General features: G+C 45.5%; 3 protein-coding genes across 3 annotated transcripts; 1 reads left to right on the forward strand and 2 right to left on the reverse strand.

Annotated features, from left to right (window-relative positions):
* Positions 1-8,718: 8,718 nt before the first annotated feature.
* Positions 8,719-19,415, reverse strand: LOC120931260 (polycystic kidney disease protein 1-like 3). The gene is made up of 6 exons (XM_040342562.1): positions 19,410-19,415; positions 14,294-14,382; positions 13,894-14,095; positions 12,236-12,430; positions 10,412-10,540; positions 8,719-10,307 (listed from the first exon to the last, which is right to left on the reverse strand). The coding sequence occupies exons 1-6, from the start codon at positions 19,413-19,415 to the stop codon at positions 8,979-8,981; spliced, it is 1,950 nt and encodes a 649-aa protein (XP_040198496.1). The 3' UTR covers positions 8,719-8,978.
* A 32,596-nt stretch (positions 19,416-52,011) lies between these two features.
* LOC120927109 (phospholipid-transporting ATPase IC-like) lies at positions 52,012-215,892 on the reverse strand. Its single transcript, XM_040337549.1, has 28 exons — positions 215,792-215,892; positions 170,288-170,454; positions 164,082-164,179; positions 148,364-148,477; positions 142,331-142,429; positions 142,178-142,239; positions 139,252-139,324; positions 137,545-137,615; positions 134,283-134,365; positions 127,513-127,671; positions 122,050-122,138; positions 120,359-120,555; positions 117,046-117,254; positions 114,392-114,435; positions 110,788-110,944; positions 106,893-107,084; positions 102,645-102,757; positions 100,338-100,502; positions 99,585-99,696; positions 88,329-88,404; positions 87,216-87,342; positions 81,341-81,629; positions 77,563-77,786; positions 70,973-71,056; positions 68,403-68,648; positions 65,469-65,601; positions 55,634-55,764; positions 52,012-52,499 (listed from the first exon to the last, which is right to left on the reverse strand). The coding sequence occupies exons 2-28, from the start codon at positions 170,451-170,453 to the stop codon at positions 52,272-52,274; spliced, it is 3,741 nt and encodes a 1,246-aa protein (XP_040193483.1). The 5' UTR covers position 170,454; positions 215,792-215,892; the 3' UTR covers positions 52,012-52,271.
* LOC120931326 (elastin-like) lies at positions 198,802-201,297 on the forward strand. Its single transcript, XM_040342686.1, has one exon. The coding sequence runs from the start codon at positions 198,802-198,804 to the stop codon at positions 201,295-201,297; it is 2,496 nt and encodes an 831-aa protein (XP_040198620.1).
* Positions 215,893-218,446: the final 2,554 nt, after the last annotated feature.

Genomic DNA, 218,446 nt, shown 5'->3' on the forward strand with positions numbered 1-218,446 from the left:
ATTGGCAGCACTGGTGGGCTCTGATTGGAAGCACTGGTGGGCACTGGTAGGTGACACTTATTGGCAGCACTGATGGGCACTGATTGGCAGACCTGATGGGCACTGATTGGCAGCACTGGTGGGCTCTGATTGGAAGCACTAATGGGCACTGATAGGTGACACTGATGAGGAGGCGCTGATGGGCACTTATTGGCAGAACTGATGGGCACTTATTGACTTATTGACAGCACTGGTGGGCTCTGATAGATGACACTGATGAAAAAGCACCGATGGGCACTGAGCGGCAAAAATGATAGGCTCGGATTGGCAGCACTGGTGGGCACTGATAGGTGGCAATGAAGGGCAGTGATGGGCACTAATTGGTGACACTGATGAGGAGTCACTGATTGGCAGCACTGGTGGGTATTGACTGGCAGCACTGGTGGGCACTGTTTGGACTGCACTGATAATCAGGACAGGATGTCCCTTTCACACTCTCCGGTTATTGGCTCTCCTCTCCTCATGATGTCAGCGTGAGGAAAGGAACGCCGATTACCATCTCATGCTTACATGGTGATCAGCTAGGTTTGGATCACGTGGTAAAGAGCCGCTGTGATTGGCCCTTTCCTCCGATATGTGATCAGCCGTGTGCCCTAAGGACAAGCTGAGAATAATTACCAAGAGACTCTCTACCTGCTGTACCTGAAAGATCAATTTTGGGTAAACTGGCCCTTTAAACTCTTTCCAAAGTTTTCCTAAGTTCTGGTCTTTCCATCTCCAGCACTCCATGGATAGAATGGGTGTGACGTCTGACACATGCGAGGGTTAAATACATCTCATTAATATCCCACAATGATCTCGTCATTGAATAGGAATGTGATTTCTCCAAAATCATCCATTGGCCCGTCTTGTACGGTATTTCCGAATGTTCTTCTCAGCTGAATAATACGTTCTTCAGAAGATGAGGAGCGCGGCAGCTTGACTCACTTACCCATTGGATGGCTTGGGTTCCCGGCAGTGACCGCGTTCTGACTCATTCACCCATTGGATGGCTTGGGTTCCCGGCAGGGACCGCGTTCTGACTCATTCACCCATTGGATGGCTTGGGTTCCCGGCAGGGACCGCGTTCTGACTTATTCACCCATTGGATGGCTTGGGTTCCCGGCAGGGACCGCGTTCTGACTTATTCACCCATTGGATGGCTTGGGTTCCCGGCAGTGACCGCGTTCTGACTCATTCACCCATTGGATGGCTTGGGTTCCCGGCAGGGACCGCGTTCTGACTCATTCACCCATTGGACGACTTGGGTTCCCAGCAGGGACCGGGTTCTGACTCATTCACCCATTGGATGGCTTGGGTTCCCGGCAGGGACCGGGTTCTGACTCATTCACCCATTAGATGGCTTGGGTTCCCAGCAGGGACCGTGTTCTGACTCATTCACCCAAATAAAATTATGATAAGTATTTGATGCAATTTAATGTTTTTCTGGCACCAGCAAGGCAGGGTACTGCCAGGCCCGTCGCTACAGGACAGGCAAAACAAACAATTGCTTGGGGCCCCCGAGCTGGCCTGGGGCCCCCAACTTCCCCTTCCCAGGCTGTAGCGTGGCCGAGCTCCTCTTTATCCTGACAGTCCGGCCGGGTACTGCGCGGTACAGGAGATTCAGTTTCCTGTTCCCGGCCGGACTGAAAGGAAGTGAGCACTCAGGGCCAGATGCACGAAGCAGTTACGCTGGCCTATTTATTGATACGCCGCGTAACTTCTAGTTTGCTCCGCTGTATCTTTGTTTTGAATCCACAGTCTGACTTTTTGGCAACAAACTTCAAAATGAGCGTTTTCCAAAAAATCAGACCGTGTGTACGCTCCATCGGACAAACTTTTTTCGGTTTTCATCTGACAAAAGTTCGCTCTGCAAACGGACAAACTTTTCGGCAACAAAAGTCCGGCCAACTCCCTTCTGACAAAAATCCACGGAAAAGTTTGAAGTCTGATCGAGTGTACGAGGCTTTACACTGTCCAATGTGACTCAGCACAAAAGAGATAAGCTGATTGGCTAAGATATTAACCACTTAAGACCCGGGCCTTTAGGCAGGTAAAGGACCTGGCCAGTTTTTGCAATTTGGCACTGCGTCGCTTTAACTGACAATTGCGCGGTCGTGCGACGTGGCTCCCAAACAAAATTGGCGTCCTTTTTTCCCCACAAATAGAGCTTTCTTTTGGTGGTATTTGATCACCTCTGCGGTTTTTATTTTTTGCGCTATAAACAAAAATAGGGCGACAATTTTGAAAAAAAATCAATATTTTTTACTTTTTGCTATAATAAATATCCCCCAAAAATAGATAAAAAAACGTTTTTTTCCCTCAGTTTAGGCCGATACGTATTCTTCTACATATTTTTGGTAAAAGAAATCGCAATAAGCGTTTATCGATTGGTTTGCGCAAAATTTATAGCGTTTACAAAATAGGTCACGGAGCTTCGGACCGACGTATATGTGCAGGAGGAGGTCCTTAAGTGGTTAAACTAAAATACGAGATTGCGAATGACCGCGCCGCGATGCATTTACGAAAGAACACAATTACGAATCCATTAAACGAAAATTATTAGCTCACAAAATTACGAATTTCGAATCAGCGAAAATAAATTAGACAGAATTACGAATCATTCAGTATCAACGAAAACAAAACAGTTGCGAAAATACGAACGGGTCCGAATAGGAAAACTTGCGTCTTACGAAATTACGAATCTGCGAGCCTAAGACGGGAATGCCATTAAAGTTCATGTGCGTGCAAAGGCAGGCGTCCTAATACTTTTGACAATATAGAGACTAGACTTTTGGTGTTAATTTAGGGTTGCAACCGTTTCTTCAGGCCAAACCCCAACACTTTAGCGGTGCGCAGCAATTTTTGATTTTTCTAATATACACTATAGGATTGTAACACCTTTGGGCACTCCAATGAGAATAGTAATGCGGCACACATAGTGCCCCCTGACCCTGCTTCAGGCCCTATTCCGAACCACATTCCTGTCTGAATAATGTGTCCGGGTTTCAGGTGAACTGAAACCCGGACACACGATTCAAAACCTGGACTGTCCAAGTGAATTTCAGAGAGTTGGCAACCCTATGTTAACGGTATTTCCCATCACCATCCCATGGCCTATGGGTGATATAATCATGAAATATGGGATGAGACTCCCCACCCTGCTGTCATTCATCATTATATTAAACTATAGAGATAGGAAAAATAACCTTCACATACAAAAGACAATTAAGGTACACACAATTATATTGAAATTTTTAATTCTTTACAAGGAAACATTTTTACAAGAAAATGATTGTAGGTCTTCGGAGAACATTGGTCGGTCCATCGCTGTTATCCTCTGACTCCTTAGAGGCGGGGCCTTTTCAGACTCCTAGACCTACGGATGATTCAGAGGAAGGCGAAAATCCCCCTCAGTCAAAGGAGAAAAAAACTCCTTCCTGACCCCCTAAGGCGATCAGATAGTCCCTGAATCATCAGTCTAGGGTGACCTAATCATCGTCTATCTATGGGAGATTGGTCATTGTTATCCTCTGACTCCTCAGAGGTGGGGCCTTTTCAGACTCCTACAAAACAGATATACAGCCAGTGGCGGCCCGTCCATAGGGGCGCCCGGGCGCCGCCCCCCATCACACAGTCAGTAAAAAAAAAAAAAAAAAAAAAAAAATTTTTTTTAAATCTGTCCCTTTAAGAATTTTTTTTTCACAAAAAAGGGCCTTATGTCCGCGCGCCGGACGCCGGGAACAGTCCTTTAGGAGTAGCGCCACGTCTGTGCAATCACGGGATTGCAGACGCGGCGCTACATTGGCACAAAAAATATGCCATTGTGGCGCTCTCCATCGCGCCACTTGCTTCTGGCGCGATGGAGTGTATTGTTATGGCCGGGCGGGTGCATACACTGTCTGTGTGCACCCGCCCGTCTCTGTGCTCGTTCCGACGTCACTGGAAAAACCGGAAGTGACGTCGGGTCAGCTCGAGCTCACTGCGCCCGACCGAGGAACAGGTAAGTCTGCCTGTCTCTACATCGGCGGCTGCTTCACAGCAGCATCCAACCCCTCCCGCGATTGCCACTATCTTATTTCCACAATCGTATGCGGCGGCCGCCGGCCCCCCCCATTACTCAAAGTTTTTTTTTTCAATTGATTATTCTTCGGCGGCCACCCCCCCCCCCCCGCTTATTCAAATTTTTTTTTCTATTGATTATTCTTCGGTGGATATTCTTCGAAATCCCCCCCCCCCCCCGCTTATTCAAACTCTTTTTTTTTTTAATATTCGGCGGCCCCCCACACCCCCCGCTTATTCAAACTCTTTTTTTTTATCTGATATTCGGCGGCTGGCATCCACCCTCAACCCCCCCTGCTTAATCCAATTTCTTTTTTATATATTTTTTAATATTTTTTTAAAATATTTTTTAATATTTAATATTCAGCGAAAATAATGCCAGGCAACAACCCCCCCCCCCAATCAATGTTTTTTTTTATTTAATATTAGTTAAATATATTAAGATTATTAACAGTTTATTTTTTATATTTGATTCAATTTAGCATTAAGTATAAAAAAAGTTTTTTTTTTAATAACTGGGGGGGGGTGGTCTGGTGGGGTAGTGTTACCGCCCGCTGTAGTGTTACTTGTGCTGTAATGAATTTTTACATAGAAAATAAATGTTGTTAATAAATGGGTAAATGAATTATAAAAAAAAGATTTTTCCAATAACGGTTATTAAAAAAATCTTTTTTTTATAATTCATTTACCCATTTATTAACAACATTTCTTTTCTATGTAAAAATTCATTACAGCACAAATAGCGGGCGGTAACACTACCCCACCAGACCACCCCACCCCCCCCCCCCCAGTTATTAAAAAAAAAACTTTTTTTATACTTAATGTGCAGGGAAAATATCGGCCGTCAACACCACCCCACCCCCCGCTTGCAAATTGTCCTGCGACTTGGGACTGGAAAGTTGCAGGATAAGTTGGACCCGATGATTTCCAATGAGAACTGTTCATATCTGTGCAACTTTGAAGTAGTCCCTGCATTACTTTTGTCCCACCTTGATGTGACTTGAGGTCCATAGACCTCCAGAATACATAGGCATTGCTTCAAGTCGCTGCAAAATCGCACCAAAAAATTGTGGCAGAATCTTGCGACTTTCAGGCTAATGCAGTCTGAAAGTTGCACAATTCTACTGCAATTCTGATGTGACTTAAAGCAATGCCTGTGTATTCTGGAGGTCTATGGACCTCAAGTTGCATCAAAGTGGGACCAAAGTAATGCACAGACTACTTTGAAGTCGCACAGATATGAACGGTTCTCATTGGAAATCATGGGGTACGACTTGTCATGCAACATTTAAGTCCCAAGTCGCAGGACAAGTAATTCCTGCAGTCTCTGGTAATCTTGTGCAGTATGTCCGCAGTCTCTGGTAATCTTGTGTAGTATGTCCGCAGTCTCTGGTAATCTCCTGCAGTATGTCCGCAGTCTCTGGTAATCTTGTGCAGTATGTCCGCAGTCTCTGGTAATCTTGTGCAGTATGTCCGCAGTCTCTGGTAATTTTGTGCAGTATGTCCGCAGTCTCTGGTAATCTCCTGCAGTATGTCCGCAGTCTCTGGTAATCTCCTGCTGTATGTCCGCAGTCTCTGGTAATCTTTTGCAGTATGTCCGCAGTCTCTGGTAATCTCCTGCAGTATGTCCGCAGTCTCTGGTAATCTCCTGCAGTATGTCCGCAGTCTCTGGTAATCTTCTGCAGTATGTCCGCAGTCTCTGGTACTCTTGTGCAGTATGTCCGCAGTCTCTGGTAATCTTGTGCAGTATGTCCGCAGTCTCTGGTAATCCTGTGCAGTATGTCCGCAGTCGCTGGTAATCCTGTGCAGTATGTCCGCAGTCTCTGGTAATCTTGTGCAGTATGTCCGCAGTCTCTGGTAACCCTGTGCAGTATGTCCGCAGTCTCTGGTAATCCTGTGCAGTATGTCCGCAGTCTCTGGTAATCCTGTGCAGTATGTCCGCAGTCTCTGGTAATCCTGTGCAGTATGTCCGCAGTCTCTGGTAATCTTGTGCAGTATGTCCGCAGTCTCTGGTAGGGTTGTCCAGATACTGATATCGGTATCGGGACCGATACCGAGTATTTGCGTGAGTACTCGTACTCGCGCAAATACCCCCGATACCTAAATAGAATACTTTCCCCCCCGCCGCATCGAAAGCCGCCGCATCGCACCACCGCATCGAAAGCCGCCGCATTGGTTAAACGGCGTGCGGGAACATCACAACTTTCATTTGAATAGCTGTAGTGTTCCCGCGCGTATAGACACTCCCCCTTGCTCGGGATTGGATGGGTGATCGTGATCTGTCCAATGCCGAGCAAGGGGGAGTGTCTATACGCGCGGGCAAAACAGCTATTCAAATGAATGCTGTGATTTTCTCCATGCGGCGGCTTTCGGCGGCAAAGGTATGGGGGAAATGGCTGGAGGGACATGGCTGCATATGTGAGGGACATGGCTAGAGGGACATGGCTGCATATGTGAGGGACATGGCTAGAGGGACATGGCTGCATATGTGAGGGACATGGCTGCATATGTGAGGGACATGGCTAGAGGGACATGGCTGCATATGTGAGGGACATGGCTAGAGGGACATGGCTGCATATGTGAGGGACATGGCTAGAGGGACATGGCTGCATATGTGAGGGACATGGCTGCATATGTGAGGGACATGGCTAGAGGGACATGGCTGCATATGTGAGGGACATGGCTAGAGGGACATGGCTGCATATGTGAGGGACATGGCTAGAGGGACATGGCTGCATATGTGAGGGACATGGCTAGAGGGACATGGCTGCATATGTGAGGGACATGGCTAGAGGGACATGGCTGCATATGTGGGGGACATGGCTGGGGGGACATGGCTGCATATGTGGGGGACATGGCTGCATTTGGGGACACATTTAAAAAAAGTATCGGTATTCGGTATCGGCGACTACTTGAAAAAAAGTATCGGTACTTGTACTCGGTCCTAAAAAAGTGGTATCGGGACAACCCTAGTCTCTGGTAATCTCCTGCCCATTTCGAGTCCTTCATTACTAACAGTGTCATATTTTAGTTTGTTTGCACCGATCTGTAAGGCTGCGCTATATACCATGATTTGTGATGCTGGGGCTATATACTCTGTGCTGTGACGCTGAGCTGTATACTCCTGACATTGAGTGGAAGCAAGTGGAATACAGGGGACGGAGTGGTGGATTCTATAAGGGGTGTGGCTTATGAGAAGTGGGAGGGACCAAATGTGGAAGGGCGGGGTATTGCGCCCCCCCATCATAAAACTTCACCAGCCGCCACTGTATACAGCACACACATACAATAATTACATTTATCATGCAAGGCTATTTAAAAACACCTGAACTTATTCAAAAAAATACGGGGGTTTGGTCACACTATATGGTCTATAGTGCTAAGCCCACTTACTGCGACAAAGTACCCCGAATAAGTGGGTTACTTACCTTGGTGGGGCCTTTCCAGACTCCTAAACCTTCAGGATGATTCAGAGGAAGGCGAAAACCCCCTCAGTCAGATGGGCTCCAAAGGGGAAAAATTCCTTCCTGATCCCCTAAGGCGATCGGATAGTCCCTGAATCATCAGTCTAGGGTGGCCAGTTCATCCTCTGTCTATTGGAGATTGGTCATTGTTATCCTCTGACTCCTCAGAGGCGGGGCCTTTTCAGACTCCTAAACCTTTAGGATGATTCAGAGGAAGGCGAAAACCCCCTCAGTCAGATGAGTTTCAAAGGGAAAAAATTCCTTCCTGACCCTCTAAGGCGATCAGATAGTCCCTGAATCATCAGTCTAGGGTGACCAGTTCATCTCCTTATGAAATGCACGACTTTCTATACTGTTCAAGACATTATAGATCAGAACACACATTCTATTTCTCATCATCAATATAGAGCCTCGGATCATCTGATTTGACTTTTATTTTAGAGGGACAAAGTTGGACTTTATTTCTCATTTACAGAAAACAAGACATAAATACATTGTGACAACATCCACTGACTTTCCTATTACTACGACCTCCATCCATGTAACCCCAAACATCTCCTGGGGTTACATGGATATCATTCCAGGAAGCCATACAGAGGGAGGCCCATTCCCAAGTCCCCCCTCCCCCCCTGGGGAGCAACCCACCTAGATCACTCCCGGAGAGTCAATGCTGCAGATACCATTGGCAGGAAATATGGAGGATGAGTGGGCTATGGGGGAAGATTCTATCCGGCATATAAGTGGGAAAACAGGACAATGGTGTCTCACAGTCGTCACAGTTCCATGGTTGCAGTGTGGGTCAGAGCACAGTGGACCCCACCCCCCAATGGGGCCCATGTGCACTGCACACTTTGCACCCATGGATAATACTCCATTTCGCTGCATGCTAAAATGGTAGGTGTGAAGGAGTCCTTAGTGGTTTAAGAAGATGGACACTCCTGATTTTTTCCCAATTATATGCTGGTTAGACTCCTTCCCATATAGCCCGCTCCTCCTCCACATGTCCTGCCAATGGCAGTGACTCTTTGGGAGTGGTCTGAGCTGGTTGTTGCCTGGGGGTGGAGCTTGAGATCACGCTTCGCTCTGATTGGCCTTCTGGATTGTGGCTGCTCTACGAATGCACAGTAGGCATGCCCATGTCACGTGTGACGTGATACACCGCTATCATGCAGCAGTCAGATCACATGTGATGGGTGGTCTGATATGTGACACAACCACATTCTCTGGAGATCTTGGTAATAGGGAAGTCAATGGTTGTTGTCACAATGACTTTATGTCTTGTCATCCGTAGATGTTAAAATAAAATTTATCTTCCTACCTATATCATTGGGACCTTAAAAAGTTGAAGTTTGTTCCTGAAAAATAAATGTCACATTAGATGGTTGTAGATCCTTCAGAGTCTAATGATCTGAGGCTCCACATTGATGATCCTGCCTATTCAAAGGTGATGATGAGGCTCCAATGTGGGGATTCTGGCTCTTCGATGGAGGTGATGAGGCTCCACTGTAAGGATCCTGGCTCTTCCATGGCGATGGTGAAGCTGTACGTTGGTGGTGGTGATGAGGCCGTATGGTGAGGATCATTGCTCTCCGATGATGATGATGAGGCCCTACGGTGAGGATCCTGGCTCTCCGATTGTGGTGATGAGGCCCTACTGTGAGGATCCTGGCTCTCTAATGGTGGTGATGAGGCCATACTGTGAGGATCCTGGCTCTCCGATGGTGGTGATGAGGCCATACTGTGAGGACCCTGGCTCTCCGATGGTGGTGATGAGGCCCTACAGTGAGGATCCTGGCTCTCCGATTGTGGTGATGAGGCCATACTGTGAGGATCCTGGCTCTCCAATGGTGATGATGAGGCCCTATGGTGAGGATCCTGGCTCTCCGATGGTGGTGATGAGGCACTACGGTGAGGATCCTGGCTCTCCGATGGTGGTGATGAGGCCATACTGTGAGGATCCTGGCTCTCCGATGGTGATGATGAGGCCGTACGGTGAGGATCCTTGCTCTCCGATGGTGATGATGAGGCCGTACAGTGAGGATCCCTGCTCTCCGATGATGATGATGAGGCCCTACGGTGAGGATCCTGGCTCTTCGATTGTGGTGATGAGGCCCTACTGTGAGGATCCTGGCTCTCTAATGGTGGTGATGAGGCCATACTGTGAGGATCCTGGCTCTCCAATGGTGGTGATGAGGCCATACTGTGAGGACCCTGGCTCTCCGATGGTGGTGATGAGGCCCTACTGTGAGGATCCTGGCTCTCCGATGGTGGTGATGAGGCCATACTGTGAGGACCCTGGCTCTCCAATAGTGATGATGAGGCACTACGGTGAGGATCCTGGCTCTCCAATGGTGGTAATGAGGCCCTACGGTGAGGATCCTGGCTCTCCGATGGTGGTGATGAGGCCATACGGTGAGGATCCTGGCTCTCCGATGGTGGTGATGAGGCCATACGGTGAGGATCCTGGCTCTCCGATGGTGGTGATGAGGCCCTACTGTGAGGGTCCTGGCTCTCCGATGGTGGTGATGAGGCCCTACTGTGAGGATCCTGGCTCTCCGATGGTGGTGATGAGGCCCTACGGTGAGGATCCTGGCTCTCCAATGGTGGTGATGAGTCCACCGGCTGCAGCTTCAGACGCTCACTCTCATAGGTGAAGCCATGGAATTTCTTCTGCTCCTCTGGCTCTATCGGCGACTCATGGTGTTCTTCAGATTGAAGGAATTTATCCCCTGGCATTCCTGCACTCAGATCTTCCTCAGGAACCTGGAAATAGAAAAAGACTTGTCAATGTTTCGAATTTATTCAGAAAAAAAATATCTATAAATCTCCCCATTGTGCTGGGACTCCTCCCTTATACGTATACTTACATTTCCTGATGGAAATGGTGGCGGTGAATTCCCTTGCTTTGTCTCCTTCCAGTCCACATTCCGTAAGAAGGGGTGTCCTCGGATGCCACGTGCTAGCATCATCCGATCATCTTGGTTTTTACATAGTAACTGTAAAAAGGAAAAAAATATAATAAGAAACACTGATATAACATAAACAATCTCTGAACAATAGAATTCCCCTTTTAATATTTGATTCTGACAGTTACATATTTCTTATATCGCTCTTATGATGATGGCAGCCCCAGGGGAGTTCTAGATGCTGTCTGTGTAAGGAATGTCCCCAGAAATTGAATTCACTGCGTATGTGATTGGTTCGGTCATGATCCAAGGAAACCACACAGACCCAGTGGTGTAGCGTGGGGGGGGGGGCATGGCACTGGGTGCAACATTTAGGGGGGGCGCAATTCCCCTCCAGTATGTGTCACAAATGCTGTCTCCTCCTAAATGTACTTTCCTCCGTGCTTTGCCGCCATGTTTAGTCTCAGGCGCCCTGTGATTGGGCGTATGGGGGCATGTGCGGCGGGGCTGGCCGGTCCACGATTGCGGTAGATCCTGGAGTCCCGCCTCTGCCCATGTCCAGTATCCGGCATTGTGATTGGTCGAAGGCAGGACTTCAGGAGCAACCGCAATCGTTAACAGGCCTGCCCCGCCGCCGCTGATGACCCCATACGCCCAATCACAGGGTGCCGGAGATGGAGTCTGAACATGGCAAAGCGCGAGCGGCGGGAGACACAAGAAATTAAGATTTTGAACCGCCGCTGTCTACTTCTTCTCCGGACCAATGGATAACAGAGAAGGAGACTCCCTCGTGATCGTGAGGGGGTATTTTGGACACAGTCTGGGGAGATGGAGCAGCCAGAGAGAGAGAGAAGAGCAGCTAGTGCAGCTAGATTCATGCAGTGTAGTGTAGTGGTCAGTATAGAAATACTGTAGGTAGGATAGTGTAGTGGTCAGTATAGTATAGTGGTTAGTAGTGGTTAGTGTAGTGTAGTGGTCAGTATAGTGTAATGGTCAGTGTAGTATAGTGATCAGTATAGTGGTTAGTGTAGTGTAGGGGTTAGTATAGTGTAGTGGTCAGTGTCGTGTAGTATAGTGGTCAGTATAGTGTAGTGGTCAATATAGTGTAGTGGTCAGTATAGTGTAGTTGTCAGTGTAGTGTAGCAGGTAGTATAGTGGTCAGTATAGTATAGTGGTCAGTGTAGTATAGTGGTCAGTATAGTATAGTGGTAAGTGTTGTGTAGCATGTAGTATAGTGGTCAGTGTAGTGTAGCGGTCAATATAACTGTCAGTGAAGTGGTCAGTATTGTGTAGTGGTCAGTGTAGTGTAGTATTTTGGTCAATATAGTATAGTGGTCAGTGTAGTGTAGTACAGTGGTTAGTGTAGTGTAGTGGTCAGTGTAGTGGTCAGTATAGTATAGTGGTCAGTGTAGTGTAACAGTCAGTATAGTATTCAGTATAGTGTAGTGTAGTATAGTGGTGAGTGTAGTGTAGTGGTCAGTATAGGAATCGGGTAGGTCAGTGTAGTGTAGTGGACAGTATAGTGTAGTGGTCAGCATAGTGGACAGTGTAGCGGACAGTGTAGTGGTCAGTGTAGAGTGAAGTGTAGTGGTTGGTGTAGGAATCAGGCTGGTCAGTACTATTGTAGGAAGGGAATGGACTCTGGGAGTGTGGTGCTCAGTTCCATCAATGTGTGCAGGTAAACATGTGACATTTCTAATGTGTCTTCTACAATCCTAATAAGATATATGTAACCTGGAAAGGACTTTGTCCCTTTAAAGATATAAAACCTCTATGTATACTTACGATCTCTATGATGCCACGGAGGGTAGGGTTCACGCCTTCTGGAAAACGCGGTTTCCTGGTGGTCACTTTCACTATTATTTTTATGGTGGACTCTCTGCCTCTAAGAAATGGATGCCAGCCGAACGCCATCACATATACTATTACTCCCAGTGCAAAATAGTCGACCATGCCGAAGTATGGTAAATCTTGATGGACCTGTAAAAACATGATGAAGAGAAAAATAAATTAGCTGATTGTCATTTACCAACACAATTAGACACAGCAACAAGAGGGGGGATGGGGAGCAGGGATGTAGCATTACATTACATTATCTCAATGCCAGCTTGTCTCCAGTCTCTTCTGGGCCTTAATCTGTGGGTAGGAGGCCCGCCCACCGTCCCTTCCAAAACACACAGTGACAGTGGGTTCTGTCACAGTCTCCCAAATTGAGGGAAATTTCTCTCTTAACCGCTTAAAGCCCGCCGCATGTATATATACGTCCACAGAATGGCACGTACAGGCAAATGGGCGTACATGTACGTCCCTGCCTTTCCGCGGGTCGGGGGTCTGATCGGGACCCCCCCCCGGTACATGCGGCGGTCGGAAATTGCCGGGGAGCGATCCGGGATGAGGGCGCGGCTATTTGTTTCTAGCCACCCCCTCGCGATCGCTCCCCGGAGCTGAAGAACGGGGAGAGCCGAATGTAAACACGGCTTCCCCGTGCCTCACTGTGGCGGCTGCATCGATTGTGTCATCCCTTTTATAGGAAGACTCGATCGATGACATCAGACCTACAGCCACACCCCCCTACAGTTGTAAACACACACTAGGTGAACCCTAACTCCTACAGCGCCCCCTGTGGTTAACTCCCAAATTTCAACTGTCATTTTCACAATAAACAATGCAATTTAAATGCATTTTTTTGCTGTGAAAATGACAATGGTCCCAAAAATGTGTCAAAATTGTCCGAAGTGTCCACCATAATGTCGCAGTCAGGAAAAAAATCGCTGATCGCCGCCATTAGTAGTAAAAAAATAAATAAATAATAAAAATGCAATAAAACTATCCCCTATTTTGTAAATTTTGCGCAAACCAATCGATAAACGCTTATTGTGATTTTTTTTTTACCAAAAATAGGTAGAAGAATACGTAGCGGACTAAACTGAGTAAAAAAAAAATTTTATATGTGTTTTCGGGGGATATTTATTATAGCAAAAAGTAAAAAATATTGAATTTTTTTCAAAATTGTCGCTCTATTTTTGTTTATAGCGCAAAAAATAAAAACCGCAGAGGTGATCAAATACCACCAAAAGAAAGCTCTATTTGTGGGAAAAAAAGGACGTCAATTTTGTTTGGGAGCCACGTCGCACGACCGCGCCAGTGTCAGTTAAAGCGTTGCAGTGCCAAATCGCAAAACCTGGCCTGGGCATTTAGCTGCCTAAAGGTCCGGGGCTTAAGTGGTTAAAGAATTGTCCCCAGAACAGGCACCCCTATTGAAGGTTTCTGGGGAAAACTCTATAACTTTGGATCTTACTTTCTTCCTCAATGACAGTGGTCACCAATACAAACAGATGGGGGGGGGGGGGGGCCCAATAGGCCCCACTTTATCTTATGTCTATATCCCATAATAACAAACATTACAATTAGATCTAATATCAGGTGGCTAGCATGTATCTTACCTCTGGCGCCATGAACGCTAGACTCCCGACTTGTCCTTTGGTCCTCTTTGACTCTGTGACTCCAGCAACTGACAAGCTAAAACCCGTGATTTTGATGTGGCCGTCATCACTCAAGAGGATATTTTTAGGCTTGATGTCTCTGTGGACGATCTCCTTAGAATGCAGGAACCGCAGAGCGCGGATCATTTCCGCTATGAAGTATCTGATGGGGAAAGAGATATATAAATTAGCATCCCAAATCATTGCAGACTAATTTAATCTAAAGATGAAATGACTTCCCCCTATAGTACATAGGGGTGTGGATGGTCAGGGCTCAGGTGAAGGGGGTGATCACTGCCATTTCCTCAGTGGTCGGTCACCCCCCCCCCCGACTCCAGAGTGACCCGGGTATTGAACTTACCTGATGGTGTCTTCGGGTAATGGACCTGAAACCATAGTGTCGAAGAGATCCCCTCTGCTCAGGCGTTCCATGACAAAGACGATAAGTTGCTGTGTAGAAATAAGAGAAAAAGTTTACATTATAGTCATGCAGGATTTCATTTTGTAATAGACAGACACACACACACAAGTTAGGAAAACTAGATAGAGTTGTAGTTGTAGGAGGCACTCTAGAGTTCTGCTCTTACCCATACTGCTTTCCATCCACTACAGCCGGCAGGGCCGCCATCAGGGGGGTACAGGCAGGGGTCCGGAGGCCCACAGGGCCCCAGAAGGCAACCCCCCTTTTTTTTATTTATTTTTTATTAAAAAAATATATATATTTTTAATATATTTGTATTTTATTTTTTATTAAAGGGCCAATTTTTTTTATTTTTAGAGGTCCGGAGGTCCCCAGGGGCCCGGAGGACCCCGAATGGCAACCCCCCCTTTTTTTTATTTATTTTTCATAAAAAAATATATATATTTGTTTTAATATATTTTTATTTTATTTTTTATTAAAGGGCCATTTTTTTTTATTTATTTTTTTATAAAAAAAATATATATATTTTTTTTAATATATTTTTATTTTATTTTTTATTAAAGGGTCAATTCTTTTTTTTTTTTTTTTTTTTAGAGGTACAAAGGTCCCCAGGGGCCCGGAGGACCCCAGGGCCCTGGATGGCAACCCCCCTTTTATTTATTTATTTTTTATAAAAAATATATATATATTTTTTAATATATTTTTATTTTATTTTTTATTAAAGGGCCAATTTTTTTTTTTTTTAGAGGTCCGGAGGTCCCCAGGGCCCTGGAGGACTCCAGGGCCCCGGATGGCAACCCCCCCCTTTTTATTTATTTTTATAAAAAATATATATTTTTTTTAATATATTATTATTTTATTTTTTATTAAAGGGACATTTTTTTTTTTTTTTTTAGGGGTCCGGAGGTCCCCAGGGGCCCAGAGATCCTCAGGGCCCCGGATGACAACCTTTTTTTATATATTTTTTTATTTCTTTTATTATATATATATATATATATATATATATATATATATATATATATATATATATATATATATATATATATATATATATATAAAATATTATTATTATTATTATTATTATTAATTATTAAAGGGCTCAGAGGTCCCCAGGGCCCCATGTGGCAAACCCCCTTTATTTTTTTTATAAATGTTTATTTTTTTATTTTTGTTTATATATTTATTTTTTATTAAAGGGCCCAGAGGTCCCCAGGGCTCTGTATGGCAACCCCCCCTTTTTTTATTTTTTTATAAATGTTTATTTTATTTTTTATATATTTATATATTTTTTATTTATTTTTTTATTTTTATTAAAGGGCCCAGAGGTCCCCAGGGCCCCGGATGGCTACCCCCCTTTTATTATATATATTTTTCTTTATTTCTTCTTTTTTTTTGTAAAGAGCCCCCCCGCTTCTCAATTCGATTCGCGGCAGCTCCAGGAGGGCCCATGCCTGAAGCTGTGTAAGGGGCCCCATAATTCCTGATGGCGGCCCTGTGTATAATAGTATATACTCCTCTGTATAATGGTATATACTCCTCTGTATAATGGTATATACTCCTCTGTATAATGGTATATACTCCTCTGTATAATGGTATATACTCCTCTTTATAATAGTATATACTCCTCTGTATAATGTTATATACTCCTCTGTATAATAGTATATACTCCTCTTTATAATAGTATATACTCCTCTGTATAATGTTATATACTCCTCTGTATAATGGTATATACTCCTCTGTATAATGGTATATACTCTTCTGTATAATGGTATATACTCCTCTGTATAATGGTATATACTCCTCTGTATAATACTATATACTCCTCTGTATAATAGTATATACTCCTCTGTATAATAGTATATACTCCTCTGTATAATGGTATATACTCCTCTGTATAATAGTATATACTCCTCTGTATAATGGTATATACTCCTCTGTATAATAGTATATACTCCTCTGTATAATAGTATATACTCCTCTGTATAATAGTATATACTCCTCTGTATAATGGTATATACTCCTCTGTATAATGGTATATACTCCTCTGTATAATGGTATATACTCCTCTTTATAATAGTATATACTCCTCTGTATAATGTTATATACTCCTCTGTATAATATTATATACTCCTCTGTATAATGGTATATACTCCTCTGTATAATGTTATATACTCCTCTGTATAATGGTATATACTCCTCTGTATAATAGTATATACTCCTCTGTATAATAGTATATACTCCTCTGTATAATGGTATATACTCCTCTGTATAATGGTATATACTCCTCTGTATAATGGTATATACTCCTCTTTATAATAGTATATACTCCTCTGTATAATAGTATATACTCCTCTGTATAATGGTATATACTCCTCTGTATAATAGTATATACTCCTCTGTATAATAGTATATACTCCTCTGTATAATGGTATATACTCCTCTGTATAATGTTATATATACTCCTCTGTATAATGGTATATACTCCTCTGTATAATGGTATATACTCCTCTGTATAATGGTATATACTCCTCTGTATAATGGTATATACTCCTCTGTATAATAGTATATACTCCTCTGTATAATGGTATATACTCCTCTGTATAATAGTATATACTCCTCTGTATAATGGTATATACTCCTCTGTATAATGGTATATACTCCTCTGTATAATGGTATATACTCCTCTGTATAATAGTATATACTCCTCTGTATAATGGTATATACTCCTCTGTATAATGGTATATACTCCTCTGTATAATATTATATACTCCTCTGTATAATATTATATACTCCCCTGTATAATAGTATATACTCCTCTGTATAATAGTATATACTCCTCTGTATAATATTATATAATCCTCTGTATAATGTTATATACTCCTCTGTATAATGGTATATACTCCTCTGTATAATACTATATACTCCTCTGTATAATGGTATATACTCCTCTGTATAATAGTATATACTCCTCTGTATAATGGTATATACTCCTCTGTATAATAGTATATACTCCTCTGTATAATAGTATATACTCCTCTGTATAATGGTATATACTCCTCTGTATAATGGTATATACTCCTCTGTATAATAGTATATACTCCTCTGTATAATACGATATACTCCTCTGTATAATGTTATATATATACTCCTCTGTATAATGGTATATACTCCTCTTAACCCTTTCACCACCGGAGGTGATTTAGTGCACATTCAAATGTACATTTTAGGCCTGAAGGTTGATGAGACACCGGAGAATAAAATAGTGGTTGTTCCATGTTTTTATGTCATAGGTTGTCAGCACAAAACTTTATCAATAAAAAAAATACACTAAAAATAAATAAATGTAATACATTTTTTTAAATATATAATTATTGCCATTTTTTTATGTTAAAATATAAAAGAAGAGGATGCGTCCAATAAATAGATCCCCGACATGAGACGCGTGCAGAACGAAAAAATGTGTTTAGTTTTCGATTTGGTATTTACGTAAATTTGTTTATTTTGTTTAACTCATTTTCGAAAATAGGTTTCATTTATTCAAATCGATTACATTTTTAAGAATTCGGTCAAATTCTCAAAATTTTTAATTGATTAGAATTCCATTCAAAATCAGACTTATTCTATTCAAAATTACAATTTTGAAAGATAGTTATATTCTTTCTATTCCATTCTATTCTTTTCTGCTCTAGTCAAATATATTCTATTCAAATTTTGGAAAACAGTTATATTTTTCTATTCTTTCTTTTCTATTTATTATTTTCTATTCTATTTTAGTCTTTTATATTCTATTCAAGTTCGAAAATTGGAATTTCGGAAGATGGTTAACCACTTCCCGACTGCCGCATGTAAATGTACGTCCACAGTATGGCACGTACAGGCACATGGGCGTACATGTACGTCCTGTCCTTCTAGCGGGTGGGGGGTCCGATCGGGACCCCCCCGCGCTACATGCGGCGGTCGGGTTCGCTCGGGGAGCGATCCGGGACGACGGCGCGGCTATTTGTTTATAGCCGCTCCGTCGCAATCGCTCCCCGGAGCTGAAGAACGGGGAGAGCCGTATGTAAACACGGCTTCCCCGTGCTTCACTATGGCGGCGCATGGATCGTGTCATCCCCTTTATAGGGAGACACAATCGATGATGTCAGACCTACAGCCACACCCCCCTACAGTTGTAAACACACACTAAGTGAACCCTAACTCCTACAGCGCCACCTGTGGTTAACTCCCAAACTGCAACTGTCATTTTCACAATAAAGAATGCAATTTAAATGCATTTTTTGCTGTGAAAATGACAATGGTCCCAAAAATGTGTCAGTTGTCCGAAGTGTCCGCCATAATGTCGCAGTCACGGAAAAAATCGCTGATCGCCGCCATTAGTAGTAAAAAAAATAATAATAATAAAAATGCAATAAAACTATCCCCTATTTTGTAAACGCTATAAATTTTGCGCAAACCAATCGATAAACGCTTATTGCGATTTTTTTTACCAAAAATAGGTAGAAGAATACGTATCGGCCTAAACTGAGGAAAAAAAACATTTTTATATATGTTTTTGGGGGATATTTATTATAACAAAAAGTAAAAAATATTGAATTTTTTTCAAAATTGTCGCTTTATTTTTGTTTATAGCGCAAAAAATAAAAACCACAGAGGTGATCAAATACCACCAAAAGAAAGCTCTATTTGTGGGGAAAAAAAGGACGCCAATTTTGTTTGGGAGCCACGTCGCACGACCGCGCAATTGTCAGTTAAAGCGACGCAGTCCCGAACTGTAAAAACACCTTGGGTCTTTAGGCAGCATTTTGGTCCGGGGCTTATTAAATTCTTTCTGTTCTATTGTTTTTGCCATGTTTGAAAAATCGTTTTAGGCCCCCCAACCCCCAAAACAATATATATATTTTCTGAAAGCAGACACCCTAGACCAGTGGTTCTCAACCTTCCTAGTGCCGTGACGCCTTGATAACATTCCCAAGTTGTGGGGACCCCTAACAGTAAAATTATTTTCGTAGCGTGGGTTGTCAGCACCCAAGATAAGTAATTTGCGCCCCTAACCCACCGACATTCAGCGCTCCCCGAGTCCCTTTCACTTGTACAGTATTAAAATCCTTATGGTACATGTGACGGTATTGGTATGATATCCCCGTCAAGCATTCCCTCCTCTCCATACAAGAACATCACAGAAGCATCCATACATGAGGCAAGGCTTAAGGCTGGAACAACACAGACTTTTAATAGTAAAAACCAGAGCTTATATGTGGTTACAACTGTTACAATGACAAATCTCCGCCCCCCCTTACACAGTGGGGGGTCTTCAATACAGCTCCCTTGAAATAAAGATATTTCTTTGAACTAGTCAGTATCTAGCCGGTTCGGCTCCGCATATAGAGAGATAATTACCACAATGAAGCAATCAGCATAATTAACATGAGCCACTTATCTAATCACAGTAACCAGTAAACACAGGGCTAGAACAATTAACATTTGAAACAGGACTGGCTGCAGAAGGGCAAATACCATTAACAGCCTTAAACAAGCAGGGAGGATTAACCTGAAGCATATAGGTAAAAAGTCCTTCACAATGGCCCCCCTTTTTCTCCCTGCTCCGGGCAAACCCGGTTGGACCTTCCCTGGTCCAGTAGGGTTGACGGGTTCAGAGCTTTTAGTCCGAGGTTAACTCCGTTTGGCGTGACTGACCTCCCTTGGCAACTGCTCCCGACTCAGGTATGCCACCGGGTCGTCAGATCACACGCCGGTCAGTCCCCAAGTCTTTGTGCGATCTGCAGAGTCACCAGAAGTCAGTGTGAAGACGGCGAATGGGTCTGTGCGCCGCCATCTAGGTGTCCCGCTATGGGAGGGGGCAGGTTATGGCTCTGAAGTGACAATCACAGGAGATTCATAAAAAGGAAAAGTTATATTTGTTGAAATGCTGTAGCACTGGTGCTCAGAGTCCGGGGGGGGGGGGGAGGGGAGGGGACTCAGAGCCCCATAAGGTCAGCCACCCCCTGCTCCCTCCGCAGCCGCCGGTTCTCCTCTTTGAGCTTCTCCAGCTCCATCTCCAGTTCATGGAGCCTGGGGGGGTCAGCCCGCTGTGACCTAAGGTGGTTGTTCTCCTCCTCCATGCGGCTTATGCACTCCTCCAGCTCTATGTACTCACGGATCAGATCCTGCTTGCTCATGTCCTGCAGGCTTTCCACGTGGTCCTTCATCATCAGGAACTGGGTGGTGGTGTAAGGGGCCACCGGTGGGCCCTTGGCGAACATCTCGGCCCGCATCTGGGGCACCCGCTGCGATTCCATCTCCTCCAGTCGCTTCTTCTCCTCCCAGGTCCGCTGGTTATATGACTTCCAGGACCTCTTCTTCTTGGTGGGTAGCTGGCGGTGCCTCTTTCTGCCCAGCTCCCTCCAAGGCCCCTCCGGCTCATGGCTGTCGCCCATGACCAGCTGACAATGGTGTTCCCTGTTGTCCGTAATAACAGATTGTACCATGAGGGCTTCGTAAGGGGTGCCCAATGGTTCTTCCTGACCCAGCTCCTGGGGATCCCAAGCCGAGTCTACACAATGGGCTGCTGCTGGTGGGCGGTACCCAGGTTAAGACCAATTTGACCTGGTGTTGTCATTCAGGGGGCAATTCTGCTTGAAGTGACCCAACTGTTTGCACCGGAAGCAGCGTTGTTCGTTGTCCTCCTGGCGTGGATAGCGAGGGCTCGATGTCATCGATCTGTTAGGCGGTTGGTATCTAGCGGCTGGTGGGTGTGAGGGCGCCGTTGGTCGTGGAGGTTGTACCCGTGGTGTGAACTGGTTTGTCTTGCGAGTATCCGCATATTCATCCGCCAACTTCGCGGCCTCTGGTAGAGTCATGGGCCTGCGATCTCTCACCCAATCTTTGACATCCGTCTGGATGTGATTGTAAAATTGCTCCAGGAGCATTAGTTGCAAAATGTCCTCTGCGGTGGTGGCCTGGCTGCTGTTAACCCAGTTAGAGGCCGACAGGGACAACTGGCATGCCCATTCCACGTAAGAGTCTTCCGTGGTTTTGCGTGAGTCCCTGAACTTCTGTCTGTGGGACTCTGGGGTTACTGCATAACGAGCCAGGAGCACTTCTTTAACCCGGGCGTAGCTATGGATATCCTGATCTGGCACGGTCCGGAAAGCATCAGAAGCTTTGCCTGACAGTTTGCCTGACAATATTGAAACCCACTCTCCTCTAGCTATTCGGTGCAGGTTACATTGTCGCTCAAAGTCTGCCAGGTAGTTATCAATCTCACAGTCCTTTTTATCAAAAGCTTTAAAAGCGCTAAACGGAATCTTCCTTGCGTCTGCTGTGCTGTACTCACTGTTTGGAGAAGGTGCGGCTGCTTGTTGGACTGCTGCCAGTTTTAACTGTAGCTCTGCGTCTCTTATTTGTTTATCCTTCTGTAGTTCTGCGTCTCTTATTTGTTTAGCCTCCTTCGCTAACAGGTCCATCACTTTCAGCACCACATCCGGCGTTGGGTTCGGGCCGAACCACGCTAGCTTCTCTCTCATTAGCTTGTTGGTTGGTGACTCCTCCTGAATCACTGGTGTCTCCATCTCTTGTACTGCTGGCGTTGCTGCAATCACGTTCTCCTGGTCTAGCTCCATTAATTCTGCTATGATGACCCGTTTGGTTTTGTTGCTAGCAATCCTTCCACGAACTTCCAGTAGTTCTTTCAGTGTATTTCTTTTAAGCAGGGTGTAGCAGCCTTCCATTCACTGTTCCCAGTGTCTGCTTGGAATCCTGGTGTAAGGGAGAGTAGAAGGGAAAATCCCGCTGCTGTCAACCAATTTGTGACGGTATTGGTATGATATCCCCGTCAAGCATTCCCTCCTCTCCATACAAGAACATCACAGAAGCATCCATACATGAGGCAAGGCTTAAGGCTGGAACAACACAGAGTTTTAATAGTAAAAACCAGAGCTTATATGTGGTTACAACTGTTACAATGACAAATCTCCGCCCCCCCTTACACAGTGGGGGGTCTTCAATACAGCTCCCTTGAAATAAAGATATTTCTTTGAACTAGTCAGTATCTAGCCGGTTCGGCTCCGCATATAGAGAGATAATTACCACAATGAAGCAATCAGCATAATTAACATGAGCCACTTTTCTAATCACAGTAACCAGTAAACACAGGGCTAGAACAATTAACATTTGAAACAGGGCTGGCTGCAGAAGGGCAAATACCATTAACAGCCTTAAACAAGCAGGGAGGATTAACCTGAAGCATATAGGTAAAAAGTCCTTCACAGTACATTTAACCATTTCCATACCGGGGGGCACTTACGCACCTTCCCGCCCAAGCCAATTTTCAGCTTTCAGCGCTGTCGCACTTTGAATGACAATTGCGCGGTCATGCTACACTGTACCCAAACTAATTTTTTATCATTTTTTCCCCACAAATAGAGCTTTCTTTTGGTGGTATTTGATCACCTCTGCGATTTTTATTTTTTGCGCAACAACTAAAAAAAGACCGAAAAGTTTTTATTTTTTTCTGTAAATTTTTTGGGTAAATAAGTAAGCTTTCTACTTTGATTACGGGCACCGATGAGGTGGCACTAAATGGGTACCGATGAGGTGGCACTGATGGGTCCCGGTGAGGTGGCACTGATGGGCACAGGTGAGGCGGCACTGTTGGACACTGATAGGCAGCACTGATAGGCAGTGCTGGTATGTGGCACTGATGGGCACTCATAGGTGGCACTGATGGGCACTCATAGGCGGAACTTATGGGTGGCACAGATGGGCACTGATAGGTGGGCACTGGGCATGTATGGGCACTGAGGGGTGGCACTGATGGACACTGTGAGGTGGCACTGATGGACATTGTGGGGTGGCACTGATGGACACTGTGGGGTGGCACTGATGGACACTGAGGGGTGGCACTGATGGACACTGAAGGGTGGCACTGATGGACACTGAGGGGTGGCACTGATGGACACTGTGGGGTGGGACTGATGGACACTGTGGGGTGGGACTGATGGACACTGAGGGGTGGCACTGATGGACACTGAGGGGTCCATGTTGCCAGTCAGGGCCCATGTATTCTCTTTTTTTTTCTTACTGCCTTTTTTTTTACTGCCCTTCCCTGGTGGTCCAGTGTGGGGATCCGAGGGGGGGCTGCGCTGATAAACAATCTGCGCGAACCCCCCCTGTCAGGAGAGCCGCCGATCGGCTCTCCTCTACTCGCGTCTGTCAGACGCGAGTGAGGAAGAGCCATCAACGGTTCTTCCTGTTTACATCGCGATCAGCCGTGAGGCTCTTTACCGAGATCGGAGATGCAGGGTGTCAGACTGACACCCCGCATCACCGAATGCCGCGCTGCGCGCCCCCACGGGCACGCGCCGGCATGAAATCCTGCTGATAGGCAGCACTGATGGGCACTGCTAGGCTGCACTAATGAGAACACTAATAGGCTGTACTGATGGGCACTGCTAGGCTGCACTAATGAGAACACTAATAGGCTGTACTGGCAAAATGAAGGAAGAAAATTGGACAGCCGCACTCCAAAATGACTTAAAAAAAGTTGTCTTTTATTTTCAACTGTACACATACAGTCACTGCAACCACAAAAACAGGACAGCCGACGCGTTTCGCACTTGTAGTTAGTGCTTAATCATGGCTCCTTGAATGACAATTGCGCGGTCATGCTACACTGTACCCAAACAACTTTTTTATCATTTTGTTCCCACAAATAGAGCTTTCTTTTGGTGGTATTTAATCACCTCTGCGAGAACACTAATAGGCTGTACTGATGGGAACTGATAGGCTGCACTGATGGGCACTGATAGGTGGTTCTGATGGACACTGATAGGCAGCACTGATGGGCACTAATAGGCAGCACTGATGGGCACTGATAGATGGCACTGATGGGCACTGATAAGGGGTACCGATGGTCACTAATAGATGGTACTGATGGGCACTGATTGGCTGCACTGATAGGTGGTACTAATGGGCACCGATAGGCAGCACTGATGGACACTGATAGACGGCCCTGGTATGCACTGATTGGCTGCTCTGATGGGCTGCACTGATAGGCACTGGTAGGCTTCACTGATGGGCTGCACTGATAGGCAGCACGGATGGGCCACACTGATGGGCTGCACTGATGGGCACTGATAGGCAGCACAGATGGTCCACACTGATGGGCGGCACTGATAGGCTGCACTGATGGGCACTGATGGGATGCACTGATTGTCAGTGTAGATGTCCCCTGTGTGGATTGCCGCTTACCGGATCTCCTCTCCTCACACACTGTTAGCATGAGGAGAGAAAAGTTGATAACTGGCAAATCCTGTTTACACCGTGATCAGCTGTGATTGGCCCTCTACGAGTCTACCCCGATCTGTAATTAGCTGTGATCAGCCCTCTACCCCGATCTGTAATCAGCTGTGATCGGCCCTCTACCCCGATCTGTAATCAGCTCTACCCCGATCTGTAATCAGCTGTGATCGGCCATCTACCCCGATCTGTAATCAGCTCTACCCCGATCTGTAATCAGCTGTGATCGGCCCTCTACCCCGATCTGTAATCAGCTCTACCCCGATCTGTAATCAGCTGTGATCGGCCCTCTACCCCGATCTGTAATCAGCTGTGATCGACCCTCTACCCCGATCTGTAATCAGCTCTACCCCGATCTGTAATCAGCTGTGATCGGCCCTCTACTCCGATCTGTAATCAGCTGTGATCCGCCTTCTATACCCCGTTCTGTAATCAGCTGTGATCAGCCCTCTACCCCGTTCTGTAATCAGCTGTGATCAGCCCTCTACCCCGATCTGTAATCAGCTCTACCCCGATCTGTAATCAGCTGTGATCGGCCCTCTACCCCGATCTGTAATCAGCTGTGATCAGCCCTCTACCCCGATCTGTAATCAGCTCTACCCCGATCTGTGATCAGCCCTCTACCCCGATCTGTAATCAGCTGTGATCGGCCCTCTACCCCGATCTGTAATCAGCTCTACCCCGATCTGTGATCAGCTGTGATCGACCTTCTACCCCGATCTGTAATTAGCTGTGATCGGCCTTCTACCCCGATCTGTAATCAGCTGTGATCGGCCCTCTACCCCGATCTGTAATCAGCTGTGATCGGCCCTCTACCCCGATCTGTAATCAGCTCTACCCCGATCTGTAATCAGCTGTGATCGGCCCTCTACCCCGATCTGTAATTAGCTGTGATCGGCCCTCTACTCCGATCTGTAATCAGCTCTACCCCGATCTGTAATCAGCTGTGATCGGCCCTCTACCCCGATCTGTAATTAGCTGTGATCGGCCCTCTACTCCGATCTGTAATCAGCTCTACCCCGATCTGTAATCAGCTGTGATCGGCCCTCTACCCCGATCTGTAATTAGCTGTGATCGGCCCTCTACCCCGATCTGTAATCAGCTGTGATCGGCCTTCTACCCCGATCTGTAATTAGCTGTGATCGGCCCTCTACCCCGATCTGTAATCAGCTGTGATCGGCCTTCTACCCTGATCTGTAATCAGCTGTGATCGGCCCTCTACCCCGATCTGTAATCAGCTCTACCCCGATCTGTGATCAGCTGTGATCGGCCCTCTACCCCGATCTGTAATCAGCTCTACCCCGATCTGTAATCAGCTGTGATCAGCCCTCTACCCCGATCTGTAATCAGCTCTACCCCGATCTGTAATCAGCTGTGATCGGCCCTCTACCCCGATCTGTAATCAGCTCTACCCCGATCTGTGATCAGCTGTGATCGGCCCTCTACCCCGATCTGTAATCAGCTGTGATCGGCCCTCTACCCCGATCTGTAATCAGCTGTGATCGACCTTCTACCCCGATCTGTAATTAGCTGTGATCGGCCTTCTACCCCGATCTGTAATCAGCTGTGATCGGCCCTCTACCCCGATCTGTAATCAGCTGTGATCGGCCCTCTACCCCGATCTGTGATCAGCTGTGATTGGCCCTCTACCCCGATCTGTAATCAGCTGTGATCGGCCCTCTACCCCGATCTGTAATCAGCTGTGATTGGCCCTTTACCCCGATCTGTAATTAGCTGTGATCGGCCCTCTACTCCGATCTGTAATCAGCTCTACCCCGATCTGTAATCAGCTGTGAACGGCCCTCTACCCGATCTGTAATTAGCTGTGATCGGCCCTCTACCCCGATCTGTGATCAGCTGTGATCGGCCTTCTACCCCGATCTGTAATCAACTCTGCCCCGTTCTGTAATTAGCTGTGATCGGCCCTCTACCCCGATCTGTAATCAGCTGTGATCGGCCTTCTACCCCGATCTGTAATTAGCTGTGATCGGCCCTCTACTCCGATCTGTAATCAACTCTGCCCCGTTCTGTAATTAGCTGTGATCGGCCCTCTACCCCGATCTGTAATTAGCTGTGATCGGCCCTCTACCCCGATCTGTAATCAGCTGTGATCGGCCTTCTACCCCGATCTGTGATCAGCTGTGATCGGCCTTCTACCCCGATCTGTAATCAGCTCTACCCCGATCTGTAATCGGCTGTGATCGGCCATCTACCCCGATCTGTAATCAGCTGTGATCGGCCTTTCACCCCGATCTGTAATCAGCTGTGATCGGCCCTCTACTCCGATCTGTAATCAGCTGTGATCCGCCTTCTATACCCCGATCTGTAATCAGCTGTGATTGGCCCTCTACTCCGATCTGTAACCAGCTCTACCCCGTTCTGTAATCAGCTCTACCCTGATCTGTAATCAGCTCTACCCCGATCTGTAATCAGCTGTGATCGGCCCTCTACCCCGATCTGTAATCAGCTGTGATCGGCCCTCTACCCCGATCTGTAATCAGCTGTGATTGGCCCTCTACTCCGATCTGTAATTAGCTGTGATCGGCCCTCTACTCCGATCTGTAATCAGCTCTACCCCGATCTGTAATCAGCTGTGATCGGCCCTCTACCCCGATCTGTAATCAGCTGTGATCGGCCCTCTACCCCGATCTGTAATCAGCTGTGATTGGCCCTCTACTCCGATCTGTAATTAGCTGTGATCGGCCCTCTACTACGATCTGTAATCAGCTCTACCCTGATCTGTAATCAGCTGTGATCGGCCCTCTACCCCGATCTGTAATCAGCTCTACCCCGATCTGTGATCAGCTGTGATCGGCCCTCTACCCCGATCTGTAATCAGCTGTGATCAGCCCTCTACCCCGATCTGTAATCAGCTCTACCCCGATCTGTAATCAGCTGTGATCGGCCCTCTACCCCGATCTGTAATCAGCTGTGATCGGCCCTCTACCCCGATCTGTGATCAGCTGTGATTGGCCCTCTACCCCGATCTGTAATCAGCTGTGATCGGCCCTCTACCCCGATCTGTAATCAGCTGTGATTGGCCCTTTACCGCGATCTGTAATTAGCTGTGATCGGCCCTCTACTCCGATCTGTAATCAGCTCTACCCCGATCTGTAATCAGCTGTGAACGGCCCTCTACCCGATCTGTAATTAGCTGTGATCGGCCCTCTACCCCGATCTGTAATCAGCTCTACCCCGATCTGTATTCAGCTGTGATCGGCCCTCTACCCCGATCTGTAATTAGCTGTGATCGGCCCTCTATTCTGATCTGTAATCAGCTCTACCCCGATCTGTAATTAGCTGTGATCGGCCCTCTACCCCGATCTGTAATCAGCTGTGATCGGCCTTCTACCCCGATCTGTAATCAACTCTGCCCCGTTCTGTAATTAGCTGTGATCGGCCCTCTACCCCGATCTGTAATCAGCTGTGATCGGCCTTCTACCCCGATCTGTAATTAGCTGTGATCGGCCCTCTACTCCGATCTGTAATCAACTCTGCCCCGATCTGTAATCGGCTGTGATCGGCCATCTACCCCGATCTGTAATTAGCTGTGATCAGCCCTCTACCCCGATCTGTAATCAGCTCTACCCCGATCTGTAATCGGCTGTGATCGGCCATCTACCCCGATCTGTAATCAGCTGTGATCGGCCTTTCACCCCGATCTGTAATCAGCTGTGATCGGCCCTCTACCCCGATCTGTAATCAGCTGTGATCGGCCCTCTACTCCGATCTGTAATCAGCTGTGATCCGCCTTCTACCCCGATCTGTAATCAGCTGTGATTGGCCCTCTACTCCGATCTGTAACCAGCTCTACCCCGTTCTGTAATCAGCTCTACCCTGATCTGTAATCAGCTCTACCCCGATCTGTAATCAGCTGTGATCGGCCCTCTACCCCGATCTGTAATCAGCTGTGATCGGCCCTCTACCCCGATCTGTAATCAGCTGTGATTGGCCCTCTACTCCGATCTGTAACCAGCTCTACCCCGATCTATAATCAGCTCTACCCCGATCTGTAATCAGCTGTGATCGGCCCTCTACCCCGATCTGTAATCAGCTCTACCCCGATCTGTGATCAGCTGTGATCGGCCCTCTACCCCGATCTGTAATCAGCTGTGATCGACCTTCTACCCCGATCTGTAATCAGCTGTGATCGGCCCTCTACCCCGATCTGTAATTAGCTGTGATCGGCCCTCTACTCCGATCTGTAATCAGCTCTACCCGATCTGTAATCAGCTGTGATCGGCCCTCTACCCCGATCTGTAATTCGCTGTGATCGGCCCTCTACCCCGATCTGTAATCAGCTCTACCCTGATCTGTAATCAGCTGTGATCGGCCCTCTACCCCGATCTGTAATTAGCTGTGATCGGCCCTCTACTCCGATCTGTAATCAACTCTGCCCCGTTCTGTAATTAGCTGTGATCAGCCCTCTACCCCGATCTGTAATCAGCTCTACCCCGATCTGTAATCGGCTGTGATCGGCCATCTACCCCGATCTGTAATCAGCTGTGATCGGCCTTTCACCCCGATCTGTAATCAGCTGTGATCGGCCCTCTACCCTGATCTGTAATCAGCTGTGATCGGCCCTCTACTCCGATCTGTAATCAGCTGTGATCCGCCTTCTATACCCCGATCTGTAATCAGCTGTGATTGGCCCTCTACTCCGATCTGTAACCAGCTCTACCCCGTTCTGTAATCAGCTCTACCCTGATCTGTAATCAGCTCTACCCCGATCTGTAATCAGCTGTGATCGGCCCTCTACCCCGATCTGTAATCAGCTGTGATCGGCCCTCTACCCCGATCTGTAATCAGCTCTACCCCGATCTGTAATCAGCTGTGATCGGCCCTCTACCCCGATCTGTAATTAGCTGTGATCGGCCCTCTACCCCGATCTGTAATCAGCTGTGATCGGCCTTCTACCCCGATCTGTAATCAGCTGTGATCGGCCCTCTACTCCGATCTGTAATCAGCTCTACCCTGATCTGTAATCAGCTGTGATCGGCCCTCTACCCCGATCTGTAATCAGCTCTACCCCGATCTGTGATCAGCTGTGATCGGCCCTCTACCCCGATCTGTAATCAGCTGTGATCAGCCCTCTACCCCGATCTGTAATCAGCTCTACCCCGATCTGTAATCAGCTGTGATCGGCCCTCTACCCCGATCTGTAATCAGCTCTACCCCGATCTGTGATCAGCTGTGATCGGCCCTCTACCCCGATCTGTAATCAGCTGTGATCGGCCCTCTACCCCGATCTGTAATCAGCTGTGATCGACCTTCTACCCCGATCTGTAATTAGCTGTGATCGGCCCTCTACCCCGATCTGTAATCAGCTGTGATCGGCCCTCTACCCCGATCTGTGATCAGCTGTGATCGGCCCTCTACCCCGATCTGTGATCAGTTGTGATCGGCCCTCTACCCCGATCTGTGATCAGCTGTGATCGGCCCTCTACCCCGATCTGTAATCAGCTGTGATCGGCCCTCTACCCCGATCTGTAATCAGCTGTGATCGGCCCTCTACCCCGATCTGTAATCAGCTGTGATCGGCCCTCTACCCCGATCTGTGATCGGCCCTCTACTCCGATCTGTAATCAGCTCTACCCCGATCTGTATTCAGCTGTGATCGGCCCTCTACCCCGATCTGTAATTAGCTGTGATCGGCCCTCTACTCCGATCTGTAATCAGCTCTACCCTGATCTGTAATCAGCTGTGATCGGCCCTCTACTCCGATCTGTAATTAGCTGTGATCGGCCCTCTACCCCGATCTGTAATCAGCTGTGATCGTCCCTTTACCCCGATCTGTGATCAGCTGTGATCGGCCTTCTACCCCGATCTGTAATCAACTCTGCCCCGTTCTATAATTAGCTGTGATCGGCCCTCTACCCCGATCTGTAATCAGCTGTGATCGGCCTTCTACCCCGATCTGTAATTAGCTGTGATCGGCCCTCTACCCCGATCTGTAATTAGCTGTGATCAGCCCTCTACCCCGATCTGTAATCAGCTCTACCCCGATCTGTAATCGGCTGTGATCGGCCATCTACCCCGATCTGTAATCAGCTGTGATCGGCCTTTCACCCCGATCTGTAATCAGCTGTGATCGGCCCTCTACCCCGATCTGTAATCAGCTGTGATCGGCCCTCTACTACGATCTGTAATCAGCTGTGATCCGCCTTCTATACCCCGATCTGTAATCAGCTGTGATTGGCCCTCTACTCCGATCTGTAACCAGCTCTACCCCGTTCTGTAATCAGCTCTACCCTGATCTGTAATCAGCTCTACCCCGATCTGTAATCAGCTGTGATCGGCCCTCTACCCCGATCTGTAATCAGCTGTGATCGGCCCTCTACCCCGATCTGTAATCAGCTGTGATTGGCCCTCTACTCCGATCTGTAACCAGCTCTACCCCGATCTATAATCAGCTCTACCCCGATCTGTAATCAGCTGTGATCGGCCCTCTACCCCGATCTGTAATCAGCTCTACCCTGATCTGTAATCAGCTGTGATCGGCCCTCTACCCCGATCTGTAATTAGCTGTGATCGGCCCTCTACTCCGATCTGTAATCAACTCTGCCCCGTTCTGTAATTAGCTGTGATCAGCCCTCTACCCCGATCTGTAATCAGCTCTACCCCGATCTGTAATCGGCTGTGATCGGCCATCTACCCCGATCTGTAATCAGCTGTGATCGGCCTTTCACCCCGATCTGTAATCAGCTGTGATCGGCCCTCTACTCCGATCTGTAATCAGCTGTGATCCGCCTTCTATACCCCGATCTGTAATCAGCTGTGATTGGCCCTCTACTCCGATCTGTAACCAGCTCTACCCCGTTCTGTAATCAGCTCTACCCTGATCTGTAATCAGCTCTACCCCGATCTGTAATCAGCTGTGATCGGCCCTCTACCCCGATCTGTAATCAGCTGTGATCGGCCCTCTACCCCGATCTGTAATCAGCTCTACCCCGATCTGTAATCAGCTGTGATCGGCCCTCTACCCCGATCTGTAATTAGCTGTGATCGGCCCTCTACCCCGATCTGTAATCAGCTGTGATCGGCCTTCTACCCCGATCTGTAATTAGCTGTGATCGGCCCTCTACTCCGATCTGTAATCAGCTCTACCCTGATCTGTAATCAGCTGTGATCGGCCCTCTACCCCGATCTGTAATCAGCTCTACCCCGATCTGTGATCAGCTGTGATCGGCCCTCTACCCCGATCTGTAATCAGCTGTGATCAGCCCTCTACCCCGATCTGTAATCAGCTCTACCCCGATCTGTAATCAGCTGTGATCGGCCCTCTACCCCGATCTGTAATCAGCTCTACCCCGATCTGTGATCAGCTGTGATCGGCCCTCTACCCCGATCTGTAATCAGCTGTGATCGGCCCTCTACCCCGATCTGTAATCAGCTGTGATCGGCCCTCTACCCCGATCTGTAATTAGCTGTGATCGGCCCTCTACCCCGATCTGTAATCAGCTGTGATCGGCCCTCTACCCCGATCTGTAATCAGCTGTGATCGGCCCTCTACCCCGATCTGTGATCAGTTGTGATCGGCCCTCTACCCCGATCTGTGATCAGCTGTGATCGGCCCTCTACCCCGATCTGTAATCAGCTGTGATCGGCCCTCTACCCCGATCTGTAATCAGCTGTGATCGGCCCTCTACCCCGATCTGTAATCAGCTGTGATCGTCCCTTTACCCCGATCTGTAATTAGCTGTGATCGGCCCTCTACTCCGATCTGTAATCAGCTCTACCCCGATCTGTATTCAGCTGTGATCGGCCCTCTACCCCGATCTGTAATTAGCTGTGATCGGCCCTCTACTCCGATCTGTAATCAGCTCTACCCTGATCTGTAATCAGCTGTGATCGGCCCTCTACCCCGATCTGTAATTAGCTGTGATCGGCCCTCTACCCCGATCTGTAATCAGCTGTGATCGGCCTTCTACCCCGATCTGTGATCAGCTGTGATCGGCCTTCTACCCCGATCTGTAATCAACTCTGCCCCGTTCTATAATTAGCTGTGATCGGCCCTCTACCCCGATCTGTAATCAGCTGTGATCGGCCTTCTACCCCGATCTGTAATTAGCTGTGATCGGCCCTCTACCCCGATCTGTAATTAGCTGTGATCAGCCCTCTACCCCGATCTGTAATCAGCTCTACCCCGATCTGTAATCGGCTGTGATCGGCCATCTACCCCGATCTGTAATCAGCTGTGATCGGCCTTTCACCCCGATCTGTAATCAGCTGTGATCGGCCCTCTACCCCGATCTGTAATCAGCTGTGATCGGCCCTCTACTACGATCTGTAATCAGCTGTGATCCGCCTTCTATACCCCGATCTGTAATCAGCTGTGATTGGCCCTCTACTCCGATCTGTAACCAGCTCTACCCCGTTCTGTAATCAGCTCTACCCTGATCTGTAATCAGCTCTACCCCGATCTGTAATCAGCTGTGATCGGCCCTCTACCCCGATCTGTAATCAGCTGTGATCGGCCCTCTACCCCGATCTGTAATCAGCTGTGATTGGCCCTCTACTCCGATCTGTAACCAGCTCTACCCCGATCTATAATCAGCTCTACCCCGATCTGTAATCAGCTGTGATCGGCCCTCTACCCCGATCTGTAATCAGCTGTGATCGGCCTTCTACCCCGATCTGTGATCAGCTGTGATCGGCCTTCTACCCCGATCTGTAATCAACTCTGCCCCGTTCTGTAATTAGCTGTGATCGGCCCTCTACCCCGATCTGTAATCAGCTGTGATCGGCCTTCTACCCCGATCTGTAATTAGCTGTGATCGGCCCTCTACCCCGATCTGTAATCAACTCTGCCCCGTTCTGTAATTAGCTGTGATCGGCCCTCTACCCCGATCTGTAATCAGCTGTGATCGGCCTTCTACCCCGATCTGTAATTAGCTGTGATCGGCCCTCTACTCCGATCTGTAATCAACTCTGCCCCGTTCTGTAATTAGCTGTGATCAGCCCTCTACCCCGATCTGTAATCAGCTCTACCCCGATCTGTAATCGGCTGTGATCGGCCATCTACCCCGATCTGTAATCAGCTGTGATCGGCCTTTCACCCCGATCTGTAATCAGCTGTGATCGGCCCTCTACTCCGATCTGTAATCAACTCTGCCCCGTTCTGTAATTAGCTGTGATCAGCCCTCTACCCCGATCTGTAATCAGCTCTACCCCGATCTGTGATCAGCTGTGATCGGCCCTCTACCCCGATCTGTAATCAGCTGTGATCGACCTTCTACCCCGATCTGTAATCAGCTGTGATCGGCCCTCTACCCTGATCTGTAATTAGCTGTGATCGGCCCTCTACTCCGATCTGTAACCAGCTCTACCCGATCTGTAATCAGCTGTGATCGGCCCTCTACCCCGATCTGTAATCAGCTGTGATCGGCCTTTCACCCCGATCTGTAATCAGCTGTGATCGGCCCTCTACTCCGATCTGTAATCAGCTGTGATCCGCCTTCTATACCCCGATCTGTAATCAGCTGTGATTGGCCCTCTACTCCGATCTGTAATCAGCTCTACCCGATCTGTAATCAGCTGTGATCGGCCCTCTACCCCGATCTGTAATCAGCTGTGATCGGCCTTTCACCCCGATCTGTAATCAGCTGTGATCGGCCCTCTACTCCGATCTGTAATCAGCTGTGATCCGCCTTCTATACCCCGATCTGTAATCAGCTGTGATTGGCCCTCTACTCCGATCTGTAACCAGCTCTACCCCGTTCTGTAATCAGCTCTACCCTGATCTGTAATCAGCTCTACCCCGATCTGTAATCAGCTGTGATCGGCCCTCTACCCCGATCTGTAATCAGCTGTGATTGGCCCTCTACTCCGATCTGTAACCAGCTCTACCCCGATCTATAATCAGCTCTACCCCGATCTGTAATCAGCTGTGATCGGCCCTCTACCCCGATCTGTAATCAGCTCTACCCCGATCTGTGATCAGCTGTGATCGGCCCTCTACCCCGATCTGTAATCAGCTGTGATCGACCTTCTACCCCGATCTGTAATCAGCTGTGATCGGCCCTCTACCCCGATCTGTAATTAGCTGTGATCGGCCCTCTACTCCGATCTGTAATCAGCTCTACCCGATCTGTAATCAGCTGTGATCGGCCCTCTACCCCGATCTGTAATTAGCTGTGATCGGCCCTCTACCCCGATCTGTAATCAGCTCTACCCTGATCTGTAATCAGCTGTGATCGGCCCTCTATCCCGATCTGTAATTAGCTGTGATCGGCCCTCTACTCCGATCTGTAATCAGCTCTACCCCGATCTGTAATCAGCTGTGATCGGCCCTCTACCCCGATCTGTAATTAGCTGTGATCGGCCCTCTAGCCCGATCTGTAATCAGCTGTGATCGGCCCTCTACCCCGATCTGTAATCAGCTGTGATCGGCCTTCTACCCCGATCTGTAATTAGCTGTGATCGGCCCTCTACTCCGATCTGTAATCAGCTCTACCCCGATCTGTAATCAGCTGTGATCGGCCTTCTACCCCGATCTGTAATTAGCTGTGATTGGCCCTTTACCCGGATCTGTAATCAGCTGTGATCGGCCCTCTAATCCGATCTGTAATCAGCTGTGATCGGCCCTCTACCCCGATATGTGATCAGCTGTGATCGGCCCTTTACCCCGATCTGTAATCAGCTGTGATTGGCCCTCTGCCCCGATCTGTAATCGGCTGTGATCGGCCCTCTGCCCCGTTCTGTAATCAGCTGTGATCGGCCATCTACCCCGATCTGTAATCAGCTGTGATCGGCCATCTACCCCGATATGTGATCAGCTGTGATTGGCCCTTTACCCCGATCTGTGATCAACTGTGATTGGCCCTTTACCCCGATCTGTAATCAGCTGTGATTGGCCCTCTACCCCGATCTGTAATCAGCTGTGATCGGCCCTCTACCCCGATCTGTGATCAACTGTGATTGGCCCTTTACCCCGATCTGTAATCAGCTGTGATTGGCCCTCTACCCCGATCTGTAATCAGCTGTGATCGGCCCTCTACCCCGATCTGTGATCAGCTGTGATCGGCCCTCTACCCCGATCTGTGATCAGCTGTGATCGGCCCTCTACTTCGATCTTTGATCAGCTGTCACAGAGCGTTTCCGATGCCCGGCACAATCTGTCTCACCATGTCGGGTATCTGTTTCCTACCACTGTCTTATTCACCAGGGTCTCTGCTTTCAGAAAATATAGAATGTTTTTGGGGGTTTTATGTCATCTTCGGGCCTAAATTTTTTTTAAACATATGCAACAAAAATGCAAAACCGGCTGTGAAAAGCGACGTGGAGGATAAGAATTGTGCGCTGATCACACCTCAGAGCTGCTGTGAAGTGATAGAATAATGCAGCATGCGGCCTTTCAGGGGTTAAATTAGGTCATATTGTCCAAGATCCCTCTGATAAGCGACCCACTGCAGAACGCTTTACAGAGGGCAATGAACCCAGAGAGACCTGAGAGGACGGGAGCGGTGTGTGAGGTGAGGGAAGGTTCTAGAACTGATATGGTAACATATGAGGTTCTATCTATACACCTTGTATTGTATGCTGTACACAGTGGGAGTGGAGGAGGAGGAGGAGGACATTTATTTGTAACAGACTGGACTGGGGTTTCATGGCGGACCATACATGAGGGGATTTTTAGCTGATTGCATTGCGCATGCTCACTGGCAACAGCGTTTAGGCTTACACTGGGAGTGGGAGGAGCCGGTGCATTGCCATGAAATGCGATTTGCCATGGAATGAGATGGTCCGCCTCCATCTCATCCTATTGGCTCACTCATGTCACGTGACAAAACTTCAGTCACAGCTAGGCTATCATAGGGAGAGGATCTCCTCTCCCTGTGATAGCCCGATAGCACTGTCAGCAGCGTGCCTCCCGCTCCCCGATTAAGTACACCCCGCGCCCGCTCTACTCCCCGTCCCCCGCACTCCACTCCCCGTCCCCCGTCCCCCGCACTCTACTCCCCGTCCCCCGTTAAGGCTCAGGGAACGGGGCGAGTCTACGCTATTACCGTAGACCTAGCGTTGGATACGTTAGTAGCGTAAACCTGTGCATGCGCAGTATTTACAACACCAGCCCAGTAGACCTAGCGTAGGCTACGTTAGTAGCGTAAATGATTTTCGTTATGGGAAGAAGGGAACGTTGACGGGGATATCATACCGTCACAGCGTTGACTCGCCCCGTTCCCTGAGCCTTAACAGGGGACGGGGAGTAGAGTGCGGGGTGCGGGGGACGGGGAGTAGAGCGGGCGCGGGGTGTACTTAATCGGGGAGCGGGAGGCACGCTGCTGACAGTGCTATCGGGCTATCACAGGGAGAGGAGATCCTCTCCCTATGATAGCCTAGCTGTGACTGAAGTTTTGTCACGTGACATGAGTGAGCCAATAGGATGAGATGGAGGCGGACCATCTCATTCCATGGCAAATCGCATTTCATGGCAATGCTCCGGGAATGCCTGGAGGAGCACAATCCCGCCCCCTGATTGTGATTGGAGAAATCATAAATCCCGCCTCTTGTGTCCAATCACTGTGCTGTGATTCGTTACAGTACAAGCTGATTTTTGGGAAGGGAGGGTGTCCCTGAATGGTAGTTTGGAAATGTGGTTACCCTACTATTCAGGCGGGGGTGTATTTTTGAAGCACTTGATTAGAGCCATAGGCTTCAAAAAAGGTGAACTGTGAGCGCAGAGCATTGCGCTCGCAGGTCACCCAGTTGAAGATTCGCTGTTCTAACACTGAACCACCAATCAGGAAGCACGGGTGTGTTACCCGTCACCTGATTGCCTTAAAGTGGTTGTAAACCCTTATTTGTCACTTTTACCTACAGGTAAGCCTATAATACGGCTCACCTGTAGGTATTAAGAATATCTCCTAAACCTGTATGGTTTAGGAGATATTCCCCCCGCAATGCGCCGCTGATTGCAGCGGCGCATGTGCAGGGGGGGTCCTCGGCTAAAGGACCGGCAGCCGCCGGACCTTGCCGAATTTAAATCTCCCGCGTGACGTCATCGCCGCTCCAGCCAATCACAGCGCTGGAACGGCGATACCCGGAAGACACGCCGGAGCAAGATGACATCTCGCTCTGCGTGAACCAGGTAAGTGTTCCTCACCTCGTTCCGAGGTAAGTATTTCATAATCAGCCAGTATGCGGTGCATACTGGCTGATTATGCCTTTTGACTTGCAGGTTTAAAAAAAAAAAAAAAAAGTTTATGTGGTTTACAACCGCTTTAAATGACTGGACATCTATGGGGCACAGTGGCAGCATTTAACCACTTGACCACCGGGCCTATTCTGGCACTTCTCTCCTTCATGTGAAAATCACAATTTTTTTGCTAGAAAATTAATCAGAACCCCCAAACATTATATATTTTTTTTTAGCAGACATCCTAGGGAATAAAATGGCAGTCATTGCAATACTTTTTGTCACACCGTATTTGCGCAGCGGTCTTACAAGCGCACTTTTTTTGGATAAAAATCACTTTTTTGAATTAAAAAATAAGACAACAATACATTTTGCCCAATTTTTTTATATATTGTGAAAGATAATGTTACGCCGAGTAAAATGATACCCAACATTTCACGCTTAAAAATTGCACCCGCTCGTGGCATGGCGTCAAACTTTTACCCTTAAAAATCTCGATAGGCGACGTTTAAAAAAATCTACAGGTTGCATTTTTTGAGTTGCAGAGTAGCTCTAGGGCTAGAAGTATTGCTCTCACTCTAACTATTGCGGCGATACCTCACTTGTGTGGTTTGAATATCGTTTTCATATGCGGGCGCTACTCGCGTATGCGTTTGCTTCTGCGCGCGAGCTCGTCGGGATGGGGCGCTTTAAAAAAAAATTTTTTTTGTTTTCTTATTTATTTTTATTTAGTTTTATAATTTTTTACAATGAAATAAAAAAAAAAAAATTGATCACTTTTATTCCTATTACAAGGAATGTAAACATCCCTTGTAATAGAAAAAAGCATGACAGGTCCTCTTAAATATGAGATCTGGGGTCAAAAAGACCTCACATCTCATATTTAGACTTAAATGCAAAAAAAATAAAAAATAAATAAAAATGTCATTTTTTCAAATGACAAAAAAAAATATGTTTCTTTAAGAGGCTGGGCGGGACTGACGTTTTGACGTCACTTCCGCCCAGCAGAGCTATGAGGACGGGTGAAGGAGATTTCTCCTTCAGTCCCGTCCCCGCTCAGCTGCCGAACGGTCCCGATCGCCTCCGCCGCTACCGACGGCTCCGGTAAGCGGCGGGAGGGGGGGCCCCTCTCCCGCCACCGATAACGGCGATCTCGCGGCGAATCCGCCGCGGAGACCGCCGTTATCGTGTACACCACCGCCCCCTGAAAAGATGAATATCTCGATTGTGGCAGCAGCTGCTGCCGTTACCGAGATATTCAACTTTAAAAACAGGACGTCTTTTTGACATGGGGCGGTGGTCAAGTGGTTAATGGGCACAGTGGCACCATTTGATGGGTACAGTGGCTGCAATTGATGGGCATAGTGGCGGCATTTGATGACACAGTGGCTGCATTTGATGGGTACAGTCAGTGGCTGAAATTGATGAGCACAGTGGCTGCAATTGATGGTTACAGTGGCTGTGTTTGATGGGCACAGTGGGTGCATTTGATGGGGCACAGTGGCGGCGTTTGATGGTACAATGGTTACAATTGATGGGCACAGTAGCTGCGTTTGAAGGTACAGTGGCTGTAACTGATGGGCACAGTGGCTGTGTTTGATGGGCACATTGGCTGCAAATGAAAGTCACAGTGAGGCTACAATCAATATTTTATTTTCAGAACTTTTTACTTTGTTTGCACCCCCCAAAAAAAAATTGAGCACCAGCCGCCACTGGTTAGATCTCTCCACGGAAGTACTTTTCAGAGAGATTTCACCAAAACATAAATGTTGTTTCTAAAACATCACAATGACTGATCTTAAAGAAAGTGCATCCATATACAAATGGCCACGTGATGTTATACGATTGCTGTGTAATTTTCCTATAGAAGATGTGACAGTGGGACTTGCATATGAATGAATTATGGTGACTTTTTCACATGCTAATCCTGGTTAATTCATGTGCAAATATGAAGGAGGCTCTTCCTCCACTCCTGTCACATCCACAGTTGAGGGGAAGACTTCCCTCTACCACTGCATGTCGTTCTGCAGCAAATAGTGAATTAGCGTTAGTAGGGAAGGGTTCTGCACTGGAGGATGGGTGACCTACAGGTCTATACCAGGCATGGACTGGCCATTGGGACTACTGGCAGTTTCCCGGTGGGCCGATGGCTCAGTGGGCTGGTCAGGTGCAGTCCTGGAGCCGCTCCTTTCTGACAGTGAGTGATTGGGATTTCACTCCTGTCAGGAGGAGCAGCAGCCGTCACTTGCTGGAGTGAGTATTAGCGCTGCTGCTCCCTCTCGCCCTCTAGGGGGAGATAGACAGCTGGCAGACTTTCCTTCCTCTCTCCCCTTATCACTTGTCACTTATCACATGACTGGAGAGAGGAACGATGCTGCCTTTCTGGAGAGCTGTGAGTGAGTACATGTGGGAGGGGGACAAGAGGCGGGACACTTTGATTCAAGGGGGGACACACTGATGGGGGACACTTTGATGGGGGGCACTCTGGTGCAATGGGGAACACTGATGGGGAACACTCTGATGCAGTGGGGGAAACTCTGATGGGGGACACTCTGATGCAAGGGGGGAAACTCTGATGGGGGACACTCTGATGCAAGGGGGGAAACTCTGATGCAAGGGGGAAACTCTGATGGGGGACACTCTGATGCAAGGGGGGAAACTCTGATGAGGGACACTCTAATGCAATGGGGGACACTCTGATCCAAGGGGGGCTCTCTGATGCAAGGGGGCTCTCTTATGCATTGGGGGACACTCTGATGTAAGGGGGGACACTCTAATGCAAATGGGGCTCTCTGATACAAGGGGGGACACTCTTATGCAAGGGGGGGACACTGATGCAAGGGGGGCACTCTGATGCAAGGGGGAACACTCTGATGCAAGGGGGACTCTCTGATGCAAGGGGGGACACTGAAGGGGAACATTGATGCAAGGGGGACTCTCTGCAAGGGGGTATCTCTGATGCCAGGGGGGACACTCTAATGCAAGGGGGGCTCTGATGGGGGACACTCTGATGCAAGGGAGACTCTGATGGGGGAGACTCTGATGCAAGGGGGGCTCTAATGGTGGACACTCTGATGCAAGGGGGGCTCTGCTGGTGCACACTCTGATGGGGGACACTGATACAAGGGGGCCTCTGATGCAAGGGGGACTCACTGATGCAAGGGGAGCTTTGATGGAGGGACACGGGTGCAAGGGGGACTCTGATGGGGGACACTCTGATGCAAGGGGGACACTCAAAATTAAAGTGGGTCGGTCTGGATGAAGTCCAGGGCCAAATTTTTGTCCCAGTCCTGCCCTGGTCTATACTGAGGGGGATCTGTATTGTGGAGGTGGTCTGTACTGGGTTCTTTGGGGGTATCAGTGATTAGACTCCAAAGTGTGATACATCCCTAAACACGAATATAGACATAGAGGTTCCCAAGTTGTGGGATTTTATAGGCACTTCAGATACATAACAGATACATTGATAAAAACAGATCTGTATTATAAATCATCAGTAAAAAAACAGGAAACCTGAAATATACATGATATGAACAACTAAAAATACACCAACTGAAACAGCAAGATGATGATACAATCTGGTATTCTCCACCCGACGCGTTTCAGAGACTGTGGCTCCTTCATCAGGAGGTAACCTTGTAGTTGTTCATTGGTGTATCAAAGAACATGCCATATTTGGTTTAAAAACAGCAAACGTGTGCACTGCTGAAAAATCTGTTTGTTTTTGTATTATTCGTTTTTTTATTTGTTTTTTCGGGTTGTTTGTTATGATGAAAATTCGTAAATTTGAAAATGTCGAAATTCAAACATAAAAGAAAGAAAATCCAAAAATTCGAAAGAACGAAAATCCGAAATACTAACTAACTAATAATACCTAGCTATTAATCTTATAGGTATTGGAATTTCCTTTCAAATTTTGCTGTTATGCCCCATACACACGATCGGAATTTCCCATGGATCCATCGGATTCTCCGATCGTGTGTAGCCCCATCTGAGTTTTTTCATTGGAAATTCTGATGAATTCCATCGGACTTTAGATATAGAACATGTTCTATATTTTTCCGATGGAATTCCGATGTGATTTGGCCGGGCAAAAGCCCGATCGTGTGTATTGGTCAACATGACGAATATAAATGTATCCAAAGTTACAAATTATCCGAAATAATGAATGCTGCATGTAAACAAATGGAACGGAATGAATAATAATAATAATAAAAGGTTTTAACCACTTGCCGACCGCGCACCGTCAATATACGTCCACAAGGTGGCTCTGCTGGGCGAGAGCACGTAATATGATGTCCTCTCTCCCAGCCGCCACTAGGGGCGCACGCGCGCGCCCCCCGCTCGCCCCCGACTCCCGTGCGTGTCCTTGGCGGGCTCGATCGCCGCCGGGCACACGCGATCGCTCGGTACAGAGCGGGGACCGGGAGCTGTGTGTGTAAACACACAGCTCCCGGTCCTGTCAGCGGGGGAAATGCTGATCTTCGGTTCATACAATGTATGAACCGAGGATCAGTGTTTCCCCTAGTGAGGCCACCCCCCCCCCACAGTAAGAACACACCCAGGGACATACTTAACCCCTTCCCCGCCCCCTAGTGTTAACCCCTTCACTGCCAGTGGCATTTTTATAGTAATCCAATGCATTTTTATAGCACTGATCGCTATAAAAATGCCAATGGTCCCAAAAATGTGTCAAAAGTGTCCGAAGTGTCCGCCATAATGTCGCAGTACCGAAAAAAAAAATCGCTGATCGCCGCCATTACTAGTAAAAAATATATAATAAAAATGACATAAAACTACCCCCTATTTTGTAAACGCTATAACTTTCAAACCAATCAATAAACGCTTATTGCGATTTTTTTTTACGAAAAATATGTAGAAAAATACGTATCGGCCTAAACTGAGGAAAAAAAATGTTTTTTTATATATTTTTGGGGGATATTTATTATAGCAAAATGTAAAAAATATTCATTTTTTTCAAAATTGTCGCTCTATTTTTGTTTATAGCGCAAAAACTAAAAACCGCAGAGGTGATCAAATACCACCAAAAGAAAGCTCTATTTGTGGGGAAAAAAGGACGCCAATTTTGTTTGGGAGCCACGTCGCACGACCGCGCAATTGTTTGTTAAAGCGACAGAGTCCCGAATCGCAAAAAGTACTCTGGTCTTTAGGCAGCAATATGGTCCGGGGGGTAAGTGGTTAATTATTATTATTTATTATTATTATTAATTTGTTGCGTTCCATTAGATACAGCATTCGTTATTTCAGATAATTTGTTAACTTAGGATAAAATTCGTATTCATTATGTTCACTAACAGACAAATTTGAAAGGAAATTCCATTACCTATAATTTAATAGTTAGTAATAGTTACGTTAGTAGTAGGGATGAGCCGAACGAGCCCCCCCCCCCCCCCGTTCGGTTCGCACCAGAACCTTCGAACGGACCAAACGCTCGCGCAAACTTTTAGAACCCCATTGAAGTCTATGGGATTCGAACATTCAAATTCAAAAGTGCTCATTTTAAAGGCTAATATGCAGGTTATTGTCGTAAAACAGGTTTCAGAACAAACTTTGTGTACAGATAAATAAATTCATGCCAACCTTTTTATTTGAGCCCATTTCTTTTATCCTTTGTATCGATTAGTTGTTTAATGAGTGTGCAACCCAACATGACCTATTGAGGTCCCTATATTGACTGTGACATTGGATGCATGCTTCATCCAGTAGGTGAATTACATATAACACAGTTTCAAGTGCTCACAAGGGAATAAAGGCTGTGCTTTTATTTTAAAGGTGCATACTCTTTCGCACCAGAACCTTCGAACGGACCGACCGTTCGCGCTAACATTTAGAACCCCATTGACGTCTATGGGACTCGAACGTTCGAATTCAAAAGTGCTCATTTTAAAGGCTAATATGCAGGTTATTGTCGTAAAACAGGTTTCAGAACCCGGGTCTTGCCCCAGGGAACATGTATCAATGGAAAACAAGTTTTAAAAACGGTCGTTTTTTTTCTGGAGCAGTGATTTTAATGATGCCACTTAAGGACCCCTTCACGCCGATATACGTCGGCAGAATGGCACGGCTGGGCACAGCCATGTACGTTGCCCTTTAAGCCCAGCCATGGAGTCGCGCAGCGCCGTCACGTGCACGCGACACGGTACGAAGCTCCGTGACCGCGGCCACGTGACCCGCGGACCCGATCGCCGCTGGAGTCCTGCGATCGGTCTCCGGAGCTGAAGAACGGGGAGAGCTGTGTGTAAACACAGCTTCCCCGTTCTTCACTGTGGCGCCGTCATTGATCGTGTGATCTCTTTTATAGGGAAACACAATCAATGACGTCACACCTACAGCCACACCCCCTACAGTTAGAAACAGAGATGAGGTCACACTTAACCCCTTCAGCGCCCCCTTGTGGTTAACTCCCAAACGGCAATTGTCATTTTCACAGTAAACAATGCATTTTTAATGCATTTTTTGCTGTGAAAATGACAATGGTCCCAAAAATGTGTCAAAATTGTCCGAAGTGTCCGCCATAATGTCGCAGTCACGAAAAAAATCGCTGATCGCCGCCATTAGTAGTAAAAAAAAAATAATAAAAATGCAATAAAACTATGCCCTATTTTGTAAATGCTATAAATTTGGTGCAAACCAATCGATAAACGATTATTGCAATTTTCTTTACCAAAAATAGGTAGAAGAATACGTATCGGCCTAAACTGAGGAAAAAAAATAATGTTTAATATATTTTTGGGGGATATTTATTATAGAGAAAAAGTAAAAAATATTGCATTTTTTTCAAAATTGACGCTCTATTTTTGGTTATAGCGCAAAAAATAAAAACCGCAGAGGTGATCAAATACCACCAAAAGAAAGCTCTATTTGTGGGAAAAAAAGGACGCCAATTTTGTTTGGGAGCCACGTCGCACGACCGCGTAATTGACAGTTAAAGCGACGCAGTGCCGAATCGCAAAAACTGGCCAGGTCCTTTAGCTGCCTAAAGGTCCGGGACTTAAGTGGTTAAATATCGTACCTGCTGGGTGTTACTATAAGAAAAAAGTCATTTTAAACTGCTTGCGGCTTTAATGTAATGTCTGCAATATGGATGAAAATCATTGACAAAAATAGCATGGGTTTCCCCGCTCCCCTCCCCACCAGGTCATTACCAGCCCCTTTGGCCCTATATACTTTGAACAGCATTATACAGGCGGTGCAAACAAGACAGGGACTGTAGGTTTGTTGTTAAGTAGAATCTGTTTGTAATTTTGAACTGGTACTTTTTTAAAGTGTAGCTCCAGCCAAAAAATCTATTTTTTAAGCTTTTTGGAAAACATAGAGCAGTGAGTGCGCAGTGAGGTAGGGTAGTACTGTAGTGATGTTGTACAAAACAGCCATGCTATTATCAACTATCACTGCTGTGGATTTTGATGCCCCTCGGCCTCCTAACTGTGTTTTAAAGGTTCAACTTCACATCTATGCGATGCATCAGAGTATGTGCCTTGCTGCAGAACAGCCTATTAATTTAAGAATGAAGGGCCAGATCCTCAAAAGGGATACGCCGGCGTATCTACTGATACGCCGTCGTATCCCTGTTTCTATCTTTGGAACTGATCCACAGAATCAGTTTCCAATAGATAGTCAGAAGATCCGACATGTGTAAGGGACTTACACTGCCGGATCTTAGGATGCAGTACCGCATCTGCCGCTGGGGGCATTTCGAGTCGAAATGCCGCTTCGGGTATTCAAATTAGCACTTACGGAGATCCACAAAGCTTTTACGCTTCGTTTTTTCTCCGTAAGTATTAAGTTGCATGTGTAAAATTAGGGCTGCTTTTACAAAGTGTAAACTGTTTACACCTTGTAAAAGTAGACCCTTCTTACCCGCGACGCTGTTATTTATTAATTTTTTAAAAAAAAAAATTCCCACCGTATCTTTTTTTTTTCCCGACGCAACTTTTTTTACCCGGCGCGATTCACAAAACTCGGCGTAACGTAAAACCGCGCTATGCACGTCGGGAAAATGACGTCGTGAGCATGCGCAGTACGTCCGGCGCGGGAGCGCGCCTAATTTAAATGGGACTCGCCCCATGAAAATAGGAACGCCTTGCGCCGGACGGATTTAAGTTACACAGCCGAAAATTTCTAGGTAAGTGCTTTGTGGATCGGGCACTTAGGTAGAAATTTTGCGGCGGTGTAACTTAAATCAGAATATTTAAGTTACGGCGGCTCTTTGTGGATCTGGCCCGAACTGCCTGCCACTCCTCAATAGCACCAAAGTGCATGGGCTTTTTTTAAATTTTATTTAATTTGGCGCAAACGGCCCAAAACGTTCGTAATTCAACGAACGATCGAACATACGATGTTCGAGTCGAACGTGAGTTCGACTCGAATACGAAGCTCATCCCTATTTAGTAGTTAGTTATTATATCAGATTTTCTAATATTTGGGTTTTTGAATTTTCAGATTTTCGTTCTTTTGAATATTCGTTCTTATTTTCGGATTTTCATATTTCCGAATTTCTGAAATTTCAGATTTTCGAATTTTGAAATTCCGAATTTCCGGATTCTCTTATATTCCGAAAAAATTGTTAAACGGGTTTTCGTTTATTCGGATACGAATTTGGAACAAAATCATTTGCACATATTCAGAACTTGCTGCCTCTCCGCCCCACCTTGGAGGTAACGTATGTTGTATTGGATAGAACAGCCAATCGTAAAGAGGAGCATCCAAAAGGAGCTACACTCAACCTGGAAACAACCTGAGGCCTGGCAAACCGGGTTCTGCACCTATGGACCCATTATGAAATGTCAGACCTCACATTGAGTAGTAATATGAGTATGGGCTGGCTTTATCCTTTATCCTTCTGCACACCTTTATGGAGGACACGTCTAAAGCCAACCCATTCAGTTTAAAATAGACATTTTTCTATGGCGATTAACAGCGCCCTAAACCGCCCCCGCGAACTCTTCAAGATGGTCACCCAGACCATGAATCCAGGATGTCTTGAAGTCCCCAACTCAGACACCCAAGAGTTCTGTAATGAACTATCGGATTTCTTCATCAACAAAATTGAAAGAATCCGGGAAAGCATCTTGCAAAACAATACCCCCCTCAACCCCACCGTCAATCAACCACAAAACACCCACAGAAACACTCTACAATCAACAAAGTTCACTCTGGAACCGATCTCCATCGATACCACAAAAAATATCATTGGTGCTTTGCGGAACAGCACATCGCCCAATGATATCATCCCCACCAAACTGCTGAAGGAATGTGCCGACATCCTGGCACCACCCATCACACAGCTTATAAACCAGTCATTTAAGGAAGGCACAGTGCCATCCCTGTTGAAAGAGGGCACAATCCAGCCCATCTTGAAAAAACCTAACCTGGATCCCAAGGACCCAACTCACCGCCGTCCCATAACAGGCCTAAATGTTCTATCCAAGATAATGGAGAAAGTAGTGGTACAACAGCTGCAACAGCATCTAGATACCCACAATCTACTGGATCCATTACAATCAGGCTTCCGTCCCGGACACGGGACAGAAACGGCCTTACTCAAAATATGGGACGATGCCCTCGAGGCCGCAGACGAGGGAGAATCTTGTCTCCTGGTTCTGCTGGACCTAAGCGCAGCCTTTGACACAGTAGACCACAAAATGTTACTGATGCGACTAGCCAAGGTAGCAGAAGTCGCAGAAGGTGATTTACCATGGTTTTCTTCCTTTCTTGAAAACCGATCACAAACAGTTAAATTGGGTTCTTTCACGTCGGAAAAGCGCACGGTGTCATGTGGAGTCCCCCAAGGATCCCCCCTGTCACCGGTGCTTTTCAACATCTATCTTCGCCCTCTCTTTGATATTATCAGTAGCCAAGAACTACTTTATCACTCTTATGCAGACGATACGCAATTGTATTTTCGCATCTGCAACAAAAAGGATCATCATCCCAGTTTAGAGAAATGTCTCTCTTTGATAGAAAACTGGATGACAAAGAGTTATCTTAAACTCAACAGTTCAAAAACAGAACTCCTTATGTTTCACGCCAGCCGAAAGAGTCAACTGGCAACAACCTGGACACCCCCGCCCATTCTGGGCCAAATCATCACCCCTAGCTCCAAAGTCAAAAGTCTCAGGGTCATCTTCGACACCTTCATGACAATGGACGCACAAATAGGGTCAGTAGTCAGCGGAGCGCACCATCTGTTGCGCCTACTACGCAGACTTATTCCATTTATCCCCAAAGAAGACGTAGCAGTCGTGGTGGGAACAATCGTGAATTCCAGACTGGACTATGCTAACGCCCTGTACCTCGGACTCCCAAAGTACCAAATCTCCCGTCTGCAAGTCGTTCAGAATACGGCCGCCAGACTGGTGACTGGGAAAAAAAAATGGGAATCAATCTCACCTTCGTTGAGAACCCTTCACTGGCTGCCAGTAAAAGACAGAATTGCATTTAAAGCACTCTGCCTGACACATAAGTGCATCCATGGGAAGGCGCCGCAATATCTTTGCGACAAGATAGAACCTCACAATTCTAATCGCGTTCTGCGATCCACCGACCAAAATCTGGTCAGGGTACCAAAAACCAAATACAAGTCCAAAGGAGAAAGAAGGTTTGCTTTTCAGGGTCCTAGACTATGGAACGCTTTACCAACCAGCATTCGGTTGGAGGAAAACCACCTGACTTTCAGAAGACAGATTAAAACTCTGCTCTTTTGATGTCATGAGACACGAGCAACTAGCGCCCAGAAGCGATTCAGTTCGCATGCGCCGCGCTTTATAAGTTTTTCATTCATTCATTCAAAGGCAAACATTTGTGTATAGATATAAAAAAAATATTATAAATACCTTTTTTCCCTTTTTTATAAGTGATCACATTCCCTCTGTTGTCAGCTGCATAAGAGCTGGGGGAGAAGAAGCAGCAGCACACCGATCTTCCCAGTGAATAGCTGCGCAGCGGGGTGTGTCAGGACAAGTCTGATCATTAGAGGAGAGCACACTGAGTTCCCAGCATAGCTAGAGAACTGACCATGATGTGCTGCTCTGCTGCTTAGTGTGATCAGTTTTTAACCACTTGCTAACTGCCCTATAGCACTATTACTTCTACAGAGCGGTAGCTGTGGGCAGAATCACGTATATACACATATATGCATGCATGTTTTTTTCTCCATTGGAATTCCATACAGAAGAACGGAATTTCCGATATATTTTTTTCGTCGAAAAAAAAGAGAACATGTTCTCTTTCTAAGTCCGTCGGAATTTCCGACAGAAAAAGTCAGATTGGGCACAGACACGATCGGAATATCTGATGAAAAAATTCCGTTTGACTTTTTCCATCGGAAATTCCGACCGTGTGTACAAGGCATAAGTGTCAGAATGTCCGCCGCAATATCACAGTCACGCTTAGTGCAGCCCTCCTTCACTTACCTCATCCTTCCATTTTGCTTTTAAATGTCCTTATTTCTTCTGAGAAATCCTCACTTCCTGTTCTTCTGTCTGTAACTCCACACAGTAATGAGAGGCTTTCTCCCTGGTGTGGAGAAAGCCTCTTGAGGGGGGAGGGGGCAAGCAGGAGAGTCAGGATGCCCACTAACACACAGCTCCTTTCTCTATCTGCAAAGTAGAGAGTGTCCTGACTTGCCTGCTCGCCCCCCCTCAAGAGGCTTTCTCCACACCAGGGAGAAAGCCTTGCATTACAGACAGAAGAACAGGAAGTGAGGATTTCTCAGAAGAAATAAGGACATTTAAAAGCAAAATGGAAGGATGAGGTAAGTGAAGGAGGACTGCACTAAGGTAAAGGAAGCTATGTAGGGGATTTTTTTTTCCCCTTTACAACCCCTTTAAGTCATTGATAGCTGCCATTACTAGTATTTTCACCCTGTGATCTTTCCAGTAACATACTCCCTGTTCTCACTCACTGTACTGTATCTACAGAGGTTGATTACTATAGGTCAGGTAGTGTGTTGAGACTACAGAACACCTCCCCCTCTCCTCCACAACGCAGGGGGGGGGAGGTTTTCTGTAGTTCACAGAGAGAACTGGAAGCTATGCTAACTGATAACAACCCAACACCAAAGGCACAGAATACTTTTCCTTCTCCATAACATGGCGGAGGTGTTCTGTAGTCCATAGAGAAAACCAGCAACAGTGTTGACTGATAATAATAAGCGCAGTCAGGGAACATGGGAAGTTATTATCGCAAGGTTTCTGCCAGTGGTACATTTAACAGACCAAAAGGGAGCAAATACGAGAAGATCATTGTTGGGGTTTACATACAGAACTATAAGCAAGTTTATTACATCTAAAAAAGAAACAAAAAGCCTAAAATACACTTATATATAGTTTATTAAGAGCATTAAATAAACAAATATACAAACATCGTGATCACCTGAGTCCTTGTAGAACAAGACACCTTTTTTGTCTTAACATACTGAACAATGTAAACATCACTATGACCTGTTGTTGGACTTGTTTTCTGCTGCACAACTGTCAGTGCTGGATATATACAAAATGATTGACTGACAGGAGTATATTTATAAAAAATGGGGCAAAAAAAATAAATTGTTATTTGACCATTACCTGTGATGGTTACATGTTTTTTATTAATTGATTTAAAACAGCAAATACCACATTTGGCCACTAGATGGCGCTAGGTACTATATGACTTTATTATACTGTAATAATATTTCCTGTGCTGGTGGATTTTTAAAAAAATTGATTTGAAACTAAAAATACCACATTTGGCCACCAGATGGTGCTAAGTACTATATGAATTTCCTATAATACTTAGCATCATCTAGTGGCCAAATGTGGCATTTTCCATTTTAAATAAATAAAAAACATATAGGCCGCGATTCAGATACAATTGCCCGGATTCAGATAGAGATACGACGGCGTATCTCCTGATACGCCGTCGTATCTCTGAGTTCCGACGGTCGGATCTATGCGGCCGATTCATAGAATCAGGTTCCGCATAGATCTCTCTAAGATCCGACAGGTGTAAGTGACTTACACCGTCGGATCTTAGGCTGCAATCTCCCGCTGGCCGCTATGTGGCGTTTCGTTTTTTGTACGTGACGAATATGCAAATGAGGAGTTCCGCCGATTCAGAAACGAACGCCTGCCCGTCGCTTTTTTTCTACGTCGCTTGCGTTTGGCTTTTTCCAGCGTATAGTTACCCCTGCTATGTGAGGGGTATCCTACGTTAAGTATGGCCGTCGTTCCCGCGCCGAGTTTTGAATTTTTACGTCGTTTGCGTAAGTCGATTCAGAATACGGCCGGACGCAAGTTACGCTCACGCCGAAACCAATGACGTCCTAGCGACGTCATTTGGAGCAATGCACGCTGGGAAAAATCGCGGACATCTGTTGGATCGGCGCGGGGACGCGCCTGATTTAAATTGTAGACGCCCCCTAGCCGCGGAATTTGAATTCCGCCAGGGGATTTACGATACGCCGTCACAAGTTTTGAGGTAAGTGCTTTCTGAATACAGCACTAGCCTCAAAAACTTGCGCCGGCGGATCGTAAATCAGATAGATTACGCGGATCTAAAGATCCGCTAATCTATCTGAATCTACCCCATTGTCGTATCTTTGAGCGGGCGTAGCGCATCTCATATGCGTTACGCCAACGTAACATTGAGAGGCACGTACTGCATTCAGAAAGCACTTGCTCCCAAAGTTACGTCGGCGTATCGTAAATGGGCCGGCGTAAGCCCGCGTAATTCAAAGTAGCAAGGCAGTGGGCGTGTTGTATTATAATGAAGCGTGACCCCATGTAAATGCATGTCCGATCGAACGGCGCATGCTCAGAATCACGTCGCAAATACTCCCTAAGATACGTCGGCTCAATGCTTTCGACGTGAACGTAACTTACGCCCAGCCCCATTCACGTATGACTTACGCAAACGACGAAAAATTTTACGCTGTTCCGACGTCCATACCTTAACATGACTTACCCCTGCTTTATGAGGGGTAAACTTACGCCGGACATACGCCTTATGTAAACGGCGTAGTTAAATCCGACGGGCGCAAGTACGTTCGTGAATTGGCGTATCTAGGTCATTTGCATATTCGACGCGTAAATCTACGGAAGCGCCCCATGCGGCCAGCGTAAATATGCACCCCAAGATACGACGGAGTAAGGAGACTTACGTCGGTCGTATCTTGCAAAATTCAGGCGTATCTCAGTTCCTGAATAAGCGCATAGAGACGACGGCGCGCATTTGGACTTACGACGGCGTATCTGGAGATACGCCGTCGTAAAAGTCCTTTCTGAATCCGGGCCATACAGTATGCCCAAGTCAGGATACAGCTTAAAAATACATATTTTTTTTGGCCGATTTACATAAAACGAATGTACATGCACTTTTACTGGGCAGCTTGCTCTGTGCACTCTATAAAAAGGGTTCCCCTCTCTGTAAATTGCCCATACTAACACACTTTGCACTCTTCGCCTTCCATGTATAGTCTTTATATTAGCTATGTTGAGGTGATGCACTTGTTTCTTCGCTGTTTTCTGACACTCCGCTAAGTGCCGGCTTTCTTCTTCTTATGCTGCGCCCGGTGGAGATGAGGTCACCGTACCCTTTCTGGTGGGAGAAGGCATACGCCGAACGGCGAAGGGAGGTGTTGCGCTGGATTGTGCCGGCTGTTTCTTGTTTTAGAGGTTCTTTCACTCTGTACTTCTCTGGATTTCTAGCAACCTTCAAGGGATAAAGAAAACAAATTACAATTCAAGGCTGTCCACCAATAGTAAAGGACACCTTGGGCCAGATTCACAGAAGAAGTACGCCGGCGTATCTACTGATACTCCGGCATACTTTCAAATTTGCCGCGTCGTATCTTTAGTTTGAATCCTCAAACCGAGATACGACGGCTTTTGGCTTCGATCCGACAGGCGTACGGCTTTGTACGCCTTCGGATCGTAGGTGCAATACTTCGGCGCCCGCTGGGTGGAGTTCACTTTGTTTTCCGTGTCGGTTATGCTAATTAGCTTTTTCCGGCGATCCACGAAGGTACGCGCGGCCGTCGCATTCTCTTACGTCGTCACTAGTCGGCTTTTCCCGGCGTATAGTTAAAGCTGCTGTTTTGTGGCGTATAGATAGACTTGCCATGTTAAAGTATGGCCGTCGTTCCCGCGTCGAATTATTTTTTTTTTTTTTGCGTAAGTCGACCGTGAATAGTAAAGGACGTAACGCACGTCGAAGTTAAAAAAATGGCGTCGGTGCGACGTCATTTCGAGCAAAGTACGGCGGGAAATTTCAAAACGGAGCATGCGCATTTCAATCGGCGCGGGGACGCGCTTCATTTAAATGAATCACGCCCCCTACCCGCCCAATTTGAAATACGCGCCGCAAAATCTTCTTGGTTTCGAAATTCCGCCAGGTAAGATACGGCGGCGTAGCGTATCTCTGATACGCTGCGCCAGGGCAATTCTTTATGAATCTGGCCCCTTGAACCTAACAACCAGTGCCGGTACAATGTCATCTAGAGCCCAGGTCAAACATGCTAAACTGAACCCTCCCCCCAAGAAGCAAAAATCAAAACTGAGCACTAATTTGCATGATTACCCACATAAATTCCCCCTCCCAGTACAAATCCACCCTCCCTGCTAAAATCCCCCTTCTCAATACAATCTTTACCCCCAACACAAATGCCCCCCCTCCAAAAAAATCACCCCTCCTAGCACAAATCATCTAACCCTAATATTTCCCCTCCAAGTACACATCCTCTCCCAGCACAATAACCCCTCCCAATCTTCCCTCCTAGCTTAAATCCCCCCTAAAACAATCCCTCATAGCACAAATACCCCAAAATCATCCTTACCAGCACAAATCCCCCCCACCGCCCAACATTTCCCCCTTCTAGCACAATCCCCCCCCCTACCATATAACAGCTTTTAGAACAAAACCCCCCAATCCTAACACAAATCCTCTTCCTCATTATGCCCCCCAAAACACAGATCCTCCTAAATCACTACTCCTAGCACACCCCCTAAATTTCCCCTGCCCCTGAACAATTCTTACCCCCTGCCACACCCAAATTCCCTCTTCCAATACAAATTCCTTTCCCCCAATCTCATTACAGCACCCTCCCTCCTCACATGATGCCACAGTGCCCAGGGCAGCCGTCCCTCCTGCCCACCCCTTGTCCCGGCCCTGCTAACAAGTAAAGAATCTAAAAGGAAACATTCAGTGCATGCATGTTTATAGAAGTAACTAAAGTCTATGAGTGCGGAAAGAGATCTCTCGGTGGGCAGAGACAGGGCCGCTGAAAGAAATCATGGGGCCCCCGTACAGCCTACCTGACGGGGCCCGCTTCAGCTCCACCCCTGGTCCCGCCTTTAGCTCCACCCCTGGCCCGCCTTGAAACTGTCTCTGCAGCACGTTACGGGATTGGCGGCATTGGTAGGCACCTGAAGCAGAGAACCGGGGGGGGGGGGGGGCTGCCGTCTGAAATTGAAAAAGCGGAGGGGGGGCCCTTTACAAATTATTAATAAAAATGAAAAATGAAAAAATAAAAATAAAAAAATATATAAAATAAATAAATAAACATTTATTAAAAAAAAGGGGGGGGTTGCCATTCAGGGCCCTGGGGACCTCTGGGCCCTTTAATTAAAAAAGAAAAAAAAAACATTTATATAAAAAAAAAGGGGGTTTGCCACATGGAGACCTCATGAGCCCTTTAATATATGGAATAAAAAGAAAAAAAAATGAAATAAAATATGAAAAAAAATCCGGGGCCCTGGGGACCTTTAATATATATATATATATATATATATATATATATATTTATATATATATATCTAAAATAAAAAAATATATAAAAATGTATTTATTTTTTTATAAAAAAAAGGGGTGTTTTCATCCCGGGCCCTGGGGATCTCCGGGCCCCTGGGGACCCCCGTACCCCTAAGAAAAAAAATTGTCCCTTTAATAAAAAATAAAAAAAATATATATATTAGAAAAAATATATTTTTTTTTATAAAAAAAAAGGGGGGAGGGGTTGCCATCCGGGGCCCTGGGGGCCTTCTGACCCCTGGGGACCCCCGGACCTCTAAAAAAAAAAAAAAAAATGGCCCTTTAATAAAAATTTAAATAAAAATATATTAAACCAACATATATATTTTTTATAAAAAATAAATAAAAAAAAGGGGAGTTGTCATCTGGGACCCTGTGGGCCTCCGGGCCCCTGGGGACCTCCGGACCCCTAAAAAAAAAAAAAATGTTTTTATTTTTTATTTTTTTTAAAAGGGGTTGCCATCCGGGCCCCTGCTGGCCCGGGGCCCCCTACAACAGGGCCAGTTGTACTGGCTTATCAGCGGCCCTGGCAGAGATGTGATCATTGTGCATTTATGGACCACGGGGATCTATCTTACTGACTTGCCTGAGATAAAGATGTGTTGTAAATGGCAAACTATTGCATGATAAAGGTCCAGGGACCAGGCTCTGTCCCCCATTTCCACATCTCCTGTAAGTTATACCACAGAGGAGCACTTCTCAGCATCATAAGTACATCTCTAGGGTATAACTACATTAACTGATCCTGGCACCAGAATCAGCTGGCGGTACCCCCTTATCTACGGCCCTGGACTCAGAGACTCTTGGCATACTCATACCTTGGCAATTTGGCAACACAAGGCAACATCCTTGGAGAGATGTGGTGCTATTCATTATGCGATTCTTTTTCTTATGTTTTTTTTTTTTTTTTTACTATAGTTTTGATGTGACTGACCAGATTAGGTAATGACCATCTTATGTCTAAGCACTGGACCTTTGTCCTAGAACTGCTGGTGTATTATGTACTACTTTGGGTTGCTTGCTAAAAACGTACATACCTTGTCGCTCTCAGAAGGCTTGACTAGCTTCCACAAAAACCTCACTGCCATCTCAGGAAGAAGACATATGCCAGTAGCTAGAATGATGATTAACCAGATATAGGGTTGTCTTAAAGCATTGTTGATCACCCCTGCCATGGAAAACAGAAAAAAACGTTTTTGAACTTTACAAAACCATTCGCATTTACCCGTTTCAAAGAAGGAACAAACTTTTCACACAAGTGCAATGCCAATGTCTAGCCAGACAATCGTTGTGCAGCTAATTCTTGTTCTGTCATAATAACCAATTTTCTGTGCAGCTAATCCACATTCTGTATAGCTGCTTTTTGTAAGCTAACAGATATTTCTTTAAAAGTTTCAATTCTGCATTGTAAAGAATGAACTCTGCCTGAACTCTAGGTTGCCTAAATGCTTCACCCTCCCACCATCAGCCCAGTACATGATATGTAACACTAGGAATGGTAAAAACATTGCTGAATAGGGAAGGAATGTGCCTGCTTTTCCTGTAGATGACAGGATATTTTCATGATCCTGGTTATGCTGTCATTGTGCTGTGCTCCAACTCCAGGTTTAAGGCCCCTTGTAGTGGTTCCCTCCCGGAACTGGAAGTCCCCCTGGGTTGGTTCCCTCCCAGAACTGGAAGTCCCCCTGGGTTGGTTCCCTCCCAGAACTGGAAGTCCCCCTGGGTTGGTTTCCCTCCCGAAACTGGAAGTCCCCCTTGCAGAATTTTTTCCTTTTATTTTATACTTATATGTAGCACCTTGTAGGTTGCTAGATAGTGAGTAGGGTGTGTACAGAGAGGTTTTTGTTAGGATAGGCAAAATGACAGGCTTGGCTAGCAGCTTGTTTTGATCTGGGTTGGGAGTGGCTTAGTGTAGAGCTGGTGACTCACAGTTAGCAGCACCAAAACCTCCCACTTCTTTTCAGGGCTTTCTAGAAAGGAAGGAGGAGAGAGGAGGTAGAGCAGGTTGGGGTGTTTTGAGAAGCCCTGACCAATTCCCAAATTGGATTGGCAGGGGGCAGACCTCCTTAACCTCCCTGGCGGTATGATTCTGTCTGGAATTACGTACCAAAAGCGGTACAATTATTTTGCAATGAAATTTGGCGTTTTATACTGTTGGCCTGTAATTTTTAGAAATAACCCACTTAAATCTGACCAAGCAAGAGTCTTGTAGGCATCCCGGGTATGAATTTTTTTTTAAAACAAAATTATAAATTATAATATAATAAATAATTATAAATAATTATAACAAATAATAATATAATTATAATAAAAATTATTCAATAATGTAATCAACTCAAAATCACTGAAATTTTCTCAGTTGCAGAATTGTCGCTGTCATTATTATTTTTTTTTTTATGACGAATTTCCCCACAAATCGCTATCGCACATTTCTGCAAGTGATTATAATTTATTATCGCTGTTTTCTAGCTGATCTAAAACCATTTTTGACATAAAGGGACACTTTTGGACAATCTACAGTTTTTAGGCAGAAAGAACATTTTTTATTATATAAAGGTACATGCAGGGCACTGGGCAGACCACTAGGGACAAGGGGGTGTGTATTTTTTACATACAGTACTGTAATCTATAAGATTACAGCAGGGCCGGTACAAGGCAGGGGCGAAGGGAGCGGATGCCCTGGGCGCTACCATTTGCGGACAGGAGGGGGGCGCAGGTGAAGTGCCAGCAGTGTGCTTCACTGTACACATTAGCCAGCGCTGCTAGCTGTACTGTCATCTGTACCTTACTACTATAATGTGCTGAGTGTGCTCCTGCACCCGCCTACACAGTCCACACCAGCTATACCTGTCAGCACTGCTCCTTCTCTCCCCCTATGAAGGGACTTTGTAGTCCCGTCCTGGCAGCGTGACATCACTCACAGCCGGAGGCGGGATAGGAGGAGAGAAGAGAGCTGCTGAAGTTGCGAGAGGAGCCGCCGAGGAGGAACCAGAAGTTCAGCAACAAAGTGTGTATCCCCTTTACTTTTTCACCTCTGGCAGCCTTCTCCTCTCTGACCTGTCACAGAACACATAGCCAGTAGAGGAAGTTTTTTGCACAGCTCACTTCCTCTCCTGGCTTTTCTGGGTTAGCTCTGGGCACTCACTGCTGCTGCCCTCGAGCCGAATTCTGCTCCCAGTACTGTAAGCTACTGAAAGTGATTGCAGAGGCAGCTTGTCCCTGCTTGCTGCTACTACTGGTACATTGCAGCACGGAACCGAGGAGCTCTGAAACTCCTCCTCGGTTCTGTGCTACAGCAGGCAGAGCTCTCTGCTGAATAAAAAAAAAAAAAAGCCTGTGCATACCATTGAGACCGGTGCCTGTCAGAAGAGGTGAGAGATTGACAAAGCCTGAGGTGTAGAGAGGAGTGCACTGTAAAGGTGTGGGGGAGGGGGGGAATATGTGCTGAGAGAGGGAACAGTGAAAGGGGGGGGGGGGGGTGGATGTGTGCAGAGAGGGGATCTGGGGTGGATGTGTGCAGAGAGAGGATCTGGGGTGGATGTGTGCAGAGAGAGGATCTGGGGTGGATGTGTGCAGAGAGGGGATCTGGGGTGGATGTGTGCAGAGAGAGGATCTGGGGTGGATGTGTGCAGAGAGAGGATCTGGGGTGGATGTGTGCAGAGAGGGGATCTGGGGTGGATGTGTGCAGAGAGAGGATCTGGGGTGGATGTGTGCAGAGAGGGGTTCTGGGGTGGATGTGTGCAGAGAGGGGATCTGGGGTGGATGTGTGCAGAGAGGGGATCTGGGGTGGATGTGTGCAGAGAGGGGATCTGGGGTGGATGTGTGCAGAGAGGGGATCTGGGGTGGATGTGTGCAGAGAGGGGATCTGGGGTGGATGTGTGCAGAGAGGGGATCTGGGGTGGATGTGTGCAGAGAGGGGATCTGGGGTGGATGTGTGCAGAGAGGGGATCTGGGGTGGATGTGTGCAGAGAGGGGATCTGGGGTGGATGTGTGCAGAGAGGGGATCTGGGGTGGATGTGTGCAGAGAGGGGATCTGGGGTGGATGTGTGCAGAGAGGGGATCTGGGGTGGATGTGTGCAGAGAGGGGATCTGGGGTGGATGTGTGCAGAGAGAGGATCTGGGGTGGATTTGTACTTGGAGGAGATCTGGGGGATGCAAGCAGAGAGGAGAACTGGGAAAGTGTGGAGGGGGCTGGATTTGTGCAGAGAGGGAGAGGAGAACTGAGAAAGTGTGGAGGGGTGGATTTGTGCAGAGAGGGAGAGGAGAACTGGGAAGGGGGAGCCCTGTGCAGAGGGGAGAGCTGCAGAAGGCAGGCTGTGCAAAGTAAGAGCTGTGGAGGGTGGGGAAGGTTGTGCAGAGGCGAGAGCCATGGGGGAAGCTGGGGGTGCAGAAGTGAAACATGGGGGGTGGCAAAGGTGAGAGCTGTGGATTAGGGTGAGCTTTAGATTGAGGTGCAGAGATAATGTGGATGGGGGTGCAGAGGTAAGTTGTGAACTGGGGGTGTAGAAGTAAGATGTTGATGGGGAGGGGCAAAGGTGAGCTGTGGAAGAGGGGACACAGAGGTAGAATACTTGAGGGAAGGGGGATTTTTGCTTGGGGAAGACCAGGGATGGGGGACAGTAAAGCATACAGAGTTCAGTGAGCAAGCGTATGTAATGCATGGCTGTATGTTACATATTAAAGGCCTTGGGATGGTACTACTGCATGCTGTATTCTGTACAAAGGGTTTTGCGTTACATACTCCTGGGCCCTGCATTCTGTATGCTGATCTGCATATTACATATGCTTCACCACTGCATGCTGTGTGATACCCTCTGTTACATTTTCCTGACCCCTGCACTCTGTACACAGGGCTATATGCTGCATATACCGGAGCACAAGGGATGCTTTGCATTGAATGTAAGTACTGTCCCTTTTATTGATTTTTTTTCTGTGCCTTGTGTGATACGCACTTCTCACCACTGCACAGTACACATTCCTGACCAGTGGCAGTTAATTAACCCCTTTGTGCTGCATTAGTGCATTAATTAACCCTGACACTGGTGCAACTAATGCAGCACAAAGGGGTTAATTTACTGCCACTGGTCAATTACTAATGCATCAGTGACCAGTGGCTTTGACAGAGGAGTCAAACAAGATAATACATGGCAGGTAGTCATGCATGACATTTCCAACCCCATCCATAAGACATATAGAAAGAGGTTGACATGTCTTTGGGGCAGGAAAGGGGGAATAAGGAGGACATTCTCATAAAAGGTCATAGGAAAAGCCCCAGTGAAGCTAGGAGGACTGGCTTCTAGGGTACTTTGTTTCAAAGTAGTGTAAGAAAAAGAGCCCCCCCCCCCAATGTAAAATACAGGGGGGAGGGAAGCATACAGTAACTACCACTATGGTAGCAGGAGAGAAAATGTTCCATTCTTGCAAAAGCCCATTATAAGATAGAAGTACCCTTTTAGCAAAAAGTAAAGGGTTCTGAGTGGGCAAGAATACCTGCTGAAATTTCCAGAGAGGCACAGATCGTCACAGCAGTAACAATGAACGGCGATGATAATGGGGGGGGGGGGCGCAGTTTGCCTCCTTCGCCCTGGGCACCAAATGACCTTGTCCCAGCACTGGATTACAGTATACTGTATGTAAAGTGTTTGTTTACTTTTTTGAATTTGGCGCCGTTCTCCGCCCCCGTGCGTCATAACGTCGCAGGGAACGGAGATCGGCGGCACACGGGGACACTGTGAATCGAGCGAGGAGGTCCCGCTCGCTCACACAGCGGGGATGCATCGCTGGATCCAGGGACAAGGTAAGTAACTTGCCTGTGGATCCAGCGAGAAGGTAAGCCGCGCCGCTGCACACTCTGCACGTCCACCCCCAGCGTGACTCGGGGATACCGATCCTATCATTGAAAACCAACCCCGAGTCACGCTCGGGTTTACCGCCAAGGGGGTTAAACACTCAGGGTTAGCCAAGCTGAGGGAGGAGTTGTTCGGGTGGAAGCTGGAGATGGAGTGCTAGGCTGTCGAGGCCCAGAGGGAGCTCCCCAGTCTGGGGGGGTGACCTTGGGCCTGGGGCTCGGGTGCGGACAGGACCCTTCTCGTGACACATGGAGGTGTCCTGAACAGGTGGCACGAGAGCAAACAGAAAAAAGCGGGCAAAGTCTCCAGGGAGGAACAACAGGTCGCAGCCAAGAGGACTGGTGAGTGACATACAGTTGGGAAGGTCTGGGCACGCCTGAGAGGACTGGGATAGTGCAGTCTGGGATGGGGGCATGGCGAGTGGAGTGGACTGTTGTGTCACGGGCAGAGGAGAGAGGCAGCTGCAGCCAGGATGACTGGCAGGGCCTGAAGAAGTGGTGCTGGGATCAGTAGCCACGTGGACAGCTAGCACTAGGACTACCACAATTTTTTCTGCTATACCAGAGGGGCCCACGGTCCCTGCCTGCAAAGGGGCATTCACTTTAGACCTGGCTGAGTCAGTATCAGGCCTACAAATCAGTGCTAGCTGGTCCGGGAAGTGCAAGCAAGTGTTGTGCTGGAGCTGAAGTCTGGATTATGTCAGTGGGGATGCCAATCAGGCACACAGAGGCATCAAAGGAAGCATATCAATGTGCTGAAGCTGAAGGCTGGATTATGTCAGTGGGGATGCCAATCAGGCACACAGTGGCATCAAAAGGAAGGATAACAATATGGATCTATGTAGAGTAGAGCACTTCTCTGCTGGATGTCCCGGTGTGTGGTTTGGCTCTCTAAAGCAGGTCCTTTTAAAGCTACTGCAATATACTACTTAACACCAGTGGACACTACTGGGTCCTTTACAGATCCAATATATTCAGGGTCCCCACATATAGTCCCAGCATATCCCTCCTGATTGATCTGCTTGTCTCCTTTGGATCCTGGGTGACGAACAAACACTCTATATTAATTCTTTACATAGATCCATATTAATATGCTTCCTTTGATGCCTCTGTGTGCCTGATTGGCAGCCCCACTGACATAATCCAGCCTGCCGTTTATTCTCATTTCTTGTAAACTTTATCCAATGAAATATTGAAAATCATCCTACTATCCTTACATGAATTACTCTCCTTCTTCTATACACCCCTGAAGAAGTTTATTTCGAAATGTGTAGAGTGTAAAGGAGGTCCTTCATGTACCCCTCCATATGGCGACGTCCATTGGAATCGTATATTTTAACTCAATATTTAAAATTTTGTTAATTTTGTATATTTATGAATAAATACTCTTTTTTACTTCAATACTCTGTATAATTGAAATAAATATTTTGGTGCCTAAAAAGTCCACCCAGGGGAATTTCTCCTTCTTTTCTATTATAAATACTGTATGTGGCACAGCATACATTCACTACCCCTTTTTTAACATTTTCAGCAGAGAGTGGGCTGAAGTCAATTGTCGGCTGACGACACAGAGCCTGTTCAGGCTCAGGAATGATCACGACCAGATGGTCGGAATAAACCCACACACCTGGACTAGCACCCGGCTCAGCCTCTGAGTGAGCCGCTGAGAACCTGAGCCAGGCTGTTCCCACCCCCTCCACAGCCCAGCGCTCCAGTGAGATGGTCAGAGCAGAGGGCCGGTGACCAGGGCTTTTTTTTCTCAGAGAATAGGTGCAGGAACTCTCCCTTTTTGGAGTTACCCCGTCTTCACCACTACCTACCTCCAAACACCGTTCCTTGGTCCCACCCCCTACCCACCTCCCAGTACTGCCCCTTTTAATTTGTTAATTATAACAAGAAAAGCAGTAAAATAGATCCCCTGCAGTCAAAAACAATAGACCCCCCCCAGTAACAATAGTTCATTGGCAACAATAGACCACCCTCAACAAAATAAACACCCCCTAGCAACAATAAACCCCCAGCAGCAACACAAGATCTCCCCACAGGCAGTATTGATAGACCATCCAGCAGTCAGCTACAATAGAATTCTCCCTCAACAGTAGATCCCTCTAGGCTACAACTGACTCTCCCAGGAACATAAGACCCACCCCAAGCAACAATAGATGCCTCGTCAGCAAAAATATACCTCCTGAGCAGCAATAGATCCTTCCCTTGCAAAAATACATCCATTCCAGCAACACTATATCCCCCAGCAGCAATAGACACTGTTGCACAACCCAGCACCCCTTGACATCACATACATTCAGTGCTAGAGGTGCCGGAACTGCGTTCCCCCGCGTTCCCGCTGAAAAAAAGCCCTGCTGGTGACTAACAGTCACCAGCTCTTTGCTCGCGGAGCTGTGAGAACTGAGCGATAGGCGGTGTTTGATCGCTCGGTTCTCAGTGTTAGAGCTGACAGGGGACAGATGCAGCATCGGATTGATGCTGCATCCACCTAGGTTAGTATGATTCTCTTTAAAATAAAAAAACAATACTTTTCTTTTTAAATACAGGGTGCTGTAATAATGCCACCATGACGCCTTGCACTCACAAGATTTCTTCTGGGTTGAGTGACACTGAGCATCATTCAACCAGGAAGACTAAGGACATCTAGTGAAGGAACGCAATTACTCCAAGAGACAGTGGGCTAGAATCAGGTACCTGCGCTTGTTCTTACGGCGGCGCATCGTATCGTATTTACCAGTGGTGGTTCGTCCATAGAGGGCGCTGGAGCGCCGCCCCCTCTGGCTCTCACCGCCACTGAGTGAAATAACATAGATTCATGCATTGCACGAATCTATGTTATTTTCGCCGCTGCCGCTGTTATTCAGATGGTCGGCGCTCAATGTCCGGCCATCTGAATAACGCCAGCTGGTTGGCTGTAGGGAAATGTCTATCAAAGCCAGCGGCTCTGATAGGCTTTCCCAATACAGCCCGGAAGCTTATTCTCGGAGCGCACAGACTGTACGCCCCTTGAATAAGATGACAGGCGTCTCAGCCAATCAGGTTGGCCGGTTCTGGCTACCAGTAACCTGATTGGCTGAGACGCCTGTCAGTCATCGAGGGCGGGAGAAGACATCGTGGGACGTGGATGCCTAAAACCAGTAAGGTAAGTGCCGGGCGGAGGGGGAAGAAAGCAATTTACAGGGCACAGTGGGGACAATTGGCACAGTGGTGACAATGCATGGCACAGTGGTGACAATGGATGGCACAGTAGCTGCGTTTAATGGCATGGCACAGTGGTGACAATGCATGGCACAGTGGTGACAATGGATGGCACAGTAGCTGCGTTTAATGGCATGGCACAGTGGTGACAATGTATGGCACAGTGGCTGCGTTTAATGGCATGGCACAGTGGTGACAATGCATGGCACAGTGGTGACAATGGATGGCACAGTAGCTGCGTTTAATGGCATGGCACAGTGGTGACAATGGATGGCACAGTGACTGCGTTTAATGGCATGGCACAGTGGTGCGAATTGATGGCACAGTGGCTGCGTTTGATGGCATGTAACAGTGGCTGCGTTTGATGGCATGTAACAGTGGCTGCGTTTGATGGCATGTAACAGTGGCTGCGTTTGATGGCATGTAACAGTGGCTGCGTTTGGGCACAGTGAGACTGCAATTTTTTTTTTCCTTTGCGCCCCCCCAAAAATTTTGAGCACCAGCCGCCACTGGTATTTACGCTACGCCACCGTAACTTACAGGAGCAAGTGCAGTATTCACAAAGCACTTGCTCCGTAAGTTGCGGCGGCGTAGCGTAAAGGGGGCTGGCGTAAGCGCGCGTAATTGAAATGTGGAAGGGGGGCGTGTTTTATGTAAATCTATGATGACCTGACGTGATTGACGTTTTGTACAGACGGCGCATGCGCCGTCCGTGTACATATCCCAGTGTGCATTGCTCCCAATTACGCCGCAACGACGTATTGGTTTCGACGTGAACGTAAATTACATCCAGCCCTATTCGCGAACGACTTCAAATTTCGAAGCGGGAACGACGTCCATACTTAACATTGGCTGCGCCACCCAATAGCAGGAGCAACGTCACGCCGAAAAAGCCTTACGCAAACGACGTAAAGAACTACCGCCGGGCGCACGTACGTTTGTGAATCAACATAAATAGGTAATTTGCATACTCTACGACGAAAACAACGGAAGCGCCCCTAGCGGCCAGCGTAAAAATACACACAATTTTACGCCGCCGCATTTAAGTTACGTCGGCGGAGGAAGCCTATTTTTTAGACGGATCTGCATTGGAGAATCGGCGTTACGCCGACGCAGATTTGAAATTACGGCGGCGTATCTGGAGATACGCCGCCGTAAATGCTTGCTGAATCTAGCCCAGTGCAGATAATTTTGTGCCTCAGAAGCCCATTGATATTAAAGGAATTGTATAACCTTTTTTTTTCTTTTTTTTTAAATTACAAACATATCATACTTACCTCCACTGTGCAGTTTGTTTTGCACAGAGTGGCCCCGATCCTCGTCTTCTGGGGTCCCCCCCACATGACAATTTCTGCAAAGTAACTCTCCCTCGTAAAGACGGACATACTGCAGTTGGGTGACTTTGAAGCTGCACCCAGGACACCTATTAGGACGCCTATGTAAGCTATGGCCCTTTCACACTGATGTGTTTTTGCTTCATTTTTACATTGCTAAAATGAAAGAAAAAAACGCAATATAATATTTCCCTATAATCCTTTGGGACTCTTTACACCACTTGCACTACGGATGAGGTGCGTTTTAAAAAGTCCCGCATGTCGCATCTTTGGTGCCCTCTTCAAAACCACACCAAAAACACAGCTCCCCACTGAAATGAATGGAAAAGCATCAAACATGTGCCACGGTTACGTTTTTTGAGTCACAAGTCAATTTTTCACAGGTGCACGCCAACCAGAAATTGCACCGGAAACGCATCAAAAACAAATATACATTTTTAACACTTTGTTTTTTAATGGAGCAGTGTGAAATCTTCCCAACCACACCTGTCAAGGTTGAAGTAATGATCTGATGCATTCCCTCACTGTGTAAGTCGTATGTAATTGAAAAGTATACTATGATGGATCCAATCACTGAAAAGGCAAATAAAAAGCTCCAGTACGCCATTATGATTGCAATCTGCAAATAAAAATATAAAATAAGTCAGACATTAGCAAATTTTATTTCATCAAGCCCTTCACTCTCTATATGCTTGCAATGATTATATAGATCAAGGGCCAGATTCAGGTACATCTGCGGCGGCGTAACGTATCGCATTTACGTTACGCCGCCGCAAGTTTTACGGGCAAGTGCTTGATTCACAAAGCATTTGCCTGTAAAGTTGCGGCGGCGTAGCGTAAATCCCTCCGGCGCAAGCCCGCCTAATTCAAATGATCCGGGTAGGGGGCGTGGATCATTTAAATTAGGCACGTTTCTGCGCCGAACGTACTGCGCATGCTCCGTTTTGAAATTTCCCACCGTGCTTTGCGCGAAATGGCGTCGCACCATTAAAATTAAAATTCAACGGCGGAACGACGGCCATACTTTAACATGGCAAGTCTAAATATAGGCCACAAAATAGCAGCTGTAATTATACGCCGGGAAAAGCCGACTAGCGACGACGGGCGCGCGTACCTTCATGGATCGCCGGAAAAAGCTAATTAGCATACCCGACACGGAAAACGACGCGAACTCCACCCAGCGGGCGCCAAAGTATTGCACCTACGATCCGAAGGCGTACGAAGCCGTACGCCTGCCGGATCGAAGCCAAAAGCCGTTGTATCTTGGTTTGAGGATTCAAACTAAAGATACGACGCAGCAAATTTGAAAGTACGCCGGTGTATCAGTAGATACGCCGGCATACTTTTACTGTGAATCTGGCCCGAAGCTTTTTTGGCCATACATCTGTTATGGGTCACAGGGGTGCACTTATATTTGCTCTCCCATGACCCAGAGTCAGATGATACCAGGCTATTGCCCAATGTGGGAAGCTGCAGCTAGACATGTGCACAACGAAAAAATGTGTTTTGTTTTGTTTAATCTCCCTGTGATCAGGAGCAGTGATCAGTGTCGTGTCACTCGTAGCCCATCCCTCCCACAGTTAGAACACATCCCTAGGACACACCTAACCCCTTCCCCGCCCCCTACTGGTTAACCCCTTCATTGCCAGAGTAATTTATACAGTAATCAGTGCATTTTTATAGCACTGATTACTGTATAAATGACAATGGTCCCAAAATAGTGTCAAAAGTGTCCGATGTGTCCGCCATAATGTCGCAGTCACGATAAAAAATCGATGATCTCCGATAGTAAAAAAAAAAATATTAATAAAAATGCCATAAAACTATTCCCTATTTTGTAGACGCTATGGGCTAGATTCACATAGCCCGCCCTAACTTTGCGGCGGCGTAGTGTATCGTGTTTACACTACGCTGCCGTAAGTTAGCGAGGCAAGTACATGATTCACAAAGTACTTGCCTGCTAAGTTACGGCGGCGTAGCCTAAAGCGAGCGGGCGTAAGGGCGCAAAATAGGCTGAGGGGGCGTGTTCTATGTTAATTTGTGTTGACCTGACGTGATTGACGTCTTTTTGGAACGGCGCATGCGCCGTCCGCCTACATACCCCAGTGTGCATTGCGGCAAAGTACGCCGCACGGGCCTATTGGTTTCGACGTGGACGTAAATCCCTATTCACGGACGACTTACGCAAACGACGTAAAATTTTCGAATTTCGACGCGGGAACGACGGAATTTGATGGAATAACTTTAGGCCTGATAATGCGTTACGTAAATGGCATATCTGTACTGCGTCGGCCGGGCGTACGTTCGTGAATAGGCGTATCTAGTGATTTACATATTTTACGCCGACTGCAATGGAAGCGCCACCTAGCGGCCAGCCTAAATATTGCACCCTAAGATAGGACGGCGGAAGCCGTCGTATCTTAGATAGGTTTAAGTGTATCTCTGTTTGAGAAGACACTTAAACTTAGGTCGGCGGAGATTCTGAGTTAGGTCTACCCCTATAACTTTTGCGCAAACCAATCAAAAAATGCTTATTGCGATTTTTTTTACCAAAAATATGTAGAAGAATACGTATCGGCATAAACTGAGAAAGAAATGTTTTTTTATATTTTTTAGGGATATTTATTATAGCAAATAAATTTTTGTTTATAGCGCTAAAAAATAAAAACCACAGAGGTGATCGAATACCACCAAAAGAAAGCTATAGGCTCTAATAGGCGTAAAAAAACAGAGAACACCACTCGCCGTCACCCGCTGCCCCACCGAGACAGGGTAAGTGCCGGGCAGAGGGCGAGCGGGTGGGATCATATGGGCACAGTGCTTATGATGGGCACAGTGGCGGCATTTGATGGCACAGTGGCTGTGTTTGATTGGCACAGTGAGGCTGCAATTGATGTTTTTTTTTTTCAGAATTTTTCAGTTTGTTTGTGCCCCCCGAAAATTTGGAGCACCAGCCGCCACTGAGGAAGACATTAGTGAATATTCATTTGCTAATGTCACACAGTGCTCTGCGCCCCGAGCCCACCATTTTTGAAGCCAATTAGAGCCTCACTTTAGAGCCCCCACAGCCCTGCATGGAGATTAGGGGCTGGACGCATGGATTAGGGGGGGCAGCGCCCCTAATGGCCAGGTCGTCACTGATGTGCATTTTCAAAAAAATGAACATGCCAGAAGGAGGAGAGAGCAAAGTGACAACATGCTGGGGGCAGGGAGGTGACCACTGCTGTATTCAATCACTCTAATGGGGAACTTGGTGTCACTCACCTGTGGTACGAGTTACAAAATTGCCAGGAAAAAAATTACAAACTCTCTCCCATGCCACCACCAGTGGGCCTGGTCTAGGATCTCAATATGTCTTTGAGTAAGTATATTTTTTCTTGGGCCTGCTTATGTCCCTGTTCCATGCTAGAATAAACTTACCTGGAAATTTACAATGATAACAAGGGTAGTGGCAGTGGTGAAGGCAAATGTCTCATAGTCCGAGTTCACTTGTCCATCCTCTTTTACCATTTGCCAGAAAGCTCCATACGGGATGAAGAAGATGGCAACAGATGTCAACGCGCCATGGAGCAGACTTAGGAAGAACTTCCAGTAGTTGAACAGTTGACCTTTCTGTCCCGGAATATAGAGGCACGGGCACTGCATGCTCACCTTGTCACTGACATCCTTATGTACAGAGAGAAGATACAATAATATGTGTCTTAAACACTGGCAACACATGCAAGTCTAAATACTGCTAATATGTTAAAGTGAAAATACAGTTATATACAGTGGCTTTGTTTGCATTTTCTTTATCATGGTGAGGACTAAAAAAATAAAAATACATTTTTTCTTTAGTCTGGTATTGTAAATAGCAAATAAATATTTAGCATTCTCATTTCCAGCCAGCAGGGGGAGCACCAGGCTGTAGTTCACACGTTTACCTGTCTATCCTCATCTACCTTTCTGGAAAAAAGATTGTTTACAAAGCTCAATAGCTTAAGCTGAAAATTACACACAGGGGGTGACTGGCAGCAGTTACTTCTGATTATATAACTACAGCTGTACTGTCCCATAATGGCCAAGGAGTGTGTGGAGAAGAGTGAAGCTTAAACATCTTATTAGGCTCTTAAAAATATATGTATTTCTGCACCTGATTGGATGTTTGAAGCAGGCACAGATTCATGTTACCAATGTTACACCCTATACTGTAGTATAGGATGTAACTGACTAAAGTGTGACATGGGGTAACATGAATCTGTGCCTGCTTCAAACATCCAATCAGGTACAGAAATTACTCTTTTTGTAATAGGTGGAGTCTGATTCTTTTCTATACCCACTGTATTTCAATTGTATGAATATTTGACATTATTATATTCGTTTTCGTTTCATTAGTTTTGTTTTGTTTGTTTTCCGGGACATTTATTATGATCGAAATTTGTAAATTCGAAAATGCGTAGATGCATAAAATAAAAAAAAATTGTAAATTTGAAGATTCAAAAATTCGTAAATTTGAAGATTCGTAAATTTGAAGATTCTAAAATTCGTAAATTTGAAGATTCAAAAATTTGTAAATTTGAGGATTCAAAAATTTGTAAATTTGAAGATTCTAAAACTCGTAAATTTGAAGGTTCTAAAACTCGTAAATTTGAAGATTCTAAAACTCGTAAATTTGAAGATTCTAAAACTCGTAAATTTGAAGATTCTAAAACTCGTAAATCTGAAGATTATAAAACTCGTAAATCTGAAGATTATAAAACTCGTAAATTTGAAGATTCTAAAACTCGTAAATTTGAAGATTTTAAAACTCGTAAGTTTCTAAGATTCTAAATTTCGTAAATTAGAAAATTAGAAAATTAGAAAGAACGAAAATCTGAAAATTCTAAATAATAGCTAACTATTAAATTATAGGTATTGACATTTCCTTTCAAATTTGGCTGTTGGTGAACGTAACAAATACGAATTTATCCGAAGTTACGAATTATCCAAAATAACAAATGTTGCATCTAAACAAATGAAACAAAACAAATTAATAATAATAACGTTTGTATTATTGTTATTTATTATTATTAATTTGTTACATTCCATTTGTTTAGATACGACATTCGTTATTTTAGATAATTCTTAACTTCGAATAAATTTGTATTCGTTACGTTGGAAATTCTTATACCTAGGATTTAAAAGTTTGTAATCATTAAGTTTTTATAAGTTAGTTATTATTTCAGATTTGGGACAGTACAGCTGTAGTGAAGAAAAGTATACCGCTCTAAAAACAATCAATCCCCATTGCTTCCGTCCCAACAAACCAAGAGGGTGCTGGCTGTGCTCAATTACCATGAAATGAAAGAAAAATCCTGGATCGCCGCACTCCTCAAAAAACTATGTCTTTATTCAAATTTACTCAGTTGCAGAATTGTCGCTGTCATTAATTTTGTTTTGTAATTTTGTAATTTTGTTTTGTAATTTTGTAATTGTTTGATGACGAATTTCCCCACAAATCGCTATCGCTCAATTCTGCAAGTGAGTATAATTTATTATCGCTGTTTTCTGGCTGGTCTAAAACCACTTTTGACATAAAGGGCCACTTTTTGGTTGCTATGGACAATCTACAGTTTGCAGGCAGGAAGAACAGTTTTTATTATATAAAAGTACATGCAGGACACTGGGCAGACCACTAGGTACAAGGGGGTGTGAAGAGGAATTTGGCGCCGTTCTCCGCCCCTGTGCGTCGTAACGTCGCAGGGAACGGAGCTCGGCGGCACACAGGGACACTGTGAATCGAGCGAGGAGACACAGCTCAATCACACAGCGGAGAGGCATCGCAGGATCCAGGGACAAGGTAAGTAAAGCATGCCTGTGGCTGCTGCGAGACGATCCCGAGTCTGGCTCGGGGTTACCGATTTTGGTGCTGAAATTCCACCCCGAGCCAGACTCGGGAATACCGACAGGGGGGTTAAAAACATATATAGTTTGCAGGGTGCATGGCAAACTGAGTGGGTGGTATACCATACCTGATCCTGCAGGCCAACAACAATAACGGGAAGACTGGCATATAGCAGGTTGTAGAGAGTAATGAAATAGGTATCATACACAGTCTGGAAGTAGAAGACAAAGAATTAAAGTTTGTTGCATAAAAACATGAAAAAGTCAATCAACGGACCTCTTGAAACAAATCTATATATGGTCTACCATCATCCCTATAACCTCTCGTTTACATTATATTGACCTTTTAAGAAATGCAAACTGAATTTCATGTATACCCCGGGTGTGTGTTACCTAATCTTCACTTTTTTCTTTAATACACTGTATTACCAAAAGTATTAGGACGCCTGCCTTTACACGCACATGAACTTTAATGCCATCCCAGTCTTAGTCCGTAGGGTTCAATTATCAGGTTGGCCCACTCTTTGCAGCTATAACAGCTTCAACTTTTCTGGGAAGGCTGTCCACAATGTTTAGGCATGCGTCTATGGGAATGTTTGACCATTCTTCCATAAGCGCATTTATGAGGTCAGGCACTGATGTTGGATGAGAATGCCTGGCTTGCATCCCAAAGGTGTTCTATCGGGTTGAGGTAAGGACTCTGTGCAGTCCAGTCAAGTTCCTCCACCCCAAAATCACTCATCCATGTCTTAATGGACCTTACTTTGTGCACTGGTCCAAATCATTTGGTGGAGGGGGGATTATGGTGTGGGGTTGTTTTTCAGGGGTTGGGCTTGGCCCCTTAGTTCCAGTGAAGGCAACTCCTAAGGCGTCAGCATACCAATACATTTTGTACAATTTCATACTCCCATCTTTTTGGGAACCGTTAAGGGATGGCCCCTTCCTGTTCCAACATGACTGCACACCAGTGCACAAAACAAGGTCTATAAAGACATGGATGAGGGAGTTTGGGGTGGAGGAACTTGACTGGCCTGCAAAGAGTCCTGACCTCAACCCGATAGGACACCTTTGGGATGAATTAGAGCAGAGACTGCGAGCCAGACCTTCTTGTCCAACATCAGTGCCTGATCTCACAATTTCGCTTCTGGAAGAATGGTCAAACATTCCCATAGACACACTCCTAAACCTTGTGGGCAGCCTTCCCAGAAGAGTTGAAGCTGTTATAGCTGCAAATTGTGGGCCAACTTGATTATTGAACCCTACGGACTAAGACTGGGATGCCATTAAAGTTTATGTGCGTGTAAAGGCAGACGTCCCAATACTTTTAGTAATATAGTGTATCTGTATATGGTTTCTGTTGCCAGGGCTGGACCCTCCCTGGTCCAAGTACATATTTCTTTACCTGAAGGTTTATCTTGCCATATTTCTAGTCTTTACTTGACATACTTTTCCATGAACGAAGATTTGACTTCAAAATATGTGATACTTTTCTCTTTTTTCTGGTTATCATCTATCTGTACTACATGTCACAGGTACAGTGCCTTGCAAAAGTATTCACCCCCCTTGACTTTTTACCTATTTTGTTACATTATAGCCTTTAGTTCAATGTTTTTTTAATCTGAATTATATGTGATGGATCAGAAAACAATAGTCTAATGCCGCGTATACACGATCAGTTCATCGGACGAACCGATCGTGTGTGGGCCCCATCGGTGAAAAAACGTAGAACCTGTTTTAAAATTATCTGATGGTTAAAAAAACGATAGAAAAAAACGATCTTCTGTGGGCAAGTCCATCGGTTAAAAATCCACGCATCCTCAGAATCAAGTCGACGCATGCTCGGAAGCATTTTTCTCAGAACATCGTAGTGTTTTACGTCACCGCGTTCTGACACGAACAGATTTTTAACTGATGGTGTGTAGGCAAGACTGATGAAAGTCAGCTTCATCGGATATCTGATGAAAAAATCCATCGGTCCGTTGTCCAATGAACCGATCGTGCGTACAGGGCATAAGTTGGTGAAGTAAAATTTGAAAAATATATACATAAAACTATTTTTCAGAAATAAAAAACTGATAATTGGCACGTGGGTATGTATTCGCCCCCTTTGTTATGAAGCCCATAAAAAGCTCTGAATTACCTTCAGAAGTCACATAATTAGTGAAATGATGTCCACCTGTGTGCAATCTAAGTGTCACATGATCTGTCATTACAGTGTGATGTAATAATGCAGTATGGTACACATTGATCTGATAAAGCTGACAACATTTAACACAGTAATATATATTTTAGGGGTCAGTCTACCAAAAAGTGATATTGCTGTTTTTGTCAGATGTTCCATTACCAAAACTATAGTTCTTAAATTCTTCAGGGCAGCCATTCTCAGCCAGGGTTCTACCAGAGGTTTCTAGGGGTTCCTTGAGATGTGGCTGATTGACCTCCTACCTGATGGTGCCTACATAGTTATGGGTCCAATGCTACTTGACAGAGCCAACAGCCACAAATAACATAACATCTTTTTTATATGTTTGTAAGGGTAGCACTCTGACCATAAAGCCTCGTACACACGGCCGAGGAACTCGACGTGCCAAACACATCGAGTTCCTCGGCCAGTTCAGCCCTGAAGCCGCCGAGGAGCTCGGCGGGACGAGAGCTCCCATAGAACAACGAGGAAATAGAGAACATGTTCTCTATTTCCTCGCCGAGCTCCTCGTCGGCTTCCTCGGCCGAAAGTGTACACACGACCAGTTTCCTCGGCAGAATTCAGCCAGAAACTCGGTCGGAAGCTGAATTCTGCCGAGGAAACTGGTCGTGTGTACGGGGCCTAACTGTAAGGCCTAGTACACATGAGAGGATTGATCCGCGGAAACGGTCCGGAGGACCGTTTCCGCGGATAAATCCTCTGGCGGATTTTCATCTCATGGTTGTACTAACCATGAGATCAAAATCCGCGCTGAATTCCCTCCGCGGTGATGTGTCGCGCCGTCGCCGCGATGATGACGCGGCGACGTGCGCAACGCTGTAATATAAGGACTTCCACGCATGCGTCGAATCATTACGACGCATGCGAGGGATGGGTTCGGACGGATTTATCCGGTGAGTCTGTACAGACCATCGGATCAATCCGCTGGACTGGATTCCAGCGGATCGATTTCTTAGCATGCTAAGAAATTTTGATCCGCTGGAAATCCATCGCCCGGTAAAAAAAATTTCCGCGGATAAATATCCGCTGGATCGTACACACCAGCGGATCTATCCACTGAAACCGGTCCGCGGATAAATTTCAGCGGATCGATCCTCTCGCGTGTACGGGGCCTTAGAGTTTCCGCGGATAAATCCTCTGAGGATTTTGATCCGATGGAGTGTACATACCATTGGATCGAAATCCGCGCCAAATTCACACCGCGGTGACGTGTCGCGCCGTCGCCGCGATGATGACGCGGCGACGTGCGCGACGCTGTCATATAAGGATATCCACGCATGCGTCGAATCATTACGACGCATGCGAGGGATGGGTTCGGACGGATCGATCCGGTGAGTCTGTACAGAAATTTTTATCCGCTGGAAATCGGTCGGCCCGAAATATATCCGCGGATAAATATCCGCTGGATCGTACACACCAGCGGATCTATCCGCTGAAACCGGTCCGCGGATCAATTTCAGCGGATCGATCCTCTCGTGTGTACGGGGCCTTAGACTTGAAAACGATTTCAAGGTTTCTGCTGGGGTAAACAGGTTGAGAAAGATTGCTATAGCTAAGGTATCTGCTGTTGAGTTCCTTGTTGGGTCCCTGGGTCTGCACACCAGGTACAAGCAGTATGAGGTGCTCCCACTATCCCTGCTAAATGGTTTTTTATTTGTTTTATATGATAGAGAATTCAATTGGAGGAGCTACAACACACAAAGGTGGATGGCAACACTGCAAACTCTCATGTAGATGGTGGCTAGGTTCACACTGCTGCGAATTCAAAATCGCGGTAAAATCGTGGCTGCGATTTTGCCGCGATTTTGCCGCGATTTCGGCCGCGAATCTGTGCAGGGTTCAATGTAAATCGCGGCCCGAAATCGCAAAAAGTAGTACAGGAACTACTTTTTGAAATCGGTGCAGCACCGCAGATGCGACGTTGCACCGATTAGGACAGTGCCATTGCCGACAATTGCCGCCGATTTGAGATGCGATTTGACATGTGAAATCGCATCTCAAATCGTACCAAATCGTACCCAGTGTGAACCTGGGTGGAATCAGAGTCGAGAATGAGGACCAGAAGATCTTAAAGTGATTGTAAAGCTTTTATTTTTATTAAATAGAGGGAGGGAGAGTCCTCTCCTAAAAGCCCCAAAGCGTTGGATTGAAATCATACTCAGTTAAGTATAAGGGGCGTAAGGGGGGAATCCTGTGTCGCTGACGTTTTTTGTACCTTAATGCATACAATGCTCACTGCTGGGGATCTATTTTTGCCGGGGGTCTATTGTTTCTGAGGAGGTCTATTGTTGATGGTGGGGGACCTATTGTTGCTGGGGGGTCTTATGTTGCTGGGGAGGTCAGCTGTTGCTGAAAGAGATCTACTGTTGGGGGAGGGGTCTATTGCTGATGGCTGCCAGAGAGTCTATTAATGCTAGCTGTGCAGAGAGCTGTTGCTGCTGCCGGGAGTCTATTGTTGCTGGGGGGGGTTTTGTTGTGGGTGGTCCATTGTTGTTAAGTAAGTTCTGGAGGCCATCATATAATGGCCTCCCGTAATCGCACCTAATATAGGGCAGGGGTGGTGTGCTCTGTAATCACAGACCCAGATTCACGTAGGAGATACGACGGCGTATCTCTGAGTGTGAGGCGTCATATCTTGGCGCCTGATTCAAAGAATCAGATACGCCAGAATTTGTATAAGATACGACCAGCGTAAGTCTCCTACGCCGTCGTATCTTAACTGCATATTTACGCTGGCTGCTAGGGGCGTGTACGCTGATTTACGCCTAGAATATGTAAATCAGCTAGATACGCCTAATCACGAACGTACGCCCGGCCGTCGCAGTACAGGTACCCCGTTTACGTAAGTTTTTTTCCGGCGTAAAGTTACCCCTGCTATATGAGGCGTACCAATGTTAAGTATGGACGTCGGGCCAGCGTCGAATTTTCCGTCGATTACGTCGTTTGCGTAAGACGTTCAAGAATAGGGCTGTGCGTAATTTACATTCAATGGCTTTTTGCGGGTTAATTTGGAGCATGCGCACTGGGATACTTTCACGGACGGCGCATGCGCCGTTCGGAAAAAGCGTAATTTACGTGGGGTCACAATACATTTACATAATACACGCCCACATCTTCCACATTTGAATTAGGCGGGCTTACGCCGGCCTATTTACGCCGCCGCAACTTTGCTTTGTGAATACTGCACTTGCCTGTCAAAGTTGCGGAGGCGTAAAGTAAATAGGATACGTTACGTCCGGTAAGTTGGGTAAATTGAGGTAAAGAGCCAATCAGCGACTCTTTACCACGTGATCAGCTGTGTCCAATCACAGCTGATGACGGATGTAAATAGAAGCCAGTTACCGGCACTCCTTTACTAATGCTGACAGCATTAAGAGAGAAGAAGAGAGCTGATAACCAGCTTTTCTAAAAGGAACATGTATACTGATAATCAGGGCACTGATTATCAGTGTCCTGATTATCAGTGCCCACCAGTGCTGCCAATTAGTGCCCATATGTGCTGCAAATCAGTGCCTCTTCATTAGTGTTACCTATTAGTGCCCATCAGTGCTGCCTATCAGTGCCCATCAATGCCTCCTATCAGTGCCCACCAGGGCCTTCTCGCCTATCAGTGTCCATCAGTGCACATCAATGAATGAGAAAAATTACTTGTTTACAAAATTTTATGAACGTTTTTTTTTTTTTTTTCAAAATTGTCGGTCTTTATTTGTTTATTTAGCAAAAAATAAAAAACCCAGTGGGGATTAAATACCACAAAAAAAAGCTCTATTTGTGTGAAAAAAATGATTTTTTTTGGGGGTACAGAGTTGCATGACCGTACAATTGTCATTCAAATTGCGACAGGTAAAAGTGCTCAGTAGGCAAGTTGTTAAAGTGGAGTTTCCATCACAAATGTTTTTTTCATTATTGTGCTCATTAGACCTAAAAAAGAAAAAAAGAAGAAAAAAAAATGTTTTACTCAATTGGAAATGCCTGTTGCTATGCAGTCCCACGAAATCTGCCTTTGGAATCACCTAGGATCCTGACATCATCTCCCTCTAATGCTCCTGGGAAATGTGTGTCATCATTTCCCAGGATGCAGTGCGCTACCCAATTATCACTCCCCATCCAAGACTTCCAGGAAGTAAGTGCTTGTGGGCTTCACAATGCCCACAAGCAAAATGACAACGGTGTGGACATCGTTTTATAAACTATCTTTTTTGAATATCTATGCGGAGCGGCGGCGGATTGTAAAATAGTACGTGACCGGATTTATATTATAAAAACGCAGGATGAAAGGACATACATTTAAAAAATGCTAATTGTGGTTGGAACTCCGCTTTAAGACTTTAGAACCACTTTAATGTTATCCAGGACATACAAGAAGAAGGTTATAAGTGAAACATCACATTTGCATAGACAGGCCCGCTAACATGAGCATTAGATTGCTCCTCCATGAGCATTCACTGTATGTTTTAATCACAATATTCCCATTTTCCATAATAAACTATGAAATGTATCAATGACCCACAGTACCTGCCCAGAAAATCCACAGAAGAAGGCAAAGCAGAAGTTCACCAATGTGTAAGCAAAGTTCTTGTAGAAGAAATAACTGAGGAACTTGCACATACGGATGTAGGACCAGCGACCGTGGACCAGGAGCAGCCTCTGTAGGTATCGGAACTGAGCGAAGGAGTAGTCACTGGACATCACCGCTTGCATACCTTCCTGTCCACTGATACCAACACCTATATGGGCAGCTAGGGCACAAGAATACAAATCATTGCGTGATATCAACTGAAGAGTGTAGAAGTTATAGACATGTTCTGACACAACTATTATTTTTTCTTGCATTGGATGGAGAGAGAGAAGGTTAGAACCCCCATTTGGATTTTACTGTTCTATATGTCCCCATAGGTGAGATGTTTATATGTATTGGCTGCATAGGCGTGCGCACAGGGTGTGCCGGGTGTGCCTGGGCACACCCTAATGACCCTGTGCTGGGCAGATTCCCCCTGCTACTTGGCTGCAGAGAAAGCTGAACTGGGGAATCTCAGGGCCAGATTCAGGTACAATTACGTTACTCCTCGGCGGCGTAACGTATCCCATTTACGTTACACCGCCGCAGGTTTACAGCGTAAGTGCCTGATTCACAAAGCTCTTACCTGTAAACTTGCGGCGGTGTAACGTAAATCCGCTCGGCGCAAGCCCGCCTAATTCAAATGGGGCGGGCACCATTTAAATTAGGCGCGTTCCCGCGCCGAGCGTACTGCGCATGCTCCGTCGGGTAAATTACCCGACGTGCATTGCGCTAAATGACGTCGCAAGGACGTCATTTGTTTTGGCGTTAACGTAAATGGCGTCCAGCGCCATTCACGGACGACTTACGCAAACGACGTGAAATTAAAAATTTAGACGCGGGAACGACGGCCATACTTAACATTGCTTAGAACACCTAGGAGGTAGCCCTAATTTTACGACGCGTATCTCGACGGAAACAACGTAAATTTAGATCGACGGGCATCGCGGATGTTCGTGAATCGCCGTAACTAGTCATTTGCATATTCTACGCCGACCACAAAGGCCTCACCACCTAGCGGCCGGCCTAGAATTGCATCCTAAGATCCGACGGTGTAAGTCAATTACACCTGTCGGATCTTAGGGCTATCTATGCGTAACTGATTCTATGAATCAGCCGCATAGTTAGGACGGGCGGATCACAGAAATACGACGGCGTATCTCTTTTGTGAATCTGGCCCTCTGTCTTCAGTCCCTTTCTCTGTCTCAAAAGCAAGACATCAGGGGTCTGTTTAGACCCCTGATATTTCCCCTAGGCCCCCATTGGGCTCCAGGAAAAAAATTTAAATAAAAAATAAAATAATATTGTAAAAAAACGGAATATATTGTAAAAAAAATTATAAAATTGTAAAAAAGTAATAATAAAAAAATATAAAAAATAAACTGACACCAGTCTCTGCCCTTTCCACATCGTCCACTGCTCTACCGAGACTGTCCATTGCCCTATTGCTTTGGGGTGCACACCCTAATGCAATAGGCTGTGCACACCTATGATTGGCTGACATCACAACCAATGGGAAATAAATAGCCAATTATAAAATAAGGGACAATGTCTATGTATCCAGGCAGGATGACGTACATCAGACTTCTGAAGGTAAAGTTGAGTTTTCACAGGCGCTGTCGAGAGATTTCTAGAGCGCTGTGGTCCAAGAGGGGGAGCAATACAGAGCTTAAAACAGCCTGTACTGTATGCACCGGTACTGTCATAAGAAATAGTAAGAGGTATGACATCGGTCACTTTAACCACTTGCCGACCGCGCCATGTAGCTCTGCGTCGGTAGAATGGCACGGCTGCGCAAAGCAACATATATATATGCGTGCGCCCCTGCCGCGAGCTCTGTGACCTCGGGAGCCGTGGACTCTATGTCCGCCGGTGTCCCGCAATCGTGTCACAGAGCTGCGGAACGGGGAGAGGCCAGTGTAAACAAGGCATCTCCCTGTTCGGTCCTAGTGAAACAACACTGATCTTCTGCTCCCTGTAATCGGGAGCAGTGATCAGTGTCATGTCACTGGTAGCCCAGCCCCCACACAGTTAGAATCACTCCCTAGGACACACTTAACCCCTTCCTCGCCCCCTAGTGGTTAACCCCTTCACTGCCAGTCACATTTATACAGTAATCAGTGGATTTTTTTTTTTAGCACTGATCGCTGTATAAATGTGAATGGTCCCAAAAAAGTGTCTGAGGTGTCCGCATAATGTCGCAGTCACGATAAAAATCGCTGATCGCCGCCATTACTAGTAAAAAAATAAAATATTAATAAAAATGCCATAAAACTATCCCCTATTTTGTAGACACTTTAACTTTTGTGCAAACCAATCAATAAACGCTTATTGCGATTTTTTTTTACAAAAAATATGTAGAAGAATACATATCGGCCTAAACTGAGGAAACATTTTCCTGTTTTTAGAGATTTTTTTGGGGATATTTATTATAACAAAAAGTTAAAAATATTGGGGAAGATCCACGTACCTGCGCGTAAGATTCCGCCGGGTGTAGCGTATCTAAGATATACTACGCCGCCGCAACTTATTTTGTTTTTCGAATCCTCAACGAATGTGCGCCGTAAGTTACAGCGGCGTAGTGTATCTTTGGCGGCGTAAGGGCGCGGAATTCAAATGGATGTAATGGGGGCGTGTTTTATGTAAATACGTTGTGACCCGACGTAAACAACGTTTTTTTTAACTGCGCATGCGCCGTCTGTGGGGGTATCCCAGTGCGCATGCTCGAAATTAACCCGGAAAAAGCCAATGCTTCCGACGGTGACGTCATTCTACGCAAATCCCTATTCGCGAACGACTTAGGCAAACAACGTAAAAATTCAAAATTTCTACGCGGGAACGACGGTCATACTTAACATTGAGTATGCAGCTTTAACTATACGCCGAAAAAAGCCGAACGAAAACGACGTAAAAAAATGCGCCGGCCGGACGTACAGTCGTGGATCGCCGAAAATAGCTAATTTGCATACTCAACACGGAAATCGACGGTAACGCCACCTAGCGGGCGCCTAAATATTGCACCTTAAGATCCGATGGTGTACTAAGACGTACGCCTGTCGGATCCCTCCGAGATGCCGTCGTATCTTGTTTTGTAGATACAAAACAAAGATACGACGCGGGAATTTTAAAATTACGCCGTCGTATCAATAGATACGCCGGCGTAATCCTTTTGTGGATCTGTCCCATTGCCTTTTTTTCAAAATTGTCGCTTTATTTTTGTTTATAGCGCAAGAAATAAAAACCGCAGAGGTGATCAAATACCACCAAAAGAAATCTCTATTTGTGGGGAAAAAAAGGACATCAATTTTGTTTGGGAGCCAAGTCGCACGACCGCGCAAAAGTTAAAGCGACACAGTGCCGAATCACAAAAAGTGTCCCGGTCATTTGGCAGCCAAATCCTCCAGGGCTGAAGTGGTTAAAGTGTCTATAGCTCAAACTTTTTAAGTTTTAGATAGAATGGGTAAAGTTTAGTTTTAGTTTTACTGTCATTGCAGTAGTTACATAAAAGAAAGAATGAGGAAGAAAGAACCAATTTCAAAAGTGTATGTCCAGATTCATTTTATTTTTCCTTGCGTTCTATAAAAAGGGCCAACATATTTCAGATCTTCCCAGTGTCCCTCTTCATCAGAGCTTTGAAATGCAATGGGGTAGATATCTGGACAGGAATTAATAATGTAATCTGGATGTACACTTTTCCTTATCCATGAGACTCCATTAGACAGTTTTTAATCTTACTCTTTATCATGCCGACGTCATTGGCACCATCTCCGATGGATAAGGTGATGGCCTTCTTGTACTTCTTTACCAGGTCTACCACCATGGCCTTCTGTTTGGGGGTCACTCTGCAGCAGATGACTGAGCTGCACTCGCACGCCAGGTCCACAAAGTACTTCTGTCGCTCCTCCTTCAATGCGATTATTTTTTTTTTCTCCTCCAGATCATTCTGCCTTTGCACTGTGCTTCTGGGAAATTTCAGTTTAAGGCGCCGTCTTTTTTTCTTGTTCTTTTCCAAGAGGATTTCATTCTGCATTAAATATTTAATTATTAATATACATTTTTGTATAATAAAAAAAAATAAGAATTATTGGGCCAGATTCAGGTAGATCAGCGGATCTATAGATCCGCTCGATCTATGTGATTTAAGATCCGCTCCCGCAAGTTTGGGAGGCAAGTGGGTAATTCACAAACCACTTACCTCCAAACTTGCGGCGGCGGATCGTAAAACCCCCGGCGGAATTCAAATTCCGCGGCTAGGGGGAGTGTACTATTTAAATCAGGCGCGTTCCCGCGCCGATTTAAATGCGCATGCGCCGTCCGGGGAATTTCCCAGCGTGCATTGCTCCGACTGACGTCGCTAGGACGTCAGTGGTTTCGACGTGAGCGTGACTTGCGACGCGCGTGTTTGTGAATCGGCGTACGCAAACGACGTAAGAAAATTCAAACTCGACGCGGGAACGACGGCTATACTTACCATTGGATGCGCCTCATAGAAGCAGGGGTAAGTATACGCCGGGAAAGCCGCTACAGAAACGTCGTAAGAAGACTGCGTCGGGTCCGCGTACGTTCGTGAATTTGCGTATCTTGCTGATTTACATATTATTCAACGTAAATCAGCGGGAACGCCCCCGGCGCCATTTTTAAATTGAAAATAAGATCCGACAGTGTAACACAGTGTAACACTGTCGGATCTTAGCCATATCTATGCGTACCTGATTCTATGAATCAGACGCATTGATAGGACCAATTTCAGGCAGTGTAAGTTAGAGATACGACGGTGTATCTGGAGATACACCGTCGTATCTCTTTGTGAATCTGGCCCTAAATGTCCAGCCAAGTGAGGCCAGGAAGTGATTGGCAAGCTCTCCAATGGGGACAAAGATAAAAAAAAACACATTTTGAATACAATAGGGAAGGTTAGATTAGAATATCTGGCTCTAGGGTTTATTTACTAAAGGAATGGGACATGTTCACTTTGTCAAGTGGTGTCAGGGCTGGACTGGGACAAACATTTGGCCCTGGACTTCATCCAGACCGGCCCACTTTAGTTTTGAGTGTCCCCCTTGCATCAGAGTGTCCCCCATCAGAGTCCCCCTTGAATCTGTGTCCCCCTTACATCAGTGTCCCCCCATCAGAGCCCCCCTTGCATCAGAGAGTCCCCCTTGCATCAGGGCCCCCCTTGTATCAGAGTGTCCCCCATCAGAGTGTCCACCATCAGAGCCCCCCTTGCATCAGAGTATCCCCCATCAGAATCTCCCTTGCATCAGGGTGTCCCCCATCAGAGTGTCCTCCCTTGCATCAGAGATCCCCCCTTGCAGAGAGTCCCCCTTGCATCAGAGTGTCCCCCATCAGAATATCCCTTGCATCAGGGTGTCCCCCATCAGAGTGTCCTCCCTTGCATCAGAGAGTCCCCCTTGCAGAGAGCCCCCCTTGCATCAGAGTGTCCCCCATCATAATCTCCCTTGCATCAGGGTGTCCCCCATCAGGGTCCCCCTTGCATCAGAGTGTCCTCCCTTGCATCAGAGATCCCCCTTGCAGAGAGTCCCCCTTGCATCATTGTTCCCCTTCAGTGTCCCCCCTTGCATCAGAGAGTCCCCCTTACATCAGAGTGTTCCCCCTTGCATCAGAGTGCCCCCCTTGCATCAGAGTGTTCCACCCTTGCATAAGAATTCCCCATTTGCATCAGTGTCCCTCCTTGTTTCAGAGAGCCCCCTTTGCATTAGAGTGTCCCACTTACATCAGAGTGTCCCCCATTGCATCAGAAAGCCCCCCTTGCATCAGAGAGCCCCCCTTGCATCAGAGAGCCCCCCTTGCATCAGAGAGCCCCCCATTGCATCAGAGTGTCCCTCATCAGAGTTTCCCCCTTGCATCAGAGTGCCCCCCATCAGAGTTTCCCCCTTGCATCAGAGTGCCCCCCATCAGAGTTTCCCCCTTGCATCAGAGTGCCCCCCATCAGAGTTTCCCCCTTGCATCAGAGTGCCCCCCATCAGAGTTTCCCCCTTGCATCAGAGTGCCCCCCATCAGAGATTCCCCCACTGCATCAGAGTGTCCCCCATTGCACCAGAGTGTCCCCCATCAAAGTGTCCCCCAACAGTGCCCCCCCCCTTAAATCAGAGTGTCCCCACTCTCCTCCCCCTCCCAAATGTACTCTTTCACAGTTCGCCAGAAATGGCAGCATCATTCCTCTCTCCAGTCATGTGATAAGTGACAAGTGATAAGGGGGGAGAGGAAGGAAAGGGAGCAGAAAGGCTAATACTAACTACAGCAAGTGACGGCTGCTGCTCCTTCTGACAGGAGTGAAATCGCAATCACTCACTGTCAGAGATGAGTGGCTCCAGGACTGCACCTGACCAGCCCACTGAGCCATCGGCCCACCGGGAAACTCCCGGTAGTCCCAATGGCCAGTCCATGCCTGAGTGGTGTAAATATTCACTTAATCACTTAATGAATTATGCTGCGTGCACACGATCGGTCAAACTGATGAGAACGGTCTGATGGACCGTTTTCATCGGACCAAACCGAACGTGTGTGGGCCCCATCGGTTATTTATCCGTAGGTTAAAAAAAAGCAATCTTGTTTTAAATTCAACCGATGGATACCTAACCGATAGAAACAAAACTATCGTTTGTAGGCACGTCCATCGGTTAAAAATCCAGGCATGCTCAGAATCAAACCAAAAATTTGTCAAAAGAGCATATCATGACTGAGGCCTCGTACACACGACCGAGAATCTCGTCGTAAAAGAAACGTTGTTTTCCTCGATGAGGTTCTTGTCAAGCTTTCCTTGCATACACACTGTCAAGACAAAATCTCGTCGTTCTCAAACGCGGTGACGTACAACACAAACAACGGCATTATAAAGGGGAAGTTCGATTCCACTGGCGCCACCCTTGGGGCTGCTTTTGCTAATCTCGTGTTACCGCGTGTTAGTAAAAGTTTGGTGAGAGACGATTCGCGCTTTTCAGTCTTCGTGCTTTCAGATCGTTTTCTGTGGTTCAGTTTGTGCTTGTGGGTTCGTATCTTGTCTTTCAGTGCGTTCCTGTCTGCTCTTTTCAGGTCGTTTTTCATAGGACTTGCTGTTCTTCGGTGCGTTCTGTTTAGTTTGTTCGTTCTGATTAGACGTTCGTTTTCTAGCCATGTATACGGCCGCAGGGTGGTTCTAATTCTCTGAGTCGCCGTCTTTTTACGGCCTACGCTCCTCCTGGCCACTGGGGGGCGCGCGAGCACGCCGGCGGCGCGTGTGCCCACAGCATCACTGGGATGCCGATGCGCGTGCCTGGCGGCCGCGATGTCCGACAGGCTCCCGCGATCGGCGGTTACAGAGACAAGGACGTGGATCTGTGTGTGTAAACACACAGATCTACGTCCTGTCAGGGAGAGAGGAGACCGATCTGTGTCTCTTGTACATAGGGACACAGATCGGTCACCTCCCCCAGTCAGTCCCCTTCCCCCACAGTTAGTAACACTAGGCAGGGTACACATTTAACCTCTCCCTCACCCCCTAGTGTTAACCCCTTCAATGCCAGTCACATTTATACAGTAATTAGTGCATATTTATAGCACTGATTGCAGTATAAATGTGAATGGTGCCAAAAATCTGTCAAAAGTGTCCGATGTGTCCGCCATAATGTCGCAGTACCGATAAAAATCGCAGATCGCCGCCATTACTAGTGAAAAAAAAATAATAATAATTCTTTCCCCTATTTTGTAGGTGCTATAACTTTTGCGCAAACCAGTCGCTTATTTCGATTTTTTTTTTTTTATCAAAAATATGTAGAATACGTATTGGCCTAGACTGAGAAAAAAAAATTAAAAAAAATTGAGCTATTTATTATAGCAACAAGTAAAACATATTTTTTTTTTTTTTCAAAATTGTTGCTCTATTTTTGTTTATAGCGCAAAAAATAAAAACCGCAGAGGTGATCAAATACCACCAAAAGAAAGCTCTATTTGTGGGGGAAAAAGGACGCTAATTTTGTTTGGGAGCCACGTCGCACGACCGCGCAATTGTCAGTTAAAGCGGCGCAGTGCCGAATCGCAAAAAGTCCTCTGTTCAGGGAGGGGGTATATGTGCCCAGTAAGCAAGTGGTTAATATCACATTCAATGTATTTTATGTATGCTAATGTATTGTATTTTTTTGTGTTTTAAAGTATAGCTTCACCTTTTTATTTTTTTGAGGTCCCAAACTCATCTGTCCCCCCCCCCCCTAAAATTTTTACAATGGTCCATCAGAGGGGGTGAGGAATGTGATAATTGGGCCTTATATTTTTATATTTAAATGCTCCTTAAAATAAATGTTAGAATGATGTTGGCCAATAAAGATTTTGTATAATCTGCTTGCAATGTTATGTGCAAAAGTACAATTTTTTTTATCTTGTTTGATTCCACAGCTTCCTTTCACGCCACAGGAATGGCAGACTGCGGCATCGGAGTTTGCTACGCGGTGGGACTTCCCTAACTGCGGTGGAGCCATTGACGGGAAGCACGTCCGCATCGTGTCACCACCCCGTTCTACAACTACAAGGGGTTTCATAGTATTGTGCTGATGGCGGTGGTGTCAGCACAGTATGAGTTCCTCTTTGTGGATGTGGGGAAGAACGGCCTGATGTCGGATGGGGGAGCCTTCAGGCAGACGGAGTTTGCGCTTCGTCTCCAGAGTGATGACCTTGCATTGCCACCGGATGCAGAGAATGTTGAAGGACTCCCCTTTGTATTTCTGGCTGATAAAGCCTTTGGACTAGAAAAGCAGCTCATGAGGCCATTCCCCCAGCGGACCCTCACCCCAGAGAGCAGGGTGTTCAACTACCGACTGGCCAGAGCCCGAAGAGTTGTGGGGAATGCCTTCGGGATAATGGCCAGCCGGTTCTGCCTGTTTTTTTTTTTTGTTAGTGTATTTTTTTGTGCGTGTACTAGAGAGAGGAGCCGGACTGCAGGAGTTGGGAGTAGGCAGGCCTCCCCCAGAGGCAATCTGCCACCTTTCTCCATGCCCCGGGTGGCAATGGCGGGTGTGTGAGGGGGTCCTCCCACACAGCCCGCCCTACCTACTCCGCTTTGAAGCCCAACAGGGCAGAGGGACTCCCTATAAGGGAGTGAGAGGATTTGCCCGCTCAACCAGCCCCGTTAGTCCTTCGCCTCTCTTTTTTAGAGACCGCATGGTCAAAGTGCGTGCATGTTAACCCGACGAGAAAAAAAGAGAGCAGGTTCTCTTTTTTTCTCCTCGAGATCCCCGACAGTTTTCTCGACGTAAAACATACACACAACCGTTTTTCTTGGCAAAAAATGCTCTGCCAGCAGTTTCCTTGATGGATTTGATTGAAAGAAAACGGTCGTGTGTACCTGAGGCCTGAGAAGCAAGAGAGGACTGATCTCTGTAAAAGAAGTAGGGTGTCCAAACTTTCCAGTAATCAGAGTAGGGGTGATCAGAAGCCTCCCTGCACAACAATACTAAGTGGAGACCCTGATCCTTTGTCGTAGATGGGGAAGTGCTGCAAAAAAAAAAAAAAAAGGAAAAACAACCAAACCCTTTAAGAATATGTAATGGAGAATATCAATTGCTATTGACAACTCCAACAAGCTTTCCTGTAGACATCTGTATGTTCAATGATGACTTACCAGCCATGATCCTGTTATAATTAATGTACGTCTTTTGTTAGCCTGGGCATCAAGCTCATTAAGTCTACGCAATTCAACTGAATTCTCAGAAGTCTTCTGACGGTCTATTCGTCTCTGTATTAAAGTGCTGGAGGAATAAACAAAATGGGGAAATTAACAATGTATACATCTGGATTCATTTATTACCAACAGTATGTATAATCACAGCGGCCCTTTACCACGTAATCAGCTGTGTCCAATGACGGCTTATCACGGATGTAAACACAAGGCGATTATCAGCTTTTCTTTCCTCACGCTGACATCGTAGGGAAGGGAGAAGAGAGACAATAACCGTCTTGCGTTAAAGGGACATCTACCCTGATTATCAGTGCAGTCTCAACAGTACCCACTACTGCTGCCAATCAGTGCCCACCAGTGCTGTCAATCAGTGCTGTAAATAAGTGACTCCTCATCAGTGTCACTTATCAGTGCCGCCGGCCTATCAGTGCATATCAGTGCAGCCTCATCAGTGCACACCAGTGACGCTTCATTAGTGCCCATCAGTGCAGCCTATTAGTGCCCGTCAGTGCAGCCTCATCAGCAGACATAAGTGAAGGAGAAAAATTACCCGTTTGCAAAATGTTATAACAAACTATGAAACAAATTACTTTTGTGCCCAATCAGTGCCACCTATCAGTGCCTATAAGTGCCGCCTATCAGTGGGGCCTCATCAGTGCCACCTCATATGTGGCCTGAGCGGGAAAGGGGTAAAAGTGCACGGTAGGCAAGTGGTTAAAACGCTAGTTCTCTACAATAGAAGAGCCATACACTCTTGTTCCGGCTCACTGGCGGCCTGTGTCTCCTACCATCCCTTCATTCCCCTCTGACTTCTATTTCACTACAGGGACCTACGGTAGGGGTTGGAGGTTGGAATAACAAGGAGGGGGACCTGGGATATCCAACACCACAGGAATTGTTGAATGCGGAAGAGACTGATGGAGGCTGCAGCACTGGAACAACGTGATGGTAGGAGACATGGACCACTGGAGAGGTGAATATATAACAGGGAACTGTCATAATTATTATTTTTAGGTGATTGACAGGGTTGCTTTCAGTAATGTATTGTGTACTTACTTGACTTCTTCTCCATAGGTTACAACAGAATCGTCTGTTATAAGCTTACAGGCTAGGCCAATGTTTTCTGCCGTTTCTGAAATAAATAATGGTTTCAATGTTTTATTAGACTTGATTCACAAAGAACAAGCTGGGGTGTATAACAGGTTGTTGTTAATATCTGTAATTGTTAGGCAATGTTTCGTGTAATGACTATTAAAGGGAAAGCCCAGTGTATTTAAAGCGGGAGTTCACCCGAATTTTTTTTTTTAACATTAGATTGATGCTCATTTTGTCAAGGGGAATCGTTTTTTTTTTTAAATCGAAGCAGTACTTACCGTTTTAGAGATAGATCTTCCCCGCCGCTTCCGGGTATGGTCTTTGGGACTGGGCGTTCCTATTTGATTGACAGGCTTCCGACAGGCTTCCGACGGTCGCATACATCGCGTCACGAGTAGCCGAAAGAAGCCGAACGTTGGTGCGGCTCTATACGGCGCCTGCGCACCGACGCTCGGCTACTTTCAGAAAATCGTGACGCGATGTATGCGATCGTCGGAAGCCTGTCGGAAGCCTGTCAATCAAATAGGAACGCCCAGTCCCGAAGACCATACCCGGAAGCCGCGGAGAAGATCTCTCTCTAAAACGGTAAGTACTGCTTCGATTTAAAAAAAAAACCACCTGATTCCCCTTGACCAAACGAGCATCAATCTAATGTTAAAAATGTACTTTTTGGGTGAACCTCCACTTTAAGGTAGAATAGTTCTCAAGACCATTCCTTGAGCCCAAGTTCACACTGGGTACGATTTGCTTCGATTTGACATGCGATTTCACATGTGAAATCGCATCTCAAATCGGCAGCATTTGCCGGCAATTATCGGCAATGACACCGTCCTAATCGGTGCGATGCCGCATCTACGGCGCTGCGATGATTTCAAAAAGTAGTTCCTGTACTACTTTTTGCGATTTCGGGCCACGATTTACATTGACATCTGTGCAGAAACCTGCACAGATGTCTCTTAAATCGCGGCCGAAATCGGGACTGCCTGCGGGAGTGAAGCCGTGCGAGTTCAGCTGAACTCGCACTGCTTCACTCCCGCAGCCCAGTGTGAACCAGGGCTAACACCACAAAGCTACGTTCTTGTTATTTTTTGCCTCGACTATTTTAACTCTCTCTATGTTGGCCTACTTCTACACAGGCTAACCTCCCTTCAGTCTATCGCAAATATTACTTCTAGGGTTATTCAGCTTACCAAACACTCAACCTCTGCCACCCTTCTCTGCCAATCCCCCCATTGGATTTCACTCTACCAACATATCGTTACATAGTTGATAAGGTTGAATAAAGACACCAGCCCATCCTGTTGAACCTGAGTTTGTGTGTGTGTGTCTACTATTTTCCATATCCCGGTACATTTTGTTCTCTAAGAAACACATCTAAAAGTTAGAACTTATCTACACTCCCAGCTGACATCACCACCTGTGGAAGGGAGTTTCACTTCATTGCCACTCTAATGCCTTGTACACACGTCCGTTTTTCACAACGAGAAAACTGCCATTTTTTATATTGGTCGTGAAAACCGGTCGTGTGTATGCTCCCTAGCAGCTTTCTCGATGAAAAAACTGCCCGCTAAAAAATTGAAACCAGCTCTCTTTTTTTCTCGTCAGTCTTTTTCTCGTTGCAGAAAACGGTCGTGTGTATGCTTTTCCGGGGGGGAAGAAAAAACGTGCATGCTCAGAATCAAGTATGCAGCCCATAAGCAGCCCAAAGGGTGGCACCATTTCAAAGGAACTTCCCTTTATAGTCCCGTCATACGTGTTGTACGTCACCGCGCTTTGGTCTGACTTTTTTTGCATGAATGTGTGTATGCAAGTCAGGCTGGAGAGGAATCACGTCAGGAAAAACGTTGTTTTTTTCCTGCCAAGAAAAATGGTCGTGTGTACGGCCCCGTACACACGACCGAGTTTCTCAGCAGAATTCAGCCAGAAACTCGGTTCAGAGCTGAATTCTGCCGAGAAACCCGGCCGTGTGTACACTTTCGGCCGAGGAAGCCGACGAGGACCTCGGCGAGGAAATAGAGAACATGTTCTCTATTTCCTCGTTGTTCAATGGCAAAAGTCGGCCCGCCGAGTTCCTCGGCGGCTTCCACACTGAACTCGACGAGGAACTCGATGTGTTTGGCACGTCGAGTTCCTCGGTCGTGTGTACGGGGCCTACGAGGCATAACAGTAAAGAACGCCTTATGCAGTTTAGGATTGAACCACTTAATGTCCAACTTCTTTGGGTGGCCAAAGACCTAGGATTAAAAAGATCCCTCCCGATGCTAGGGTCACCATTAAAGGATTTATATATTGCGATCATATCCCCTCTTATGCGTCTCTTCTCCAGGGAGAATACATTTGTAGTCAGTAGTCATTCCTAATAACTGATGTCCTCCGGCCCCCTTATTAGCTTTGTTACCCATCTCTGGACTCTCTCCAGTTCAAACACCTACTTCCTCAGGATCGGTGACAGAAGTGGATGGTATACTCAAAATGTGGCCAAGCCTGTTTTGTAAAATGGTATAAAGTATTAACAACATTCAAAGCCATCCACATACTCATCATCTCCCCCTACAGACTGTTTACAGTATGTGCTCATGTGGTAAGCAGATTAGTCCTGTTAATTTAGGAAGGTGCTTCTAACAACAACTCGTTATACGTATAAAAGACACCCGTCCACAGAATCTCTTTCTTCTATTCAAACCTCACCATCGTGGGCAAGACCAAAGAGCTGTCAAAGGACTTTACGAACAAGAGATTGTAGACCTGCACAAGGCTGGAATAGGCTACAATACCCTCAGCAAAAAGCTTAGTAAGGAGACAACTGTTGGAGGGATTTTTTGCAAATGGAAGGAATACAAAATAACCATCAATCGCCCCTCGGTCTGGAGCTCCATGCAGGATTTCACCTCAGGGGTAAGAATGATCTTGAGAAAAGTGAGGGATCATCCCAGAACTACACAGGAGGAGCTTGTGAATGATCTCAAGGCAGTTGGGATCATAGTCACCAAACAAACCGTTGGTAACACAATATGCTGCCATGTATTGAAATCCTGCAGTGCCCACAAGGTCCCCCTCCTCAAGAAGGCACATGTACAGGCCCATCTGAAGTTTGCCAATGAACATCTAAATGATTCAGAGAAGGACTGGGAGAAAATACTGTGGTCAGATGAGACCAAAATTGAGCTCTTTGGCATTAACTCAACTCGCTGTGTTTGGAAGAAGAAAAATGCTGACTATGACCCTAAGGCCCCGTACACACGGTCGGACCGAACCGATGAGAATGAACCGAAGTTCAGTTTCATCGGACCAAACCGACCGTGTGTATAGACCATCGGTCTGTTTTCCTTCGGTCCAAAATTTTAAAACAAGCTTCAAAACCGAACCGATGGACCACTGCCCCATCGGACCAAACCGTTGGTTAGTACAGAAAAGCATCGGTTCAAAACCCGCGCATGCTCAGAATCAAGTCGACGCATGCTTGGAAGCATTAAACTTCGGTTTATTCAGCACGTCGTGTGTTTGACGTCACCGCGTTCTGACCCGATCGGATTTTGGACTGACGGTGTGTACACATATGAGGCCATACGGCCACTTCAGAGGTGAACCGATGAAGACGGTCCGACGGGCCAGTCACATCGGTTTGGTCCGACCGTGTGTACAAGGCCTAAGAACACCATCCCTACAGTCAAGCACGGGGGTGGACAAATGATGCTTTGGGGCTGTTTCTCTGCTAAAGTTACAGGCCGACTTTTTGAGGGGTCAATGGACAGGGCCATGTATTGTAAAATTTTGGCTGAGAACCTTCTTCTCTCAGCCAGAACACTAAAGATGGGTCTTCCATAATGACAATGACCCAAAACATATCACCAAGGCAACAAAGGAGTGGCTCAAGAAGAAGGTTATTAAGGTCATGAAGTGGCCTAGCCAGTCTCCAGACCTTAACCCTTTAGAAAATTTATGGAGGGAGCTGAAACTTTGAGTTGCCAAGCAACAGCCAAGAAACCTTAAGGCCCCGTACACACGAGAGGATCTATCCGCTGGAATTTATCCGCGGATCACTTTCAGCGGATATTTTTCGGGCCTATGGTTTTCCAGCGGATCAAAATTTCTTAGCATGCTAAGAAATCGATCCGCTGGAATCCAGTCCAGCGGATTGATCCGATGGTCTGTACAGACTCACCGGATCAATCCGTCCGAATCCATCCCTCGCATGCGTCGACGAATTGATTCGACGCATGCGTGGAAGTCCATATATTACAGCGTCGCGCACGTCGCCACGTCATCATCGCGGCGACGGCGCGACACATCACCGTGGAGGGAAATCCGCGCAGATTTTGATCTCATGGTTAGTACAACCATGAGATCAAAATCCGCCAGAGGATTTATCCGCGGAAACGGTCCTCCGGACCGTTTCCGTGGATAAATCCTCTCGTGTGTACTAGGCCTAAGGATTTAAAGAAGATCTGTAAAGAAGAGTGGACCAAAATCCCTCCTGAGATGTGAGCAAACCTGGTCACCAACTACAAGAAACGTCTTACCTCTGTGCTATAAATAAATACTTATTTTACTCACTGAACTGCAACTTAATTTATAACAATTGTATCATATATATTTAACTGATCTTTTGGCTGATATTCTGTGTCTCTATGATTTAAAATACACCTATGATAACAATTATAGACCCTTTGTTTCTTTATAAGTGGGCAAACTTACAAAATCTGCAGGGGATCAAATAATTATTTTCCCCACTCATAGAGGCCATTGGGTTAATTAACTAAAACTGGAGAGTGCAAAATCTGTTGCAGCTTCCAACTTTAGCTTGTTCAATAAAGCTTCGACAATAAATCCTGGAAGTTGCTTGGTTTCTATCAGATTTTTCACTTTCCAGGATTAGTAAATCAATCCCCATGAGTTTGGCATCCCACAAATGGACGACATCTCCCTAAGAATAAATAGGATTTTTAGTCTTGCTTTGTTTGAGAACCATGCAGCCCGGTTTACCTTTCTGTTTTTTTTTTATCTTGTCAGTTTTGTTTATTGAATATTAAATAAGACAGTTACAATTAGTAATAAATAGTTACAAAAAATGGTAATATTAGTTAAAGCGGTTCTCCACCCTAAAGTGGAGTCCCGCTGATCGGAACCCTCCCCCCCTCCGGTGTCACATTTGACACCTTTCAGGGGGGAGGGGGGTGCAGATACCTGTCTAAAGACAGGTATTTGCACCCACTTCCGGCCCGGCATTCACGGGCAAAAGACGGGCATTCCGTCACATCCCGTCGCCCCCCCGTTGTGTGCTGGGAACACTCGGCTCCCAGCACACAGCGGGAGCCAATCGGCGGGCGCTGCGCGGCGCGACTCGCGCATGCGCCGTAGGGAACCGGGCAGTGAAGCCGCAGCGCTTCACTTCCTGGTTCCCTCAGCGTGGATGGCGGGGGAGCAGCAGAGAGACGAGCGATCGCTCGTCCTCTGCTGCGATCGGCGCTGGACTCCAGGACAGGTAAGTGTCCTAATATTAAAAGTCAGCAGCTGCAGTATTTGTAGCTGCTGGCTTTTAATATTTTTTTCCCATGGCACATCCGCTTTAAGTATATATTAATAAATTGGATGGAATTATACATATCTGAAGAAGATTAGGGCCCGGATTCACATACATTGGCGCATATTTATGCTGGCGTAGCGTATCGAATATACGCTACGCCGACGCAGCGCAGAGAGGCAAGCACAGTATTCACCAAGCACTTGCTCCCACTCGCTCTCAAATCTACGCTGGGTTTCCTCGGCGTATTCTGGCGTAGGTGGAAGTGGGCGTGAGCCATGATAATGAGGCGTGACCACATGCAAAGGATGGGCCGAGTGCCATACAAGTACTTAAAACGAACGGCACATGCGCCGTCCCGTGGACGTATCCCTGTGCGCATGCTCAGAATCACGTCGGAATTACTCCCTAAGATACGACGGATCACTGCCTACGACGTGAACGTAACCTACGCCCAGCCTTATTCACGTACTACGTAAACCACGTAAAATACGACGGCTGTGTTCCCTGGTCCATACTTTAGCATGAGTTGCGCCTCATATATGGGGCTTAACTTTACGCCGGACGTACGACTTACGCAAACCGCGTATATAATGCGCCGGGCGCAAGTACGTTCGTGAATCGGCGTATCTCCCTCATTTGCATATGCGCATAGAAAATCCATGGGAGCGGCAAATGCGCCCAGCGTAAATATGCGCCTACGATACGCCGGCGTAGGCAAGTTACGTTGGTCGGATGAAGCCTATTTTAGGCGTATCTCAGATTGTGGGCACGGCGCATAAATACGACGGCGCATAGTTACACTTACGCGGCGTATCTCGAGATACGTCGCCGTAAGTGCTTTGTGAATCCGGGCCTAGGTATTTTACATAAACAGGTAATCAACTCGAAAATGAAGTTAGGTTAATATAAACAATTGAAAAATGTAACAGTTGGGGCGCATGCGCGCAATCGCGGGAGATGGCTGCTTAATCCCCGCACTCCGCGCCACCGGCCGCTACACCTTCGGCTGATAGCTTGCTAGCCACTCGCAGTCACGAACTACCGGACCCCCGGGATAGCGGACACACCGCCAGGCACCTGCAGGTATGTACCGCTCGCAGAAGGGCAAGGTAAAACCATCTAAACAGACCAAGGCATCTCCCGTGGCGTGAAAGGCAAGATGGTGCCCGAACCCCCGGAGCCTGATGACACCACGAGGCTCTCGGAAGCTGGTTCAGCTTCTCCATCAGATAGCTTGCAGCAGTACCCTTCAGACCTGGTAAGCCCTGCTCAGCAGGACTCAGGCGTTATGCTGGAAAATTCCGCTCCATTGTGAGAGATGAAATAGCCATAGCCTCACGTAAGCTTTCCTCTGACCTCATGCGGAGCCTTAGGCCCCGTACACAGGACCGAACATGTCCGCTGAAACTGTCGCGTAATCGCACGGCCACGTCACTGTGTATCGTGTCCGCGCGGATTTCTGTTTGATGGTGTGTACAACCATCAGACAGAAATCCGGCAGCGGACAGTCCGTCCGTGTGTACGAGGCCTTAAAGAACTAGGCTACCGCACAAACCAGCTAGAGCAGCGTATGGACTTAACCACTACAGTGCTGGAGGGCCACGAAGAAGAAGTTGATAAGCTTAATGCTGAGTTGGACAGCTTGCGTGACAAATTGGAGGACTCTGAAAATAGGGCCCGCAGGGATAATCTTAGGATCCGTGGATTACCTGTGGTCATAACCTATTTGCAAGGCACGGCCACAGCCTTTTTCCAGGAGTTGGCCCCTGAGATTCCGCTGGAACATTTGGAATTCGATCGTATTCATAGATCATTAGCACCCAAACTCAAGGAGGGCCGACCCAGGGACGTCATAAAGTTTCATTATTACCGCACTAAAGAGAGACTCTTACAGGCGGCCAGAGAAATCCCGGAGATCTCTTTTCAAAATCACTCTCTCCTATTGTTTGCGGATCTTTCCCCAGCCACAATTGCAAAGCGGAGGAACCTGAAACCCTACCTCCAAATCCTGCAAACCCACAGTATCAAATACAGGTGGGGGTTCCCCTTTAAGCTTTCTTTTTCTTACCAAGGTCGTCAGGTTCAGGCGTCCTCCTTGCCTGACTTGAAACGCCTTTTTCAGGATCTTCACCTGGATCACCCTCCATCTCAAGATGTCCCATCTTCATTGTCTTCACGCCCACGGATAACACAGCCCTCCCGCAAGTCGTCGCAGTCATCCCAACGAAGCTCACAGGCCCTTCGTTCGCTTCAAGCTCAACGTTTCCAGGATGTCCCTACTGGCTGAGGATTTGAACTTCCATAAGGCCCCGTACACACGATAGAATCCATCCGCTGAAAAATCCCAGCAAATGGGTTTCAGCGGATAGATCCTATGGTGTGTACACTCCAGCGGATCTGTTTCCGCGGATATTTCTCCCCTGGGATGAATTCCAGCAGATCAAATATTTGCTGACATGCCAAACAAATCCATCTGCTGGAATCCATCCCAACGGATGGATCCGCTGGTCTGTATAGACTCACCGGATCCATCCGTCCGAAGGGATCCCCCGCATGCGTCGTAATGATTCGACGCATGCATGGAATTTCTTATATGACAGCGTCGCGCACGTCGCCGCGTCATAATCGCGGCGACGGCGCGACATGTCATCGCCAGAGGATTTCGGCGCGGATTTCAATGCGATGGTGAGTACACTCCATCGCATTAAAATCTGCTAAAATCCTCGAGAGGATTTATCCGCGGAAACGGTCCGCTGGACCGTATCTGCGGATAAATCCTCCCGTGTGTATGGGGCCTAAGTTTGGGATTTCCACTTTAATATGGGCCTGAGGTATCTCTCATGTGTTTTTCTACATTTATAGCCCACTTTGACCAGGTCCCTGGGGGTTGGTCTTACTTTTTGGCGGCCCCGGGGAGGCTCTCTGGAGCTGTACCGCTAGTATCAAACTTTTCCATTGGGTTTCTCCTTTTTTTTTTTTTCAGTATGGCCGGCTTGGGCATTTGCGGTTCTGCTGTCCTAGGTCGCCCAAATAGAGTGATGGTGGCCGGGGAAGAGCGTGGTCTGCAGCTGGGGAGCTGGCTGTTGTCTTGGAGCCATTCTTGACCACTTAAAATTTTTACATACTCCTTTTTTTTTTCTCTCTACTGGGGTCTGGGGACATGTACGGCGCCCATATCGGGCTGCCGGTGCGCTCCCTTATCCCTTGGGACCCACAGGGATGATTCTAGTCATGCTCACTATTGTTAATCCATGTTGGTTGTTATGGCTTGCCACAGCAGTTATCCTTTAGGCAATTGTTGTTAGTGCCTGACTTCACAATTACTAGTTGCATGCCCCCTGGGGGCCTTCCCTGAGCTCCCAGTGGGACTTAGAGGGGTCATGGCCAATTATAATTTTTTTTGCTTAGCCTAGAACCTAGTTTTTTTTCGCGTTTCATTAAGCGTTTATTTCTTATCCATTTCTATCCTATGGTTAAATAGGCCGAAGGGGTCCGGTGGACCACTGCGCCCCCATAGTGTCGGCACTTGTCTGGGACTATGGTCTTAGACAACCACCAACCTTTTGGTGGGCCCTCGGACCCACGATTGGTTGCACTAACATTCTGTTTGAATGTGATTTACCAATATTTTCTCTGCTTTACTGTGCTCACCTTTCTTTCTTTTTTCTGCTACTCGCCCTTTCCTTCCCCTCAACCTCCCTTCCCTTCATTCTCCTTTGAGTCCGTGGGGGCTGCATCCAGGGCCACAGGTAAGCCTGTAATTGGTTTTCCACCATGACATTACACTGGTTGTCTTTACAGTTTCAAGGTATGAACTCGCCGCAAAAAAGGGTGAAAATATTTAAGTATTTAAAACGGCAACATATAGACGTAGCATGCCTACAGGAAACAAATTTTTCCTCTACCTCTAACCCTAGATACGTTAACGCCCAGTATCCTCAGGTGTTTTTAGCTACCGGCCCTACCAAACAAAGGGGAGTCCTGATAGCCTTTCATAAATCCGTCCATTTCAATTGTGTTAAGCAGATAGCTGACCCAGAGGGCAGATACCTTCTGCTTGTGGGCACTATTCAGGATGCGGAAGTAACCATAATGACTTACTATGCTCCTAATTCTAACCCAGGACCTTTTCTATCACATGTCTGCTCTCTTTTAACGCTCCACCAAAAAGGGACCCTGCTTTTAGCAGGGGACTCAAATGTAGCCCTGAATCCTGTGCTGGATAAATAGACCCAAATGAACCTTATGGTGTCCACTTTCACCTCTCCTATTAATTCTGGCTATGGAACCACTGGCAGAGGCAATCCGTTCACATCCAGATATAAAAGGTAACGCGGTTGCGGACTCTGACCATAGGACCATAGGATTTCTTTGTTCGCAGACGATATCCTATTGACATTAACATCACCAAGAATCTCATTGTCTAACCTGTTTTCCCTTTTGGAGTCCTTTGCGTCTCTTTCAGGTCTACAGGTTAATCCTACCAAATCAAAAGCGATGTCCGTGAATCTTTCCCCTTTAGAATTGACCTCCTTGAAAGCGAATTTCCCATTTCAATGGCTCCCCTTGCTGCCTTATCTGGGTATACGCCTCACCCCTACATATGATGGTCTATACCAGGCTAATTTCCCTCCTCTCTTTCGGAAGCTTACTGACATATTATCCTCTTGGTCCCACCTTCCGTTATCCTGGTTTGGTAGAATTTCTGCAGTTCGTATGACTTACCTCCCTAAATTGTTATATTTTTTTCGAGTGCTGCCTGTCCCGATTGCCTCCCACATATTACGAATTCACCAACGCAAGCTTTTGAAATTTATCTGGGGTCCTACCCGACCCCGTGTCAATAAGCGTACACTGTATGCTCGTCGGATAAATGGGGGTTTCTCGGTCCCCAATCTTCAGGCCTACTACTCAGCAGCAAATATAGCTCCATTATCCCACCTTCATGACACGCATGTAAACCCATCTTTTGAACTTCTCTGCCCAGAGTGCCAATTAGCTCAGCACCTTTTTAACACCACTAAGTTAACCATTGCGAGGGCATGGAAAACCCCTGTACTTAGCTTTGAGGCAGTTAAAAAACGCATTAATGACATAATGATCAACTAGAAACTCTCATCTTTCACCTCTGACACCCATGACAAATTTCTTAGGGTATGGCAACCATGGATAGCAAATAACCAACCCTCTAGGTTCAATACTCAACTTCTCTGGATGCACCCCTCCACCTGATGGACTCTTCTCTCCCTTCTTCCCTCCCTCCTTCTTTCGTCTCTTCATTCTCTTGTAGATCCCCTCCCCCTATGCCTGGTAGTCTACCTTTTCTTTTCCTTGACCTGTGTACTTTTTTCTGTGACTCCTGATTTCATGGAGTCAACTTAGTGATGATGGTTACAGTGATGCTGGATGCCTAGAACTAGGAGATCACATACATTTATCTTTCTCTGTTCTGCATGATCATCCTATAGTTAATTTCTGCAGAGTTCTTTGCCCTCTAAATAGTGTAGGCTGGGACATTTTTTTATTCTATTGCATTATTGTATTAATGTATATTGTACCATGTATATAGTACCCGTCATCGGGATTTTCCCCTTCATCATATGTTTGATGTATCCATCACGCTATTGCACTAATCTGTTGTGCTCACTTTTCTATCAATAAAATATTTGTAAAAGAAAAATGTAACAGTTTACCTTTCTTGTCTCCGGTTAGAACCCAGATCTTTATGTCTGCTTTTGCCAAAGTGTAGATAGTCTCTGGCACTCCGTCCTGTAACTTGTCTTCGATTGCTGTGGCTCCCAGTAACTAAAAGGTCAAATAAAAAGTACATTTAAAATGAAAAACCCAGCATGTTCCCCATTTAAACCAATACTAAATTAAAGAAATAGTCTGAGGTCTTGCTTTGATGGTCAACGTGTTTCTCTTTCCTGTAGCATCCGACCATACTTGACAAAGTTGTCAACTAACCATGTTTGGACCCAAAATTGTCCACCAAGGTCACATGCTACTGGGTCAATGCTTCCGAGCATGCGTCGACTTGATTCTGAGCATGCGTGGGTTTTTCTCCATCGGAGTTCCACACAGACGACCAGAATTTCCAAAAGGATTTTTTTCCATCAGAAAAAAATAAAACATGTCCTATTTCTAAACTCTGACGGAAAAAAGTCCGATGGGGCTCACACATGGTTGGAATATCCGATGAAAAAATTCTGTCTGACCTTTTTCATCAGAAATTCCGATCGTGTATAAGGCATAAGTCTTTTGACTAAAATGCCATTTGACTAAAATAGTATTAATTTAGTCGACTAAAATGTTTTAGTCGTTTTAGTTGAAGAAATTAACACTGATGTGCAGTAAATGTTGAATATGAATGGTTGGTGGTTTGTGCAGGCAACAGATTATATATTTATTATTAATAATTGTGTACAAAGGATTGTGTCACATACCACAAGATCAGTTTCAATCTCTTCATATACTTTATCCAAAGCTTCTTCACGATCGTTGATTGCCACACTGGCTGCCTTATACCTTTTGCTCCATATGTCAAACTCTTCCTGGCTGATGTCCTTGTAGCACAGGCACAGGGTCCTAAGAGTCTCATTGGCAAACACCTGATGAGGAACACAGTGAATTCTTGAAGCTGAAGGTTAATGTGCTTATATTTTGCCATCCCTAGTTTCCCCCTTTCCACACTCATCCACATTACATTTTTGCAACAGTCTAAAATCTACATAGGACAGTGGTGGTCAACCTTCTTGACATAGGGGCCTTAAAATACCCAAGGGCTACAAATACACTATTTAAAATCCTTTTTTTATCCTTAGTGGTATTAGGATAGCTCACTGGATCCACATTCTATATTCCCGACTATGGAGTACAAACTGCATTTGTTGTGCAATCAGTGGCGGTTCGTCCATAGAGGGCGCTGGAGCGCCGCCCCCTCTGGCTCTCACCGCCGGTGAGTCTAATAACATAGATTTATGCATTGCACGAATCTATGTCATTGTCGCCGCTGCCGCTGTTCTATTCAGATGGCCGGACATGAGGCGCCGACCATCTGAATATCGGCAGCTGGTTGGCTGTACGGAAGTTCCTATCAGAGCCAGCTCGGGTCCCCGGAAGCTTATCCTCGAAACGCACGGGGGGTGCGTTCCTTGGATAAGACTGACAGGCGTCTCAGTCAATCAGGTTGGCCGGTTCTGGCTACCGGTAACCTGATTGGCTGAAGCGTCATCGAGGGCGGGTGAAGAAATCCCGGGCGGGGGAGGGGCATTTTACAGGGCACATCGGCAACGAAGGGCACAGTGACATTAATGGGCACAGTGGCGACAATAGGCACAGTGGGGACAATGGGGACAATTGGCACAGCGGCATGAATGGGCACAGTGGCGACAATTAAAGGGCACAGTGACATCAATGGGCACAGTGGCGACAATAGGCACAGTGGGGACAATAGGCACAGTGGGGACAATGGGGACAATTGGCACAGCGGCATGAATGGGCACAGTGGCGACAATTAAAGGACACAGTGACATCAATGGGCACAGTGGCGACAATTAAAGGGCACAGTGGTGACAATTGGCACAGTGGCGACAATCGATGGCACAGTGGCTGTGTTTGATGGCATGGCACAGTGGCTGCGTTTGATGGCATGGCACAGTGGTGACAATTGATGGCACAGTGGCTGCGTTTGATGTCATGGCACAGTGGCTGCGTTTAATGGCATGGCACAGTGTTGCGAATTGATGGCACAGTGGCTGCGTTTGATGGCATAGTGACTGCATTTGATGGCATGGAACAGTGGTGCGAATTGATGGCACAGTGGCTGCGTTTGATGGCATGGCATAGTGACTGAATTTGATGGCATGGAACAGTGGTGACAATTTATGGCACAGTGGCTTTGTTTGATGGCATGGCATAGTGACTGCATTTGATGGCATGGCACAGTGGTGCGAATTGATGGCACAGTGGCTGCGTTTGATGGCATGGAACAGTGGTGACAATTGATGGCACAGTGGCTGCGTTTGATGGCATGGCACAGTGGTGGTGACAATTGATGGCACAGTGGCTGCATTTGATGGGCACAGTGAGGCTGGAATTTTTTTTTTCATTTGCGCCCTCCCAAAAATTTTGAGCACCAGCCGCCACTGTGTGCAATATCCTTGTTACTTTACAACTGACACTCATTATTTTTCTTATGGTGCTTCACTGTCCAATCACAGGCTTGGGGCAGGGAAATGACTAAGCATACCCATCAGACCTTGCTTCAAATTACACTCATGTTTAGAGTGTAACACAGCCCCCAAACCACCTAAACCTCTTCTTCCCCCCTTACAGAATCTAGGGGACCTTTTCACCACTGGCTGTCACATTTGAATTTCGGCATGGCTGTGCATGGCTCCACCTGCTACCAGAGTAGTACTTAGGGTACTACAAGTGCAGTGATGTCACAACACTAATCTATTCATACTTCCTGCTCTTCCAGCACTAAAACTAAAGGTTCATACCTCGATACTTGAGCTGGAGGAAGATTCTGCAGGAGCAAGAGTATCGCACCCTAGAGCCCCTGATCCACTGATCACGATTGCAATGCTTTGCAGGCTCAAATGCAAAAAGTAATACATTTAAATCTTTGTTTGTTTTCAATATAGGTGCATTTTTTTATTTATATTTGCTTAAGGGACCCAAAGGCAAAAGAGAATTGTGCCGAATAAAAATGCCCCACAAATGTCACTGTAATGTTATACACTCACATCTAACGCCTCCTGAGTCGGCCCCTCAATTGAGTTGTTCGAATGCAGCCGAGCATATATGATGGTGTCAGCACCTTTACAGTAAAGTCTTATCTTCCCATCTGGAAACCGTACTGCAAAAAACAGAGACAAAGTGCTTGTTTTTAAATCTGCAACACCCCTTCCATTAAACAGTAAACTTACACAAAGGCAGTGGCTCTCAACTCTTGTCTTCAGGACCCACTAATGCCCTGTACACACGATCAGGCTTTAGCCAGACCAAACTCACATCGGAATTCCGACAGAGGAAAAGAGAACACGTTCTCTATGTAATCTCCAATGGAATTCATAGGAATGTTCGATGGAATTTCTCCGATGGGGCATACATACGGTCGGAATTTCTGATGGAAAAAGTCAGTCGGAAATTCCGATCGTGTGTACAAGGCCTGACAGGCCAGATTTTAAGTATTAAAGTATTACCTTGAGGAGATGCAGACTAGAATACTGCAATCACTGAGCAGCAAATTATATCACCTGTGATGTATTTCAGTTATCTTGCAAACCTGGCCTGTTAGGCTGGATTCACACCTATGCAGTTTTATGGGTAGATTCAGGTAGGGGCGCGCTAATTTGCGGCGGCGTAGCCTAGCGTGTTTACACTCGGCCGCCTTAAGTAAGAGAGGCAAGTACATGATTCACAAAGTACTTGCCTCCTTACTTAGGGCGGCGTAGTGTAAATGCGGCGGGCGTAAGGGCGCCTAATTCAAATGGGTTAGAGGGGGGCGTGTTTAATGGTAATGAGGCTTGACCTCACGTTTTTTGGCTACTGCGCATGTGCTGGGCGCCTACATTTCCCATTGCGCATTGCGGCTAAGTACGCCATACGGGCCTATTGATTTCGACATGGACGTAAACGACGTAACTCCCGATTCACGGACGACTTACACAAACGACGTAAAAAATTCGAACCTCGTGGCGGGAACGGCGGCCATACTTTAACATTGTTATTCCACCTAATAGGTGGAATAACTTTAGGCCGCCTAAGGCCTTACGGAAACGGCGTAAATCGACTGCAGCGGCCGGGCGTACGTTCGTGAATCGACGTACAAACTCATTTACATATTCTACGCCGACCGCAATGGAAGCGCCATCTAGCGGCCATCCGAAAAATTGCAATCTAAGATAGGACGGCGCAAGCCGTCGTATCTTAGATATGTTTAAGCGTATCTCTGTTTGAGCATACACTTAAACATAAGTCGGCGTAGATTCTGAGTTAGGTCGACTTATCTAGTGATAAGTCGGCCTAACTCTACCTGAATCTACCTATTAGTGCTTTTTGCATTTTGCAGATTTGCACTACAGAACGTGTTCCATAGGAAACCATGGTAAATGGACTGTAGTACAAATCTGCAAAATGCAAAAAGCACCCATTTACCCATTGTAAATGGGTGCCAAAACCACAACATTTTTCAGCATTCAAACATATTTATTTTTTTTACTGATATGAACAGAGCACATTGCTTTCAATGGGCCTGTACACACAGGCATGCAAATATCAGTAAACTAACACCGCATTAAAAAAAAAAAATACAAAAATCTGCATTACTGGTCAGTATTTTACATGCCTACATGTGAGTGTGCACATCAGTTACACCTCCTCCTTGAATAGTAGATTTTGTAATTTGTTTTTGCGGGTATACACATTGTAATATGGAGAGCCCAAGATCACCAACTAGCTGCTTGTAAAAATAACAGTATTTATTAGACTCACAAAACAAACAAAAACAGCTTTCTTCTGCAAAAATAAAGCACAGTGTACAATCATAGTAACATCAAATTTCCGCTAATATACAGGGCCGGACTGGCCTACCGGGATACCGGGACATTTCCCGATAGGCTGCCTGCCCTGGGGCCGCTTTGATGTGAGCTGTGGCTGCAGCACTCCCCTCCCTCCCACCTCTTGTGTACATGTCACACACAGCGGAAGACCGTGTGAAATGATCGGCCACACTATGACAAAAGTACCGCCCTCCCCCTAGACCAGCTTGTGTGATAGTTGCAGTCATAGGCGTGCGCACAGGGTGTGCCAGGTGTGCCTGGGCACACCCTAATGACCCTGTGCTGGGCAGATTCCCCCTGCTACTTGGCTGCAGAGAAAGCTGAACTGGGGAATCTCTGTCTTCAGTCCCTTTCTCTGTCTCAAAAGCAAGACATCAGGGGTCTGTTTAGACCCCTGATATTTCACCTAGGCCCCCATTGGGCTCCAGAAAAAAATTAAAATAAAAAATAAAATAATATTGTAAAAAAAATTATAAAATTGTAAAAAAGTAATAATAAAAAAAAATTAAAAATAAACTGACACCAGTTTCTGCCCTTTCCACATCATCCACTGCTCTACCTAGACTGTCCATTGCCCTATTGCTTTTGGGTGCACACCCTAATGCAATAGGCTGTGCACACCTATGATTGCAGTGTTCTGTCTATCGCACAAGCTGGTCTAGGAGGAGGGCGGGACTTTTGTCACTGTGTGTAATCCAGGCACTGACTGGTGAGGTTGCATGGACAGGCACAGTCAGTGTAGTGAGGCTGCAATGATGGGCACGGTGAGGCTGCAATGATGGGCATGGTGAGGCTGCAATGATGGGCATGGTGAGGCTGCAATTATGGGCACGGTGAGGCTGCATTGATGGGCACGATGAGGCTGCAATGATGGGCACGGTGAGGCTGCAATGATGGGCACGGTGAGGCTGCATTGATGGGCACAGTGAGGCTGCATTGATGGGCACAGTGAGGCTGCATGGACGGGCACATAATCTCCCTAGGCCTATGTGCTTTCATATCTGTCTTATCTATACATAATACACTCTTCAATTGTGCTTTAAAATGCATGGTTTTCCCTTTTATGAACAAGAAAATAATGATGTTGGGCTGATATAATAATGCTATGGGGCTGGTATGAAATTATTTTAAGGGCTGGTTTTTATTCCTAATATACCAGTCCCACACTTGGTTTTGAGGTTCCCATCTGCTTCTGTAGGGTTCAATATTGAGTTGGCCCAGCCTTTGCAGCCATAACAGCTTAAACTCTTCTGGGAAGGCTGTCTACAAGGTTTAGGAGTGCGTCTATGGGAATGTTTGACCATTCTTCCATAAGCGCATTTGTGAGGTCAGGCTCACAGTCTCCTCTCTAATTCTTCCCAAAGGTGTTCTAGTTCCTCCACCCCAAACTCGCTCATCCTTGCGGAGACTGAATCCAACATCAGTGCCAGACCTCACAAATGTGCTTCTGGAAGAATGGTCAATCATTCCCATAGACACCTTGTGGACGGCCTTCCCAGAGGAGTTGAAGCTGTGATAGCTGCAAAGGGTGGGCCAACTCAATATTGAACCTTACGGAATAAGTCTGGGATGCCATTAAATTTCATGTGCCTGTAAAGGCAGGCGCCCCAATACTTTTGACAATATAGTGTATTTCCCATCCAGGACCCATCCCTGTACACCACACATGTGCCTCGTCTCGTGGTATTGTGAATACTATACGGATTGTACTCCTGTTTTTTGTGCAGGAACTTTCTGCCAGGAAGATTCACCGTTCATACCTCAGTATTATATGCAAAGATCTTAAAACATGATTTATATGCTATACCGTGCCTGTACAAGGCTTTATAGTACACAGCCTTTTCTGAGTACAGGAACAAGCAGAATAGGGATACCTGAGATACCAACAATAGAAAAATGAGAACTTAGAGACTACACAGAGCTGGGAACTCTCTCCCCACCCCCCTTGTGACATTGGCCTGAGAGGCCAATCACGAAGCAGCAGCGCTGTCATGTGAAGGGAAGGGTAGTGAGTCACATGCTCTTCCATACCCAGAAGTACAAGTAGCTCTCTTTGCTCCCTTTAGACAAACAGAGAGCAGTGAAGCAAAAGGGAAGGGAAGCATGTGCAGCTGGGGAGTGGCAGCAGTTCATGACCAAAGCACAGGTTGACTGTAAATTGCCCTGTGTGCATAAACGGAGTTCTCGAGCACCTTTTCTATTCCAATGCTCCATCAGCATGATGTGTCAATGGACGGAATGGGGGGGAAGAAGCCTATCACAAGTACAGGTCTTCTAATGTGCCTAAATAATTGTTCCCATCAAAATCAGTTAAGCAATGGTTGAGCAAATTACACACGATCACATAATCCAGCTGAATCGGGTGACTGACACCTTCTTATAGGTAGTTTTATTATGCAAATATGGTCAGTGGTGGGGTTACACTCTTACCTATCACAGACATGCGTTTTCTATCACTGTTAAAGTCCAGGATGGCCAGACGTTCATATGTGACCTCTTTCCCCAGCTCGCTAATGGTGATGGTACTCTGAGTTCTCGATAGAAACACAAATCCAAAGTTCCTGGCTGCTGTCACCAGCGCTCCTTCATCCGGTGATGCCGCTTCATAGCACAACTCTCCATCTAAAAATACATGGAAAATATAATTAATCCCATATTACACGATACATGAAATTGAAATATTAGGGACCAGAATACTAAAAATATGTTATGCAATATGAGAGAGCTGTTCTTTCTTGTCAAACTTGATATTTTAGCTGTGATGTCAATATAGAGATCACAGTGTACTTACCTAGAATATGGGCCAGATTCTCAAAAGCGATACCACGGTGTATCTCCAGATACACTGTCGTATCTCTGTTTCTGAGCCCGGGTATCTATGCGAGTGATTCTTAGAATCATTTACGCATAGATACGGCGTAGATCCGACTGGCGTAAGTCACTTACACCGTCGGAACTTAGATGTAATTCCACGCTGGCCGCTAGATGGCGTTTACGACGATTTCTCATTTGTCTATGCAAATGAGCCTGATACACCGATTCCCGAACGTTTTTGCGCAGCCTCGTCGTCGTTTCCGTAAGCGGAAACTTACCCCTGCTATATGAGGGGTAAGTTTACGAAGGTCCGTCGTATGCCATGTTATGTATGGCGTCGGGACAGCGTCGTCTTTTTCCGTAGTTTACGTCGTTTTACTAAGTCGTTCGCGAATATGGCTTGACGTAAATGACGCTCACAATGGCTTCATTGACGTTTTCCGTTGTGAGCTGGAGCATGCGCACTGGGCTATTTTTACGGCAGGCGCATGCGCAGTTCGATCGGCACGGGGGCGCGCTTAATTTAAATACAAGCCGCCCCCTTTGAATTATGCGGGGATACGCCGGGCCATTTACACCACCCTGCCGCAAATTACGGAGCAAGTGCTTTGAGAATACGGCACTTGCTCCACTAAGTTGCGGCGGCGTAGTGTAAATAGCTTACGCTACGCTACGCCAGAATCTATGAGAATCTGGCCCTATGTGTTTTCTAATATGTGTAAAATGGGTCACACTCCTTTGGTCTGTTAATTCAGCATTTCAACACCTTATCCCAGGTTCCTGTTTCTGCAGGCCAGGGATTCCGGACTCTGCCATCAAAATTCTGTTTGCAGTCTAATTATTTAAAGCCCTATTTAGTGATATTAAATAATATCCCTATTCTCCAAAATAACCCATACACATCTACTGCATTTAAATGGGATATGTACTGTGGTTTTTAACATCCCCTGTTATAAGTGCTGTGCCAGGGTATTCACCATTGGAAGTTTTTTTGTTGGTTATACTTGAAATGGAAAAAATGGTGTGATGCCCCCTGCCCTAGTCCATTGTATGGATTTTAAGGGGGAAATGATGTCAGAAGAGGGCGGGGTCATCCGAATACATCACCAGGCGGCCCGCCCTTGCCTATATAACAGCTGTCAAAGCCAAAAGACAGCAGTCGCCGGGAAGCCTCCCATTAAGGCGGATCTTTTTTTCAATTTTTCGGGTCCGTTGGGTGGCGCGCTTGAAGATGGATGGACATCGCGGGACACTTTTCTTTTTGTTTTTTTAATAAAGGAGTTGTCAAAAACTGTCTGTTGTGGTTTTTAATTAGACACTTTTTTTGGTGAATGGGTAGGGGTACAATGTACCGATACCCATTCACATGGGGGGCGGGATCTGGGGGCCCCCTTGCTAAAGGAGGTTTCCAGATTCAGATAAGCCCCCCGCCCGCAGACCCCGACAACCACCAGTCAGGGAAGAGGCCCTTGTCCCCATCAACATGGGGACAAGGTGCTTTGGGGACAATGAGAATATTTGCCAGCACACCATGGAACAACGTAAATAGCATCCAAACTGATGATTTATTGCATGATCACAGCACAAGGAGAGTGAAACATTTCAGAGCCACGCAGGACCCCTTCGTCAGGCATGTGGCACCCCAAAGCACCCTCCCATGTTAAGGGCAAGTGGCCTGGTATGGTTCAGGAGGGGGGGGGGCGCTCGCTCGTCCCCTCCCTTTCCTAGCCTGCCAGGCATGCATGCTCGGATAAGGGTCTGGTATGGATTTTTTTAATTTTGGAGTGGAGTTCCCGTTAAAATCTATGCCAGACCCAAAGGGCCTAGTGTGGATTTTGGGGGTACCCCGCGCTGTTTTTTTTTTACATTTTGCCATGGAGTTCCCCTTAACCACTTCAATACAGGGCACATTGACCCCTTCCTGCCCAGTCTAATTTTCATCTTTCAGTGCTCCTCTCACATGACGAGCCGGCCGGCTCGACAACTATTTGAGACGCTAATATACTACAGCATAACTGTAAGTGCAATACTGCTTTTAATTAACAAATTGATTTAAGAGTATCACACTATGGAAGCCTTTCTGTCCGTTTATGAGAAATGATCGAATACCATACATTGAGGATATTCTGATTAAAATTTCTGGGGACATCTTGCTATCCAATCATAGAGACCCAGGGCTGGGGAATAAGCCACAGGCGTTTGTGAACTCTGTAACAAGAGATCCTAGCAAGCTGGTAAGCAGCAGTAATTTTATTGGTGGCGGACCTTTCCTATACCCTTTTCACAACTTCTTGGGTGTTGCGGTCTCAAGTCACTGTGGAATATTTGGTTGTGGAATCATTGTTTGAATCTTCATTCATTTTTGAACTTTATATTTTGTGGACTATTCTCTCAGCAAATTACTGGAGTCACTTGAACTTTTAAAGGGATTTTTGAATTTTTGATATTCTGATACATATTTGGTTTGAGATCTATTTTGGACCTATCATCCGATCACATAGAGAATTCAAGTCTTTCAGGGCCTGATGCATATTTATTTCATTTTATTTCAATTTATTTACGTATTTCAGCACAGCTTATTATTTTCCATATTTTTTTACCATAGCCAAGATCTCTTGTGGCACCTTATTGGTTTTCCCATTGGGTGTCTTGGACCCCTTCCACTACTCCCGTGTCAGACACTAAGCAGCAGTCACCATTTGGAGGTGCTATGTTTTACCAAGTTACAAGCTGGTTTGTAAGTCCCTTATTAGAACAGAGTGGTGGCACCCCCCCCCCCCTTTCTAGGGAGTGCTTCAATGTAATTTATGTATTTGTTTTTTTAGTATAGGGTTCTGTTGTTGAAGGCATCTTCTCCTGAAGAAGTGAAAGTATTCATGAAACACTTTGAGTTACAAGAAGATGCATTCCTCTCATATTGCAATCTTCTTGGTTATGTAAAGCCTGTACTTGAAAATATACCAGCTTGATGTACAATATATATTGTTATGTGTAACCCATTGGCTTGATTTTCCAAACATTTTTTATGTGTACTTTATACATTTATGTATCCAATTCCTGTTGAAATTGATATTTTATGACTTTTGTATTATGCCTCATTTAAAGTCCCATGGGCATTCGAATATTGGTTGTGGAAGTGCCAACCACAGGTGCCCGAAGATGTCTACCTTGAAGTGTGCAAGTAAAGCTTTAAAACTATTTGGACTTGTGTGTTTTTTACTGCTGTTGGCCTATCCTTAGAACTGTTATATGGTTTTGCTGAGAAGTATGTGGGATGAGAGATTTGGGCAAGATAAAGTACCTGTGCTTGTGAATGTGCACTATTCAACTCCCTTTAGAAGCAGGGACTCACACTAATGTAAGAAGAGCAGGAGGCCTGTTGGTGTTAAACAAAAAGACAATGCCCATGTTATGTGGCCTGGCCTACACTTATATCTATAGATAAATCTTTATTGAGCTTTAAAATACGTTTTAGTTTAAATCAGCTGACCCATAAACAAGAAGCACATACCTTCTGTCTTATCCACCATCACTGTGTGACACAAAGCAAGCAACTTAAAGAATTCCCGTACATATGGGTCACTTCCTGACCGGACTTGGTCAACTAAGTTCTTGTCATTGTAAGTAAAGCTGGGATCAGCCAGAGGATTCCAACTGAAGTCCACTTGCTGAAAATAATACACATCAGAAAACATGAGTTTGTCCACAACAGCGGTCATAGGCCAACTCTTACACCAAGTAGATTGTTTCTAAAGTCGCCACTGAGGTTTGATTACAATGACTGCAATTTGAACGCATCCATTGGATCAACAATACAATTATTGAATTCTACATATTGGGGTTGACTTACTGAAGGCAAATAGGCTGTTCACTTTGCAAGGATTTTTTTTATTTATTTTTTAGTGTATGTGCAAGGAAGATAAAAAAAATGTTTTTATTGCACATAACTGGATGATGGCTGTCAGCAGAGCTTTATCTCATTCACTAAGATAAGGTAACATTCCTTTGCAAAGTGAACAACGTATCTGTCTTTAGTATATCAACCCCATACAGTGTGAATTCTTTTCTTTTTCTTTTTTTTTCTTTAATTCGGCATAAAAGGCACAATTGTGTTCTGCGGTACTGTATAATTAAAGGCTAAACATGAAGAATGAAATCATTACAATACAGCAGTGAAATGCAACTAGGGACAAATGACAAGAGGGCAATGCCTGCAGGTGCCTGAATTAATAATAGTATATGGGGGGAGTGATACAGAGAGCTATGGCACATGAGTGATCCTATCTGCATGGAGTCTGAATGTTCTGCTTCCATTGGTTTGCTCTGGGTACTTGGTCTTGACCCACCCTCCAAAGACATACTAGTAGAATAATTGACTCTTGTCCAAATAGGCCCTAGTGTGTGTAAAATAGGAACCTTTGGGCCAGATCCACAGCCAGACGGCGCAACTTAACTTTTCCCATTTAAGTTACACCGCCGCAAATTTCCCAAGTTAGTGCCCGATCCACAAAGCACTTACCTGGAAATTTGCAGCGGTGTAACTTAAATCCGTCCGGCGCAAGGCGTGCCCAATCTAATGGGGCGAGTCCCATTTAAATTAGGCGCGCTCCCGCGCCGGACGTACTGCGCATGCTCCGTTGGGTAAATTACCCGACGTCATTTGCTTAGTCATTAACGTAAATGGCGTCCAGCGCCATTCACGGACGTCTTACGCAAACGACGTTGAGGTTTAAATTTCGACGCGGGAACGACGGCCATACTTACCATGGCTTAGTCAAATAGGACTCAGCCCTAGTTTTACGTGACGTAACTCGACGGAAACGACGTAGATTTAGATCGACGGCCCGTTCGGGACGTTCGGGGATCGCCGTAAGTCTTCATTTGCATATTCTACGCCGGCCGCAATGGCCTCGCCACCTAGCGGCCGGCCTATAATTGCATCCTTAAGATCCGACAGTGTAATTCAATTACACATGTCGGATCTTAGGGCTAGCTATGCGTAACTGATTCTAAGAATCAGTCGCATAGTTAGAAACAGAGATACGACGGCGTATCAGTAGATACGCCGTCGTATCTCGTTTGAGGATCTGGCCCTCAGATAGTAAGCTCCTTGAGGGCAGGGACTGATGTGAATGTACAGTATGTAAATTGATGAGCAAATTGTTGGTGCTAAATTGCTAAAAAAAGAGGTGCGAGAGAACACACATCACTTTACACATCTCTTCACACAACAAAATGGATCAGGTGCCAATGTAAACAAGAACCAGACCATTGGCATCTGGTGTACCATCCAGTAGCATTGCAGCCAGCGAGAGTTCAGTGGTTAAAGCCCCTTTACATATCATCTCCATCATTAGGGCAGGAGCCGTTATCCCAGGCTACAAGGCTGAAGCCATCTCTGCGGGTAGGATCTGTGGTTATTATTCATGCACCACTATCCAGCTTCGTGTACAGATAAATAAATTCATGCCAACCTTTTTATTTGAGCCCATTTCTTTTATCCTTTGTATCGATTAGTTGTTTAATGAGTGTGCAACCCAACATGACCTATTGAGGTCCCTTTATTGACTGTGACATTGGATGCATGCTTCATCCAGTGGGTGAATTACATATAACACAGTTTCAAGTGCTTACAAGGGAATAAAGGCTGTGCTTTTATTTTAAAGGTGCATACTCTTTCGCACCAGAACCTTCGAACGGACCGACCGTTCGCGCGAACATTTAGAACCCCATTGACGTCTATGGGACTCGAACGTTCAAATTCAAAAGTGCTCATTTTAAAGGCTAATATGCAAGTTATTGTCGTAAAACAACTTTGAGAACCCGGGTCTTGCCCCAGGGAACATGTATTAATGGAAAAAAAGTTTTAAAAATTATCGTTTTTTCTGGAGCAGTGATTTTATAGATGCTTAAATAAAAAAAAATGAAAAATTCCTTTAAATATCGTACCTGCTGGGTGTCTATATTATGCCTGTGAAGTAGCACGTGTTTAGAACTGTCCCTGCACAAAATGAGATTACTATAAGAAAAAAGTAATTTAAAACTGCTTGTGGCTTTAATGTAATGTCTGGTCCCTGCAATATGGATGAAAATCATTGAGAAAAATAGCACAGACACAGACAGTACACACACCACGTAGCTTTAGGTTCACACAGCAGAGGACATGGGCAGTACACGGGCAGTACACACTACGTAGCTTTAGGTGCAATCTGCAGAGGACATGGGCAGTACACACCAAGTAGCTTTAGGTGCAAACTGCAGAGGACAAAGGCAGTACACACACTACTTAGCTTTAGGTGCAAACTGCAGAGGACACGGGCAGTACAAACCAAGTAGCTTTAGGTGCAAACTACAGAGGACAAAGGCAGTACACACACCACGTAGCTTTATGGTGCACACTGTAGAGGACACAGGCAATACACCACGTGAGAATACTGCACCTAGCACAATCACCTGCCTGCCAGTAAATTAGGAAGAGCTGATCTAGCTAAACTATACAGTGTATAAATATATATACAACACCTGGGATGCATATATATCCTCTACACACTGTAACTTTAACTGACTAGCCTGCCTGCCTGCTCTATCTACCTACTAAAAATGACACTCTCTCTGTCTCTCTGTCTTCTCTCTTTTAACCACCGCAACACACTACACAAGGCCGACCTGCAGGCGGCCTTTTATAGTGTGGGGCGTGTACTAAACCCCCTGAGCCATAATTGGCCAAAGCCACCCTGGCTTTGGCCAATTATGGCTCTCCGTTTTTTGCAAGCTGTGATTGGCCAAGCATGCGGGTCATAGTGCATGCTTGGCCAATCATCAGCCAGCAATGCACTGTGATGCCGCAGTGAATTATGAGCTGTGAAACGTAACTCGATTTTGGCGCGAACGGCCCAAAACGTTCGTAATTCGACGAACGATCGAACATACGATGTTCGAGTCGAACATGAGTTCGACTCGAATACGAAGCTCATCCCTAACATCAATTCTCAGAGGTGCTCAGAGACTTATATAAGGAAATAACTCAGAGTTCGTCAACCCATCAAGATTATGACCCCACCTCCTCCTATCAATAACCAGCCAAAAAAAGTTGTTAAGGATTCTTGCCTACTCACCGCGCTGCCACCTACTAGTTTTCCAGTTGCTGGTTTTGGTTCACCTGCAGGAAAAAAAAAATACAAATAAACATTTAATGCATTAAAGTATAACTAAAGCCAACACTTTTTTCAGTTTCGGATACAGGAGAGGGAATAGAACACCTGTCAGGTTTTTTAATTGGTATTTGTAATCAGGTTATTTAGAAGTCAATGGGAATTCAAATGCAGCTGAAAGCAACTCAACTCAGTTCAGGACATCAGAGGGAAATCAGAAGCAATTCAGAAGGAAGTTAGAAAGAAGTTAAAAGGAAGTTACAAGGAGTTTAGAAGAAATCAGAAGGAATGCATCTCAAACTCTTCTGAAATGCAAACAGAAAGCTCCAGAGACCAGTCAGCTTTTGCTCAACTACAATATCAGCACAATAACTGGATCATCAGACATCCAAAATTGCTTATTTTATTTCCGAACATATTGGAAAATCCATTTGTGAGCTGGAACTTATTATTTACTCCTTTATGGAGAAGATCAAAGGATCCGAATGATGTGTGTGTTGCTGTAAAGCAGGGGTGGCCAACCAGTGGCCCGCGGAGCCCTCTGATGTGGCCCGCGACCTCCTGCTCTGGAATAGCGGGTTGGCAAGCCCAGATCGCAGGTTGCCATACCACAGCATCAGTGTTGTGAATGAAGCTGGTGGTAGAGGAAGAAAACGGCTGCGGACCAGAGCCCCATAAGCTGATGTTTCCTCTACAGCGCCGGCTTTGCCACAGAAGGAGTCTATGGCAAAGTTCAGCTAACCCGCAGGATAGACACAGGTGCACTACGCTGCACCCGCAGCGTGGGCAAACCGCAGCACATCAGTTGAAAGCAGTCTTAGGCCCTTTTCACATGATCAGCCCGACCAAATGGGACCCTCAATTCACCTCTACAGAGCGACAGATGTCCATTTACGCTCGCCTACCTCCAATCCAAAAAACAGAAGGGAATTTGTCCCCTTCCATCTGGGCAGATCGGAGGGCCCATAGAGTAGCCGTGACCTGTCATCCGCATGCCCTCGCTCACTGTGTCCACGACTGGTTACCAAGTTGCTTAAGTGGCCCTCGCTATTCAAAAGGTTGGGCACCCCTGCTGTAAAGGTTACCTAAGAACCACAGAGGGTCTAGGTGCTTCCATATATGGCTCTTCGACAGTCGATCACAGTGAGTTAACTGGCCAGCTTATGTATCTCTAAGCTTGCCAAGCAACTCGCTGAGAATGACTGTCAAGGAGGTTCTTCTCACCTATCCAAGAGCTACTGATGGGCCCTTGGGGGAAGGGTTTACTCCTTGGGTGAACGACAATGTGTAATATCTAGAATATTACTGAACTAAAATATTTATAGAATATAATTTCATTTATCATAGGTACTGACTTTCCTAAAGGAATATGATCAGCCCCAAAACAAGAAATGCAACTCTGCCATCCCTTGGGTACTAATGTAAGTATCTCACCAAAGATAAAACTCCTTGTGTAGTAAACCTGAGAACATGCTGGAGATACTACATTCGCTATTAGTAAACACGAATACTGGCACATTTCTGAAAACATATCTATTGCACAGCCCTTTGGACACATTGAAGGACATACTTGAGGCCCCTATATTTATTGGGATGAATTTAATGTTTAGCCAGGTGTTCGTGCTCAACACCACAAATTACTAATGTAAAAAACAGTCTGACCATATAGTGTGTATATACACTATATTACCCAAAGTATTGGGACGTCTGCCTTTACACGCACATGAACTTTAATTGGCATCCCAGTCTTAGTCCGTAGGGTTCAATAGTGAGTTGGCCGCAACTTTGCAGCTATAACAGCTTCAAATCTTCTGCAAAGGCTGTCCACAAGGTTTAGGAGTGTGTTTATGGGAATGTTTGACCATTCTTCCAGAAGAGCATTTGTGAGGTCAAGCACTGATGTGCCTTGGCTCACAGTCTCCACTCTAAATCACCCCAAAGGTGTTATATTGGGTTGAGGTTAGGACTCTGTGCAGGCCAGTCCCCACAAACTCGCTCATATATGTCTTTATGAACCTTGCTTTGTGCACTGGTCTAAATCATTTGGTGGAGGGGGGATTATGGCGTGGGGTTGTTTTTCAGGGGATGGACTTGGCCCCATAGTTCCAGTGAAGGGAACTCTTAAGACGTCAACATACCAAGACATTTTGTACAATTTCATGCTCACAACTTTGTGGGAACAGTTTGGGGACAGCCCCTTCCAGTTCCAACATGACTGCACACCAGTGCACAAAGCAAGGTCCATAAAGACATGGATGAGCGAATCCTGACTTTAACCTGATAGAACACCTTTGGGATGAATTAGAGCGGAGACTGCAAGCCAGGGCTTCTCGTCCACATCAGTGCCTGACCTCACAAATGTGCTTTTGGAAGAATGGGGACAGCCTTCCCAGAAGAGTTGAAGCTGTTATAGCTGCAAAGGGTGGGCCAACTCAATATTGAACCCTACGGACTAAAACTGGGAGGCCATTAAAGTTCATGTGCGTGTAAAGGCAGGTCCCAATACTTTTGGTAATATAGTGTATATATAAACAGGTATATTTACAATATACTGTATATAGTATATATTTTTTCTTTTTCCTAGGTAATATTTTTTTAATGCTGTATGCCATTCTTACCATAAGTCTTTGCATTAATGGAACACTTTTTAAACGTCATGATGTTCTGTGTCAGTGTGCCAGTCTTGTCGGTGAAGATGTACTCAATCTGCCCTAGCTGTTCGTTTAGCGATGTTGTCCTGGCTTTGGCGGCTGTGTCTTTCTTTGGGTAGTACATTTGTAAATCCTGGTTAATAAAGATACTTTGTCCCAGTCGAATCATTTCAATACTGCACAATAGAAACCAGAAATAACTCATCAGAAAAAAATTAGAACAACATTTTCATTGGGCTGATGTCCATCATGTGACTTTACGCACTGTAGTGCATTTTTTTTTGCGTGCACTTAACCCGCAGGTAATAATAGAAGTCAAGTCCGGGTATCCCACAGTTGTTCTGCAGTGCACCTGCGGATCAGTTTGAAAGCAGCCCAGTAACCACTGCAGAACAGATATGCTCATAGATACACTTTCAGTTTAGTATTAAACACTATCTTCAATTCAGGTATCACCACCTTTTGCTGTCCCAGGCAGAGTTCATTTAATATCACTCCGCCTATGACAGGAGTTGGCGCTTTATAGGAAGCATTGGCTTATGTGGCGCTGCAGCCACTTGCTTCACAACACTGATGCTCTGGGATGGTGGGTCGACAACCCACAAACTGTGCTTGCCAACCTGCCATCCCAGAGCAGGAGGTCGCAGGCCACATAAGAGGGCTCCACGGGCCACTGGTTGGGCACCCCTGATGTAGGCTGTGCCTTCTTGCACTAGAATGGAATAAAGAATGTTGCAGGGGGCATGTCTATCAGCATTGTCACTAGCCCATGGGTCATCAGTCAGTAGGCGGCCAGTGTCTGGGAGGGGAAGTACGTGAGACACAATGTGCAATTGGATTTGGTATTTGTGTAGTTATACCTTAAATGTTTGATAATTTAAAATATTAAAAAAACACAACACCATGAATAAAAAAATGTAAATTAATAAAAAAATAAAATTAAAAAACTATTACCTACCCTTTAATCAAGTCCTTCAAATAAGTAGATATTTGTATACTGAAAAATTACTGTAATTATTAGACGTTGTTCCCATTTAACATATTTTTGTTCTGTTTTGCTGGTGTCAGTGTTCTCCATCTCAGTGCTGGTGTCAGTGTTCTCCATCTCAGTGCTGGTGTCAGTGTTCTCCATCTCAGTGCTGGTGTCAGTGTTCTCCATCTCAGTGCTGGTGTCAGTGTTCTCCATCTCACTGCTGTTGTCAGTGTTCTCCATCTCAGTACTGGTGTCAGTGCTCTCTATCTATGTGCTGGTGTCAGTGCTCTCTATCTATGTGCTGGTGTCAGTGCTCTCTATCTCTGTGCTCTCTATCTCAGTGCTGGTGTCAGTGCTCTCTATCTCTGTGCTCTCTATCTCAGTGCTGGTGTCTGTGCTCTCTATCTCAGTGCTGGTGTCAGTGCTCTCTATCTCTGTGCTGGTGTCAGTGCTCTCTATCTAAGGGCTAGAGTCAGTGCTCTCTATCTCTGTGCTGGTGTCAGTGCTCTCTATCTCTGTGCTGGTGTCAGTTCTCTCTATCTCTGTGCTGGTGTCAGTGCTCTCTATCTCTGTGCTGGTGTCAGTGCTCTCTATCTCAGTGCTGATGTCAGTGCTCTCTATCTCAGTGCTGGTGTCAGTGCTCTCTATCTCAGTGCTGGTGTCAGTGCTCTATATCTCAGTACTGGTGTCAGTGCTCTATATCTCTGTGCTGGTGTCAGTGCTCTCTATCTCTGTGCTGGTGTCAGTGCTCTCTATCTCAGTGCTGGTGTCAGTGCTCTCTATCTCGGTGCTGGTGTCAGTGCTCTCTATCTCAGTGCTGGTGTCAGTGCTCTCTATCTCAGTGCTGGTGTCAGTGCTCTATATCTCAGTACTGGTGTCAGTGCTCTCTATCTCTGTGCTGGTGTCAGTGCTCTCTATCTCTGTGCTGGTGTCAGTGCTCTCTATCTCAGTGCTGGTGTCAGTGCTCTCTATCTCAGTGCTGGTGTCAGTGCTCTCTATCTCAGTGCTGGTGTCAGTGCTCTATATCTCTGTGCTGGTGTCAGTGCTCTCTATCTCTGTGCTGGTGTCAGTGCTCTATATCTCAGTACTGGTGTCAGTGCTCTCTATCTCTGTGCTGGTGTCAGTGCTCTCTATCTCTGTGCTGGTGTCAGTGCTCTCTATCTCTGTGCTGGTGTCAGTGCTCTCTATCTCAGTGCTGGTGTCAGTGCTCTCTATCTAAGGCCCCATACACACGGGCGGATAATCCGCTGAAAACAGTCCGCCGGACCGTTTTCAGCGGACATGTCCGCCCGGAGATTTCTGTTTGATGGTTGTACACACCATCAGACAGAAATCTGCGCGTAAACAATACGCGGGGCGTGGCCGCGCCCTCGCGGCGACGATGACGGGGCGACGATGACGGGGCGACGTGGGCGGCCCTGGAAGTTCAAAGCTTCCACGCATGCGGCGAATCAGTACGACGCATGCAAGGGATGGCGGTCGGTCGGACGTGTCCGGTGAGTCTGTACAGACGACCGAACACGTCCGACGGACAGGTTTCCAGCGGATAGATTTCTTAGCATGCTAAGAAATTTTTATCTGCTTGAAAAACGGTCGGCTGGACAAATGTCCGCCGAAAAATGTCCGCTAGGCCGTGCACACGACCGGATTTGTCTGCTGGAACTGATCTGCGGATAAATCCCAGCTGACAGATCCGGTCGTGTGTACGGGACAGGTCAATCAGCAGGCAGTGCCAGTGCAGGATGCAAAGCACCCGGCCCACCATGGCTGAGGATCAGCACTGGACTGGGCTGGGACCTCCCGACCCTGCAGTGGAGCCCTGCATAGGTAGGGGTAAGGGCAAGGCGGAGGGAGGGGTCAGGGGCTGTCAATCACAGGTTGGCACACTGGGACACTGGCACAGGGCTGAGCTGCCCTGACCGTGGCACTGAAAACCAGGAGGAAGGGAGTGGGGGGGGATGGGCAGGGGTGGATATAAAGGCCAGTGGTTGTGGCTGAGGGATGCTGGAGGAGCAGTGCTGGGGGGCTTGGCTCTCTCTCATGCAGGTGGTCACTGGCTGCAGAAAGGGGTTGTTAATTAGGCAAATTAGGCAGTCGGGGGCCCCAGGGAGTGCGAGGCCTTAGGCGACTAATTTGCCTAATTTGAGAACCGCCTCTGATGATAGTGCTCATTCAAGTGGCTTCTACGACCACAAGCTCCTGTACTTGGAGAAGTAAAACTGTTTACATTGCATAGACTAATCAGCGTGATGCCAGAATGCCTGGACAGGTCATACATGTTTGACATTGAAGGATTGCAGATATTACCTTACATAGAGAGATATTGGCACCATGGTGTTCAGAACAATGATATATCCCCAAAAGATTAGGAATCCTCTGTAAGATGGAGGGTACTCATATCCATCATAAAGGTACCAAGATGTAGTTCCGGTGTTTAAATCATTTTCCCACACTGATTGCCCAATGGCAAGACCAGCTGATGCCAAGACCAACATTGCAAATATCTAGAAGACAGAAGGAGAAGTTTAACCACTTAAGCCCCGGACCATTATGTAGCTTAAAGACCAGGCCACTTTTTGCGATTCGGCACTGCGTCGCTTTAACTGACAATTGCGCGGTCGTGCGACGTGGCTCCCAAACAAAATTGGCGTCCTTTTTTCCCCACAAATAGAGCTTTCTTTTGGTGGTATTTGATCACCTTTGCGGTTTTTATTTTTTGCACTATAAACAAAATGTTCATCCGCTGACACCCGCAATCTCATAGGGACCAATGTATGTCCCTTTTTCATCCGCAAACGGATGGATGAAAAAGCAGACATATGGTCCGCAGGTGTGAAAGGGGCCTAACTGTTTTCAGGTATGTGTTTATTAGTTGTTTGGATTATTACATTTTTTGTTAAAAATTGTTTAACCACTTGAGATCCGCGCTATGGTCGAAAGACGTCCACAGCGCGGCTCTCAAGTGCCGGGTGGACGTCCCTGGTCGCCCTGTTGTTGTTGTTCCCTGTGCGCGCCACTGGGGGCGCGCAGCGGGGAAACAACGTGCCCGGCGCATCGTTCGGGAGCCGATGCGAGTGCCTGGCGGCCGCGATGTCCGCCAATCACACGCGATCGTCGGTTACACAGCAGAGACGTGGAGCTCTGTGTGTAAACACAGAGCTCCACGTGCTGTGAGGGAGAGAGGAGACCGATCTGTGTCCCTTTACATAGGGACACAGCATCGGTCACCTCCCCCAGTCAGTCCCCTCCCCCCACACAGTAAGAACACAATGAGGGAATACATTTAACCCCTTCCTCACCCCCTAGTGTTAACCCCTTCCCTGCCAGTCACATTTATACAGTAATTAGTGCATTTTTATAGCACTGATCGCTGTATAAATGTGAATGGTCCCAAAATTGTGTCAAAAGTGTCTAATACGTCCGCCACAATATCGCAGCCCTGACAAAAAAATCGCAAATCGCCGCCATTACAAGTAAAAAATACGTATCGGCCTTAACTGAGAAAAAAAATAGTTTTTTTTTAAAAAAATTGGGATATTTATTATAGCAACAAGTAAAAAAAATATATATATTTTTTTAAATTGTCGCTCTTTTTTTGTTTATAGCGCAAAAAAATAAAAACCGCAGAGGTGATCAAATACCACCAAAATAAAGCTCTATTTGTGGGGAAAAAAGGACGTCAATTTTGTTTGGGAGCCACATCGCACGACCACGCAAAAGTCAGTTAAAGCAACGCAGTACCGGAAGCTGAAATTTCGCCTGGGCATGAAGGGGGTTTATGTGCCCAGTAAGCAAGTGGTTAATGCACTGTGTGCATGATTTCACGATTTCTTCATGTTTATGTTGAATAGAGCATGTTTCCAGTGTGTGTACATGCTTGAGAGGGTCAGTTTTCAAAATAGTTGATGGGGAGAATACAAGTGCTGGCACATTGTAGCTGGCCTAGGGGCGATAGATGTATAAATCTGGCCTTGCTTATTTTAAAGTTTAATATTTACCATATACACCATCTTGTTCACCATATAATCAATTTTAGTTCTTTTAAAAACAGTCTTTCCACTGTTCCTCATTATTTTACTGTCAGCACCTAGAAAATAAAAAAAAATAAAAACCAAATAACATTAACACTTAAAAAACCCTTAATCATCTCAACTTTTGCATCTCTGCACCACATAGGATTGAATATAGATATAGACCTAAAAAGTTTTTCAATGGATTTTTAGGGAGTTAGCTGTAAAGTGTTCCAGATTCTTGGGTAACATACCAATTTTGGGGCAGATCCACAAAAGAATTACGCCGGCGTATCTATTGATACGCCGGCGTAATTTTAAGTTTTCCCGCGTCGTATCTTTGTTTTGTATCTTCAAAACAAGATACGACGGCATCTCAGGTCGATCCGACAGGCGTACGTCTTAGTACGCCGTCGGATCTAAACTGCAATTTTTCGGAGGCCGCTAGGTGGCGTTACCGTCGATTTCCGCGTCAAGTATGCAAATTAGCTGGTTACGGCGATCCACGAACGTACGTCCGCCCGGCGCATTTTTTTACATCGTTTGCGTTCGGCTTTTTCCAGCGTATAGTTAAAGCTGCTGTTATGAGGCGTACTCAATGTTAAGTATGACCGAAATTTGAAATTTTTACGTCGTTTGCGTAAGTCGTTCGCGAATAGGGATTTGCGTAGAATGACGTCACCGTCGGAAGCATTGGCTTGTTCCGGGTTAATTTCGAGCATGCGCACTGGGATACCCCCACGGACGGCGCATGCGCAGTTAAAAAAAAACGTCGGGTCACGACGTATTTACATAAAACACGCCCCCATCACAGCCATTTGAATTCCGCGCCATTACGCCACCAAAGATACACTACGCCGCCGTAACTTACGGCGCAGATTCTTTGTGGATTTGAAAAAAATAAAATAAGTTACGGCGGCGTAGTGTATCTTAGATACGCTACGCCCAGCGCATAAATGCTCCGCTGTACGTGAATCTACCCTTTTGAGTTTATATATTTTTATAGTTTTTTCTTATAGAAAACTGTTCATATATTTTTAGGTGTATTTACAGGCAAATTTAAAAATAAAACTTTGAAGAAACTTCGTAAAAGATCCTTTTCTTATTTTATTTTTATAGCATATAATGGCCCGGATTCACAAAGCACTTACGCCGACGTATCTCGAGATATGCCGCGTACGTGCAAATATGCGCCGTATCCGGCGTATCTTAGGGAGTAGTTCCGACGTGATTCTGAGCATGCGCAAGGTCCTTTAGCTGCATTTTGGTCCGGGTCTTAAGTGGTTAAATGTAACCAAATTGTTATACTTAGCTTCTAATCCCCCTGGGGAGGCTGCCATTTGTGGAGGGACATTTTATGGTTTCGCAACCTATCACATTGCTATAATCATTTTATATGGATTATAGACTGAACGACTTATGAATCATTGGTTGTGGCATAAATCATTTGAGTTTCCATTATTTCTTATGGGAAAATTTTCTTTGGATTACAAGCATGCTTCCGGAACGAATTATGCTTGCAATCCAAGGTTGTACTGTATATTGATTGTTTTTCAGAACAAAAAGGGCTTTTGGTACTATTGATTTGCAAAAAGTATTTCTTTTTCTATGCAACCTATAGACAAAAATATGTGGGGAAAAAAACTTTAAAAACACACTTTTATCTTGTTTGACCAGTGATAGTTTAATACAATTTGTGATACTGTAGATAAAAATTATGCATTTTATTTTAAAATTTGTCTAATTTATAATGACACTAAAAATGTGATTCCTTTTTCTTTCTCCTTCTTCTGTTATTTTTATTTATTTATTTATTTCAAACTTAGCAGACCACCGGGCATAGGCCTCGTTAGGTTGGGTACATGGATAGCTACCTAGTACTGTTTATACCTGCTGTTTAGTAGGACCCTCTAATTATCTGTTGAATTTTGGATGATGCTTTAGTGACATTTCTGGGACCTACACCTATTTACATGCCTTTATGTACCTAGTTTTCATTTACTTTATGTTGTATTGTTTTTTTTATTATTATTTTATTATTACTAGCATATTTATTTTCTTTGTAAAATGCTTTTTTTTTTTGTTTCTCTGTTATGTTTATCCATAACGTATCCATTGTGACTTGTTGACTTATATAGTTGCTATGGATATCAATAAAACCCTATTTACAAATGAACTAAAGGATTTTTTTTATGCCATTTTGGGGGAATTTATTTGCCCCAAAAAAATAACAATCAAAACAAATCAAAATGAAAAAGTTCAAATATTAATTACTTAAAAAAGTATTTAAAATAAAATGCAGAAAAATAATAGCCAAGGCTAGAATCCTTTAGAATGTAAGCTCTATGAGCAGGGCCCTCCTGTACCTGTATTGACCTGCACTGTAATTGTGTTGTCCCCCTATACATTGTAAAGCACTGCGTAAACTGTTGACACTATATAAATCGTGTATAATATAATAATAATATAATAATAATAGAATGAATAAGGAGGGCGAATATATATGGGCCTGATTGCATGGGCAAGAAAATTAAAGCCCTTTTTTTAGCCAATTGTGAGACACAAATATAGGAAGTCTAAAGATTTGTAAATAATGTGCATACTCTTTTAATTCTCCCATATATTCTGTATGTACTACAATATTGCATAGCAGACTTAGGTTGACAACACTTTGAAGAATCTTATATTCTGCAAACACTGTGCTACAGCTCCACCCCCCAGCTTGCTCATGGTAGTAATGCTGGCCATACACTATACAAAAAATCGGGTGAAATTCGGTCGTTCAGACAGTTTGTTCGTTTTTCGAACAGTTAATGGGCACGAAATTGATAATCGTTGGGATGTTTTTGAGCCAAAAAAACGAAGGACAAGTTTGGAAATTTTCTGCCAAACGAACGATAAATCGGAAGGTTAATGTGTTTCCCGTCCAAACTTTCTGCACTAGGTATATGTAAAAAAAACGTATTTCTGTCCACTGAGCGATTTATCGGTCATTACATGATGGCACTATCGTTTGCGCTCACGGCCGAACGTTCTTTTTCGAAAGTTCGTTCTGACGATTTTTCGTGGAGAGTATGGCCAGCATAAGAGTGAACTTCTCCCAACTGGTGATGTTGAACCTGAGCTTTGATAATATCTGCTGACAGGTAGACATGTGTGATTTGTTTTGTTATGAATTAAAATTCAGATACGTTTTTTATTATTTGAAAATTCAGATGTATATGAATTTCCGCATTACAAATACAGTAACAAATTTAAAGAAGTCCAAACAATAAAAACTGAAATTTTCAGACAAAATGCGAATTTGAATAGTTTTCAAATTGAATTTAAATAGTTTTCTAATTGAATTCGAATTTCAGACAAGGATACAATAGAATAGAAAATAAAAGCATAGAATAGAAAATAATATAATATAATAGAAAATAATATAATATAATAGAGTAAAACAGAAGAGAATACAACATAAAAGAATAGAATAAAATAGAATTTAAAATAAAGGGATAGAATATAAATTATTACAATAGAAAATAAAAGAATAGAATAAAATAGAAAATAATAGAGTAAAAAGAAAAAAATTGAAAAGAAAATGAAAGAACAGAATATAATAGAAAATAAAGGAATAGAATATAATAAAAAAAATGTAATATAATAAAACAGAATATAACAATTTAACAATTTTCTAAAATGTGAATTTCAACTATAATACATTTAAATTCAAATAGAATAGAAAAGAATAGAATAGAACAAAAACAATAGAATAGAATAAAATAGAAATAATATACCCTTCTTCTGAAATTTGAATAGAGTAAATTTGAATAGAATAGAATAGAAAAAACAATAGAATAGAACAGAATAGAAAGAATATAGCCATCTTCCAAAATTCGAATTTCAAACAGAATAAATTTGATTTCGTATCGATTAGAATTTCCCCAAATTCGGTTGAATTGAGTTAGTTTCAACCGAATTAGATTTTTTTTATTGTTTTGAACTCGAATAAATGAAACAAATTCCGAAAACGAATTAAACAAATCTAACTAAACTAATTCATGTAACTAATGAAGTGAAACAAAGCAAATTTTATAATTCTGCACATGTCTACTGACAGGTATAAAGCAAGGTTTTGGGCATAAGCACTTCCTGATTTTGTCCAAACATTCCCCCCCACCATCCATTTCATACTTCTATTGACCAATGAGAGAGCCCATCACTGTGATAGGCCAGCAGGAATGCATGGGAAGTGGGAGGGAAGTACGACAGTTTTGTCAGTAAATCTGGTGCTTAAGCAGTGAAAAATACAACAGGCATGCATAGTCACCTCCAATGCACTCTACTAAGTAGATTCACAAAGAGTTAGGCCGGCTTATCAGTAGATAAGCCGACCTAACTCAGAATCTACGCCGACTTATGTTTAAGCGTATGCTCAAACAGAGATACGCTTAAACATATCTAAGATACGACGGCTTGCGCCGTCCTATCTTAGATTGCAATATTTTGGATGGCCACTAGGTGGCGCTTCCATTGCGGTCGACGTAGAATATGCGATACGCCGATTCACGAACGTACGCCCAGCCGACGCAGTACTTTTACGCCATTTACGTAAGAGATAGGCTGCGTAAAGTTAGAGCTAGGCCCTATTGGAATAGTAATGTCAAGTATGGCCGCCGTTCCCGCGTCGAAATTCTAATTTTTTACGTCGTTTGCGTAAGTCGTCCCTGAATCGGGATTTACGTTGTTTATGTCCACGTCGAAATCAATAGGCCCATACGGCGTACTTAGCCGCAATGCACACTGGGAAGTGTAGGCGCCCGGCGCATGGGTAGTTCGCAAAAAAAGTAAAAAACGTAAGGTCAAGCCCATTGACATACAACACGCCCCCCTCAAACACATTTGAATTAGGCGCCCTTACGCCCGCTGATTTAGGCTACGCCGCCGTAACTTAGCAGGTAAGTACATTGTGAATCATGTACTTGCCTAGCTAACTTACAGCGGCGTAGCCTAAATTCCTTAAGCTATGCCGCCGCAAAGTTAAGCACATCTCTCTGAATCTACCTATCCATGTTCTCCTAGATCACAGCGGACACACCCACTGCAAGCCTGATATCAATACCCTATTCTCTCCGGTCCAGTCAGGTGCTCTAACAACATCCAAATCTGGCAAGACATCCTCTGCTGTTTAGGACATAAGGTCTAACACTAGCAAAGTACAGCTTTTCATTTTATTTTGAGTACAGCTTAAAGAAACTTCCTATCAAGCCAACAAGTAATTTATTTTACCTGCTCTCTCATTTTCAACAATGCCTTTTTAATGAAAATTGCAAAATGATCAGCCAATCAAATCATCTTTCATGAGACAGGATATACCAATCAGCTGAAAGGCGCTCAGTTGTTGACTGAATGGCTGATATATTCTCATGGCTAAATTGATAAGTTAGATGTAAATGTGACACTTACCGGCAAATATTACCAGACCAACACAGTAGAGGGTATTGCGTATTCTACAGCCACGAAGTAGTAAATGATCGTTATCAAGGCTGGAACTCGACCCTCTCCAGAACAAAGTGCCTACAAACTTATCCAAACGGTTGTTGGGCTCTTCGGATTCCACCATTCCTAGGAAACAATAGAAAAAATAAGGAAAGGAATGGAGAATTGGGAATTGAGGTGGATCGATTTGTAATATTAAAGTGTACCTTAAGGCAAAACTTTTTTTTAATTTTGGATGGAGTATAGGGGATTAGAAACCCTGTCAGTTCGTATTGATGTCTGTGCCTTAGTTTGGGAGATTCTTCTCTTTATTTGTCCTGTTTACTTTCTTCTTTTACTTTCAGTGAAAGTTCAGTAAAAGGGAAATCCCAAATTTCGTTTTGACATTGGAACAGTAATATGTAACCCTGGTTATACTCTGGGATTGCCTCACTTTGAAGGGATTTTCTCTCACTTCCTGTTGTGGCTATGGGACAGGAAGTGAAGGTAAATCTTCCCAATGGGACAGAAATTACAAAAATAAACCTGTCAGGAGTTAAAACCAGGGCTGGCCCCATCCATGCGTCTGACCCCAATGCAGGACTCCGAATGCATGAATTCCAATAGGGGGGGTTTGAAGCACGTGATTAGAGCCAGGGGCTCTAATAGGCTTCAAAAAAGGGTGGGTAGAGCACAATATTCACTATTTTCACACTGTTTCACTGACCATGAGTCAGTAATATGCACCTTACCGCTGACCGCCCTGTCCAGCGAGGCCAAGACATTGCCTTCCACATGCCGGTAGAGAGCCGGAATGGCCTTCTGTGGAAAAAAATGGCGTTTGGGAACCTGCCACGGAGGTACCGCACATTCCACAAATTCTCGAAAGGGGGCAGAGTCTACCAGCTGAAAAGGCAGCAGTTGGAGTGCTAGCAATTCAGTCGCTGAACATGTGGATGACTGGGACCGAATTTCTTTTGACGGTTTAGTAACTGGGGTAGGGAAATTTGCCTGCTACAATTGGATTTAGGTGTACCGCTAGCAGATTGCCCGCAAGTGCTTGGGACACCTAATTATACACCTTCATTCCTCTCAGTGCAGGTCTCTGAGAGCACTGAAGGTATAGTGGGGTTGGACATTCCAGCTGATGAGGAGCAGGGAGAGGTCCGCCTTGTTCTTTGGTGTGGGTCTTTTAAGTACTGTTGCCAACGGACTGCATGGGAGGTCGACATATGTCTGGTCAAGCATGTGGTGTCCAAGGGGCCGCTGATTTGGCCACGCTTGATACGCTTCAGACATATGTTGTAAACAGCAACAGTGCTGCACACATCTCAAAAAAGCCCACACCAAAGAACTTTTGAAAAAAGCAGCGCCCTGCAAATGCGGAGCTCTGCGGTGTGATGCAGTCGGTTGGCTGCCCTTAAACTGGCCCCTGGAGGTCATCCTGCCTCGTTGGAGATGTGCCTCCTCCTCCTCTTCTCTTCTATTAGGCACCCACTTAGGCCCCATATACACGAGAGGATTTATCCGCAGATACGGTCCAGCGGACCGTTTCCACGGATAAATCCTCTCAAAGATTTCCGCTGATTTCGATGGGATGGAGTGTACACACCATCGCATTGAAATCCGCGCGGAAATCCTCTGCCGATGACGTGTCGCGCCGTCGCCGCGATTATGACGCGGCGACGGGCGCGACGCTGTCATATAAGGAATTCCACGCATGCGTCAAATCATTACGACGCGTGCGGGGAATCCCTTTGGACGAATGGATCCGGTAAGTCTGTACAGACGAGCGGATCCATCCGTTGGAATGGATTCCAGCAGATGGATTTGTTGTGCAGCACAGCAAATATCCGATCTGCTGGAATCCATCCCAGAGGAGATTTCTCCGCGGAAACAGATCCGCTGGCGTGTACACACCATAGGATCTATCCGCAGAAACCCATTTGCTGGGATTTATTTGCGGATGGATTCTATCGTGTGTACGGGGCCTAAGAGTCAGTGACCCCATCATCCCCTCCCTCCTCGCCACTGGAGCAAACCTGGCAGTATGCTGCAGCTGGGGAACATGACTACCAGTTTCTTGTCCTTCTTGGGCACCCCCTCTCTCTGGACTCACATTACTGCCTTCATCTTCAACCTGGGTACCAACATCAGAGCCTTCAAAACGCTGCGCATCCTCCTGCAGCATGTACCCGAAACTGTGGTCGAAGTTCGGGGGACTCTTCAGGGCATGATGGTGGGGCTAGGGAAGGAGTGACTGATGACATTGAGCCGATGGAAGAGGCCGCTTTGGAAGCTGTAGTGGCAGCCAAAGTACTCTGAGCCTGGGTGACAGAGGATGAGGAGGATGAGGACGGCTTTGTCATCCACTCTACCAACTCTTCTACATGTTGTGGCTCAACACGGCCAGCTGCCAGCTGCCGAAAATAAGGACAAGCGCGCCCCACGGTGATTAGCAAAAGACCGCCTGAAGTTTACTAGAAACAGTACACCAGGAATGGCCTGCAGTCAGGTATAGGCTTGGCTAGGCTAGAAAGCAGTGGATATATATGTGGGAGACTGTATATATATTTTATGCACTGCAGCTCACTAAGTCACCTGACTGCCTGCCTGCCTGAAAGTGTCTTTAAACACGTACACCAGGAATGGCCATTCAGTGGATATATATATCTACAAGCCTGTAATATATATATATATATATATATATATATATATATATTATGCACTGCAGATCACTGAGTCGCCTGCCTGAAAGTGTATTTGAACACGTACACCAGGAATGGCCTACAGCAGAGGCGTACTAAGCATGGGGCGGAGGGGGCGGGCCGCACCGGGTGCCACACACTGGGGGGGTGTCAGGCCGACGCCCCCCCTCCGCGAATGAAGAGGACTACTTAGCGTGCCGCATGATGATGGCGCGGTAACAGGGAGGCAGCGCTTGCGTGTCTTACAGGGGGGTGTGACTCGTGCGAGCCGTACCCATACCCGGGACAGCAATTATCCCCTTCTCTGTGGCAGCGCAGCGCCCGCGGCTCTGATAGATACGGCTGTGACTGTCTGACACTGACAGTCACACAGCCGAGGAGCGTGAAGCTGCAGCCGCCTCCCCCCTGTGCTGTGCTGCCTGTGTGTGTAGTGTAACACGCGGCGCGCTGATGATTATCTGTCTGACGGCATTATGGGTCTAAAGGCAAGGGGGGGGGGTGTTCTGTATATGAGGGGGGGGGTCTGTATTCTGGGGGGTTCTGTATTTGGGGGGGGGGATGTTCTGTATTGTAGGGGGTGGTATCTGTATAGGGGGGGGATTCTGTATAGGGGGGGGATTCTGTATATGAGGGGGGTTTTGTATTCTGGGGGGTTCTGTATTCTGGGGGGGGGCGTTCTGTATTATAGGGGGGAGTTCTGTATTGTAGGGGGGTGGTATCTGTATAGGGGGGGTTCTGTATTCTGGGGGGGTGTGTTCTGTATTGTAGGGGGTGGTATCTGTATAGGGGGGGGGATTCTGTATATGAGGGGGGTTTTGTATTCTGGGGGGTTCTGTATTCTGGGGGGGGGGCGTTCTGTATTATAGGGGGGAGTTCTGTATTGTAGGGGGGTGGTATCTGTATAGGGGGGGTTCTGTATTCTGGGGGGGTGTGTTCTGTATTGTAGGGGGTGGTATCTGTATAGGGGGGGGATTCTGTATATGAGGGGGGTTTTGTATTCTGGGGGGTTCTGTATTCTGGGGGTGTGTGTTCTGTATTGTAGGGGGTGGTATCTGTATAGGGGGGGGCAGATTCTGTATATGAGGGGGGTTTTGTATTCTGGGGGGTTCTGTATTCTGGGGGGGGTGTTCTGTATTATAGGGGGGGTTCTGTATTCTGGGGGGGGGTTCTGTATTGTAGGGGGGTGGTATCTGTATTCTGGGGGGGTTCTGTATTCTGGGGGGGTGTGTTCTGTATTGTCGGGGGTGGTTCTGTATATGAGGGGGGATTCCGTATTCTGGGGGGGGGGGGGGTTCTGTATTGTAGGGGGTGGTTTCTGTATATGAGAGGGGTTCTGTATTCTGGGAGGGTTCTGTATTGTGGGGGGGGGAGTGTTATGTATTGTAGGGGGTGGTATCTGTATAGGGGGGTCTGTATATGAGGGGGGTTCTGTATTGTGTGGGGGAGTTCTGTATTGTAGGGGGGTGGTATCTGTATAGGAGGGGGTCTGTATTCTGGGGGGGTTCTGTATTCTGGGGGGGTTCTGTATTGTGGGGGGGGGTGTTCTGTATTGTAGGGGGTGGTTCTGTATATGAGGGGGGATTCTGTATTCTGGGGGGTTCTGTATTGTGGGGGGGTGTTCTGTATTGTAGGGGGGTGGTATCTGTATAGGGGGTGGTTCTGTATATGAGGGTGGGGTCTGAACTGTAGGGGTGGGTCTGTATTGTAAGGGGGTTCTGTAGGGGGTCTGTATTGTAGGGAGGGGTCTGCACTATCCAGAGGTGCAGTCTAATGTAAAGGGGTGCAGTGTAATGTAAAGGGGTCCAGAGATGCAGGGTGCTGTGTAATGTAAAGGGGCCAGAGGTGCAGGGTGCTGTGTAATGTAAGGGGTCCAGAGGTGCAGGGTGCTGTGTAATGTAAAGGGGCCAGAGGTGCAGGGTGCTGTGTAATGTAAGGGGTCCAGAGGTGCAGGATGCTGTATAATATAAAGGGGTCCAGAGGTGCAGGGTGCTGTGTATTGTAAAGGGGTCCAGGGATGCAGGGTGCTGTGTAATGTAAAGGGGTCCAGAGATGCAGGGTGCTGTGTAATTTAAAGGGGTCCAGAGGTGCAGGGTGCTGTGTAATGTAAAGGGGTCCAGAGATGCAGGGTGCTGTGTATTGTAAAGGGGTCCAGAGATGCAGGGTGCTGTGTATTGTAAAGGGGTCCAGAGATGCAGGGTGCTGTGTAATGTAAAGGGGTCCAGAGGTGCTGTGTAATGTAAAGGGGTCCAGAGATGCAGGGTGCTGTGTAATGTAAAGGGGTCCAGTGATGCAGGGTGCTGTGTAATGTAAAGGGATCCAGAGGTGCAGGGTGGTGTGTAATGTAAAGGGGTCCAGAAGTGCAGTGTAATGTAAAGGGGTCCAGAGATGCAGGGTGCTGTGTATTGTAAAGGGGTCCAGAGTTGCAGGGTGCTGTGTAATGTAAGGGGTCCAGAGATGCAGGATGCTGTGTAATATAAAGGGGTCCAGAGGTGCAGGGTGCTGTGTATTGTAAAGGGGTCCAGAGATGCAGGGTGCTGTGTATTGTAAAGGGGTCCAGAGATGCAGGGTGCTGTGTATTGTAAAGGGGTCCAGAGATGCAGGGTGCTGTGTAATGTAAAGGGGTCCAGAGGTGCAGGGTGGTGTGTAATGTAAAGGGGTCCAGAAGTGCAGTGTAATGTAAAGGGGTCCAGAGATGCAGGGTGCTGTGTATTGTAAAGGGGTCCAGAGATGCAGGGTGCTGTGTAATGTAAAGGGATGCAGGGTGCTATGTAATGTAAAGGGGTCCAGAGATGCAGGGTGCTGTGTAATGTAAAGGGGTCCAGAAGTGCAGTGTAATGTAAAGGGGTCCAGAGATGCAGGGTGCTGTGTAATGTAAGGGGTCCAGAGATGCAGGGTTCTGTGTAATGTAAAGGGGTGCAGGGTGCTTTGTAATGTAAAGGGGTCCAGAGATGCAGGGTGCTGTGTAATGTAAAGGGGTCCAGAGTGCTGTGAAATGTAAAGGGGTCCAGAGTGCTGTGAAATGTAAAGGGGTCCCGTGGTGCAGTTGTGGAGAGGGGGTACACAGTAGTGACAAATAGATATTGAAGGATGCAGGGGGCACAGTGGGGTGTTTTTACATTTTACCGTGGGGGGTGCCAGATATTGGATCCGCCCCGGGTGCCAAATGTTCTAGGTACGCCCCTGGCCTACAGTCAGATATAGGCTTGGCTAGACTAGAATGCAGTGGATATATATGTAGGAGACTGTATATATATTTTATGCACTGCAGCTCACTGAGTCGCCTGCCTGAAAGTGTATTTGAACAAGTACACCAGGAATGGCCTACAGTCAGATATAGGCTTGGCTAGACAAGAATGCAGTGGATATATATATATATATATATATATATATATATATATATATATATATATGTATACAAGCCTATATATATATTAAATGCACTGTAGCTAGCTGAATCACCTGCCTGCCTGAAGTATATTAGAAACAGTACACCAGGAACGGTCTGCAGTAAGATCTAGCTAAACTGGATACAGTGTATATATGTATATACAAAGCCGGGATGTGTATATATATATATACTAAATGAACTGCAGCTAGCTGAATCACCTGCCTGCCAGAAATATATATTAGAAACAGTACACCAGATCTAGCTAAACTGGATACAGTGTGTATATATACAGTATATATATATATATGTATTAGGGATGCACCGATGCCACTTTTTCTTTGGCCAATTATGGCTCTCTTTGCTGACGGCGTTGTGATCGGCCAAAGCATGTGGGTCATAGTGCATGCTTGGCCAATCATCAGACAGCAATGCGCAGTGCATTATGGGGCGTTCTGCGCCACTCGAATTTGCGGGAAACGCCCCATAATGTTCGCTATTCGGTGAACGGGCGAACAGGCAATGTTCGAGTCAAACTCATGTTCGACTCGAACATAAAGCTCATCCCTAATGTAGAGTGACAAATACAACATTAACTGTCTGCAGAAAAGTATTTTATTTATGTTTTACTTTTTTTTATGTAGATTTACCAATTAAAAACTCACCATCAAATTCAGCCAGGTCCCTTTCTTCTTGGAGAAGTTTGTCTGTTATTTCTAGGCCCATTTTAAACTTCAAGTTTGTTTCTCTAAAAGTATTAAAAGATTTGTTAGAAGCAACAATTGTGTTGATAACATTTACTAAATCGAGTTTTAAAACTATTACTATTTTACTAGTAAAAAAAATATAATAATAATAAAAATGCCATAAAACTACCCCCTATATTGTAGACGCTATGGGCCAGATCCACATACACGTAGAACGGCGCAGCGAGAGATACACTACGCCACCATACCTTACATGGCGCATTTTCGAATCCTCAGCAATTTCGCGCCGTAAGTTACGGTGGCGTAGTGTAATTCTGGCGGGTTGGGGGTGGGTTTCATTTAAATGAAGCGCGTCCCCGCGCCGAATGAACTGCGCATGCGTCGTCCCGAAAGTTCCCGCCGTGCATTGCGCTAAATGACGTCGCTAGGACGTCATTTTTTTAACTTAGACGTGAGTTATGTCCATCCCTATTCACGGACGACTTACGCGAAAAAAACCAACAATCAAATTTCGACGCAGGAACGACGGCCATACTTAACATGGCAAGTCTATGTAAACGCCGAAAAATACCAGCTTTAACTATACGCCGGAAAAAGCCGACTACAGACGACGTTAGAAAATGCGACAGCCACGAGTACGTTCGTGGATCGTCGTAAATCGCTAATTTGCATACCCAACACGGAAAACGCCACCCAGCGGAGGCCGAAGTATTGCATCTTTGATCCGAATGCGTACGAAGATGTACACCTGTCGGATCTAACCCAGAAGCCGTCGTATCTTGGTTTGAGGATTCAAACTAAAGATACGACGGGGGAAATTTGAAAGTACACCGGCGTATCAGTAGAAACGCCGGCGTACTTCGTCTGTGGATCTGGCCCTATAACTTTAGCATAAACCAATCAATATACGATTGCGATTTTTTTTTTTTACCAAAAATAAGTAGAAGAATAGATATTGGCCTAAACTGAAGGAAAATTTGTTTTTTATATATATATTTTTGGGGGATATTTATTATAGCAAAAAGTAAAGTATATTGCTTTTTTTTTCAAAATTGTTGCTCTTTTTTTGTTTATAGTGCAAAAAATAAAAACCGCAGAGGGGATCAAATACCACCAAAAGAAAGCTCTATTTATGGGGAAAAAATACATCAATTTTGTTTGGGTGCAACGTCGCACGACCGCGCAATTGTCAGTTAAAGTCATGCAGTGCTGAATCGCAAAAGATGGCCCGATCATTGGGCAGCCAATTCTTCCGGGGCTGAAGTGGTTAATAAAAGGCCGGACGGCCATTTAACTACAACTTGTGTTATGTGTTTTAATGGAAAAAGGGGTTGGCGGTATAGGGGCTATGTGGTAGTAGGATTGCTACCTCTAAACTACCCTAGTCATGGTGCTTTAGTTACTAAATTGCAGCCAGTACAAAGTGCATCAGTGTTTTTATGTTACTGTATCTCTTCTGATACTAAAAACAAGGGAAAACGTTGTGGCCTGACCACTTTAAAGGCCCTATCTAAACAGGCAACAACTAAAACAAAAGAGTTAGGCTCCATGCACATAGGATGTTCTAAATGCCTTTCTGGATGTTGAACTGCTGTCAAGAAAACGCTTCTGTAAAAACACACATTTATCAATGTTTTTTAATAGTGTTTATCAGCGTTTTTGTGCGTTTTATAACGTCAGTATCTTTGGGCGTTTTTGTCAATTTACACCAAGTACACTTTCAGCTCTGCAATGTTAAAAATGCTGACGCTGTTAAAAGCACGTTTTTTAGCGTTAGGCTTTTTTTGTGGTCAGAAGAACTGCTCTTGAATGCGATTTCAGGGCCTTCTGACAACAGCCCATAAACGTCTTTCCTGATAAAAGTAAAATTATTTATGCATGGACACATAAGATAACATTGAGGGGAGTTTAAAGGGGTTGTAAAGGTACAATTTTTTTTTCCTAAATAGCTTCCTTTTCCTTAGTGCAGTCCTCCTTCACTTACCTCATCCTTCCATTTTGCTTTTAAATGTCCTTATTTCTTCTGAGAAATCCTCACTTCCTGTTCTTCTGTCTGTAACTCCACACAGTAATGCAAGGCTTTCTCCCTGGTGTGGAGAAAGCCTCTTGAGGGGGCGAGCAGGAGAGTCAGGACGTCCACTATCACACAGCTCCTTTCTCTATCTGCAATGTAGAGAGGGTCCTGACTCTCCTGTAGTCCAAGGGAGGGGGCAAGCACGACACTCCACACCAGGGAGAAAGCCTTGCATTACTGTGTGGAGTTACAGACAGAACAACAGAAAATGAGGATTTTCTCAAAAGAAATAAGGACATTTAAAAGCAAAATGGAAGGATGAGGTAAGTGAAGGAGGACTGCACTAAGGTAAAGGAAGACATTTAGGGGGAAATTTTTTTTACCTTTACAACCCCTTTAAGGGCTGTTAAAAAATGGCCAAACTCCCAAAACATGAGTTTTTCAGCTTCAGTGTGCATGAGGCCTTACTGTTCTGTTTCCTTTAGACCCGTACACACGAGGAGACATGTCCGATGAAAACGGTCCGTGGACCGTTTTCAGTGGACATGTCTCCTGGGAGCTTTTGGTCTGATGTGTGTACACACCATCAGACCAAAATCCCCGCGGACAGAGAACGTGGTGACGTAGAAGACACCGACGTTCTCAAACACGGAAGTGCAATGCTTCCACGCATGCGTCAAATCAATTCGACGCATGCGCGGGATTTCGGGACGCTGGTTACACGTCATAACCAGCGGACATGTCCGATTAGGTGTACTAACCATCGGACATGTCCGACGGACATGTTTCCAGTGGACAAGTTTCTTAGCTTGCTAAGAAACTTTTGTCCGCTGGAAACCTGTCCGCTAGGCCGTACACATGGTCGGACATGTCCGCGGAAACTGGTCCGCGGACCAGTTTCAGCGGACATGTTCGACTGTGTGTACGCGGCCTAAGTTGTATTTGTTATATTTAAGCTTGAGTTACTGAGTGCTGAAAACTTTTCTTTCTTCAAAGCAGGCAAAACTAGTCTGGAAAATATGTTAGGGATCATAGAGCTCTACGTGTTGGCTAGAAAAATCCAAAATGTTCTTCTGAAATATGCAATAATTATATATACCTAAAAAGAAGGGGGAAAAATATGTTTTTTGCCCAGGCCTGAGAAAATATTTTGATAGGGCTTGACCTCAAGTCTATACTTGTGAATAAAGAATTGAAGGTAAGTACCCATCAAGGTCAGCAGTTTCTACATAGCATAGGCTGTTTGGTTCAGAACTGGAGAGGAGCAGAACATCTGCCTGTAAAACAGAAAACAGAATATGTTATTTATCAGCTCATTAGGACTAATTTCTTCCCATAAAAGTAAGTGAATAAGTGAGAACCCTCTTTTAGTTTCCACTAAATTATAGTGCCCAAACAATGTCCTATTGCATCTATACTGGCTTCATAGTTGTTGAGAGATCTGCTGCCCTCTATTGTCTGTATCTGAAAATGTCTGTGCTGTGTGGTATCGTAGTTGATTATGTTTGCACTTCCTGTTTCTGGGAGAATGGATTGAAAACTCCAGAGGAAAAAAGTACAAAGAGAGAGAGGGGTTTGGAGACCACATGTTCTGCTATGGAGGTTATTGCTGACCCAGGCCAGAAGCAGGGATTATTAGGCAAGTGTTTCGATGTTTAATAGTTTACTATTGATGTCTGCCTCTGTGAATCTGATCCCAGGGCCTGTTTGTGATTTTGTGCAGTGGGTTACACTACTGTATGTATGTACCATTCCCTCCATTCAATGGAAATGTTTCCATATATTAGCCTTGAATATTTTTTCCCTCTACGTACATGACGATTTGCACACTTCTGTTGCAAACTTGAAAAAACAATAAAAATCTTTGTAAAATCACAGCTGTATTGAAAACAATATTAATGTTGAAAGTCATGATATCATTATTATATCGCTTTGTCCTCTCTTGTGTAAGAAGTCCTGATACTCTGGAACTTTCTGCCCCAGGATGTCTGGTCAGCTTCTACCCTGTCCGTCTTTAGACAATCCTTGAAAACTCATTTATTCAGGGAAGCCTACCCCACCTCCACCTGAGAACTGTACTTGAGTCACCACCATCAGGTCATGCCCCTGCAGATATTACCTTTTGTACCACCTCCTCCTCCCTTTAGATTGTAAGTTCCATGAGCAGGGCCCTCCTATTCCTTCTGTATTGAACTGTATTGTAATTGTAAGGTCCCCCTTTATATTGTAAAGCGCTGTGTCAACTGTTGGTGGTATATGGATCCTGTATAATAATGATAGATAGGTAGATATATAGATAGATAGATAGATACCGTATTTATCGGCGTATACCGCGCACTTTTTTGCCCTGAAAATCAGGGCAAAATTGTGGGTGCGCGATATACGCCGATACCCGCTTTCCCGCGCCGAGTTTGAATACTGCGCCAGCATATACCGAGCGCAGTACACTCGTGTATAGTTGGGCAGGCTCGGATCCTCTCGCGCTCACGTCCTGGAAGTACAGGACGTGAGCGCGAGAGTAGCCGAGCCTGCCCGACTATACACGAGTGTACTGCGCCGGCGTATACCAAGCGCAGTACACTCGTGTATAGTCGGGCAGGCTCGGCTCCTCTCGCGCTCACGTCCTGGACGTACAGGACGTGAGCGCGAGAGTAGCCGAGCCTGCCCGACTATACACGAGTGTACTGCGCTCGGTCTATGCGAAAGCGGGGATCGAGCTTGGAGGACGCCGCAGAAGGACGCCGGACCCGACAAAGAGGACTCCCGAAGCCGCAGACGGACGCCGCACAAGACACCAAAACTGTAAGTACAAAAATCTTTTTTCCACAGGAATGCGGGTCCACTTTAGGGGTGCGCGCTATACGCCGGAGCGCGCAATACCCCGATAAATACGGTAGATAGATAGATACTTACTGGAATAAATTCATCCTTGTTAATTCGTATGATATCTCCGACACAAATGTCATTCCATTTGCTCTTTTGAAACCTTTATGTAAAAAAAATGATAAGAGAGAGCATTTCAGGCATAGTTGCAAAACAAACAATCTTTAAACTAAATCTGATGTAATGATATGATGAAAAACACATAAGGATGTTTCCTTCAAAGAAGAATGTGAAAATGTTCAGTAGATCCAGAAATACAGTCAACTGAAATCAAATGCGAATAAAATTTGTAATTTTCCTGTTAAATTTTATATGCGGTCCTTACCAAATGTGGGCCTCTGCTTTCACTGTAGTATGGTAATAGATATAATTTTGCCCAATTGGAGGTGTCTGTTGCACCACCCAAATAGAAGGATATATTTTATATTTTATAAGATGATCAAGGTCAATCTAAAGTGATAATAATAGGGTCTAACCTAGTGGTATCAATCTCAACTTCAATGCAGGCCGCATCAGCATTATGGTTGCCCTGAAAGGGTTGGTTGTATCTGTTAGGCCTCGTACACACACCATAGGTTAACCAGAGGACAATGGTCTGAAGGACCGTTTTCATCGGTCCAAACCGATCGTGTGTAGGCCCCATAGGTTATTTAACCTTAAGTTAAAAAAATGGCAACTTGCTTTAAAATTTAACTGATGGATTTCTAACCGATAGGCCAAAACCGATCGTTAGTACGCACAACCATCGGTTAAAAATCCACGCATGCTCAGAATGCTCAGAATCAAGTCGACGCATGCTTGGAAGCATTGAACGTTTTTTTCAGCACGTCGTTGTGTTTTACGTCACCGCGTTCTGACACGATCGTTTTTTTAACTGATGGTGTGTACGCACGACGGACCATCAGTCAGCTTCATACGTTAACCTAGGACAACGGTCCTTCAGACCGTTGTCCTCTGGTTAACCTATTGTGTGTACAAGGCTTTAGACTATATTTATTTATCTAGGGCATTTTTCCCAGAACTTAACCACGCCCCCCTTCGCCGAACTGCATCGAACAGCGCGTGTGACCAAACTGCACTAAGAGTGGGAGGATCTTAAAGGGGCAATAAATACCAGGAGTGCAGTTTGTGCAGAGTTTACTAATGCTCTATGTACAAAGTGCAGAGTTCAGGGATGCACTATGTGCAGAGTGAAGAGTTCAGGGGTGTGCTATGTACATAGTGCAGAGCTCAGGGGTGCGCTACATACCAAGTGCAGAGTTCAGGGGTGTGCTACGTACAGAATGCAGTTTTAGGGTTGCCCTATACACAGACTTCAGGGGCATGCCATATATACGGAATGCAGGGTTTAGGGGTGTACTATGCACAGTGTGCAGGGTTTAGCTCTCTTTCACAGGCTTTCCACATCTCACTTTCACCCCTCTTAGGCTCTGACCTCTGCACCACTCACCCCCATCCTCTACCTCTGCACACATCTCCCACCACAGCCCTCATGTCTCCTCCCTAAAAAGCTTTCTTGCATCTCACTTAGCCGGCCTGGCTCTAGTACTTCCCATTAGTGTAGGCGGCTCACTTGCAGGGAGATCATTGGTTGGCATCTATTTACCCCAGCACAGATGGGGATCACAGTGAAGCTTATACCATGTGATGACCCATCCCACTCTGCACTTGCATCTGAAAAACCCTTGTCCCCGCCGGGAGTGCATGGCAGACAGGGATCTGCGATAGTCACTGAGAGGAAAGCTGTCCTTGTAAACACAGAGCTGGCTTTTCTCAAGGAAAACATTAGAGATTAGAAAGGCTTATACCCTGTTTAATTATTTCACTATTTAATAGGGCTGTTACTGATTACAATTTTCGTGTTCGATTAATCGATTTTTTTTTAATCGATTAATCGACTAATTTCGATTTATTATAACGCACATACAGATCCAACTACTTTTAGCTGATCTCCTTGCAACTCTGCATTAGTCAGTGGTAAATGTGGTATACACTATATACAATCACCCGACACTAGTTAGTTTCCACAATCCATGACTTAACTTCACAGTTCACACAAATACGTTTTAAATTCAAACTGTAGCACTGACATAAGTAATTTTTTCTTATTAAACTTTAAGAAAAACGTAGAAAGTTAGTTTAACTTTAATTATAAAATGTATCTAGTATATTGACTGTCAGTCACTTTATAGTAGGCAAGCAGGCATTACTTTAGCCAGACATGATCGCATTTTATTGACAATATACCCTGAAGAACTGAACAGTCTTTTGCACGGAACAGATGTTGCAGATACACAAAGAATTGTCTGCACAAAACCGCTTAGGACAGGAAAACGATGGTTATTTTTGCCCCCTTCCCCTGATAGAGCCTGATGCATCCTCCTGCTCCACAGATGCAAAGGTACCTCAATCCAATGGGTGCAGTTTGCTCGCATTCAGCAGGGTAAGTCTCACTGTCCAGGCTGTCCGGTGACATCAAGAATTTTGATCGATCAAAAAAATTAAAGATTAATCGGGGAATTAATCTTTAATTTCCACAGCCCTACTATTTAATAATCCCCCCCCCCCCCACACAAAGGTCAAAGAAGATGGTGTGGGGTGCTCAATGGTCATTAAGTTCTTTCAGCCAAATTAGTACATTGTTATCTGGTGTCTTTGGGAAGCTCAAAAAAAACTGTTAAAGTGACAATGGCAGAATAGATGCATGTATGGATTTATATTCTCCATAAAAGTGATCCACACAACTGGTGTTGCTCTAAAATCTTGCTTTTATTAGGAAATCCAGTGTACAAGTCCCAGATACAGTACGTTGTTGCAGCATCGGTTGTGCAAATCACTTTTATGGACAATTATTTTCGGTTACGCCGCTGCAGATCAAGCACCTGTGGGCTCTGGGTTGTATGAGTAGCAACACTGGACTCTTTACTAACAGTAATGGATTTATATTCTTTCTCACCTTCCATCTTTTATAACTTCACATGATCGGTTATTTATCTTGTTGTCCAGTTGGTGACGAGACTACAAGGATTAAAGGGGTACAATCATTTGTATGAGGAAAATGAAAAATGGAGATAGGTTTTGTTTTTTTTTTCAGTTTTTTTTTACTTACAATATCATCTGACAGGTCTTTGAGTGCAGTGATTCCTAAGACAATGGCCAGCGGTACTAGGGTGGTGTACCATGACACTGTACCTATTTGCGGAATAAACTAGGGGAGCAATAAGAAACGTTTTAATTCTGTTAAAGTAAACTGCAGTATAACTAAAATCAGCAATTATCTTACTCAATTCACCTTTAAATCTGAGTTTTTTACAATCTCTTACAACAAGATTCAGACGCCTTCTTTTACTACCCTGTGAATGCGGATTTTGAGACATGTTCATGGCAAACTCTCCATTGGGCAAAGATTTAGTTTAATGATAGAGAGGGCTTTTCTTGAATCAAGCAACACACCGATCTACATTTCTGCAGACTTTCAAAAGCCCAACTCCAAAAAAAAAAAACTTTCACTGCAATACTCACCTGCTTTATAGCTCTGTTTCCATGCAAAAAGCCCCTGAGGGTGCATCATCATAGCGGTCAGGGTTGATACTCATGCACAGAATGATGCTCAAACAGCACTATGAGAGCACCATTTTGTGTATAAGTAGGAGTTACCCACTGCAACCAGAGCAGAAAGGACCTGATATATAACCCAACCAGCTAGAAATAAAATTAGATTTAGGTAAGCAAAATAATTTTTTAGAATGTATGGGTTGAAGAAAGTACAGGGAAAGGAACCTTGTAACCTTCAGGATATACTGCTGACTACAAGAGAACTGGACACTATAAAACAAAAACACTGTTGGCCAGTCCAGGATAACCTCTCTTACTACCAGCATTCATCAGTTGTGTTGTACTGTTGTACCAAGAGCATGATCTTAAACAATAAGTGGTGAGACCTGTGTCCCTCAATGAACCCCAAGGAAAGTTTTTTTTATAATGAGTATAACAAAACTTTTTTTTTCTCGTCCACGGGAGCACATGTAAATCATTTGGGTCATTCAAAAGCAGTCCAACTGAAGGATGGGCAATGCAGAAAACAATCACTAACCAGCACAAGAAATAACAACAGAAAAACTAGGGATAACCTGTAGCTCAAAGACCTTGAATTTGTGAACAGAAGACCATATGGCAGACTTGAAAAACAGGGGAACAGTTGCTTGATGCCAAAAAAATTAAAGTGGAAGTAAACCCTTCAATTTGAAAGTTACAAAAACAGTTAACATTCCCGGCATGCCGGAAATGCTAGCTGTCACATTTGTTTGTGCTCTCAACCAAACTGCCAAACCATCCAATGGCTAGTTTCATAACAGGTCACATGTGCAGCATCATGGCAGTTGCAGATTAAACAGAGGTCAAGATGGCCGCTTCCTTGGCTGAAAATGATAGGAGGGTTTACTTCCACTTTAAGAAGGACTTGCAGATCTAGTACAGTGCGCCTTAATAGGAAAGGGTGGAGCCTGATCTGCGAGGCCATAAGTGTGGATGATGATCGGCCTAAGCCACCTGGAGAAGGTGGAACAAGAAGCCAGTCAGAGGGACATAAAAACAATGTCACTCAAAAGGTGAAAGACAGAAACTACACTAGGCAAGAAGAATGTCCTGGTTCTCAATGCCACCTTGTCCCTATGCAAGATAAGAAAGAGTTCCTTGTAGGATAAGCTCAGCTCAGCCTATTGTCTTGCAGAGTTAATGGCTACAAAGAAGGCCACTTTGTGGGAGAGAGTAGAGATGGGAATGTGTTTAATGGATACAAACAGCTTCTTCTGAAACACAGAGAGAACTAGACTCAGATTTCTACATTGGAGGCGCTTTGTACAAAGGTCATAATCAAAGAGTGACAAGCATCAGGGGATTCCACCTCCTCCCTAGCTCCCTTAGTGATGTCATCTCTCACATTCACTTGTACATTATTCTTGATATATAGGCATACCCCTCCCCCTTTTCTACCCTCTTTATCCTTTGTGATAAAGAGTATACCCTTGAATGATTGCCAGACAATCATGAGAGCTGTTGAACCAGGTCTCTGAAATTCCCACAAAATCCAAATCCTCCTCGTACAACAGTATCTCTAGTTCAACCATCTTGTCCACCAGGCTCCTGGCATTGGTGAGCATGCCACGTAGTTTAGACCGGTCGCATACTATCCCCTTTTTCGGTGTTGTGAGATTGAAACTAGGACTTGCTACTATACTTACATTGGGATTATGTGCTTTGGTTACCCTACCACTAATGCCCCCAATACTACCCTCTGGAATATGTTCCACGCTGACTATCTGTACCTCAGGACCCCCCCCCCCCCCCCCATCGCCTAATTTATGTTATCAGAGTATTGATATAATAAACTGGAAGCGTCTTATTTGCAGAGAATACTTTACTTTTATGGAGGATATTTTTATCATGGAACAGGAAGAGAACACAAACAGGTACACTGAACGTAGACAATACATCCTGTTACATCATAGAATACACACTATAACACTAGAATACTACAGCACCCCCTGCTGCATAGAGAGGTATAATGCATATAGTATATAGTTCACAGTATAGAAATCTACCAGCTGTCACTCTTCCAACACCCCTTCTCAACAGCATGTGCTTTGTCAAATTATATTCAGCTTCTTCTGGATATAACTATGACTTTCCTTTAACAAAGGCTTGGTGAGTGCATCAGCAGTCATTTCCTCTAACGGGCAGTATTAAATGTTAATAACACCTTGCTCTTTGATTTAAAAGTGTTATTTTAGCTTGTAAACTATCTGATTGTAATCCCCTTCTTGGGGATATAATGTAATCAACATAGATAAGGATGTATATCCATCTGTCTCCTTGATTCCTGGAGTAGAGACAGAGATCTGCTTTACTTCTTGAGAATCCCTCTCTGGTAAGTACTTTGTTCTGATTCCACATCCTTGCAGACCATAGGTGCTCTTCTGAAGTTTACACACAAGGTTGTCTCCTTGCTCAAACCTTGGTGGTTGTTCCATGTAGAGATCTTGCTTAATGTCTCCATATAGGAAAGCAGTTTTAACGTCTAGGTGTTTCAGTTTCATGCTTTTCTCAGCTACAACGCTAAGAAGCGCTCTTCCAGAATATTGGTTCAAGTATGCTGTGTGTATTGACAGTATATGACAGATTGCGGGGTCGTAGCCCCTTTGTAGTCTGAGTGGATATTCTGACTTCAGGCAGTTCAGCAGGATCTGGTGGTGAACTTGGTTTAGGCACTGTGAGTTCCACCTCTTGTTCTGACTCCTGCACAGGTTCTCTTTGGTCAACCATTTCTTCTGGTTTGCTTGGCATATTTTCTTCACAGCTTTCAGGAATATTTGTTTCTGGTGATCCACTCTCATTAAAATAAACACTATGGCTTATTGACACTTTGTCAGTCTTTGGGTTTAGAATTCTGTAACCTTTAGTTTGCTCACTGAAGCCTACTAGAATTCCCTCTATGGCTCTGTTCTCCAGCTTGGATCTCTTTTCACTTGGTATATACAGTGCCGGCCCAAGACATTGCGCTGCCTGGGACCAAGAATGAAATGCTGCACCCCCCCCAAAAAAAATCACGCCAACCAAAAGGCCCCCACATTCATTATTTAATATCATGATAACTAAAGGGGACCCGTCATGGCTCTATACATGTATAAAGGAGTATAAAGAGGACCTGTCATTGCTCTATACATGTATAGGAGTATAAAGAGGACCTGTCATGGCTCTATACATGTATATAGAGGACCTGTCATTACTCTTTACATGTAAAGGAATATCAAGAGGACCTGTCATGGTTCTATAAATGTATATAGGACTATAAAGAGTACTTGACATGGCTCTATACATGTATAAAGAGTACCTGTCATGGCTCTATACATGTATAAAGAAGTATAAAGAGGACCTGTCATGGCTCTATACATGTATATAGAGGACCTGTCGAGACTCTGTACATGTAAAGGAATATAAAGAGTACCTGCCATGGCTCTATAAATGTATATAGGAGTATAAAGAGGACCTGTCATGGCTCTATACATGTATAAAGGAGTATAATGAGGGCCTGTCATGGCTCTATACATGCATATAGGTGTATAAAAGGACCTGCCATGGCTCTATACATGTATCCAGGAGTATAAAGGGACCTGTGAATTTCCGGCGGCCACAGTGTCTTTTGCGCAAACAAATCAATGTACGCTAATTGTGTTTTTTTTTGGTACCAAAAATATGTAGAAGAATACATATTGGCCTAAACTGAAGAAAATTGTTTATTTTTCTAAATTTTGGGGATATTTATTATAGCAAAAAGTAAAAAAATATATATATTTATAGCACAAAAAATAAAAACCGCAGAGGTGATCAAATATCACCAAAAGAAAGCTCTATTTGTGGGGAAAAAAAGGACATTCATTTTATTTGGGTAGCGGAGCTGGCGGAACGGGCTGGCAGGCATCAGTATGCTGCCCCCCCTAAAAGTGCTGCCTGGTACCCATGGTACCACCCGGTCCCATCATAGGGCCGGCCCTGGGTATATAGGCATATGCTTTACAACCAAACACTCTGCTGTGCCCTATGCCAGGCTTTGATCCATGCCACATTTCGAATAGAGTACTTTAATGGCTCTTAAGGGTAGTCTGTTCTGTAGGTAGGTTGCAGTCATGACTGTTTCTCCCCAGTACTTGCGAGGTTGGTTGGCAATCCGACAATATGCACCTGGCCATTTCTATAAGAGTGCTATTTTTCCTTTTTGCTACACTGTTTTGTTGAGGAGTGTATGGTGTGGTTGTCTGGTGTACTATTCCTTGTTTCTTCAGGTACAGTATGAAGCCACTTCTTTGCTTATGTATTCTCCCCCATTGTCAGTGCATATTATTCCTGGTTTCCATTGGAATTTGTTGTGAGACTGTCAATGAACACTTGAAGTTTCTCTAATGCTTTATTCTTGTTTTTCATCAGATAAGTAGTTGTGTACTTGGAATAATCCTCAATGAAAGTCAGTAGATATCTGTTCCCACCTGATGTGGGAGTTTTCATAGGACCACATATCTCACTGTGTATTAGCTGTGTGGAGGTGCCTGTGGAAGAAAGTCTCATCGCTAGTCATGTGGCTTGTCGCACCTCAGTCTATGCACCAGTCCCGTGGCTTGCCGCTTTGTCACTTTAAAGGTGCCACTCCATTTTGTGTCTTTAACTTTCTTTGTGACTGCTTTGACTCTCTCTTTTGTGAAAAGCTCTATCTTTCTCTGTTCGGATTTCCAGATAGAACAGTCCTTTTTGAAGAGACTGATCCTTTTACAATGAAAGCAGGTTCTGCTTTGTGCCTTTGTACATCTTGAGAGCTTTGTCATCATGGCGCTTATTTTCTTTCCTTCTGTCATATGCATCAATGAATTTGCCTTTGACATATTCCAGTATCAGCTCCTGCTCAGGTCTGGTTTCTAAAGCATTAATAAGAGCAGTATATGTCTCTGGAAGGCTGCAGAGGAGCAGGGCAGCCATATGGTTATCTTGAATGTCCTCTCCAATGGCGCGTAGCTACTCTATAATCTCTAGCATAGCTTTCACGTGGTCACACATTTGCTGGCCTTCTTCTAGTCTCATCTTATATAAGTTTCTTAGTAGAAAAAGATTACTGTTGATGCGTGAACGCTCATGCAGTTTTTGTAATGAAATCCACATACTGTACCTAGAGATTAACAAATAATTAGGACAGGGGTTCTTAACCGGAGGTATCCACACTCCTTTGGGGTATAGGAACCACATTTTGGGTGTATTACCCTGGATTCCAGAATAATTCGGTAAAATGAAACAAGATTATCTAAAATTATTAAATTTGAAATCAAAGTGGAGAAATTTATTTTCTGTGTCAGATAACATACAAGTAACATTGTCAGCTGTTCAGCTGCTCTGTTCCTAGCTATCCATATACAAAGTACAAACAAGCTATTGACAACTTTTGAAGTCATAGAAGGTAGTATAGGACACATTAAGCAATTTATTGGTGGTTTGTAATCACTAAAAAAAAAATTAGGAACTCCTGAAAATCTAAAAAATTCTAGTCTGTGCCTTTAGGTCAGTATTATTTGACAACTACAGTAGAAAAAAATGCTTCCATTACCTGTAGGATAAGCAGGAACAGAAAATAGACATTGGCGATCCTCTTGAATTGCTCATAAAGGTTTAGTGGTAGAAAGGTAAAAAAATTATATTTGGATGTCTTGATTGCATTGTTCTGTGCACATTGGAGGAAAAGAAAATAAGTGCTATGAATAATTGTTTTATGATTAAGACAAGGTCACTAACATGTTTCTAAATGTTAATCCATTGTGAGCCTTAATCATGAAGATCAAAATAGTGTAACGCTGCACAGTAATTAGAATAACTTATATAAAAAATGATTGAGACAAAAGTATGCTTGCATTGTATAGCCAACATTTAGGAACACTTGGGCATAATAACACCTATATGAGCTTATAGATAGAGTGTAGAACACTGTATGGCCCAACCTGCATATAGATAGAGAGTGTGGAAAATGGTATGACCCCACCTGTATATGGATAGAGTATTACCTTTGTGGCTATAACAGCCTCTTTTGTTCTGGGAAGAGTTTGGGGTGTTTTATGGAAATCTGTGCCCATTTAATCAAAAGAGCATTTGTGGGGTCAGGTACTGATGTTGGATGACAAGACCTGGCTCCCATTTGGCATTCCAGTTCACCCCAAACGTGTTGTTTAGGGTTGAGATAATGGTCCGGATTCAGATACCTGAGCGTATCTGTCCGGCCGGCGTAACGTATCCTAGATACGTTACGCTGCTGTAACTTTGGGCACAAGTTCCGTATTCAGAAAGAACTTGCGCCCTAAGTTAAGGCGGCGTAACGTATGTGGGCCGGCGTAAGCCCGCCTAATTCAAATGGGGATGTTGGGGGCGTTTTTTATCTAAATATGGCTTGACACCGCGTATTTTACTTTTTTTTTAACGGCGCATGCGCCGTTCGTGAAAACATCCCAGTGCGCATGCTCGAAAATCCGCTGCAAAACGTCATTGCTTTCGACGTGAACGTAAATTACGTCCAGCCGTATTCACGAACGACTTACGCAAACGACATAAAAATGTAAAAACTTGGCGCGGGAACGACGGCCATACTTAACATAAGGTTTTCCCCACATACCCCTCATATAGCAGGGGTAACTTTACGCCGGAAAAAGCCGAACGCAAACAACGTAAAAAAAAAGCGTCGGGCGGTCGTTTGTTTCTGAATCGACGTAAATAGTAATTTGCATATTCCTTGCGTAAACAAACGGAAGCGCCACCTAGCAGCCAGCCTGATAATGCAGCCTAAGATACGATGGTGTAAGACACTTATGCAGCGTACACACCATCACTTTATGTGATGGAAAAAAACGACATTTTCTGTGAAGTAAAAAACAACGTTTTTTAAACTTCAATTTTCAAAAACGACGTCGCCTACACACCATCGTTTTTCTCACAATGCTCTAGCAAAGCGAGGTTACGTTCACCACTTTTTTCCATTGAAGCTCGCTTCATAACTAGCTTCTGGGCATGCGCGGGTTTTTTTTCATCACATAAAGTGATGGTGTGTACGCGGCATTACACCAGATGGATCTTAGGGAAATCTATGCGTAACTGATTCTCTGAATCAGGCGCATAGATACGACCGAGCGCACTCAGAGATACGACGGCGTATCAGGAGATACGCCGTCGTATCTCTTTCTGAATCTGGCCCCAGGTCTTTATGCAGGCCAATCAAGTTCCTTCACACCAAACTCATCAAACCATGCTTTTATGGAAATAAACATTCTGGTTGCACTTTGCTATTTCCCAATACAGTTTATCCTTCTCAATAAACTTTATTAGGTAGTAACATGGCTTGTAATGCTTGGCCACTCCCCGCCGTAGGGCAATACCAACTTTGAGGGACATTGCTAAGTTTCAATGATTTATCTCTTTATGGTGATGGCTTTGTGGACAGCATAATCATAATAGAAAAGAAAAGGACCTTGCCCAGGAAAAAGCCTTTTTCAAGAATGGGTCGAAAGTGCATACTTGTCAAACAATTCTTATGCTGGAGAGGATGTGGTTCCACAGGCATGCTGATGTACATTATGTGGTATTGTAAACACCTCTGTCGTTTCTGGAGGAGAATTTTCCAACTCATAGCAGAAATTGAAAAAAATTCTAACATCACCATCACCAGCCTTAGCAATATTAAACCCATATGGTTATAACCTACAGGTGATACTTGAAAAGAATATTGTGCAAAAGTTCATTTATTTCACTAATGCAACTTAAAATGTGAAACTAATATATGAGAGAGACTCATTACATGCAAAGCAAGATAGTTCAAGCCGCGATTTGTCATAATTGTGATGATTATGGCTTACAGCTCATGCACCATGGGATAAACTCTTTGGGCCAGATTCTCGTAGGTGCGCGCATCTTTGTGCGGGCGTAACGTAACCTATTTACGTTATGCCTCAGGACTTTCTCCGTAAGTTGCGGCGGTGTATCGTAAATCGGCCGGCGTAAGCCCGCCTAATTCAAATGTGGGACAGGGGGCGTGTTTTATGTTAATCTTCTGTGACCCAACGTGATTGACGTTTTTCACGAACGGCGCATGCGCTGTCTGTGGAAATCTCCCAGTGTGCTATGCTCCTAATACGCTGCAAGGACGTATTGGTTTTGACGTGGACGTAAATTACGTCCAGCCCCATTCACGGACGAGTTACGCAAACAACGCAAAATTTTCAAATTTCGTCGCGGGAACGACGGCCATACTTAACATTGGTACGCCGCACTTACTCCACCATATAGCAGGGGTAACTATACGCCAGGAAAAGCCTAACATAAATGGCGTAAATGTACTGCGTCGGCCAGGCGTACGTTAGTGAATTCGCGTATCTAGCTGATTCACATATTTAGACGTGTAAATCAGCGTACACGCCCCTAGCGGTCAGCGTAAAAATGCAGTTACGATCCGACAGCGTAAGAGACTTACGCCTGTCGGATCTAAGGGAAATCTATGCGTAACTGATTCTAAGAATCAGGCGCATAGATACGACGGCGCGACTCGCAAATGTATGGTTGTACCCCTTTATACAACAAAATGAATAAAAATAGAATGAGAAAAAAATAACTGATTGTTAGTTTGAGAATGATTTATCCCCTGTTCACATTGGAGCGAATTGTCATGCAAATTGACAGGTCAAATCGCATGACAAGTCGCATCCTATTGTCGACTTTCTGGTGCCACATCGATTTGAAAAAGTAGTACATGCCCTAGTTTTGCCGTTTTCAGGTGCGACTTGAATAGACATCTGTGCATGAAGCTGCACAAAGTCACATCTGAAGTCACACTGACATTCGGCTTTGAAATTGTGCGATTTCAGATAAAGTCACACACTTTTAAAGTCGTATTCAATGTGAATGGGGGCTAAATCAGATACTGTCAGGACTAAATTGTTCACGAAAAAGTCAGCCAGTCTATCGGGTTGAGATCTGGACTTTATGGACCTTGCTTTTTTGCACTGGTGCGCAGTCATATTGGAACAGGAAGGGGCTGTCCCCAAACTGTTCCCACAAAGTTGGGAGCATGAAATTGTCCAAAATGTCTTGGTATGCTGACGCCTTAAGAGTTCCCTTCACTGGAACTAAGGGGCCAATCCCAACCCCTGAAAAACAACCTCACACCATAATCACCCCTCCACCAAATGATGTGGACCAGTGCACAAAGCAAGGTCTATAAAGACATGGGTGAGTGAGTTTGGGGTGGAGGAACTTGACTGGCCTGCACATAGTTCTGACCTCAACCCGATAGAACACCCATGGGATGAATTAGAACAGAGACTGCAAGCCAGGCCTTCTTGTCCACATCAGTGCCTGACCTCACAAATGCGCTTCTGGAAGAATGGTCAAACATTCCCATAGACACACTCCTAAACCTTGTGGACGGCCTTTCAAGAAGAGCTAAAGCTGTTATAGCTGCAAAGGGAGGGCCAACTCAAACACAATCAGATTTTCGGACGACCGAACGTCCGTTTTTTGTAGCATGCTAGTCTCACATCAAAAGTGAAGAGGTTACTCACATGACTGGATATTTTTGTACGACAGAATACAACGTGAGAAGTGACGTAATGTGTTGAATAGTTTTGTATGTATGCTTTTGTTTCTTATGAAAACCATACTAATGAAACGAAAATCGGACGTTGAGTTCACATCCGTCAAAAATGTTATAGTCTGCACATTTGTCTGACGAAAACGCAAAATCGGCAGTCCAAAGCACCGTACTATCGATCCAAAAATCGGCACACAGCTTGTCGTACAAATTTTTCCATCCGATTTTCGTATCGTGTGTACGGCCCTTTAGACTGGGGTGCCATTTTCACGTGTTTGACAAATATAGTGTACATCATTTTCTCTTTATATTCATTAAGAGATTGTTGAATGTGGGTATATTATTTTAGGCTGGATTCACACCTATGCATTTTTAGTACTTTTTGCAGATTTGCACTACAGGGGGTCCACGACTTACGAACAACTCCTACTTACGAACGGGACGCTGCGGGGACTATCTACCGTTCTGCGCATGCGCAGCCAGACGTGACCTCGGAAAATGACGGAAATGTTTGTAATTGCCGTTCTGCGCATGCACGGCCTTTCAACGGAACATCGGAAAATGACGGAAATGTTCGTAATTGCCGTTCTGTGCATGCACGGCCCGACTTACAAACATTTCCGACTTAAGAACAAAGCGAAAGTCCCTTACGCCTTCGTAAGTCGGGGACCCCCTGTACAGTCTATTTATCATGGTTTCCTATGGAACACGTTCTGGCAAAATGCAAAAAGCACTTAAAATGCATAGGTGTGAATCCAGCCTTATTATCTGATATACCGTATTTATCGGCGTATACCGCGCACTTTTTTCCCCTTAAAATCAGGGGGAAATCGTGGGTGCGCGATATACGCCGATACCCCGCCGATCCCCGCTGTCTCCGACATCTCCGACATTGTCCGAGCCGAGCCGAGTGTACTGCGCACTCGGCTAGGCTAGGCTCGGCCACGCTCGGCTCCGCCCACAGCCACGCGAGAGGAGCCGAGTGAAGCCGAGTGCGCAGGAAATCTGGCTCTGCACAGCGCACCAAATTCGAACACACAACGCTGCAACCCCTCGACGGACCCCGCCGCAGACGGACACCCACAAGGCTCGACGGACCCTGCGCAAGGCTGCAGACGGACGCCGGACAAGGCCGCTGGGCAAGACAGAAGACGGACCCCGCGCAAGGCTGGACGGACCAGCGCAAGGCCGCAGACGGACGCCGGACAAGGCCGGGCAAGACATCCAAAATGTAAGTTTTTCCCTAAACTTCCCTCCTCAGCTTGGGGTGCACGCTATACGCTGGCGCGCGGTATGCCGATAAATAAGGTATATTATTTTTCCACATGATTTGATGATTCATATGAATATTGAGGTATTTTTTAATATATTTTGATAGTTTTTTGTTTGTTTGTTTTTTTGCATCTTTCACATTATTAACACATGATCTGATGATTTGTGCATATGTTGAGTTATTTTGCATTCTTACACATACTGGAGTGCTTCACTACTTTCTTCTTTACACTGTATGTGTTTTTGTGCCTGTTTATGACCTCTCCTCGTCATTTAGTATATAACTTCCGCTGCCGTTGAAATTGCCTTTAGTATTGAATCTAGAGCATGTGTTTGCACATCACCATTGTTAAGTCATGTTGTCAATTACTATATGGCATGAACTGACAATTATATTGCCGCTATAATATGCTTCTGTTCTCTTGTGAACATTACACACAAATGTCCACAGCTGGATCTAAGATACGATCTTGCACACACAAGTGGAATTTGTGGACTTCCATCCAGTATGCCTGTTTAGGCTGGATTCATACCAATGCATTTTTAGGGCCAGATCCACAAAGGGGATACGCAGGCGTATCTACTGATACGCCGTCGTATCCCTGTTTCTATCTATGCAGCTGATTCACAGAATCAGTTATGCATAGATATTCCTAAGATCCGGCAGGTGTAATACTTTTACACTGTCGGATCTTAGGATGCAGTACCGCGGCCGCCGCTGGGGGCATTTCTCGTCGAAATTCCGCGTCGGGTATGCAAATTAGCACTTACTAGTTTGCCGTCGCAAAATTAGGGCTGCTTTTACAAAGTGTAAACTTAGTACACCATGTAAAAGTAGACGCTTCTTTCCCGCTAAGCTGTCAAATTTTTTTAAATTTTTTTTTCCCGCCGCAACTCTTTTTTTTTCTTTTACACCCGTCGCGATTCTCAAAACTTGGCGCAACGTAAATCCGCGCAAAGCACGTCGGGAAAATCGCGTCGGGAGCATGCGCAGTACGTCAGGCGCAGGAGCGCTCCTAATTTAAATGGGACTCGCCCCATTAGATTGGGCACGCCTTGCGCCGGACAGATTTAAGTTACACAGCTGCAAATTTCTAGGTAAGTGCTTTGTGGATCGGGCACTAACTTGGACAATTTGTGGCAGTGTAACTTAAATGGGAAAAGTTAAGTTAGGCCCGCTATTTGTAGATCTGGCCCTTAGTGCTTTTTGCATTTTGCAGATTTACACTACAGAACGTGATCCATAGGAAACCATGTTATATGGACTGTAGTGCAAATCTGCAAAATGCAAAAAAAACACTGAAACTGCATAGGTGTGAATCCAGCCTAAGACCTGATTTACACTTGTGTAGGTTGCAGTTTTACATATTTCAGGTGCATTTTGCATTTTTTCAGTACACATCTTTAAACCATTGAAGTCTATGGAACCAAAAACCAGGAAAAAAAACCTGGCCCTTTCCAAAAAATGCACAGCTGTGAACTAAATCCATAGGAAACCATGTTAAATGGACTGTAGTGTGTTTCTACAAAACTGAAAACGCACTGAACAAATGCATAGGTGTGAACTAGAGGTCGACCGATATATCGGTTGGCCGATATATCGGCCGATATTTGGCGTTTTTAAATTAATCGGCATCGGCCGATTTGTGCTTTAAAAAAGCCGATTTAAACTTCAGCACCGCGACTTGCAAAAAGCTTCTGTAATAGAAGTCAATGCAAGTTGCCTGAAGCTTCCCGTAGAAGACCTTCTCTCTCTCCTGGGCAGACTGCCAAGTTTTGAGAAAAGATATACAATGTTGCTACTTATCAATGAACTGAACTATGTGTAGGAGAGTTCTCAGTTTAACCATTTAAAGGCTAAATCTTTTTTGACACTTGATGCTTACAAGCAGGCCCGGACTGGGACAAAAAATAGGCCCGGGCATTTTAGACTGAGCAGCCCGGGGGGGGGGGGGCACAATGATGGAATGCCCGCACAGAGAGAGAGAGACTGCTCCACATTTGTGGCACAGAGAGAGAAATCACTCCACATTGCTGGAACAGAGAGAAATCGTTGGACATTTCCCATTGTTGTACTGAAGTCAGTTGATAGATCGGAGTCTGTATAACCAGTCTGCACATTGATAGATTGAAATTTCTGCTGAACTGGCAGATTTTCAATCTATTTATGATGGCCTAAGTCCACCAGTCTCTGAGTTTAATAATATCCTCAAATCTTCTGAAAGGGGTTCTTAACTTAGGTTTAGAAATTCACTTTGAACTCCACCTTATTTCCAGAACTCTCATTATGTATTAGATGTGCAAAGAATAAGGTGAGAGAACATCTAATACCTATAAAGAGTAATGAAAATAAGGTGGAGTACAAAGTGAAATATCTGGAGGGACTGGCTGAGGTTAAAACAGGCAGGGAGGAAATTGGGCATCACCTCCTTACTGTCTGTCAAATGCCTCTGAAAAGTGACATGAGAATTGATAACTTTTCAGTGGAGTATCTGTGAGTGCAAGCCTTTTGGCTCACACTGGTGCTCAACATTTTTTGGGGGGGAAGCAATCAAACTGAACAAAAACATCAAATACAGCCACTGTGCCCCATTATATGCAGCCACTGTGCCCATCAAATGCAGCCACTGTGCCCCATCAAATGCAGCCACTGTGCCCCATTATATGCAGCCACTGTGCCCCATCAAATGCAGCCACTGTGCCCCATCAAATGCAGCCACTGTGCCCCATTATATGCAGCCACTGTGCCCCATTAAATGCAGCCACTGTGCCCATCAAATGCAGCCACTTTGTCCCATCAAATTCAGCTGTTGTGCCCCATCAAATGCAGCCACTGTGCCCCATCAAATGCAGCCACTGTGCCCCATCAAATGCAGCCACTGTGCCCCATCAAATGCAGCCACTTTGTCCGATCAAATGCAGCCACTTTGTCCCATCAAATGCAGCCACTTTGTCCCATCAAATGCAGCCACTTTGTCCCATCAAATGCAGCCACTGTGCCCCATCAAATGCAGCCACTGTGCCCCATCAAATGCAGCCATGAATCTATCCATTTTACATATGGGGGTGGCATAATGGAGGGGGAAGTGCCCGTGTGCCCTTAATGGACAGGCCGCCACTGTGGCGGTTTCCCATAGCCCCAGTCCCTCAGACTTCTAATTAGAAATTGTGCGTTTTTGCTGCATTTTTTGGAATTGCACCACAGATGCGGCATGCAGGACTTTTTGTGCACTTTCAGGACATGCAGCAAAAATGTACAACCTAATAGAAGTCTATGGGACTGGAGGGTAACATGCCAGAACACCAGCACTGCAGCTAAACTGCAGCTTGCCAGTGTGAACCCACATCATAACATCTAGGAGGGCAAGAAACTGTCACAGGCTGCTGTAATATAACACTTAATATGCAGAGAGGGGGACATGGCCAGTGGACAATCCACAACTTGTGGCAGGTGACGTGGCCAGGTGATTTGGCAAGTGGATAATCCACTTGTGGCAGGTGACGTGACAAGTGGACAATCCACAACTTGTGGCAGGTGTCGTGGTCAGGTGACGTGGCAAGTGGACAATCCACAACTTGTGGCAGGTGACATGGTCAGTTGACGTGGCAGATGACGTGGCAAGTGGACAATCCACAACTTGAGGCAGGTGACGTGGCAAGTGGACAATCCACAACTTGTGGCAGGTGACGTGGCCAGTTGATGTGGCAGGTGACGTGGCCAGTGGACATTCCACAACTTGTGGCAGGTGACATGGCCAGGTAATGTGGCAAGTGTACAATCCACAACTTGTGGTAGGTGACGTGGCCAGGTGACATGGCAAGTGGACAATCCACAACTTGTGGCAGGTGACGTGGCCAGTGGACAATCCACAACTTGTGGCAGGTGGCGTGGCCAGGTGACATGGCAGATGACGTGGCAAGTGGACAATACACAACTTGAGGCAGGTGACGTGGCAAGTGGACAATCCACAACTTGTGGCAGGTGACGTGGCCAGTTGATGTGGCAGGTGACGTGGCCAGTGGACATTCCACAACTTGTGGCAGGTGACGTGGCCAGGTGATGTGGCAGGTGACGTGGCCAGGTGACGTGGCAGGTGACGTGGCCAGGTGACATGGCAAGTGGACAATCCACAACTTGTGGCAGGTGACGTGGCCAGGTGATTTGGCAAGTGGATAATCCACAACTTGTGGCAGGTGTCGTGGTCAGGTGACGTGGCAAGTGGACAATCCACAACTTGTGGCAGGTGACATGGTCAGTTGACGTGGCAGATGACGTGGCAAGTGGACAATCCACAACTTGAGGCAGGTGACGTGGCAAGTGGACAATCCACAACTTGTGGCAGGTGACGTGGCCAGTTGACGTGGCAGGTGACGTGGCCAGTGGACATTCCACAACTTGTGGCAGGTGACATGGCCAGGTAATGTGGCAGGTGACGTGGCCAGGTGACATGGCAAGTGGACAATCCACAACTTGTGGCAGGTGACGTGGCCAGGTGACGTGGCCAGTGGACAATCCACAACTTGTGGCAGGTGGCGTGGCCAGGTGACATGGCAGATGATGTGGCAAGTGGACAATACACAACTTGAGGCAGGTGACGTGGCAAGTGGACAATCCACAACTTGTGGCAGGTGACGTGGCCAGTTGACGTGGCAGGTGACGTGGCCAGTGGACATTCCACAACTTGTGGCAGGTGACGTGGCCAGGTGATGTGGCAGGTGACGTGGCCAGGTGACGTGGCAGGTGACGTGGCCAGGTGACATGGCAAGTGGACAATCCACAACTCGTGGCAGGTGACGTGGCCAGGTGACGTGGCCAGTGGACAATCCACAACTTGTGGCAGGTGGCGTGGCCAGGTGACATGGCAGATGACGTGGCAAGTGGACAATACACAACTTGAGGCAGGTGACGTGGCAAGTGTACAATCCACAACTTGTGGCAGGTGACGTGGCCAGTTGACGTGGCAGGTGACGTGGCCAATGGACATTCCACAACTTGTGGCAGGTGACGTGGCCAGGTGATGTGGCAGGTGATGTGGCCAGGTGACGTGGCAGGTGACGTGGCCAGGTGACATGGCAAGTGGACAACCCACAACTTGTGGCAGGTGGCGTGGCCAGGTGACATGGCAGATGACATGGCAAGTGGACAATACACAACTTGAAGCAGGTGACGTGGCAAGTGGAAAATCCACAACTTGTGGTAGGTGACGTGGCCAGGTGATGTGGCAGGTGACGTGGCCAGGTCACGTGGCCAGTGGACAATCCACAACTTGTGGCAATTGACGTGGCCAGTTGACGTGGCAGGTGACGTGGCCAGTGGACAATCCACAACTTGTGGCAGGTGACGTGGCCAGGTGATTTGGCAAGTGCATAATCCACTTGTGGCAGGTGACGTGGCAAGTGGACAATCCACAACTTGTGGCAGGTGTCGTGGTCAGGTGACGTGGCAAGTGGACAATCCACAACTTGTGGCAGGTGACGTGGCCAGTTGACGTGGCAGGTGACGTGGCCAGTGGACAATCCACAACTTGTGGCAGGTGATGTGGCCAGGTGACGTGGCAGGTGACGTGGCCAGGTGACATGGCAAGTGGACAATCCACAACTTGTGGCAGGTGACGTGGCCAGGTGACATGGCAGGTGACGTGGCCAGTGGACAATCCACAACTTGTGGCAGGTGGCGCACTCGGCCAGCTCAGTGGCCTTTTTTCAGGACATTAGAGCAGCCCAGGGGGCAAATGCATTCTTGCAACCCAGCCCGGACTGCCCCAAGGGCCTTGGTACACCTCTGGGTAGAAGTGACATGTGGGCCGCCAAGGGCCATTCGCGGGCCGGTACCGGCCCGCGGGCTGCCGCGGCCCACCGGGCATATGCCCAGTATGCCCTATGGCCAGTCCGGGCCTGCTTACAAGTAAAAATCCTGTATTTTCTGCTAGAAAATTACTTGGAACCCCCAAACATTATATATATTTTTTTAGCAGAGACCCTAGGAAATAAAATAGCGATTGCTGCAATATTTAATGTTACACGGTATTTGCGCAGCGGTCTTTCAAACACATTTTTTGGGGAAAAAAATATACTTCAAAAAAAAAAAAAAAAAAACAGTAAAGTTAGCCCATATTTTTTTTTTCATCCAAAAGTTTATTACCTGTTTTTGTGTAAAATGTAAAATATAATATATATATATATATATATATATATATATATATATATATATATATATATATATAAAATGTATTACACAAAAACAGGTAATGAAAACTTTTGGACGAAAAAATAAAAATATGGGCTAACTTTACTGTTTAGCCCAAAAGCGCCTGAAAAATCGGCTTAATATATCGGCCCAAAAAAATCGGCATCATAAATCGGCTATCGGCCGCCGCGATTTCTAAATATCGGCATCGGCATCGGCCAGAGAAAAAACCATATCGGTCGACCTCTAGTGTGAACCTGGTCTCAGTGAAGCCTGTCTTTGGAATTCTGATGCCGCGTACACACGATTGGAATTTCCGATGGAATTTTCCGTCGGAATTCCGATGAAGCTGACTTCCATCAGTCTTGCATACACACTGTCAGACTAAATTCCGACCGTCAAAAACACAGTGACGTAAAACACTACCACGAGCTGAGAAAAATAAAGTTCAATGCTTCCGAGCATGCGTCAACTTGATTCTGAGCATGCGTGGGTTTTTTCTCCGTCGAATTTGCACACAGACGATATGAATTTTCTATCGTTTATTTTTTCATCGGAAAAAAATAAAACATGTTCTATTTCTAAACGCAGACGGAAAAAAGTCCGATGAGGCCCACACACGATCGGAAATTTCGATGAATTTTTTCTCGACGTGAGTCTTGTCAAGCCTGCCTTGCATACACACGATCGTGAAAAAAAAAATGCTCGAGCAAAGCGCGGTGACGTACAACACGTACAACGGCACTATAAAGGGGAAGTTCCATTCGAATGGTGCCACCCTTAGGGCTGATTATGCAAATTTCTCTTCTCATAACTTGCTTCTGAGCATGCATGTTTTTTTTCCCGTCGTTAAAGCCTACACGCGACCATTTTTCACGACGTGAAAAACGACGACGTGAAAAACATTGAGAGAAAATAGAGCAGGTTCTAAATTCTTACTGCCCATTTTTCACGTCGTGAAAAATGCTCTGGAGCCTACACGCGATCGTTTTTAACCTGCCTGCCCGTATTCCCGAGTGTGGCTCGGGGGGAGATTTCTGTGCTACTATCGGTAACTCCGAGCCACTCTCGGGATTCCCTCGCTGGATGCTGGAAAAGGTTACTTACCTTTTCCCTGGGATCCAGCGATGTATTTCCGCAGTGCACGGTGGACGGATGTTCCGCCCGATGCACTGTGTTCCCCTGATTCCCTTTTCTACAAGCGTTGCGACGCAGGGGGGCGGAACGGCGCCAAATTCAAACAGTATAAAGTGAAAACACAGTAAAACACACTGATACAATGTAATCCTATTGGATTACAATGAAAAAATAAAATACAGTGACCTTAGATTGCCCCCCAGTGCTTTCTCCAGTGCCCTTGTCTGCAGATTTACTGTACTTTGTGTCTGTAAACTGCACAGCGACCATGGCATCAAAAAAGCGCGCCTCTACCTCAAAATCGCTATGCGACCTGTTGGAAAACAGCGACAGCGATACAGAATCGCTTGCAGAGGAGATGAGTGACAGCGACTCGTGGGGAAGTTCGTCATCAGACGCAGAAAGTGATTTGAGCGATGATCCTGCGACTGTGCCTAGCGATGTGCGGACTTGGTGCTCGATTGTTTACGGTACGGAGCACGTAGCGCCACCAAGATTTCCGTTTACAGGAGCACCTGGGATCAAAGTGGATGTTGAGGATGACAATCCCTTGGCATACTTCCAACTTTTTTTGACGGATGAAGTTATCGCCAAAATTGTTTTGGAGACAAATAGCTACCAGGAGCAACAAGCTGCTACCCATCAGCGATTTTCAAGGCGCAGAAAATGGGAACCAGTAACCAGCGAGGACATCTGGAAGTTTCTTGGCCTTATAATTTTACAGGGAGTGGTGGGGAAACCCCTGCAGAAATGGTACTGGACAACCAACAAATTATTGGCCACATCTTTTTTTGGAATCGTCATGTCGGAATATACATTTTAGCTGATTATGAAATATTTGCACTTTGCAAATAATGAGGACTTTGATGAGAGTTCTCATCCAGCTCCAAAGCTGAAAAAAATTTGGGAGATTTACCAACTTATTTTGAGTAATTTTCAGCAGACCTATATTCCAGAGAGAGACATTACTATTGATGAAAGTCTAATGGCCTACAAAGGTAGACTCAGCTGGATACAGTTCATCGCATCAAAGCGAGCACGCTCTGGCATAAAGTCATTTATGCTGTGTGAATCCAGCTCTGGGTACATCTGGAATTCAGTCCTGTACACCAGGAAAGGGACCAAATTCTGCCAGCGATTCAGCGGTTTTGGAATGGCAACCGCTTTGGTTCTTTCCTTGATTGAGCCATTGCTGAACCAGGACTACTGTGTCACCACAGACAGTTTTTACACGTCCCCAGAACTCAACTTTTGCCGTCAACTTTTGCCAACAAAAAGCTTGGGGCAGGAGAAGTAGTTGCCTGGCAAAAAGGAAAAATTATGACACTGAAGTGGCGGGACAAAAAAGACGTGTGCCTTATGAGTACCATTCATAACACCTCGACCGTAATGGTACACACCAAAGGTGGAAAGGATGTGATGAAGCCACAGGTTGTGTTGGACTACAACCACACCATGGGAGGTGTGGACAGAGCTGACCAGGCCATGACCTTTTATCCAGCCATGAGAAAGCAACAAAAAAAATACTATAAAAAAAATTCCGGCATCTTCTTGAACAGTGCCTCTGGAAAGCCTTCATTCTGATCATAGGTGTGCGCAGCCTTTGGCATTAGGGTGTGCACCCCAAAGCTCAAACACACCCACGATGTTCGTTCATAAAGGGAAGGGGCCGGTAAATGGCATATTTACTGGCCCCTTCCCCCACTCATCCTAAAACATTCACAGCAACAACCGGTGGGAGAGGAGGGAAGCCGGCAGTGCTGTGGGGGGAAGGAGGGGGATCCAGGTCAGTAGGGGGAATCTGTTCTGCAAAGGGTGATTAGGGTGTGCCTGGGCACACCTGGCACACCCTGTGCGCACGCCTATGATTCTGATGAAAAAAAAAAAAAGTGGCAGGCCTATAGTCCATGCGGACTTTGTTTGGAAGGTTGCAGAACTAATCTTTCTAAAGCACCAGACGCCAACGGCTGTAAACCGCTCGGACGTCGGGCTGCTGGTGTTGTGAACCCTGAACAACTTACTGGTCGTCACTTTATGGACCACATTCCACCCACTGAAAAAAAAAAGCACCCACAAGGATGTGTGTGGTTTGCTGCTCCAAGCGTGACGACACCGGAAGAAAAATCCAAAAAGAAACACTTCCTATTGTCCCGACTGTGGCGTTGGTCTTTGTGCTGTACCTTGTTTTAAAATTTTCCATACCCGAGACGTTTACTGACTAATAATATTGCACCCTTCTTTGACCGCCCAAAAAATCAGAGTTTTTGATTATATTATTTACTAAAATGTATTGAATAAAAAGTATTGTTATTATTAAATTATTATTTGTTATTATTTATTATATTATAATTTATGATTTTGTGTTTCAAACTTTATCATACCTGAGACGTCTACTAGACTCTTGTTTGGACAGATTTAAGTGAGTTATTCCTAAGAATTACAGGCCTGCAATCTAAAACGCCAAATTTCCATGCAAAATAATGGTACCACTTTCAGCACCTAAAATCTGAAAGAATCATACCGCCAGAGAGGTTAAAGTGGAGGTTCACCCTCAAAACAATTTTTGACATCACACGGAGCCGCGCCATCCTACCGACAGAATGCCGGTGGTTGGTTTTTTTTCTCAGCACATACCTCGTTATCACGATTTTGACCTCACTGCGATCCCGCGGGAGTGGGCTTTCCCAAGCACTGCCTGTGATTGACAGGCTTCCGAACGGCGCATACTGCGCGTCACAGGTTGCCGAAAAAACCCGGTGTCGGTGCAGCTCTATACGGCTCTATACGGCGCCTGTGCACCGACGTTCGGGTTCTGTCGGCAACCTGTGACGCGCAGTATGTGCCGTTCGGAAGCCTGTCAATCACAGGCAGTGCTTGGGAACGCCCACTCCCGCGGGATCGCCGTGAGGTCAAAATCCTGATTAAGAGGTATGGGCTGAGAAAAAAAAAAAAACACCGGCATTCTGTCGGTAGGATGGCGCGGCTCCGTGTGATGTCAAAAATTGTTTTAAAGTCTTCCCTTTTTATAAAAAGTACAATGATACTTATTAGAAAAAAAAAAAAAGTTTGAATCTTACAGGAAAATAAGTAAAATAAAATACATACAGCATATTTACTTTTCTTAAAGAAGATATGATGTTTCTTCATGAATTGGGGTTGATTGCAGAAGTTAGGATCATTTGCTTTCACCTTCCAGTTGCAAGCTGAACGGAAAGAAGAGATTTTAGAAGACTGAGCTTTTTATTTTGGGTGGTGAGCACCATGGTTCATTTTCGAGAAGCAGGTCCAGGATAATAAACCTTTTTTGACAATGCTATGGAATTTACATTTTTTCCCCCCAATACTTTATTTAAAGAAACACACAGTAAGTACAAAGACCACAGCACTGGCAGTCCTAAAATGAAACATTTCCATGAATAAGGTCTACACAACAAAAGCCATTATGTACAGGAGAGGCAAACATGCATACAATGGAATGACCCGGCCGGAAGATTAGGGTCTAGGGAGCCTCTGTACCCCGCGTGGCGTTTTCCACGGTAGACACTGTTTTTCTAAGAAAGAAAAAGAGCAAGAATGACCCAAGGGGTCTTACCCAATAATAAGAACAATAAAGACAAAGGATGAGCAAAGTAAAACAGGGGAGGGGGGAAGAAAAAAAAGGGGGGGTAAAGGGAAGGGTGCAAGGGGACCATTCAAACTGCCAATTAATCCAACCGGGCCTGGGGACCCATCATTATAGTCTCTAGTAAAGGGGATTCAATTCAGCAGCCCTGTGTACTTCTCAGAGTTCCACCCAAAAATTTAACTTCCGCTTTTCGGAACCCTCCCCCCCTCTGGTGTCACATTTGGCACCTTTCAGGGGTAAAGGGGGGAGCAGATACCTGTGTAATACAGGTATTTGCACCCACTTCCGGGCATAGATAGCCACATTATCTGCAGGTATCTACGCCACTTCCCGCCCCCCCCCCCGCTGACTTTTGGGAGACACACAGGTCCCAGAAGACAGATGTGTATTCTGTGTGTGTGTGTGTGTGTGTATACTGTGTGTATTCTGTGTGTGTGTATACTGTGTGTGTGTATTGTGTGTCTGTGTGTATACTGTGTATGTATACTGTATGGGCCAGATCCACAAAGAAGTTAAGCCGCGTAACTTCTAGGATGCGCCGGCGTATCTTTTTTCTGTTTCCCAGAAAGCAAGATACGCTGGATTTTTGCTTAGATACGACTGAAGTATGTCTCTTACGCCGTCGTATCTTAGTTGCATATTTACGCTGGCTGCTAGGTGGTGCTTCCGTAGATTTACGCGTAGAATATGCAAATTAAGTAGATACGCCGATTCACGAACGTACGTGCGCCCGGCGTATCTATATGCGTCGTTTGCGTAAGGCGTCGGACCGGCGTAAAGTTACCCCTGCTATAGTGAGGCGTACGCAATATTAAGTATGGACGTCGGGACAGCGTCGAATTTTCCGTCGTTTACGTAGTTTGCGTAAAACGTTCGCGAATAGAGCTTTGCGTAAGTTACGTTCACGTCGTCTAGGCATTGAGCGGGCGTAATTTAATTTGAAAATTCAACGTGATACTGAGCATGCGCGCGCATTCGCCGTTCGAAAAAAGCGTCATTTACGTGGGGTCATGCTTAGTTTACATAAAACACGCCCCCCTGTTCTTCATTTGATTTAGGCGCGCTTACGCCGGCACATTTACGCTACGCCGCCGTAACTTTAGATGCAAGTGCTTTGTGAATACAGCACTTCCCGCTCTAAGTTGCGGCGGCGTAGCGTAACTACGATACGCTACGCCCGCTTATATTTACGCCTATCTACGTGAATCTGGGCCATGTGTGTGTGTGTATACTGTGTGGCCCCCTAATCTATTGCCTGTGGGCCCCATAATCTCCTATTGCCCGGGTGCCCCATAATTTCCTATTGCCCGGGGTCCCATGAGTTGTCAGTCCGACCCTTCATGTTGATTGTATTTGATGCTTACTTGCCATCATATTTGTCATTCCCATTGGTCAAAAGTAGTTGAAATTGTCTGAAAATTGTTAGGAGTGTAGCCAGCTAAAGACTGAGGGCCATATTCCCGTAGATTTCGGGGGGGGGGGGGGGGGGGCGCGTAAGCCATTTACACTCCGCCGCCCCAACCTACAGGAGCAAGTGCTGTATTCCCCAAACACTTGCTCTGTAGTTTGGGGCGGTGTAGTGTAATTGGCCCGGCGTATCCCCGCGTAACTCCAAGGGGGCGGCTTGTATTTAAATTAAGCGCGCCCCCGTTTCGAGCGAACTGCGCATGCGCCGGGCTAGAAATAGCCCAGTGCGCATGCTCCAGTTCTCGGCGGAAAACGTCAATGACGCCGACGTGTGCGTCATTGACGTAAAGTCGTATTCAAGAACGACTTAGTAAAATGATGTACCCGACGGGAAAAGACGACGCGGACCCGACGTCATACTTAACATGGCATAAGTGGGACTGGCATAAGGTTACCCCTCATATAGCAGGGGTAACTTTACACTTGCGCAAACGACGTTAGCGACGGTTACGCGACGCGATTTCGTTCGGGAATCGACGTATCAGGCTCATTTGCATAAACAAATGAGACCTGAACGTAAACGCCACCTAGCGGCCGGCGGCGAATTACATTTAGGATCCGACAGTGTAAGTGACTTACACTAGTCGAATCCTAGCCTAAATCCGGCGTACAAAATAATGATACGAAGGCGGGAAATTCGGTTTACGCCGGTGTATCAGATACACCGGCGTAATTTGTTTAAGAATATGGCCCTGAATTTACAGCTAAGCTACAAATAGGAAGCTGTGAGATAAAGCATCTGTAGCGAAATCTCAGTAGGTGGCTAAATAAGGGGCTAGACCTGGTACCTCAGCACTTCTTGAAGCTTGTTGAAAGCCTGCTAGCAGCTTGCCTAAAGTGGCAATCAGCACTCCCATAAGGTTTTGTGTTTAACATTTACAAACTGGAGCTGAATGGTACCTTAAAAGCTTCAATAAACCTCACTGAAAGCTCTGCAAATGCTTTGCCAAAATTAGCTTTTCACACCGCTCTTATACAAGCTGAAACAGACCTTTAGGGTTTTATAGGCAAAAAGTGAAAATGCCATTGCAAAGTGAACAGCCTATTTTCCTTTAGTAAATCAACTGTATTGCACTGACCGCCAAGCAGTGGCGGCTGGTGAAGTTTTATGATGGGGGGGCGCAATACCCCGCCCTTCCACATTTGGTCCCTCCCACTTCTCATAAGCCACACCCCTTATAGAATCCACCACTCCGTCCCCTGTATTCCACTCAATGTCAGGAGTATACAGCTCAGCGTCACAGCACAGAGTATATAGCCCCAGCATCACAAATCATGGTATATAGCGCAGCCTTACAGATCGGTGCAAACAAACTAAAATATGACACTGTTAGTAATGAAGGACTCGAAATGGGCAGGAGATTACCAGAGAGTGACTGCGGACATACTGCACAAGATTACCAGAGACTGCGGACATACTGCACAGGATTACCAGAGACTGCGGACATACTGCACAGGATTACCAGAGACTGCGGACATACTGCACAGGATTACCAGAGACTGCGGACATACTGCACAGGATTACCAGAGACTGCGGACATACTGCACAAGATTACCAGAGACTGCGGACATACTGCACAGGATTACCAGCGACTGCGGACATACTGCACAGGATTACCAGAGACTGCGGACATACTGCACAAGAGTACCAGAGACTGCGGACATACTGCAGGAGATTACCAGAGACTGCGGACATACTGCAGGAGATTACCAGAGACTGCGGACATACTGCAGGAGATTACCAGAGACTGCGGACATACTGCAAAAGATTACCAGAGACTGCGGACATACAGCAGGAGATTGCAAGAGACTGCGGACATACTGCACAAGATTACCAGAGACTGCGGACATACAGCAGGAGATTACCAGAGACTGCGGACATACTGCAGGAGATTACCAGAGACTGCGGACATACTGCACAAGATTACCAGAGACTGCGGACATACTGCACAAGATTACCAGAGACTGCGGACATACTGCACAAGATTACCAGAGACTGCGGACATACTGCACAAGATTACCAGAGACTGCGGACATACTGCAGGAGATTACCAGAGACTGCGGACATACTACACAAGATTACCAGAGACTGCGGACATACTGCACAAGATTACCAGAGACTGCGGATATACTGCAGGAGATTACCAGAGACTGCGGACATACTACACAAGATTACCAGAGACTGCGGACATACTGCACAGGATTACCAGAGACTGCAGGAATTACTTGTCCTGCGACTTGGGACTTAAATGTTGCATAAAAACTTTTTTTATACTTAATGTGCAGGGAAAATATCGGCCGTCAACACCACCCCACCCCCCGCTTGCAAATTGTCCTGCGACTTGGGACTGGAAAGTTGCAGGATAAGTTGGACCCGATGATTTCCAATGAGAACCGTTCATATCTGTGCGACTTCAAAGTAGTCCCTGCATTACTTTGGTCCCACATTGATGCAACTTGAGGTCCATAGACCTCCAGAATACACAGGCATTGCTTTAAGTCACATCAGAATTGCAGTAGAATTGTGCAACTTTCAGACTGCATTAGCCTGAAAGTCGCAAGATTCTGCCACAATTTTTTGGTGCGATTTTGCAGCGACTTGAAGCAATGCCTATGTATTCTGGAGGTCTATGGACCTCAAGTCACATCAAGGTGGGACAAAACTAATGCAGGGACTACTTCAAAGTTGCACAGATATGAACAGTTCTCATTGGAAATCATCGGGTCCAACTTATCCTGCAACTTTCCAGTCCCAAGTCGCAGGACAATTTGCAAGCGGGGGGTGGGGTGGTGTTGACGGCCGATATTTTCCCTGCACATTAAGTATAAAAAAAGTTTTTTTTTTAATAACTGGGGGGGGGGGGGCGGTCTGGTGGGGTAGTGTTACCGCCCGCTATTTGTGCTGTAATGAATTTTTACATAGAAAAGAAATGTTGTTAATAAATGGGTAAATGAATTATAAAAAAAAGATTTTTTTAATAACCGTTATTGGAAAAATCTTTTTTTTATAATTCATTTACCCATTTATTAACAACATTTATTTTCTAGGTAAAAATTCATTACAGCACAAGTAACACTACAGCGGGCGGTAACACTACCCCACCAGACCACCACCCCCCCAGTTATTAAAAAAAAAACTTTTTTTATACTTAATGCTAAATTGAATCAAATATAAAAAATAAACTGTTAATAATCTTAATATATTTAACTAATATTAAATTAAAAAAAACATTGATTGGGGGGGGGGTTGTTGCCTGGCATTATTTTCGCTGAATATTAAATATTAAAAAATATTTTAAAAAAATATGAAAAAATATATAAAAAAGAAATTGGATTAAGCAGGGGGGGTGGAGGTTGGATGCCAGCCGCCGAATATTAGATAAAAAAACGAATATTAAATGCAAAAAAAGACTATGAATAAGCGGGGGGGGGGGTGCCACCGAAGAATAAACAATAGAAAAAAAAACTTTGAATAAGCGGGGGGGGGGGGGGGCCGCCGAAGAATAATCGATTGAAAAAAAAACTTTGAGTAATGGGGGGGGGCCGGCGGCCGCCGCATACGATTGTGGAAATAAGATAGTGGCAATCGCGGGAGGGGTTGGATGCTGCTGTGAAGCAGCCGCCGATGTAGAGATAGGCAGGCTTACCTGTTCCTCGGTCGGGCGCAGTGAGCTCGAGCTGACCCGACGTCACTTCCGGTTTTTCCAGTGACGTCGGAACGAGCACAGAGACGGGCGGGTGCACACAGACAGTTTATGCACCCGCCCGGCCATAACAATACACTCCATCGCGCCAGAAGTAAGTGGCGCGATGGAGAGCGCCACAAAGGCGTATTTTTTGTGCCAATGTAGCGCCGCGTCTGCAATCCCGTGATTGCACAGACGTGGCGCTACTCCTAAAGGACTGTTCCCGGCGTCCGGCGCGCGGACATTAGGCCCTTTTTTGGGAAAAAAAAATTTCTTAAAGGGACAGATTTAAAAAAAAAATTTTTTTTTTTTTTTTTTTTTTACTGACTGTGTGATGGGGGGCGGCGCCCGGGCGCCCCTATGGACGGGCCGCCACTGCCGCCAAGAAATAGGTAGTGTATTTTTTCATATCGTACCTTCATAATCTGTACAGCCTGGATATACAGTATACTGTAGGCATGTAAAGGCTATTACTTTTACTTTTCTGTTTATTTAAATGGATACAAATTAAATCAGAGAGAAATAGCACTTGCCTTTGGATGTCTGTTCCTGTTCAGGACGTGTCGTGACTTCATTTTCCTCTGGTCCTGGAGACTGGGGGCCGTCTAGCTCATCATCTGTCTCATCATCTGAATATGGCAGGTCTTCATCGTTTGGACTTTCTGAATCCTGACTTACCGCCCGTCCACCTCTTGCCATGCTGCTCACCAATATAGGAAAATTAACAGGTCAGTACATATTCTGCTCACCGGGCATTTATTCAATGTATCTGTGTTTATGTGCTTGAAATGACATATTGGTTTTCTTGATGTATTCCAAGCTAGTTATGCAGGGCGCAGACACCGCCTACTGCTCCCTTTCTGGTATAGCTTTAGCTGTTTATATTAGTTACGTATTGTTATTTCTTAGAATGTGTTAATAAAGTTGTTAGAAACCTGTGCATTCAGGGAGATTCTCAAGAGCTAGTGAGTCAGCCACCATTATAATTATCTTCAGCAAGGCATTAAAGAGTTCCAACCACAATTAGCATTTTTTAAATGTATGTCCTTTCATCCTGCGTTTTTATAATATAAATCCGGTCACTTACTATTTTACAATCTGCCGCCGATCCGCATAGATATTCAAAAAATATAGTTTTTAAAACTATGTCTACATCGTTGTCATTTTGCTTGTGGGCATTGTGAATCCTACAAGCACTTACTTCCTGGAAGTCTTGGATGGGGAGTGATAATTGGACAGCGCGCTGCATCCTGGGAAATGATGACACACATTTCCCAGGAGCATTAGAGGGAGATGATGTCAGAATCCTAGGTGGTTTCAAAGGCAGATTTCGTGGGACTGCATAGCAACAGGCATTTCCAGATGAGTAAAAAAAATAATTATTTTTTTACTTTTTTAGGTCTAATGAGCACAATAATGAAAAAAAAAATTGGGATGGAAACTCCACTTTAAGGCTGTTTGTTTCTCCACCTCTTGCCATCACCCATCAGCGAGCTTAAAAATTGAGTTCTTGATATCCCATTCTGTGTTATAGAGCATTGTTTCTTTATTGTATGCAATATTGTACTGATTGATATTTATGTTATCATTTTTTTTTTCACCTGGCTTGTTCTAATAAATATAAGATCAAAGAAATATGGTATCTGAAGTTTACGGAGAGGAAGAGAAGTGCGTTCCACCGCCAACCAAACTGTAACCAGGAAAGGTCTTATCAGCACAGTGCTTTCTAGCACACGCGCGGCCCCTGTGTTCGGAGGACAGCGGTGAACCCTTTTCATTCTCTTTTTAACTACTTGCCGACCAGCCGCCGTCATTCTACGGCGGCAGGTCGGCTCTCCTGGGCGAGAGCCCGTAGCTATACGGCGGCTCTTTGAGCGGCCACTCCTGTGCGCCCCCGACTCCCGTGCGTGTGCCCGGCGGGCTCGATCGCCGCCGGGCACCCGCGATTGCTCGTTACAGAGCGGGGACCGGGAGCTGTGTGTGTAAACACACAGCTCTCAGTCCTGTCAGGGGGGGAAATGCTGATCTTCTGTTCATACAATGTATGAACAGAGGATCAGTGTTTCCCCTAGTGAGGCCACCCCCCCCCCACAGTTAGAACACACCCAGGGACATACTTAACCCCTTCCCCGCCCCCTAGTGTTAACCCCTTCACTGCCAGTGGCATTTTTATAGTAATCCAATGCATTTTTATAGCACTGATCGCTATAAAAATGCCAATGGTCCCAAAAATGTTTCAAAAGTGTCCGAAGTGTCCGCCATAATGTCGCAGTACCGAAAAAAAATCGCTGATCGCCGCCATTACTAGTAAAAAAAATATAATAAAAATGCCATAAAAATACCCCCTATTTTGTAAACGCTATAACTTTTGCGCAAACCAATCAATAAACGCTTATTGCGATTTTTTTTTTACGAAAAATATGTAGAAGAATACGTATCGTCCTAAACTGAGGAAAAAAAATGTTTTTTTATATATTTTTGGAGGATATTTATTACAGCAAAAAGTAAAAAATATTATTTTTTTTCAAAATTGTCACTCTATTTTTGTTTATAGCGCAAAAAATAAAAACCGCAGAGGTGATCAAATACCACCAAAAGAAAGCTCTATTTGTGGGAAAAAAAGGACGCCAATTTTTTTGGGAGCCACGTCGCACGACCGCGCAATTGTCAGTTAAAGCGGCGCAGTCCCGAATCGCAAAAAGTCCTCTGGTCTTTGGGCAGCAATATGGTCCGGGGGTTAAGTGGTTAATGTTCATTACATTGTACGTATATTGGAAGCAGGGCTGTGTTTGCAGGGGGGGTGGGGCATGTATTAAAACGGCATTACCCAATATATTGCCTTTGTTTTTTATGTGCCCTGAATGACATTAACCCCTGCTGACCCTGGAGAGATGATGGAAGTCTGATTAAGAGAAATTGGTATACAAAGCTATAATTTATATACCTTCTGGTGAGTGTGAACCCCAGAACGGGAGTGTGACCCACTTTCGAGGTGAAGACTGGGAATTGGTGTAGGGTGCACTACAAAGCCTATCCTAGAAGCACATATCACCTTAGAACTGTACCTGTTTTTCTGGACTTCTATTTTATGAGGAGTTGGACTTGATCCAATAACTAGCGCGGTTTTATCAATTGGACTTTGGTTCTACTAGCCTTTTCATGTGACAACACTGAAGAAATTACACTTTGCTACAATGTAAAGTAGTAAGTGTACAGCTTGTATAACGGAACAAATTATTTTAGTTTCCATTGATTTCATTGGGGAAACTTGCTTTGATATGCGAGTACTTTGGATTAAGAGCATTCTACTGGAACGAATTATGCTTGTAATCCGAGAATAATCCGAATGATTTTAGAAACTATCTGCGTATGACGGACTCCTGCTTTCAGCATCTTATACTTGCTGTCCCCCTATATTAGGAAGCAGGACACCTGTATGAGGACAGCTATTCCAGCAGAACAAAAGCTCATAGCCACTTTGCGCTACTTGGCGACAGGGAGAAGTCTCCAGGATATAAAGTTCACCACTGGTATCTCTCCCCAGGCTCTGGGAGTCATAATTCCCGAGACTTGTCCGGCCATTATTCAAGTCCTGCAGAAGGACTATGTTCGGGTAAGTTATTTTCTGTAATATCACATTCTATCTACTTCATGTTTTATGTTTTATTATGTATTTTTTCTTACATCATTCCCATTATTGTAATTAGCTGTAAATGTCCTCTTTTTGCATGCTGAATCTTTTTCTTGGCCTACATGCATATTTGTAACCTCCCCAGCATGCTACCCTGGGGCCTGGGCACATCCACACCTAGCATACTAAAACATATTTTTTTGTTTTTATATTTTTTGGCTTCTCTTAACAACCCTTAAACCGTGTCACATTTGTATTGTTGTCCTCAAATTCATGCAGAGTGCAAGAGATCCTTTTTTGGGGTGCACAAACTCTTTTGTAACCCTCTCCTCCCCAAAATGCTGAATCACCTGATACAACTACTCTCTTTGCTGACTTAGCAAAACATATACGCAGTATACCCCTTTTGTTATTGTTAGATTTCTGCCAGAATTCTCCAAAGCATGTAGTCACTAGCACTAGTACACTATTAATTTCTGGTCTCCATTTTTTTAAATGTTAAATTATGCATGTTAAAATCTGCTTATTATGATTTGTTTTTTTGTTTTTGTATATATTATGTCACTTCTTATCTGTCCACTGGGCTGCCAATCTTAAAAAAACGGAGTGGCTTGCAAAATGTACCTTCATTTGTTCCCCATTTTGGTCACATGGAAGTGGAGAGGGTTATTACCAAGTCCTAAAACTCTACCCATTCAACCTCATCCCCATAAAATTATTGTAATGTGCCACCAGAGGGAGTGAGGAAGCATATAAGTATAACTTTTTAACTTTATTGTCAACATACTGCTTTAAATTTCATTTGTTTACATTGCCCCTAGAATGTATGTGTCAAAATAGCTTGCAATTGTATGTGCTCAAGTAGTAATAACATTTTCTTTGCTTGACTCCACAGTAGGGTGACCACGTGTCCCGGATTTCCCGGGACAGTCCCGCATTCTGCAGGTCTGTCCCGGGCACATTCACACTGGGACAATACAGTGCCCCGGAATGTAACTGACACAGGTCTTAGCATGAACCCCTCAGAGCTTAAGATGTGACACCCCCCCAAATAGTGAAGAACTACAGGTTCCAGCATAGATTTGTGAAATCTATGGGATCACACTCTTAGATCTCACGGGTTCATGCTGGGAGTTTCAAATTTGGGGGGGTCACATCTTTAGATATCTGGGGTTCATGATGGGATTGGTAGTCCTTTACTTGGGGGGGGGTGACCTCCCCGAAGTTAAGGACTACAGGTCCCAGCATGACCCCCCCCCCCAGAGCTGAAGACGTAAGACCCCCCGCCCCCCAAATAGTGAAGAACTACAGGTCACAGCATAAACCTGTGAAATCTATGGGATCACACCCTTAGATCTCAGGGGTTCATGCTGGGTGTTGTAGTCCTTAAAATTTGGGAGGGTCACATCTTTAGATATTAGGAGTTCATGCTGGGACTTGTAGTCCTTGTAGTCCTTCCCTTTTTGGGGGATGTGACCCCCAAAGTGAAGGACTCCAGGTTCCACCATGAACCCCTCAGAGCTGAATATGTGACACCCCCCCCCCCCCCCAACCAGTGAAGAACAACAGGTCCCAGGATGAACCAGTGAGATCTACGGGGTCACAAAAAAGGGGCGTGTCCCTGAATGTCAGTTTGGAAATGTGGTCACCCTACTCCATAGTTTCCTTCCAACCCCCAGCAATGGCAGGATGTGGCGGCCCAGTTTGCCAATCTGTGGAATTTTCCCAACTGTGGGAGTGCCATTGATGGCAAACATGTGAGGATTGTCCCACCACCTGACTCTGACTCTTATTATTTTAACTATAAGGGCTTTTGCAGCATAGTTTGGCTTGCTGTTGTGTCAGCGAACTATGAGTTCCTGTATGTGGATGTGGAGATGAATGGGCGCCACTTTATTATAACAAGCATGAGGTTTTGGGACCTCAAAAGATCCCTATTGCCTCTGCCTTGAAAAAGGGATCCTCGGAGGTCCCGAAACGTTCCCCGTGTTGCCTGTTACAGATTGCGAGTAACGCGGTCAACGAGCATTTCGCAATACGAGTACTGTATTTTTAAGATACGTAAATCGGTTTACGAGTGTTGTCTTGCAAAACGAGCAGGATTCAGGCCAAAGCGCTGTGCAGTACCGCGTTTGGCCTGAGGTGGGGAGGTGCTCGGAGCCGCCTGGAAATACTCGGAAAGACGCAAAAATACTCCGTTCCTGAGCCTTTCCGAGGTTTGCCAAGGTCAGTCGAGCTGTCCTCTGGCCTTTCTGGCTGTTTCCAAGGCTCTCCGGCGCCCCCCACCTCCAACTGGCCACATGCGGTTTTGCATAATATTGAAGTCAATGCGGAACAAATTATTTTCGTTTCCATTGATTTCATTGGGGAAACTTGCTTTGATATGCGAGTAATTTGGATTACTGTCAGGGATCGGATGGAAGACTGATTTGATGAGGTCGGCCTCTCTTATATCTCCTGTCCTGGCTCCGCTGAAGGTGAGGAAGCTGAAGGACAAGAGGGACACGAGTGCCTGGAGCAGGAGGTCCCGGGAGAACAGCTTGGCAGGGTTCAGTGGCCTGGAGTAGACTGTGATGAGCTGAGCAGGAACAGGAAACAACCAGGCAGGTAACCGAGGGTTAACAGCAACCAGGAATATAGACAGGAGCAAGGTCTCAGGGACAGCCAGGTTCGTCAGCAGGCGGGCAGTGAGGTACCAAATCATAGACAGAGCCAGAGTCAGGAACGGACCCGGGTCAGAGATGGGCAGCAGTACAGGAACAGAACACAGAGCCAAGGTCAAGAGCAAGCCGGGTCTAAATACTGGGAGGACACACAGGATCAGAGCAGCATTCAGGAACACAGCTGAAGATCAGTCAGCAATAGTGTTGAGCAGAATACGCCATATTCGATTTCGCGATATATCTCGAATATATAGTCGAATATTCGAGATATATTCGCTAAATTCGAATATTCGTGATATTTTATCGAAATGAAATAATTGCGAATTTTCGCTATTGCGAATGCGAAAATAATTGCGAATTTTCGATAACTGCGGTAGGAGCACTCTGATTGGCTCAGAATATTCGTGATATTTTACAATACAAAATAATTGCGAATATTCGGCAAATGCGGAAGGAGCACTCTGATTGGCTCAGAATATTCGTGATATTTTACAATACAAAATAATTGCGAATATTCGGCAAATGCGGAAGGAGCACTCTGATTGGCTCAGAATATTCTTGATATTTTACAATACAAAATAATTGCGAATATTCGGCAAATGCGGAAGGAGCACTCTGATTGGCTCAGAATATTCGTGATATTTTACAATAGAAAATAAAAAGTGTTTTGCATTGGTGGTGATTCTTTACTCTATCCATCTGTCACAGCCGTTTGTCAATCAAACACCTTGAAGATTGAACACGTTCATGCTGCATGCTTTGGACTTTTTTTCACTTCACATATCAAAGACATTTTTATGAAAGATTATTTTTCTATTATTGGGACTATATTTCTTTATATATTTGTTTCACTGTGTATTTCACAAGTTATTTGCGCTTGCTTATTTTATAATTTGCCCACATGTCTTGTCACTAGACATATTTTTTATTCTTGTAGAGCGACTCCATTTTTTGTCTTGTATTAATTTATGTTGTATAACATTTTTGAGTTGCTGCTGTATTCTCCCCTTTTTTTAAGGTATGCGCAATTTTTTCCTTCTTACAAAAAAAAATAATATCAAACATACAAATATTCATAACAGAAACATACACAAAGCCCCCCCCCCCTTTTGCATCAGAGACAATCAGAGTTCTCCAACCACAGTTATCGAAAATTCGCAATCATTTTCGCATTCGCATTAGCGAAAATTCGCAATTTTTTTTTTTTATATTCGGCAACATAAAAGGATCGCCTCAGCTTAGCTACTCGTCCCAGGGTCTCTAATCATAACAGCAATGCTTTTAGACGTCGATAGGATGTGATCTGTTTTAAAAATAAAATTGAAAAAATGCGAATATTCGGAATTGCGAATATTCATTGCGAAATTCGAAATATATCGCGAATACTCGAATATGCCATATTCGAGCCGAATATTCGCAATACGAATATTCGTGAGCAACACTAGTCAGCAAAGCAAAAGAGCCCAGACTCCCTTTAAATAGGCTGTCTGGCGCCAAGGGAAATTAGGCTCGTACATGTGCGCGCGCGCGCTCGCGCATGTGCGAGTGCCCGTGCGCATGCGCACCCGAGATTGCTTGCTCCTGTGCGCCATTCTATGGCAAAGGCTATGTGCTTGCACACGTCTGTGTGCAAAACGTCTCACAGGAATTCCCTGACAATTACGAGCATTCTACTGGAACGGATTATGGGCCAGATTCAGGTACAAATACTTTACGCTGCGGCGGCGTAACATATCCCATTTACGTTACACCGCTGCAGGTTTACAGCGTAAGTGCCTGATTCACAAAGCCCTTACCTGTAAACTTGCAGGGGTGTAATGTAAATCTGCTCGGCGCAAGCCCGCCTAATTCAAATGAGGCGGGCACCATTTAAATTAGGCGCGTTCCCACGCCGAACATACTGCGCATGCTCCGCCCGTCAAATTACCCGACGTGCATTGCGCTAAATGACAACGCAAAGAAAGTCATTGGTTGTTTGTCATTAGTCATTTGCATATTCTACGACGACCGCAATGGAATCGCCACCTAGCGGCCGGCCTAGAATTGCATCCTAAGATCCGACGGTGTAAGTCAATTACAACTGTCGGATCTTAGGGCTATCTATGCGTAACCTGATTCTATGAATCAGCCGCATACTTACGACGGGCGGATCACAGACATACGACGGCATATCAGGAGATACGCCGTCGTATCTCTTTTGTGAATCTGGCCCTATGCTCGTAATCCGAGGTTCCACTGTAAAAAAGGACGCGATTATCATTATACCACCAAGGTGTGCAGGTGAAGATCCTTATTCTACAGTGAACTAGGCGAATCACAAGAACCAGAATTGTCTGCAAATGATCCAAGGAATGAAAGTTGATTCACACAGTTCTCTTCTCTACGGCTTATTCAGAAATGTAAGACTTTTTATTGTTACAAGTATACAAAATTCTGAAGATACACTTGTATATGCGGAAGTTAGAAACACAATATCATACCTGCTCTACTGCTTACCTGCCTCACATATAACCACATAACATAAATAATTTGGATACACCTTACTTAGGGAAGTAAACAACACAATGCTATATCATTCGAAGCTGGTATCTGTTACATCACAGACGTGTCTTGGAATGAGGTGTGCCCTCACTCAGTATGCAGTAAGACCGGAACATTTATGAAAGTTCAATCTTCGCACATATCAGTAGAGCCCGTTGATTTTTTTAAAAGTAAAAAACATAATTCTTTTAACCACTTCCCGCCCGGTCAATATACAATTGAAGTCCGGGAAGTGGTTGTGAAATCCTGACTGGACGTCTAATGACGTCCTGCAGGATTTCATGCCGGCGCGCACCCGTGGGGGCGCGGCGATCGGTGATGCGGAGTGTCAGTCTGACACCCTGCATCTCGGATCTCGGTAAAGAGCTTCTGGCGGAGGCTCTTTACCACGTGATCAGCCGTGTCCAACCACGGCTGATCATGATGTAAACAGGAAGAGCCGTTGATCGGCTTTTCCTCACTCGCGTCTGACAGACGCAAGTAGAGGAGAGCCGATCGGGGAGTGCCCCCCGGAGCTCAATAGAGCAAAAAAATAATAATAACACAATTGATGCCAATCAGTGCCCACAAATGGGCACTGACTGGCAACATGGGCACTGGCTCAAATGATGCCCAGCAATGCCATCAGTGCCACCCCTCAGTGTCCATCAGTGCCACCTCTTAGTGCCCATCTATGCCCAGTGCCCACCTATCAGTGCCCATCTGTGCCACCCATAAGTGCCCATTAGTGCCACCCATAAGTGCCCATCAGTGCCGCCTATGAGTGCCCATCAGTGCCACCTATGAGTGCCCATCAGTGCCGCCTATGAATGCCCATCAGTGCAGCATACCAGCACCGCCTATCAGTGCCCATCAGTGCCGCCTATCGATGCCCATCAGTGCCACCTCATCGGTGCCTATCAGTGCCACCTCATCGGTGCCCATCAGTGCCGCCATATCAGTGCCCATAATTGAAGAAAAAAACCTACTTATTTACAAAAAAAATTAACAGAAAAAAAAAAAATTTGGCCAGAGGTGCAGGTGCGCCATAGCAGATTGGAGCCGTTCTGAAATACGCGGAAACACTCAGAAATACTCAGTTCCCAAACCTTTCCGAGGGTTTCTGACTGCAGCCGAACGGTCTCTGAGTATTTCAGTGTCTCTCCGGCACCCCCCCCCCCCCACCTCTGGTCACATGCGGTATTGCATGCCATAGAAGTCAATGTGGAACAAATTATCTTTGTTTTCCATTGACTTCTATGGGGAAACTCGCTCTGATATGAGAGTGCTTTGGATTACAAGCATTCTCCTGGAACGGATTATGCTCGTAATCCAAGGTTCCACTGTATTGCCAAAAGCATTGGGCCACCCCTCCAAATCATTTGGTGGAGGGGGGATTATGGTGTGGGGTTGTTTTTTCAGAGGTTGGGCTTGGCCCCTTAGTTCCAGTGAAGGGACAATTTCATGCTCCCAACTTTGTGGGAACAGTTTGGGGATGGCCCCTTCCTGTTCCAACATGACTGCACACCAGTGTACAAAGCAAGGTCCATAAAGACATGGATAAGCGAGTTTGGGGTGGGAGTGCTGACCTTAACCTGATAGAACACCTTTTGGATGAATTAGAGCGGAGACTGCAAGCCAGGCCTTCTCCTCTAACATCAGTGCCTGATCTCACAAATGCGTTTCTGGAAGAATGGTCAAACATTCCTATAAACAAAGGGGTAGATTCACGTAGATTGGCGTAACTGTGTGCGGGCGTAACGTATGCTATTTACGTTACGCCTCCGCAACTTTTACTTTTAAGTGCCGTATTCTCAAATAAAAGTTGCGGTGGCGTAGCGTAAATAGGCCGGCGAAAGCCCGCCTAATTCAAATTGTGAAAAGGTGGGCGTGTCTTATGTAAATCAGGCTTGACCCAAAGTGATTGACGTTTTTCCCGAATGGCGCATGCGCCGTCCGTGGAATTTCCCAGTGTGCATTGCTCCAAAGTACGCCGCAAGGACGTCTTTGGTTTCGACGTGAACGTAAATGACGTCCAGCCCCATTCACGGACGACTTACGCAAACGACGTAACTTTTTCAAATTTCGACGCGAGAACGACGGCCATACTTAACATTGGTACGCCGCACTTACGCCTCCATATAGCAGGGGTAACTATACGCCGGGAAAAGCCTAACGTAAACGGCGTAACTGTACTGTGTCGGCCGGGCGTATGTTTGTGAATTCGCGTATCTAGCTGATTTACATATTTCGACGCATAAATCAGCGTACACGCCCCTAGCGGCCAGCGTAAATATGCATTTACGATCCGACGGCGTAAGAGACTTACGCCTGTCGGATCTAATAGATATCTATGCGCATAAATACGACCGGCCGGACTCAGAGATACGACGGCGTATCTGGAGATACGCCGTCGTATCTCCTCTGAGAATCTGGCCCCAACTCAATATTGAACCCTATAGACTAAGACTGGGATGCCATGAAAGTTCATGTGCGTGTACATGTAGGCGTCCCAATACTTTTGGCAATATAGAGGCGGACATTGTTGTTTGACTTTTTCCCATTGTACGGTGTCACCTGTAGATTGTTTTGTTAGTCCGGCGTTTGCGCTTTGTACTGTGATCATCCTCTGTATGTTTCTTTTTTCTTCAATACATTTTTTTAATTTTTTTGTCAAAATAAAAAAAAGGTTGCGGTCATGTAGGACATCTCTTCCATATCTTACGGGAATGTAGGAGTCTTAGGAGTTTTTGGAGGTCCAAGTTTTCATTAATATTAGAAGTTACGGGAATTCTTACACCCCCTTCCCCTCAGTTGGCGTCGTTTGGTATATCTATTAATACATTTACAAAGCAATATATAACCATTGGATCGAGTTTGTGAAAAAATCTTGCAAGAGTCAAAGGGCCAGATTCAGAGACATCGGCGCATCTTTGTGCCGGCGTAGCGCATCTCATATGCGCTACGCCGACGTAACATTGAGAGGCAAGCTGAGTATTCACAAAGCACTCGCTCCTATATTTGCGCCGGAGTAACGTAAATGGGCCGGCGTAAGCCCGCCTAATTCAAAGTAGGCAGGTAGTGGGCGTGATGTATTGAAATTAACCGTGACCCCATGTAAATGCATGGCCGATCGAACGGCGCATGTGCGCGCATGCTCAGAATCACGTTGCATAAACTCCCTAAGATACGACGGCTCAATGCGTACGACGTGAACTTAACTTACGCCCAGCCCCATTCACGTACGACTTACGTAAACGACGTAAAATACAACGGCTGTTCCGACGTTTCCGACGTCCATACCTTAACATGACTTACCCCTGCTTTATGAGGGGTAAACTCACGCCGGACGTACGCCTTACGTAAACGGCGTAGATTACTGAGATGGGGTAAGTACGTTCGTGAATTGGCGTATCTTGCTCATTTACATATTCGACGCGTAAATCAATGGAAGCGCCCCTAGCGGCCAGCGGAAATATGCACCCAAGATACGACGGCGTAGGAGACTTACGTCAGTCATAGGAAACCAAAATTCAGGTGTATCGTGTACTGTGAATCAGGCGCATAGATACGACGGCGCATCCGTGGACTTATGCGACGTATCATTACAGTGAATAAGCACTGTATGAGAATGTGAAACGCGTTAGCTCTTTTCCTGATTTTTTGCTGTGATATTTCCATGTTGTGACCAGTTTTTATTAAAAGGAACACATTTTTTTTTTTGGAGTGCGGCCGTCCCAGTTCTTCCATATATATTTTTGTATCATTAGATATGTCGGCGTAAGGTCGGCGTAAGTCTTTGTGAATCCGGCCCAAAGACTCTGGGTCGGACTTTGTTGGCAAGATGGACGAGAGTATAATAAAAAAAAATATTTTATTAATAACGAATCGTTCACAAACAGATCAAGCATAGAAAGAGTTAAAAAAGCATACATTAAACACAGAATGATACATAAAACTATGATGTGAACAGAAGGTTGACACCAAATGGACAGCAGTGAACCCCTGTGAGTCAACGCGTTTCGCTATTTCGCTTCGTCAGGACATTTTTTTGCAATGACTAATAGTCATATATCCTATTTGCAGCAAGACTGATGATTACTAATACGTGGAAACAAACTTTAGCCCCTGACTTATCTGATGTTGTCCATAGAGTTAATGCACTCATAAAAGATTATTTGCATATTGGCAACAACAATCCTCTAAATGTTCTAAATAGGATGCATGGTTAAAAATGTATAATATGGCAGTATTATGGTGAATTATAGAATTTAATCATTTGCTAGTCTGTACACTGTTCTTTTCCATGGTTTATTGTGGTTATTCTGCTTTATTATTTTCCTTTTACTGTGTCCATTTTTTTTCTCTTCTATTTTGTTTTTTTTCTGAGCATAGCTATGGTATTTCTTTATCTGAACGCGTTTGTGTTCCCAGACTATAAATGCATATCTCTTACCTTTTACCTACCTTATCTGTATCATCTTGATATGAGCAAATTGTAATATTTCTTATTGTACACTTATTGTAAAACTTTACAACTCTGTATTTGAGACATATGTACTTGATAATTATTGGAATATAAATGAAATAAAGACGCTCCACAGTTTCCAGATGAAGCAGATGGAAAGCCTGTGAAAGGCATCCAAGACGAACACACCCTCGCCACATTACAACTATGTAAAGAAAGAATGAAATCCTCATGCCGTTAAATATTTTTATGTTTATATGCTGGGGTTATTCAGTGGGTAGAATGTGTAGACCAGCGTATGTTAATCAATGTGAAGCTATTATATAAAGGGGAAACAACTGCTCTATAAAAAGGTTAATTAAGGCCCCTTTCACACTGGGGCGTTTTTTTGAGCGTTATTCGAGCGTTTTTCTAGTGTTATTCGAGTGAAGCCTTATCTGCAATCCCAATGTGCTGGTAAAGCACCGCTAAGACCCTAAAGTTTTAGGGCATTTTTGCAGTGCCTCAGTGTGAAAGGGTAAGGCGTTTTTACAGCGCTTTCAATTCGTTTCAATGGAGAGGGGCGTTTTTGGAGCGTTTTTTTCAGCGCCCAAAAGCTGCTCAAAAGATGCTGCTTGCAGGACTCAGTGTGAAAGGGTCCATTGAGATGCATGGAGAGCGTTTTATGAGCGTTTTAACAGCGCTATTTTTAACGCTAAAACGCTGTAAAAACGCTTCAGTGTGAAAGGGGTCTAAATCCAAAGGACTTTTCTCAACGCCCCGCCAGTGCAACGCCTAATGCCGCGTACACACGATCAGTCCATCCGATGAGAACGGACCGATTGACCGTTTTCATCGGTTAACCGATAAAGCTGACTGATGGTCCGTCGCGCCTACACACCATCGGTTCAAAAACTGATCGTGTCAGAACGCGGTGACGTAAAACACAACGACGTGCTGAAAAAAAACGAAGTTCAATGCTTCCAAGCATGCGTCGACTTGATTCTGAGCATGCGTGGATTTTTAACCGATGGTCGTGCCTACTAACGATCAGTTTTGTCCTATCGGTTAGGAATCCATCGGTTAATCTTAAAACAAGTTGCCTTTTTTTTAAACGAAGGTTAACTAACCGATGACGCCCACACACGATCGGTTTTCACTGATGAAAACGGTCCATCAGACCATTCTCATCGGTTTAACCGATCGTGTGTACGCGGCATCAGTGTGAAAGGGTAAGGTGTTTTTACAGCGCTTTCAATTCATTTCAATGAAGAGCTGCGTTTTTGGAGCGTTTTTTTTCAGTGCCCAAAAGCTGCTCCAAAGATGCTGCTTGCAGGAGTCAGTGTGAAAGGGTCTATTGAGATGCATGGAGAGCGTTTTATGAGCGTTTTAATGCTATTTTTAATGCTAAAACGCTGTAAAAACGCTTCAGTGTGAAAGGGGTCTAAGAAATCTGGATGAAACAATCCAAGTAAAGCAGCAGCTTGAAGTGGGATATACACAACAACGTAAATGAATGAGAGAAAGCCGTGCCAATTAAAGTCTGAAAATATACCATATAAAAAACTCACTTACCAGATGCCAAGCAAACCAGGCATGTGGCTATAGCCCAGCCAAGGCCTTTGCTTGCACGGATGATCTTAGGAAACCCTGGATGGATAGTTGCACTGATTCACACACCGATAGTACCATAAGATCCGTAATCGTATCTTGTACTTACATCTCCAAGATTAAAAATTGTGCATAGAAATATGAAGCCACTGACGACGTCACATATGACGAAACGCGTCTGGCGGAGGGTACGTGCTTACGTCACCACGCTGTCTCGCTAGGAGGACGGGAGTTTGTAGCCGGCCGTCTTCATATTTTATTCGCAATTTTTAATTTTGGAAATGTAAGGGCAACATATTTTTTACTTAAACTAGGAATTACACAATATTACGCTAACTCAGTTTCTCTTTGGGTCCATTGCTGAATTTTATGATTACAGATCTTATGGTACTATCGGTGTGGGAATCAGTGCAACCATCTAGCCAGGGTTTCCTAAGGCCTCGTACGCACAATTTACGATTGTATTTTCTACTTTTTGAATACATTGTACATTTTGAGGATATGGACAGGGCCGATCCTAGGGTCACAGACGCCTGGGTGCAGAAATATTTCCGGCGCCCCCGCATGGGCATGGTCATCCTACTAACTCCTCCCCTTTACAAATGTTTCTATGGCTACGACTCAAACACAGAGCTGCTCCCCTAACAATTCTTCATTAGTGTCCACCATCAGAGCCCCCCACAGCAGGTGTCCCCCATCAGAGCCCCCCACAGCAGGTGGCCCCCATCAGAGCCCCCCACAGCAGGTGTCCCCCATCAAAGCACCCCAGCAGGTGTCCCCCATCAGAGCCCCCCCAGCAGGTGTCCCCCATGAGAGCCCCCAACAGCAGGTGTCCCTCATCAGAGCCCCCCCACAGCAGGAGTCCCCATCAGAGCCCCCCACATCAGGTGTCCCCATAGATCAGTACGTGTCCAATAGATCCCTGTAGCTCCGGCTAGCTGGGAGCAGAAGCACATTACAGGGGGCGCAGACAAGAGGAGGGAGGGGAGCACTTTGGAGCTTTGGCGACCCCACCTCTGCGGCGCCTGGGTGCGGAGCACCCCGTGAACCCTGCCTAGGATCGGCCCTGGATATAGGGCATGCATGTTATAAGTCCGTTATCCCTAGTAGTTCCAATAAAAATAATCAACATACAAAAATATACAAAAAGTATACAACCCTTGACCAAAATTTTTTAAAAATGTGTTGGCTTCTGAGATTATATATTGCTCTCTTCTTTTCATATTGGACCAATCCAAATCATTGGAAGATGACTATTCTGTAATGTTGTCCTGCATGCCATACTTGTATCTACACTTTATTAGGTACACCGGTTCAATTGCTTGGTAACACAAGTTGCTAATCAGCCAATCACATGGCAGCAGCTAGCAAATTTCGTAATCTGCCTAGTTCCTGGTCCTAGGTGGTTCAACTTCCTGTCCCAAGACCCCATTGCCTCCTGGGAAATAATGACACTCATTTCCCAGGAGTCTCTGAGCATTACTGTGCCTAAAAATCACCCAGCATGCACCTCTCCCTGAAAACCAGGAAGAAAAAGGAACTGGGCTTCACATGCCCACACATATGATGGATACGGCCACAACATGAGCTGGAGGATAGAAGGCAAGTGTTTGCAATGATTTCTGGAACGATTGGGGAGCTATTAATATGTTTTAGGGACTATTTAATGTGATTAATTTTAGCTTGCATAAAAAAAAAAATATGCCCGTAAGGACCGTAAGATTTGCCCCCTTATTAACCAGGCCATTTTTGCGACCCGGAACTGCATTGCTTTAACTGACAATTGTGCGATACTGTGCCCAAACAAAATTATTGTCCTTTTTTTCCCACAAATAGAGCTTTCTTGTGGTGGTATTTGATCACCTCTGCGGTTTTTATTTTTTGCGCTATAGACAAAATAAAGCTGACAATTTTGAAAGAATTTTTTTTTTACTTTTTTCTATAATAAATATCCCCCCCAAAAAAAATTTCTTCACCAGTTTAGGCCAATTTGTATTCTACATATTTTTGGTAAAAAAATCACAATAAGCGCATTTTGGTTGGCGGTGATCAGCAGGGAAGGGGTTAACACTAGGGGGGCGATCAAGGTGTTAAGTGTTCCCTGGGAGGTGTTTCTAACAGTGGGGTGAGGGGACTGACTGGAGGAGGAGAGAGATCGCTGTTCCTAATCACTAGGAATAACAGATCTCTCTCTACTCCTCTGACAGAACGGATATCTGTCTGTTTACCTTGACAGATCCCCGTTCTGCCTCTCTGTGGAGCGATCGCGGGTGTCCTGTGGTCCTCAGACACAGGACACAGGAAGGCTGCTGTTCAGTGGTGAGGCAGGACGCTCTCACACGAGTCGACTTCACCTCAGTGATCGATCAGTCAGGCAGGGTTCGTCCGGCCCTCCTGCTTGCAGCACCCAGGATCTCCGTGGATCTCCAGGATCTCCTCTCTCCCTTACCCTTTGGCCTCCCTCTTCCTCCACCGCCACGCTCTTCCCGGGGAGCCCTCAGGTAAGCCTATCTTTCGCTCTGGGCTCCGGGCTCTCCCCCGCCCCCCTGCCTCCCCTGGGACCAAGTGCGGCCGTCCTTCTAAGGATAAGTCGCGGCTGTGCCCAGCGGAGACACGGCCTGAGTAACGGCCGATTCTGTACTCCCCTACACCCCACATCAGCCCTCATAACCCCCCCGATCAGCTCCCCGTCATCTCCCCTCCACCGCGCCTGCCATCCCGCATAAATTCCCCTAAAAGTCAGGGCGGAGGCAACTAGGAAAGTCGGCGGCTTCAGCCGCGGCCTAGTACAGACCGCATTCACACTGTTAAACCACCCCCCCCCCAAACCTCTCTAAACCCACTGCTTAGGCCCGGCGCGGTAGCCATCTGGCTTCAGCAATCACAGTTACCCCCACCACTCATCCCTACTTGGCTCCCTACCAGGGGTCCGCATACCCCCCCATGCCCCCCTCCATTGGCGCTAGTAGCCATAAATCAAGGGACTTCAATCATTCGGTTTGATCCAGGGCTCACCGATCGCCGTTGCGGGATCAGGAAGGAATTTTTTTCCCCGTGCCCGGCAGATTGGTTACAGCACGGCCGGGGTTTTTTCGCCTTCCTCTGGATCAAACGGGGGGGGGGGAGACTTACCGAGTGGAGGTCACTTGGAAATCTTCCTTCCTCATTACCATCAAATACCTCCCCGACTAATACCACTGCCTCCCGCATTTTCTGCGACTATGCCCAATCTCAGATATTCTGCTGAAACCATCTGGGACTTAAAACCATCTGCCTCAATATTACCAGCGGGCACAAAAAAAGTTCTGAGCAGTGAGCGACTGCTCAGAATCAATCGACGATCGACAGTCGAAAACCATACACACGCACCACAGCCGAAGCGAATATCATGCGCTTTGGTCAACACAAGATCGGCAGTAAAGCAAGAAAAAAAATTCATGATTTCATCCTACAATACGATTTAGACTGCCTTTTTTATCACAGAAAGCTGGCTCTCAGCTGACTGCAACACCATTTTAGGAGAACTGGTGCCAGCTAATTATCGTATTCTAATGCAAAACAGAGTGGGGCATTAGATCCACAAGACTCACCTCTCGATCACAAAACCAGCCCTTCAAAACTCGCTTCCATTCATGGAAACCCTCTCTCTGCAACTGCAAACAAATCCCCAAGACACTGTCCACATTCTACTGTGCTATAGACCACCCGGCCCAAAATCGCAGCTTCTCACGTCTTTGACAGAGTTCATCTCCACCTATACCCTAAACATCAAACACCTCTTGCTGCTAGGGGATTTTAACCTGTGGGCCAACTCCTCACTGGATCCCGTCGCCTGCATCGACCATCTGGAAGGTTTAGGTCCTGCCTCCATCCCCCTCTGCGGTGCCACCAACAACGCCTGTCTCCGTCCCCCGCCCTCTGCGATGCCACCATCCCCCTCTGTGGTGCCACCAACACCCCCTGCCTCCAATCTCCCTCTGCCTCTATTGCCCCCTGCCTCCATCCCCCTCTGCGGTGCTAGCGCAGCCACCATCACCCCTTGCCTCAAATCACCCAATGCCTCCAATCTCCATGCGCAGTTCCAAGCCGAACCGATCTCGGCTATTTTTACTGGCACATTTCCGCAACCACGGACATTTACGAACGGGGGGGAAAAAGTGCCCGTTTTTACGAACTGTCCGTAAAAATACGGACGGTTGGCAACACTGCGTCCATCTTCAACCCCTCTTCATTCCGGGGCCGTGGACTCCGGCTCTGCTATTGGCCGGAGTCAAGTGACGTCACTCCCACGCAGGCGGGTGGGAGCTGACGGTCATGGCACGGGCACTATAGAAACGGCACGGATCGTGCCCTTTCTTTAGTGCGCATGCGCTGATTATGTTGGCGCTGGCTCCTATGGTGAATATCTCCTAAACCGTGTAGGTTTAGGAGATATTTCCAGTACCTACAGGTAAGCCTTATTATAGGCTTACCTGTAGGGAAAAGTGGTTGTACAGGGTTTACAAACACTTTAATAGCTCTATCTAGTGCTTTTAAAAATATAACAAATCTATTGAACGAAAAATTATACAAAAAAAAAAGCAAGTAACGAGAAGGACGTTTATGACCTATGAGTGGACCTAAAATTCATCACTAAGGCCCCTGTGGCTTTCAGTTAAGCCTCTGGACGAGACAATGGTCTTGTTAGCTATGCTTCACAAATAGTTTTTTCCGAATACTTTGCTCTTTTGAGGAAGTGGAGAAAACCTACTACCCCGTCACATGACATGACTCAATATTTATTTGCATTGGGGCCTACAGTTATAGGTTACCAAGACCACCCCCCTCAGCTCTTTGTTACAGCATAATAAATCGAGAAAGTTGCTAACATGTTGACTTAGTCTTTTCACCGTCTCTGTCACATTGTTTGCCTTAGAAGGTAATACAGACAATGGTTATTTCTGCACCAGAACAAGATAAAATGAACTTTGTCCACAATCTGTTCATGTGAAACGAGAAAGACTGGTTGGTAAAATTGACTCAAGGCTCTTGCTGGTGTTCCATCAGACGGCGTCATCATCACATGGAAAGACGTGTCAAGCACTGTAATCCCTTATCTGTGGAAAATCCATAACAGTCTATAGTAGAGGCTGGGTCGCCTAGAGATTCGAAACGACAAATCTCAGTAATTCAGCAGATTATGGGTTCTTTGCAGGTGTAAATTCTGCAAATCCATTGGATTTAGACCCCTTTTACACTGAAGCGTTTTTACAGCGTTATAGCGTTAAAGATAGCGCTATTAAAACGCTCATAAAACGCTCTCCATGCATCTCAATGGACCCTTTCACACTGAGTCCTGCAAGCAGCATCTTTGGAGCAGCTTTTGGGCGCTGAAAGAAACGCTCCAAAAACGCCCCTCTCCATTGAAATGAATTGAAAGCGCTGTAAAAACGCCTTGCCCTTTCACACTGAGGCACTGCAAAAACGCCCTAAGGCTGCATTCACACCTGAGCGTTTTGTAGCCTGAAGCTATAAAACGCTAGAGGGGAAAAAATCCTGTGGGCTAGATTCAGCAAGAATTTACGCTGGCGTATCTATAGATACGCCACATAAATTCAAAGCTGCGCCGGCGTATCTTCTTTCTGTATTCAGAAAGCAAGATACGCCAAAATTAGGCTAAGATGGCGTAAGTCTCTTACGCTGTCGTATCTTAGGGTGCATATTTACGCTGGCCGCTAGGTGGCGCTGCCGTCGATTTCAGCGTAGAATATGCAAATGAGTTGGATACGCCGATTCCGAAACGTACGTTCGCCCGGCGGATTTTTTTACGTCGTTTGCGTAAGGCTTTTTCCGGCGTAACGTTACTCCTGCTATATGAGGCATAGCCAATGTTAAGTATGGACGTCGTTCACGCGTCGAATTTTGAAAATTTGACGTCGTTTGCGTAAGTCGTTCGCGAATAGGGCTTTGCGTAAATTACGTTCACGTCGAAAGCATTGACTATTTGTGACGTGATTAGGAGCATGCGCACTGGGGAAACGTTCACGGCCGGCGCATTTGCACTGTTCGTGAGAAACATCATTTACGTGGGGTCATGTTTTATTTACATAAAACACGCCCACCTCTTGACAATTTGAATTCGGCGCGCTTTCGCCGACAGATGTACGCTACGCCGCCGCAACTTACGGAGCAAGTGCTTTGTGAATACTGCACTTGCCCGTCTAAGTTGCGGCGGCGTAGCGTAAATAACATACGCTACGCCCGCACAATTTTACGTCCCCCTACCAGAATCTAGCCCAATATTCTCAATGGAGATGGTTCACATCTCCACTCCAAAACGCCTGAAACCGAACGCCTGAAGCTCAAACAAGTTCTGGACCCTTTTTTGTCGCTCGAATTGGGCTGATTTGGCCATTTTTGAACGTTTGTATTCCCATAGAAACTAATGGAAACGCTTGATTCAAGTGTCTAGAGCGACAACGAGCGTTTCTACGGGGGTTTTGTCGCTTTAATCTGTTCTGTGAAATAGAATATTCACCCAGGAAGAAGAGAAAAAAAATCTACAAACATAGCAACAAGTGATGAAAGAGATGATCATTTTTCCTATTGGCTAAAATAAAAAACGACGAAGTTCAAAAACGTCGGACAACGCTGTATGCATACGCGCGAATACGTGTGAATACGCGCGACAAAACGTGCGACAAAACGCCGGAAAAAACGGCCGAAAACGCTACGCTCATGTGTGAATGCGGCCTAAAACGTTAGTGTCTTAGCGGTGCTTTACCAGCGTTTTTCGGGCGCTGGCAGTGTGAAATGGCCCTGAAAGCACTCGGGCCATTTACATTGGGATTGCAGATGAGGCTTCTTTCAGGCGCTTTACAGGCTTTTTTTTAACGCCAAAGCGCCTGAAAGACGCTCGAAAAACGCCCCAGTGTGAAAGGGGCCTAAAGGAATTCTTCTTAATTACAACAGGTCCCTGATGGTTGAGGTTACTGAGAGCGACAGGCTACAGTAAATCGTTTTTCAGCTTCTGAAAATCTTGTGACTCTTGTTGACACAGTTGCACTAAGGCTCTGTTCACACCTAGGCGTATATACGCCTGTAGTGCGACGCCGCAGCCGCCCCTGAGACGCTGGAGGGATGATTTCACATTGCCCTCTATGGAGATGGTTCACATCTCCACGCCGAACGCCGTACGCCTGCCACCTGAAAACAAGTCCCGGACCTTTTTTTCAGGCGGCTTTCGGCGTTCGGCATAGGAGATGTGAACCATCTCCATAGAGGGGGTACAGCTGCATTCACAATCGCAGCGTTTTGTCGCCGCAATCGCGGTACAAAACGCTGCAATTTGTCGCCGCAATTCGCGGGACAAAACGCCCCGATTTTGTACGCCAAGGTGTCAATGCAGCCTAAATCTTCAAAAAATACATTTTTGAACAATAAAGTTGTGAACAAATTTTTGTCTCTTGCTTGTTATTTTTTTTCTTATAGCGCATTATTCTGCTTGCAAACTGATGCATATTTATCATTCCTGAAAAATGTATTTATTGCATCTGTAATTTATATACCCTAATACCGCGTACACACGACCGTTTTTCATGACGTGAAAAATGCCATTTTTTTAAATGGTCATTAAAAACGATCGTGTGTAGGCTCCAGAGCATTTTTCTCAACGTGAAAAATGGGCATTAAAAATTTGGAACATGCTCAAATTTTTCTCGTCGTTTTTCACGTCATGAAAAACGGTCGTGTGTAGGCTTTAACGATGGGAAAAACGCGCATGCTCAGAAGCAAGTTATGAGACGGGAGCACTCGTTCTGGTAAAACTAGCGTTTTGTAATGGAGATAGCACATTCGTCACGCTGTAACAGACTGAAAAGCACGAATCGTCTCTCGCCAAACTTTTACTAACACGAAATCAGCAAAAGCTGCCCAAAGGGTGGCGCCATGCGAATGGAACTTCCCCTTTATAGTGCCGTCGTACGTGTTGTATGTCACGGCGCTTTGCTCCAGCATTTTTTTTTTCACGATCGTTTGTATGCAAGGCAGGCTTGACAAGAATCACATCGAGAAAAACATCGTTTTTTCTTGGACATTAAAAATGGTTGTGTGTACGTGGCTTCAGGCCTCATGCACACTGGAAGTTTTTGGAAGTTTTTACAGCAGCTGTTTTTGGCAGCAGACGTTTTTTTTCTACAGTCATTAAACTCTCCATCATGTTATCCTATGTGTCCATGCACACATAGGCTGTTATCAGCAGTTTTGGGCAGTGGTGTTTTTGAGCAGTAAAAACTAGTGGGTTCTGAGAGACGTTTTTCAGCTGTAAAACTGCTCTAACGCTGATAAATGTCGATAAATGCTCAAAAACGTCACTCACCAGCGTTTTCTAATGTTTTTGATCCATTGAAGAAAAGAAAAAAAAATCTTCAACAAAAAAACGCAAAAAAACGCTAACACGGAAAAACGCTAAAAACGCTAATAAACGCCAAAAACCACAAAAAAAACGCTATTGCAAAAACTTTCAAAAAAAGTTGAAAAATCACTGCAAAGCTACTGGCGTTTTTATAACGTTATTTTAATGTCCAGTGTGCATGAGGCCTTAAAGTGGATGTAAAACCGAATTTTTTTAATTTTTTATGTCACAGTGTAGAGTATAGGATTTCCTATCATCTGTGCCCAGTCTTGCCACACAGAGTTAATCCAGCTCTGAGCAATCCTCTTTTCTTTTTTCAGTGAAATAAATGGACAAACAGGAGAAAACTTTTGTCCGTTCTTCCCCCTTGCTGTGAGTGACAGGTTATTTACATATTTCATGCACTAGCATGAGACAGGCATTATATTTTAATTCCCACCCCACTCCTTTTCTGAAGTCATGTGGTTACTTTTCTGGATTTTGACTGGATGTTAGTGATCATAGCAGAATTTAGTGTAAGGAATACACAGGAGAAAATGCATGTTGACAAGGGGAGTGTAGAGGTGGGCGGGGAGTCTACTGACATCACAACTCCACCCAATGAGCTCCAGACAACACACCCACCCACAGAATCTTCAGTTTTTCAGTTCTTATAACAGACAGAGAGGAGACATTTGACAGGTAAGGATACATACAGGAGGCATCTATATCCTTATAGATCAGCACTATGGCAGTAGTTTAGGATGAGAGGGGGTTTACATCCACTTTAACCCCTAACCAGGCCCTAATTCTCAACCTAGCCGCTAAGTTCAAATAAAGGGTATCTGAAGCCAAAGTCATTTTTTGAGTCTTGTATAGAGTAGGGAAGGGTTAGAACCCCTGTCAGGTTTATATTTTTGTGTATGGATATTATTGTCCCTGTGCTGTGGTGATAACCCTTTCATGACTAAGCCTATTTCTGACATTTGGTGTTTACAAGTTAAAGGGGTTGTAAAGGTAAAACATTTTTCCTAAATATCTTCCTTTACCTTAGTGCAGTCCTCCTTCACTTACCTCATCCTTCCATTTTGCTTTTAAATGTCTTTATTTCTTCTGATAAATCCTCACTTCCTGTTCTTCTGTCTGTAACTCCACACAGTAATGCAGAAGACAGACAGAAGAACAGGAAGTGAGGATTTCTCAGAAGAAATAAGGACATTTAAAAGCAAAATGGAAGGATGAGGTAAGTGAAGGAGGACTGCACTAAGGTAAAGGAAGCTATTTAGGATTTTTTTTTTTTTTTACCTTTACAACCCCTTTAAAACCCATATTTCTTGCTAGAAAATTACTTAGAACCCCCAAACATAAAGGGCCAGATTCACAGAAGAGATACGACGGCGTATCTCTGATACACCGTCGTATCTCTCAGAGTATCTATGCGACTGATTCATAGAATCAGTTCCGCATAGATAGCCCTTAGATCCGACAGGTGTAATTGACTTACACCTTCGGATCTTAGGATACAATACCTCGGCCGCCGCTGGGTGGAGTTCACGTCGTATTACAGCGTCGGGTATGCAAATTAGCAGTTACGGCGATCCACGATGGTTTTTCCCGTCGTTACGTCGGCGCAAGTCTTAGTTTCCCGTCGCAAAGTTAGGGGTGCTATTAACATGGTGTAAAATGACTCCACCATGTTAAAGTATGCCCGTCGTTCCCGCGTCGCTTTTGAATTTTTTTTTTCGGCGTAAGTACGCTACGCACGTCGCGGTTCACAAACACGTCAGGCCGCCGTTAGTTCGCGCAAAGCACGTTGGGAAAATTGCGAACGGAGCATGCGCAGTACGTCCGGCGCGGGAGCGCGCCTAATTTAAATGGTACCCGCCCCATTTGAATTGGGCGGGCTTGTGCCGGACGTGTTTACGATACACCGCCGCAAGTTTACAGGTAAGTGCTTTGTGGATCGGGCACTTACACTGAAAACTTGCGGCGGTGTAACGTAAACGGGTTACGTTACACGGCCACAATTCTACGTGAATCTGGCCCTATATGTATATTTTTAGGAGAGAATCCAGAGAATAAAATGGCGATTGTTGCAATATTTTATGTCACACGGTATTTGTGCAGCAGTCTTTTAAACGCAACTTTTTGGGGAAAAAGACACTTTCATGAATTTTAAGAAAAACAAAACAGTAAAGTTAGCCCATTTTTTTTCTAAAATGTGAAAGATGATGTTATGCAGAGTAAATAGATACCAAACATGTCACGCTTTAAAATTGCGCACACTCGTGGATTGGTGACAAACTACGGAACCTAAAGATCTCCATACGCGACTTTAAAAACAAGTTACAGAGAAGGTCTAATGCTAGAATTATTGCTCTCGCTCTGACGATTGCGGCGATACCTCACATGTGTGATTTGAACACCGTTTACATATGCGGGCGCAACTTCCTTTTGCATTTTCTTTGCTGCGCAAGCTCGCTTTAAAAAAAATGCTCTTATTCATTTTGTTTATTTTTCTTTTTTACATTGTGTTTTAAAATAAAAATGTATCACTTTTATTGCTGTCACAAGGAATGTAAACATCCCTTGTGACAGTAATAGGTGGTGACAGGTACTCTTCATGGAGGGATTGCAAGTGCAAATCCCTCCTTTGCACTTCAAAGTATTCAGATCGTCGAAAACGGCGATTATGAATACTGTATATTTTTTTAAACTGGCGCCATTGGCAGCTGAGTAAACCGGAAGTGACGTTGTGACGTCGCTTCCGTGTTTACAGAGAGAAGACTGTAACAAAGTCGTTTCCGGCTTCGTGCCAGTCTGTCTTTAGCCCGCCGGAAGTGGCGGATCGAGGATCGGGTCTCCCGATGGGACGAGAGACTCGGTAAGAGCAGCGGAAGGCGGCGGCAGGGGGGCTCGGTTGTTATGCCTGGAAAGCCGACCGCCCGCTCTAAAAAACGGTACCGGGATAATGCCTGCAGCTGCGGGCATCATCCTGGTATAACCCCCTAAAGCCGAGGACGCATATATGCGTACGCTTGGCGTGAAGGCGATATAGTGATCTATAGAAAAGCTTTTTGACTACTGCTGTGGTATAAGGTGTGAGTTCCTCTTCAATTTTTAATTTTTTTATCAATTTCTATCTCAGTGACAATGGTTATCAGGACAAAAAGGGGGGTGAGTCTCCCCAATGGGGACACAGATAAAAAATATAAACCTGTAATATATAGACCCAGCGCTGTCTAGTCACCAGTGTTAATTTTGGCATCGAATTTCGATTTAGTTTTGGTTATAGTCTTTTGACTAAAATGCCATTTTAGTTTTAGTCCCATTTTCTTGTTTAATATTTTTATTGAGTTTTGCATAAAAAAACAAGTTACAAATGCAGTATAAAGAATGCAAATATGGGATAAAGATCATAACAATAATGACTGAAATATCGGTAGAGTTTGGAGCTCAAATGCATAGTCCCATTTTAGTCATCATATTTTAGTCGACTAAAATCTCCAGTACATTTTAGTAGAATAAAATCATTGTAGTCAACTTAAATCAAATGTGTTTTAGTTAACCACTTAAGACCCGGACCAAAATGCAGCTAAAGGACCTTGCCCCTTTTTGCGATTCGGCACTGCGTCGCTTTAACTGACAATTGCACGGTCGTGCGACGTGGCTCCCAAACAAAATTGGCGTCCTTTTTTCCCCACAAATAGAGCTTTTTTTTGGTGGTATTTGATCACATCTGCGGTTTTTATTTTTTGCGCTATAAACAAAAATAGAGCGACAATTTTGAAAAAAATTCAATATTTTTAACTTTTTGCTAAAATAAATATCCCCCAAAAATATATAAAAAACAATTTTTTCCTCAGTTTAGGCCGATACGTATTCTTCTACCTATTTTTGGTAAAAAAAAATCGCAATAAGCGTTTATCGATTGGTTTGCGCAAAATGTATAGCGTTTTCTAAATAGGGGATAGTTTTATTGCATTTTTATTATTATTTTTTTTTTACTACTAATGGTGGCGATCAGTGATTTTTTTCGTGACTGCGATATTATGGCGGACACATTGGACAATTTTGACACATTTTTGGGACCATTGTCATTTTCACAGCAAAAAATGCATTAAAAATGCATTGTTTACTGTGAAAATGACAATTGCAGTTTGGGGAGTTAACCACTAGGGGGCGCTGAAGGGGTTAAGTGTGACCTCAACTGTGTTTTTAACTGTAGGGTGGCGGGGCTGGACGTGTGACGTCATTGATCGTGGTTCCCTATATTAGGGAACACACACAGTCAATGACAGCATTACAGTGAAGAACGGGGAAGCTGTGTTTACACACAGCTTGTCCCCGTTCTTCAGCTCCGGGGACCGATCGCGGGACTCCAGCGGTGATCGGGTCCGCGAGTCCCGCGGGCGCGGTCACGGAGCTTCGGTCCGGGTCGTGGGCGCGCGCCCACGACTGGGCACTTAAAGAGGATGTACAGGTACATGCTTGTGCCCAGCCGTGCCATTCTGCCGACGTAAATGTGCAGGAGGCGGTCCTTAAGTGGTTAAGCACTTCTAAAGAATTTCCAAACTTATTATATACTCCTGGAGTGATAAAAACGAATATCATGTTATTACTTATGGTATTCAGGTTTGAAAAACTCACAGATACAGATTTAGCCACTCTGGACGGTCTGTGGAGGACTGTAATCATAGGCATGCGCAGGGAGTGTGCCAGGTGTGCCTGGGCACACCCTAATCCCAAAGTCCAGTGCCGATTGCCCCTACTGCCTGGGCTTCCCCCCATGTTGGCCCCGCAGTGCTGCTGGCTTCCCTCCTCTCCCCACCGGCTGCAGAAAGGGATGTTTGAGGATGGAGAGCAGGGGAAGGGGCAAGTAAATATGTAATTTACCAGCCCCTTCCTTTTCTAAATGAACACAGTGAACACACTCGCTCACTGTGTTCATTCATAACTGAAGCCTAGTAAACTGTGTTTGTGAATGAACAGGAAGCCACTCAGCACAGAGCACTTTCCATACTTTCACTGTCCAGTGCAGCTGAGGCTGCAGAGAAAGGCATGTGTGTTTGAGCTTTGGGGTGCACACCCTAATGCAATAGGCTGTGCCGCACACCTATGCCTGTGATGCTGCACAGTGCTCTGGACAGTGGTTTGAGGAGGCCTGTGATGCTGCAGAGTGCTCTGGACGCTATGGGCGGATTTGCAACGCATTTCGGCCGCTATAGGGGCACTTTTAACCCCCACTAGCAGCCGAGAAAGGGTTAAACATACCACTCCTTCACCGCTCCAAAGATGTGTTTGGTAGAACTTTTTTTGTACCGTCCTGCTAGCTCAACGCTCCAGTGTGAAAGCCCTCGGGCTTTCACACTGGAGACAATGGAGCAGCTGTTTAAGGGCGGATTGCAGGCGCTTTTTTTAACGCTATAGCGCCTGCAATATGCCCTCAGTGTGAAAGGGGTCTAATGCACACACAGTGCTCTGGACAGACAGTGGTCTGAGGCCAGGCATTCCCGGCCAGGACAAGTACTGTCAGTGAGTAAAGCGGTGATGTGGCGGCCTTTTTTGGGGGCATCAGATTGGCCCGGGGGGTGGCTGTGTCAGTTTCATTCCGGGACATTGTATTGTCCAGGAATGAAGGTGCCCAGGACAGACCTGCAAAATGCGGGACAGTCCCGGGAAATCCGGGACACGTGGTCACCCTACTAGTACTACACACTCACAGTCTGCTCTCTGCTCTGGATGTTGGCAGTCATCTCGTGAGACGGGACTCGGGAGTGGGACTGTCTCGTCTGGACTCGGGAATGGGACTGTCTCGTCTGGACTCAGGAGTGGGACTGTCTCGTCGGGACTCGGGAGTGGGACTGTCTTGTCGGGACTCGGGAGTGGGACTGTCTTGTCGGGACTCGGGAGTGGGACTGTCTCGTCGGGACTCGGGAGTGGGACTGTCTCGTCGGGACTCGGGAGTGGGACTGTCTCGTCGGGACTCGGGAGTGGGACTGTCTCGTCTGGATTCGGGAGTGGGACTGTCTCGTCGGGACTCGGGAGTGGGACTGTCTCGTCGGGACTCGGGAGTGGGACTGTCTCGTCGGGACTCGGGAGTGGGACTGTCTGGTCTGGACTCTGGAGTGGGACTGTCTCATCTGGACCCCGGAGTGGGACTGTCTCGTCTGGACCCGGGAGTGGGACTGTCTGGTCTGGACTCGGGAGTGGGACTGTCTGGTCTGGACTCGAGAGTGGGACTGTCTGGTCTGGACTCGGGAGTGGGACAGTTTGGTCTGGACTCGGGAGTGGGACTGTCTGGTCTGGACTCCGGAGTGGGACTGTCTCGTCTGGACCCGGGAGTGGGACTGTCTCGTCTGGACCCGGGAGTGGGACTGTCTGGTCTGGACTCGGGAGTGGGACTGTCTGGTCTGGACTCGGGAGTGGGACTGTCTGGTCTGGACTCGGGAGTGGGACTGTCTGGTCTGGACCCGGGAGTGGGACTGTCTGGTCTGGACCCGGGAGTGGGACTGTCTGGTCTGGACTCGGGAGTGGGACTGTCTGGTCTGGACTCGGGAGTGGGACTGTCTCGTCTGGACCCGGGAGTGGGACTGTCTGGTCTGGACTCGGGAGTGGGACTGTCTGGTCTGGACTCGGGAGTGGGACTGTCTGGTCTGGACTCGGGAGTGGGACTGTCTGGTCTGGACTCGGGAGTGGGACTGTCTGGTCTGGACTCGGGAGTGGGACTGTCTGGTCTGGACTCGGGAGTGGGACTGTCTGGTCTGGACCCGGGAGTGGGACTGTCTGGTCTGGACCCGGGAGTGGGACTGTCTGGTCTGGACTCGGGAGTGGGACTGTCTGGTCTGGACTCGGGAGTGGGACTGTCTCGTCTGGACCCGGGAGTGGGACTGTCTGGTCTGGACTCGGGAGTGGGACTGTCTGGTCTGGACTCGGGAGTGGGACTGTCTGGTCTGGACTCGGGAGTGGGACTGTCTGGTCTGGACTCGGGAGTGGGACTGTCTGGTCTGGACTCGGGAGTGGGACTGTCTGGTCTGGACTCGGGAGTGGGACTGTCTGGTCTGGACCCAGAAGTGGGACTGTCTCGTCTGGACTCAGGAGTGGGACTGTCTCGTCTGGACTCGGGAGTGGGACTGTCTCGTCTGGACTCGGGAGTGGGACTGTCTGGTCTGGACTCGGGAGTGGGACTGTCTGGTCTGGACCCAGAAGTGGGACTGTCTCGTCTGGACTCGGGAGTGGGACTGTCTCGTCTGGACCCGGGAGTGGGACTGTCTCGTCTGGACTCAGGAGTGGGACTGTCTCGTCTGGACTCGGGAGTGGGACTGTCTCGTCTGGACTCGGGAGTGGGACTGTCTGGTCTGGACTCGGGAGTGGGACTGTCTGGTCTGGACCCAGAAGTGGGACTGTCTCGTCTGGACTCGGGAGTGGGACTGTCTCATCTGGACTCGGGAGTGGGACTGTCTGGTCTGGACTCGGGAGTGGGACTGTCTGGTCTGGACTCGGGAGTGGGACTGTCTGGTCTGGACTCGGGAGTGGGACTGTCTGGTCTGGACTCGGGAGTGGGACTGTCTGGTCTGGACTCGGGAGTGGGACTGTCTGGTCTGGACTCGGGAGTGGGACTGTCTGGTCTGGACTCGGGAGTGGGACTGTCTGGTCTGGACTCGGGAGTGGGACTGTCTCATCTGGACTCGGGAGTGGGACTGTCTCGTCTGGACTCGGGAGTGGGACTGTCTCGTCTGGACTCGGGAGTGGGACTGTCTGGTCTGGACTCGGGAGTGGGACTGTCTGGTCTGGACTCGGGAGTGGGACTGTCTGGTCTGGACTCGAGAGTGGGACTGTCTGGTCTGGACTCGGGAGTGGGACTGTCTGGTCTGGACTCGGGAGTGGGACTGTCTGGTCTGGACTCGGGAGTGGGACTGTCTGGTCTGGACCCAGAAGTGGGACTGTCTCGTCTGGACTCAGGAGTGGGACTGTCTCGTCTGGACTCGGGAGTGGGACTGTCTCGTCTGGACTCGGGAGTGGGACTGTCTGGTCTGGACTCGGGAGTGGGACTGTCTGGTCTGGACCCAGAAGTGGGACTGTCTCATCTGGACTCGGGAGTGGGACTGTCTCGTCTGGACTCGGGAGTGGGACTGTCTCGTCTGGACTCGGGAGTGGGACTGTCTCGTCTGGACTCGGGAGTGGGACTGTCTCGTCTGGACTCGGGAGGCCTGCCTGTAATGCATAGTGCTGCTCTGGTTTCTGGTAGTCGTCGCGGTGCACACAGTCGCTTCAACTCGCTTGTTAATTCACAAGGGTAAATGTCCTTGCCTCACATTTTCGTCCGTTAACAAAAACAGATTTGAAATTTAAAGTTTTCGTCAGTGGACCAAAATGTGCTGTACTTTTTCGTTTTTTTTTGTCACTGTAAAAATGCCGCTGACAAAATAGTTTTCATTGACAAAATTAACACTGCTAGCCACAAAAAACCTTATGTGTACCTATATTATTTTGCTCCTAGAGTTTTGAACTTGTGATGTCTGTAAAAATACAAAAAAGTGACTGGAATAAACGTAATCTTATTTAGAAGCAATTTCAAATATTAAAGTGCAATTAGTATACAGTACAGTGCCAACATGCATGTGCATCGATAATGATAATGAGTCCTTCAAAGTGCTTGTTCTTGTCTTTATATTCCAGTGCAAATGGTGACAATTGCCATTCTGTTTGGCGGAGAGCAGTGATTTTAGTCATCTTTAAAAAGAAACATTAAAAGTGTAAAACTTTTAAATAAGGTGACTGGGGATGTACAAAAAGAAGGTAGTTGCCCCGACAGGGAAACCAAGAGGCGGTGACCCCCGGGACAACCAAGAGGCTACTATGGCAGTGACGGACAATCTGTGTAGTAAAAAATTAAGTTTAATAAATAATTATATGTTACATAGTATATTTAATACACGTGGGACAATGATACAAGTATGACACTATAAGAGCTGAGATAGCTATAGTAATAACCTATATTAGTTGACCGGCCAAAAAACATGCACGTATGAGGCTAATTCATATAGCGTGCAACAAACAGCACAAAAAAGACACAAACAATAACAAACATACAGGACAAAAATGACTGTGGCAGTCCGGACGCCAGATGGAAAACTTTTGCTGTCAATTCTAATCGGAAATCCGATATGGTGTGTATGGCGGATAGCCTTGTGTACAATTAGAAAGAATTGGCAGCAAGAGTACCCCTGCAGTGGATGACTTTAGTACCTGGATCTAAATTGGATAGAGGTCTTAATCTTGCATATATGAACCTGATGGCAAGATCAGTGAAGGTTCACATATATAGTAAGGTTTGGGCTTGCACTTAGAATGAATCTATAAATTGAAAAAGAGTTTTCAAAAAGTAGTAGATAATAAAAGTTTGTCTAGGCTGTCCTGCCTGCAAGATGGATGTATAGTACTGTTCCTATTAGGATTACAGAGATTCCAATGTGTGAAGCGGTTGGATGCAGGATTTGATGAAGGGGGGGTTTTTTATATACTACCACTGCAGTTCTGTGTTATAGACTTCCGTATTTCAGCATAGTGTGTGGAAACAGGATAATGAAACGATCTTACCAGCAAAGTTCACTAGTTCACAGAAATCCGGAATCCGTTGGCTACTGGCTACCTCCTTGCTGTTGTGTGATACAATCGCTGCAGTTGGCGTCTGTAAACTGTCAGATGCGCCAATATATATTAGCATGCGTGGAGGATAATACAACCGTGCCGTCCGGTTATGTGATGCTGTTCCCGCTGGTCTGCTGAACTGACAGGTCCAGCTATATGCTTCTGGAAGTGGTCTGTACGTGGCTTCAGTGCGCACCAGGTGTTTAGTGCTTCCCGATATTCATCCGGAGCATCCGCTCGCTTTCGTTTTCCTTGTGTGTTCCCGCAAGTCACCGCTTTGGTTTCCAACTGCTATGGGGCATGGAGAGAGAGGCGTCCGGAGCCGTGATGACGTCAACGCGTTTCGTAGTGTTGATACGTAACTTCGTCTGGACGGTGGGAGACAGGCGTGCGTCGCTCCTTTATATGCTATCGGCGCACGCCTGTCTCCCATTGATTTGAATGATAGAAAAATACGGAGTTCCGCTTGATAGACTTGAGTGTCACTTCAGTGCTGAATGCCTCAATCCAATCTGACAAAACACAGAGAGCCTAACACATATAACAGGACATACATAAATTTGCTATATTAGTATATTGAATGACAAATAGAAATTGGCAACTACATCGCTCTTGATGCACGAAGAACATCAAAGTTAAACAGAAAGACTTAAATGATAGGGGTCCCCAAATATATATAATGTTTGACCCGATAATGTAATTTAATTTGAAGGGGGAATAATATATTATGGGTGACCCTGCTTAGTGAATGCTTATGAAGAAATCGCAACTTTGCATATATAATTTGTTTCTGGTACTCCGTACAGAGCCTATGCTCCAAAAGGGGCTATAAGGGACCCTATATGGGCTAACCACAGAGAAAACCAGGAAAACTAAGAGATATAATGTGTAAAATGTAAGAGAAAGGTCAGCTCGGGTAGGCAGACATAGGCGGTTATGTCAGGGCGGGTCAAACATCATACTCATACTATTCGACAGAGACCCATATATTATATGTGTGTACAAGTAGTACGCAAAGACACAATTGGGTTCAGTATATATAAGTATATGGGTGCAAAAAGAGAAAGAGAAAGGCAGGAAAAGGACAAACAGAAGGAAAAAAGCAAAAGGAAAGAGGAAAGAGGAGGGTGGCAGAAGAGCATATACTCATCCGTCCTCCTTAGGGGTAAAGACAGAGACAGGGTCCACGCCCCATGGGGCGTACAATATGTATACCATAAAGTATATATTTGCTCTAAAAGACTGATATACATATCTGCTAAGGACAGAACCGGGTTAGTATATCCAAGGCTGGATCATAATAGAGTAAGAATTTGATCGGGAGAGGGGGGGAAAAGAGAGAGCTGACAGTCTACTGGTCCAGAAAGGGTTGCATGCTTAATTCAGTGTTCATGCCAAGAGGCATGAGAGTTTTAAGGGTGAAGATCCACCACTTTTCTTTCTGGAGAAGTATCCTGTCAAAATCACCCCTTCTCGTGGGCAGGTGCAATGCATATATGCCCTTAATTTTCATTCCATCCGGTTTGCCTTGATGGAATTCCGCAAAATGCTGTGCTACTGGACTCTCCTGTTTAGGTTCCCTGTCACTATCCTTCTCTTTCTTGATTTCTCGCAGGTGCTCGCCTATTCGAGTTCTGAGTTGCCTTTTGGTTTTCCCTATGTACATCTTTTTACAGGGACATGTTATCATGTAGATAACTCGTTCAGTCGAACAGTTGATGAGGTCCCTAATTTCGTACTCTTTGGATCTAGTAGCATCCATAAAGGTGCGTGTTCTGTCGACGAAGGGACAAACTTGACATCTCGTACAGGGGAACATACCCAGACTTCGTGGGTACTCAGACAGCCACGTTTTATTGGGCTGTCTGACATATTCCGATTGGACCAGGATGTCGCCCAAGTTTTTCGCTCTGCGGGCCACCATTTTTGGGCGCTCGCCGACAATGTCTGCTAAGCTTCTATTGCTGGTGAGGATGCCCCAATGTTTGGAAAGTATTTCTCTTACCTTGTCCCATTGGGAGCCAAAGGTAGTGATTAGCCTCACTGGTCCACTCTCACCTTTTTGGTTGGTGTTACTGACATGTGGTTTTTTAAGGGGATGCCCTGACCTTGCCTATGAAGTGGCACATCTGTACGATCTACAGTGGGGATTGAAAGTTTGGGCACCCCAGGTAAAAATTTGTATTAATGTGCATAACGAAGCCAAGGAAAGATGGAAAAATCTCCAAAAGTCATCAAATTACAGATTAGACATTCTTATAATATGTAAAAAAAAAGTTAGATTTTATTTCCATCATTTACACTTTCAAAATTACAGAAAACCAAAAAAATGGCATCTGCAAAAGTTTGGGCACCCTGCAGAATTTCTAGCATGCACTGCTCCCTTTGCAAAGCTGAGACCTGCCAGTGTCATGGATTGTTCTCAATCATCGTCTGGGAAGACTAGGTGATGTCAATCTTAAAGGTTTTAAATGCCCAGACTCATCTGACCTTGCCCCAACAATCAGCACCATGGGTTCGATTTCTCCATCTTTCCTTGGCTTCGTTATGCACATTAATACAAATTTTTACCTGGGGTGCCCAAACTTTCGATCCCCACTGTATACAACCTACTACAGCAGCACTTACAAAGAAAAAGTTAGTTTAACCCTTTCAGGCTGGATTCTTACCTATGCAGTTTTAATGCTTTTTGCATTTGGCAGATTTGCACTACAGCCCATATAACATGGTTTCCTATGAAACACGTTCTGTAGTGCAAATCTGCAAAATGCAAAAAGCACAAAAAATGCCATAGGTCCATAGATCCAGCCTCACTGCAAGTATGCACCCCCACTGGACTGGGCTTTATTCTATGGGGACGCATATTTGCGTATCTCCCCTTGTGCTGGGAGCATGCGTGTGGTCTCACCAAGAGCCCCGGGCCCCGTTCTAACGATCGGGACCCAGAAAGGCAGATTCAGACATCAGACCTCTGATTGGCTATCACAGTGGATAGTCATGGTGAAGCCAGCTACCCGTGTTTTCTGTCTCTGTCAATAGACTAAACAGATACATTGTATCTTTCTCTGTCCTTGCAGAGATAGAGAAAAAAAGTGTGTTTAAAAAATAAAATACAAGTAATAATAATAATAATAATAATCATTTTAAAAATAAAAATACATAGATCAGCCCCACGGTTATGCTGGCCATACCCTCCACGAAAAATCGTCCGAACGAACTTTCGAAAAACGAACGTTCGGTCGTGAGCGCAAACGATAGTGCCATCATGTAATGACCGATAAATGGTTCAGTAGACATAAATAAAAAAAATTGGTTCGTTTTTTTTTTTACATATACCTAGTGCAGAAAGTTCGGACGGGAAACACATTAACCTTCCGATTTATCGTTTGTTCAGGAGAAAATTTCCAAACGTGTCCATCGTTTTTTCGGCTCAAAAAAGTCCCAACGATTATCGATTTTGTGCGCATTAACTGGCCCAAAAACGAAAGAAACTGTCTGAACGACCGATTTTCGGCCGAATTTTCGTATAGTGTATGGCCAGCATTAGTATTTGGGTGAAGGTCAGGGTCAAATGGCAAGGTCAAAGGTCAAGGCCAGGGACAGTATTTTTTTACTTTTTTTTTATTATTATTTATTAGTGTCAGTGTTGGTGTGTTTTAGGTAGTATAAAAAAAAAAATAGCAAAATGCGCCTTATTGTTTCTGGGTTATACTACAGGTACAAACAACAACTAACATACACATGAGAATTGGGGGGATTTTGGGTTGTTTTTAGGTGGTAGGTTATGGTAGAAACAAGAAATATACAGTTACATTAAAACATTTTTTTATATTGGGACAGTTTTTCTTGGATAATAATAAAAAATAAAAAATCTGGAGATATCCATTATTATTTACCACCAAATGAAAGCCCAATTTGTCTTGAAAAAACAAGATATAATCCACCTAGATGCACAAAGTATTTATGATGATATGTACAGGTTTTCCTAACACATGTCAAAGTTGCAAAATAGGGCTTAGGCATTTATATTTTCCTTTAGGTGCAAAGGGGTTAAATGACAACTCCCAGCTGCTTTGTTCTGCGGCCACGGATTCTATTAATTTATAGCAGACACTTATCCTACATGAAAGTCTGATATACTGTAGATGTTAATGGGGGGCCTCCACAAAAAAAGAGTTCCCTTCAGAATTGTACGGGGGAATCTCATGCAAAGAAAACACAAAAAAAACTGAATGGGGTCCCCCCAAATTCTATGCCAGGTCTAAAGGCTATGGTTTGGATTTTAACTGACAATTGCGCAGTCGTGCAACGTGGCTCCCAAACAAAATTGCCGTCCTTTTTTCCCCACAAATAGAGCTTTCTTTTGGTGGTATTTGATCACCTCTGCGGTTTTTATTTTTTTCGCTATAAACAAAAATAGAGCGTCAATTTTGAAAAAAATGCAATATTTTTTACTTTTACCTATAATAAAAATCCCCCAAAAATATATATATATAAAAAAATTAAAATTTCCTCAGTTTAGGCCGATACGTACTCTTCTACATATTTTTGGTAAACAAAATCGCAATAAGCGTTTATCGGTTGGTTTGCGCAAAATTTATAGCGTTTTCAAAATAGGGGATAGTTTTATTGCATTTGTATTATTATTATTTTTTTTACTACTAATGGCGGCGATCAGCAATTTTCTATCGTGACTGCGACATTATGGCGGACACTTTGGACAATTTTGACACATTTTTGGGACCATTGTCATTTTCACAGCAAAAAATGCATTTAAAATGCATTGTTTATTGTGGAAATGACAGTTGCAGTTTGGGAGTTAACCACAGGGGGCGCTGAAGGAGTTATGTTCCACCTAGTGTGTGTTTACAACTGTAGGGGGGTGTGGCTGTAGGACTGACGTCATCGATTGTGTCTCCCTATAAAGGGGATGACACGATCGATACGCCGCCACAGTGAAGCACGGGGAAGCCGTGTTTACACACAGCTCTCCCCGTTCTTCAGCTCCGGGGAGCGATCGCGGGACCCCAGCGGCGATTGGGTCCGCGGGTCCCACGATCCCGGTCCCAGGGCTTCGGACCGGGTAGATGTACAGGACGTACCTGTACGTACATCTGCCCAGCCCTGCCATTCTGCTGACGTATATATGCAGGAGGCGGTCGTTAAGGGGGAATGCCACAAAAAAAAAATCAATGGAAGACCCTTATCTTAGCTTGCATCCTTTCTGGGCCAGTAAAGGGGAGAATAAACATGTGCCCCCTTTCCTCCTTAACCACACCAGGCCACATGCCCTCAACATGGGTGTAAAGCACCTTGTCCCACTCCCTATGAAGACAAGGACCCCTTCCCCACAACCCTGGCCCAATGGTTGTGGGGGTCTGCAAGTTGAGGAGGAATTTTATTGGAATCGGGTAGCCCCCTTTAACCATAGCTCCCAACTGTCTCTGATTTCGAGGGACTGTCCCTGATTTGGAGCAATGTCCCTCTGTCCCTCATTCTCCTCATTTGTCCCTCATTTTGGTCTGATCTACAGTATATAGTCCTATATAAAATGCACTTTTTATCTATCAAAAAGTGTTTCCCAGTGCTAAACCTTTCATTTAATTTCTAAATTGCTGCATTTGTAAATTTCATAAGCCAATATAAAGGAATAGTAGTGGTAAAAAAAGCACTTGTGGGTTTAGCCAATCATTTTCTTTAGTACAATTCTCCTTTAAGGGGGCGTGGCAAGGGGTGTGTCCTATGCCTGCATACTTTTGCTAATAGGTGTCCCTCATTCCCATCTCAGAATGTTGGGAGGTATGCCTTTAACAATAAGTAGTCCTTCGAACATCAAGTTTGCGGTACTCGCGGGCACACTCCCATGGCAGGCGCGTACTTGCACAGAGGCAAATTCAAAGGGACGTACAGGTATGCTGATTTGCCTGTACAAGCCCTTCTGCCGACGTATATGTGTGTGCGGCGGTCGGCAAGAGGTTAAAAAAATTATTTTAGGCCTCTTTCACACTGAGACGCTTAAAAAAACTGCCAGCAAAACACTGAGCGCTTTTGAAGAGCTTTTCAGGTGCTTTTGAAGCACTTTGAATTCATTTCAATGGAGAGGAGTGTTTTTTCACCTTTCTGTCAGTGCACTGCCCCAGTAAGAAAGCATTCATTGATTTTAATAGAAATACGTTTTCGTAAGCTTTTCAGGTGCTGTTTTATGCCTGAAAGCGCCTGAAAAGCGCCTCAGTGTGAAACACTGGGGCATTTTTTCAGGCGCTTTAGCGTTAAAAAAAGCGCCTGTAAAGCGCCTGAAAGAAGCTGCATCTGCAATCCCAATGTGAAATCCCAAGTGCTTTCATACTAAAGCGCCTGAAAAAAGCCCAAGTGTGAAAGGGGTCTTAGCGTTAAAAAAAAGCACCTGTAAAGTGCCTGAAAGAAGCCTCGTCTGCAATCCCAATGTGAAAGCCTGAGTGCTTTCACACTGAGGGGCTGCGCTGGCAGGGAGTCAAAAAAAGTCCTGAAAGCAGCTTCTTCTTTGCAGCGCTTTCGGATAGTTGAATACACCCTTCCCATTGAGGCACTTTTTTTAACGCCAAAGCGCCTGAAAAACGCCCCAGTGTGAAAAGGGTCTTAGCGGAGCTTTACCAGCGTTTTTCAGGTGCTGGCAATGTGAAAGGGCTCTGAAAGCACCCAGGCTTTCACATTGGGATTGCAGATGTGGCTTCTTTCAGGCGCTTTACAGGAGCTTTTTTTTAATGCCAAAGCGCCTGAAAAACTCCCCAATGTGAAAGAGGTCTTAAGTATCCACCCTATACTATTTATCAGTAGGTTTGGCTTAATACTTCACTGTGTGCAATTTTCTTAAAATGTTACTAAACCCACAACAGTAAAATCAGTCTGTAGATGCAGTAAAGAATGCTTGTTATACTCACTGTGGAACCTAAATAATTTCAGCCATTGGCTCGCGCTGCTGTCAATCAACTCCAATGATGCAAGGGCCGGGGGCGGGGCTGAGTCCTGCAGTCGTCGTCTATGGACTTCGGATACAGGACTTGGGAGCGCGCCCACAAGGTAACCCCAGGGGGGTACAGGCACTACACCTGTCAGGGGGACCGAACGTTCCCAGGGGCCCAGTCGGAGGAGGAAGAGGTCAGATGGCACTACACTGTCATTTTCAAATTTTCGGCAGCACCCCTCGCTGCAGGAGGAGATGGAAGAGGAGCTGAGATGGCACTGTAATTATCGGCAGCAATCCGCAACCCCCCCCACCCGGTTCTCAACTCGCTGCAGGAGGAGAGGAGGAGAGAGAAGAGGAGCTGAGATGGCACTGTAATTATGCCTCCCCCTCCCCTGTTCTCAACTCGCTGCAGGAGGAGAGAGAAGAGGAGAGATGGCACTGTAATTATGCCCTCACCCAGTTCTCAACTCGCTGCAGGAGGAGAGGAGGAGAGAGAAGAGGAGCTGAGATGGCACTGTAATTATGCCCCCCCCCCCCCCCCCCCGTTGTCAACTCGCTGCAGGAGGAGAGGAGGAGAGAGAAGAGGAGAGATGGCACTGTAATTATGCCCTCACCCAGTTCTCAACTCGCTGCAGGAGGAGAGGAGAGAGAAGAGGAGCTGAGATGGCACTGTAATTATTGGCAGCAAACGCCCCGGTTCTCAATTCGCTGCAGGAGGAGAGAGAAGAGGAGCTGAGATGGCACTGTAATTATGCCCTCACCCAGTTCTCAACTCGCTGCAGGAGGCGAGGAGAGAGAAGAGGAGCTGAGATGGCACTGTAATTATCAGCAGCACCCCCCCCCCTTCTCTGCTCCAGGGGGCCCATGCCTGGAAGCTGTGTAAGGGTCCCCAAAATCCCTGATGGCGGCCCTGGGTAACCCCCTTGGGAGAGCGCTTCTCAGGGGGGTTAGCTGATGCGGGAGAAGCCGAGACAGCCGCCGAGAGAACCCAGAAGAGGAGGATCGGGGCCACTCTGTGAAAAACGAGCTGCACAGTGGAGGTAAGTATGACATGTTTGTTTCGTTTTTAAAAAAAGTGAAGCTTTACAATCACTTTAAAGACTTCGATCGCCTTATCTGGAGCTCAGGGTGGCTGATACGTCTTATCAGCAGAGGTCAGGTGACCGCATACCATCTGATCCTTTGTTTCTTTCTAGACAGGTTGCTTTCCAAGACAATAAATTCTGCCATTGTCGGCCTCTCGCTCTCAGAAAATGCTACTTCCCTGGCTGTTCCTGGCATCAATACTTTCTAAATCCCTATGGAACAAGTATTCAGATCAGGACCCTAGATCTGTGCACTCAGAAGGTATTGAAGCCTTGGACAGCGAGGGGACTGCTGAGGTTGCATACGTTCTATCATAGAACTTCTATGGGAGGAAAGAAGGACTACACAGACCTAAAGACAGTCCCGGTACTGACTTGGGGCAAATTATAGCAATAAGACAAGACTGTCCCTTTATCCAGAGAACGGCCAAGAAGAAAATGATCATCTCCACCTCGCACCAGAAATGGTTACGATTAGTAGACTTATAACTCATCTCATCTCTGTAGGCATCTTCTCAAGAGATTCTTTTTATTTGGAATGACAGATAATGCCTTGTACACACGATCTGATTTTTGCGACGGAATTCCTTCAAGCTGTCTTGCATACACACTGTCACACCAAATTCCGACTGTCAAGAACGCGGTGACGTACAACACTACGGCGAGCCGAGAAAAATGAAGTTCAATGCTTCCGAGCATGCGTCGACTTGATTCTGAGAATGCGTGTTTTTTTCTCCGTCGGAGTTCCCTACAGACGAACGGAATTTCCGATATTTTTTTTACGTCTAAAAAAAAGAGAAAAGTCAGATGGGGCACACACACGGTCGGAAAAGCCGATGAAAAAATTCCGTCTGACTTTTTCCATCGGAAATTAAGATTGTGTGTACAAGGCATTAGGGACGCTTTACACTGACTAGGGTTGTCCCGATACCGATACCAGTACCGGTATCGGGACCGATACTGAGCATTCGCGGGAGTACTTGTACTCCCGCAAATGCCCCCGATGCCAGATCCGATACTACTCCCTCGCCGTCGCCGCCGTCGCATACCGCAACGCCCCAGCCGCCTAGTTAATCAGCGTGCGGGGAACATTACAGCTTTCATTTGAATAGCTGTCTGTTCCCCGCCGCGCCGCGTATAGACACTCCCCCTTGCTCAGGATTGGACGGGTGATCTGTCTATCAAAGTGCAGATCACCCGTCCAATCCCAAACAAGGGGGAGTGTCTATACGCAGCGCGGCGGGGAACAGACAGCTATTCAAGTGGAAGCTGTAATGTTCCCCGCACGCTGATTAACTAGGCGGCAGCATCTAGGTATGGGGAGACATGGCTGCATATGTGGGTGGACATGGCTGCATATATGGGGGACATGGCTGCATATGTGGGGGGACATGGCTGCATATATGGGGGACATGGCTGCATATGTGGGGGACATGGCTGCATATGTGGGGGACATGGCTGCATCTGTGGGGGACATGGCTGCATATATGGGGGACATGGCTGCATATATGGCGGAAATGGCTGCATATGTGGGGACATGGCTGCATATGTGGGGACATGGCTGCATATATGGGGGACATGACTGCATATGTGGGGACATGGCTGCATATGTGGGGGACATGGCTGCATATGTGGGGGACATGGCTGCATCTGTGGGGGGACATGGCTGTATATATGGGGGACATGGCTGCATATATGGGGGACATGGCTGCATATGTGAGGACATGGCTGCATATGTGGGGGACATGGCTGCATCTGTGGGGGACATGGCTGCATCTGTGGGGGACATGGCTGCATTTGGGGACACATTTAAAAAAAAGTATCGGTATTCGGTATCGGCGAGTACTTGAAAAAAAGTATCGGTACTTGTACTCGGTCCTAAAAAAGTGGTATCGGGACAACCCTAACACTGACCATGTCTATTGACTGCTAATTGGAATGAACATGGTATGGATCCAAATATGGATCCAAAGGGGAAGTATGGATCCAAATGGTAAGGGTTCAAATTATGTGGATTAGAATTTTATGGATCAGAATGGTTTGGATCCAAATGATTAAATTTTGCCTCATGGAGTGCATTGGACCCAGATTCCTTGCTGAATTGGAGCCGAATAGTATGGATACAAATGTTATAAATTCATTATGATATGAATCCAAATGGTATAAATTTGAAAGGCATGGATTTTTATGATATGGATCCAAATGGTATGAATTCATTAGGTTTAGATCATTATGATATGGATCCAAAAAAAAATATTTTTTTCCTCATGGAGCTTATTGGACCCAGTTTCCTTGCTGAATTAGGGCCGAACGGTATGGATCCAATTTCCAAATGTTATGGATTTGATAGGTATGGATCCAAATGGTATGGTTCAGAGTGGTGTGGATCCAAATAATTCAGTTTTGCCTCATGTAGCTTATTGGACCCAGATTCCTTGCTGAATTGGGACAAAAAGGTATGGATCCAAATAGTATGAATTCCAATGGCATGGATCATTATGATATGCATCAATCTGGTATGGACCCGAATGGTATGGATCCAAATAATTCAGGCCTCATGGAGCTTATTGGACCCAGTTTCCTTGCTGAGTTTGGGCAAAAAGGTATGGATGCAAATGGTATGGATTTGATAGGTATGGATCAGTATGATATGGAATCCAAATAATATGGATTCGATAGGTATGGATCCAAATGGTATGGATCAGAGTGGTGTGGATCCAAATAATTCAGTTTTGCCTCATGGAGCTTATTGGACCCAGATTCCTTCCTGAATTAGAGCCGAATAGTAAGGATCCAAATGGTATGGCTTAAAGTGGAGTTCCACCCATAAATATAACATTACATCAGTAGTTTTAAAAAAATGTCATTTGTCCTTTACAAATTTTTTTTTTTTTTTTTTTAGATGCCTTCAAAGTGTTGTTGCTAGGCAGAATAGTTAATCTTCCCACTTCCTGCACCTAGGTGCTTAATGCTTCCTAACCTAAACCGCACAGACTCCTGGGAATGTAGTGGGTGTAACTTTCCAGGAGTCTGTGCATTCCCCAGTCTCAGAGAATCATGTGACTTGGACAGCACAGGTGCTGAAACCTGATCTGACACTGCTTGTGCAGCACTGAGCATGTGCGAGATTTGCAAGGCTGAAATCCAGGAAGTCATACAGTCTGGCTTCATGATGCCCACACTTAAGATGGCCCCAGTCAATTTCTATTTTATAAAGTGTCTAAATGCTGTAACAACCTAACAAAACGGACCTTAGTTTACAGACTAACTTTACTAGAATACATTAAGCTTGTGTATTACAGGGGTATTTATATTTAAAAAGTGAAATTGTGGCCGGAACTCCGCTTTAAATGGGTATGGATCATTATGATATGGATTCAAATGGTATAGATCCGAAATGGTATGGGTCCAAATAATTCAACTTTGCCTAATGGAGCTTTTTGGACCCAGATACATTGCTGAATTGGGGCCGAATAGTATGGATACAAATGGTATGGATTCCAATGGTATGGATCATTATCATATGGATCAATCTAATATGGACCTGAATGGTATGGATACAAATAATTGAGTTTGGCCTCATGGAGCTTATTGGACCCAGTTTTCTTGCTGAATTTGGGCAAAAATGTATGGATCCAAATGGTATGGATTCGATAGGTATGGATCAGTATGATATGGATCCAAATGGTATGGAATTGATAGGTATGGATCAGTATGATATGGATCCGAATGGTATGGATTCGATAGGTATGGATCAGTATGATATGGATCCAAATGGTATGGATTTGATAGGTATGGATCCGTATGATATGGATCCGAATGGTATGGATTCGATAGGTATGGATCCGAATGGTATGGATTTGATAGGTATGGATCAGTATGATATGGATCCGAATGGTATGGATTTGATAGGTATGGATCAGTATGATATGGATCCGAATGGTATGGATTCGATAGGTATGGATCAGTATGATATGGATCCGAATGGTATGGATTTGATAGGTATGGATCAGTATGATATGGATCCGAAAGGTATGGATTTGATAGGTATGGATCAGTATGATATGGATCTGAATGGTATGGATCAGTATGATATGGATCCGAATGGTATGGATTTGATAGGTATGGATCAGTATGATATGGATCCGAAAGATATGGATTTGATAGGTATGGATCAGTATGATATGGATCTGAATGGTATGGATCTGATAGGTATGGATCAGTATAATATGGATCCGAATGGTATGGATTTGATAGGTATGGATCAGTATGATATGGATACAAATGGTATGGATCCGAATGTTATAAATCCAAATAATTCAGTTTTGCCTCATGAAGCTTATTGGATCCAGTTTCCTCGCTGAATTGGGGCTGAATGGTATGGATCAGTATGATATGAAATCGATAGGTATGGATCAGTATGATATGGAATCGATAGGTATGGATCAGTATGATATGGAATCGATAGGTATGGATCAGTATGATATGGAATCGATAGGTATGGATCAGTATGATATGGATCATCCAAATAGTATGTATCGAAATGGTTTGGATCCAAATAATTCGGTTTTTCTTTCCAGAGCTTATTGGACCTAGTTTTCTTGTTGAATTGGAGCTAAATTATATGGATCCAAATGGTATGGATTTGAATGGTATGGATCAGTGTGATATGGATCCAAATAATTCCTGATCTAGATGGACTCGAAGGTAATCGCATGTAAAAGGACGCACCTGCCCTTAGACAAACACGGAACATTAGTTCAGACTCACCTAACTGACAGGTGGATCTGATGGTACCACCTGTGTAAAAGGGACAGTAAGGTTCTATAGAAGAAGACTCCGTGCCCGAAGGAAGCCAAGAATGTAAGAAAGGAGATCTTATCAGTGTAACCCGCATGAGATACTCAGCCAGCCATTGTCAGACCAGGACTGAAATATCATTGTTGGGTAGACTAATCCTTTACACCTTGATCTGATTTCTATCCATCCACCTGGAACATCCCCATCCACCTAGTATAGGGATGAGCACCCCTCACTATCATTTTCATACAGTCTACTCCATGGCTGACTCTCTAACCCCCCCCCCCCCAGCCAGATGGATCCCCCATCGCTTACCTTTGTGTGCCGTCAGGTGTTAGGCGTCCAGCTATGAATAACCTGCAGTCATATCTATATTGGAAGGTGTGGCGTGCTGTGTGACTTTACAAGGTGCGTGCGATTGGACAGAGGGAAGTGGTTACACTGACACAAACAAGTTCTACACGCTCATTGTACGTTCCTGAAGATGAAGGAAAGACATCTCCTTCAACAGGTAAGAGAACATTCCTCCGACTCCGACACCATCCCATCAGGTCAGTGCGGCTGGAAGGCGCATTATAAAGAAAGCTACAACTATATGAAACCATGTCATTGCTACGGAAGATTTTTCTGTAATGTAATGGTGTAATAATAACCTTTCCATTCCACTGCCAAGAAAGTTTCCTCCTTGAAAGCTGAGGGCCAGATTCACAGAAGAGATACGACGGCGTATCTCCTGATACGCCGTCGTATCTCTGTGATCCGCCCGTCCTTACTATGCGGCTGATTCATAGAATCAGGTTACGCATAACTAGCCCTAAGATCCGACAGGTGTAATTGACTTATTCTGTCGGATCTTAGGACGCAATTCTAGGCTGGCCGCTAGGTGGCGAGGCCATTGCGGTCGACGTAGAATATGCAAATGACTAGTTACGGCGATCCACGAAGATCCGCGCGTTCGTCGCCATCCCGTACGTCGTCGCTAGTCGTTTTTACCCGTCGCAAAGTTACACCTGCTTTAACATGGCTTATCTTTAGATCAGCCATGTTAAAGTATGGCTGTCGTTCCCGCGTCGAATTTCGATTTTTTTTTTGCGTAAGACGTCTGGGAATACGAAACGCACGTCGCATTTAAAAAAAAATGTTGGGGCGTCGTAATTTCGCGCAATGCACGTCGGGAAATTTGAACACGGAGCATGCGCAGAACGTTCGGCGCGGGAAAGCGCCTAATTTAAATGGTGCCCGCCCCATTTGAATTAGGCGGGTTTGCGCCAAGCGCATTTACGTTACACCGCTGCAAGTTTACAGGTAAGAGCTTTGTGAATCAGGCACTTACACTGTAAACCTGCGGCGGTGTAACGTAAATGGGATATGTTACTCTGCCGTGGAGCAACGTAATTCTTTCTGAATCTGGCCCTGAGTAACAGTATTATGTGTGTTGTCAGGTCTAAGCGTAAAGCATATCTAAACCCAAGAGCAAACATTGATATTATTATTACTTACTGGTGTACTTAGATGTGGTGGCTGCATTTGTTTTCTTTTTTTCACACTTTTCCTTTTTTTTTTTTTTACCTAGTGATCCTGCCATTAACCTGTCCTACGGTGAGAACTGTACTCTACAGCGTTGTCGCCCTAGGACAGAGAGTGTGCTAAGACTACATGACACCAGGGGCGGACTGACAACTCATGGGGCCCCTGGGCAATAGAAGATTACAGATGGCCACCACGCCAGGAGGCAGTGCAGAGGCGGGGCAGCTAAAATTGCGGGATTTTCACATCAAAAGCATGTCGGTTTCGGACATATCAGGGACAGATGTAAAAAAAACATAGGGCCAGATCCACGTACCCTGGCGCATATTTCCGTCGGGCGTAGCGTATCTCTGATACACTACGCCGCCGTAACTTACAGCTTTTTTTTTGTATCCTCAAAGAATTTGTGCCGTAAGTTACGGCGGCGTAGTGTAACTTTGGCGGCGTAAGGGCGCGCAATTCAAATGGATGTGATGGGGGCGTGTTTTATGTAAATACGTCGTGACCCGACGTAAATGACGTTTTTTTTCAACTGCGCATGCGCCGTCCCAGTGTGCATGCTCGAAATTAAACCGGAACAAGCCAATGCTTACGACGGTGACGTCATTCTACGCAAAGCCCTATTCGCGAACGACTTACGCAAACGACGTAACATTATCAAAATTCTACGCGGGAACTACGGCCATACTTAACATAGGATACGCCTCATATAGCAGGGGTAACTATACGCCGAAAAAAGCCTTACGGAAACGACGTAAAAAAATGCGCTGGCCGGACGTACGTTCGTGGATCGCCGTATCAAGCTAATTTGCATACTCGACGCGGAATTCGACGGAAACGCCACCTAGCGGCCAGCGTAAATATACACCTACGTTCCGACGGCGTACTAAGACGTACGCCTGTCTTATCGAGCCCAGATTCAGTCGTATCTTGTTTTGTGGATACAAAACACAGATACGACGGGGCATTTTAAAAATTACGCGGCGTATCCATAGATACGCCGGCGTAATTCGTTTGTGGATCTGGCCCATAGATTTTTACATACTGTCCCTGGTTTTACTGAGCCTGGCAACCTTGATGGGGCCCCCTAGTGGCATGGGGCCCTCGGGCAGTGCCCAAGTGACTCAATGGTCAGTCCGCCCCTGCATGACACCTTTATTTGACAACTAATTTTCAAAAAATCTGATAAAAAAAACTTTTGCCTTTACAACTCCTTTAAAGGGGTTGTAAAGGTTCTTTTTTTATTTTCTAAATAGGTTACTTTAAGCTAGTGCATTGTTGGTTCACTTACCTTTTCCTTCCATTTCCCTTCTAAATGTTTTTTTTCTTTGTCTGAATTTCTCACTTCCTGTTCCTCCTCAGTAAGCTGTTCAGTAAGCTGTTCTAAATTACTGTTCACCGCTCGGATGATGGTGGAAAGCTTACTGAGGAGAAACAGGAAGT

The sequence above is a fragment of the Rana temporaria genome, chromosome 1 (assembly GCF_905171775.1).
Source record: "Rana temporaria chromosome 1, aRanTem1.1, whole genome shotgun sequence".
In the NCBI taxonomy this organism is placed as follows: domain Eukaryota; kingdom Metazoa; phylum Chordata; class Amphibia; order Anura; family Ranidae; genus Rana; species Rana temporaria.

Coding starts and splice junctions, on each gene's coding strand:
- LOC120931260 (XM_040342562.1), bottom strand. Junction 10,541..12,235: donor TCCGTGGCATCATAGAGATC/GTAAGTATACAT, acceptor TCCTTTTTACAG/TTACTATGTAAAAACCAAGA. Junction 10,308..10,411: donor CACCATTTCCATCAGGAAAT/GTAAGTATACGT, acceptor TTCTATTTCCAG/GTTCCTGAGGAAGATCTGAG.
- LOC120927109 (XM_040337549.1), bottom strand. CDS start 170,453: ATGGCAAGAGGTGGACGGGCGGTAAGTCAGGATTCAGAAAGTCCAAAC. Junction 100,503..102,644: donor CGACTCAGGAGGCGTTAGAT/GTGAGTGTATAA, acceptor GTTCCTCATCAG/GTGTTTGCCAATGAGACTCT. Junction 77,787..81,340: donor TGACGTCGGCATGATAAAGA/GTAAGATTAAAA, acceptor CTTGTGCCCTAG/CTGCCCATATAGGTGTTGGT.
- LOC120931326 (XM_040342686.1), top strand. CDS start 198,802: ATGGGACTGTCTCGTCTGGACTCAGGAGTGGGACTGTCTCGTCGGGAC.